Source organism: Dendrobates tinctorius, unplaced genomic scaffold, assembly GCF_039654945.1.
Source record: "Dendrobates tinctorius isolate UK_male_01 unplaced genomic scaffold, ASM3965494v1 ptg000001l, whole genome shotgun sequence".
In the NCBI taxonomy this organism is placed as follows: Eukaryota; Metazoa; Chordata; class Amphibia; order Anura; family Dendrobatidae; genus Dendrobates; species Dendrobates tinctorius.
Window position 1 is genome coordinate 4,303,049 of NW_027361669.1, and position 288,358 is coordinate 4,591,406.

The 288,358-nt window shown below is 44.1% G+C and overlaps 2 protein-coding genes across 4 annotated transcripts; one reads left to right on the top strand and one right to left on the bottom strand.

Annotated features, from left to right (window-relative positions):
* The first annotated feature begins 19,964 nt into the window (after nucleotides 1–19,964).
* Nucleotides 19,965–147,200, top strand: AFF4 (ALF transcription elongation factor 4). 3 transcript variants are annotated; one of them, XM_073548940.1, is made up of 22 exons: nucleotides 19,965–20,256; nucleotides 66,840–66,928; nucleotides 95,020–95,146; nucleotides 103,421–104,179; nucleotides 107,611–107,655; nucleotides 109,450–109,536; nucleotides 110,636–110,672; nucleotides 110,793–110,841; nucleotides 113,706–113,760; nucleotides 115,780–115,817; nucleotides 116,484–116,646; nucleotides 117,868–118,785; nucleotides 125,639–125,721; nucleotides 131,668–131,893; nucleotides 132,201–132,289; nucleotides 134,034–134,097; nucleotides 135,247–135,383; nucleotides 136,042–136,113; nucleotides 136,349–136,442; nucleotides 136,816–136,859; nucleotides 138,275–138,495; nucleotides 138,613–147,200. In XM_073548940.1, the coding sequence occupies exons 3-22, from the start codon at nucleotides 95,024–95,026 to the stop codon at nucleotides 138,738–138,740; spliced, it is 3,432 nt and encodes a 1,143-aa protein (XP_073405041.1). In that variant the 5' UTR covers nucleotides 19,965–20,256; nucleotides 66,840–66,928; nucleotides 95,020–95,023; the 3' UTR covers nucleotides 138,741–147,200. The 3 variants fall into 3 exon arrangements, with proteins under 3 accessions (XP_073405041.1, XP_073405723.1, XP_073406341.1); XM_073549622.1 differs by lacking the exon at nucleotides 95,020–95,146; XM_073550240.1 differs by lacking the exons at nucleotides 19,965–20,256; nucleotides 66,840–66,928 and having other exon boundaries at nucleotides 95,038–95,162.
* A 75,136-nt stretch (nucleotides 147,201–222,336) lies between these two features.
* Nucleotides 222,337–230,038, bottom strand: LEAP2 (liver enriched antimicrobial peptide 2). Its single transcript, XM_073551036.1, has 3 exons — nucleotides 229,875–230,038; nucleotides 225,022–225,164; nucleotides 222,337–224,937 (listed from the first exon to the last, which is right to left on the bottom strand). Exons 1-3 carry the CDS (start codon nucleotides 230,031–230,033, stop codon nucleotides 224,901–224,903), a joined length of 339 nt encoding a protein of 112 aa, XP_073407137.1. The 5' UTR covers nucleotides 230,034–230,038; the 3' UTR covers nucleotides 222,337–224,900.
* Nucleotides 230,039–288,358: the final 58,320 nt, after the last annotated feature.

The following is a 288,358-nucleotide window of genomic DNA, read 5'->3' on the forward strand; positions in this document are numbered from 1 at the left end:
ACTCAGGGGAAATTAATGTAACATCCCGAGCCCCCCATGAAAGAACTCCCTGCACAGTGTCGGCGATCAGCTGCTGAGACTGAGCCAGGACTCTTTGTTCTCCAAAGAGTTTCTGAGACATCTGCGTCAGATGCTTAACCTGTTCATAAAGAGTGTGCATAGGATCCATCACACACACAGTTGAATGGGAGCAGAGAAAAAAAAATGGTATGGGTCAGTTATAATGTCAGAGACACCGCACTGCACTTGCCCATAGAGCCAGTGCGCGTGTCCTGAGTACAGAAGCAGTGCTAAAAGATACCTGTGGAGCAGGGCAGCAGAGGTGACCATGCGTGCTTCAGGCTAATAGTGTCAGGGACCAGTCAGCGCTGGAAAGTAAAGAGGCATAGGACCTGCGGACACTGAAACTGAATAGTCTGCATGGGACCTATGGTCATGTGACTGCAATGGGGCGGGGCTTAGCGTCCTGTATTCAGATAGGACAGGACACCATACAACAACTCAGAGTCAGGCAAAACGGAGGTCACACACAGTACGGGCAAACGAGGTGCAGGAGGGACAAACAGACGGGTAGTCAGACAAAGCCAAAGGTCATACACAAGAGGGTGACGCGGTACCAAGGGGACGAGCAGAGAGAAGTCGGGTCACAAGCAGAGAGTCATACACGAGAGGTAGCGCAGTACAAGAGGGGCAGGCAGAACTCGTAACAGGGACAGAACCAGATCACAACCGAACAAGCAAGCAAGATATCAGGCACACGTATACAAGAGGTCACTTAACTCAGCCGAGGGCAGGAGTATAACTGACACCGGACCCAGGTCCAGTGAGCACTAAATAGCCTCCTGCTGCCAGAGAGAGGCAGCACAATTAACCCATAGTCTAACCAGGACGGGTCAAAGCGAAATCCCGTCATGGATCATGACACTGAGGCTCAGTCGCCACAGAGGTACTGCACCTCCTCCTGAGGTGTGGTATCCCACCATCCAGGTAAGGTTGGGACTCCTGACCACGCTCCAACACCTGCACCCCACACCACAAAGTAGTGTAGCAAAGCACCTTCGGCGGCTCCCTGCTTGGAGTATAGCAAAGCACCCATTGGTGGCTCCCTGCTTGGAACACGAAACGTGCTGGGAGGTGGGTGGAGTTAGATGACATTACAAAGAGCAGGAAGAGTTTAGATGAGTCAGTCAGTTGGTTAGAGAGAGGGAGAGAAGAAGATCCCAGGAGAGAGGGATAGATGGATGGAAGTGCTGCAGCAGATCCCAGTGACCTGGGTCTGCTGGCACAGGAAAGGAAGAGAGAGCAATGTTGACTGGAAGTCTGACTCTCCATAGATAGGAAGATCAGTGCGGAATGTGAGGAGTAAAAGAGAACAGAGGACGTGGGTTAGAAGAGAACCCTTCCTAGAAGTTCTAAGCGCAAGGCCAGGGCCCGGTCCCCGAGGTTGTACGGATACTAATGGTCCTGCAGCAGACACCGGAGGAATGGAAGTAGTGACCACTTTATTCCCACACAAGACTTGGGGGCACAACAGCAACATAATAGTGAGCTGGGACTTAGTAGCAAGGATTCCCCGAAGCAGGCTACAGCTGTCTGCCGTACAAGTAGAGTTCATAAGAACATCGGACAGGAGGAACTCCAGTGTAACTCAGTACTAGGAGTACTTCACCTAAAGGCGCTCTAAAGGCGCTGCAGCGATTTCTAGGTTTCACCAACTACTATCTAAATTCATTAAAGGTTTTTTTGAGATAGCCAAGCCACTCACTGATTTGACTCGGAAAGGGGCGGATGTGGTTAACTGGAAGCTTGAAGCACTTCATGCATTTTCTGTATTAAAGGAATGTTTCTCCTCTAACCCGATATTGGTTCAGCCTGATCTGGACCGCCCCTTTATTGTAGAGGTAGATGCCTCTGATGTTGGAGTAGGAGCAATGCTATCGCAAGGCACTGCATCCCTCACTCAACTTTGTCCATGTGCCTTCTTTTCCCGAAAATTCTCTTCCACCGAGTGGAATTATGATATAGGTAATTGGGAATTATTGGCAATCAAATGGGCCTTTCAGGAATGGCGTCACTTCATCGAAGGTGCCAAACATAAGATCACCGTAATTACTGACCACAAGAACCTGACCTACTTGGAGTCAGCAAAAAGACTGAATCCTAGACAGGCAAGGAGGGTTTTGTTCTTCTCTAGATTTGATTTTGTGATCACTTTCTGACCAGGTACTAAGAATGTAAGGGCTGATGCCCTTGCTCGAAGTTTTTGCCCCTCACAGGTTGAGGACTCTGAACCGACTCCAATACTAGCTAACGAGATTGTTATTTCGGCTGTGTCTTTGGATCTTCTGGAAGAAATCCATAGATCCCCAGAACAAGCCCCTGACACTACTCATCCCTCAAAATTTTGTCCCGGCCACATTCTGCCTTCAAGTTCTGAAGGAATAGCATGATTCTGTCCGTACAGGGCATCCAGGCATCAATAACACCATCAGACTTGTAACCAGAAATTTTTGGTGGCCAACTATAGTAAAGGACTGAAAGGACTATGTACTGGCTTGTGAAACCTGTCCTCACGCTAAGTCTCCCCATAATCGCCCTGCTGGGTGGCACCAGTCCTTGCCTACCCCTGAGGGTCCTTGGACTCAAATCTCCATGGACTTTATTACTAACTTACCGCTCTCAGAAGGGAAGACGTGTATCTGGGTGGTGGTGGATAGAATCAGTAAGCAGTGTAATTTTGTTCCTCTGTCTGGATTACCTAATTACGAGACCCTGAGCAAACTGTTTGTTACTCATGTTGTACGACTGCATGGTGCTCCTGTGAATATTGTGTCCGACAGGGGTACCCAGTTCAATTCGAAATTTTGGAGGGCATTCTGTAAACAGATTGGAATTGAATTGTCCTTCTCCTCTGCCTATCACCCTAAAACCAATGGTCAAACCAAGCGCACCAACCAAGCTCTTGAACAGTATCTCTGTTGTTATGTCTCTGAGCATCAGTCCGATTGGGTGGAACACCTGCCACTAGCAGAGTTTGCCATGAATAATCAGTACCAGGAGACCATCAAGACTACCCCTTTTTATTATAATCATGGGCTGCACTCGCACTTTGGTTCATTCTCTTCTAAGATGTCAGCGCTCCCTGGGGTAGAAAGATCCATATATCAGTTAATAACTATCTGGTCAGCAGTCAAAGTAAACTTAAAAGGGGCTCAGGCTAGACAAGCTTCTTCTGCTAATAGACGGCGCTCTAAGGGCCTGCACCTGGGAGTTGGAGACAAAGTCTGGCTTTCTACCAGGAATATTAAGCTTAAGGTGCCGCCTGCCAAACTGGGTCCCAGGTTTATTGGTAGAAATGAAATTATTGAGGTGATTAACCCAGTAGCTTTTCGTCTGAAACTCCCTCAATCATTTAAACTGCCTAATGTATTCCATAAGTCCCTTCTCAAATTGTACCGCTCTCCGATTCATCCTGTCCAGTCCCCTCCTCCTCCAGTTTTGGTCGGGGGTGCCTTGGAATACGATGTCCAAAGAATCCTTGACTCCCGCTTAGTGAGAGGATCCGTGCATTAGCTAGTGCACTGGAAGGGCTACAGTCCAGAGGAAAGGTCCTGGGTGCCTGTCAGTAACGTCACCACTGGGAGGTGCCGGACTGTCACATCGCCGTTGGACTCGGGGGCTGGTGCTCCTGCCTCGGCCGCTGGGAGGCGCGGGACTCCTTCGACTGGTGGTGCTGGCGATAGGAGGGCTATGTCCTCATGTGGTCCCTCTCCTTTGACGCATGCCTCTGTCGTTAGACATCGCCGTGTTTCTCCTGTGGGTGATGGTGGTGACAGAGATGGGGCCCCTGCGCAGGCGTCTGGTGGGTGCAGGCTTTGCTCTTCTGTCAGAGGTGAAGGGGTTGGTGCATCGCCATCTGGCCTGGTTCTGAGGGCGGTCCAGATTAGGTCATCAGGCTGTGAGTCTGTGAGGGATAGCCGTATCCTTCAAATACTTTGGAGCATGTCCTGCAGGCGGCCAGATATAGTCTGGGCTTCCCCAGTGTGCTAGTGTTTAAATTGCTATTTTGACTCTGACCTTGGCCTGGTTTTTTGACCCTTCTTCAGCCTATTGATTTTCTACCTCTGCTGCCCACCCAGTTTTGACTTGGAATCCTGACTACGCTTTTGGTCCCGTTTATTAATCCTTTCCTGGCGACTGTCCTGTTCCGGTCCGCTGCTCTCATAGGCAGCTACCCCTTGGGCTCCACTGTAATTCCAGATCCCTGTATAGGGGTAAAGGGTCTCGGGGTGCTGTCTTACTTGCAGCTCAGACTCGCATCAGACGGACTTCAGACATACAGTATAATGCACTCCACATAGGTCTCTGTTGCAAATTCCCTTGATCGGACTTCTGAGCCGGAGCTCCCTCTGGTGGTTACTGGGGGTAGTGGAACTGGCCAGTTTGATGGAAGTTTGCCACCTGACGATGATGACTGGGAATCTGGGATTACTGGCTGGGAGCATATAAGTTAGCAGGCTTCCCTTAGTGGTTGCTGGTGATTTTCTCCTGGTGCATTTTGAGTTCTTCAGTCTCCTGCTTGATCTGCATAGTTCAATTAAGTGATACTTTTGCTAATCCTTTGCATCTAATCTGGTTGTACCTTTTTCTGCTTTTTGCTTTCTTGCGAGGGTTCAGCGTGCTCCCTGCTGGGGGCAGCGCTGGGACCCGCTCCATGTGTTGCAGTTTGTGTTGGTTTGTTCAGTCCCCTGTTGTACTGGTATCTTTTGTTTTGCTTCCAGTTCACACCAGAGTGCTAATCTAGCAGAGGAGAGGTCGTGTGGCCTCAGTGTTTTTTGTATATCAGATGTGTTGGATTTTTTAGGGTTTTTGTGTGATTGCAGACAGTATCTTTTCTGTCCTGTCCTATCTAGACAGTTTGGGCCCCATCATTTGCTCAGTCTATTTTCTGCCTGTGTCTGTGTCTTATCTTGTCTCACAGACAATATATGTTTGGGGGCTATCTATTCCTTTGGGGATCTGCTCTGGGGCAGTTTAGATTTCACCTTTCTGGCTTTAGGCTTAGTTAGCTCTCCGGCTGTGCCGAGGCGTCTAGGGCATCGTAGGAACGCTCCACGGCTACTGCTAGTTGTGTTGCTAAGATCAGGGGTCTACAATCCGCTAAGTTACCAACCTTTCTGGTTTCCTGGTTGCTTAGCCTATTCCTGCCATCCTCCTCGGTGACTCGTTCATAACAGGTCTCCACATAGTATAATGCACTACCCTTAGGGCTCTATATAGTATACTGTACTCCCCATAGGCTTCCATGAATTATAATGCACGCTACATAGTCCTCTATAAAGTATGATGCACTCCCCATAGGTCTCCATATAGTATATTGCACTCCTCATAAGCCTGTATAGAGTATGATGAACATCTTACAGGCCTTCATATAATATTATGTACTCCCCATAAGCCTCTATGTATTATAATGCACTCACCATAGGGCTCTATGTAGTATAATGCAACCCCCATAGGCCTCATACAGTATAATGCAATACCCATAGGCCTCTATATAGTATAAGGCACTCTCATTGGCCTCCATACAGTGTAATGCACATCCCATAGGCCTTCATACAGTATAATGCACTCCCATAAGCCTCCATACAGTATAAAGCACACTGCATAGACCTCCATACAGTATAATGCACTCTCTATAAGCCTCTATGCAATATATTGCAGGCCCCATAGTTATCCATGTGGTATGATGCACTCCCCACAGACATCTATATAGTGTAATGCAATGCCCATAGGCCTCTATATAGTATAATGCACTCTCATTGGCCTCCATACAGTGTAATGCACTTCCCATATGCCTTCATACAGTATAATGCACACCGCATAGACCTCCATACAGTATAATGCACTTTATATAAGCCTCTATGCAATATATTGCAGTCCCCATAGTCCTCCATATGGTATGATGCACTCTCCACAGACCTCTATATAGCTTAATGCACTCTCCATAGGCCTCCCTATAGAATAATGCACTTCCGATAGGCCTCTATACAGTATGGTGCACTCCCCATAGGCCTCCATATAGTATAATGCACTCCCTATAGGCCTGTGTATAGTGTAATGCACTCTTCATAGGCCTTTTCATAATACAATGTACTTCCTATAGGCCTCTATATAGTATAATGCACTCCCCATAGGCCTTTATATAGTATAATATACTCTCCATAGGCCTCTATATAGTATAATGCACTCCCCATATACCTCTATACAGTATAATGCATTCCCCATAGGCCTCCATGAAGTATAATGCACTCCCCATAGGCCTGTATATAGTATAATGCACCCCACATAGGCCTCCATACAGTATAATGCACTCTCCATAGGCATCTATATAGTATAATGCACTCCCCATAGGCCTCTATAGCATAATGCAATCCCCATAGATATCGACACAGTAGAATGCACTCCCCATAGTCCCTCCTGATAGGTCTCCATACAGTATAATGCACTCCCCATATGTCCTCCATACAGTAAAATGCACTCCTCATAACCCTTCATAAAGTATAACAATTTATAATGCACTACCCATAGGCCTCAATATAGTTCAATTCAATTCAAAGAAGCTTTATTGGCAGGACCAAATAAACATTAGTTTTGCCAAAGCACGTGTACAATAGGGAGTAGAGACTGTGGGGATAATGGATGGGAACTGTAGGAACGATTGTTGGGGCACAGGGTGGGGGCTAAGGAAGTCCATGGCATATCATGTTTGTCTTTCTCGCAGTCTATGGCACGCGCTTATATACTGTGCTGCTATCTCCACGCACTTTCTTCTTCCCCCAGGAGGATAAATGTTTTCTTTTCCTCCTTCATGGAGCTGAAATCCGGGAAGACATCGGATAAACCTCCTGAGGTGATTGTCCCTCACTGCTGAGTATTTGGTGCAGTATAGCAGGCAGTGTTTCATCCTCCAGGTCACAGTGTAGGCACAGTCTGTCTTCCCTGTGCTTGTAGCTCTGTCTGTGGTGGCCGACCTCAAGGGCCAGATTGTGGGCACTGAGTCTATACCCGCTCAGGATCTGATGGTCTCTGGGGTCCGAGAGTTTCTCCAGATATGGAGCCAGTCTGTAGTCTCTATGTAGACTCTGGTACATAGTCAGTTTCTGAGAGCTGCTGATGTCGTTCTTCCAGTCATTAACATACCTCTCCTGCCCCTCGTCTAATATCTTCCTGATTCTGGCTTTTGTCAGGTTGCTTTGGTTGATGGTTCAGTCGGGTTGAGTTTGGGTGAGCTGTTCCAGGGGTCTTGGTTTGTGTGGACCACCTACAGTATATGTAGCATGACTTCATGGTGATGGGAGCTTGGGTTGAAACTCTGTAGGTGAGCCTGTAAGGATGGCTCCCTCTTCAGGACTGCTAGATGCAGTGGGAATCTGCCTAGCTCAGCCCGGCAGGCACTGTTGGTGGTGTTCCGATAGACCTGGAGAAGGTGTTTACAGAATTCCAGGTGGAATATTTCTGTTGGACTGGAGTCCCACTTTGACCAGTCTGGGTATGTGTGAGGTCCCCAGACTTCACTGTTGTACAGGAGGATTGGGATGATTATTGTATCGAATATTTTTAGCCTGACCCTCACTGGCGGCTTCAGATGGTAGAGTTTCCTTCGGATGGTATAGAAGGTTTTGCAGGCCTTGTTCTTTAGGGTCTCCATGTCTTGTTTGAATCTCCCTGACTGGTGAATTTCCAGGCCCAGGTAGGTATATTTGTTCATTTCTGTAAGAACGCAGTTGTTTACCACGAATGGAATGTGCTCGTTGGATCTTGGCTTTCTCCTCTGGAACAACATGATGTTGGTTTTCTTTGCATTGATCGGTAGTGCCCATGTGGAGCTGAATGTCTCCAAGATTTTCAGGTTTTCTTGGAGACCTTTCTCAGTTGGTGACAGTAAAAGTAGGTCATCTGCATACAGCAAAAATTTTACCCGGGCGTCATGGAGTATGAGACCTGGTACCGTGGAAGATTCCAAAGCGGTGGCCAACTCATTGATGTAAATATTGAAGAGCGTTGGACTTAGGGTGCAGCTCTGTCTTACTCTGCGGCTCTGCTGCAAATCAGCCATTCTTCTACCATTCACACTCAAAAGAGCTTTTGATGACATCATAGGTCTTTCCTCCTATTCCGTTCTCCAGCAGTTTCAGTAACAGGCCCGGGTGCCACACTGAGTCAAAAGCCTTTCTAAAATCCATAAAACAAGCGTACATCTTCCTGTGCTTTGTGTTGTAGACGTGGACCTGAATGAGGCTGTGCAGGGTGCAGATGTGGTCGGAAGTGCGATGGTTTGGCATGAACCCAGCTTGAATTTTGCTGAGGACGTTATGCTCGGTGAGGAACCTTTGTTCAGGATGCTGTTGAACAGTTTCCCAAGGTTACTGCTGACACATATTCCTCTGTAGTTGGCAGGGTCGTATCTGTCCCCACACTTATGAATGGGTGAGATGAGGCCTTGGTTCCAGGTACGAGGGAAGTAGCCAGCACTCAGCGCAATATTGAACAGTTTAACCATTGCTGCCTGTATTTCTGGTGGGCTGTATTTCAGCATTTCTGGTGGGATTCCATCCGGGCCACTGGCTTTTCTAAACCTTATGGAAGAGATTCTCTCTGTAACTTCTTGTAGTGTGATTGGTGTATCCAGTAGGTTTTGGAAATGTTTGACTTTTTCCTCCATTGCTTTTACTTTTTCCGTTATGTTTTTCTGTTCTTGGTTTAGTTCTCCGGTCGGGATGTATTTGTAGAGGTCTCTGAAGTACTGAAGCCAGATATTGCTGTTTTGGATAGGGATGTTGTTTTTCTTTCTTTTTGTGCCCATGTGGTTCCATAGTTCCCAGAAGGAGTTGTCTTGGAGGGCATCTTGGAGTTGGTTAAGTTTGGTGAAGATGTAACTCTGTTTCTTCCTCTTGAGGATGGTTTTGTATTGCGCTTGCATGGTTTCGTAGGCATCCCTCAGAACCGGATGGTTGGGGCTTCTGCGTTTCTTGTTTGAGGCTGTTCTCAGAGTCTTCCGTACGGCTTTACATTCTCTTTCAAACCAACCATTGGTCTGTTTTTCTTTTGGCCTTTTATAGTTGACGTTTTTAAGGTTGGACAATTTGGCCATGGTGTAGAATATATCATTGAGGTCTTTTGTAGCTTGGTTCACTCCTTCTGGGTTAGGCTTGTACTCATAGTTGTAGAAGTGGTGGAGCATCTCCTGTATTCTGGGTCTGCTGGGAACCTCTTGATATTTTATTGCTGACTTCTTGGATCATTTATAGGATGGAGGTGTTAGCGTGGCTGGTCTGAAGCCGGAATCTCCAGGAGTGGACCCTCTGGGCCGTGGCACTGAGGGGCCCCGGGCGAGCTGTCAGGTGGAACCGACCCCTATACAGGGACCAGTAATAAAGATGAACTTGGCACTCAAAATGCGTGAAAGATTTTTTCTTTTTATTGGCATCCAAAACCACATGTATTCTGAACGTTTTCGGTCCTGGATAGGACCTTCATCAGAGAATTGTTAATATGATTTTACTGGATGCTGCTCTATTAGTAGTGTGTTGTAAAATAGCGCTATTTGTATTGCAACCCACGTCGCTTTAGGATGGTGCTGCGTCAGTGGCCCCTTGTGGTTTGTGGTATACACTGCTATGAGCAGAGGACGCCCTCTACTCATAGCGGTGTATACCGCAAACCACAAGGGGCCACCGACACAGTGGTAATACGGGCTGGACACCCTACTTGTGCACCTCTTCGAATTTCTGAACTTTGAGTGCCTTAATGTTCATCACCCCTATACAGGGACCGTTAGGAGCAGGCCCAGGGGTTCGAGTACCACGGTAGCCGGTACCGAGAGGGGCGGCTCAGGATGGACTGGAGTAGGACTGTGGGACTGAAGTGTAGATGACAGAACAGAGCTGGAATACAGGAAACAGGAGTGGAGTAAGACTGTAGACTGGAACGTGGAGAGATGGCTGGAACAGGAACACAGGAGACAGGATTAGAGGAGGACGGAAGGACTGGAGCAGGATGGAACAGGAACAACAGAACAGGGCAGGAGACGGAGGAAACAGGAACACTGGAGCAGGACTGAGAATACTGCAGGGAACACGGAAGACAGGCTGCGAGACTGCTGCGGGAAACACCGAGGATGGCACCGAGAGGCTGCAGAGAGCACAGGAGGAAGCAGGGCCCAGTGTGCAAGTAACACAACGATCAGGCGCCTCCCTCAGGGGGAAGCGGCCTGATATGGCCCCGTCTGGTCTGCCATTGGTCCGAAGGTGCTTCCGGGTCAGGGCACAGCCGGAGCACAAGAAGCAGAAGGGAGGCGCGGCCGCGGCCTATGGCGCATACGCATTGCATGCAGAGATGGCGTCGGCCATGAGCCCGTCAGAGGTGGCCGTCGGGTGGCGAGAGGCTGCGGCGTGGGAGCGGAGGCCGGGTGAGGATGCAGAGATGGCGTTGGATCGGAGGCCGGGTGAGTATGTCGGAGCGGTGTAACAGGAGGCAGGTTAAAGAGGCCGCTCTGCTGAGGCTTTTGTGACAATGGTTTCGTTGTAGATTTCATGTATAGAAGTTGGCTGTGATCTGACAGGTGCCTCTGTGGGGTGACTATGAAGCCGCCGATATTTACCATGTCCATATCTGTAACGGCGTAGTCTACTACACTCCTTCCTACATGGGAGTTTAATGTATATCTTCTTAAGGAGCCTTGGTACGGCCATTAAGAATATGAATAATAATAAAGTAACTTGGCACTCAACTGAATTGTCCTTTTTAAGTGAAGCTTTTATTTATGTGCAGTCTTTACAAAAAGACGTTTCGGCCTACACTTGGCCTTCGTCAGTCGGACTGCTGTCTATATAGTATGAACAAATGTATGTCCACGAGCAAAATAATTTTTTTGAAAGTTCCTGCTTCCAAATATGGTGTAGGCATATAGCAGGCTTCCAGCTACCCTTAAGGTATGCTGTGCTGGTAATTCAATTAGATGCAATATATTCCATAAGGAAATGAAGAGAGGTTCCCGCTGGATTGCTAAAGCAATTTGCCTGTGGAAGATGTCAGTACTGAGACCGGTGTAGAAATATACCTGTAGAAAATGTCTGTACTGAGACCGGTAGCAAAAGGCCCGTATGGGGCATATAATAGTAGCTTGCAGGTGTGCAGGTGAGACCGGCAGCCTAAGGCTAATATGTGGTTTATAGAAGTAGGTTGCAAGTGTGCAGGGCTGAACGCGGTATCCACCGCCGTTTGGAAGCTTCCAAACGGGCCACTGCATACACCTCGCACACACACGGCTCCACTCGGTAAACCTCGTACACATGCGGCTCTGCTCCGTACACCTTGTACACACGCAGCTCTGCTCCGTACACCTCGTACACGTGCGACTCTGCTCTGTACACCTCATACACACACGGCTCTGCTCCGCACACCTCGTACACGTGCGGCTCTGCTCCGTACACCTCGTACACATGCGGCTCCACTCCGTACAGCTCGTACACATGGCTCCGCTACGTACACCTTGTACACGTGCAGCTCTGCGCCGTACACCTCGTAAACGTGCGACTCTACTTCGTACACCTCGTACACATGGCTCTGCTCCGCACACCTCGTACACGTGCGGCTCTGCTCCGTACACCTCGTACACATGGCTCTGCTCCGCACACCTCGTACACGTGCGGCTCTGCTCCGTACACCTCGTACACATGGCTCCGCTACGTACACCTTGTACACGTGCGGCTCTGCTCCGTACACCTCGTACATGTGTGACTCTGCTCCGTACACATGCGACTCTGCTCTGTACACTTCATACACACACGGCTCTGCTCCGCACACCTCGTACACGTGCGGCTCTGCTCCGTGCACCTCGTACACATGGCTCCGCTATGTACACCTTGTACACGTGCGACTCTGCTCCGTACACCTCGTACACGTGCGACTCTGCTCCGTACACCTCGTACACGTGCGACTCTGCTCCGTACACCTCGTACACGTGCGACTCTGCTCCGTACACCTTGTACAGTACACGCGCAGCTCTGCTACATCCACACTGAAAACCCCTCCTGACCCCACACAAACTTCATCTCATCCAGCACCATGACACCCAGCACAACAGAGTCCTGCAGGCACTCAGGGGTCAGGGCTGTGCGCACAGGACCTGTGATGAGGTCACAAGAGGCGAGGAGTCAGGGGTCACATGATCAGGGGCATCGGACGCCCCTGATCATGTGACCCCTGACTCCTCCCCTCCTGTGACCTCATCACAGGTCCTGTGCGCAGTGCGCACTGAAGAACCCAGCGATCGGCGCGGGGATTCATCACTGTGGGGCTGCGGTGGGTCTGTCTGGGGGGGGGTGTGGCGGCTCAGTGAAATGCGGGAAAAATAAGCTACCGCCCGGGACAGCGGGACATGCAATCAAAAACAGGACTGTCCCGCCAAATCCGGGACACTTGGGAGCTATGCATTTGTTTTACATCCAAAGGCCGAGGGGTTCAGGCCTTGGATGTTCCAGCTACTGATTTTAAGTTGTCATTTTTCTGTATCACTTGTGTGTATACCTTGTAATGAGTGTGGCTTTGTAGGACACACGAGATCTCTGACTGGTTTTGTAAGGGGGTGAAGCACAAGAAGACTCAGAGGGGGGTTACCTTCTCCGCTCCTGATCTGGAACCACTTGGTCAGACAGCAGGCTTGCTAGGGGGAAGACTTTCTGCCCTGGACGTGCTGGGTCATGTGACTGCTGGGAGGAGAGAGGAACAGGAAGGAGGGCAGCCTGAGAGCACGCGAAGCTCAGAGCAGCGTGTGCAGGGGACAGGGCAGGTTGCAGCTGCACACAGGGGAGAAGAGAGAACTCCCGTTCAGAGGACAAGTCCAGGGGGACTGTGCAGAGAGACTGCATCTTGTGAGAATGTGAGACCAGAGCCTGCAGTGACTGGAGAGGTGCGCTCTGACCCCTGTGCAGAGACAGTGACCCCGTGTGTAGGCCCAGTACCTGTGGTGTTGGTGCAGAGCCCCTGACTCCTGTTGAGAGACTTAGGCTGGTTTCACACTTGTGTTTTTTTGCGCTGTTTTTTTGCGCAAAAAGGGCACGCGTTTTTTCCCCCTATACTTTACATGGGTGCGCATACACATGCGTTTGTATGCGCATGCGTTTTTTGTAGTGTGCGCTCGGGTGCACAAAATGCATCCTGTTGCATTTTTTGCGCGTCCGACTTGTCCCAAAAAACGCATGCGCATGCAATGCGCACAAAATTCACCCAAACACCCATTATAGTCTATGAGTGCGATGACGTGTGCATGGTAATGAGCACGTCAGCGAAAAAAAGCATGCGCAAAAAAAGCACACAAACGCATGATGCGTTTGCACTGCACACGGCAAAAAAACGCAAGTGTGAAAGTAGCCTTATAGAGACACAGAGCCCTTGATTCCTGCGGAGAGACTGTTTAGATTTTGAGCATAGACTCAGAGCAGGGGACACCCGGAATGCCTTGTATTCCCCCTGCCTTTCTTCATTAACCCTCAAGACCCCTGTTGTGGGTCCTTAGCGACTGCAGAGCCTACAGTGACAAGAGAGACGACAAGTGCCGCTGCTGACGGCACCGACGCGGGAGAAGATGACCCTACAAGCAAGTACCAGCAGACTAATAAGTTCCAAGAACACCTGTTTCTGTTATTCTTTTTGACTGTTTGATATACTGCTTTAAAACCAGTTTAACCCCCACTGCTTTCTCCCTGCGAGGAGTATCATATCCCTGTAAATAAAACCCTTTATCTTTTGATCTGTCTCGGTTCCATGGTGACATACCAGCTCCTGCATGTTTTTTACATTTGACATAGTAGGATGTCACACTGTAGTGCGGACGAGGCAGAAATCATTGGAAAAGCAGTGCGGTGCCTGGTAGACACTGGCTCACAAGTGACGACCATGCCTGAAGGATATTTCCGCTGTCACTTCACAGAGGCACTACTGCCAGAATGGGGCCCAGTGATCAAACATGGCGGCTAACCACTTACCCATCCCGTCGCAGGGGTGGTATGTGTTAGGTGTCAGGTTCCTGCAGCTGCACAGCAGGGATCCAGAGCCTCACAAACCTGCCGTCTCCCATTCTCCATCGACCACAGAGGAACTTGCTCAGCAGCCCCGTCGTTCCTGACGCTCTGCTCAGACCAGCTCTGTGGGTCTGGCTGTTTCTACCACCTCTGGGCCATCAATAGCAGCGCAGGCTGATCAGCAGCAAGTCACTTCAGAGGCTGTCCTTCCGTCGCTCCACTGAGCATGCTCACGAGACGATCTCCCATTGGAGATCGGGAGTCATATGCCCAGGTCCTTCTTCAGATCTGATTGGTCCATCTCAGGGATCTGGAAGCTTCCGGAAGGTCCCGGCTATAAAAGGTTTGCATGGCCGCTCGGCCATGCGCTAGCATAGACTCTAGTTGCTACTTGTGAGAATAATGACGGATGCATGAACCTGTGAATGACTCATTAAGATCCCCCTCCCTCTGATATTACGTGTGTGGATAGGGACTTTGTCATAGAGTCAGCACAAGTCAGTGGCACGCTACAGGCCAGAGTGCGTATCTCCACAGAACTAGCGTCCGACAGTGCGCCCCCTCCTGGGCATTGTCGTATAGCGGCTGTGTCAGCTGCCACGCTGCAGTCAGGAGCACTTGTCGGCGTTCGCGGCAGCGACGCCGCACGCACGGTAGGTCTAGACGGACACAGACCCTGTGTCTTGGGCTCTAGTCCTGTGAACATATACCATGCGTGCATTCCGCTGAGACCTGTGAGTCCAACAGGCTCGGTATTTAAGTTTATTGCTTTGGCGCCTCTGTGAATCAATAGAGTACACCCAGCGCACATCGGGTGACGTTCAACCCGCGTGCGATATACCGCCACATTGTGTGTCCACCATTACCTAGCAGCAGTGTAACACCTTCTGTACGGTGGACTCCGGGCGTCGAAAGCACTTTCTATTATTATTTAGTGCGTTCCGCCGTCCCTAACAGTATGGATGAACATAGAAGTCTGCGGTAAAGATGTAGGAAGAAGGGGCATAGTACTGGTGCATGGACAAGCAGCTAAGGACCATACCGTGACCCTGGGCATGAATGTGCTTAAAGATCTCGGGAGCCTTCTGTTTAACGATTCCTCGGAGCAGTTCCTGCAGCAATGGAGCGACCAAACCCCTCAGAGGAAGGTCTTTCAATTGATACGGACAGGTCAGGCCTGGGAAGCATATGGTGACGGGAAGGAACTCTGCAAAGTCATCGCACCCACCTCCGTTAATCGTGTGTTGCCCCCTGGACAGACTGTGCTGTCCCTGCTTGTCCGAGCTGGTATTCCCCTGGAGGGGGTGGAGGTTCAAATTGAACCAAGCGGAGTCGACCAGTTGCCGTTGGTAGTAATGGTCGCACGGACCCTGGCTACCGTGCGGGATGGCACTTTCCTCGTACGAAGTTTAAATTTGGGGGAAACTGATGTAAATTTACCCCCCAAGAGTGAAGTCGCCCACATCCTGGGTCTCCCAGACGAGCTGATCCCGACTGAGACAGTACAGCTGACTGCAAGGTCAGAAGATCCGTGGCTAGGCGGAGGCTGCCCCGGACCCCAGATTGCTGCAAGAGGGGCGACGGATACTGGAACACATGAGGGCAGAACTCACAGAACTGACCCCTCAGCAGGTGCCCCAGGTGGAAGCCTTGTTGGGAAAATACCAGGACGTATTCGCGAAGAATGAAGACTACTTTGGGCGCACCACGGCCATCACCCATGAGATGCCCACCTGGGATGCGGCACCAATTCGGGAGCGGTGCCGCCAGATACCTCCACAGATGTACCAAGAGGTAAAGGGGATGCTGTCGCAGATGTTGAGGAAGGGGGTGATGCGTGAGAGTCAAAGCCCGTGGGCTGTCCCCATAGTCTTGGTGAGGAAGAAGGACAGGTCCCTACGTTTCTGTGTGAACTACTGCCGGCTCAACGCTTGCACAGTGCGAGAATCGTATCCACTGCCAAGGATAGAGGAGTCCCTGTCGGCGCTAGGGAATGCCAGGTACATTTCCATGTTAGATCTGACCAGCGGTTACTGTACTGGCATGTACCAATGTCTGAATGAGATCGAGCCAAGACAGCTTTCATCCTTCCGATGGGATTGTATGAGTACGACCGCATGCCCTTCGGCCTAGCCAATGCCCCAGGAACGTTTCAACACCTCATGGAGAGATGTCTGGGAGACCTGAACTTTGAAGCCACTCTGATCTACTTGGACGATATCATCGTCTTTGCCCCCACCTTTGAAGAACATCTGCAGAGGCTGGAGCAGGTTCTGAGTCGTCTACAGAGGTACGGGTTGAAAGTGAAGCCCCAGAAGTGTCACCTCTTCCGGACTGAGATTGAATACTTTGGAGCACGTTGTTTCTCAGGAGAAGATTGCTGCGGTACAAGAGTGGCCGACCCCAAAAACTGTGAAAGATGTGCATGCATTCTTGGGACTCACCGGATACTTTCAACACTTCGTAAAAGACTTTACCCGCCTTGCAAATCCTCTTCTGCAGCTGTTGAGGGGAGTACCCTTGTGTGCCAAAAACAGGAACATACAGTGGGGAAAGTGTTAGGAAGAAGCGTTCCTAGCCTTGAATCAGGCTTTGACCGAGGCCCCTGTGCTGGCTAATGCTAACTTCTCGCAGCTGTTCATCTTACTGATGGGAGTTTACAGGGGTTCAGAGCAGTGCTCTCCTAGATGCAGGACGGAAATGAGTGTGTCATAGCCTACGCCAGTCGGTCTTTACATTACTCGGAGAAAAATCCAGAAAACTACAGTTCATTCAAGCTGGAGCTGTTGGCGTTGGTGTGGGTGATGACTGAGAAGTTTGCGAAGTATCTGGCTGGCTCAGAAGTTCATGTTCTTGTACCAGGACGGTGCCACTGTTGTACAGAGTGATGGTAAGTTAGCTACACTCGTCATCTTCATGGCTTCTGACTCTGATCTGCCAGCCATTATTGATATCAGACTTGGTTGTATATTTCTATTGTTTGCGCATGGCGGTGTGTCGGGCCAGGAGATGCTCTGTGAATATGTATGTATGTGCACAGGTTGAGAATTGGGCTCAGAAATTTGTTGAGCGGATTCTGCATTTCTTGCCAGAAAACGCATATAGAAATCTGCCTTTTTTTTGCGGATTTTGTGCGTTTTTTGTGCGGAAAGGCATGCGTTTTTACCCGTGCGGATTTCATTAATTCAATGAGTGTAAAACGCATGCGGATCCGCAAAAAGAATTGACATGCTGTGGAAAATAATCCGCTGCGGATTCCATATGGAATTTTCCGCAGCATGTGCACAGCAATTTTTTTTCTCATTGAATAACATGGTTTGGTCTCACACTTGCGGACCTGCAGCAAATCTGCAAGGAAAATCCGCTGCGGATCCGCAAGAAATCTGCAACATGTGCACATACCCTAACGCATTGGTTTTTCTTTTATCTTCCTCACTAGATGTAAAGTCAGCATAAAGGGTCTCTGGGTTTTCTCTAATTGTGGCAGTTTTTATGGCTTTCCTTGCATGAGTGTGCTTCTGCCCTTCAGGGTATGTGATCTCTATTATCTCTGACCCCCTGCTGGCTTGTGTCCTGTACAGTATAATGCACTCAGCATAGGACTTCACACAGTATAATGCATAGGCTGCTATAGAGTACAACACACTCCTCATAGGTCTCCATCCAGTATACTCCACTACCCATAGGCCTCCTTATAGTATAATGCACTCCCCATAGGCCTCCTTACAGAATTATGCACTCCCCATAGGTCTCCATAAAGTATAATACACTCCTCATAGGCCTCCGTTTAGTATAATGCACTCCCCATAGGCCTCCATACAGTATAATGTACTCCCCATAGGCATCTTGGTCCTAATACATGCAATCAGCTTTTGCACTCAGGGCTATTGTCACCACTCGGTACCACCGGGCAAGTGCCAGGGCCCTGGACAAATGAGGAGACCCACTAGCCATTGGCAAGGGTGGGTCAAGGGCTTGCTGACTCCAGCAAATACTTCAGCTGGATGTGCATCCTTGGACGCACATTCAGCTGAAATATATTGCTGCGCATAGTCCCATCAAGTCTGTGCGCAGCAATACATGTTGCTTGCTAATCAGAGACCAGCAGCTGACGTCAGCGTGCACGTGACCGGGGGCGTATGGCAGTGGTATCATGCACTCTCGTCACTTGCACACTGAAGTCAGCTGTTGGCTTTAGAAGGGGATGCTGAGCAGCGGTGGAATGGATGGGAGTTGATGTTTCTTTTTTTTTAATCAGTGAGTACACGGTGGCCATATTACTGAATGGATGACTATGGACTGTGCATTATACTACATGGAAGAGTATGGGCTGTCCATTATACTATATGGATGACTATGGGCTGTGCGTTATACTACATTGTTAACTATGGGCTGCGCATTATACTATACGAAGGAATAAGGGCTGTGAATTATACTACATGGGTGACTATGGGCTGTGCATTATACAGAATATGGAGCAGCATTATGCTATATAAAGGACTATAGGCCCTGTATTATATTATATGAAAGACTGCGGGCTGTGTATTATACTATATGATGTATACAGGCTATGTTTTATACTAATATAGAGGACTATGGGCTGTGCATTATATATGGAGGTCCATTATACTATATGGAGGAATACTGAGGATTATGGGGATGCATTATATTATATGGTGGAATATAGGGAGTGCATTATACTATATGGATGACTTTGGGCTGTGTATTATATTATGGAGATTATGGGCTGTGCATTATATTATATGAAGTATATGGGCTGTGTATTATACTAATATGGAGGACTATGGACTGTGCATTATATATGGAGATGCATTATACTATATGGGGGAATATGGAGGACTATGGGGATGCATTATATTTTATGGATGAATATTATGCATTATACTCTATAGAGGACTATGGGCTGTGTATTATATTATAGAGGACTATGGACAGTGTATTATACTATATGGGGGTGCATTAAACTGTATGGAGGACTATGGGCTGTGCATTATACTATATGGAGGACTATGGGGAGTGCACTATGCTATATGATGGACTATGGGGAGTACATTATACTACATTATATGTATGGTATTGTAGAATTTACCGTAAATATCACTCATGTAATGTAAGAAGTGAAATCTTTGGCATTGTACTATACCTATATTTCTCTGCCGTGCCTGTGCATCATGACTCCTGGTACGTGTTTAAGCACTGGGACTCTTTCGCCTGGAGCCGACCCTGCCTGCACTCCTCCGCCATGCATACAAGCGCACAGCCATCACTCTGCAGTTTGTGGACGTGTTTAGCCTGTTTCTTTAATACAGTCGTATGAACCTGGCTTAATGTGATTTTCCACTTCCAGTAAAGTGAACCCCAAATATGCACTTGTGATGTCATGTCGCAGCGCGCATCACCGCTGCAGACAATCATTGAACTCAGAGGCCCAGGCCGTCCACCTTATGTCGTCTCATTTCCTGCCCCCAAAACTAAAAGGTTAATAAATTAGATAGAAACTTATATGGAAAGGACATTACACAACACTGGGGTCTCCTGCAAAGGCCACGTCCTGTACAGTAGTAACGTGTAATACATTGTTGTACCACGAGGTGGCGTAAACACCATGCCCCAGCTGCATCAAAAGCTTAAGCAACCAAACTATCAGTTAATTGTAATTTTATTACACATTTTGCACGAATACTTTAGGTTACGTTACAGTACAGATAAAAAAAAAATAGAAACAAAATCGGGACTGCTAGTTACCACCAACAATATGGCTACGTAACAGCGACTCGTGTAGCTGGCCAGTGGCCACTGCACCAGTGCGCATGCGCTCATCTACGTAGCCTGAACCCTGGCGCCAAGGCGGTACGAGGCAGTCTCGCCCAAGGTATCCAGAAGCGCCGCCCGTGGCGCGTCACGTGACTGCATGGGAGCCCCTCCCAATGGTCACAGAGATAGACGCCGAGACCGGGAGACGCAGAGCTACCGGAGAGGGAACGAGTGCTCGCGGCCTCACACACAGGAGACGCCCGAAACCCTGGTGAGCGCGCAGAGACATGGGCCAGGCCGCAAGAGGGGCACCCGAGGCTCGGAGCAGCCGCTGAGGACAGTGGAGGAGGAGGGAAGACTGTGTGCTGTGGCAGCGGCCGGCCCAGAGGCCTCCCAGGAGGTGAGCAGCCCCCCAGTCCGCCGCCGCGCCCCTCCCCCAGCCCCTGTGTTTATGTATTGTCATGTGTGACCCCGTCACCTCCAGCCACACATGTGTGCTCTGATGTCACATGACCAGGATGGCTGCTGCAGAACCTCTTGTAGCAGGAGGTGTTTGGGATTGGATGAGCCCTTATTGTTCTCCCCTCAGTGAGGTGACGAAGGCCTTCTGGGCCCTGGTGGGGATGGACTTCTCAGGCCTGGCCAGTGCTGGGCTGCCTGTGCCCACCTCCCCCAGACCCTATATCAGGCCCTGGCACCACCGCTGTCCAGGTGTGACATCCTCCAGCTTCTCTTGTGTGCGCTTTAATTAACCCTTCTGACTCCACTGCGTTTTGACAGGAGATCACATAAGTGTGTCCATCAGAGGGGCTGCAGCCCCCCGCCCCGTAGCTTCTCATCGAGCCCTAACGGCTCTTTTGTGATGATAAAGTGGTCCGCAGCGGCGGCCCCCAGCTGTGGGTGAATGAAGCCCCCATTACCAGTGGCAGGCTGGCACGGGTTGCGCTTTTCCGCCTGGCCTCCTCTCTGAAATCCATGTCTTTCTGCCTTTTGTGTGCTCCCGGGAACAACCTAGCGGTGTCTGCGGTGATGATCGGCCTGTGATGGGCTAAATCTCCAGTAATTGACGTCAGGGCTTTGTTCCTCCACTTCAGTCCAGTGAGCATGTCTGTGGCATCACCGATGGGGAGGGGGGGACGCTGTGCTAGAGATGCTGGCGTGCGAGTACTGATTGTATCACTGTGCATGTCGCGGCCGTCCGTTCTGTCCTATCGCGGCCCCCTTTTTTCTGATCTTGGCTGGCGATTTGGGAAGGGTTTGCTTTTGTGGGTGTCAGGTGTAAGAGCTGCGGCACTGTCATCCCTTCTCCTCATACACGTGCCTTGCCTTCGTTTTAGTCGGATTTTTTTTTATTAAGAAGCGTCTGTGATTTAAATTTGTATGTTTCAATAGAAATGTAACGGTAGGACGTTCTAATAGGAGTAGATGTGTTCTGGATGGCATCTGTCACCCATAGGCTCCACTGCTAGAGAAATAAGGGCTATGATGCCTCTGTAGCATGGGTGCAGCACCTATGGTCCGGGGACCACATTGGCCCTCGGCATTTCTGTGCCAGCCTCACTTTGTGATCACAGACATGTTGGACTGTGTCTAGTGGCTGCTCATATTTACTCACCATTGTAGAGAGTAGAGGAGTGTCAGGGAGCAATATAGGGATGGGTAACTATTAATGGTGCACTGTGTGGTCATGGCTGAGGTGAGAAGGGGCCATGCCTGTGCGCTGTCCTAATTTATGGGAGAAGATAAAAATCAACGCTATCAGCATCTTTCATAAACTACAATGGAGAAAGGAGAATCCATGTTTCTTTTTCCTGGCTCGTGAGCTCCCACTCTGTCCTCTTATTAGTTGGGAGTCCTAAAAAGGGATTTGGCAACATTAAGATATATTGTGGTGATTTCTGATATTTTGCTGTAGCCCGTGGGGTTGGAACAATGTGGCTCTTAGAGCAAAGAAAAGTTGTGTGCTCCTTTATAGAATAGAAGTGACATTTACCTGCCAAGATCTTGGTCTATGGATCGGCCTAGCGCTGTGTGTAAAGAGCCTAGCTATGCGTCAGGACTCGAGACCCTAATCTGCTTAGAATGGCAAATCAGTGGGAATTGCCTGTACCGCCATGGGTACTACGGCACTACATATTTGTCATCAGCAACTTATTAGTTGACATTGCAGATATTTATTGTGGATTACACCCAATTCAGTTTTAAGTCAAAGGCCAATTAGAGAGCGTCAGTGCACCCTTCGTGTGGTTTCAGACCACCATTATGCTTTCCCAATTTGCATTTTGGAGACTCCTCACACACACACTTCTGTTTGACAGTATTCTCTCTTGCCCAGAGCGAGCTCTGCCTAAGCTTGGCCCACTTGTCTGGGCACACTGACACTGCCTGAGCCTGGTCACGTACAAAGTGCACCACATTTTAAAAAAGACATCAACAAACTGGAGCAAGTTCAGAAAAGAGCGACCAGAATGGTGACCGGTCTGCAAACCCTGTCTTATGAGGAAAGGTTGCAGGATTTGGGAATGTTTAGTTTGCAAAAGAGAAGACTGAGAGGAGACTTAATAGCTGTCTACAAATATCTAAAGGGATGTCACATTGTAGAAGGATCAACTTTATTCTCATTTGCACAAGGAAAGACTAGAAGCAATGGGATGAAACTGAATGGGAGGAGACACAGATTAAATATTAGAAAAAACTTTTTGACAGTTAGAGTGATCAATGAGTGGAACAGGCTGCCACGAGAAGTAGTGAGTTCTCCTTCAATGGAAGTCTTCAAACAGAGGCTGGACAGACATCTGACTGGGATGATTTAGCGAATCCTGCTTTGAGCAGGGGGTTGGACCAGATGGCCCAGGAGGTCCCTTCCAACTCTACGATTCTATGATTCTATAAAGTGTGGACAAGCCCAATCTCCTCATTGGAAGCCAGTCCGAATTGGCAGAGTTGCAGTGAGATCTGAAAGAGCAGTCTGAGCCAATGATGACACCTGTTTTCTCAACAAAATAACCTCTGTTACTGTGCCTTATCAGTTTTTTCTTTTTAAACCTAAAAAGGGTTTTTTTGGTTGGGACCATCCTTATTAGCAATGTGCCATTAAGTAAAATCAGCTCCTGCTCTGGCGGTCGTCTTATTTTGCAAAGGCCACCATTGTAGGTGATGTGTGGCTGTCTGTACGTGTCAGGTGGTCACTGGGTTTTCAGGATGTTGTCTATAGATGGATATAATGGTATGATGTAGAAGACTTCAATTTCTAAAAATAAAGTCAAGTAGGTATTCTCTTTTCTGATAGTCATGTATTTTCCGAGGACTTGTCATAAATGTCTGATGAATGCACTCCCAACCTTTGGGGTAGTGGAGAGATGGGATGGCATGTGCTTCTCTCTCCATTGACGTCTAAGGCTTAGCACGTTACTCTAATAATAATAATAATAATAATAATAATCTTTATATAGCGCCAACATATTCCGCAGCGCTTTACAGTTGAACAGTTTCAAACACAACAGTCATAAGTAACAACGTTAACAATACAATAATTAAAGCGTTTTTTAGAATTCCTCCAGTGGACAAGAAGGTTCCACAAAAGTGGAGACATTTTCCTAGGATATACCATCACTTTCTGATTGATGGGGTCCAACAGCTGTGATAGTGGAGGTGTCGCAGCACTGTTGAATGTGGTCACTCGAATGGGACTGTTTTACATTTCTCTGGCTTATTGACAGTCGCTGCACTCTGATCTCTGCTGATCAATGATGTCCTAGTGCTGGGCAATATTTAAACCCTTTTTTTAACTAAAATGTAATTTGAGTACTTTTTTGTAATTGGGTTGATTAACCCATTTTGCTGCCTTCATGGACAAATAAGCACATAGGTCCTGCCGTTACAAGATGTCTGGGTAGTTGAGTCTTCATATGGTGCTCTCTGTTTCTTTGTATATATCAGTCGCAGTGAGAGCTCTGAGCTGGAGTGAAGATCCTGGAGCGCTTGTAGGGAAAGCAAACGGAATGTATGTGACCCCGGTAGCCATCTCTGCTTTAGTTTCTTCTCTAAACAAGGGTATATAGAGACGAGACCAAACTACTGCAATGACTGCTACATAGAAAAAGACTGCGCACGCACTCTGCTCCCCAATGCCCTCATGGTTGGGAGATCCGTACTCCAGACATGGTGCACGCATTACTTGGAGTACTTTTTAAAGTTCCCTAACATCTGTTTCATCCATAAGCACAGCTAAATGGGTTAATCAACACTGATACAAAAAGTTTTTAAATTATATTTGTAGTTATAAAAAAAAAGAAATAAGTTTACTCTTTTGAGGCAGTTATTTTTCATGATACATTCATTGTAAATGTAAAAAAAAAAAATTACTGAGGATCTGATAAACATTTTAAGGAAGAGTGGTGGGACTACACTAGCCATTGCGGTCATGAGCACCCTTTACAGAACGTGAAGATGGCATGAGCCACTGAGCCTATTGATTGGCTGCAGTGCTGTTGACGTGACGTCAGCACTGCATACAAGCACTGACTGGGGCAGCACCTGAGAGTCCGGGCGTGTAAGGCCTCGCTCACACTTCCGTTTTTTAAAATCCGTCCAAATCCGTTGTTTTCTGTTAAACGGATCCGCCATTTTTTTGGAGGATCCTTCCATTAGCGGTTACTGCGGATCCGTAAAAAAAAGGGATCCGTTTGCGGTAAAACTGAAACGGATTCGTTTTTTAACACAAAAACTGATGCAAAAAAACGGATGACGGATGCCAGAAAACGGATGTGTGAAACAGGGCTTAGAGAAGACGAACTGAGCATTGCTACCATAGTTTATAGGCCCAGAGTGTTCTGACATTTTTCTTAAGGTAGTAAACCCCCCACTGTTCAGAATACCTTCCCGTAGGCATCCTCATGAATCATTAAAGAGCTCTTTTAGGAAATCCTGAGCTATACTGTATTTTATTTCACGTTTCCAGTAAGATAATGGGTTTAAGGCTAGAATCATGCATGGCATATTTTAATAATGTTTCTATGTCATAGCAGTGGCTTATTTAGGCTAGGTTCACATTGCATTAATGCAGACCGTTCAACTCATAGCGTTGACGGACTGCATTAACGCTACTGTCATTTTGTGATCGCGTTTAGTGATCACGCTAGCGCAGCTTCCCTGTCTGTGCTAGCGGTGACAGACCCCCGAATGCTGCAGCCCGCGTCCAAGGGTCCGTCACAGAATGGCGGCACATCGCGAACGCATGCCGATTATGGCATGTGTTAGCGATGCGCTACATAATGGTGATCTATGGATGCGCTAACGCATCCGTTACATAGCGTTAGTGCTGCTATGTAACGGATGCTGTCAGCGGATTGCCATTAGCGCAATGTGAACCCAGCCTTATATGTTTGGGCAAATGAGTTCAAACCGCCCTATCCTCCAACGTTTGTTTTAGAAGGCAGGAGGTCTTCCCTAAACATTGTCTGGTCATCCAAACCTGATAAAATCGTTTGGTTTGGCAGACTTTTATCCAATGTTTCTAGGGGACCTTACCTGAAACCTGTCGCTAGAAAAAAGTTATTAACCTGATGATGTGGGGTTAATCTGCAGGTTACTAGTGTTCCGGCATCGTGCGGCCACTGGCACTTAGAGCCATGCTGCCATACAGTCACAGGAGATGGCAGTGGCACGGGTTTTGTCACCGCTCTGTATATAGGGAGCAGCGGCTGTAATCGCACCCTACACTGAGCGGTGACTGAAATTGTGACTGAGCGCCAAACGCTGCTCAGAGGAATAAAGTTAAATTCATCCCGACAGCGGGGCTCTAAAACCCCCGTCACACATAGCGATCTCCCTAGCGAGATCGCCGCTGAGTCACAAGTTTTGTGACGCAACAGCGATCTCACCAGCGAGATCGCTGTGTGTGAAATTTCTCAGCGACCGGCCCCCTTGCCGGGTATCGCTGATTGTCCTGGAATGGCCTGGACATTTTTTTGATCGCTGGTCTCCCGCTGGCCAGCACGCATCGCTGCGGGAGACCAGCGATCAGCAAGCTGCCGCTGGTAACTAAGGTAAACATCGGGATTTTAAGCGGCGCGCAGCGCTTAGAAACCCTCTGTGTACCTTAGTTACCAGGGCGCTGGTGCAGGGAGCTGGTAACCAAGGTACACATTGGGTTTCTAAGTGCTGCACGCCGCTTAGAAACCCGATGTGTGCCTTGGTTACCAGCTCTCTGCACCAGCGCCCTGGTAACTAAGGTACACAGTGGGTAACTAGAAGACGTGCGTCGCTTGTTACCCACGTGTCACTGGTGCTGATCGCTGGTGAAGCTGCCTGTTTGGCAGCTCACCAGCTATCCTAACAAGGTAATATCGTTGTCGGGATCGCTGGTGCGTCACTATGTGTGACGGGGCCCTAAGTGCAGTCGCCCGGCAGGTTCAGAAGGTTATTAACCTGCAGATTAACCCCATATCTGCAGAATACTAGCATTTTTCACGTGACCGATTCCCTTTAAGACTAATTTGGCTATGATCACATTAGACATTAAAGTCTATAGGAAATGGACCTATTAATTGGGTATCAGTTCATTTCCATTTGAAAAGGATGTTTTTTGCTTACTGGATCCATTTCAAATGAAAGAAAAATGGATGGCTATGGAATGAATCAGTCTTCCATAGACTTCAATGTTAACAAAATGGATCTAGTTGAAACTTTTTTTTTCAGCTGCTAAATGTCTGCAAAACCGTTTTTTCCTCAGCAGGTTGTTGCTGAATCTGTTCTACCATGATTTCTGGACATGTGAACATAGCCTCAATATGTCTGTAGTACTCTAGTTTTTGTTTTGTTTCTGTTTTCACAAATCTTTTTGTGAAAAATACAATTGGCAAGATTTTCTTTTAAGTCATGAAGAAAGTAAATATTTCCATTAAACTAGGTCATGTCAAAAATGGCAAATTGTAAGTAAGTCCCAATGCTTTTTGGTTTACCTTAAAAGTGGTTTATAGAAGTGTTGTTCTTTGCAAGCCAGTTTCTAGTGTTTGCAGCAGGCAGTAACTTCCAGTGACCTGTTAGGCTATGTGCACACGCTGTGGTTTTTGCTGCGCTTCCGCTGCGGATCTGCAGCAGTTCTGCAGACAGTGTACAGTAACATGTTATCCTATGGGATTTACAATCTGCTGTGCACATGCTGAGGATTTTTAACTGCGGAAAAGCTGCGGTTTTGAATCCGCAGAAAGAATTGACATGTCACTTCTTTTCTGCGGATTCTGCTGCGGTTTACCATCTCCTCCATTGTAGAGATTATAAACCGCAGGTCATTTTAACTGCGGTTTTGCCTGCAGTTCCGCAGATAAAAAATCCGCAGACCAATCCACAGCGTGTGCACTTAGCCTAAATAGGCCAGTGACAGATAAGTGGCCAGTGACATGGCTAATGTATTGCACTGGATCTTGCTCATCACAAGGGGGGTATGTATTAGATTTCAAAGACCATGAGTCAGATAGTCTGGAAATCTGTTGCTGGCACCTGCAGAAGTCGGCAAAGGTTATTTTGGCTGGCTCCTGAATTCAATAGTAAATCTGACCATCCTTGATTACTTGTCAGCATGTTGTAAAAGGGTGTTAGTGTTGCAGGTAGTCAAGAGAAACATTTAGGCTGTGTTCCCACGTTGCTTTTTTTTTAAGCGTTTCTGCAGCGTTTGTGCCGGCTCAGATGCTGCAGAATCGCTTAAAAGAAGCTTCACATTAATTTGCATGCGTCTTTGGCTTTTTGTGCCAATGCATGTGTTTTTAAATGCTTAGGAATCGCTTAGCAGCGAAAAACACAGCATGCTCATTAATTTCCGCATTGCTGAGCGTTTTTAGCCTTTTCCAATGTTCCCAGAAAACGCGCGTCTTTTGTGCAAAAAAAGCGCAAGAAACGCGCGGAAATAAAACGTGCGTTTTCTGGGAAGGGGATCAGTCTCATGAGCGTTTAAAAACGCTAACGTGGACACAGCCTTAAAAGTATTGGTCGGAATTTTAGGGTACTCTTTTTGCACATATATATTTTTTCTTTAAAAGGTAACTATTCTTTCAAGTAACTTTTCAGAATAAGGCTGGTTTCACATTAGCGCTTTTGTGCGCAGCGCATCGTGCGCACCCGTGCGCATGCGCACTGCGCACCTATACTTAACATGACGTGCGCATGGTCTTGCGCATACTTGCGTTTTCGTGCGCATGCGTTTTTTTGTCTTTTGCGCCAGGCGCGCCAGACGCAACATGTTGCATTTTTGGTTCCGCCCTGTCTCGTCAAAAAAACGCATGCGCACGCTTGCGCACGGAATGCGCAAAAACACCACATTGGAGCCTATGGGAACGCATGCGTGCGCATGGTCTTGCGCACGCTTGCGTTTTTTTGCGCATGCGTTTTTGAGTTAAACAAGTCTAGAATGTTCTCTAGACAATGGAAAAAAGTCACACTTAAAAACGCATGCGCATAAAAAACGCCAACGCATGCAAAAAACGCATGTAAAACGCAAACAACGCTGCGTTTTTTTTACACATCAGCGTGCGCATGACGTTAAAAAAACGCGCGTTTGTTTTGCGTTTTTCTTTGCGTTTTTTATGCGCCCGATGCGCTGCGCAAAAAAACGCTAATGTGAAACTAGCCTAAGCTGTCGTGTGTGTTTGCGTGTCCGTTTGTTTGTGTTAAGGAAGAATACTTTTTCCCCCCACTTCATACATGTGTTATTGGATCATTTTCCTCGTTTAAAAAAAGCCAACAAATATTTTGACTCATTTGCGTTGGGGTATGTTCTTATCACAATTTATCCACTCATTGGTGCTAAAGTCTGACACATGGGAAATTCGGTAGGGCAGCACTGTGTCTCCGTGGTTAGAACTGCAGCTTTGCAGCTCTGGGTTCTTGGGTTCAAATCCAACCAAGGACAGCATCTGCAAGGAGTTCTTATTTCTGTGATCCAGGACACAACATAAACAATTTGAAAGTTGTCATATTAAAATGCAATATTAAATCACAAAAAACATAGCAGGGTTTGGGAATACTATCTTATTTTAGAGTCTTTGATAGCTTTCACACAGGACTAAATCTGTAAGGAGCATTTTGTGACTCAATACAGAATCTGCTCCAGAGACAGTGAAGGCACCAGGCCTCTGATCTTACATGGCTTTAAATGTTCATTTACTATACTTTATAATACTATGCCTGAGGAAGGGACCTAAGAGGTCTCGAAAGCTTGCTTTGTAACATCATTTTATTTTATTTATTATTAATTATAGCGCCATTTATTCCATGGCGCTTTACTTGTGAGGAGGGGTATACATAATAAAAAACAAGTACAATAATCTTAATCAATACAAGTCACGACTGGTACAGGAGGAGAGAGGACCCTCACAATGTATAAGGGATGGGTGAGGATACAATAGGTGAGGGCAGAGCTGGTCGTGCAGCGGTTTGCTGGATTGGTGGTTACTGCAGGTTGTAAGCTTGTCGGAAGAGGTAGGTCATCAGGTTCTTTTTGAAGGTTTCAACGGTAGGCCAGAGTCTGATATGTTGGGTTACACAGTTCCAGAGGAGGGGGATGCGCGGGAGAAATTTTGTATGCGATTGTGGGAAGAAGAGATAAGAGGGGAGTAGAGAAGGAGATCTTGTAAGGATCGGAGGTTGCATGCTGGTAGGTACTGGGAGACGAGGTCACAGATGTCTGGAGGAGACATGTTGTGGATGGATCCAGGGTTTTGAACTGGAGTCTTTGGGTAATTGGGAGCCAGTGAGTGGATTGACAGAGGGGAGAGGTCAGGGAATAGCCGGGGGGGGGGGGGGGGGGGGATAGGTGGATTAGTTGGGAAGCAGAGTTTAAGACGAGTTCTCGTCTCGACTATTGTAACTCTCTTCTAATCGGTCTCCCTCTTACCATACTCTCCCCTCTCCAATCTGTCTTGAATGCTGCAGCCAGGATCATATTCCTCACCAATCGTTACACCGATGCCTCTACCTTGTGCCAGTCATTACACTGGCTACCCATCCACTCCAGAATTCAGTATAAACTTATTACCCTCACTCACAAAGCCCTCCATAGCTCAGCACCACCTTACATCTCCTCCATTGTTTCAGTATACCACCCTACCCGCGCCCTCCGTTCTGCTGATGACCTGAGGTTAGCATACTCAATAGTCAGAACCTCCCACTCCCGTCTCCAAGACTTTACACGTGCCGCGCCAATTCTTTGGAATGCACTTCCCAGGTCAATACGATTAGTCTCCAATCCTCACAATTTTAAGCGTGCCCTGAAAACGCATTTATTCAGACTGGCCTATCGCCTCAACACATTAACCTAATCTATCCCTGTGTGGCACAGCCAAAAGTTTTACCATAACCAGATTTCCCGCATCATGTTCCCACATGCTTTATGCATCCATTAGCCCTCTGTGTTTGTACTGTTACACACTTAATATTATGGCTGGTCCATACAATCAGGGCAACTGTTACCACCCACCTTTCGTGTCTACCTCTTTCCTCATAGACTGTAAGCTTGCGAGCAGGGCCCTCTTTCCTCTTGGTATTTGTTATAATCTACTGTATGTGATTATTGTTATGCTGTAATGTCTATTGTCTGTACAAATCCCCTCTGAAATGTAAAGTGCTGCGGAATATGTTGGCGCTATAAAAATAAAATTTATTATTATATAAGATAGATTGGAGGGGAGGCCACACAGCAGGAGGTTGCAGTAGTCAAAACGGGAGATGATGAGGGCATGCACTAATTTTTGCATATTCTAGGTTGAGGAATGTATGGATCTGGTAGATATTTTTGAGTTGAAGTCAGCAGGAGGTGGAAAGGGCTTGGATGTGTGGTTTGAAGTAGAGCTCAGAGTCAAGGATTACACCGAGGCAGCAAGCTTGTGGGACTGGGGACAGTGAGCAGCCATTTACTTTAATGGATAAGTTTTTTGGGAGCGTCAAGTGAGATGGGGGAAAGATGATGAATTCTGTTTTGTCTATGTTAAGTTTTAGAAATCTAGCGGAGAAGAAGGATGAAACAGCGGACAGACATTGTGGGATTTTGGTTAGTAAGGAGGTGATAACTGGTCCAGAGATGTAGATCTGTGTGTCATCAGCATAGAGGTGATACTGAAAGCCGTGAGATTCTATGAGCTGTCCCAGTCTGAAGGTGTAAATGGAGAAGAGCAGGGGCCCTAGGACTGAACCTTGGGGCACTCCGACAGATAGGGGGTGAGGTGAGGAGGTGGTGTGTAAGTGGGAGACACTGAATGTCCAATCTTCTGGGTATGATGCAATCCAAGATAGGACCAAGTTTGTGATGCCAAGAGATGAGGGTCTGTAGTAATAGTGAGTAGTCCACTGTGTCACAGGCAGAGGACAGGTCCAGGAGAAGGAGAACAGAGTAGTGTCACTTGGCTTTGGCAGTCAGCAGGTCATTATTGACTTTAGGTAGGGCAGTTTCAGTAGAGTGATGCGGTCGAAGAGGGAGCAGGAAAAGAGGTGAGAGGACATTTTGAAATAGACATGTTGTTCCAGTAGTTTTGAAGCAAAGGAGAGAAGTGATATGGGGCAATAGTTAGATACAGAGGATGGGTCAAGAGAGGACTTTTTGAGGATAGGTGTGATTGAGGAATGGTTTGAAGCATGAGGGGAAATCACCAGTTATTGACAAGTTGAATAGATGGGTTGTGAGCCCTTGCGGGCAGGGTCCCCTCTCCTTATGTACTTGTGTGTCCCTTGTCTTACACTTGTATATTACTCTTGTATATATTACACTCTATTTCCCCTTTTCACATGTAAAGCGCCATGGAATAAATGGCGCTATATAAATGCATAATAATAATAATGGGTTAGAGTTGGGATGAAGTGGGATGGGATCGGGTCAAGTGCACAGGTGGTGAGATTTTTTTCTCGAGAGTAGAGCGGAAAGTTGGTTTATAATGGTGGAGAAGCTGGATTTGTAGAAGGAGGGCTGAGTAGTTAGGAATAGGGGTTGTAGGCCAAAGCTTTCTCTGTTATCAATCTTCTATTTGAAGAATGAGGCAAAGTCTTCAGCTGAGATGCGTGGAGAGGGAGGAGGTGCTGGGGAGCGGAGGAGAGAATTGAAGGCATTGAATAGCTGTTTAGAGTTGTGAGACAGGGAGGAGATGAGAAGTAGGTTTGTTTTGCTGCAGCAAGTGTGGCTTTGAAAGTAGTGAGGGACTGTTTGAATGCGGTGAAGTCCTCGTTGGAGTGTGATCTTTTCCATCTCCTCTCAGCAACCCCAGAAGCCAGCCTCAGTTCTTTGGTCAGGCTGGTGTGCCAGGTTTGTCTGTTTGTTTTGGGAGCTTTGGTATGTGTGAGAGGGGTGACCGAATCAAGAGCTGCAGCTATTGTGTTATACGCAGCGACGTTCGAATTGTGTAAAGAACTTATGTTTGTAAGAAGGAAAAGGGATTCAGAAAGTGAGTGTAGAACAATGTGTTTGAGATTTCTGTGAGGGTGTGCAAGTTTGTTGGGTGGGGATTGTGGACCTGGAAAGGAGAGGGAAGAGAATGTAAGCAGGTTATGGTCAGAAAGAGGTAGAGGTGAATTAGAGAGGTTATATAGGGAGCAGAGGCGGGTGAAGATGAGGTCCAGTGTGTTGCCATCTTTGTGAGTGGCTGCAGAAGAGCGAGGCCAAAGGAGGAAGTGAGAGAAGTTTAGTGGCAGCTGAGAGAGAATTGTCTATGGGGATGTTGATGTCACCCATGATGATAGTGGGGTTGTCAGCGGACAGGAAATAAAGTAGCCAGGTGGTGAAGTGGTCAAAGAAGGTGGTGGCTGGCCCTGGGGGTGGTAAATGACAGCCAGTTGGAGGTTGGTGGGGGAGTATATGCGCACAGAGTGCACCTCAAAGGAGGGGTGGGTAACAGAGGGTGGCAGTGGGATTGGAGTGAAGGAGCAGTTTCTTACAGGAGAAAATTAACTCCTCCACCATGCTTGCTGCTGGGACGGGGTGTGTATGAAAGGTGGAATCCACCATATGAAAGTGCAGCTGGAGAGGCTGTGTCAGAGGGGGTGAGCCAGGTTTCGGTGATAGCGAGGAAGGAAAGTTTGAGTAATGAAAAGATCATGGATGTAGGAAAGTTTGTTGCAGACAGAGCGAGCGTTCCACAGAGCTCCTGTTAGTGGGACTGGGGAAGCAGGGGCTGGGTGAATAGGGTATAAGGTTAGAGAGGTTATGGGAAGTTGTGATAGATCGTGGATGGGAGGTAGAAATGACTGTGGAGATGTGGTGAGGAGGGCCTGGATTTGGAGAGATATCACCAGTAGTGATCAGTGAATGTGCTCGCACTACTCTTTACTCGCCCGAGTATCATGGTACTCGGCGAGAACTGAGCATTTCCGGTATTACTCAGCGGGAACTCTGTCTCCAACCAGTTTTTTGGTGGACTTTACAGACCCAATCACGATGCAGGGATTGTCTGCCAGGCAATGAAACACCGCAGCCATCTTTGGTCGTGCAGTGATTGGCTGGCCACACAGCATCATCAGGGGTATAAGAGACCGGACACTGCCCTGATCGGGGCATTCAGCTCCAGATTTAGATAGTGTAGGGAGAGCTGCTGCCGAGATAGGGTCAGAATTGGGGATTTATTAGCCAGTGTGGGGTCTACCATCGTAAACTGCTCAAATCCAGATAAACCAAAAGTCCTTCTAAGGACTAATTCCGGAGTATATAGGTTCCAGTGTTCGGTAGGCAGGGTAGTGTACGTCGCTCTATACACATCAGTGCAAGGCCTGCAGGCACTTTATGTGTGTATAGATCATTGCATACATCAAGAGGGTCCATTCCCTTTCTGTGTTCTGCTGCTGCTACCTGTAGGATATATTGGCCGTATATAGCTAGCCCCAGGTGTAATTGGCATACAGGCCACACATTTTTCTGTGTGGTATCTCTGTGCCAGCTAATATCTGTGTGCTCAAAGTTTGGCCAGTTTACGGCGGTTTTCTTTTTTTGTTCTGGGTGTCACTGTACTTATATACAGCAGTATTTAGCCGAAAAAAAGGAAAAAAAAAACACATTTGTCGTAGTGGTATCGCCATGCCAGCAGATATCTATGCGTGCTCAAAGTTTGGCCAGTCTAGGCCGGTTTTCCTTTTTTTGTCCTGGGTGTCACAGTACTGACATACAGTACTGACATACAGCACTAGTTAGCCCAAAAATAAAACAGGGCACACATTTGTCGTAGTGGTATCGCCTTGCCAGCTGATATCTGTGCGTGCTCAAAGTTTGCCCAGTTTAGGCCAAAACATTGTATTTTTTTGCAGTCTGTTAACGTACTTATTAAATCTGGTAAGGCAAAAAATATTTTTACCTAAAGTCCAGATAGGTAAAAGTGTGGTTTTCAAGCACACGTATCACATACAAGTTGCCTCCCAAATCACCCTTTTGTAGTGAACGTGTATAAGATTCTAGTCCATTTACAATGGGCAAGATGTGTGGCAAGGGACGGGGAAGTGGATGTGATGGTGATGGTGCAGGCCGAGGCCGTGGGCAAGCTGAAATTGGCCCACCAAAAACACCCACATCTTCTCGCTGGACCTTAGTGTCCGAAGTTCTAGGGGACTGCGGCAAGACAGCACTATTGAAGCCCGAGCAGTGTGAAAAGGTTGTTGGTTGGATAGCGGATAATACTTCCAGTTACTTATCCACCACCACCAGCACCCTGTTTTCAACGTGGTCAAGTCACAGTAGCCGTGAATCTGGACCACATATTCCTGACCCTGTTCCTTCTTCCTCCCACCAGGCTGAGTGCCCTGAGACAACTGATCCCACACTCGGACACTCCAAAGAGCTGTTCAGTTTTCCATTTGGAGATTCTTGCCTCTCCGGTCCACTTGAATCGGGGCAAGATGATATTCCATGTAGCGATGCACAAATCTTTGAGCAGCCACGGTCACAAGAGGTGGACGATGATGACACAATTGCCGGAAAGTCAGGAGGGAGGACCAGGGTGGGGAAGGGGAAGATGAGGTGGTGGATGATGTAGTAACAGACTCATCCTGGCAGGAGGACATGCAGAGCGAGGACAGCAGCACACAAGGGGAGGTAGGCTTCGCACCACTTCAGGCAGGAAGAAGCAGTGTGGTGGCTTCAGACAGAAGGCATACAACCGTTCCCCGTAACACCAACCTGACGGAAGTTGCCAGTCCAACTGTTAGGTCTTCCCGAGTCTGGTTATTTTTTAAAGACTCTGCCGATAACCCCAAACAGGCCATTTCCAACACCTGTCATGCCAGCATCAGCAGGGGTAGCAAAACTACCAGCCTTACAACCACCAGCATGATAAGGCACATGGCAGCAAAGCACCTAACTGTGGGCCCAACCTCATGCTGCAGGAACAGTCTGCGGGTGACACCACAGCTTCTTCCAGTGCTGTTCGTGCAAGCCAATCCTCTGTCCACGGTGCATGCGAAGATACCGCCTGCCCTGCACCTGCCGTTGACCACAGTCAAATAGCACCATCATCAAGGGCGTCCACGTCCTTGTTCCAGCGCAGCCTTCAGTTGTCCATACCCCAGTCATTGGAACGTAAGCGTAAATACGCAGCCAACGCCCCACAGGCTATAGTACTCTATTTTCATATTTCTCGTCTGCTTGCGGTCGAAATGTTGCCTTTTAGACTCGTGGAGACGGAAGCTTTCCGCAACCTGATGGCGACAGCCGTCCCAAGGTACTTTGTCCCCAGCCGCCACTATTTCTCCCACATTACACAAGCACATGTCTCACAACATTACCCGTGCCCTCAACAATGCAGTTACTGGGAAAGTACACTTAACCATGGACAAGTTCTTGTGGCCAGGGATGGTACATCTCACTGACGGCACACGGAGTTAAAATAGTGGAAGCCGGGACCCAGTCAGACCTTGGGATGGAACACGTCCTCCCGATGCCAAGGATTGCGGGCCCTTCGTCAATCAGGGTTGCCCCCACTGTGTACAGCTCCTACACCACCACCTCCTCCTCCTCTTCAGCCTCCATGTCCGAAATGAGCACATCCGTCACAAGCTGGAAGCACTACCAAAGCAAAGCTGCAACAGGCTGTGCTGAAGCTAATTTGCTTAGGTGACAAACCGCACAATGCTGAAGAGTTGTTGACCGCTCTGAAAGAGCAGGTAGATGTGTCGTTGACACCGCTGAATCTCCAGCCAGGCATGGCTGTGTGTGACAATGCCAGGAACCTGGTGGTGGCTTTTATGCGAGGCGAACTGACACACGTACCATGCCTGGCCCATGTGCTGAACCTCGTTCAACGTTTTCTAAAAAGCTATCCAGAGCTGCCGGATCGGCTGGTTAAAGTATGCCACCTGTGTGTACATTTTAGAAAGTCAGCTACAGCTTCAGCCGCCCTTGCCATGCTTAAGCAGCGATTGCAGATTCCGGATCACCGACTGGTGTGTGATGTCCCCACGCATTGGAACTCTACACTGCATATGATAGAAAGGATGTGAGTAGAAGAATACCAGCATCAACAGATTTGACTACACACATAAGACCTCAGGAGTGGACAGGGATGTCAGACATATGTAGTATCCTCCAAAGCTTTGAAGAGTCCACCAAGATGGCGAGTGGCGATGACGCCATAATTAGCATCACCATCCCGCTCATCTGCATTCTGAAAAGCTCTGCTCACAATGAAAGAGTATGCATTGCAGGCGGAGCACGAGGACATGGATCAAGGAACCATACAGGGTGATTACACATAGCCCGGCTTTGTGTCATCACAACGTGGATTGGTTGACAATGAGGAAGAGGAGGAGGAAGAGCAGGAGCTACTTTCATGTGCTATAGACGGGACTACAACCACAACTGTCATACCGTCTGTTCAGCGTGGATGGCCTGAGGACAGAGAAGAAGAGGAGAAGGACCACACCTTGGTCAGTCGTCCTGTTGATGAGAACACGGAAAGCTTGTCTGTTAGTAGTCTTGCACGCAAGGCTGACTTTGTTGCGCTGCCTTTCCCGTGACCCTCATATTGTCAAAATATTGGGTACCAGTCATTACTGGCTAGTGACACTTTTAGACCCATAGTACAAGGATAACTTTCAATCTCTTGTTCCAGAGGCAGACAGGTGTACCAAAATGATGCAGTACCATAGGGCCATTGTTGCAGAATTATTAAAAAAAAATTCCCATCTCAAAACACTCGCGGCAGAGAACAGTTCGTTGGCCAACCAACCAAGCCGGACAGGCAAGACAGACACACGTCCACTCCAGCAGAGGCATGGGAACACTGGCAAAGTTATGGGACAGTTTTTTAAGACCCTCTCATTGCCCTGGCAGTGAGTCGCGGGGTAATCCCACAAGGAATGCAATCTTCTCTAAGATGCTGAGGGAGAACCTTGCTGACTGTACCAACGTCCTCCGTGATTCCTCTGTGCCTTTTAATTATTGGGTATCCAAGCTGGACACGTGGCATGAGCTGGCTCTCTATGCCTTGTAGGTCCTGGCCTGCGCTGCCGCTAGTGTTTTGTCCGAGCGGGATTTTAGTGCTGCTGGTGGCATTATCACAGATAAGAGCATTCGCTTTTCTATGGAAAATGCAGACAGGCTGACTCTTATAAAAATGAACAAGGGATGGATTGGGCCTGACTTCTTGACACCACCAAATGATGACAGCGAAGCATAAACTCCAATGTAGTGTTTTTTTGGGAGGTGTATTCCCATGAACCTCTTCACAACCAAACATGGATATACGCTTCCTGATTTTGGCTATTTGGTGTCCTCCTCCTCCTCCTCATTCTCACTGTCCACCACCACTTCAACACCAGGGTGAATGTGTTCAGTCATGCTCCGGCCACTCTGTTTTGCAAGGGTGTTAAGATGCCCGTCACCAAAATACAAAAAATATTTACACCCCAAAGGGGAAATGTTTGCAAGCTCATACACTAAGTGTATGGACATTCCAAGTCTTGGAGACCTGCTCCTTGAAATTGTGCCTATTTTTTAATCAGGCCTTCCTCCAAGTCTCATCATCCACCGCCACTAGATCAGAAGAGTTTGTGTTCTGTGCAGCTGCAGCCAGTGTCTAATTATTAACAAAGGTGGGTGGTAAGGCTGTGCGTAAAATACTTGTTCTGAAAAATTTTGAGGTGTACCCCAAAGGGGAAATGTTTGCCAGCCCATACACTAGGTTATAGACATTCCAAGTCTAGGAGACCTGCTCCTAGAAATTGTGCCTATTTTTTAATCAGGCCTTCCTCCAAGTCTCATCATCCACCGCCAATAGATCACCAGCGTTAACGTGTTCCGTGCTGCTACAGCCAGTGTCAAAATCCTAATGGGTGGGTTTTTTTTGCTGGGCGTTAAATACTTGTTAAAAGGTTGAGATGTACCCCACAGGGGAAAATGTTAGTCAGCCCAAAACATTGTGTATGGCCATTACAAGACTAGGAGACCCGCTCCTTTTTAATGGGACATTTTTTGTTAAGAGGACCTCCTACATGTTTTGTCTAAGGGGGGATTGGGGTTCTTGAGGTGCATATGACTTGGTAGCAGGGCAGGCCTTGCTGTCAATGCATAAGAAAACAGAATGGGAGTACAAAATGAATAATGTTAAGTGGATTTTCCTGTGCCCGTTCAGTATGTGGGTTCAAAGGCTTATTGGGGTGCATATGACTTGTTAGAAGGGCAGGCCTTGCATTCAATGCAACATTTTTTTATGGGAGCCATCATGGACATCTTGTGAAAGGAGTATTTGGGTGTGTTGTAATTCTTGGCAGCCCATCCACTCACTGCATTGGCAATAACAGTTTGGGACAGTGGTCCCCAACCGTTTTTGCACCAGGGATCGGCTTCAAGCAAGACCATTCTTCCATGGCCTGGCAGGGCGGGGATGGAGGTGTGACAGGGGCGGGGATTTGGTCATAAGGGGGCAGGGCTATGGGCGCGGTTGTAGTTTATCAGTGCATACTTATCATTTAATTATAAACTTTATAATGTGACTCAACTCACCATAGGTTTTGAATGAGTGGGAGCAACTGGCTTGTTTCTCTGTTTCAGTGGGAGCACTGGTCTACTTCTACTGATGACCGTCACTGCTAATGATGATTGGAACCTACAACGAAATGGAGCATTGAGCACTTAAGAAAAATTGTACTGGAGTTCTGTACATGCTGATTATTTTCTAATCATCAGAAAATGTATGTGTGGTTCCCCCCATCCTGTCCAGCTCTGTGTGGCTCCCCTGTTGTATGTATGGCTCCCCTATCCCATCCTTGTAAACATGGCTCTGCTCCCATCCTTGTATACATGGCTGTGCGCCCACTCTCCCATCCTGTATGCATGGCTCCCCTGTCCCATCCTGTATGCATGGCTCCGCTCCCACCCCTCCCTCCCTTGTATATATGGCTCTGCTTCCACTCTCCCTCCCTTGTATTTATGGCTCCACTCCCACTCTCCCTTGAATATATTCTTCCGCTCCCACTCTCCTTCTCTTGTATTTATGGCTCCGCTCCCACTCTCCCTTCCATGTATATATGGCTCCGCTCCCACCCCCCCTCCCTTGTATATATTGCTCCCACTCTCCCTCCCTTGTATATATTGCTCCCACTCTCCCTCCCTTGTATATATTGCTCCCACTCTCCCTCCCTTGTATATATTGCTCCCACTCTCCCTCCCTTGTATATATTGCTCCCACTCTCCCTCCCTTGTATATATTGCTCCCACTCTCCCTCCCTTGTATATATTGCTCCCACTCTCCCTCCCTTGTGTGTATATATGGCTCCGCTCCCACTCTCCCTCCCTTGTGTGTATATATGGCTCCGCTCCCACTCTCCCTCCCTTGTGTGTATATATGGCTCCGCTCCCACTCTCCCTCCCTTGTGTGTATATATGGCTCTGCTCCCACTCTCCCTCCCTTGTGTGTATATATGGCTCTGCTCCCACTCTCCCATGTATTTATGGCTCTGCTTCCACTCTCCCTCCCATGTATTTATGGCTCTGCTTCCACTCTCCCTCCCATGTATTTATGGCTCTGCTTCCACTCTCCCTCCCATGTAATAATAATATAATAATAATCTTTATTTTTATATAGCGCTAACATATTCCGCAGCGCTTTACAGTTTGCACACATTTTAATCACTGTCCCTGATGGGGCTCACAATCTAAATTCCCTATCAGTATGTCTTTGGAGTGTGGGAGGAAACCGGAGTACCCGGAGGAAACCCACGCAAACACGGGGAGAACATACAAACTCCTTGCAGATGTTGCCCTGTATGTATTTATGGCTCTGCTCCCACTCTCCCTCCCTTGTATTTATGGCTCTGCTCCCACTCTCCCTCCCTTGTATATATGGCTCCGCTCCCACTCTCCCTCCCTTGTATATATGGCTCCGCTCCCACTCTCCCTCCCTTGTATATATGGCTCCGCTCCCACTCTCCCTCCCTTGTATATATGGCTCCGCTCCCACTCTCCCTCCCTTGTATATATGGCTCCGCTCGGCTCCCCCATCAAACTTACACTCACGTCGCTGAACTTCCTTCCCGTCGCTGAACTTCCCTCCCTGCATCTTGCGGCGCTTCAGCTCCTGTGCGGAGCGGTCACATGCTACCGCTCATTAAGGTCTATGAATATGGACGCCACGCCTATGACCGCTCAGCGCTGGATGAAGCCGCCGCGCCGACAGGGACTGCTAGGTGAGTATCAGCTGCTGCACCGCCGCTGGCTCCCCTACAGCCCGGTGCTGGGCCGCGGACCGGTGTTTGGGGACCCCTGATTTAGGAGACCCACTGTTTAATAATGGCCCTTTAAGAATTAGTGCTGCCTGATGCCCTGGTAAAAATAGGCTCTGTGATTTTAAGAGTCCCTCCTTCATAAATGAAACAAGATGTGTCTGCTTATGTGTCACATACCACATGACCAGCTAGGGTTGTTAAGTGTTACAATGACATTTCCCAGTAAATGCATTTGTATTGGGTGAAAGCAATGTTAAAGTTGAAAAACGCATCAAAAACGCTGCATCTGAACATAGCCCAAGTGGTGGAGGAACATTTTGGTCTGGGGTTAATTATATTGCCTTACATAGTCATTAACCTGGAAAGGTGTACCTTTACATATTTCCCAGCAAAATCCGTTTTGCTATGTTTTTGGTGCATCAGTAAAAATGGCATGAAACTCGTGACATTGTTTAAAGCTGTGAACTAGGAGTCAGAAATGCTTCCAGGGGCGATCCCCATGATGTCCCCGTGTCATTTGAGCAGTGTTTCCATCATTTTGAGACGTTTTTAGACCTTAAAAGGACTCCTGGGGAGATCGCGGTAAAAATGCTCAGGTCTCCTATAGACTTATATTGGGCTCGTTGTTCTGTCCGAGTACCAGAGTATTCCAATTTGCTCGACCCGAACAACGAGCACCCGAGCGTTTTAGTGCTCGCCCATCACTAATCACCAGCAGTGAGGAGAAGCAGAGAAAGTGGGAGCAGGAGAGGGCATGATGGGACTGTCTGTGTCTGGAGACAGAGGATTGTTGAGGAACATTTCTGATGAGGAGTTGAGATGGATGGGGGGAGGGAGAGATGACCAGTTCCTTACTAGGTGTAGGGATTAGGGGGGTTAGCAGAAAGTAAAAGATTATAGGGGTCAGAGTGAAGACAAGCAGAAACATTGTTTACACTGACTAAGGGCCCCGTCACACAGTGATCTCGCTAGCGAGATCGCTGCTGAGTCACAAGTTTTGTGACGCAACAGCGATCTCACCAGCGAGATCGCTGTGTGTGACAGCGATCAGCGACTGGCCCCCCTGCCGGTATCACTGATCGCTCTTGGAAAGCCCTGGACATTTCTTTGATCGTTGGTCTCCCGCTGGCCAGCACACATCGCTGCGTGTGACAGGCGGGAGACAAGCGATCAGCTGGTAACTAACGTACACATTGGGTATCTAAGAGACGCACGTCCCTTAGAAACCCGATGTGTACCTTAGTTACCAGCTCCCTGCATCAGTGCGCTGGTAACTAAAGTACACAGCAACGCCGTGCGCTCGGCGTTGCTGGTTCTGATCGCTGGTGAAGCTCTCTGTTTGACAGCTCACCAGCGATCATGTAGCGACTCGCCAGCGATCCTGACACGTTGATATCGTTGTTGGGATCGCTGTTGAGTCGCTATGTGTGACGGTACTTAAGTATCCAGTTACCTTCAGTTACATTCTGGTTCAATTCTGTATTCTTCCATAACTCCACACACTTTATGATGCACTTCTATGATGTACTCTGCAGACTGACGTCTTGTAGACGTATGGTTTGCAATATATTTGCTACAAAGTGCATTCAGGTGTGAAGCAGAGAGGAGTGGTCGGTGCTCATCTTGGTCACATAATTAAGAGTGGACCAGATGCATATGATTTAGCCAAAGTAAACAAGGTCATAAATAACATTAGGGTAAAGCAGGGGTTAGTTGAAAGACATACCAAGTGAATGCTAGCAGAAGTAAGAAAAGTCAGTTTGGAAAGTTGGGTAACGTACCAAATTGTTTGCAAGAGGCTGAGGTATGGGAAAGTCAATTTGAAAAAGCTGGGTAACAGAGGTCGCATTAACGCCTGTCTGGGCGTCTATGACGCACAGGCAGGCGAAAAAACGCCTTCAGATTAGTACGATACGTCAACGGGACGCATCGTTCTAAGCTACAGTGGCAGCGAGTTGGACGGAGCTGGGGAAAGGGCAGTATCAGATGTTGCGGAGCGACTCACGTCAGTAGGCGGGGTTTGTATAGTGATTCCCCGCCTCGTTTTCGGATTGGTGGAGTCTTGCAGATTACGTCACGGGTGCTGTGTTAGCCCCTCCCACACAGCGTTGTGTGTGCGGCCAGAGCTGAGGAGTGAGGACAGTGATGGAGATTACCGGGGGGAGGACGCTGACCGGCTGCACCGTTATCATCCTTCTGTGAGGCGGGAGAGCGCGGCCGGGGACCGCAGCTGCGTGCACGGTGCGTGGTAAGTGTACTGCATGGGAACATTGGGAAAGTGGTCGCGCAGGGCGCCCTCCATCCATAGCAAGGTCGCCTGTACGGTACTAATCCCCGGGGACTCGCAGGGGGAGGGGAGCTGTTATTGCCGCTGTGCTGAGGCCTGTGGCCTGTGGCCAGTGACCTGTATGTGCATGCTGTCATCTGCCCGACTGCTATAGGCAGAGCCGACCACCGGTGTCTGGGGGCACTGATTTGTTTCCATTGTTATCATGGACGATGTGTACAATTGGCTCCTGAGCGTCAGCAATCATATGTGCAGCAAATGGATTATGTCACTGAGGGGGCTGTGCAATGGTGTGTGTGTGTGTGTGTGTGTTGGTCTGTGCAATGGTGTGTGTGTACTCCTCCGTGGTGAAAAATACTCCTCAGAAATATTGGGAGGAGTATTTTTACTCCTCTGAAAAATATGTAGCGCGACCTCTGCTGGGTAATGTACCTGTAGGAAGAATAGAGAAATGGGCATGTTGATTAGAGTGCAATGATGGCAGGTTACAGTCTGTATACATCATATTAAATTCTGGATTAATTCTTCCATAACGCCACACACACTTCTAAGATGCACTTAGTTAGGTCCATATATATTTGGACAGAGACAACATTTTTCTAATTTTGGTTTTAGACATTACCACAATGAATTTTAAACAAAACAATTCAGATGAAGTTGAAGTTCAAACTTTCAGCTTTCATTTGAGGGTATCCACATTAAAATTGGATGAAGGGTTTAGGAGTTTCAGCTCCTTAACATGTGCCACCCTGTTTTTAAAGGGACCAAAAGTAATTGGACAATTGACTCAAAGGCTATTTCATGGACAGGTGTGGGCAATCCCTTCGTTATGTCATTCTCAATTAAGCAGATAAAAGGCCTGGAGTTGATTTGAGGTGTGGTGCTTGCATTTGGAAGGTTTTGCTATGAAGGAAATATGCGGTCAAAGGAGCTCTCCATGCAGGTGAAACATGCCATCTTTAAGCTGAAAAAACAGAAAAAACCCATCCGAGAAATTGCTACAACATTAGGAGTGGCAAAATCTACAGTTGGTACATCCTGAGAAAGATAGAAAGCACTGGTGAACTCATCAATGCAAAAAGACCTGGGCGCCCACGGAAGACAACAGTGGCGGATGATCGAAGAATAGTCTCCATGGTGAAGAGAAACCCCTTCACAACAGCCAACCAAGTGAACAACACTCTCCAGGAGGTAGGCGTATCAATATCCAAATCTACCATAAAGAGAAGATTGCATGAAAGTAAATACAGAGGGTTCACTACATGGTGCAAGCCACTCATAAGCATCAAGAATCAAAAGGCTAGACTGGACTTTGCTAAAAAAAACCATCTAAAAAAGCCAGCACAGTTCTGGAAGAAGATTCTTTGGACGGATGAAACCAAGATCGACCTCTACCAGAATGATGGAAAGAGAAAAGTATGGCAAAGGCGTGGCACAGCTCATGATCCAAAGCATACCACATCTGTAAAACACGGTGGAGGCAGTGTGATGGCTTGGGCATGCATGGCTGCCAGTGGCACTGGGTCACTAGTGTTTATTGATGTGACACAGGACAGAAGCAGCCGAATGAATTATGAGGTATTCAGAGCCATACTGTGTGCTCAGATCCAGCCAAATGCAGCCAAACTGATTGGTAGTCGTTTAATACTACAGATGGACAATGACCCAAAACATAAAGCCAAAGCAACCCAGGAGTTTATTAAAGCAAAGAAGTGGAATATTCTTGAATGGACAAGTCAGTCACCTGATCTCAACCCAATTGAGCATGCAATTCACTTGTTAAAGACTAAACTTCAGACAGGCCCACAAACAAACAGCAACTGAAAACCACCGCAGTGAAGGCCTGGCAAAGCATCAAACAGGAGGAAACACAGCGTCTGGTGATGTCCATGAGTTCAAGACTTCAGGCAGAGAGTTTTCAACCAAGTACTAGAAATGAACATTTTATTTACAATAATTTTATCCGTCCAATTACTTTTGGTCCCTTTAAAAACAGGGTTGCACATGTTAAGGAGCTGAAACTCCTAAACCCATCATCCAATTTTAATGTGGATACCCTCAAATGAAAGCTGAAAGTTTGAACTTCAACTGCATCTGAATTGTTTTGTTTAAAATTCATTGTGGTAATGTCTAGAACCAAAATTAGAAAAATGTTGTCTCTGTCCAAATATATATGGACCGCACTCTGCAGACTCGTTTTGTTAGCCATCAAAAGGTATCATAACTACAAGATTATCTTGTTTTTCCCACTGAAAGCATTGTTTTTTCAACTGTCTAACACTACCAAACCCCAATTTTTCTTTTAAAGTCAATAATCCTTCAGCACAAACATCTGAATCTGGTGTTTCAGGGCTTCAGATGTATTCCCTGACGTAGCTACTGATGAGTGGTTAAAATATTTTTATCCACTCTTAGATAAATGTATATAAATCTGATGTAAATTTGTCAAATGGAAAATTGAGTTGGGTTCACTAACTTTCAAGCACTTGTACATGTTAAATTCAGTTCAAAGGCATATTGCTTTATGTTGGCATTAGACATTGTCCTTTCTGCTTTGTGGCCTTTCATGTTGTGTACAATGCTCTTGTTCTAATCTATGGTAACTTGACCTACAGATGTTTCTGTTATAATCATCACGAAGCTTGTGGCTAATTGACATGTTGTGGAGAAGTGAAGACCAGTGATTTTCGGGTCTTACGGAAGCATCTTATCGGCTGTCTTTTTTTCAGTATACATAAAGGGGGAGAATTACGGTACTTAATTATTTTTTTTTTATTCAAGATAACATCTGGAAAACATTGCTTTCCTTCAAAATACTGTCCCTTTACATAACACAATACTTCAACATTAGATGATATTCCCCTCTCCCACTGGTTTTTCCACTGTTTAAAATATTTTTTTATATTCTTCTGAATTAATGCTGTTAAGTGCCTCCAGCTATTTTTTCTTAACCTATTCTACATCTTGAAAACGCTTTCCCTTTAGGTTTTCCTTCATTCTTGGAAATATGAAAATGTTTCGAACTGTGTAAAAACCATTTGGACAAGTGCATATCATCTAATGGACAGTATTTTGAAGGGGATTAATTAATGTGTTCAAAATGTTATCTTGAAAAAATTTTTTGAAACAAAGTCTCGTGTGTTTTTTTGTTTTTTTTGTTTTTTTTTATGGGGAACCCCTCGTATGTTTTTCGTAACAAGGGCGGTAACCAGGGCTGTGGAGTCGGTAAGCCACAGTTGCGACTCCGACTCCTGGATTTTATCAGGCTCCGACTCCGACTCCTTCATAAATGGCCAATTCATAACAACAAATTTACTGTTGTAAAATATTAAACATCGTGCTTATTCAGTTTCTCACCATCATATAAGTAATCAGACCACTTAGAGCAAAAACTACATTTATTAGAATACAATTAGAATATAGCAAATAACTTTTCTAAACTTTTCTAAACTGTAAGTAAATATGCAATAAACACTTTTATGCAGTTAATAAGAAGAAATCTATAAATTTGTCCTCAGAAAAAGTATTGCCTCTGTCAGATCCTCCTTCATGGATGCCCTCAAATCTGATCTAATTATTTTGAGAGCAGAGAACAACCTCTCTACACTAACTTGTGTTGGTGGCAAAGCAGTAACCACTCGGGTAACATCTCTGACAATGTCAGGATACAGAGGAATCGCTTGTTGCACTGTTATTTTTGATGAACGGTCAAATTTCTCAATTTCTTTTAGTGCACATGAAAAATTCTGCTGAAATGTACTGGCTGTGTTCCTTGATGGGGATGACTCTTCTATGCGGGAACGCTTTGCACGGTCCTTGTGATCCAAATATTTTTCGAAATTAAATTCTTCATCAGTTGATGATGAGGGTGAAGATGTGGCAGGACGACCAAATTCTTCTTGTTCCTCCTGACTGTTCTGCAACCCTTTCATCCTTACTGCTATTTCAAGCAGAGCTTCTTTTCCTTTACTTAGCTGTTGATCATCTAGAAGAATCCGATGCATTGGGTCTACATAAACAGCTGCCAAAAGAATGTTATTTTGTAATAGTAGCTCCTCTCTCCGTTTCATTGATGTAGCAATGCCACTTGCAATTAACCCTCCTTTTTGGGACAGGCGAAACATCAGGTTCTTCCACTCCTTTAAGAAAATACCTGGAGTTAAGTCCTCTGCTTGTAATTTTTTAGTCACTGTAAATGGGTGCTCTAGCAATTTTTCCAGCTCAGTCACCTGATTCCACTGACTTTCATTTAGCGTCAGTTGAGGGTTAGCCATGTCTACAAGAAAGGTTTTCAGTTCAACCAAGCGCTGAATCATTAAGTAAGTACTGCCCCATCGTGTGGCTTGATCAATAATTGCCCCTTTTCCAGCACGTCTCTTCAAAATTGAGTCAACTTTAGGGGTTCTGGCAACAGTAGCCAATTTTCTCACCTTGCCAATCAGTGCAGCAGCATGTCCTTCTTGCAGACTGTCTCTTATAGCCAGCTGTAGCGTATGCACAACACAGCGCATGTGATGAATGAAAGAACATATTGACACAGTTTCAACAAGATCATCTAAACTATCATGTTGCTGTTCATCTGAAGCAACTTCAGTTTGCTCCTCAGTTACAATACTGTGTTCCTCTATTTCAAACATTTCTGTGTCTGTGGACCCAGAATGTTCTTCTAGCTGCTGGTCACCATCATTACTCTCATTCATTAGCTTAATAGTACTTATCATATTTGAAGCATTGTCAGTTACGACAGAAAGAACTTGCTCTTTTTTAAGTTCATAGTCTTGCAGAACCTTTTCCACCAAGACCTGGAGAAACTCACTGGTGTGATGAGCTTTGGTGTCTTTTACTGCCAATGTCTTGGTAACTATTTCATTTTTGTCACAAACAAATCGGACATTGATGGCAAAATAGTTCACTCTGTGACGTGTGCAGGCATCCATTTTAAGAAACAGAAAGCGTCCCTTGAGAGTTTTTTTAAGTTCTTCCTTTTGTTTAAAAGCTTCTTCGATTACTAATTTTCTAATACTCTCTCTCTCTCCAGAGAAACACCAAGCTTGCGGGCCATTTCCCCATTCAGACACATAAAAACTGGTCGTGAAAATAATGAAATAGGCACACTATCCTTTACAACAAGCTCTATTATCTGTTTTTTAAATGTATCTACTGTCATTGTCACAGTAACTTTGTCACTGACAAAATATCTTGCAACTGATGGCTGCAAAGTTCTCTGCTCCTTTGCTTGGCTGGAAGAGCTGGGCACTGGTTCATTGGTTTGAATGCAGTCTTTCTCATCCACTGCTTTCAGTACTTCTGGATGAAAGCGCTGTAAATGTCTCTTTAGATTAGAAGCTCTGGTAGGAGCATTTTTATCTTTGCCCGAATATGCACTCATCTTGGCTTCACAGCATTTGTTTTCGTCTGGATCATTTGTCATACACTGACAGACATAATGTTTTCTATCTTGAGTGATGGTGAAATGTTCAAATACAGCTGATTTAATGTGATGCTTCTTTGACATTCTCAGGTTTTTAATTCTGCATTCACAATCCAAATGACAATTGTTTTTCCTAAAAACAATTGTACAAAATTATTGCCAGGTCGTACAACTGATATAGTGGTCAGTAATACTGTTATTATTCCTCATGTACTCACAGTTAACTGATGCAAAGTTTGTTGAAAGGATAATACTTCTTACAGTCTTCCTCTTCTGAGTAGCAGGCAGCTGTGAGATGCTTGGAAGATGCACACCTAGTATCTAGTCTAGAGGAGGAGCTTTACTACTAAGAATTTGCAACACATTTTCACTTTCAGTTTCATACATTGTAAGTAGGGGGGTTGGGGCAGCATGAGGTTAACCAAGTATAAGATTAGATAAGGGCAGTGGAGAACAGTGACACACAAGAAGTAAGAAATGTCTCTATCTCCAGCAGAACTGCCTATCACTGTCGTTCATAGTTTGATAGAACATATATATTTGAGTAACATTTATAAAATTCATATGAAAGTTCAGTTATGAAATTATGAAATATTAATACTTTTTTTTTAAAGCTGGAGTCTGTACATTTCTACCGACTCCGACTCCAACCAAAACTGACTCCGACTCCACGACTCCGACTCCACAGCCCTGGCGGTAACTGTTCTCTGCAACATTTGCAACACATGGGTTGCTGTTTTCTATTTTTAGAGCCTTTAGTACCACACTGGATCACTATTGGTCACTACAGCTATTGAGTCTTAAGGCCCCGTCACACTAAGTGAGATCGCTAGCGATATCGCTTAATCGTCACCGATTTTGTGACGCAGCAGCCATATTGCTAGCGATATCGCTATGTGTGATACTTACTTCTGACCTGCTCCCCCGCTGGCTAGCGCTGATCGCGCGAGATCGTCCTGGGCCGTTTCTCGTCGGCCGCTTCCTGTTGGCGCCAACGAGCGACGGGTGGACGCGGACGGGAGGACGTCTTCATCCCCGCGTCTGACACGTAAGTAACGACCGCTGCTGCATCGCTGGTGAGATCTGCCTGTTTGGCAGCTCACTAGCGACCATTTAGCGATGCACCAGCGATCCTGACCAGGTCGTATCATTGTCGGGATCGCTGATGCATCGCTAAATGTGACGGTACCCTTATGCTAAAATACAGAAGTCATTTTGTCAGTTGCCACTTATAGGATCACTAGATGGTGGCCCGATTCTAACGCATCAGGTATTCTAGAATATGTATGTAGTTTATTTATGAAGTTTTAATAATAATGCAATAATGCACCCCCCCAATCCTGATATGCATGGTCCCCTCACCCCCCCAATCCTGGTATGCATGGTCCCCTCACCCCCCTCCAATCCTGGTATGCATGGTCCCCCTCATCCCCCCCCCCTTTCCTGGTATGCAGGATTCCCATTGGGGACAGTGATGATTGTGTGCAAAAACTGTAAAGCGCTGCGGAATATGTTATCGCCATATAAAAATAAAGATGATGATTATTATTATTATTATTTGCATGGTCACCCTCACCCCCCTATCCTGGTATGCATGGTCACCCTCACCCCCCTATCATGGTATGCATGGTCACCCTCACCCCCCCCCCCCCATCCTGGTATGTATGGTCTCTGTTAAAATAAAAAATAGTTATATACTCACCTTCCGACGGCGTCCGATCTCCTTTCCACACGCCCGGCCTCGCGGTCTAAGTAATGCCTTGCGTCTTAGACCGCTGATGACGTCGCGCTCTCGTGAGAGTGACGTCATCTCTGGTCTAAGCCGCAAGGCATTACTGGGACAGCGAGGACGGGCGCGTGGAAAGGAGGTCGGACGCCGTCGGAAGGTGAGTATAACCTTTTTTTTTTTTAATTCTATTTTTTTTACAGATTAAGCACTGTGCCTGCCGCTGATTGGTCGCGGCCGCCAGCAATCAGCGGCAGGCGCAGCTTACCGTTAAAAACAGCTGTGACCAATTAGTGCAGCGGGATTTCAGTTACAGACAGACACCATAAGACAATTATATATAGATGCAGTGCCTTTTTTTTTTCCTTCCAATTTAATCTATAGAAACGTAAAAAGGGTGCTCTCAATGGGAACAAACTTACCTGCTTCATGATTGACAGTTCAAACCACTGGTATTGTTTCTCTGTTGTCCCGAACTGTATCCTTGTCCCTAAAGCGTCAGAGAAGGGCAGTGGCAGTGAAGATCGCCAGATGCAGCGATTACAAGCTCTATTACAAAGAGCTTGTAAGAGCACTAGAGATACAAAAACACACCAGTGCTCCAGAGATAAGCATTATGATGAGCTTAAGCTGCTGGTGCCTGGATAGCTTCTGTGCCTGATCTGTCCCAATGTGTATAGATAGAAGATAAGAGGTCACTGTTGCGGAGGAGGGAGGAAATGGACAGACCTGGGGAGCGTAACCCCCCTTCCCCCCCCCCCCCCCCCCCCCCGGTGCCAAATGCTTCTGCAACCTCCGTAGGGCAGTAAGGAAAGACCGGCGATGCACTCAGGTCATGAAGCGTCGCTGAGCAGTAGCGGTGTTTGGAAGGGGCGTGGTCTGGGTGACATCACCGCAAACTAAGGGACAGGTGCTCAGAGGGGTCAATCCGCCAACGCGTTTCAAAGGTGCTCAGACCTTCTTAGTCATGGCTTGTAAGTGCTGCGCTCCTTGCTTAGGAGTCCTGTGCACCGCTGATAAACTGGTAACCTAGGTAATGAGCAGTACCCAATACATGAACATCCCTCCATTCTTAAGAATGGAGATGATTTTTTTATACCAACTAAATTGGACACTTGTTTTTACAAGAATTTTGCAGGTATATCAATTTACAGTGATGAGACAACCCCTTTTAAGTGTCAGCTTTTTTATTTATAGATGTAAGCTTCAGTATTTGTTACCCGTTTTTATAGTCTTGATAGATGAGACCTTTGGGGTTTAGCCTCTGAGAGAGATATTGTATCTTGTGTCACATGCACACTACTATGCATACCGACGGCATACATACACCCTTCGTGTGTGATTAACCATGTAAAAATGTGGCTCTTCTAGTGCTGGGAAATTTTCATGACTAGGCTGTGTAGGCAGAATATTCCAGGAGATTTGAGGCACAAGTTCGTGCTAATTTGGTTTTGTCCGGCTGTCCTTGTACATTGTACATGCAGTCTGATCTGCAGACCACATGTATAGAAAGGGCAAGCTGAGTAGAATGTCTTTACTGGAGTCTGTATAAAGTTGTGTTTTATTAATTGAACTTGCTGGTGTTTGTATTTGAGTCCATGGGGGCGTCCTACAAGTGATTGATGGCTACATCTGCATGCACAGTCTTACAGGGAAGACACTGTCACTGAATAGGACCCCCACTGGACTCGTATACGTACTAACACCCATGAGTTAGAGTAATAAAATACCACTTTATGCAGAATCTTCTCTAGCAAAGCTACACTACACTACTACTAAATTTATGGAAAATGTAAAAGTTCACACTACAGTAATATTTGATCATAAAAGTAGGGCATTTAACTGGAAGCATGCAATGAGGAAACCTCAGCTCAATCAATTTAATGAAACAAAAGCCAACAACAGTGGTGGGTATATCCCCCCCCCCCCTTGGCCTTGAACATCAATTATAGCTTGACAACGACGTCTCATGCTATTCATAAGTCGTTTCTGTCTGCTGAGGCATGGCATCCCAATCTTCTTGAAGGGCGGCCCTCAGGTCATTGAGATTCTGGGGTACAAAGTTACGAGCCTCTGCATGGCGACTCAGCTGATCCCATTAGTTTTTCATGGTCTTCGGCTCCGGAAAAAGTGCAGGCCACTCCATTTGAGGTACCCCAGTCTCTAGCAGCCGTTCCCTACTTACGCGACCTCGATGAACTTGGAGCATTGTCGTCCATTAAGATTAAACTAGGCCTTTGTGGTTCGTGCAGAGGCGCTGAATGGATTAATAATGTTAAAGTACTTGGGACTTTTCACTCTACCATTAACAAAGTGTAGGGCAGTTCTGTTTTGTCTAGACACACTTGCCCACACTTTAGCACCATCACCAAAGTCTCGTCTGGTGACAACAGTGGCTGATTCATAGCACTCTCAACATCTCCAACATCGTTGGCGGCCATCATTTCTCTTTTGTGTGAATTGACTTTCATCAGTGAGCAACACTGAGGACCATTGGTCCCTTATTGAGCATAGATGCTCACTGGCCCATGCAAGGTGATGACGCCTGGTGGTGTGGTCATTTAACCTTGCAGGTCATCTGGCACACAGGCCATGCTGAGGTAAATTGTTTTGAATGGTCTGACGTGACTCTTGGGTTCCTCTCGCCTCCCTTAAATGTGCCTGGAATTGTGTGGCATTCATCATCCAGTTCTGAAGGGCATTGTTGACAATGAAGCAGTCATCAGTGTTGAATGTGGCCAAAGGCTGTCCACTTCTCTGCCTTTCGGTGACTCTTCCAGTCTCTATCTCTATTACAATCTGCTGATGAGACTAGGGGTTACTGTCACGAATGTGTCACGTCCTGGGAGATCTGGGGTTAGAAGATCACTATGTTTTGTGAACTGCAGATCTTCCATTCAGCCTGTATTTTTCTGTCCCATATTTAATGGATTTTGTCTCCTTTGGTGCTGAAGAGGTTACCAACCCTTTCTGTGCTGGTCAGAAACTTGCATTTCAATTTCAGCTGCTTCTGAGCTCGTCATTTCCTCTCCCTATACAACCTGGCCAGAGCTCTCTGCCTTGCCAGTGAAAGCTTTGCTTCCTAGCTCTGTAGGTGCTGTGCTGAATTGTAGACCGTAGTTACTACTGGAGATTGTTGCTTGCTGTTTTTGGGTGTAGGCTTTCCTCATTAGTAATGTAGAGAAACGTGACAGTCAGGTGTTAGATGAAAATAAATGATTTTATTTAGTGTCAAAATACAATTTTACGTTTCGTTCAACAAGCACCTCCATCAGAGTTAATACTGTTATTGGTAAAGTGTTCGGTGGTGTAATCTCAAAAGTCCTGAGGAAGACTCATCGTCAGTGTGAACACAATAGCCACATCTCGTGCTTATGCACACTTTCCTCATTGCCCAATTCCCATTTGGTTGGTACATTCGTATCCTTCCCTATATACCTCTTTACCTTTGAGTGTTTGCTTTTTGTTTTCCCTGTTTTTGTATTTGGGTCTTGTTTACCTTATTTTTCTGTCCCAGGCCTTGTGGTGGGGGAGGGGACAGGTCAGGGTTTTTACAGGAGCATAGTAAGGTTGGAGACTCTGGCCCCTCTACCTTCAACAGTACACCTGGGATAGTTAGGGTTCCAATTCTAGGGACAGTTTGAGGCCCCCCTTCCTTACCGAAGACTATCATAGAGTGACAGTGACACTCTAAACTCAGTGGCCACTTCCATCTGAGAACATCCTGCTTGAAGCCTCGCAATGCTGAGGTACTATTGATCAATTGTTAGGTGTCGTCTTGGTTTCATGATGTCAAAATGTGAAGGGAATGATGTGGAGGACTGTTTAACCCCTTAACCCCCAAGGGTGGTTTGCACGTTCATGACTGGGCCAATTTTTACAATTCTTACCACTGTCCCTTTGAGGTAATAACTCTGAAATGGATCCTGGTGATTCTGACATTGATTTCTCGTGACATATTGTACTTCATGTTAGTGGTAAAATTTCATTCATATAACTTGCGTTTATTTGTGAAAAAAAAACGGAAATTTGGCGAAAATTTTTAAAATTTCGCAATTTTCCAACTTTGAATTTTTATGCCCTTAAATCACAGAGATACGGCACACAAAAAATGTAATAAGTAACATTTCCCACATGTTTACTTTACATCATCACAATTTTGGAACCAAAATTTTTTTTTTTAGGAAGTTATAAGGGTTAAAAGTTGACCAGCGTTTTCTCATTTTTGCAGCACTGTTTTATTTTTACGGACCACATCACATTTGAAGCCACTTTAAGGGATCTACATGATAGAAAATACCCAAAAGTGACACTATTCTAAAAACTGCACCCCTTAAGGTGCTCAAAACCACATTCAAGAAGTTTATTGACCCTTCAGGTGCATCACAGGAATTTTTTGAATATTTAAAAAAAAAAAAAAATGAACATTTAACTTTTTTTCACAAAAAAAATACTTCAGGTTCAATTTTTTTTAATTTACCAAGGGTAACAGGAGAAATTGGACTGCAAAAGTTATTGTGCAATTTGTCCTGAGTACGCTGATACCTGATATGTGGGGGGGAACCACTGTTTCGGCGCATGGCAGAGCTCAGAAGGGAAGGAGCGCCGTTTGACTTTATCAATGCAAAATTGGCTGGCATTCAGATCGGACGCCATGTCACGTTTGGAGAGCCCCTGATGTACCTAAACAGCGGAAACCCCCCACAAGTGACCCCATTTGGGAAATTGCCCCCCCCAAGGAATTTATCTAGATATGTGGTGAGAACTTTGAACCCACAAGGGCTTCACAGAAGTTTATAACGTACAGCGGTACAATTAAAAAATCATATTTTTTCCACAAAAATGATCTTTTCACCCCCAGTTTTTATTTTTGCAAGGGTAACAGAACCCTAAAAGTTATTGTGCAATTTGTCCTGAGTACGTTTATACCCCATATGTGGGTGTAAAAGACTATTTTGGCGCATGGCAGAGCTCAGAAGGGAAGCAGAGCCATTTGACTTTTTTGGCTGGAATTGAGATTGGACACCATGTCGCGATTGGAAAACCCCTGATGTACCAAAACAGTGGAGACCCACCACAAATGACACCATTTTGGAAACTAGACCCCCCCCAAGGAACTTATCTAGATGTGTGGTGAGAACCCCCAAGGGCTTCACAGAAGTTTATAACGACCGGGCGTGAAAATAAAAAAAAATCGTATTTTTTCAACCAGCATGATCTTTTAGTCCCCATTTTTTTTTTTTTTTTTTTATTTTCCCAAGGGTAACAGGAGAAACTGGACCCCAAAAGTTGTCCAATTTGTCCGGAGTACGCTGATACCCCATATGTGGGAGAAAACTACTGTATGGGCACACGTTGGGGCTCGGAAGGGAAGTAGTGAGGTTTTGGAATGCAGACTTTGATGGAATGGTCTGCGGGTGTCATGTGCGTTTGGAAAGCCCCTGATGTACCTAAACTATTGAAACTTCCCACAAGTGACCCCATTTTGGAAACTAGACCCCCCACGGAACTTATCTAGATGTGTGGTGAGCACTTTGAACCCCCCCCCCCAAGTGCTTCACAGAAGTTTATAACGCCCGGGCGTGAAAATAAACAAATCATTTTTTTCCACAAAAATATTTTTGCCCCCAATTTTTTATTTTCCTAAGGTAACAGGAGAAATTAGACCCCAAAAGTTGTTTTGCAGTTTGTCCTGAGTAGGCTGATACCCCATATGTGGAGGTAAAACACTGTTTGGGCGCATGGCAGAGCTTGGAAGGGATGGAGCACCATTTGACTTTTTCAACGCATAATTGTCTGGAATTAAGATCAGACGCCATGTTGCATTTGGAGAGCACCTGATGTGCCCAAACAGTGGAAACCCCCCCAATTATAACTCCAACCCTAACCCCAACCCCAACACACCCCTAGCCCTAATCTCAGCCCTAGCCCTAACCCTAATGGGAAAATGGAAATAAATACTTTTTTTTTTATTATTATTATTTTTCCCTAACTGAAGGGGTGATAACAGGGGGGTTTGATTTACTATTTATAGCGGGTTTTTATTTTTGGCAGCTGTCACATGCTAAAAGACGCTTTTTATTGTAAAAATAGTTTTTGCATCACCACATGTTGAGAGCTATAACTTTTCCATATTTTGACCCACTGAGTCATGTGAGGTCTTATTTTTTGCAGGACGACTTGACGTTTTTATTGGTATCATTTTTGGGCACGTGACATCTTTTGATCGCTTTTTATTCTGATTTTTGGGACAGAATGAACAAAAACCAGCGTTTCATGAATTTCTTTTGGGGGGGTGCGTTTACACAGTTCCGTCTGCGGTAAAATTGATAAAGCGGTTTTATTCTTCGGGTCAGTACGATTACAGTGATACCTCATTTATGTCGTTTTATGTTTTGGCACTTTTATGCAATGAAAACAATTTTTTATAAAAAAAATAATTATTTTTGCATCGCTTTATTCTGCGAGCTATAACTTTTTTTTAATTTTTTTGCTGATGACGCTGTATGGCGGCTCGTTTTTTGCGGGACAAGATGACGTTTTCAGCGATACCATGGATATTTATATGCGTCTTTTTGATCGCGCGTTATTGCACTTTTGTTTCGCGGTATGATAAATCATTTTTTTTTGCTTTAGTTTATTTTTATTTTTTAAGGGGTTAGCTAAAGGGGTTAACTAGTGGGACAGTTTTAAAGGGCGGGTCATTACGGATGCGGCGATACCAAATATGTGTACTTTTATTGTTTTGTTTTGTTTTTTTTTTTCCAAAAAATGAATTAGGGAATATTTTTTTTTTTTTTTTTTTAATTTAGCGATTTTTTTTTTTTTAAATTATTTTTACTTTTTTTTTTTTTTAACTTTATTACATTGTCCCAGGGGGGACATCACTGTCATGTGACAGATCGCTGATCTGTCGCATCACAGATCACTGTGACAGATCAGCGATCTGTCACAGGCACTGCACAAGGCTTCCTCCTTGCCTGCGCTTTGCAGGCACAGAGGAAGCCAGCTCCCTGCAGGCCCCCGAAGGTCCCCGTCGCCATCTTGGATTCGGGGACCTGCAGGGATGGAGCCCCCCGCAGCAGCGCTGCACATTGCGCTGCTGTGGGGGGCTCAGGGAAGCACGGAGGGAGCCCCCTTCCTGCCAATGCTTCCCTTTAACCCCCGGTACACCGCGATCGTGTGTGATCGCGGTTTGTAAGGGGTTAACGTGTTGGGGGCGGTCCGTGACCGCCCCTGACACATTGTGCCGGGTGTCAGCTGTGATAATCAGCTGACACCCGGCCGCGATCAGCGGCGCTCACCACGTGGACGCTGCTGATCGCTGTGACGTACTATCCTGTCCCTGGGAATGAAGTCCCAGGGCACATGGACGGGATAGTACGTCACATGACAGAAAGGGGTTAAAAACCAATTCTAATTGAACCCCAAAATGTATTGTGTGTTTCAGGGATCAAACACCTGTTATGAATATTGCCATTAACCTCCTTGCTGAAGAACAGCAAGTTGTGCAAAAAGTAAGGAAACATTGAACAGTTGGACATGTGCATTCAAAACAGTAGAGACCATCACATTACGTTCATCTGAAAAGGTCATTTTATTCAACTTCTTTTTGACCTACATGACCATGTAGATGACTTCGAAGGCTGATCTTACTGAAAGCTTCTTTTTAAAGAGACTCTGTCACTTGATTTACGCTGCAAAAACCATGAGCAGCATGAATCGGAGCCTGACTGCACAATTGCATCTAGATGTTTTTCTCCAAAACGTTCTGGTGTACTTTGAGCCGTCACAGATCTATAAGGAGAGACTAAACTATTCCAGGTCAGCCCTGTTCCAGGTGAAGTCATCTGGGGTCAGCGTTGGACTAGTCTCATCTCTCCCTTCCTTCTCTGCTTGAGGTTTGGGCAGCATGAGTCAACTGACCGGTTCCCTTTTGCAGGACTTGTCCAGTGAGGAAACCACCTGATCCCCTCCCCCTCTTTTTTATTTTTGTATAAATATTGTCCACCTTTCTGAGCTGTCTAAAAATCAACTTTGCTGTGCTCCAAAACAACGTGTTCAAGAACTCCCGGAAAGGTTACAGCAGGATTTGTCACTAAAATTTGCTTTTACCTCTGTAGACGTTGCGGTGAATATGATTTATTCTGCGGTGGTTTATTCTTGGTTGCAATGTTGCCTTCTGGAGCAATAGTTTACTTGTATTATTACGTAAAGAAAAAGCGTGGATGACCCCAGTGAAAATTGGAGCACACAGCCATGTTCTATTACCCATTTGGGGAGGGGGGGGGGGTGGATGTTTGCCATTGTTTTAATAAGCACGTGTTTTAGCCAACTTTGCCTAATTTCTCCTCTCCTGGCCTTTTCTAAAGAACAATTGCATGTGTGATATCTCAATTCTAGAGCATCCTTACGCTCTCACAGTCAGGGTGCGCTGACTGTATCGGACCTAGGGACTCACCTTAGCATGGCAGCGGACAGCTGTCAACTTAATCATACACTTCAAGGCAAAATTGTAAGCGGACAGGGCTTGTATATTAGCCAAGACTCAAGTAAAATAAGTATTGTCACTGTATAGTGTATTTGCGGTGGGGCAACACGGATGCAGCTATGTGTGCTTGTGAAGAGGTTGTTGTGTTTTGTGTCCATTCTTGATGGTATGATGGCCGTATTATGGTAAGCATCAGCAGAAGACAGACAATGGATCCACATTCCAGGTATGCCTTCCTGATGCTTAAAAGCACCCTTGTATAAGAGAAAACAAGGGCGGGGGCGCAGACATAGGGCTTCACCTGGTATAAATCAATTAAAATATAAAAGTACTCTGGAGTTCTCACACTTTATGGGTTGTGTTCAGACACAACCACTCTCAGCGTTTGTTGCAGTCATATAGCTGCTGCAGAGCTCGTGCAGGTGGACAACGTCCACTAGGTATCAAAAGTTGAGGATCCAAGAAAAGCACTTCTGAGCATCCGCGCTGCTTTAGTGATAAGAATTCTTCAGAAATCCATATAAATCTTTCAAGTTCTTTATTATATGTACTACAGAAGCTACGCATTTTGAGGTGACAAACCGCACCTCTTCTTCAGGTTGCAGTACAGAGTTGTCTCTGTACTGTAACCTGAAGAAGAGGTGCGGTTTGTCACCTCGAAACGCGTAGTTTCTGTAGTACATATAATAAAGAACTTGAAAGATTTATATGGATTTCTGAAGAATTCTTATCACTAAAGCAGCGCGGATGCTCAGAAGTGCTTTTCTTGGATCCTCATTTTAAAAGCACCCTTGGCTTTTTCACTTAATTTGACTTGATGTCAATTAATGTAAGACGTGCGGCTGTCTCAAAATCATGTAGCTATTGGCCACTGTGTTGTGAAATGCTTGTGGCCAGCTGCACTGTATAGTTTCTCAGTGATTGACTGCAGTGCTTTCGACATGTCCCTGTTGAAGCCGAACAGTAGAGATTGGGGCACTGTCCGAGAGAGAGCGTTGAACCTGAGAAGGGTAAGGAACTTCCGTTTGCTTTTGTACAGGTAAGCTGTGTTTATGGGAAAATTTGTTTTTTGAAAGGGGGCAAATCCTTTCAGTACGTGTATTTGTGGCTTGAAATGTTTGCAAATGGGTTTCGTTAAAACATTTTGCATTAGGACTCTGTTGCTGACTGCAGAAAGAGCTGAGACTTTCAGTGATCTCTGTTGGTAGTTTTTATCTTTTTTGTCTTTTTCTTGATCTAGTGGTTGACTGTAAAAATTCTGTTAAAGGGAAGTGATCCTCAGGAAAGACCTGTTGTTCATTTCGGGTTTCTGTGTCTTCCAATCTTCCAATAATGTGTGTGTGTGTGTGTGTGTGTGTGTATATATGTATATAATATACACACACACAGGACTCACCATTCACAATGATCTTTGTACACGCTCATTAGATGCTTAAGAAGTAAATTGTTTCATTTTTTATTAAATCATCAGCACACTTGAAAGATACAAAACTTTGTAAGAAATCTTATTTCAGAAATTTACTCCACCTGAATTGATCAGTCATTATCATAAATTGCAATTCTTAGGTATACTGTGTACTCAGTGAAGACCGACCATCCCATTACAGAGAGAGGAGATGGTGGCTGCTACTGATGATTCTGTGTAGATGGGAGGAGCTGTAGGCAGAGCTCCTCCCCCTCCCATCAGCAGCTGCCATCTCCTCTCTCAGTAATGGGACAAAAAAAATCAAAATCTGTTTAAAACATTAAGTCATTTTTTAATTTTAGCTACTCCATAAGGGAAACTAAATCAAGAAATGAATGAATAGACTTAAGTCAGGAAATAAAGGAAAACATTGTTAAAGGTAGTTTGATAATCTCCAGCTGATGAACCAATTATCACTAGTAATTGTAGTGCAGCCCCTGCCACTGAGCTGCCAATCAACGGTGTGTGTGTGGGGTTATATAGAGAACTGGCAGGTCTGCAGCAGATAAGTTTCTAGGGAAAACTGCAGCAAGCAGCCCAGTTAGTGATGCATCATGCTGGAAAAGGGTTTGCTCATCACCAAATTGCTCCTGGATCATTGGGAGACGTTGCCTTTGAAGGTTGTTTAGATGGCATTCTTTATTCACGGCAGTGTTTCCTTTAAAGGCCTTGACCTAATGGTAGGTTATATAAACTCCAAAAGGAAGAAAGCTTTAAACAAGGGCCACAAATAAAACAAATGTTTTTTTTCAATACATAAATATAAAACCAAAATAGACACACACAAAAAGTAAGAAACCACTGAGACGGCAGATAATGGGTATGCCTGAATGTACATGTAATCAATAGGTTTGTGTGTCACTCTATTAAAAAAAATCCTTTATGCTCTAGCTGACAGATATATTTCCACATGCTATTAGTATAGATCAAAAATTGCTATTGCAAGTATTAGGAACCATAAATTTCAAAGTATAACATTAGCTGTAAGTGTATGGCAGCATCTGTGTCATAGTATAAGTAGTAAAGCCGCCAGAAGCTATCAAATATGTTAGTAAGCAAAAAGGGGGAATAAGTTACAATAATGCTATGGACATGATGCTGCCAGAAACCTAACACTATATATAGATGTAGGTAGATATATCTATCTATCAGCTGTGGTTGAGGTTGGCATGTGAAGCAGTGTGGCTGAAATGTCCAGACGGGTTTTTTCAGACTGCATAAACTGCTCTGTAAAGCAAACAAATGAGACTTCTTTTCCGGCACAAAACAATATTGCGGGTCTGCCCGCTCAGGATAGTGTCCAGTTCTGTAGGCCTTAGCACAGACCAACACACAGGAGATTCAGACATTGAATGAGACTTGATCTCGTTTTATCTGCCCAACCACGCCCCTGGGGGTGAGGATATGTGAGCTTTCATTCCCACCCATCTCTTTTGACTGCTCGTAAAACCCGGCCCTGGAGTGGCCTAATAACTCTTTCAGCACTATATGTGCTGGAGCATGCTTTCCAAGTTCACATCACCGAAGCTACCGACCGCGGTGACACATATCTGCCATCAAGGCCCCGTCCGGCGGCCATCTTACAATATACACATGAGTGATAAATGCAAGCATAGTTATCATGGCACACAAAATTACCTTAGTGAAAGTCCACGAGCTCCCCACACCTGAAGCATGTTTCACACTAAAGTGCTTCATCCTTGGGGAGATGTTGCCTCTGGAGAATGTTTATCTAATTCTTTATTCATGGCAGTGTTCCATTTAAAGGGCTTGACCTAATGATGGGTCATCAATACATGAACTGTGGCGGTCCGACCTCCTGTGCTCCCCACTTATCACCTCTGCCGTCAGGCAATTTACAGAGTGGAGTCACGCTGCCTTGTACCAGAGACCACTCCTGACTGCTGCATATTGGCTCCTAATATTTAGACATTTGGTTAATAGGCCCCACTGTAGTCCTATAAGGAGCCTGTGTGCCGCCCACCTCACTAGAGACTGACGGTGAGAGATGTACTTACGGACCCTTACAGTGAACATTGTGTTGGCTGTACGCTGAGCTATGAGGGGAAAATGCTGATGTAAGACGTGCTGTGTGTTGCATACCGCCTAGAATAGATTTAGTCAGTGATTGCGGACTCTTGAGGATGTTACTTTTAGCATCACTAATGGCCGGACAGACTCCTCGTTTTTCTTCTCGTGAAGTGTGATAAACTTGTACTGAAGTGACCTCAAACTACACACAGGCAGGGCTTTATCATCCTATTTGATAGTGCTTGGTCACAACTGTTATTAAAGCCATGCACCATAGCTGCTTCATTCAGCCTAATGGACTCAGAAGCACGAGGACATAAGCGTTATCGCTGCTCACACCCTTGGCAATCTCTTACTGGAATGATCTGCAAATGTTGGTAACCTTAGCTTCCAGCCTCTGGAGCAGTCTGTGTGGACAATGGCGTTTCATTCTGTCCCTCATCCCCATTCCTCCCATAGGGCTACTTTATGTAGTGTGTGAGTCTCCTCGCAGTGATTCAACCAGTGTAAACTAAGGCATAAAGCAAAGCCCACTACTCAGACCCTGGTACTATTTCAGGTTGTACTAAGGAGTCCATTGCAGAGAGCATGTCTATTTCCACCCCTGCTGGCGTGCAATCCTTATTTAACATTGCTCTTGCTGTCATAGGAGGGTACAAGTCTAGCAGCAAAATCCAGTTTTTGTAGCGTCTTGTGGCTTCACGGAAGCCATTTGTCCTATTTCCATAGATAATTTATTTTGGTTATTAGAATACTTCCTAAAATAATAAACGTACCTGCCTGTTAAATCCTCAGTGTTCCAGCGTCACCAGTCTGGTGCTCTGCTGACATAGCTGCAGCGGTTATGTGCTGCTTACACGTGTGTGTGACCCCTGCAGACAGTCACCGGCCCCAGCAGTGCAATGGAATAGTGAGGGATTTACCATGCGTGTCCCAACCACCCCTCCCCCCTTCTAATTGTCCGAGTCAGTTTTTCATTGTATTCTGGGTTCCCATGGTTCTTTCTGTGGAATTTTTCCTGCTCACGGACTCTAATAATAGTATTTCCATGCTGATAAAGGTAATCATCCTAACATTCCTATCCAAAAAGTTAATTGCCAAAGTGATGATGCTCCTCTGACTAGAGGCTTGTGGGGCGCTTTAAATCAGGTATCAGGAAATCCGCCATCATGGTCTCCTCTGGTCATGTGTCTGTTATTGGGAACCGTCATAGGGCAGAGATGTGTGCGTGTACGGCTACATATAAAACTGAGGAGCTTACTGCTGAGCTCAGATTTGGGGTTGCTGGTAGTTCTGAGACGGGGCGGTGCAGCCCGAACTGTATCCTGTCAACTCCAGGAAACACAGGAATGTTTATGTGGCTTGTCCCAGGCAGGCTGCCGAGCACTGGTCGGGTGGGCTTCATTCCAACATGAGCTGGAATTGCAGCTCTTTCTTTTCATAGCTAGAAGCAGTTATGTTTTATGGGGAAGTGTCCTATCTACAGAAACCAAAGCAAATGTTCGCTTCTCCCCCAGAGTTGTTAGCCTGGCACACAGGAGACTTTGAAAATGGCATTTTCAAGTGGTGAGATGGTTCGCTTCTCATTTATGAGCCTTCATTTCTACATCTGTTCCAGGGATGTTTCCATGAAGTCAGCAGATTGCAGAGGCTCTACATTTTCCAGTGGTTATGTCATACTTTTTAGGCTGGATTTGCACACAGTGTTTTTGACAGTTTATCTTGCTGTCTTCCTAAGTTTTTTAATTTTTATTTTTTTTTATTTTTTTTTCTCTACCTGTAGATGTAATTTTAGGGCCTATTCCAAATTTTGAAAATCAATGTAAAGCAGCTTTTTTTATTCTCTGTTTATAAGGTCACTGCCATTTTTTTTTTTTCACAAAACATGTGCATGTACAGGGAACTGCACCCCTTTTCTTGGCTCCCTCCTATCCTCTGTACTATTGTAGTAATTCTTGGAGACATTCTGTGACATTCTCAGGAATTATATGGTTGAAAAGAGGGGCTTCATTACCTGCTTAGACTCTTCAGGTCCGGACGGGAGGGAGCAGCAGGGACCTCTGGAGACTTTCTGCTCTGGGTAAACAAGTGCACGGTGTTCTCGCAAAGTTTTTACACAAGTCTCTCTCAAAATGAGTAAGGAAAAACAATCTTTTGATGTCTAAACCGGTCTCTGGATCTTCTATAGAATGCCATCAGAAAATAAAAATCTTGTAAGTTGTTGATGGTTTGTTGGCCAGTACATGCAGATCGGTGGGGTCTGGGTCCTGAGACAAGTTGCTGAAAAGGCTGTTCAGAAGCATTTGCTTCAGCAAGCGGAACCGCTGAGCTTGTGCACAGGTGGTGTCATGGCGCAAGAGAAGGTCTGTGGACTTGCACCGCCCTGTGCATACAGGAGCCCTGTGGAAGTGAGCACTTCTGAATGGTCTTTTGCGCAATTGGTGTGTGGTGGGGGGTATCAGAGCCAACAGACAAAAGCTTAGTTGTTGAGTTGTAAAGTTAGACTTTTAAAATAGGGTACTTGAAATATCTAAAATAAATAAATAAAAAAAACCTAGATTTGCACAACACACCGCATTAAAATGACCTCAAAAGTCAGAGTTACCATCACAGTTTTCTCCATATTACCGTATATAGAACTTTGTATAAAGAACCTGGAAGACTACATACTCTGACTTCATTCAGTGTCTTGTATTTCTGTTACTGGCAAGGACATATCTAACTTTGTTTTGCTTCCTGAAGGAAAAAGGAAGGACTTATTTGTGCTACTTGTGTTTATTAAAAATTAGATTTTTACCATAACTGTCTTTTGTCCACGAGATCAGCCCCAAGTAATAGACTTTGTGATGTCTCCTACACAATGCACATGTAAAATTAATTAAAAAAAAAAGCAATCCTGCTCCCCTATCTCACTGAATCATACTTTGAAGCCACAGCATTGAACACATCAAATACCAGTACTGAGCAGTGTAGCTGTGAATCCAGCTATGGGAGATGGAGTCACTAGTAACTGTAGTTTGTGGTTTGGTGTCAATCTCTATCCCCCACTCCCTTCTCCATATCTTTCTGTTGGCTGCAGTATGTAGCCTAATCTGCCTTTGCACAGACTATTGTAGATGTGTATCCTGTTATGCAGAGATCAGTGGAGAAAGGGGGAGAAGTAGGCTAGAAAGTCAAGAAAGAGGCATAGCAAAGGTTCTTATATTGTACTGTTGCGTTTCAGAGAAAATGTAAATTATTGGGATATTGCACTATTGCCATCAATACTTAAACAGCAAATGCCAGGCCCTATACCTGTCTGCCTTGTCACATGACCCCTCCTATTGCTTTTTGATCTCTGAACAGGTTTGTGCTATAGGAATACATGGAGTTGTATGTATGTGGAAATGTCATTAACGTTTCATGTGACAAATATCAGGAGGAAGGATAGCACGTGTAACCCAATTTAAACTTGAGCTGCAGCACTGGAAATACCTGTGTGCAGCTTTATTATGAACCTTTACCTAATTTGTAGTGATGGCTGTCCTCTATATATTGTTACGTAGAGCTGGCATGTTTCATAGGAGAAATAGTGCGCTCCCTGCTTAATGAAAAATGACATTAAGGCTATGTGCACACGTTCCGAAATGCTGCGGAAATTTCCGCAATTCCCACTGCGGGTAAAACGCATGCGGAATTTGCATGCGTTTTCCCGCTAAACACAAGCATTTTTGCTAGCGCTTTCCAAACGATTTCAAGTATCGCTTGGAAAGGTGATTGACAAGTTGGTCACACTTAAAAGATAGGATGTTAAAAATAATATAAAAAATATTGTTATTCTCCCCTTCCGATGGCCCCCGATCTGCTCTGCAGTGCTCCCGGCATCTTCCAGTCCCAGTGATGCTTTGCGCAAAGGACCTTTGTGACGTCATGCTCGCGAGACCGCGACGTTATCTCAGGTGATTTCACGCAATGCATCACTGGGACCAGAAGATGCCGGCAGGGTGGTGAGAGGCTGGAAGGACTCCGGGGGCCATCATAGGGTTAGTATATCCCAGTTTTTTTTTTTTTCTATATGCTATTTTTTACAGGGATATGGTACCCAGGGCATGGAGGACAGTTTCCTCTCCTCCAGACCCTGGGTACCATCTGCACATGAAGTGCTCACTTTACACATGGTAGGTATAGCTGCGTGCGTAAAGTGAGCGTTTCAATGCAATCCTATGGGTGCGGAATCGCCACGATTCCGCACAAAGAATGAACATGCTGCATATTTTTCCGCTATGCGATTCCGCAGCAGAAAAATCCGCATCATTAACACAGCAATGCGGAATCCCATAGGAATAATAGCAATAATTTATTATTTGTATAATTTTATTTCTATAGCGCCAGCATATTCCGCAGCACTTTACATTTCAGAGGTGACGTGTACAGACGATAGACATTACAGCATAACAATAATCACACAGATCATAGCAGATACCAAGAGGAATGAGGGCCCTGCTCACAAGCTTACAGTCTATGAATTGCATGGGATGCGTTTTCTTGGCATTTTCGCAGCGGAAAAACGCTAAAAAAAAGCTACGTGCACATAGTCTAAAGGGATCCTCACCGTAGATTTATACCGACCCACACACAGCATGAATCAGACACTGGTTGTGGTATTGTGGCCGGGCTGCTTCAGAGAAAACATAGTTTGAAAATCCGGTCAGGAATGTCGTGACTCGGAAGACTAGTTCAAGGCACGTGCCTAGCTGCTTCTCTGGATTCTGCACTTGGATCACTGGTATTATGTGACATATGAGTCTCTGCAAACATGCTATAATGGTGTTACAGCTATTATGATGCAGTTTTCTGTACCTTCATAACTTACATTCTTTTGTTTCTCCATTAGGGTTAAGTGTGGGAAGACACAAACTCTTAGAAGCATGGTTGAAGCACAGGCCTTCATTCTGCACACAGACGGAGCGGTGGTGATAACTGGTAAAGCCCTATATATTCCCCTCCTCTCCCCCTCCTCTCCCCCTCCTCTCCCCCTCCTCTCCCCCTCCTCTCCCCCTCCTCTCCCCCTCCTCTCCCCCTCCTCTCCCCCTCCTCTCCCCCTCCTCTCCCCCTCCTCTCCCCCTCCTCTCCCCCTCCTCTCCCCCATTGCATGGGATGTTATTGTCATCACTTTGTTTAATTCTTATAAAAGGTTTCCTCATAACACTGGCACTGCAGAAACCTGCTGGTCTTTATGAAAAAAAAAAAAGCAAACAATTATTGTCTTTACTTGTATTTCATGCCAGATAGCACATAGGTATTCCTGTAAAAAAAAAACAAAAAAAAAAACCTGTCGACCACTTCTTGAGAAACCGAACATTTAGGGGCTGATTTTATTAAGACTGACAGAGCGCATGCTTGCAATATACCAGTCTTAACCCCTTTAAGACTCTGCCCTTTTTTCGTTTTTTGAGTTTTTGTTTTTGCTCCCCTTCTCAGAGCCATAACTTTTTTTATTTTTCTGTCAATATAGCTATGTGAGAGCTTGTTTTTTGCAGGACAAGTTGTACTTTTGATCCACACCATTGGTTTTACCATATTGTGTACACAAAATCGGGAAAAAAAATTCTAATTGTGAGGAAATTGCAAAAGTTCAATTTCACAACTTTTTTGCATTTGTTTTTTAACTGTGTTCACCAAATGCTAAAACTGACCTGCCATTATGATTCTCCAGGTCAATACGAGTTCATAGACACCAAAAATGTCTAGGTTCATTTTTTAAGTTGTCAAAAAAATCCAAAGTTTTTTTTTTTTTTTTTTTTTTAAACAAAGTGCCATTTTCCAAGATCCGTAACGTCTCCATTTTTCGTGATCTCGGGTTGGGTGAGGACTTATTTTATGCCCGCCGAACTGACGATTTAATGATACTATTTTAGTGCAGATACGATCTTTTGATCGCCTGTTATTGCATTTTAATGCAGTATCGTGGCGACCAAAAAAACGTAATGCTGACGTTAATTTTTTTTTCTTGCTACACCATTTAGCGATCTGATTAATTCTTTTTTTATATTGATCGGGTGATTCTGAACAAATTGTTTTATTTTGAGTGGGGCAAAAGGGGAGTGACTTTAACTTTTATATTTTTATTTTTTTTAAATATTTTAAACATTTTTTTCGTACTTTTGGCATACTTCAATAGCCTCCATGGGAGATTAGAAGCTGCCATAGCCCTATCGGCTCTGCTACATAGAGGCGAAGATCAGATCACATATATAGCAGAATACCTCACTTGCTATGAGCGCCGACCAACGGGTGGCGCTCATAGCAATCCGGCAATGACAACCATAGAGGTCTCCAGGAGACCTCCAGTTGTCATGCCAACACACCGATGACCCATGATCACGTGACGCAGGTCACCGGTGTGCGTATTTCCGGCCCGATGGCCGGAAGCGCGTGTTAAACGTGCATTTAACTAGTTAATAGCCGCGGGTGGATCGCGATTCCACCCGCGGCTATTGCAGGCACTTGTCAGGTGTCCAAAACAACTGACATGTCCAAGGAAAGATGTGGGCTCAGTGCCGGAGACCACATCAAAGGGAGGCAAGCGACCTCCACTGTACTAGTGTGGCAGAGGTCGTGAAGGGGTTAAAGGACACACACCACTTAATTTAGCATCTTTTCTGCATGGTGTGTACAACATGAGAAATTCTACTCCAGTCAGTGATTGGAGTAGCATTTCGGCCCAAAAATAAGTTGCCACTTTTCATAAATTGGACATATGGATAGGTCCTACCCTCTGGCTCTGTCCATTTCAGTGGGGATGATATTCAGTGCTAATTCGCAGATTTTTTTTTTTTTGCACAATTCCACAAAACTTGCGCTGTTACAAAGTTTTTTTGTGGTGTAAAAGCTTTGATAAATTGGTCCCTTAATTTAAGGATTTCTATAACAAGTGAGACAGCATCACAAGAGAATACCTGCTCTTGATATGACAGCTTCCATTTAGGCTATGTGCACACGTGCGGAATTTCCGTAATTCCCTGCATGCGGAATTCCTGCGAAAAACTAGCGTTTTGCAAGCGTAATTAGCTTGCAGAATGCTAGCGTTTTCCAAGTGATCTGTAGCATCGCTTGGAAAACCGATTGACAGATTGGTTACACTCGTCAAACATAGTGTTCGACAAGTGTGACCAACTTTTTACTATTGAGGCCGCCTATGCAGCATCAGTAGTAAAAAGATCTAATGTTAAAAATAATCTTGATATTCTCACCTTCCAGCGTCCCCCGCAGCGTCCCCAGGCCTCAGCGATGCTCCTGACAAGTCCCGTTCCCAGCGATGCCTTGCGACAATGACCTGTGATGACGTAGCGGTCTCGCAGGATGCTACGTCATTGTAGCAAGGCATAAGTGGGAACGGGACTTTCCAGGAGTATCGCTGAGGCCTGGGGACGCTACGGGGGACGCTGGAAGGTGAGAATATCACAATTTTTTTTTTTTTTATTTCTTTGGTTTTTTTTTTTACAGGGATATGGTACCCAGAGCCTGGAGGACAGTCTGCTCTCCTCCGGGCCCTCGGTACCATCCGCACATGATCCGCTTACTTTGCGCATGGTGGGCATAGCCACATGCGGAAAGTAAGCGGATCAATGCATTCCTATGTGTGCAGTATTCCCGCGATTCCGCACAAAGAATGAGCATGCTGCATATTTTTCTGCTATGCGATTCCACTGTGGAAAAATAAGCAGCATCAGCACAGCATTGCAGAATGCCATTGAATTCAATGGGTTTCTTTTTGTATACGTTTTCGCGGCGCAAGAACGCATAAAATCCGCAACGTGTGCACACAGCCTATCAGTGTCTTCTGCTCTGGATACTGGCCATGTGTGACATTGTAAAGAAAAGGGCATTTATAAAGGGATGCACAGGCCAAGGAGAAGGCTGAGGACAGTGTATGTGTTTGGTGGAGTGATTGGATGTTGATAGCCTTATATTTCCTCCATCCAGTTTATTTTAACACATTTTCAGCAAATCTGGGACGAATCCATGACAAAATCCACATTGTATGCAGATTGTGTTGCTGATTTGTTGGCAGATTTTACCTCCCTACATTACAAAACATTTGTAAAATCTGCCCTGAAAGCCTTTTCGGCACATAAAAGGCGTGTGCTGCAGTTGTAAGTTTCTGAATTTAGTGTTTTGTTTTCCCTTTGTATTGTAAATGGTTTGTAAAACAAACAAACCACCTGTGTGCTGGTGTAGTTTCTGCTGGTATGTTGTGCTCTGAGCTAGGCGGGCTGAGCTGCTTCTTTCAGTGTATGTCCTTGTCACAAGATGTGGATGGTGGCTACAGATGTGTATCGGAGAGCTCTGTACAAATGCTACATTTATATCCCCGGCGCTCCTTCTAATAGTTTGCAGTATAGCGTTCTTTGTAGCTCCAGATGAGAGCTAGTCGCTGTGTGTAAAGCCTGCACTCATGTAAGACCTGGAAATTCTTCATATCAGATAGAAATCTCTTTAAATGCGCATACACATATCTATTCACACGTAGATCTCACATTGAGTTGTGATGCTGCAGGGAGTGGAGTTCTGCAGAAGTGCGGCTGTGGGCTCCAGTTGTTTTTTCCCAACTCCTGTGTTTATAGGTCATTTACATAAGCAAAACCTTTTTAAGACCTAATTTACACAAGCTCTCCCATTCAGCAGGAAGTGGGCGGACAGTGGTAATCCTTTCAGTAGGGTCTCCAGACATGGCATTTAGGTATTCCAGTAGCTCCAGAGAAGTCAGAAGACCATGCTCTTCTCTTCTGGCCATTATGACTGTATCTTCAGCATCATGGTGTGTCTTTAACTTGTATGGTACTGGTGATGAGCAGGATGATAAGAAAGTGCAAAAAGGTAAGGCAGGTCCAAACTTGTGACATAGTAAGCATAGCAAATATCTGATGTGGAATCTGAAGTAGACATTCTGAAGCTGCTAAGGTAATGGACTTCTAAAAATCTGCTGACTGAGTGCATTGCTTTTCATTACTTCAGAAATTTCCAAGAACCCATCGCACAAACTAGAGATCTTCTAAGGCTTAAATGAAATATGAACAAATTTGATAGCTTTTTGTTATTTTTCTTAACACATACATATATTTTTTTTTTTTTTATTGAAAGCACCACTCTGGTGATTTTTTTTCTTTAACCCATGAGTGAATGTTCCTTGCTTGTAGTTAAATGTTTACCGGTCCTCTCCTTAGGTTATGTGCACACGTAGTTTTTAAGTGCTGCGGATTTCTTCCCGCGGATTTTGTAAATTTCAGATCAAAAGACCTGCGGATTAGGCTGCGGTTTTGCCCTGCGCTTTATCACCTCTACAAAGGAGGAGATGGTAAACCGCAGGGGAATCCGCAGAAAAGAAGTGACATGTCATTTCTTTCTGCAGATTTGAAACCGCTGCAAAACTGCGTAAAAAATTCCGCAGTGTGTGCCCAGCGGTTTCCATTTTACATAGAGTAGAATGGTACTGTACAACGCAGCAGATTCTGCTGCTGACCCGCAGGGCCAGAAACACTGCGGCTCCGCAGAAAAATCCGCAATGTGTGCAAATAGCCTTATGCTGTTCTCCGCGCCACTCCGATCCTATTCGCCTGCTGTGACCTGCTGGTTCGCTCCAGTATTCGCTGGGCGAACAGGGAGTAACTTCTCAGTGTAAGTCTGAGCCAGAATGAGCATAGATGAGACTGCCCTGAGAGCTCGTGAACTCTGATCAGTGAGAAGCTGCGGTCACAAGATGGCGGAGCACTAGGAAGAGCATAACATAGCAGCTGGTAAGTATTTTCCTACAAGCAGGCAACAGACATTCGTGTTTCCACTCCTTGGGTGGAATAAAAAGAAAACACTGGATTGGTGCTTTAACCCCTTAGAGATCGAGATATTGCCTTCTTTCCAATCGCTTTTAAAACCGTGATGAGGAAATACGGCCCTTTTCCCCACCGTTTTTATGTGAATCAGTGGGCGTTAAGGGGCTACAGGGCTGTTTTATAGTTATGTATAGGAATAAATAGACAGTGAAAATCAAACTGACCTGTGAGTATGAGGTTGTGCGTTATAAAAAATCACCTAGGCAGGTTAACGATGCAGCTATTTTTTATTCCATACATCCATGGTTGTACAACAAATCCAGGTAGTTGGCCAAAATACAATGTCCTCAGTCCACAAGTTCCCAATCTGAGTTTGGTAGTTCCCCTAGCCCCGTACCAGGCGATACCCACTGTCTCCCAATTTTTTGTTGGCTCACAGCTTTTGGTATCTCCCACTGATATAGTGTGCGCAGTCACAGCCTATGTTCCTCTAGACGATGGAGATCTTGACTGTAGCTTATGGATACCCCTCCAGCCAACAACCAATCTCCAAAATTCCATAGATCATCCATCCCAGCTTGGATCCTGTCCCTGCAAAATCCCTCCAACAATTGCCTGATTCAACCCATGTGTCTTTTTCTCCCTCCCCCTTAAACATTTTCCTTTAGCTCACAGAATGAAGCATATTCTATCACCTGGCATTGTATGCAAGAGATCCCTGTGGTGACAGCTCCCCTGGGTCTACAATTCCCCAACCACACAATGGGCCTGGGGCTGGGAGAACAATGGGAGTGAGACCTTGATACAGATGAGATTGATAGTTTGGCCTTAGGTATATATAAGATCCAACCTGGCCGGCATCCTCTGCTTGCTTTTACTGAATAGAAACTTTGATTCCTGATGATGAAGTGACAAGCAAATAACTAATAAAACACAGCAAGTGAATTATCTATTAAATTACATTAATATTGATGTAACCGGTGCTCTGTGCTGGAAAATGTCTGTATTGTTCGTTCTATAGTCTTTAGTAAGTGGCCATATCCTCACAAGACCCAACATGTTTAATGAAATCCATTGCACAAAAATAAAATTAATTTTTTTTTTAGTCCAAATTACAGGCATGGGAAGGGTCTCTCTATCTTATCTATCTGTCTTGCGCTCTGTCTCTCTTCCCCTCTCCCTCCCTTTCCTATGGATATGTGCATGTAGCTCAGACAAGTTAAGCAATACTTTTATATAGCTAATTGGTTCCTCCATTACTGAGTAATTACTGTTTGAATTAATGTGCAAATGAGGCTGAAGGACTATGGTACATCTGTAACCTTTGTGACTGCAGCTCTATTTCCCACTCCACTCTTCTGATTGATAGCTAATATGCTGTATGACTTCAGGCAAAGGCTCCTTCAGTCAAGCAGGAGGAACCAGCTCTGGGTAGGGAATAGAGCTGGAGTGACAGAGGCTTCAGATCTTCCATAGTTCTTCAGCCTCATTGGCATATCAATTCAAACAGTGATTTTTTAGTAGCTCGAAGCGGCCTCTGGCAAGTCCGATCAACTCCTCTAAAAACAGTAGGTATACCTATGTATTAGAATATTTGAATTAGTGCAAAATACGTACTCCCCCTTAACTAAAAATACTTCTCAAAAATGCAAAGAGGAGTATTTATACCCTTCTGTAAAAGCACAACCCCAAAAAGTAACCACCATGTAAAGGTATTTCTGGACTTGGCTTTGAAAGATCTACATGCACATATAGTTTGGGGCAGGGGGTGAATTTCTGCTGACAGATTCTGTTTAAAAGTGACCGTTACTTTAGTGTTTATTACTAAAAGCAGTAGTGTATGTGAAAGTAAGCAATGTTTGTAATAAATCTTATCAGAGGAATCTGAGTTTGTGGTTGGGGGTTTGGGGAGGCCTTGGAATGGTACACCCCAGTAGCCACATGCTGTAAATGTCAGATATTGGTGGCAGCAGTTAAGGAGTTAAACTCCACTCGCTACTGTTAAAGGCTAATGTTCGTTAAATTGCACAGTCATTAGCCGCCAAGAAATAATGCAGGCTCAGCTTCTGAGCATGCTTGGAGAGCAGGAGCCTGACATGAGGTAATGGTACATAGCATGTCAGGAAGAAGGTTAATCTGACTTCATGAGTAAAGGCTAGAAAGCCTGTATTTGGTGATGAGTTGTTAATATTAACATGCTATGTATAGAGGAAGGAGGATGTAAAGGCAGAGACGCATTCTGAGGCACATTCACATGAAACTGCAGTTAATAATAATACATTTTATTTCTATAGCGCCGACATATTCCGCAGCACTTTACATTTCAGAGGGGATTTGTACAGACGATAGACATTACAGCATAACAATAATCACATAGATTATAACAAATACCAAGAGGAATGAGGGCCCTGCTCTCAAGCTTAGTCTATGAGGAAAAAAGGGGAGACACGAAAGGTGGGTGGTAACAGTTGCCCTGATTGTTTGGACCAGCCATAATGTTAAATGTGTATCAGTACAGACACAGAGGGCTAATGGATGCATAAAGCATGTGGGAACATGATGCGGGGAACCTGGTTATGGTAAAACTTTTGAGAGTGCCACACAGGGATAGTTAGGTTAATGTGTTGAGGAGATAGGCCCGTCTGAATAAATGCGTTTTCAGGGCACACTTAAAATTGTAGGGATTGGGGACTAATCGTATTGACCTGGGAAGTGCATTCCAAAGAATTGGCGCAGCACGTGTATAGTCTTGGAGACGGGAGTGGGAGGTTCTGACTATCGAGGATGCTAACCTCAGGTCATCAGCAGAACAGAGGGCGCGGGTAGGATGGTATATTGAAACAAGGGAGGAGATGTAGGGTGGTGCTGAGCCATGAAGAGCTTTGTGGGTGAGGGTAATAAGTTTGTACTGTATGATGTCGGTTTGGATATGAAACTGCCACCTGTGACATACAACAATTCTGACCCCAGTTGACTTCCCTGATGAGAGCTAACGAAACGCGTCGGGAGAAAGGGGCATCGCATTCACCACTTATGGGGATGGTAATATACCTGAGCGTGACCCTGCTAATTTGGTGAGACCGTTCTTTGTCTTGTACATATCATTAGTCCTGTGTCAAAATATATGCCTTCAGCAGAAATAAGAGGCATTTAATGGAATAATGAGGTTATATACATGTGTGAAATATGATACCCGGATTGAGGGCACACACTGTGATATGTACAATAAGATTACCTCAAACGGGACACAAAAAGAAAGGACTATGATGTTATGAATATTTGTGCATTTTATTAGAAGCCTGCAGTAAACAAAAAACTGAGGTGGTTTGGAGAAAGCTGATTTTTGTATCTTGTTGGGGCAGTATTTTGGCATAATCTGCCTTCTTAGAGTATGAGATATATTGGATGGTGAAGTGAATATGTGCATGTTAAATCTATACATATGGACTAGCAGGTATCTTAATGGTATTTTGCTATTCATTTTCATCAGAGAACAATGCTAGAGGCCGTGTGGGCAAGTGGCCATATTTAATGTTAAGGCACAGAGGTGATTTAGGAGAACATTATATATGTACATATTTTGTGCCCTAAAGCGGTCTGGCACTACAGGATTGATGCATAACATCCGAATAAGATCTGTGATTAAAGGAAGCAATAGAACTGACGATTTATGCTGTAGGTACCAGCTGCTCCTTTTTCTTTAATTGTTGGTTCGTTATTCACCTGAGCACCTTGCACTTTTTTAGATTTTTATATTCATGAAATAAAAGCTATGTTTTAGAATTATTATTCCTATCCATTGGATGTCAAAATAGTTTGAGGAGTGGAAACACTAGTGCTATTCGACCTTGTCACACAGCAGCTATTCTGACGACTCACGCCTGCGTCCCTGAGTTCTGTGTCGCCAACGAGGTCGCTCATCGGTGTCAGACACAAAAATGCATGCTGGCCAGCGGGACACCAGCGATCAAAAAATGGCCCAGGACATTCAAACACGATCAGCGAGATCGCGGGGGGGGGGGGGGTGGCGGTCGCCGCTATGTGTCACATGTAGCGAGATCGCCAGTGAGGTCGCTGTTGCGTCACAAAATTTGTGACGTTTCAGCGATCTTGCTAACGATCTCGCTATGTGAGACGGGGCCTTTACACCTCAAAGGGAACCATAGGTATTGTACAACTGGGCTGGGCAACTACTTTCCAAGGAGTCCTATTCCATCGCCATGTAGGTGGTTCATTGTTCTGAAATGTGGTTTATTCACATGCATATCAGGTTTGCAAGTGCCCTAGCAGGTATATAGATGTACATGCAGTGCTTGGCTACCCTTTGCTTCTCTCTGCAGTCCCCCGCTTCTTTGACTGACATGCTCTGCTGCATGGCATCACCCCTACTCTTTGCTGTCAATCAAGAAGTGGAAGTTTTTCCGCCAGTTGGAGGAAGCAAAGGGGTTAAGGACTGACTGCATGTGCACCAATCCGCCCACCAATGCCCTAGCAAGTCCTAATTTGCATATGCATAAAACACAAACATCTGCATAACCGAGCACCACATGGGGACAGAATAGGAATTCATGTGCTGACCTAGCCCCTCCTGTGTACTGCAGTCTACTAGGAAATAGCTTACGGACCAGGTACCCTTTAAGATACTTTAAGAAAGCCAAAAGAGAAGCCAATGTGCGTCAGCTGTGAAATAAGCTGGTTGACTGTATTGAAGAGTTAATAACGCTGCATCAGCACATGACCATTATTACTTCCTGCTCAGCTAGGATGAGAAGGCAAACAGTGTATGGATTATCCTTTGTTTAGTCAATAACCAAGTACATGTGACAGCAAGGAATGCTGCAGCTAATGGACCAGATGGCATTTCTATTTTGTTCTTCCAGCAACTTCGAAAGTTTGTAAGTTAACAGTCTTATCCAGACAATGCCTGAAATTGTGAAAATTCTAACATATCCTTTGTTGTATGCATAGCCAGTGCTCTCACATTATGGGAGATTTAGAGAGGATTGTTATCTTGTGTCTTATATAGCCTCTTTTTAGTTAAAAAAAAAAAAAAAAAAATCCTAGATAAGGCGCCATTGCGGTTTTTAAAAAGTACCATAGTTTTTTTTTTTTTTTTATTAATCCAAAGCCAGCAGTGGATCCAGCAGGAGCAGGAAGGAGAATTGAAGTCCTTCCTTCTAGCCTCTTTCACACATTAGTTTTTTTGCCATCAGTCGCAATCCGGCATTTTTAGAAAAGCGACTGATGATGCCGGATCAGTTTTTTTTTTTCCTCATAGACTTGTATTAGCGACAGATGGCCTCGTTTTGTCCGTCGTTCACTGGATCCATCGGAAATTTTGTGTCCGTCAGGCGGAGACAACGGACAAAGTAACGTTTTTTGTCTCCGTCGAAAAGTCGGACAGCGGCAGATCCAGCGCCGTCCGTCTTTGGCTATATAATGGAAGCCTATGGGCGCAGGATCCGTTGCTGTCAGTCAAATGACGGAATCCAGCGACGGATTCTGTTTTTTTTAAACTGAGCATGCTCCAATTATTACCAGGTAGGGCAGTTGGATCCAGCGAAAAAACGGATCCGTCGCATCAGTTTTTCACATTCTGCGACGGATCAGTTTTTTTTCCAAAACTGCTGGATTGCAACTGATGGCAAAAAACTGATGAGTGAAAGAGGCCTTAATAATACATATTCCTTTTTTTTTCCATTTTTTTTCCCCATGTACATTTTTAACAATAGTCAGAAATGACTTATTGTATTTTAAACCATTCGGGGGCCATGTTCCCATAGAAATGCACTTTTTTTTTTTTTTTTGTGTGTGTAGAAAATTTGCTGCCTTTCACAATTGAGCCAAAATGGATGAGCTTATGTTTTATTGATAGTGTTCAGCTTCTTGCTCACCACTTCAGATGTAAATCTATCTTATAGAGCCTATATGTTATCTAAAAATGTGACTGTTCTCCAGGGATGGGCAGACCCGTGGATGTCTGGGTGCATCTAGTTCAGCCAAAATTTTCCATTTTCGATAACACACGGCTGTCTGCTTTACCTGCACCTATCAAAAATAGAAGGGACCCCACATCTTTTTTTTTTTTTTTTAAACATACTGCATTGGCCAATCACAGCCATGCCAATACTTGGCATGGATGTGATGGGGCCGGAAGTGCCCATAACGGAAAACCTTGTTTATTATTGGCTTTGCTGCAGTCTTTCAACAAGTTTTATTCTGGTTACCAAATGCAAACAGTAACATGGACTTCCGAGAGAAGTCTGTTCGGACCAGAAACTTTACCATACGAGTTTGCCCATCACTTCTGTTCACATCTGCATTGTGACCCACTGTTAAAACATCATACATTAAAAGCAGATGCACCTCATTGACATTGCTTGTGCGGTCTGTAGTTTTTACTGCAAAAATTCTAATACAGGCAGAAGTTGACAATGGAAGTTGTGAATAGTTGTCAGGTCACTATTGTGTGAGGGGTCCATTTGTAATCCGTAGAGACCTGGCTTTCCCTGCTATATTAGGTTTCATCATAGATACTTTTTGGGGTGATATTTGTCTGTTAGAAAATGTGGGTTCATCTTCAGAAAAGCTTTTTACAGCTTGTATCCGTACAGAGGGGGGTTTTGATGTAGTGTTGTGGTTGTTGCACTATGCTGATTAGTTCTAGTAACTGAAGATAATGCCGCTGTAGAGAAGAATTGATAGTAGTTTGATTAGCATCCTGTTTCAATTGGGAAAGGAAGTTACTTTGCTGCAGTACATGAAGTTTGGTTAAATAATCATCACAGCTATTAAAGGATGGCTGCTGCTCATAGTGCTACGATGCTTACACGCTTGGCCACAAAAAGGTGATTTGAACAAAGTTCCAGACTATGAAAACATAGAGGAGTTTGCATGTATCCCAAAAAATCATTTTCTTTTGAACCTTCCACATTTCACTGTACGTTGGGCTCATTTGTGCGTTTTAGAGCCTCTGACAGAAATCATAACTTGCCATGCAGCACTATCTTGTCCACCAACTAAAAGACACCATTTGATGCCTGTGCCCATCCCGATGTCGACCGTCTAATGCCTGTGCCCATCTGGCGTAGTCCGACTGCCGTCTAATGCTTGTGCCCAACCCGACATAGGCCGATGACCATCTGCCTGTGCCCAGCCCGGCGTAGGCCGACGGCCGTCTAATGCCTTTGCCCATCCCGATGTAGGCCGACGACCGTCTAATGCCTGTGCCCATCCCGACGTAGGCTTACTGCCGTCTAATGCTTGTGCCATCCCGACGTAGGCCGGCAACCGTCTAATGCCTGTGCCCATCCCAACGTAGGCCGACTGCCGTTTAATGCTTGTGCCCATCCCGACGTAGGCCGGCAACAGTCTAATGCCTGTGCCCATCCCGACGGCCGTCTAATGCCTGTGCCCATCCCGATGTAGGCCGACGACCGTCTAATGCTTGTACCCGTCCCGACGTAGGCCGACAACCGTCTAATGCCTGTGCCCATCCTGACGTAGGCCGACTGCCGTTTAATGCTTGTGCCCATCCCGACGTAGGCCAACGACCGTCTACTGCCTGTGCCCATCCCGACGTAGGCCGACTGCCGTCTAATGCTTGTGCCCATCCCGACGTAGGCTAACTGGCGGCTTAACAATATAATTTTTATTGGGCTTCAGCAATTTACAAAAACATTAAAGCAAAAACATTAACAAAAATTCACAAGAAATGAAAAGAATTAATACACCTGAACAACAGAATCACATAGTAAACAAAGAGGGAGGGGAGGGGAACATGTGGCATCTCATATTTAAGTAATTGATACAGAGTGAAGATATACATTTGAATAAAGTTACATTAGAAAAATGTCATCCCAGAACTTATGAATCTTTTTGCAAGACCACCATATTACATGTATAACATGTAACAAAACCAGTGTCCCCGCACTGTTTCCAGCAAAGTAGGGAATGTTCTGGAAAAATGAGAGCCTTTTAGGGAAGAAAAACCATCTGAGTTGCATTTTCTTTGATCACTCCATGGATGAGCTTTTGACTGACCAAATGAGTGCGTGTTCCCATTGCTCATAAGAAAAGGAGGTTCCCACTTCATCATGATTGGCAATTTGGTTAGTGCTGGTGGAGAATTTAAAATTTTATTGGATACTTAGAAGTCTTTTTCATAACCTTTTTTAACCAAAATAAAATGCTGAATATTGGATAGAGGTAGATGGTTATGACTAATGGGATGAGCAGAGAAAAAAACTTATAAATTGTATCTATTGGAACAAAGACTTTTCTCTTCCTAAACAATCAGCCAAATCATGAAATGAGAGAAGAGAACTGCCTTTGAACACCATATCTAGATTTACAACCCCATGAGCTACCCAATTTGAAAAGCAAGAGAACCTGGTTGAGAAATTACAAGGAAAGATGTTTCAACAGAACATATGTGGTTTATTCCAAGTATACAGGGTGTTTTGCATGGCCGTAAGAATGCGGGAATATGAACTGGGTTTAAAATATTCCGCTTCCAACAGAAGCCTAGTGGAGAGTAGTGTGGTGAACTTTCTCAATTTGAACCTGTTTATGTTGAGTCCAAGTTCCACTGTTCTATTAATGCATCGACCAAGCATGCTTTATAACCTAGAACCAGATTAAGAATCCCCATACTTCGATATTGAGATTTATAATATACCGTAACAAATTTTTGAATATTCTTGGCTTCTTATTAGCCCGAATACATTTTAATAGCATAGATTGTAGTCTAAGTAATATTTTGGGATGGAATAAATCCTTATAAGTTTGGCTTTTAGCTATCCACGCAAGATGTAAATTAGAGATCTTATCCAATTCTGGTTTAAGCGCCTTAGACAGTTCCAATATGTTTTCTTTAGCTAAATCTTTAGATGGAGTGATTGGATCTATTCACAAATATCTAAAGATTTTTTTCTGCCCAGGTAAAAGGGAGGGATATTTTAAGATGTTCTATTAGTTGTTTTTGGCAGTCTATAGGTAGAATCACAGATTTTATTGGCGTTAAGATCACCATGAACAACCCTTGGTTTTGTTTGTTTTTTTTAAGAGGTTTCCATCTTCTGACAAACTGAACATGAAGAGGAAGTCCTGGTTGCAGCTGATCCCTGGCTTCCTGTTCATGTTGAGTCCGTATGATGGCGGAGACTGTGACCAGAGCTGATTGGGTGTTGGCTTCACGTGTCACAACACTGCATCACAGCCCCAGGGAAAGCGAATGCCGACACTGGGAGCGACGCCGGCACGGGAGCAGAGTATAGGCTTTTATTTTATTGGGGCCGAACAATTAGTTTAAGAAGGGGTTGTCCTAGTAGTGGAATACCCCTTTAAAAGACAGCACTTTGATGCCCTTAGTTTCTTGAGGGCCTGTCACACTAAGCGATATTGCTAGCAATATCACTGTAACGTCACTGGTTTTTGTGACGTAGCAGCGATATTGCTAGCGATATCGCTATGTCTGATACTTGCCTCTGACCGGATGTCTGATACTTACCTCTGACCGGCTCCCCCACTGATTATCGCTGATCGCGTGAGAACGTCCTGGACCGTTTCTCGTCGTCAGCTTCCTGCTGAGCTTCCTGTGGCGCCGACGAGCGATGCCTGGACGCGGGCGGGAGGACATCAGGATCGCCTCGTCTGACAGGTAAGTAACGACCCCCGACCACTGCTATGTTGCTGGTGAGATCTGCCTGTGTGGCAGCTCACTAGCGACCACTTAGCGATGCACCAGCGATCCTGACCGCGTCATATCGCTGGTCGGGATCGCTGGTGCATCGCTAAGTGTGACAGTACCTTAAGTGTGACAGTACCTTTACTATGAATACTGTAGTACACAAAGATATACTAATCTTATATTTTTTCTTAAGGCGTTTGAGTCTTGCATAGCAAATAGCATGTCCTGAGCAGGGAAAATTGAGGACACTGAGAAACTGGTATCATATTACCTCGGGCGATGCGTCCTTAGGAACTCTCAACAGTAGTATACTAGAGGATTAATGCACCACTACCAAACCGTATCGATCATAAGAGTGAGCTACTCAAGCCTCCAAAATAATAACACTACCTCAACCATATAATCAAGTTATAGACAAGTCTGGGATTATTTATTTCTGTGGATCCAGGATCACTTTACTAGCTTGGAAAGAGTTTGGTAGAATGTTCCAGTGTTTCAGCAACTTTTCAGCATGAGCAGGAGAAGCACTGACATATGTTTTGCCATCTTTATTCACCCCTGTTTATAAGGAGTGTTGTCTTTTTGGAGCCCTTTAGTAATTAGCATAAACTCTCCTGTCTAGCAAACCTAGCTGCTGACAAATCCATATAGATTGCGATCTCCTCAGCAGTTGTAACAAAGACTCTTTTGTCTAGCAAGGGTATCCCTGGGCAGAGGTGGATTAAGACCTATAAGCTTGGGCACCCTGCGAATGCCATCAACAAATAAATCAAGATCCTTCACCTCGACTAAGATTTGCTGTAATAGATTATTAAAAAGATGCCCAAAACAGTGTCTGCTATACTTGACGGCATCTGTCCTCCAGATCCCAAACCTTGATTTTCAATTGTTGTAACTCCTTTTCTGCCTGTTGGTGTGCATCTATGCAATTTTGATACTGCGTACTCTATTTTAGTTTCTAAAGGTGCATCTCACAAAATTAGATTATCATCAAAAAGTTAATTTATTTCAGTTCTTCAATTCAAAAAGTGAATTATATAGAGTCATTACAAACAGTGATCTATTTCACTTGTTTTTCTGTTAATGTTGATGATTATGTCTGACAGCCAATGAAAACCCAGAAGTTACTATCTCGGTAAATGCAAATTCTTTATAACACCAGCTTGATAAAATGATTTTAAAATCTGAAATGCTGGCCTACTGAAATGTATATTCAGTAAATGCACTCAATACTTGGTCATGGCTCTTTTTGCATCAATTACTGCATCAATGTGGCATGGAGGCTATCAGCCTATGGCACTGCTGAGGCGTAATGGAAGCCCAGGTGGCTTTGATAGCAACCTTCAGCTCGTCTGCATTGTTGGGTCTGGTGTCTCTCATCTTCTTCCTCTTGACAATAGATTCTCTAAGGTATTAAGGTCAGGCAAGTTTGCTGGCCAATCAAGCACAGTGATACTGTTTGTAAACCAGGTATTGGTACTTTTGGCAGTGTGGACAGGTGCAAAGTCCTGCTGGAGAATGAAATTTCCATCTCCAAAAAGCTTGTCGGCAGATGGAAGCATGAAGTCCTCTAGATTTCCTGGTAGATGGCTGCGCTGACTTTGGTCTTGATAATACACAGTGGACCTACACCAGCAGATGACATGGCTCCCGAAACCATCATTGATTGTGGATACTTAACACTAGATCTTAGAAATCAAGGTCACAGAATCTGGAGGAAGAGTGCAGAGACAGATAATCCAAGCTGCTTGAGGTCTAGTCTGAAGTTACCACGGCACCATCACCAGTCAGGCCATGCCCGCAGGCCGACTGCCTTCTAATGCCTGGGCTCAGCCTGATGTAGGCTGACTGCCTTAGCCAACCTTCGTACAGCCACTTTTTTTTTTTTTTTTCATGCACTGCCCATTTTATTGACCCAAAGAGTGTAATGGAACCATACATTCAGTTGTGGCCAAAAGTTAGATAGCTTTTCAAATAGTCTTCTCTGAAATATCACAGCATTTCAGAGCAAAATATACCTGGCTGCCATTTCGCAAACGATGACAGGTTTTCTTTACATTAAAAGTAGTATTAGAAATTCAGTTTATAAAATCTAAGATCTTGTAACTATATGTAACATAAGACGATTCATGTGGAGATAGGATCAGTTTGCGTGAAATGTGAGCATGAAATTAGCAGAAACATATGGAAGGAATCCATGGCATGTCTGTCCTGTGTATGTAGGACAGTGCCTGGATGTCTCTTTCCTCTGGCCATTACAGCAGAAGACTGGTGATAAGCAGCTTGGATGGTAACTTTTCAACATAGTGCTTTGCTCGGCAGTTTTAGAACTTGTTTCGGATCAGGTTAGGGGCTGTTCATAGTGTTCGGGAGTGTGCTTCTATGGGTTCCATCTGAATCCATGAAAAGGGTATTCCTATGTTTCCCCAATGAAAGAGTAACTGTCATTTTAATTTTTATTTCATAAATCTAAAGTGCACGTGAAAATAAGAAACTTTTTAATTTTATCTGATCAGAGAAATCTGCTTCTTTCTGTGACCGAATTGATCAGTCATTATCAAAATGATCAATTCTGACGTAAAATCTGTATTCAGTGAAGACACTGTCCCCTGACAGAGAGAAAATTGTAGCAGCTGTCACCTATGTTGGAGGGAGGAGGTAGCCAGAGCTTGTTAGGAGATGGTGCCCGCCACTGATGAGATCCCATCTCAGTAATGGGACAGCCTGTCTTCCCTGAATACAGAGTTTACATCAGAATTGACTATTTTGATAATGACCAGTTTTGGCAGAGAAAAAAAATCATTTTTTACTGGAAAGACCTCTTACAAAGTATCTTTATCTTCATGTGTATTATTGATTTATTAAATAAAAATGCAGGTTATCTTTAAATTATAATTGGATGTAGTAATGCAGCTGTATGCCCAGAGGAAGTAATGAACCAAAGAAAAACATGCAACCCATAAATGGCAAAAGCAATTTACGGGAATACATATCTTAATGCATAGAATCAAGACTACACGCAGTAAAAAGTTCAAGGATAAACACTGCACAAGAGTGATATATAAAAACACATGATGTGGGGATAAAGTAAGGAAAATCAGAAATTGCATAATTTCTCAAAGTGATGTAAACAAATCATCCAATATTGCACAGCCGAAAAGTGTTCAGGTCAGAAGTGACTCCTGCCAAAGAGTAAGCAAGCTCAATAATAGTCCAGTACAGTAATCATCCTGGTGTATGCATGCATGTATAAAATATATATATATAAGACGAACAGTGAGGTAGTATAGAGTGCAATGATGTGCTCCTCAATAAAGAAATGGATAGATGAAGGAGGTAAGTAATGGTGAAAGGATCCCAGGAGTATATAGAAGTATAATCAAAGTGACCCCCAATAAAATGTTCAAAGCAAGAAACACGTAATTGCCATAAAATCGACAAAGCATATTATGGTAAATACAAACCCCACAGCATGGAAATCCCGACACATTTCGCCAATGGCTTTGGCGAGGGAATCTTCAACATTCATAAGCTCAGAATAACCCTGTCCGCACCGCTGACTGGTAGCTTTCTGGTCACTCTGCATAGGCAGAAAGCTGCCACTCAATGGGTGTGGGCAGGGTTATATAAAGCACAGCTTTTAGAATACTGGTAGATCTGCGGCAGTGATATCAAAACTGTAGAAAGTAGCCTAGTAAGTGAAACCGCTGGAATTGAAGTCTCTGCTCTCAAAAACCTGCTGAAAGATTTCCTCTTAAGCATAATTGCACCAGGGGTCACAATAATTTTTGTTGGTGATGTAAACCTGTTACCATGATCAGGCTTCTTGAAGGACATAAGAGTGGGAAGGAGTGTGTAACACTAAGGTGGCCTATCGTAGATGCCTCAAAGTAAGGCTGATTATGAAATGTCACCATGTGGTCATCCAGCCTCCAAAGGATGCTGACATGACCCAGGCAGACAGCCTCATACACAATAGGGGCACCTCCTCTTCAGAGGAGACCTCTCTGCCCCCTTGATATGTGCGTTTTAATAGATGCTTGGAGGTGGCCCGAGACGCATGCGATAACGTGATTGGAGGGGTTCCAGCACCTCTACTGAGCAGCTGGTATAAGTGATGTACAGGTGGAACACTGCAGTCTCATACATGGCCTAGTGGCAGCTGCCACGTATACTGGTGAATGACACATTCATGGTCAGCGTTATTATAGAAGTGTACTTACTCATGTAGGGAGGGAGACTGAACTAGTAGCAGGTGTAAGTAAGTCTAATGAAGGTGCACTGTGGATAAATGGGGGTCCATGCAGTCAGACCGCTATCGAGCAGCAATGATGACATATGCTAATCCTATACGCAACACAGGGAGTTATTCACATTTTTCCTATAGGACACCTTTTGGGCATTTACTGCAAATGAATGTAGTCAGGCTATTAATGTAAAAAACAAGATTACACCATTAAAGAGGTCACTATAATGTATCTAGGCTACAGTGGTTCCTCCAGGCAGAACAGGTACTATAGTCAATGAGCCTTAGACCAGACCTTTTTCGTGACTTTCTGGCAATACACCGACCCTACTGTCAACCTTTTTCCTATCAATATACTCATCACATTTATGTCTCACAAATCTGGTATCCTTCCTTTTACCATATTGTTTCTTATATTGGCTGTGCCCAATATGTGAATGTGTTTCTATATGCCACCTTGCTCTCTTTGCCATTCGTATAAAACATATACTTACTTTTTTTTTTATGGTGATTCTAAAATTTTTACCCATACATTGCTAGAACCCGACAAGAAACATTGGGACAAAATGTAATTTATTGCTTGCACCTGCTAGTCAGAGATTAAAATGGCTTTTGTAGGTGTTCCACATTTATTCATAGTACCAATTAGGCTCTTAAAATAGCAGTCGGCACAAATCCCCTAGTTGGCCGGCTAGAGCGGTCAAAAGGGCAGAGGTTCATGCAATCCCATATGGTACTTGGTGATTAATTTATGTTACCACGGTCATAACGCTGGTGGGTTTTTTCATGTTCAAATCTGTTTTTAGCACACTTCATGCATCCATCCCTCACCATTTCTATGATCTTTGCTTGCAGTCATTAAATAGAAACATTCATTGTTAACTTCCAGGAAATAAAAGTCTTTCTTTGTCATGTAATGGATGCAGAGGTGATCAGCAATTCTTTTCCTAATCTCCTCCTTTTTAGATTTGTTCCGATTTGGTATTAAATAGCAATTAAAACAGATACCGTATATGTGAAGAAATCTTCTATATGTCCCAAAAGATGAGCCATTTTTAAAGGACCTGTCCTTTGCACAACTCAGTGGTACAGGCGAATGTAAGACATTTTGCAATATCTTATCAGAGAAATCCATTTCCCTCCCGACTTAGCAGACACTTCTTCTCCTTGCCTCCTGAACTTCTCATGAGTTTTGAAAAAAAAAAAATAAAAATTAAATTTGCAGACAAACTGACTGCAGGTACAGTATCATGTCACACAGCACATTATACTCTGTGCAGAGGGTAGGACAGAGAAAACAGGCAGAGGGAGACAGAAACATGGCACCAGGTGCTAGAAAAAAGCAGGAATCTTTGTGTGCTTTGCATAGGCAAGATCATAGGCCTTTCTATTCCCAAGCTCCACGTGGATTGTAAATTGAAAGTTTTTGCTTTGTAGTGTGAGAGCCTGATTCCAGGGATGTATCACGTACTAGGCTTTGTTATAATTTCAATACAATGAGGGTTTTATCTGCAGGAGATTATCACTGCAGGACAAGATGTCTCTGTGCCACTCAGTCCAGCTAAACTGTGTAACCCTGCCTCCACCACTGATTGGCAGCTAGCTAACAGCGTATTGTGTACACAGGAAGCGGACAATGAGGGTACGTTCCCACGGTCAATAAATGCTGTGGGTTGGACCCTGCGTACCTCCGCATCGTCCAGATGTTTCAGCATAGTGGATGGATTTCAAGAAATCTCATTCCCACTATGTGTCCACAGATACCTGCGGATCACCCGCGGAGACAGGCATGTGGCGAGTCTCTCCAGACTGCAGCATGTCCATTTATCTTGCAGAGACAGGAGTCTCCACAAGATACATTTCACCCGTACAATGTATTGGACACTGATTTCACATGGTTCAATGGACACTGTGATTTCACATGGTTCAATCATGAACACAGCGTTTTATAGTGGACATGTGCTGCGTCCAAAACGCTGCCAATTACTGACCATGTGCACCCGGCCTCAGGGGTGTGGGTGCGTTTATACACAGCTCAGCATTCTGAGCACTGCTACAACAACTGAAAAAACAGGGATTGTAGCAAACTGCACCATGTAGCCCTGTAAGTGGCATAACTTTAGTCAGGCTCTCTGCCCCTACATCATGCTACTCTGAAATTCCATAGTAAAACCCTGCTGACAGATTCCCTTTTAAGGGTATGTGCACACGTCGCGGTTTCGTGTGCGGATCTGCTGCAGATTGACTATTGATGTACAGTACAATGCTATCCTATGGGGAAAAAAATTGCTGTGCACGTGCTGCGGAAAATAAACCGCTGCATTTCCACACGGAAATTCTTGTTGATTCTTTTGTGCGGATTACGCGGCATTTTTACACCCATTCCGTTATAGGGATCCGCAGGTGTAAAAACACAGGTGAAATCCGCAGTAAAAACCAGGCCTGTGGAGTCGGAGCTCATTTTGGTGGAGTCGGTATAAAATGGACCGACTCCTAAAATATATAATAAATTGGGTACAGTAATTCAATGCAGAATGTGCTGAATATTTTTTCATAGGAATTTGGGAAAGTTATGAAATGTCCTATAAATGGCTGTTCTATTCCTGATCTAAGGCTACATTCAAAGCGTTTTTCCTGCGTTTTTTGAGGATGTTTTTCAGCTGCAAAAGCAGATCAGCTTTTTAAAAAACCGCATCACCTGAAAGGTTTTTGAGCTCATAAATAATGTTTTCAATAGCAAAAGCAGATTAGAAATCTGCTCTATCTATCCATTTATCCATATCTGTGTATCTATATCTTATCTGTACCAAAAAGAATGAAAGCCGGGTAGCACACAGACTAAAGGTACTGTCACACTTAGCGATGTACCAGCGATCCCGACCAGCGATATGACGCGGTCAGGATCGCTGGTGCATCGCTAAGTGGTTTCTAGTGAGCTGCCACACAGGCAGATTTCACCAGCGACATCGCAGGGGTCGGGGGTCGCTACTTACCTGTCAGACGAGGCGATCCTGACGTCCTCCCGCCCGCGTCCACGCTCGTCTCTCCACAGGAAGCCCAGCTGACGACGAGAAACGGTCCAGGACGTTCTCGCGCGATCAGCGATAACCAGCGGGGGGGGAGCAGTCGGAGGTAAGTATCAGACATGGCGATATCGCTAGCAATATCGCTTCTACGTCACAAAAACCAGTGACGTTATAGCGATATTGCTAGCGATATCGCTTAGTGTGACAGGCCCTTAACACTCCTTTTTTTTTTTTTTTTTTTTTTTTTTTTATATAGCACCAGTCAGGTACATTTCATAGCTGCCCAAAAGGACGCCCAGGACAGGCATTGCTCTTCAGTAACACATCAACATCAATTGATAGTTTGAATAAATAGACTGCATTCACTACATCTTAAGGTGCAGGCCTTATTTTCAAGTGTAGGGGTGTGCAGTATAAGGTTCTGCAGCAGCTGAGGTGTGCAGTATGAGATTCTGCGGAACAGTATGATCTGCCCCCCCTTTTGATTCTGGCTAAAACCGTTTCTTATAAATATGGCGACCACTCAGGTAACCCTAAATGAAGGTCAATGGACACAGGTGGCTGAATTGAAGGAATTGCTTAATCACCTATTTACCGTGACTAAAAAATTACAAGCTAAGGATTTAACTCCTGGCATTTTCATAAGGGAGTGGAAGAACTTGCTATTTTGCCTGTCCCAAAGAGGAGATTTAATCGCAGAAGGCATTTCTGCTTCAATGAAACGGAGAGAGACACAGCTATTGGAAAATAAAATTTTTCTGGCAGCTGTTTGTGGACCCAAATCATCGTATATTGCTTGATGATCAACAGCTTACTAAAGGAAAAGAAGCTCTGACTGAGGTAGCAGTTAGGATGAGTGGCCTACAGGAGGACTGCCAGGCGCAAGAGGACTTGGGTCCTGACAGTGCTACTGCTGCCATATCTTCATCCTCATCAGATGTGGAGTTTGACTTTTTCAAGTATTTGGATGACATGGAGCAGGCAAATAATAATAATAATAATAATCTTTATTTATATAGCGCCAACATATTCCGCAGCGCTTTACAGTTTAACAGTTTCAAAACACAAGTCATAAGTAACAACGCTAACAATACAATAATTAAAGCAAAATAAGACGAAATAAGATGACCCTGCTCGTGAGAGCTTACAATCTACAATGAGGTGAGGGAGATAGAGTACAGGGGTGTATATACAATGGTGTATTTACAATGAAGGTCCAGCCATCTTGCGGGAGTGAAGGATGGATGGAGATAGTGAATGGGCTACACACGCACACTTACACAGAGAATGACTTTGATTAGTGAATGTGATAGGCCGCACTGAACAGGTGTGTTTTGAGGGAGCGCCTGAAACTATGCAAATTGTGGATAGTCCTGATTTCTTGGGATAGAGCATTCCAGAGGATAGGAGCAGCACGGGAGAAGTCTTGGAGTCGGGAGTGGGAGGTACGGATTAGTGCAGAGGTTAGTCGAAAGTCGTTTGCAGAGCGCAGCGATCGGCTAGGCCGATAGACAGAAATGAGAGAAGAGATGTAAGGGGGTGCCGCACTGTGGAGAGCTTTTGTGGGTGAGAACAAGTACTTTCAATTGGATCCTATAATGAATGGGCAGCCAATGTAAGGACTGGCGAAGAGCGGACGCGTCTGAGTACCGATTACCCAGATGGACGGTCCTGGCCGCTGCATTAAGTATGGACTGGAGAGGGGATAGTCGAGTGACGGGGAGGCCAATTAATAGAGCGTTGCAGTAATCCAGGCGAGAGTGGATCAATGCAACAGTGAGGGTTTTTGTTGTTTCCATAGTGAGAAAAGGGCGGATTCTAGAGATGTTCTTTAGGTGTAAGCGGCAAGAGCGGGCAAGGGATTGTATATGGGATGTGAAGGAGAGATTGGTGTCAAACATAACACCCAGACAGCGCACCTGCTGCCGGGGAGTTATTGTGGTAAAGCGTTGCTGCAAGGAAAAAGATTTCACTCCTATAGCAAGCAGATTGACCATATTTCAGCAAAATGTTTCACTTGCTCATTTTTAGAGATGTTGCCCATGTGGTTACGGCTTTGACTCCAACCTAAGTTAGTGTAGAGAGGTTGTTCTCTGGCCTTAAAATTATTAGGTCAGATTTGAGGTCATCTATGAAGGAGGATCTGATGGAGGCAATTCTATTTCTTAGAACAAATTCACAGACTGCACAAATGTTATTTAGTATGTCTTTGTTGAAAACTGTTTTTTGCCACTTACATAGTTTATTACATAGTGATATATATATATATATATATATATATATATATATATATATATATGTATATGTAATCGATATTACATATTTACGATTTATTAGTTTTTTGTGTTCTAAAGTTGTATTCCAATAAATATATATTATGTTCTATCTAAATATCTTGGTTATTGTATCATAAAAATGATTACCGTATATACTCGAGTATAAGCCGACCCGAGTATAAGCCGACCCCCCTAATTTTGCCACAAAAAACTGGGAAAACTTATTGACTCGAGTATAAGCCTAGGGTGGGAAATGGTCCATAGATTATTCCCCCATATGCTGACCCCATAAGAAGCTCCATAGATTGTTTCCCCATATGCTGACACCATAAGAAGCGCCATAGATTGTTTCCCCATATGCTGACACCATAAGAAGCTCCATAGATTATTCCCCCTTATGCTGCCCCCATAAGAAGCTCCTTAGATTATTCCCCCTTATGCTGCCCCCATAAGAAGCTCCTTAGATTATTCCCACATATGCTGCCCCCATAAGAAGCTCCTTAGATTATGCCCACATATGCTGCCCCCATAAGAAGCTCCATAGATGATTCCCCCATGTGCTGCTGCATGTAAAAATAAAAAAAAGACATACTCACCTCTCCGTCACTGGGTGTCAGATACTCACCTGTCCTGCGTCCATGGCTGCTCACCGCTATCTGCCACGTCATCAGTCAGTGACGTTCAGACTGCAGGGGGCGCGGCGCACACTAACCATGTCACCGCGCCCTCTGCTGTCTGAAGTCACTGACCAATGACAGACAGCAGCAAGCAGCCATGGACGCAGGACAGGTGAGTATCGCTATACTTACCCGTCCTGACGATGTCTCTTGAGCCCCCAGCTTCTCCGCGCTCTCTCTTCCTGCGTTCAGCGGTCACGTGATACCGCTCATTAAAACGTGATACCGCTCATTAAAACTCATGAATATGCGCATATTCATGAGTTTTAATGAGCGGCACCACGTGACCGCTGAAGGCAGGAAGAGAGAGCACGGGGAGAAGCTTGGGGGCTCAAGAGACAGCATCAGGATGGGCAAGTATGACCTGACACCCCCGCCCCCTCCCCCTCCGACCCCCCGGTGTATATGACTCGAATATAAGCCGAGAGGGAGACTTTCAGCCCAAAAAATTGGGCTGAAAAATAAATCTCGGCTTATATTAGAGTATATACGGTAAATGTCTGATGTTCATTGTACTACAATAAATTTTTCACTTAAATAAAAGCAATATATGTGGGAGTCGGTGGAAGGGAAATTGAGGCGTCTGAGTTGCAGGTCTGGTAAAAACGCAGGTATTTTGACCTGCGGATTCTGCAGATACCTCGCGGAAAAATCCGCACACTAATCCGCAGCGTATGCACATACCCTAATTGTCTTGTTCGGTACTTTTATATTGATAGCTGATCCATGGGATAGGTCTTCAATCCCAGATCGTTTTGTCACCTAGCACCCACACTGATCAGATCTTTCCAGTTTTCATCTGGTATTGATGAACCTATCCTAAAAAAAACAGACTTAAGGATAGGTCATCAATATTAAAGTGCCATTCACCCTTTTACCAGAAAACAAGCAGAAGGGAAAACTGGTGAAATTGCCAGATATGTCATATGGTGGCTAGAATCTCATTCCTGATGTACACCCACCACAGCTGATTCTGAAGTTACTTGAAGGTACAGTTTCCCTTTAACCCCTCCTTGTGCCCACAATCATAAACCTGAGATTGTCTGCATTCCTTCTGAAACTAATCACGATAGACCATGCATACCAGCGATCTGACCATCAACAGACTACACTAAACTTGGCATATCAAGGACATGTTGAATAAAAAAACATGTGCTTGCACAAAGTGGTGAATAGTCAGCCTGTCACATCATACATGGCAGAGCACTGCAGTCATTATGGACAATTGTTCACAAACTTTTATAAACCATGGTCAGCAGATGTGGTCAAAATTGTCCATTTCCCCCACTTTTTAACCCATTTACATGGCCAACTTAGGACAGTGAGTACAGCAGGATCCTCTTCCCTGCTCGCGGTGGAATACTGATGGCATATTCTTTAGCTCCAACTGATATTTTGTTACTTTGTTCACAAAGGCTTGTTTCTTTCTCCAATCATCTCTGTGGCATTGTGTTCCCCGTTGTCAAATGGAATAACTAAAGTGGGATAAAATATTCACAAAAAAAAAAAAATTATATATATACAGCTGTTCATTTCATGCAGCAGTAGTAATGTATTACACAGAAAGTGGCTCCACACCCCTGTAATTATGTGTTACACACCATACGTCGGAGCTGGTTGTTTAGTTGGCTGTCGTTCACGTTTGAAGAAACATGATCCTGGTCATGTGTAATGTTGCATAATACAATACAGTCACGTGCTGTTACAATGTGCAATACATGCAGTAAATTAATACAGATGATATGCTCCTACTGACGGCAGCGGCACAGTGAAACTAATTATGGTAATTGTCATGGCTGTGCCCAGTATTGCCACTCTGTGCAGCTCCATACCATACAAGTGAATGGATCTCAGCTGTAATACCAGGCACGGGCACTACCAAATGTACGGATATGTGTCTGGTAAGCAAAACACCAGAACACTTCTGCCCTGTTAGTTGATTGTTTGTAGTGCCATAGTCACCTCCTCCCACAAACTTGGGGAGAAAATACAGATTCCTTGCAGACGTTGTCCTTGAACCCAGGATCCCAGCACTGTAAAGCAACAGTGCTAACCACTGAGCCACCGAAGAGCACTTAAGATTATTTTAACGGGTATCTGTCAGCAGGATTTCACCCCCAAATTATGTGCATGCAGCTCTTCCAATGACATGTCCAATATTACCTTTACATGTACAGGCCTTCCTCCATTACTGAGAAAACAGCTTTTGAATTTGTATGCAAATGGATATTGTAGAGCTGAAGCCTTGGTCACTCCAGCTCTATTCCCCACCTTCTGCTTGGATGTCAGCCTCTAAACTGTGACTTCAGATGAAGGAGGAGACGGCGGCACAGAGTGGGAACTAGAACTGGAGTGACAGAGGCTTTAGACTTAGAATTTAAATGCTAATTTCTCAGTAACAGAAGAATGGACTGGTCATGCCTACAGATTCCATTTGATGCTCCTATACCCTTAGCTAGTTGCCCTCATTCACCCCTTACACATACATGCTTGGCTGAGTGTGCACGTGTCTTTTAATGGGGGGTATCTAGAGCTAGATACCACTGGTGATGGCTTATTTCCTGACAAACGCAAGTTTGTGTCCTACGTTGGAATTCAGCACGTCCAATTCTTTTCTCTCTTGACATCAGCGGTCAGAGGACCCCATCCAAGTATTTACACTTCCCATCATCATTCCTAGATGTTTTTTTAAATGGCTAAGTTCACACGATTGTTTTAAAAATCTGTCCTATTTTAATTCAGACAAATCATATGGCGTCTGATTAGAAGACCAAATACGGTTCCTGTGTTGAGAAATTTATAGTATCTGTAAGAATCAGATGCCATACTGTTGGTGGGTGTGAAAATAAAGCTGTCTTCTGAACAGCCTAGATGAATAACATTGGTCTGTGTGAGTATTTTCATGAGCTGAAAATACATGAGCGTAACCTTGTATGAAGCCGCCTGTATCATTGGCGCCTTAATGCTTATTCGGGGGACTCCTTCCTCGCTGGCACTTCTCATCTGGTTGTGTTGTACTATTGACTGATACTGCTGGAATGCAAGTGTCCTGTCATAAACTGGTTATATGGCTTTTTCTTTATCCTTACTCATCTTTCATCCTTAGCAACATCCATACACAAGTGCATGTTTATCTCGGTTACCGGCATTACATAATATCGCTTATTTCATCCATCAGGAGCACCGGCATCGCTCCCTCCTCATACGTGTATCTTCAGTCTGTGCAGTCTCCGAATCCCGTGACCACAACCAAAATTGGTTTCTATTGTGGATGCACTAGCGAAGTTATCTGTCAAAATGTTGACTTTGTATACGTCTTTCTTTGTAGCAATATGAACCGTGAAGAACGGAACGTGCTGCGTATGAAAGAAAGGGAAAGGCGAAATCAAGAAATCCAGCAGGGCGAAGAGGCCTTTCCATCTACCTCTCCTCTCTTTGCTGAACCTTATAAAGTTGTAAGTGTGCTACACGGTAATGATATTTCTGCTTTCTCAGTGCTTCATCTGTTGCCTGCTTGTCTCCCTGCAGGAGGCAGTTTGTGTAAAGGGCCATAGCCCTTGAGGAGGCACGGCTTCCATCCAGTGCACTGATGGAATCCACATTGGTTTCACTGCTCGTCACATGCCCTGGCTTGTGACTGTAATGTTGGAGTAATTAACGCATAGGCCAAACTGGACCCATGAGATCACTGCTTCAGATTACACTAGTCATCATTTTGTTTCTTAGCCTGTAGATGGAGGGTCTCCTGTTTTATCCCTTTAACAACCAGGAAATTTTTTTTTTTTTCCAGTTTTTGATTTTTCCTTGCATTCTCACAAGTCTCACCTTGTTTGTTTTACGGGTTTTGCTTTTACGCCGACCATTGTGGAGTAAATATGTCGTCCTAATTGCATCTATGCGATTATGGCAATACCAAATGTGTATAGATGCTTATTTTTTTAATTTCTATATTTTTGATAGACTTTCTTACAGTTGTTGCGATATAAAATGTTTTTTTTAACTTATCTCCTACTTTTAATTTTAAAGGTAGGGTGATTTTTTTTTTTTTTTTAAATTCTTTCTATATGTATATAAAATCATCTGATTGCTTGTGCTGCAATATGTAAGAAAATCATCATGTTTTCCTATGGGGACCGTTTGCCAGAATCATATCTGGCATCTACTATATGTGGAATGGGCTCAGCTCCTGATCGCCTCCACAATTGCAGACCCCTACCCAGGATGTTTATTCACATCTTGGTTCTTGAAGGGATCAATTTGGGTGAAATTAATGGGTAACGCCACATTCACTCATTCAGTGAGTTTTATACCTTAGTATTTGTAAGCCAAAAATGAAAAATACAGAAGTGATGACGTGTTTCTGTTACCGTTTTCCTATGGTCCACTCCTCAATTTTGCCTCACAAATACTGATGTAAAATACTGAACTTGTGAACATGGCCTTATTCCCATTTTATAGTGCTATCATATGACATTAATCAGTAGAGATCTAATCTCTGGAATCCTCACAGTTCCTGAGAATGAAGGGGTCAGCTGTGGTGTAGTGCTGCAGCCTTCAGTAAAGGCCCCTTTACCTTTAGTGATGCACCAGCGATCCCGACCACGATATGACCCGGTCAGGATCTCTGGTGCATCGCTAAATGGTCGCTAGTGAGCTGCCAAACAGGCCGATCTCACCAGCGATGCAGCAGCGGTCGTTACTTACCTTTCAGACACGGCGATGATGACGTCCTCCCGCCCGCGTCCACCCGTCACTCGTCGGCCCCAGCAGGAAGCGGCCGACGAGAAATGGATGTAGACGATCTCGCGCGATCAGCGATAACCAGCAGGGGAGCTGGTCGGAGGCAAGTATCACATGTAGCGATATCGCTGCTGCGTCACAAAATCTGTGACGCTTTAGCGATATTGCTAGCGATATCGCTATGTGTAAAGGGCCCTTTAGCTAGCCCTTATGGTGATGTACTAATCACCTTTCATTTAAATGGGCCTGTCATGAGGCAGACACTTCACAAAACAACAACTGTTTCCTATTTTCCAATAGTAAGACATTTTACCTGGCTGTACTTGGCTCTTTCATGACCATTCGACACACACACACACACCTCGCTTTTCTCTGCCTCTTTCAGGAGCCATAGCTTTTTTTTTCATTGAAATGCTGATGTCTATAAAATGCGTTATTAGACACACTGTAACTGAGTATAATAAATGACCATTAGAGGACTCGTTTTTCGGGAGGTGGGAAAGAATGTCATTTTTATGGAGTTATATTTATACGGTGTTCTTTTTGCTGTAAAAATGACTTTGTAATAAGATTACGGTGATGCCTTTTTTTTTTGTTTTAAGTAATAGAAATTAGAAAAAAATTCTGAACCTTGTAAAAAAAAGAAAAAAAAAATACTCTGAGACCAATAACTTCCATTTTTTTCTTTCCTGGACCTCTTTGACGACTTATTTATTGCATTCCAAGTGGATGTTTTTTGGGGAAGTGGCATAACGAAAAAAAAATCAGTTCTGGTAGAATTTAAAATACGGTTTAAATTTTTATATTTTCATTGGACTTTTACAGACACAGCATAGTAAGTGACACATCTATGAAATCAGGGCCTCTTCCTCTATATCATGGTGATTGATTTAAAAAAAAAAAAAAAAAAGAAAAGCAAACCACTCCAGTCTGGCCTTTAAACTGACGTTCCCCTATGAAACAACCAACTGGCTTGGTTTCGCAGGCTTTGCTTCAGCAGGCTCCCAGCTGCTATGGTGACACATTGGCAGCACTTAATAATGTCGTGGGAGACTGATGGGAGCCTGTGCTCTAGCGCACCATCTACCAAGCCATTTAAATGCCGCTGTCAATGATGGGCAGTATCATCTAAATGGTTAAACAGCTAGTACATTAAGGCTATGTGCACAGAGGGATTTTTTTTTTTTTTTTTACATCTCCATGCCAAAATGGAGCAGCAGGTCGGATGTCCGATAATTCATTTCCTATGGGGTTGTCGAACTTGTCGGAAGAAGCCAATGGGCACTTTCCTTGGCCGCCCCATAGATAAATGGAGTGGTGATTGAGTATGTGCGCTTATTGGTCCATTCTAACCAGGGCTGTGGAGTCGGTAAGCCACACCTCTGACTCACTACTGAGCATGTGCATAAAGTGCAGCACAGATCACAACCAAAAGCCCAGATCCTTACATCAGAAATAACAGACATTTATAGGAGATTTCATAACTTTCCCATATTCTTATGGAAACATTTACAGCACATCCTGCACTGAACTACTAAACCCAACGTATTATATATTTTAGGAGTCGGGCCATTTTATACCAACTAACTCCACTGCCCTGGAAACGGGAATAAAGATGCATTAGACCACTCCCCAATCTATAAGTTATCATTAACCTGTGGATAGTTGACAAGTTGCCATCGGCAGACAGCCCCTTCAACATTCGTTGTTATTCATTAGAGGATTATTCATCTTTTCTTTTAAAAATGTAAAATACTTGCATTAACAGAGGACAAATTTTAGTACCTTAATAAGTAGACTTTGGAAAAGATAGATTTTGCTCTAGAATCCTCTCACAAAAATGCCATTATATTAATTAGGATGAAGGGGTTTACATGAGTGGAGAAATAGGCCTGCTTTCATATTGAAAAAAAAAAAATCAGACCAGGATGCTATTAAAGAGAAATGAATATTCACTGCTTTCCATGGGCGTAGAGGGCCGTGAATATTCATTTATCTTTAATAGCATCCTGGTATGCATGGCCCCATCCTTTTCCTGGTATGATTGGCCCCCGTCCTGGTATGCAGGGGCCCATCAGAAAAGCATTAAAAAAAAACAAACCAATCCATTACACTTGCCTTCCTGCGCTCCTTCGCAGTGTCTTGTTCCAGTGTCAGCAGCTGTTTTATGCTTGTAAGCAGCGCATGGCAGGGATGTTATGCGCTGCTTACAAGCCAAGGACAGCTGCTGGAATACGCACTGCTCCCCACGCTGTGACTATGTGCGTGGAGGGCAGTAAGTATTCATTGCTTTTTAGTAGCGAGCACAGTGTCAGCCGCAGCCAGCCGGCTACCTGCAGGAGTGGAGAGCAGTGAATATTCGTTCCCTTGAGTTGCGGGGACACGAGGAAGCCTGCAGCTGACACTGTGCTTGCTACTAGAAAGCAAAGAATACTCACTGCCCTCCACGCACAGAGTCCTGGCGTGGGGAGCAGTGAGTATTCTGGCAGCTGTCCTTCGGCTTGTCAGCAGCGCATGACGTCACTGCCATGCACCGCGTACAAGCATAAAGCAGCTGCTGGCACCAGAAAAGGTGCAGGAAGATAAGTGGTAATGTTGTTTTTGTGTTTGTTATTTTTTTCATGTCTTTCTGATGGGCCCCTGCATACCAGGATGTGGCTTGGGGGTTGAGGGGGCACGTGCACACCAGGATAGGGATGAGGGGGCCATGCACACCAGGATGGAGATGAGGAGACCATATATACCAGGATAGGGGATATTAAGTACATAATTGACCGCATTTTTTGCTTTAATTTTTTTTTCTAATTTCCTCCTCTAAAACCTATGCGCGTCTTATAGTTCGAAAAATATGATATATCAATCTGAGATCCTCCTGCTCTAAACCGTGCCTTCAGATTGGAGTGCGTTTTCGTAGCAACTGGTTTCCTTTAACTAAATAGTACCTTCTACGTTGTGTGAAGCGGGCTTGTTATTGGACTAACAGTAATGACCGGAGCGAGCTCGGATTGCTGCTGTTTATCCATTTATACGCTGCTGCCGCCCACTAACAGCTGCATTTAAATGGTCATGTCACTGGTGCGCTCGTGCATGACAGCGGTGTAGTGATGGATTATCAGTGCAGCAGGGGCTGCTGAAAGACCTTTGTCACTGCCATGTTGGTCTTCCTGTGAAGGTTATTTTTTCAATTTCTGCATATCCCTAAAAAAAAATAAAAAAATAAAGCAATAAGAAAAGATCAAAACAATCAATATACATGTAAGCTTGCCATATAAAAAAGCAAAACAACAAACACAAGCCTTACAGTATCCTGCAGGCCTCGTCCATTTATAATGAACACTCAACCTTTACGTTGGAAGGGCTCTCTTCACAACAAAGTCCAAAAAATGAGCGTATAATTCTCTTTTATGCTTATTTAAATATTTATCTGCTTCAAACAGATGCATTTTTATCATACTATCACATGTAAAACATCCACCAATATAATCCCCATCATGAAATCTTCGTTGGGGTTCCTTGGCTCACATTAAGCCAGAGAGCTGACAGTCGCCTCTATGTTGGAATTTAGCATCCACCCCTCTTAAGAGACGGGTGTTCCCCCGAAACGTCGCCACAGCTGTGGATTCAGAATTCCATCATAGAGGCGTCTCTGCCAGCTCTGTGGCTTAATGTTGTGAGCCAAGGAACCTCGACGAAGATATCACAAGTCGGATTATAAGTCTGTTTAATGCTTATTAGATATTTTTAAGAAATAGAAAAAAAAAGACACAGGTCAATGGACTGAAAAATCAAGTTACGGCTTTTAGGTTGAAGGTGACGCAAATCTAATATCTGAATTTTTTTGTTTTTGAAACAAAGTATTGATATTTTTTTCCTAACCAGAGTTATTTAAAACAAGGAAAAAACACAACAATCTTACAATTTTTTGTTATTGAAATAATTTTTTTTTTTTTTTTTTTTATACAGCCAAGTGAATTAGTGTAAAAACAAAACCCAGAAAATTATGGTGGAGTTGTATTTTTTGAACCATTTTTTTTCCTCTTTTTTTTTTTTTTTTACCATAATTTTCAGTGTTATATGATTAATGGTGTCGCAACTTATTCTGCTAAAACAAGCCTTTTGTATGTCTAGGAAGATGGATAAATAAATGGCTCTTGGGATGCGGTAATGGAAACCAAGGCATGAAAAGAAAAATTGCTAATGGTGGGACGGGACTAATTTCTTTTAACCCCTTTGACTGTCAGCATTGATGTAATCTAAATCCGTGGCCTGGTTTTAGTCCTCTGTAGTATCTGCTCCCCTTTTTTTTTTTTTAAACTAAACTTCCATTCTGAGAGTAGTTTTCTTGTGCAATCTGATCTGAGAAATGCAGTGACAAGAAAAATAAATTCCTGCCGCTGCCATGCACATTTTGTGCCTAGTGCAGTTTGCTGAGCCCTGCATCTTACCTGTGTGGCAGCAGATTTTCAGAACATCCTGTTTCTGGTGAAGTCCTAATAAGCATTCCCTGCAGTCTCCCTGTCTACTGTCTGGGTGTAGGGGGCTGGGAGTATAGAGAGACTTTTTTGTGTGTGCATGAGAAGGCTTTGAGCAATAAACATGCTGTGATGTACACTTGCACTTTTCCCTTTAAACCTCTTCCTTCTCTTGTGATGTCTTTTCTGTACTTCGCTCTTTATTCCTGTCTCTGTTCGAGAAGAAAACGTCCTTTAACATTTAGGTCTTCACCGCAGAGGTTCCTTCTCTATTGCATTTATTTGCATGTGGGTTTTGTGTCAAAATGGATTTACTATTAGGTTATGTGAAAGTATATTTGGCTGTTTTGTGCGCATGATGTCTAGTAATAGTATGTACTACGCAGGCATGGGTGCACACGATCCGGAAGTAGCAGCGCCCAATACATTCTATTGGTGAAATTTTACTTGTGGAAATGTGTTCTCTGTTGTGCATCATTTTCTGCCGTCTGCCCAGACAGTCTGCTACGTCTCATTGTCCACTTCCAGTAGGTGTACACACCCTAAGATGATGCTCATTCGCTCTGTTAGCACCATTATAGTCAGTGGCTCCATCGGGGGGGGGGGGGGGGGGGGGGTCTATGGCTCCCACGAATGTGAAGATGAGTGCAATGCATAAGACATAAGTCTTGACAGAGCCGCAGAACGGGTGCCTGATCGCAGTGAGAAAAGCGCCCTTATTCTAGTGATGTATCACTTATTGGGCATCTTGCTGCAGTTTTAATAAAATCCCTGTTTTATCTGGTGCAGGTCTACCAGATCTCTTAATGCTGAGCTGTGTGTAGCCTCACCCATACTGCTGATGGATTACTGTGCATAGACTGAACACCGCCAATCAGTGGTGGGGATATTGCTGGAATCGGGATCACTATATCATGCTGCTCTCTGATTAGGTGGCAAAAGCTCACATACAGCTTCCTTTTTATAGCATTTAATTGGAAGAAAACAGACCCTCCTCTTTACTCAGTAATAGAAGAAAGAATAAACTTACATAAATCATTCGAATTCCAATTCGCAATTAATAATCACAGTCTATTTAAGTGTTCAAAAAAATGGAAATATTGGTCTAATTTCCCCTGACCATTTACTGATGTTTTGCATCCAGAATACTTCCTAACACAAGTAATACGAGTAAACTAAATAACATTGGACTATTGTATTTAATAACTTTGTATATAGTTTCCCAAGTTAGGGATTTTGTTGATAATTTGTGATTAATTTTGTTATCTTTGTAATTTTACCATGCCCAGAACTATTTACCAACCAGAGTTCTTTACCAATGTATCTGTCCTTTCCTGCCCTTACCCTTCATTTTCCCTTCCCCCTTTTCCCTATGGATATAATATATATACGTTTTTAATGTAATGATAAAAAGTTAATAAAAATATTGAAAAACATACAGCTTCCTTTTTAATAGATTTTACTGCCTCCTAGAAATGTATATTACTGTTCCTGGCTTTAAGAATGAAGCCCTACTGTGTGACCCAGTGGTTACCTGATCTCTTTCATTAGTCATAATGGCCGGAAGTTGGGTACTTCCTCATGTTGGCGTCTCTGCCTTTTCCCCTCCTCTCTCCTGTGACGACACATCACTGCTCATGTGGTGAGCGAGATTTGGCTTTCCTCCTTGGTATGCAGGCTGTGAGTCAGCCCCATTTACCTTGTGGTCGCAGAAGGCAGACCGGTGCCCCAAGATATCTGCTGCTATTGAGGTCTGTACAGGTCCCCTCTAAAATGCAAAGTGATGCAGAATATGTTGGTGCTATGGAAATAAAATTAAGTGATTAATAATGTCTGCAACAAAATAAGTGGTCTACAAAAGTCTTAGGTGTATACAGTGCTGTAAGTGTGCAAGTGTGTTCTGGGACACGCTGCACCGTAGAAAGGACTCTTATGATAAAGGCACAAAAATAGCGGCACCTAATAATTATATTTGGACTACATTTAAAGCGGTCTTCCAGTTTGGGGACACTCCTGGCTGCAGCTTTAAAAAAAAAAACAAACAAAAAAAAAAACACCCTCTGTTTTACTCACTTTTTTCCTGAGTCCAGCGCTGACTTTCTGCAGTGCTGACGGTCCCGTTCATAACGATGATGCCATTAATTTGGAGGAAGAGGGATGTGAGAACAAGTCACATCTCCATTGTGCAGCAAAAGTCGTGCGCCCCTGGTAAACGGATCTTATTAAAGGGAACCTGTCGGCTGATTCATGCTGCCCAAACCACGTGCAGCAGGAGTTAGAGCCTGTGTGTGATTGCTGTCAGGTATGTTTTTCTCTGAGTTATCCGGCGATTCATGGTTGTAATGCTGCAGCCAGGCTGATTCACGCTGCGCATGGTTTGAGCTCCAACAATTTGACTGCAGGTTCCCTTTAGATGCAGAATGTCTTTCTCCCTCTGAAATGATCCATGTATTTGTGTAGTGTAGTGGAATTCCTATTATTTCTCACCAGCCTTTCTTTTCTGTTCCTCTGTTTCAGACGAGTAAGGAAGATAAATTATCAACCCGAATCAAGATTACGCTGGGAAACTACGATGAAATGAAGGATATGATAACTGACCCACCGTTATCACTTGGAATTTCTAAGCACACTGTCCCCCCTCCTCCTCCATCCGAGGAGAAGTCCGGACAAGGCTTCTATGCTGACCAGAGGCACAGTGCTTCACACCAGAGCAGCAAATGGACTCCTGTGGGGCCTGCGCCAAGCACTTCTTCTCAGTTTCAGAAACGGTCCTCATCAAGTACCCAAGGGGGGCACAGCAGGAGCAGCAGTGGCAGCAGCAGTCAGAGGCATGATAGGGAGTCCTATAGCAGTAGCCGAAAAAAGGGGCAACACGGGTCAGAGCACTCAAAAACACGCTCGATCAGCCCGGCAAAGCAGTCTGCTTTAAATTCTAGTCATTCCCGTCCTCATGGGATTGATCACCACAGCAAAGATCGTCCACGCTCAAAATCTCCAAGAGACCCTGATGCTAATTGGGACTCCCCTTCTCGAGCACCATCTTTCTCAAGTGGACAGCACTCCACACAAGCATTTCCACCATCTTTAATGTCCAAGTCTAGCTCAATGTTGCAGAAACCTACAGCTTATGTACGGCCTATGGATGGGCCTGAATCTATGGAACCAAAATTATCCACTGAACACTATAGCGGCCAGTCTCAAGGCAATAGCATGAGTGAACTGAAGTCCTCTAAAGCACACTTAACGAAACTGAAGATCCCCTCTCAGCCGCTAGATGTAAGTCACTTTTCTCCATATACTCAAAACTCACATGGTATATTAAAACTGTGGATTTTTTTCAGGCTCTAGGTGTTTCCATATCTAAATTGAGGCAAGCTCAGCAACCGTTCAACTTGCATTACTTTTGTTTTACAAGTTTTCAGACCAATTCAAATGTCTGGTATAGAAAAAAGCAGCACACAATACATTGTGTTTTCTAAGCATCCAGATAGTAACCTGTTTTTATCTGTTGATCATTCTTTGCAAAGTTGTGAATTTTTCTAATGTACTTCAGTATCTTAACGAACTTCCTTTTCTCCCAAAATCCATGCTGAAAGTGCTGTTTCAGCTGCCTTGTTCATTCATTGAGAGAAGCTGTTTTGACTAGCAAACATCTGCACTGCAGTGTGTGCTTCTCTGCGCCCTTCACCCATGCTCAGACGCGTTGTACACACACACTCCATGTCGGCACCCTTTGTGCAGGGCAGCTCGCACAATAGTACAAATATTTTAGTCCTGTAGTTTATAATAGCTATTCTAAGTATTTGAACATAGCAGCTGAAACAGCCCTTGGAGTATGGAAGGAAAGGAATCAATGTAAGGTAATTGAGTTTATTACAGAGAATTCATATCTTTGCAAATACTGATCAGTAATTAACCTGGAATCAGTTGCACCAACATACCTACACTTTTAGTCATGGCACGTGTAGTCAGTCCTGAGTAGGGAGGGGTGCCCGAGCTAGGATGCTACTGAAACAACTATTAGCATCCTATGTATGGGTCATCAATTGTTTAGTGACAAATAGCACCCTTAAAATATAATGACACAGGATGGAGTAAGACGCCATGCTCTCTCTAGTGACAACTGTCAATTTCCCCTCCACCCAGCATCTCCCATTCCCGAAAAGAAAAAAAATAGAAAAATGGCCTACCTACCAATATCTGTTCACAATATCGATGCATTTCAAGATGAGGGCAGACCACAGTGTTTATAACGTGAGTTTAGCACAGTTGCAAAATGCAGAAGAACAACCACCCACATCTCCCCATAATGGGGTGATTGCTCGGGATAATAGATGTACACGGATAAGGCATATATAGGTCACAGTTACGTGTAGTGCACCGTACATTTTTACAGCCTGCTGCTAACACCTATACTATTAGATTATGTTGGCTGACCAGCACCATATAAGCGCACCTCATAGGGACAGACACCCCACTTTCACACAAGACTGCAGGGACTGCATCCTACACAAGAAAAAAAGCACATGAGGTGTTAGTTGATGTTATGAACAAAATACTCAAGTTTGCAACTCACGGATCCTAAGTTTCTTGGCAGTCCTTACGTTAAAATTAAAAGCAAGTCTCTGAATGGGACATCAAGTCCACCCAAAAAAAATGAAAAAGAAAGTAAATATGCCTTTAAGACACAAACTGGATGCAATCTGCTGCCAGTAGAGAGATGACCTCACAGATAAAAAGGCCATACTTACCAATAGCTGGTCACCATACCGATATAGTGCAGGATGCAGATGGGCCCCAGTGATATAAGGTGGAGGCAGCAAAGGTGCAAACTACTGGTGATCAACCCGTCCCATGGATGATAGACCCCAGTGATATAAGGTCATAACCCCTCACCCGTCCTATAGATCAAGGGTCTCAAACTGGGTATTCCAGTCTGTCATTACTTGCCTATATGCAGTTGGCAGCATTACAGAAACACACGTTTTCCATAATTCCTATAGAAGTGAATTGGAGTTGTGGAAACTGACACAGCTACTTTCTCATGAGAACAAGCTGCAGCTCTGCTCATTGTGCACAGGCTTGTCTGTCTTGGATAGCTTCACATCACATGGCTACTTCCAGCGTTTTCTATTTATATGAAGGATTTTCCACAAAGACTGATGTTGGGTTCTTCCACGTTCGAGAAGCAAGAAGTACTTTGCTTCTTGCTGGACTTTCCATACCTGGCATGTGGGCAGAAAGTTAAGTCTAGGTTTGTGCACTAGCCACACACTTATCTCCAGCTGCCCATGTCCTTATTAATTAGGGATCAATCCTAATGACCAAATTAGCTCCGAACCATGATACTTTTTCTTATTCCATGTATAATGTTCAAAATTCAATATTTTCAGCATCTTTTCATCTTTTTTGGTCTGCAATCCTGACTTACATAAGAAACCTTTAGGTACTTGAGTCTTCCATTCATTTGTAGTTTAACCTTTAGGGCTTATGCACATGTCTGTATTTTCGGTCAGCGTGCGATCCTACAAAACTTTATATCAGGTCTCACTCGGACCAATGTTATTCTATGGGGCTATGCACGGGCACGTTTTTCCCTTGGACAGAGCCGGTTCAAGGAAAAAATAGCAACGTCAAGACTGTTGTCGGATGACATGCAAGTGCAGTCCAGTTTCCACAGACTGACGAGTGTGATTTGTATAATTGATACGATTTTTTTTCTGATTCGAGAATATATGCTCGTGTCGCCCTAGCCTTAAAGGGAACCTGTTGGCCGAGTGATGCTGCTTAAAACATGGACAGCATGAATCGGAGCCTGGGTGCATAATTGTACGCTGGACACGGGTATTTTTTTCTCAAACGCAACAGAATTTTAGAGAGATTGTTTAGAAGATCCAACCACTGACCTTTGCCAGAGATGAGACTGGTCACTGTTCCAAGTGGGTGGCTGGTCTCTTGGTAGATACACCCATGGAAGAAACCTGTCCATCATCTGAGGCAGTGCAAGAAAAAGCTGCCCAGGAACTCCACCGGAATAATTTCGCCTCTGGCTATGGTTCCTTGCTAAATCTTCTATCTATAGTTTCTCTGAAATGCCGGAGAAGTTTGGAGAAAAACCTACCTCTGGTTGTGCTCTGATTCACACTGACTGCGGTTTGGACAGAGTCATTCAAGTGACAGGTTCTCTTTAAAGTATAGGTCAAATGGTCATTTTTACCAAATCATCCATGAATGAGAAGTCTAGAAAGCATTAGTGCTGTCTGGAAATGAGCAATCTAACTAGCACAGCCCCAGCACAGGAAGGCGGGGTTATTTTTACAAATGTTTCTTTGCACAAAGCTGGCCAAAGGTCGCAGGGCCATTGCGCACGTCACTGTCACAAAGTTCCCCCTTTATATTACTCATGGTGAATCACCTCGTCGTCGTGAGCTAATAATGTCGTATCGGTACGGCTTGTGATATAAGGAATATTGTACTTGATGCATTAGTTTTCCTGGGGATTTTCTGCACCTCCTTTTTACACTGCATTCCCAATAGACCGGTGTGTAAATGTAAAGCTTTGATGGCTTCACACATTTGTGGCCTTCTCTATTACTCACAAGAGATCCCACCAATGTCTAAGCAGCACAAATGACACCAAAAAAAACAGATATTGGCACTGTTCATTTCTTTGAGGAATTTCAGCAACTGTGACTTTTGTGTTGCAGGCCTCAGCTTCTGGTGATGTCAGCTGTGTGGATGAAATTCTAAAAGTAAGTGTTTTGTTTTTTTATTATATGGGTTTTCTTAGCTTTATGTAAATCTAGGAAAATGTCTGAAATGATTTTAGTATTATTCCAGTGTGTCCAGTGGCCTAACTGCTTATCATTACATGGCCTGCTGACTTTTTATCCACAGGCTAAGCCATAATTAGCTGCGGTAGTCTTATTATTTAATTACCTAAAAATGTCCGTCATCCACTTCCGTCCGGACGTCCTCGAATCCCATAATTCACTGCACCGACCGGAAGCACACCGACCACCAAATTGGAACACCCAAGTAATGGATGTTCCAATATGGCACCCGCTGGTGGTACGAGCCCCTTGCGCAGTATCACTAGCAGGTCACCGCCGGACCACCTGCTGCTGGGACTCCCCCACCGCAAGGACCCCTCCTCATCTCTGAGTTCCCGGCCACCGCTGGGATCCCGGCTGCCGCTGGCACATGGTGGAAAGAGTGTGGATAGGTGGGTGAGCGCTTGGGGAGGAGAGATTCTCCGTGCTGCAATGCCTGCTCCCATCGTGACGTCACCGCCCTCCCGATGCGATCGCATCGGGCCTCCATCTAGTTATGTGATGATGAACTTTGTGTTGCTGCTCAGAGACTAGGCTGCAGTGCTGTATAGGTTTTTTTTTTTAGGTTTTCATATGAATTTTTAGACTTTAGTCGGACCTGTCTCCAGGTCAAACGTGGGCTCGGGAGCAGCAGGAATATAAGGAGCGTAAACTGGACACACTTGACTGGTGACAGGTCTGTAAATGGGTTGTCCCTTTTCAAAGGTCCCCCCCCCCCCAAAAGGCTGAAAAACAAACAAGCTTGCCCTTTTACTCACCTTTTGTCTTCCTACATTGGTAATATTGTGTCCATTCTCTGAGCCTGAAGTGAGTGCCCCCTGCTGAACTGATGAGTGCCCTGCTCTGGCTGTCTTGTTTAAAGGGGTTTTCTTTCACAAGACAACAATTTTATGGCTTACAGCCTTTCAGTTTCTACTTAAACTTTTGTCAGTTATTCCTTTAAAAGGCAAAAACAAAAGCCACCATCTATTTTGTGCGTAGGGGAGGAGAGGTTGCAGCTGCATGCCCCATAGCAATTGTAGGTAATCCCAAAGTGTTCAGAGATAATCCTGGCAGTGGTCTCTGCTGGCTCCACACAATGTTGGCTTCATGCTGTGTTCTTGGAGCCAAAGTCTCCACACGTGGTTTCTCTTTCGTTGCCGTTTTTGAACTGACATCTTAGTTTCTATCACTGAGAGGTACATACCTCATCACTAGAAGTCGTCCAGGAGGCTTTAGTTACCTTTTCTGCTGTCTCTTGCGAGTGACATCTTCTCGGCAAATCTACAGTGCTACATCACCTTTCTATAGAAAATTCCCCATGGCATTTTATACACTCTATTCAGATTTTGGGCAAGAGGAATTTCATAGTTCTAATCAGAAAATACATCATTCAAAACTTATAATTGCTTTGTCAATGATTAAGTTTACTTTTAGACCAAAATATTTCTTTATGTTCTTGATACAATGATTGGAGGGTTCTTAAAATTATGCACTTTCAACCAAATTCAAAAGCACGTCCATTGTGCCCTATCCCAAAGCTTAATGAGTGGGGGCATAAAGGTGCCGTCGTCTTCTTGTAGTCGGATGTGTTGTTTCCACATTTCTAGAGCAATAGCGTAAGCCCGAAAGCAGGATCATTATAGAATGTACAATGCTCTGCAGCTCCTATAAACATTTCACTATTACTGCTTGGATTTTTTTCTATAACATATCTTCTCCTTTTGATTATAGGAGATGACCCACTCTTGGCCTCCCCCTCTGACTGCAATTCATACCCCATGCAAAACTGAGCCTTCAAAATTTCCATTCCCTACAAAGGTTTGTTTTTTATATGACTGTCTTTTGCTCTTATCTGTTCTGTGTGTTTTATGTAGCTCATTTATAACTGTATTGCCCAAATGGCCTAGAGAATTTGTGTGGTACGTGGGAAATACCGGGAACTTGATTACTTCTGGTAGAGTGTCATCACTTGCCTGTCCTTAGTATGCATGTATTAATGGATGAAGTAACATTATTAGTAAATTTTGGATGGCTGAAGTCGCTTTATAGATAATGGCAATTTCTTCTAGATGCTAGCCATGGCAGGCTATATATAAATGGGTTGTCTGGTGAAAACAAGTTATGGCTGATCCACAGGATAGGTGATGGATGCTTCACAGAGCAGCAAGTCAACAGCTGGAACCCTGACAAATCGGCACATTGAGAAATGTTTATTTCAGACTGGACACTTTTGTCTTCATTAGAGCACCGCTGCTATCATTCTCTATGGGGCTGCTGGAAAAGCTGAATGCAACATTATTTGGCCCCATAGAACTTGAATGGAGCAGTGGTTGAGCAGGCACACCTGCAATAAATGTGCCCTGTTCTGCCAATAGAAGCGTGTCCCAGAAGTCAAACTACCACCGATCAATAAGTTATCCACTAGTCTATGGCAGAGCGATAAAGAGGGACATGGTGGAGTCAGACACTCCTGATTTGTGAAGATGTGCATTCCTCTTCATAAATCTGGAGCATATGACAAGTGGCATACACCTCTGTGAGCTACGCCAGAAGCCTTATTCCAGTCAGGTACTGGAATGAGATTTCCGGTGTTTGGCCCCGCCACAGTTCATCATGAATTAGATGCGCTATGGTGCTATGCCTCCGTCCCAACCTAACTTCTCCCTTTGTGTTTTAGCTGGGAGAAAATGCCGTGAAAATGCCTAAAGTGTAAAATTTTGGTTAGTCTCCGACTTGTGCCGAAATTTAGTGACTTTTCAACCCTTTTACAACACTTTTTTGGTGTAAAAGCAAAGAATCTGGGGGCTTGTGTGTTGTGTGATATACATATCTTGGAAAGAGATTAAAGTTGCTTAAAGAAAAGAATGCATTATTCTAATATTACAAATGTTGTATTTATTTTATTTTTATCTTTTAGGAATCGCAGCAGTCAAGCTTTTCCACCTCTGATCAGAGTACGTATGTTCTACCTGTGATGGTAAAAGTAATATTATGCCAGAAGTGTGTTATACGTGCAGAGCTTATATGTATGTATTAACTGCTTATGCTGACAGTCATCATGTTGTATTTAACAGAAAGATACAATGCATCAGCGAAAGCATCTAATGGCCATCCACCAAAATCGTAAGTTGCCTCTTCTTTAGAAGGCTTTGTGTGCTAGTGATTTCCATGTTTCCTGTTTGCGTAGAGGAGTACTGTGTCTGTAACTGGAATAACCCTGTCCTGAAGCCTCGGCTATTGTGATAGCTTGTTGTCTAGTACAGGATTATATGCTGAAGTATGAATAGCATGCGGGGACTTTTCCTAATACCGCTAAGCCAGCAGCAGCCCTCTATCCTTAAAGAACATCTCATGATCTGCCTTTGTAACTATGTTTTGGGTCCCTGATTTTTCGAAAAGTAGATCAGACATCTTTAACCCCTTTGACATTCTGCGACTTGTATATCCGTCTGTCCTAGTGTGCGGAGTGTTCTCAGGAGCTAAGCACGCTCCACTTAGGTTAGGTGCTGGCTGTATTAGCTGCAGATGTCAGCTGTATAACAGCAGCAATCAAAACTAGCTCCAGTTACTTCTTTTTAACCCCTCAAGTGTTTCTTTTGATCCCTGAACACCGCATGCAAGTTGCAGCGAGTTTGTTTAGCTGCTATCTTGGTATTCTTATGCTGTGTAGCCTCAGACTGAGCTGTGATGTATCCTATATAATGCATTGCTGAAGAATTGTATATAGAACAAGCGATCTTCTGATTGCAAGTTCAGTAGTGGAATTGTGGATTTTTTTTTTTCTCCTGATGCACAGTTATTTTTTCACATTTATTTTCAGTACATTATACACTCACTGGACACTTTATTAGGTACACCTGTCCAACTGTGTGTTAAGACTTAATTTCTAATCAGCCAATCACATGGCGGCAACTCAGTGCATTTAGGCATGTAGACATGGTCAAGACAATCTCCTGCAGTTCAAACCGAGCATCAGTATGGGGAAGAAAGGTGATTTGAGTGCCTTTGAACGTGGCATGATTGTTGGTGCCAGAAGGGCTGGTCTGAGAATTTCAGAAACTGCTGATCTACTGGGATTTTCACGCACAACCATCTCTAGGGTTTACAGAGAATGGTCCGAAAAAGAAAAAAAATCCAGTGAGCGGCAGTTCTGTGGCCGGAAATGCCATGTTGATGCCAGAGGTCAGAGGAGAATGGGCAGACTGGTTCGAGCTGATAGAAAGGCAACAGTGACTCAAATTGCCACCCGTTACAACCAAGGTAGGCAGAAGAGCATCTCTGAACGCACAGTGCGTCGAACTTTGAGGCAGATGGGCTACAGCAGCAGAAGACCACACTGGGTACCACTCCTCTCAGCTAAGAACAGGAAACTGAGGCTACAATTTGCACAAGCTCATCGAAATTGGACAGTAGAAGATTGGAAAAACGTTGCCTGGTCTGATGAGTCTCGATTTCTGCTGCGACATTCGGATGGTAGGGTCAGAATTTGGCGTAAACAACATGAAAGCATGGATCCATCCTGCCTTGTATCAACGGTTCAGGCTGGTGGTGGTGGTGGTGTCATGGTGTGGGGAATTTTTTCTGGGCACTCTTTGGGCCCCTTGGTACCAATTGAGCATCGTTGCAACGCCACAGCCTACCTGAGTATTGTTGCTGACCATGTCCATCCCTTTATGACCACAATGTACCCAACATCTGATGGCTACTTTCAGCAGGATAATGCGCCATGTCATAAAGCTCGAATCATCTCAGATTGGTTTCTTGAACATGACAATGAGTTTACTGTACTCAAATGGCCTCCTCAGTCACCAGATCTCAATCCAATAGAGCATCTTTGGGATGTGGTGGAACGGGAGATTCGCATCAGGGATGTGCAGCCGACAAATCTGCGCCAACTGTGTGATGCCATCATGTCAATATGGTCCAAAATCTCTGAGGAATGCTTCCAGCACCTTGTTGAATCTCTGCCACGAAGAATTGAGGCAGTTCTGAAGGCAAAAGGGGGTCCAACCCCTTACTAGCATGGTGTACCTAATAAAGTGGCCAGTGAGTGTATAGTATTATGAAGTCTGCCATTCAAAACTATAACTCGCACTTCATACAGCTATGTCAACAGAAAATTAAAAGTTATGACTCTTGGAAGAAAGCTAGAAGAAAGAATACAAAAAATAAGGCACAATGGGTCAGATTTGTCAATACGGTCTAATTCTTAGACGGCGCAAACTTTATAAACCTAAAATGTGCTTTGGTTTTTGATGTTAAACTTGGTGGATCTTTAGATTTTATAGTCTGATTATACCACCTATTAGTTGGCTTAGGTTTCTCCGGAATATTATTTTTGCTTGCCACGCCCACTTTCTATTTAGCCACACCCCAGTTTTTTTACTAAGGTCACACCTACTTGTTGGATAAGGAATAGTGATGAGCGAGTATACTCGTTGCTCGGGTGTCCTCCGAGTATTTTGGCGTGCTCGGAGATTTAGTTTGTGTCAACCAGCTGCTTGATTTGCGGCTGCTAGACAGCCTGAATACATGTGTGGAATGCCTGTTTGTTAGGGAATCCTCACATGTATTCTGGCTGGCCAGCAGCCACAAATCATGCAGCTGCGTCGACCGAAACTAAATCTCCGAGCACGCCAAAATACTCGGAGGTCACCCGAACATGCTCGGGAAAACCCGAGCAACGAGTATACTCGCTCATCACTAATAAGGAACGCAAAATGCCTGAAACTCGTAGTAGTAAATATGGGCCAAGTCATCAGTGACTGCAGAGAATGCAATGGAATCTTGGGCATTTGGATATGAAAGAAACATGATTTTTACTGTGAATTTTTTTTTTCAGTTTTTATTTATTTTTTTACATTTTTATAAAACCGTGAGGCGTCTTAAACCCATTATTTTACACTTACGTGGTGGCTGTGTTTGCTGAGCCTAACATCTAGCTTCGGTCTAGTGTTGTGTTCATTAATTGCTTGCCTGTTTTACAGCATGCTGAAGGAGGACTTAAAGCTGAGCAGCAGTGAAGACAGTGATGGAGATCAGGTATCTTTACCAGCAACTTTTCTTTTTCTTTCTCTTATTCAGCAGTGCTTTAAAGGGAATCTGTCACCAGATTTTTGCCACCTAATCTGACACTCTGGTTTCAGCAATATGTCACTTACTGGACTGCTTAGTATAGTTGTGATAAAATCACCATTTAATTAGCAGGAGATTATAATTAGATGACTAGTAAACCTGTTTTCATGTAGTGTGATCTCATGATCTCTGTATAACCCTGATACCTCCACCTCTGATTGGCACCTTTCTGCCTATGCACAGTGTACACAGCTGCCAATAGGTGGAGTGTGCGGGGCTATACACAGCTCAGCATTCCGAGAACTGCTAGATCTGTAGCAGATGAAACACTGATTTTATCAAAATGACAGGAATCCGGGTCTCTGCGCCTTGTTGATCTTAGGCTAGTTTCACACTAGGGTTTTTGAGCGCAGCGACGGCCTGTGCATGGCCGCCGCTAAGCCCCGCCCCCTGCCGGGCCTCCGCCGGTAGCTCCGCCTACCGGCGCATGACGCTGCATGCGCCCTGCGTCCCCTATCTTTATCACTGGGGTGCGCAGGCCGTGCGCAATATGCGTTTGGCGGCGCATGCGCCTTTTTGACGGCGCGCCGGCACAACCAAACTGCAGCAGGTTGCGTTTGGCGCAGGTCGGCGCACCGTCAAAAGGACGCATGCGCCGCCAAACGCATACTGCGCACGGCCTGCGCCCCCAGTGATAAAGATAGGGGACGCAGGGCGCATGCAGGGTCATGCGCCGGTAGGCGAAGCTACCGGCGGAGGCGCGGCAGGGGGCGGGGCTTAGCGGCGGCCATGTGCAGGCCGTCACTGCGCTCAAAAACGCTAGTGTGAAACTAGCCTCAGATGAGGTAGCAAAAATCTGGTGACAAATTCCCTTTAGGAGGGGGTGTTTTATGGCCGGGGGGATTAGTCTAGCTAAAGGGGGTTTTACACATAGCGATATCGCTAGCACGTCACCGATTTTGTGACGTTATAGCGATATTGCTATGTGTGATACCGGCTCCCCCGCTGTCCATCGCTCATCGCGCAATATCGGACGGCTACATTTCTCGTCGTCTGCTTCCTGCTGGGTCTTCCTGCTGTGACGACGAGCGACACGTGGAGGCGGGCGGGAGGACGTCTTCATCGCTGTGTGTGAAAGGTGAGTATCGTGCGCTGCGTCGCTGCTGCATCGCTGTGAGATCTTTCTGTGTGAAAGCTCACTAGCGATCATTTAGCGATGCACCAGCGATCCTGACCGGGTCGTATCGCTGGTCGGATCGCTGGTGCATCTCTAAATGTAAAAGGGCCTTAACACTGCATAGTATCTGTTGCAATGCTATTCTATGAAGACACAGGTTTGCACTTTTGTGATTTTTAATGATTAATTTAGTTTTGGGCTGATTTATCAGACCACAAGTCACAATTCGGATATGTAGGTTCCTCAAAGGGGTTAACTTCCCCTTGAAATCATTATGCCATATGCTGTGATTGTTTTAGAAAAGCAAATTGAGTATTTCCATCGCACGACCTCTGCTGTTTAGCTATGAGGACAATCCCTTTAAGAATCTAACACGCTATTTGTAGCCATTATCTGGTACTGAATAGGGAACCCCAACGTTGCCTCGGTTCTCTTATTGATTGGGTATTTCAAAAACTATTTTCTGAACCCATCTGAGAAATACAATTTTAAGTTATCTTTATAACGAAACTAGCTATAACTGTATTTTGTGGGGTTTGGACATTTTCAATAACATAAAACCCTTGTTGGTACCTGTGACGTATAGATTGCATCTTACAATTTATCCGGTATCAGTTGTGACATAAATCTACCTAGAGAATGGGTGACCATCATCATGCCAGACTGCTGCTCATTTCATTATGTATACGAGGCTGGGCATATAGCTGCGTTATGTGCTTGCCTGCTCGGCTGCCCAGCTATGGCTCTGACATGCCTGATCAGATCCTAGTACTGTTGTGATTTCACCCTGGTTCTTTATTTTCTTTCAGGACTGTGATAAGACTGTACCAACCAACACACCAGGAAGGTAAGTGTGCGAAGAATTAGGGATTGATTCTGGGAATGATGTCCATGGTGGTTGGCCTTTATGCCGTAAGAGATACAAATGGCTTTTACTCACAGTGCTTTACCACATATAGTCACCTTTTTACAGCATGTACATATAGAATTGTCAGGGTACGGTGTCGAAAAAATATTACTGCAATAGCCTACATTAAAATGAGCAAGGAAAAAAAGGTTGACACTGAGTAATATATACCAGGTAGCCACAGGGAAGTCAGATGGAGATATTTGTGCATAATTTTGCCATTTTATTAACTGGATGACAAACCGGTTCTATAATAGCTCCAAAGTGGCTGCCAATTTCCTGTCCCCAGGAAGGAGAGACGGTCTGGATTGTAGACTGCAGGTGATACACTGAGAAGGCTTGGCTGTCCCAGGATCTGCTGGCCTGTACACATATTATTTTTATTTTGTTGGAATGGAACTTGTTATAAGGGAGAGAGGCCATATTTCTGTTCTCCGTTGTGCTAGGGACAGTTATGTGACTTTAAATCTCTGGCACAGTTGCGCAGTCCTCTCAATATAAAGAAAAGAGCATTAGCTTGCCATACATGTGTAATGTTAAGTTACAACCAAGAAAAACATGAATGTTCCTATGTGATCTATATTTTTTTTAATTTATTTTTTTCAGTAACTCTGAGCCATCACAGCCCAACAGTGAAGGAGCGGAGAACTCCAGGGATGATTCAAGCAGTCACAGTGGATCAGAGAGCAGCTCTGGATCAGATTCTGAAAGTGAGAGCAGCTCCAGTGATAGTGAGGCTAATGAACCCTCCCGCAGCGCCTCTCCAGAGGTAAAAATCAAGTCTATGGAGCTGTACTGATATATAGCAATTCTGCCCTGCCTAAGTCTATAGCTTTATGGTCAAAACAAAACCATAAACGCCAGTTTATTAAATGTGCCAAGAAAACCTCTTCTAACTGAACTTTGCCATGCAACTGCTCAATCAGGTCTTCAGAAACCTTGTCTTTACTGTCATTTTCTGTCAGATTCTTCATCTTGCTTCCCTGTGCCTGAGCTCAGGGGGAAATTGTGGTCACAAAAAGGGGTATATGGCTATTGGCTTGCAAATTTATCTAGTAACTGTAGTGGCTGTATACTTCTGTGGTCAGTCCTTTCTATCACTGCCCGCTAAACTAGACAACTCTCTTCCCAGCTCCAGGCAATAGTGGCTTATTCAGTCATAAACTTAATATCGCTGTTCAGTTTATTAATTGAGCTTGGAAGGAACTTGGCACTTTTATGACCCAGGGTCAGGTGCTCACATCTATCTTGAGCGTACATCTACTTGGGTATGCAGCAAAGTTTCTGTCATAGATATGCTTGCAGAAAATATGTTTTGTGGAATCTCATCCACACAATCCAGAGAAATATCTGCAGCGGATTCAAGTCTTCAGCAAGTCAATTTATGTTGCATATTTCACTCTTTCTAAAGCCGGGATCACACATGCGAGAAACACGGCCGAGTCTTGCATGTTAGTACCCGGCACTGCCGCCGGCACTCGAATCGGAGTATGTGGCCACATAGCACAATACATGGAGCCACACGGTCTGCTCCCGAGTGCCGGGGGTATTAACATGCGAGACTCGGCCGTGTTTCTCGCATGTGTGATCCCGGCCTAATGAGAATAGTAATAGTAGAGTGCAGTAAATGTTCTGATTTCTGTGTGGATAAACCCTTAAATGTCTTAATCTGTCAAGTGATCTAAGGATGTGAGAACCGCTTAATTACTGATCCACAGAAGGTCTTTATAGGTTTCCTATCTATGCCATGCTTTTTTCCTGTAATGTGTTCAATTAGGCGCGTATTTGCATTTTTATGCGCAACTCTTTGAATGGATTTAGTGCTAAATAGTGATTTTACATAAAGTGACTGAGCCCCAGAAGTCTTGGCTTTATTTCTGTTTCTTGTTTGTGTGTCTTTATTTTGGACATTTACTTTTGCGTGTTTGTGTTGGACTCTCCTACTTTAAGGATTCTTTTGCTGATCACATTATATTTCTTTCCTTTTAAGCCCGAGCCTCCACCATCAAATAAATGGCAATTGGACAATTGGCTTAATAAAGTTAATCCGCATAAAGTGTCTCCTGCATCTTCAGTAGAAAGTAATATTCCATCCTCACAAAGTTACAAAAAGGATGTTCAAGAGCAGGTATCCGGAGCAAATTATACAGAAACAAGTGGGCCCAAGGAGATTAACAACTCTACCCCAGTGAGAGATTCCAAGACAGCCCAAAAAGGGTCAGAGGGCAGTCGGGGGAGGCAAAAGTCTCCAGCTCAAAGTGAAAGTACATCTCAGAGAAGAAATGTTGGTAAAAAACAACCAAAAAAACTTGAAAAGACAACTGTCGAGGCTCCGAGGCGAGAGCTCAAAATTGAAAGTGTAACAACAGCAGAAACGACCACCAATCTGCCTGCTAACCGCCATAAAGCAGCCACAAAAGGATCCCGAAAGCCCAATATCAAAAAAGAACCCAAGTCATCGCCACGGCCTGCAGCAGAAAGGAAAAAGTACAGCAAGAACTCTAGTAAACCCACTCAAAAATCCAAGGAGTTTATTGACACTGATACCTCATCTTCTGATTCTGATGAAAATGAAAGCCTTCCGCCTTCATCCCAAACCTCCAAATATTCTGAGAGCAATAGGACTCCTCCTGCTAAACCCTCCGTTGAGGAGGAAGATACCGTTTTTCGGCAACGATTGTTCTCTCCTATGGAAGAGAAAGAGCTTCTTTCCCCTTTAAGTGAGCCCGAGGACAGATACCCTCTTATTGTTAAAATTGACTTAAGCCTGTTATCGCGGATACCAGGGAGGCCTTTTAAAGAGACTGAACCACCACCGAAGGTGGAAAAGATTGCAACAGAGAAACATCCAAAAGAAACTCAAAAACAGACAGAAAAACCTTCCAGCAAGGGAAAGCGGAAACACAAGGTTAGTCCTGAGAACATTGTACATTGCTGCAAGTTTTGCTGTATTTTCTTCACTCTCCAACATCACTTTTGTGCTATGATTCTGAATTTGAATGTTTATTTTACCAGTATTTAACCCTTAATGACCGATCCATATTAAAACGGCGGCAGCTAAGAGGCCTTAATTTTCTCATCTTGCCATTTTAAAACTGCAATGGGGAATGAGGCTGCGTTCACACGTTGCGTTTTTTTTCGCGGCGGTTTTTAACGCGTGATTTTGCAGCTACAATGCAAAAAAAACCAGCATCCCATGCAATCTTATGGGATTCCGCAATGCTGTGCCAATGCTGCTGGTTTTCCTGCGGCGGAATCACATCGCGGAAAATTACGCAGCATGCTCATTAATTTTGCGAAATCGCAGCGATTCCGCCCGCATAGGAATGCATTTTTCTGCTTACTTTCTGCATGTGGCTGTGCCCACAATGCGAAAAGTAAGCAGAACATTTGCGGATGGTACCCAGGGGGTGGAGGAGAGGAGACTCTCCTCCAGGCTGTGGGTACCATATCCCTGTAAAAAATAGAATTAAAATAAAAAATTTGGTTATATTCACCTTCTGGCGTCCCGTGCAACCTTATCGATGCTCCCGCCATCTCCTGTTCCCAGTAATGCCTTGCGGCAAGGACCTGTGATGACTTAGAGGTATCGCGAGACCACTACAGTATCGCGAGACCGCATCGTCATCAAAGGTCTCGCAAGGCATTATTGGGAATGGGAGCATCGCGATGATGGGGAACGCTGCCCGGGATGTCGGAATGTGAGAAAAACACGATTTTTTTTTTTATTATTATTTTTAACATTAGATCTTTTTACTACTGAGGCTGCATAGGCAGCCTCAATAGTAAAAAGTTGGTCACACTCGTCAAACACTGTGTTTGACAAGTGTGACCAACCTGTCGATCAGTTCTCCAAGCGATGCTACAGATCATTTGGAAAACGCTAGCATTCTGCAACCTAATTACGCTTGAAAATCGCGGGAATTTAAAATGCGGTTTTCCCGCGGAATGGAATTCTGGAATTTACCGCGGGAGTTCCGCAACGTGTGGGATTGGGCTTTGTTGAGCTCAGGGTTGGGATTGGGATTTTTGTTGAGCTCAGGGTTAGAGTTGGAATTGGGCTTTGTTGAGCTCAGGGTTAGTATTCAGCTTCAGGTTAGGGTTGGACTCAAGTTTAGGGTTTTTTTTTTCAAAAGTAAAAAAAAAAAAAAAAAAAAATATGAAGCTATGACTGCTATTGAGCACAAGTTCTCGCTACACTAGTTTGCGTTGGATGCTCAGGTATGTACTGAATATCATGGGTGCTCGAGTCCCCATCCAGCATGTTTTTTGCGGTATCTAACAACCGCAAAACATGACGGCGGGGACTCGAGCATGTCACTCAAGAACCCGTGATACTCTGTGCATACCCAAGCCAATTTTTTCAATTCTGACCAGTGTCACTTTATGTGGTAATAACTCTGGAACGCTTCAACGGATCCCACTGATTGTTTTCTCGTGAAATATTGTACTTCATGATAGCGGTAAAATTTCTCTAATTTGAGTTAAGTTTAATTTGGACTTAAACAGAATTTTGGTGAAAATGTTGCCATTTTCAAACTTAATTTTTATGCCCTTAAAGGGAAGGTGCCATCCAAAAAAATTTTTTTCAGCAATTGAAAAAATGTAAAGAATTAATGTTTACATTTTCTTAAAAAATATTATCGTTTGTTTTTAATTTTGCAAAATATGAAAAATAATTTTAAAAAGTTTGGCATTTCCACTTGTTAACACTAGGGGGAGCAGCTACTGAAATCTGGCACAAAAACCTATGACATCTATAGACACAGTGAGCAGCCATTTTGATGGGGCTTGCAAAGTTACTGACTGTCTTTGCATGTAAAGTCTGGATCAGAACAGGCCATCAATCAGCAGACATGTTTCCTGGATTTCTGTGGAGCAGACAAGCAGACGGTCCATCCATGTGAATAAAACACAGCGCTCTTTGTACAATCCCTGGCACCGAACAGGGCGCCCCCCACAGACCAGCACACTGCTCTCCTGAAATACTCTGTGCTGCTGTCGCCCTGCTCCTTCCACCATACATCAGGCCCCTGTCCCCTCGGTTTCACACATCGCCAGGACGGGATCTGAGGAGAGGAATGGGGTCTTCGGTCACCGAGGATGGCAGGCAGCAAGGATTCTGGGAGCAGAGTGACAGCAGCACAGAGTATTTCAGGAGAGCAGTATCACACGGGATAGGATTAGATACACGGCTCAGCAGGCAGCATCACACAGGAGAGGATTAGATACACGGCTCAGAATACAGTATCACACAGGATAGGATTAGATACACGGCTCAGCAGTCAGTATCACACAGGATAGGATTACATACACGGCTCAGCAGTCAGTATCACACAGGAGAGGATTAGATACACGGCTCAGCAGTCAGTATCACACAGGATAGGATTAGATACACGGCTCAGCAGTCAGTATCACACAGGAGAGGATTAGATACACGGCTCAGCAGTCAGTATCACACAGGAGAGGATTAGATACATGGCTCAGCAGGCAGTATCACACAGATAGGGTTAGATACACGGCTCAGCAGGCAGTATCACACAGGAGAGGATTAGATACACGGCTCAGCAGGCAGTATCACACAGAAGAGGATTAGATGCACGGCTCAGCAGGCAGTATCACACAGAAGAGGATTAGATGCACGGCTCAGCAGGCAGTATCACACAGGAGAGGATTAGATACACGGCTCAGCAGACAGTATTACAGATATGCCCACACTGGTGAAACTTCCAGCCCCCCCCCCAATTATACACAAGACTATGGGCTTTATAAGTCACTGTCCTCCTCAGACAGCCATAAAAGCAAAGGTGTCAGATTACCGGAGATCACTGGGGCTGTGAGTGAGGAGGCGGAGACAGAGCAGGAGGACGCTGGAGCAGGAAGCACAGGGCTGAGCCTGGAGTAAGCAGTACAGAGGAGCATAGAGGAAAGTCACCCGCACTCACCACTCTCCATCCTCCGGCTCCAGTGAGCGCTTCTCTCCTCTGCTGACCACCTTCTCCTTTTCTTCAGCCTCTCCTCACAACACAGGACCCGTTATGCCACAAGTGGTCCTGTGATAGAGGGTAAGTGGAGCTCAGCAGATAGCACTGGGCTACAGTAAAATGGCGCCCAGCCACACCTACAGCAGTGAACGGTGCAGCCCACAGGGGCGTGCACAGTTCTCTGCTACTGAGGCTGCAATGTGCGGTCGGAAGCCAACCGCAGTTTCCTATGTGCAGGGACGGCCATATTTGCAGACTGTATGAGTCCTCCACAGATCTGCAAATCAAGATGTCAGCGCCCAGTGGCTACATGAAAACATTATTACAAACAAACCATAAATCCTGGTTAGTACAACATTTGCTGAAACAAAATGTTTTGTAACTTACTATTTTTTTGCAAATTATATAAAATTGCGGCACCTTCCCTTTAAATCAGTCATCACACAAAATAGTTAATAAATAACATTTCCCACATGTCTACTAATGTAAACGTCAGCACAATTTTTGAAACTGAGCCAAAAAAATTATGAAGTTATGAGGATTAAAAGTTGACCAGTGACTTCTCATTTTTACAACATTTACAAAACATTTAAAAAGAACTTTTTTTTAGAGACCACCTCACATTTGAAGTGACTTTGCTGGGCCTATAGGACAGAAAATACCCAAAAGTGACACCATTCTAAAAACTGCACCTCTCAAGGTGTTCAAAACCACATTCAAGAAGTTTATTAAGCCTTCAGGTGCGTCCTAGGAATTAATGGAATGTGGAAGGAAAAAAATAAACATTTTACTTTACACACAATTTCCTTTAGACCCAATTTTTTTTTCTTTTTTTTATACTTTCACATGGATAATAGGAGAAAATGGACCCCAAAATGTGTTGTGCAATTCTCTTGAGTACATAGATACCCCATATGTGGTTGAAAATTACTTTTGAGGCACAGTGCAAAGCTCAGAAGGGAAGCTGCGCCATATTGAAGTTCAGATTTAGCTAGACTTGTTTGAGGGTGCCATGTCACATTGGTTGAGCCCCTGAGGTGCTAGACCAGTCCCCCATAAGTGAATCCAGTTTACAAACTAAACGTCTCGATGAACCTAGAGGTGCAGTGATATTGACACCACAGGTGTCACAGAATTTTATACTATTGGTTGCCGAAGAGTAAACTACATTTTTACGACCTACTAGCTTGGCCCGTGCAAAATTTTCGCACATTGGTCGTCGGGGGCGCAGGCAATTTCAGAAAAAGCAAGCTGATCAAATGTAAATGTATTTCATGAGTTGATGAACACAAACAGGTATTTATATATGTAGATTGGTAATACAATAAATTGGTTTAAGTAGAGGCCAAAAAATGTCTTCTTGTTGAGGTGCCACCTGCAGGTCATTGTGTCTTTCTGCAGGTTTATGAAAATGAATGTTTAAACTGTATTTAGTGATAAAATCGTGAATGTATGGTTTGTTTGGCTATTTTCTTGCTGAAGGGAGCAAGTTTACCTTTCAAATGGTGTGTATCATTTGTGTGTGTGGGGCGAAGTAATCAGCAAAAAAGCAGTGCATGTTTACAAATGCTTGCATATGTGACTCACCATTTGTGTGTGTGTGGCGAAGTAATCACCGAAAAAGCAGTGCATATATACAAATGTGTTTGCATGTGTGACTCACCTGCAGTGAAGTGTGCAAGCCTCCAATGTGCCTAAAATAGCAAGCACTTGAGCAAGCTGGAAGACCCCAGGCAAATGTTTGGATTTGTTTGTGATGTCTGTAAGCAGCTTTGTGGTAGTGTGCTTTGGGGTAGTGTGCTGCCATCTGCAGGTAATTTGACCTTTCAAATGGTGTGTCATTTGTTTGTGTGGGTGGAGTATGAACGGATCAAGTATGCAATTCAATAGGCAGTGCATGTTTACAAATGTATTTGCATTTGTGCCTCACCTGTAGTGAAGTGTGCAATCCTCCAGTTTGGCTAAAATAGGCTGGGCAAGCAGTTTGGCAAGCTGGAAAAGCCCACAAGGCAAATGTTTGGATTTGTTTGTGATGTCTGTAAGCAGCTTTGTGGTAGTGTGCTTTGGGGTACTGTGGTGCCACCTGCAGGTTATTTTTCCTTACTGCAGGTTTGTGAAAAGTAATGTTTAAACTATTTTGTGATCAAATCGTGGATGTATAGTTCGTTTAGCGATTTTCTTGCTGAAGGGGGCAAGTTTACCTTTCAAATGGTGTATCATTTGTGTGTGTGTGTGGGTGCAGTATGAACGGGGATACAAAGTGATCACCGAAAAACAGTATTTATCAATAATAGAATAGATATTTTGTTAGCCCCAGACTTTACATTTTCATACTGGTAAATGGTTAAAAATGGCACCAAAATTTGTCCCACAATTTGTGCTGAATGTATAAGTATCTCATATGTGACTGTACAGTGCTACTTACTCGCATGGCGAGATTCTGGAGGGATGCAGAGCTATTTGCCTCCAGGAGAGCAGATTTTGCTAGAATAGTTTGCGGACTTCATATACAGAGCCCCTAAGGGTATGTTTCCACTGTCCGTAATCGGCAGCGCTTTGGACGCAGCACATACCCGCTCCATCCAAAGCGATGCCGGATTTTGTACGCACGGTAATTTCACATGTGTTCATTGAACCGTGCGGAATCCCTGTATCCTGTACATTGAACTGTGATATTTATCTTGCAGAGACTGAGTGACTCCGCAAGATAAATAGACATGCTGCAGTCTACAAAGACACACCGCTTGTGGGTATACGCAGGGAAACCAGAGGCGTTCCTGCACGCCTAGTGGAGATGGGGTTTCATAAAATCCCATCCACTATGCTGTAACATCTGGCCGCTCCAGGTTGGACTTTGCGGCAGTAGGCAGCGTCCAATTCGCAGCGTTTACGGACCATGGAACTATACCTAGTGACCCCGTTTTGGAAATTATACCCTTTTGGAGATTTCAAGCAGTAGTGGATGTTGCTGAGGAGTAAAAATTGCAAACTGGCATTGTAGTCCCCAGTATGTTGTAGTGTCCAGCTCATTTTTCTGGAGACAAGCACCTGTAAATTAGGCGGGCTGTAATTGCTACAGAAATACCAAACGTGGTTTAGACACACTGTGGCTCAGAACTGCCATAAACTGCAGATTTCTTTCCAGTATTTGGTGATCGATTTGTCTTGTCCAACACAAGCTGCTGCTGCCTACCAGAGGACAATTGACATTTCTGAAATGGCTACATACCGAATACTTATACATAGTTTGTTGAGCTGTAGATCACCATTTGACTGGCCAAATATTGAGTTTTACATTTTTCTTCCTTGAGTCTCCCTTTAAATCAATTAATTCAACACAAAACCTCTTTCAAATGATTTACTAGCGTTGTGAGCTGTGGAACGCATTTACCGACAGGTGATATTTTCTTGAAAATAAATTTAACAAAATTGCCAAACTTTATTGCCCCGATTTTATTAATATATTGATTTCACAAAAACAAAACCCATTACAAATGGTTTTCAAACGCCGACAACTGTGGAGTATAATGGTAAAGGTTGCTCTTCATGTGCTGGAATGAGGAATGGAATACGGGCCATATGAAATGTGGCTATCACTTTTCAGGACAAGCTTTTTCTGTTCGTTCCATGGGCTGACACGCAGTATAGGGCCCCTGTACAATAGCCGTATAGGGCCACTCGCACAGTACGGAGCTGCCTTTAGATTACCTTTTTCAATCAAGAAGTCCAAACCATTTTAACTGTATTTTAGAGGATTTTTGTGCTTATTCCTTTCAGAATGAAGAAGAGGCCAAGAGTAATGAAAGCAAGAAACAGAAACTGGAGGAGAAATCATCAAGCCACAAGACGTCCAGCAGAGAGTGAGTTAATGTCTGTCAGTGGTCGTAAACAGGGGGAAAGATTCTTATTGTCCCAGCAAGAGATTCTTCTCATTAAATGAAGCAAGTTTGGACCTTAAAGTAGCGTTTATATTTAGTCCATGTAAAGCCATATTCACAAACACAGCCACACACGCCAGTAAAACCTTTGGGCTTCCGCACCAAATGTATTCATGAACCTCAGTTTACCTGTCTAAGGCTTGTTTCACATTAGCATTTTTTAGTGCAGCGCATCGTGCGCATGCGCCATGTGCCCCTATGTTTAACATGGAGGCACCTGGTCGAGCGTTTGCACACGTTTGTATGCGTTTTCGTGCGCATGCGTTTTTTTGTAGTGTGCGCCTAGGCACGCCAGACGCAACCTGTTGCATTTTTGGTCCGTCCAACCTGTGTCAAAAGAACGCATGCGCACGGAATGCGCCAAAATAACACATTACAGTCTATGAACGCAGGCGTGCGCATGGACATGTGCACGCCTGCGTTTAAAATTGCATGCGTTTTAAGAATTAACATGGTTAGAAACGCATGCGCCTAAAAAAGAAAACGCATGCAAAACCCATGATGCGTTTCTATTGCGCACGAAGCGCAGCGCTAAAAAATGCTAATGTGAAAGTAGCCTAAGGCCTGAAAGTGTCCCTTTGGTCTTCATTGGGTCTGTGTATGTCAATGTGCCCTTTTACCCTATAGAATGGTGCAATAGACAGCATCATTATTTTATTTGAAGGCAAAGTATGTAGTAGAAGTTTATGACCTCAATGTAGGCTTTAAATGTGAGTTAAAAAGGAGCCTCAGGAGACCTCCATTTCCTGCACGGATGTGAGTGAAGTAAACACTTGTAAGACATTTCGGTTATCTATCCTTGCTTGTGTACAGACATTTAGATCTTCATTATTGAAATCAATGGCCCCAATTGTCACACTACCATCAGTCCTATAAAGAATGATTGGTGTCCCATCAAAACATTTTCCAGGATGTCCTATCCTGACAGCACCATGGGGGTTGACCTTTCATCCTTACAAGGACAGGAAATACACGAGAGGTTAAAAGGTCCCCTCCCACACCACACTCCAGTGTTTTTCCTGTCCCTGTAAGGACAGGCACAAGAGCGCCGCGGCGGCAGGAGAGCAGCAAAACTTACCGGGGCCAGGAGGTTCGGGGTCCCAACCGCCAACTCCTCCGGTCGGACGGTGCGCGCGGCACCCACCTAAGGGGGGTTTCCCGCCTGCGGTCCCGTGGAGCGTTGCTCCGGGACGATGTAGCGCTCCCCCCCCCCGGCGCGACTCCCGGTTTGGGCCTGCGTCGTCAGAAGGAAGCGTCATGGACGGGAGAAGCATTTCCAGCGCAATATAAGGTAGGATAAGAGCGGGGGGGAAAGCGGGGGCAGCGGTACAGACCGGTCACCTTCAGCGCGGCATCATGGACGGAGAACACGGACGCAGGAGCGAGCCAGACCCAGCGTCCGTGAGTAGGAGGCAGGGTGGGCTGTGAGTTCAAAGACAGGAGCTGTGAGTAAAACGGTCTCCTGTTCTTTGTTAGGACAAGTCGGCGCCGACCGCGGCGGCAGCAGCATCTAGGGGATCAAGCAAGCCCAAATGCCCCATCTGTGCCAGCAAGCTGCCGAGCACATGGAAGAAACCCTTATGTGGGGACTGTACCCTGCGGATCATCAGAGGAGAGCAGGCCACGTTCCTCACGGAGATGCGCACAGTGGTCAGAGAGGAGGTCCAGGCCTCCGTCTCTGCATGGCTACCCACGCAGTCGGCCGACCGGTCCCAATCCAAAAGACCAAGATGGGAGTCCGACCAGTCTTCAGAGGAGGATATACGGGGTACGGACTCGGAGGAAGAAGGCGAGATCACCTCTGAACCCCTGGAGACAGGGAAAAAGTACCTCTTCACATCAGAGAATACGGACGAGCTCCTCAGGGCAGTGAGGAGTACGATGCAGATCGAGGAAGCCCCGAAGGAGCAATCCATCCAGGACGCGATGTTCGGGGGGCTAAGAGCCAAGGTCCGTCAGGTCTTCCCAGTCAATGACCATATCCGGGCGATGATCTTGGAGGAATGGGAGGATGCCGAGAAAAGACTGATTGTGCCGCGAGACTTTAAACTGCGACTTCCATTTAACCCGGAAGACATCAACACTTGGGATGAGGTGCCTAAAATCGATTCCCAGGTGGCTAAGGTGTCGAGGAAGACCTCAATTCCCTTTGAGGACTCTTCCAGTCTCAGAGAACCCATGGACAAAAAGGCCGTCGTGCTCTTGAAGAGGGCTTGGGAGGCCTCAGCGGCGGTGATGAAAGCAAACATAGCCGCCACTTCAGTCGCTAGGTCCATGCATCTATGGATCGACCAGATGGAACAACAATTAAAGGAAAAAGCCCCTAGGGGCGATATCCTTGAGAGCATTCCCCTGTTAAAGATCGCAACTGGTTTTCTGGCGGATGCTTCGGCGGAATCTGTAAGATTTGCAGCCAGGAATAACTCTTTATCCAACGCGGCCCGTCGAGCCATATGGATGATGGGCAAAGTTCCAGAAGCAGAAGACAATGACGCCATACCGGTAGGGGGGCGTCTCAGACACTTTGCGGGGGCTTGGCGACTCATCTCCCAAAACCCATGGGTCCTCAATACAATTTCCCAGGGTTATTCCCTTGAGTTTACAAAAACCCCCCCTGCACGATTCGTGGTCACAGAACCCCGTTCCAGAGCCCTGATAGATCCTATATGGGCCGACATAGGAGATCTATTAAAGACCGAGGTAGCGGTTCCCGTCCCAGAAACGGAGAGATGTCAGGGGCACTATTCAACTCTCTTCACGATAAAAAAAACCGTCGGGAGAAAGCTGAACCATCATAAATTTACAACCATTAAATCAATGGGTTCGGTACAAGAGATTCCGAATGGAATTACTGAAAACCGCCATCCCGCTGATAGACCAGAACGCTTTCATGTGCACTATAGACTTAAAAAGTGCGTATTATCACGTGCCCATCCATCCTCAATCTCAGAGGTTCCTACGTTTCGCCCTAAAGAAAGGCGGCAGATACTACCACTTTCAGTTCCAGGCCCTTCCGTTCGGCTTGGCGTCAGCACCTCGAGTTTTTACGAAACTGGTCGCCGAAGTCGTGGCAAATTTAAGACAGGAGGGCATAATCATCGTGCCTTACTTAGACGACTTTTTAGTGGTATCCCGTACAGTGGAGGAGTTGAAGGAACAACTCATTTCAGTAATGTCTAGGCTCGAGAGCCTAGGTTGGATCCTGAACAGAGAAAAGTCAGATCTTCGGCCTAGTTCTCAGAAAAAATTCCTGGGGGTCATGTTGGACTCCAGAAGAAGAATCTCACTCTTACCCGAAGAGAAGAAAAGGCCCATCATGGACAAGGTTCGTCAGCTCGGTCAGCACCAGGTTTCGATAAGGACCGCGATGAAGATTCTGGGCACCCTAACCGCATGCATACCCTGCGTTATGTGGAGCCAGGCCCACACAGAATCCTGCAGAGGGAGATCCTGTCAAGATGGGACAGACGACAGTCCTCACTGGACAAGAAGTTCCGGCCGTCTCCAGCTTTAAGATCATCCCTGAAGTGGTGGACCAACCACAGAAATATCAGCCAGGGGGTTCCTTGGATCCTGTCTCCTTGTGTGACCATCACCACGGATGCCAGCAGAGAAGGATGGGGAGCTCACCTAGAGGGAAGATACCTGCAAGGAACATGGCCCAAGAACATCAGCTTACAGTCCTCAAACTACCGAGAACTACGAGCAGTTTGGGAAACGCTGAAGAGAAACAAGTCATGCCTACAGAACCAGCATATAAAGATCATGTCGGACAACGTGACCACAGTGGCCTTCCTACGCCACCAAGGGGGTCCAAGGCACGGGAAGCTTCAGGACCTAGCGGCTCGCATCCTCACCTGGGCAGAAAACAACACCCGCTCCTTGTCAGCAATACACCTGGAAGGCTCCCAAAACAATATAGCCGACTACTTAAGCAGGCAAGAAGTCCGGGCCACCGAGTGGGAGCTAAAAGAAGAGATCTTCATGGACTTGTGCCATCGCTGGGGGACACCCCAACTGGACCTCTTTGCGACAAGAAGAAACGCCAAGCTGGAGAGGTTCTACTCCCTCAATCCGGCGGACCATCTGGAAGAGACCGACGCCCTGAACCAGAGCTGGAGAGGGGGACTATACGGGTTCCCCCCTATCGCCATAATACCAAGGGTTCTCAGAAAGATCCAGGAGGAGGGAGCTCGGGTGATGCAAATCGTACCCTTTTGGCCCCGGCGGAGTTGGTTTCCCCTCCTCAAGAAAATGGCTCAGAAGGGACCACTCCATCTACCAACGTCGTCGGACCTACTTGCCCAGGGCCCAGTTCAACACCCAAACCCAGGAAGTTTGCAACTAGCAGCATGGATCCTGAGAGGGACATCCTGAAGTCCAGTGGCCTCTCGGACCAAGTGATCTATACATTACAGGCCAGCCGTAAACCTGTCACGCGGGCAATATATCGTAAGATCTGGAAGAGGTTCTGCTCAGAAAGTGGTAGTGCCCCTTTAGACCTGTCACTGCCCAATATCCCTCAAATCCTAGATTTCCTACAGGCAGGATTTGATAAGGGCCTAACCCCGAGCATACTCAAGGTCCAGATAGCGGCCTTAAGTACTTTCTTCAATTTCTCCCTATCCTCCCATCCATGGATAGCGCGATTTACCAAAGCCACCCAGAGGTTAAGACCCACATTAAGAAGGACGGTCCCCCCGTGGGACCTAAATCTAGTCCTCAACTCTGTGTAGACCCCCTTATGAGCCAATATCAAAGGTAGACATTGCAAAGCTCACACAAAAAAACGTATTTCTGGTAGCGATCACCTCAGCCAAGCGCTTAGGGGCGATCCAGGCCCTCTCAGTCCAGAACCCCTACATTCAGATCTTTGAGGATCACATAGTGCTCAAGCTAGACCCGAGGTTCCTCCCGAAAGTAGCATCTCCGCAAAATCTAAACCAGGAGATAATCCTACCCTCATTTTGTCCAGACCCAAAGAATGATAAAGAAAAACTGTTCCATTCCCTGGATGTTAGACGTGCAGTCATCCGCTACCTAGAGTTCACCCGGGATTGGCGACAGGACACAAAACTATTTATCCAGTACGGCGGTAAAAATAAGGGTAAAAGCGCAGCTACACAGACCCTGGCAAGGTGGATTAAGACAATTATCACCTCGGCGTACGAGGCCGAAGGGTTTCCTATACCGGTAGGACTTAGGGCCCATTCCACTAGGGCAATAGCGACATCATGGGCAGAGAGGGCGGGGGCCTCAGTAGATCAAATATGCAGGGCCGCCACCTGGTCTACACCGAACACTTTCTGTAGACACTATAAGTTGGAAACTTTCACAGCTAGCCAGTCGACCTTCGGTCGTAGAGTGCTACAAGCAGTAGTCCCACCCTAAGCGAATTCCTACTTTGGTATTCCCCATGGTGCTGTCAGGATAGGACGTCCTGGAAAACGGAGATTAGACCTACCGGTAATGTTATTTCCAGGAGTCCATCCTGACAGCACTGGTAGTTCCCTCCCTAGGATTTGTACTGGTGTCAGTATGCTTGTACTAAATCTCAATAAATTTTAATTGCATCCATACTGGTGTGGTACTTGGAAAATCACTGGAGTGTGGTGTGGGAGGGGACCTTTTAACCTCTCGTGTATTTCCTGTCCCTGTAAGGATGAAAGGTCAACCCCCATGGTGCTGTCAGGATGGACTCCTGGAAATAACATTACCGGTAGGTCTAATCTCCGTTTTTCCCCCAAACATAATCATCAAATATTTTTTTAGAAGTGTAGTGTGTAAACCCATTCCTGTTCAGTTCCAAACTTTGTAGCATCATGAAGATTGCGGTAGTTTTAGTTAATGTATGTACTATTATTTCAGGTCAACAAAACTGAATCCAGCAAAAGAAAAAGATCCGCTCCCCTCTCCTGCTCCACCCGCTTTACAAAAAGATACTAAGACTGAGCGGAAGAGAACAGTCAGCTCATCGTCATCCTTGAAGTCAGGCAGTAGTGGCAGCACTAAAGATGGCAGCAGCAAAAGTAATTCTTCTGCCAAGCAAAGAAAGACTGAAGGGAAGTCCTCCAACACTACAAAGGAACCCAAGGTAAAGGAGTCATCATCATCTTTGCCGTTTTGTGTTCTGAGCGTTATTATCATGTTAGAGTGGTTGTTCAGGACTAACATGGAGGACCTATACGTGGGATAGGCCAACAATATTAGATTGTTGGGGTGCCAACACCCGACACCATCAGCTTTCGTCTGCTCAGATATGTACTGTAGGAAGGCGGAACAGCGCAGCTCCTTACATTGCTCAGTAGTCTCGCTCATGCACGTGGATGATCTCCTATTCATTTGTAGTACCCAGGAGCGGAGATCTGCTCTAATACTAATGGAGACACTTTACTTTCTAGGAGAAAGCCTCGAGTAATTCTGCTACTGTTGCCTTCATACCACCAATTGATAACAAATCCCGCAGAGCAAAGCTAACTTTTGAAGACAGGTAATGTAAAAAAAATTTTTGTGGATTTTGCTAGTGTTTTAATTAAATGTTGGAAGTGGAAATCTGGATGTGGAATACTGGTAGATGAAACTACTTTCACTAAGCATCAGTTTTACTATGTAGTCCAATGGCACACAGTCACATTAGACTATGTATAGGGGCCTCCCAACAGTTGATGTTGGGGGGGGGGGTTTATGGATTCAGCATGTCTTTGTTACAGACTGGTGATGCTTTTTAGTTACCGGCAAGAACGTCTGTATGAAAGGCTCTCTTGTAGAGAACACGGGAGCTTGCAGCAGAGTTAGAGATCCTGACTATGGATGAAAGATGGCTCGTCCAGATTACTAAACTACAAATTCTTACTAGTTTAATTGAAAGAAAAAAAATCTCCTACATGGTTTTTATTACAGATGCGTTGTCTTGTTAAAAAGATAATTGGCAAATAGTTAACAGAATTTATTGTTACGTGAGTCTCTAAAATGAGTATCCATTGTAATAGTAATAAAAGCAGTATTGCAGATTAAGAGGGTGATCTCATCATGAAATGTTACAGCAGGTCACAAGGATGTGCCAGAACATTGTGACCAGTGATGGCCTGATCTAAACACAGCTGGTAAAGCAAGTTAATAGCGCTGTGATGGAATTCCATGCACAGTCTGTAAAAATGCATTTTAACCCCTTCAAGATGGAGCCCTTCTTCATTTTTGCTTTTCTGTTTTTTGCTCCCCTTCTTCCCAGAGCCATAACTTTTTTTTATTTTTCCGTCAATATGGCCATGTGAGGGCTTGTTTTTTGTGGGACAAGTTGTAGTTTTGAACGACACAATTGGTTTTACCATATTGTGTACTAAACAAAACTGGAAAGAAATTCCAAGTGCGGTGAAATTGCAAAAAATGTGCAATTCTACAACTTTTTTTTTTATATTTTTTTACCATGTTTACCAAATGCTAAAACTGACCTGCCATTATGATTCTCCAGGTCATTACGAGTTCATAGACACCAAACATGTCTAGGTTCTTTTTTTTTTTTTTTTTTTTTTTATTTGCGAGGTGAAAAAAAATCCAAAGTTTGTTTAAAAAAAAAAAAAGCGTCATTTTCCAAGACCCGTAGTGTCTCCATTTTTTGTGATCTCAGGTTGGATGAAGGCTTGTTTTTGTGCACCGAGCTGACGTTTTTAATACCATTTTGGTGCAGATACGACCACCAGGCGCCGCTCATAGCAAGTTTGCAGTGACAACCATAGAGGTCTCCAGGAGACCTCTGGTTGTCATGCCAACCCACCGGTGACCCGCAGTCATGTGACGGGGATCACCAGGGCTGGCAGATTTCTGGCCTGATGACCGGAAGTGCGCATTAAATGCCGTTGTTAGAGTTTGACAATGGCATTTAACGGGTTAATAGCCACAGATGGATCGCAATTCCACCCGCGGCTTTTCCGGGCACATGTGGGCTGTTACTGGGAAAGAAGTGGGCTCACCGCAGGTGCCAACATCAAAAGGGGAGACACGACATGTGCTGTGCTAGTACGGCGTATGTCGTGAAGGGGTTAAAGGTCCTACAAGTGAATTACTGTGTATCGCTAAAATACACCACTTTACTTTGAGGAAAATAAGTCACCAGTTCATACACAGACTTGCATGTAATTTGCAGCTGATCGCTGTAGTTATTTCAGGAGAAGTTAGAGACAACTCATGATTGGATTGTTTTATATATTTTATCTCATGGTTTTGTCTTCTCCTCCCAGGAATCATTCGGCTGACCATTATTTACAAGAAGCAAAGAAGCTCAAGCACAATGCGGATGCTTTGGTAAAGTATTGGTGTAGTGATGTTAGATTCTTCATATGTAAACTGTATGTAAGTGCAGAAATGCTAACCTTCTACATATCTGGAAGGGTGAGCAGCCAGGATAGGAGAAGGGTGCAGAGCTCTATGAGCGTTGGATAAGTGTAGGGAACAGTAAAACAGTACCACTTACATATTTAATAGACAAAGTTTTAAAAGGGTTTTCGGGTACTTACAGGTTTTTTGGCTTTTGAGCTAAGAACTTGCTGGCAGATAGTTGCAAACCTGCCTGTTCTTCCCTGTAATAATGTCTTCCAGATCAGGTGTGGATTCTCTGGCTTCTATTGACCTCACATCAATAGAACAGCTTTTTCACTTTGGGCTGCTCTGTCACCGGCGTTACTGCTGACATCATGCTGATTGACAGTCTGCTCCCCAGTGTTGGGCCACGTTCACACATTCAGTATTTGGTCAGTATTTTACATCAATATTTGTAAGCCGAAACCAGGAGTGGGACAATCAGAGGAAAAGTAGAATAGAAACACGTCACCTCTTCTATCTTTATCACCCACTCCTGGTTTGGGCTTACAAGTACTGATTTAAAACACCGACCAAATACTGAATTTGTCAACGAGGTCTTAGGCTGTGGGGATCTGGCTGTCTCTGAGTATGCCATTGGCAGTGACGCCCCACAATAGAACAGAAGAGATTAAACTGTTCTGTCTACGCAACCTCATCAGGAGCATGAGAATCACGGGCAGTAGCGGACCATGACTTCTCTGCACTGGAAGGCAAAATAGGCAAGTAATTAGCAAGCACCTGCTGGTAACTTCTGGCCCAATAGCCAAAAAGCCCAAAGTCCAGAATAACCCCTTTTATATGAAACACCTTTAAGATGCCCTTTGGTTGTGAACGTCCTTCTGATTCATACAAGGCTTTTTCTGTCTTCATGTGCACACTGTCAGTACTATTTTATAATGTGAGTTGTGTGGATCAGAAGTTGCTATAAGGTACTGGACGCACATAAGCTGCGCACTTTTTCAGATGATCTGTGCACTGTTATGTACTCTGTTTTATTCTCCTATTAAAAAAAAAAGTATCTATAATTTCCCTGTTGATTTGTAATATGGAAGCAATGGCTTCTTGCCTCTAACAGATATTCTCTTTCTGTAGTCTGACAGATTTGAGAAGGCCGTATACTACCTTGATGCTGTGGTTTCCTTCATCGAGTGCGGGAATGCATTGGAGAAAAGCGTGCAAGAGTCCAAATCCCCCTTTCCTATGTACTCTGAGACTGTGGAGCTAATTAAGTAAGTGTTGGGCGTTAATTCACCTTCTGGTCATGATTTCTCTACTTTTTATACCTGCATTGATGGCAATTACTGACTGCAAAAAATTTGAAAAAAGTTGAGACTAAAGTATAAAAACCTTATACAGTGATCACATTTACCATATGCTGTTGGATCCTTTCTTGCCTTGTGATTATCCAGTTATTTAAAATGAATGACTTAGGATAAGCCATAAATATTAATTAGTTTGGGTTCATCTCTGATCAAATGTTTGAAAGTCCCTTCATAAACTTTGTGTTATACTTCATCTTAATCTCATAGACCAGCCTAGGCAGGTTGTACACATTCAATAAACGTCCAAGGATTGCAGCAGATGATGGGATAATTTTGATTTGAACATGTCCAATCAGTTTTACCTATGGTAGATTAGCCAGTAGACTGTGAAGTTGGTGGGAGAATTGATGGCAAAATCAATGAATCTTTTTGCTGTATAGTCAGCATTTCCTCTGCCACGTTTGAACTATTTGGTAAATTCAGATTTATGTGGTCACTATAGAACCTTTAGAAGAGTTAGTGGACCAGTATCCATTATAAAATATGAATAAGTGGATGTGAGGTTCCCATAACCTACAGATCTTTGTCTGAACCACTTGCTGACAGATGTGCCATTGCTCCGTAGGTATACCATGAAACTGAAAAGTTCTTCAGCACCAGATGCTACAGCAGCTGATAAAAGACTGGGTGTTCTTTGGTAGGTACAGATACAATTTTAGAGGTTGGAATTTATACCTTTAATTAAATATTCTCATTCACATGTTCTATAAGAATGCTATTGTTGCTCCTTTCTTCTATACTTTCCACTCACCAGTGACTGTATCCCCTAGGGTATAAGTGAGACTAATATTTACTGTGGATTTTCTTTGTCCATGTAAAGATTACATGCAGACCTATGTTACATTAATGTTATCTGCTTGTGTTTTCTTCAGTCTCCGATGTCAGTCCCTCCTGTACTTGAGATTGTTTAAACTGAAAAAAGAGAGTGCACTGAAGTATTCCAAAACCTTAACGGAGCACCTAAAAGTAAGTCACTGAGATGCATATTTCCTTCTAGGCTGCAGCCGTCATTACCAGTAGTCTGTGCAGGTGGCTGTATTCCTGTAGCTTGTCCTGTGGACCAGTTATAAGGTCTTGTTACAGATAATGCAGATAGAGCTATTTGTAATGTCTCATGTCCAGAATAGCATGCATGCTAGAGATATATACATATAGTACAAAATTCATTTTGTGAGTGTTAGACTCCTATAAGACCCCCATAAAGCCTTATACACCAAATAAGTGTCAGTTTCGTCCCTTAAATTCCAAGAAGTGAGGGAAAAAAACTTATTTTATTAATATGGCTGGTAATGAAACTTCTTTAACACTTGGTACATTGAATACTTCCTTATCTTTACAGAATTCTTACAATAATTCACAAGCACCGTCGCCGGGTATGGGAAGGTAAGAAATTGTGTTTAATTCCCGACTATAGACAGCAAGGCTCATGGCTTGTTTTCGCTATGCGCATAAGACTTCATTGATACCATTTTGGGGTAGATACACTATTTTTATCACCTCTTATTGTATTTTTAGGAAAGTATGGCTCTTGGAGAGGGAAGTGAAGTTCTGGCGCTTTCGATTTTTCTAATTTTTTTTTCTTCTTCTGCTTATGGTGTTCACTGTATGGGTTAACTTGAAAGCGATTGACCAACTATGTATTCATGATTATCTTGTACACATACATAAAAGACTCATGTGAAAAATATAGTATATTGTTTAATGCAAAGCACTCTCAAAGACAAGACTACTTTCCTTCATTCTGGGATATAAGATTCAGTCTCCACAGGAAGCAAGGCTTCTTTACCATGAGAACCATTGATTTAGTGATCGGACTGTGCCTGGGGAGTATGCATATCGCATACATTACCGCCATATCGGCCTCAGAAGCCGGCGAATTTTCACAGCTAACATTGCGTACGCTGGCGGAGTGACTGCAGACTTAGTGAGTACGGAAAGTATTCCGACCCCTTTAAATTTTTCACTCTTTGTTTGATTTCAGCCATTTTGTCAAATAAATTAATTTTTTTCTCATTAATGTACACTCTGCACCCCATCTTGACTGGAAAAAAAAACAGAAATGTAGACATTTTTGCAAATTTATTAAAAAAAGAAAAACTGTGCCAGTGCCCTGACCTAACCCCAATTGAGCATGTCAGGAGAGACCTGAAAATGGCTGTTCACCAACGTTCACCATCCAAACTGATGGAACTGGAGAGGATCTGCAAGGAAGAATGGCAGAGGATCCCCAAAGCCAGGTGTGAAAAACTTGTTGCATCATTCCCAAGAAGACTTATGGCTGTACTAGCTCAAAAGGGCGCTTCTCCTCAATACTGAGCAAAGGGTCTGAATACTTATGACCATGTGATATTTCAGTTTTTCTTTTTTAATAAATTTGCAAAAATTTCTACATTTGTTTTTTGTTTTTTTTTGTTTTGTTTTTTTGGATCAAGATGGGGTGCAGAGTATACATTAATGAGAAAAAAATGAACTTTTTGAATTTACCAAATGGCTGCAATGAAACGGAGAGAAAAATTTAAAGGGGACTGAATACTTTCCATACCCACTGTATCATTTTAGGCCAGGCAACCCCTTTAATGTTTACTGACTAGATGGAGGCCAAAAACTAGTCCTGGCCTTCATGTGAAAATGTTTCATGTGTACGTCGCAGAGGTTTTTCAGCTTGCACAGTAAACGTAGAAAAAAATGCCAGTGATGTGTTCAGCCTTGGTCTTTATATGTATTTGTGCCCTTGTGATAAATATTGTTTTATCCTTACATTGACACTCTGCATCATTTCTGTTTCTCTCTATAAACAGTAAGTCTGTCAGCATGCCTTCACCAGTGTCTCCAAAGTTGTCCCCTGGTAGTTCCAACAACTATACCTCCAGTGTGTCCAGTTCATCGGGTGGCACTTCGTCAGTAACTATTCCACAGAGGATTCATCAGATGGCTGCCAGCTATGTCCAGGTCACATCCAATTTTCTTTTTGCCACTGAGATTTGGGACCAAGCTGAACAGCTTTGTAAAGAGCAAGGTGGTAGGTCTTTCTTGTATTGCGCGTACAGATCCATGCAGTCCTCGTCATGCATGTGACCGTCATTCTTCTAGTAACGGTCTCATGTCTGAAACCCTTGTTTTGTTTTTCTCCCTTCAGAGTTTTTTACAGAACTGGATAAAGTCATGAGCCCGTTGATCTTCAACTCGAGCACCATGACAGAACTGGTACGCTATACCCGTCAAGGCCTGCATTGGTTGCGCTTAGATGCCGGTTTGAAACATTAAGGACCTGCATAATGAAGCTTGGAGTATTTTCTTGCTGCCTCTACATTTTTCCACAACACTGTGTCCTGTTTGGAAGGAAGACTGCCATAACATACCGTCTGGTTGGCGCTGAGGACGAGAGGCTCCGCACCACTTTGTTTCAGCCATATCCATCTACACTTTCCTGAACGTCTTTGCTAAGAGACCTGATGAAGCTTCACTTTTTTATTTAAGAAAAGAAACGTATTTAAACTATTTTCCTAGCATTATGAATGTTATTTTTTTTCCATCATTTTACAAAGGAATCCATATTCCTGGTATCATGCACGATAACTTTTTAAACCTATTTATTTTATAAAGCTTCATGCAAATATAAAAACTACGGGCAGGCTGTGCCCTTCTCTCATCTGTGGTCAAACCTTTGTCAGTGTTGGGGGTCATTGGGTCCCCACCTGTAGTCTGTAGTATGTTCAACAGACCACACAGCTACTTTTTCTGATAGCTGTGTAGTGTCATGAAGTTGGACGGAGTACGTGTGTGACATTTTAAATCATGTCTTTCAGAAGTTAAAGGGGGTTGTGCAGTTTTTAATATATCCTCTATATCAAAGTAGCCTTCCAAGTACTTTATATGATACAACATATGCATTTCTTGTTTTTCTTTTTATGGTTTGTGGGCTGTTACCTTTGTACTGTCTTTCCGCGTTAGAGAAGAGAATGAAGAGCAGTGCATTTTAGTGTAGCGATGGGTACTTTTCATACATGGCATACAACGGCTGTGAAAGAATGTTGATGAGATAAAAAGCAGACCCGGAGCACGTCCATCCAATAGAACAGAGATTCTAGAGACTATATATAGAAATATATGAGAGTATAGAAGTATTATTGACTGGGTGAAGGACTGAAGCTCTCCACCACCTGAGAAAACACTATTTTACAATCAGTAGGATACATAGCTTGTATGAAATGCAATCTTCAGATTGGGTGAACAGGGTATGATTTATTATACAGACTATAATAGCATATGATGGAACCATGCCAGGCCTTTAGTATTGAATCAATCTCTTGTCTTTCCCAGTATTGTCCTTGCAGAGTGTTGGATATACAGAAGTGTAGCTGGTTTTCAGCTGATGACAGGGAAACGCATTGTGTAACATGAAGCAAGACTTTCCTTTATTTCGCCCATAAAATGGGATTCTGTTGAAGTCTACAATTCCCTAGTAAAATGCAACTACGCATTTTTTTTTCTAGCCCTGGTGCCAAGGAATTTAAAGGTCTCCTTATTAGTGGAACTGCCAAGTTAGACTCCAAATTTGTGTTTATATAGGAGAAAAGATGTTCTACATTGTATGAAATGGATGCAAAATTCTCATTGTGTAAAGTGTTTGTTCTTCAGAAGGAAAGGCTCGTGGCGTTCCTCCCAGTAGACGCCAACTGTGGTGGGTTCTGCTCATACAGAAGTGGGCTTATGGATAAAACATAAAGTCAGTTTTATATTGAACATTTTAGCTTTAACATAACATTCAGGAATCTGGTCTATTGATATCATAACTAGCTCTAACGAGGTTACTTTTAAAAGGGGCTGCTAATTTAGAAAGAAGTTAGGTTTCTACATCAAGGATCCTCAATTTTAGCATTGCTTAAGACAATTGATGTCGTGGCACTGCTTGACTGACTGCAAGGTCTTGTCCTTACATATGATTTAGCATATTGTATGTGTCCTTGGATTGAGTGAGTGGGCTACTTCCCGCAGTAGTGCAACTGCTCAGTGCAATCATAAGCTTGACCACAATTGGATAAACCAGTAATGGTTGGCTGTGGTCCTCTTCTGAACCTAAGATCATGTTTAGCCATGGGGATTGACAATATTGGTTGCCAGGGATAATTATATCTCCAATACGAATTTAATATTAAGATTTTAAATTATAAACATGCCATACACTGTAACTGCTGATGATATTGCACATGTGACACCGACACATTGCTGTCACTTCCCAATATAAGTAATGGACTTTTTATTAGAACAGGAATAACTTGATTATTCTATAAAAAAAAAAAAAACCATGCCACATACTGGTGTTTTCACATACAGTTCCTAAAGAGCCCCACCCTAGCTGTTCCTTTACATAAGGATTGTTCAATATTAGGAAAACATGGCTGCCTTCTTAAAAATCTCCATTACTGTCTAAAAGTTGAATTTGGTATTGCAGCTTTGCTCTATACACTTCATTGGGCGCTGAGATGCAATACTAGTCACAAAGTATTGCCACCATATCTTCTGATCCTGGACAACCTTACTTCATGTGATGGTACAGAAGGCTGGATTGGTTGTGGTGGTAATTGTCCAGAAGGCTGGATGAGTTGTAATGGTCCAGAAGGCTGAATGGGTTGTGATGGTAATGGTCCAGAAGGCTGGATGGGTTGTGGTGGTAGTGGTCCAGAAGGCTGGATGGGTTGTGGTGGTAGTGGTCCAGAAGGCTGGATGGGTTGTGGTGGTAGTGGTCCAGAAGGCTGGATGGGTTGTGGCGGTAACGGTCCACAAGGTTGGTTGGGTTGTGGTGGTAATGGTCCAGAAGACTGGTTGGGTTGTGGTGGTAACGTTTCAGAAGGCTTGGATGGGTTGTGGTGGTAATGGTCCAGAAGGCTGAGAGAAGGAATTTTTTTTTTTTTTTTTTTTTTTGCGTCCATGTATCTAATGTGAATGGTCCCCATTTACACTGTTATCCTTTACAGAGCCTGTGGCTAGATGAGGTGCTATATGTGGAATACACAAGCAGATCCATATACCAGACTATACCTAGAGATTCAGGGTCTCCTGTTACCATTGGCTTTTTGCATGACCATTCCCCTTCCTTCAAACAGAACTCAAAGAACTGAATTTCTGGACCATAAAACTGCGTGTAGGGGAGTGAGTGCCAATTATTTATGAATTCACTATACATATATAGCAGGTAGGATTCCTCCCTAATGACACATGTCATTACCGTGCCATCACCCAAGCATCTTGCTATATTTCCTTTACTGTGTCTTCCTCACCACCCCCTATATGTAAATGAAATCTTTAGGTGGTGGTTTTTCAGCAGGACTGTGGATTACTTTCTTGCACTTTAGAAAAATAATCAATTAAATTCCTATTTTGAAGTCGCCCCAAAATGTAAAGTGGCACCAGTGTTTAGTGGGCAATTGTTAGGATAATGGATGACAAATCTGCTTGAGTTTCATAGGGCATGTGGAACTATTGGTTGATGCGCTCCCCACTATATAGTATGTGATGTTTTGGCTGCTGCCTTAGCGGGGGAGTCTTGCGTGGACATGGACTGTGTTGCTCATTTCACCGCCAGTGTTTTCTTCCTTTTACCTCACTTATCCGGTGACTCTTCTGTCTGGGAGAGCTGCTATCAAAGTGCTTTCATCCAAAGTATCACAAGAAGGTGCATCTTCTGGTAGCCACACTTACATCCTCGTTGTGTTCACAGCAAGCGTTCCTTCTTCCTCATACATACCAGTAATAGATTTCTACGTATTAATCATGTGTGGGCCCTTTATAGCTGGGAGTGAAGCAGTGGTTGTGTATTTAGCCTTATGCCACGTTCTCCTCCTTTGTGCCTTACCTCAGTATCTTTTCTAGAACTAGGACTGTTAGTGAGAGCCTTCTATAATGCGTCATTTCTGTATTATGTGAACAGTATAGGGGAAATTCACCTTCTGACAGCGACTGTTTGGGTCTATTTCCCATTGTCTAGTTACATCAAAGTGTTCTAGTGAGAGAAGGAAAATGTGTGACTTTCTCAGGGTCATATGAAGGAAGCAGAAAAGAAAAATGCACTCCAAATAACATTAGGAAATGGGCCGTTCTGTAGGTAAAACTTGTGTTAACATGACACGTTGATTTTTTAGCATGATCATCTCTGTATTGTCTTCAGGGGAAGCCATGTTTACCGTCTGTGTATGATTGATACCTCTGAGAAATGTCAATCATTGGCGTTTTGTTAAAAGGAATCTTGTCAGCAGGTTTTTGCAATGTAATCTGAGAGCAGCATTAGGTAGAAGTAGAGAGCCCGATTACAGCGATGTCACTTACTGGGCTGTGTTTTACTTTTTCAATACAATCAGTGTTCTATCAGCAGAATATTATCACTACAGAACAACTGGCCTGGTACCTCCTAGTCCATCAACCCCTCCCATTCCTATTAGCTAATTTATGTCACATTACAGTGTAGATGGAAAGCTGTGGTGTGGGTAGGGTTAAAGGTGTTTTCACATTGTAATTAGTACACGCTCGGTGGCCCTGTCGGGGCATATGTTTGGAATACCTCCCCCCTTCTGCAAAACGTGATTCGGATGTATGCACCAATGGGCCGATAGACTATGATTGTGTTGGCAGAGCAAACATGCCCTCTGTTGTGTAGTCCTATTGGATGCGGACAGCCAGATGCAGTCTACTAAGTCTAAGTGTCCGCCTCCAGTGGGAATGATTGCTCGAAAATGAGGCACGGCAGAGCGCATGTTCACTTGGCCGACACCATAATAGTCTAAGACCTTGTTGGAGCATACATCCGAATCCCATTTTGCAAGAGGGTTGCATTGGACGTATGCCCCCGACTGGTCCGCCGAGCGTGTACTAAACACAATATGAAAGCACCCTTATGAGAACACATGTCAACAACTGAGTTCTGCTAGGTCTGCTGCCCATAACTGCTGTTCTGCATGGTGCCACTTAGAAAATGGTTCTATCACTCCATACAAGCAGCAACTCTGCAGTATGGTAATTACGAGGATGCCATTTGCCTCCTATTTGCTGCTTCCTTTCCCCCCACCAGCACCCGGTTTAGTCTGTGCACACCTCTACACTGAGGACGTGTCTTGTGCCAATTGAAAAGCTTACCTGCTCCATTTGTGAAGGAAGGCAACGCTGAAAACGTGATGTACAGCTAATTTTAGCATGTTTCCATTGTGGATAAATGATCCATTACTTGACCATTGAACATAGATTATTTTTGACACGAGCAAATGTCATTCTTATGAAATTATGACCTATTGGATTATACAGATTTATTTTGCCATCATAATATAGTCATATTTAGTCAGATGTACAGATTGAGAATAATGTGAAGTAACAGAAGTTCATGTATGGCATGATCCGGAATAGCTATACTGTAAGCCTCGAATAGAAGGGACAAAATGGCCCTCCTGTATAACGGAACACATGGCACCTTTCCCATATGTCAGACATATATAGTAGGAGGGTAACCAATGCTAGAGGACACGTTATTGTAAAATAATATTTGTTGTAATTTTTATAGACCTGTCCTTCCAGGTTTTTCAGATCATTGGCTTGAAATCTGAGCGAAGACTCTACAATTGACTTATGTGGGCGATGCGATCCAGCTCAAACTAAATTCACATGTGATGTTGGGACGGACGCCTACAAAAGTACACTAAGGATATGAAATGGTTAATTGTCTCCGAGGTCTGAGCGTCACTCCTCGGTTCTTGCTGTAGTATGCAGTGTGTAGTACTTGTTTAATATGGTTGTAGAGTTTGGTCGATGATTTTCCTTTTTAGAGGTAGCGCTCAGCCAGCCATATCATTATTTATTCACATGGCAGGAATCCGGCGGCGTCTTCTCCCCCGTTCCTGCAGATTAATATTCAAGTGCAATGTTCTCCTTGTAGATGACAGCTAAATTGCTGTTTTTGTTCATATTTTTTTCTTGGTAAATAAATGTATTTATAATTGTCCATACACGTGGAAGGATACCAATGTAACTTCATACAATACTGTGGGCAAAGGGATTTTTAATGGTATGTGTCCTGCATCAATGTATCAGTGTCCACGCACCCGTATCATGCTACCTGCAGTTCTTTCTATTTTACCAGGTGTAACTTATTTCTGTTGGATTGTATACAGTGATAATTATGGATCTGTCTGAGAAATGCTGAGATTTGTTGTTCGCTAAGGTGCAGTTCTTTTAATAGCTTTCCGGGCAGTGTTAAGAGAGAGATATTTACTAATACTACTATACTAATGAAAGAAAAGGTGCAACTTGGGCTATGTTCACACTTCCATTCGGACATTGTGATTGTTTTGAGACCAGTATAATGTCCAAAACTGATTAATTGCATAGCTGATGTGGAGTAGAAATAATGAACCCGTCCCCCCACCACCCCATTGATTATTATGGCTTTCACTCTCTGTCCGTTTTTAAAACGGAAGTAAAAGTTCATCATGCAGAACGTTTTCTTTGTTCCAAAACCGGACTCATAACGGAACCCAAAATAATCCTTGGGACCCTTCTGCTTCGCCCTTGAAACCAAATGCAAGGAATGTGGGACTGGTAGTGTGAACGCAGTCTAATGTCCCTATTTATGGGATTAAGTTCTATCTAGTCTTGGGTAGTGTTCTTCATAGGAGGCTACTGCCACTGTCCTGCTCTTACACGTTCACAAATTGCATAAAACTGGTTTATCCTCTCACATAACTTACTCTTTCACCTTATAACCTATATTCTTCACTGCCCTTGCACGGGAGTTTTGTGCTGCAGTTTTTGGAAGCATTTTCATACAGTAAGTCACATATGTCATGTCTTCCATTTCACGGAGAGGCTTTGATAACAGTTGACCCATTTGCAGTATTAAGCAATATGTATTTACCATGTCTGCTCTATGTATGCTGTCACTTTTCCAGCTTGCTTGTCCTAATCCTGAACTTTTAGTTCACCTGTTGCTTGACCATTTTAAAATTGCAGTTTTGTTGTCCATTCACATTGCTGAATGCAACCATCATGAGAATAAAGCCTGTCCGCCATTCTTGTCAATTTATAAAAAAAATGTATTTTTTTATCATTTTGTGATATCTGGGTCAGATGAATTACATTGTTAAGAACGAACATATGAGCCATCAATGTGACCACAAATGACTGACCTCAATCATTGCTTAAGAGGTGGCTGTCTTTTTCTGCATATGTAAGGTTATGTTCACACTTGTGTTTGACATTCCGTTTGTCTGTTCAGATTTGAGGAACAGACAAATAGAAATTAAACACTAATCAGGTCTGTTGCTTAACTGATACAAACAAGCAAGAGGTCTTCATTGATTTCTGGTCCTTTTGGGTTCCGGCATGGTTCAGTTTTTAGGGCAACAGGAACAAATATTTCTTCTGGTTTAAAAACGGTCATGTAACGGAACCCATTACTGTCTCTTTGCTTCCTTTTAAAAATGGAGACGTAACGGAACCCATTACTGTCCCTCTGCTTCCGTTCAGTCAATCTTGAACGGATCCATTTTGAGGAAAGTGCCTGAATGAAAGTGTGAACATAGCCTAAGATGGACATCAAGAACTTTAAGGTTCTGCACAGACAAAATAACAGAGCTGAAATGCGAATGCAGATTTGATCCCAACCTAAAATGCAGAATTACTGTTAATGGAATACGTCAATGCACCTTATAAAATTGGAAGACTCCGTATGCATATGCTTCACTTATAAAATTTCACCAGTAACATTTTTATAGTTTACTGTAAGGTGTTTTTGCCTTTCAGGCCTACAAGAACTTGTGCCCCTGTGATATTTCTGATAGCAATATTGTAGCAGGATTGTTTTGGTGTCTTCTATGTTGGCGTGTATTGTAGCTTATTCTCATTTTGAAGGCATTCTCGGTTCTAAAGTATTTGCCACCATTTCGACAAAACGATTCGCCTCCACACAGACTCTCTGCTCCCCTCCGCTTGACACCTACATTAAGTATTGCAGTTGAGTCATGTAGGAAACAATGCATAAAATGCAGGACTTCTCTCGGTGACACTGACGTGTGATCTGCTTCTACTTCCGGAACGTGTTCTAATATGTATTTTGGAATGTTTCCCATTTCAGGTCTAATCAGGGCTTGGGAATGTGTCTGTATTTATTAAAAAAAGATCATTTTTATTGTTAAGATGTAGTATACATATTTTTATTTAGTAATTAATTTTTACCACTGGAAATTACATTTATTTAGAAAGGTACTCCAGATGAAAAAAAAAGCTTTTATTATTATTAATCAAAATTTTGTACTGTGCTTCTATCCAAAATGTGTCATTTTTTTAACCAAATCTTTAATTAAAAAAATGTTTTTGTTGCAATACATTTTTAAATGACAAAATGTACTTTATGCTCTCAAATTTTCAATTTCTATGCGAGTTTGAGCTTTTCACTTCACAAAGCTGTAATGTTAAGCAAAGTTTTTCTCTCCCACACCTGTATAGTATATGTATTTTGTGGTTTTTGAGAATATAGGAAGTTTAGCGTGTCCGAAGCATAAGTTTTAATGAGTATTTTTAAACAAATGTATGGCAATTCAAACACTTGGAGAAAAGGGTATTGCATTTCAATTTGTAAAAAAAATAAATAAAAACCTTTTTAATTGTCATTAAAATGCTTTGTAAAATGCAAACTGTAACTGGAGAAACTACGTTTAATAAATATCATAGATTTTCTGTATTGAACCATTTGTGTCTTTCATGATGGTTTTGTGGGAAAAATACTAGTATGGTGCGTGCCTTTCCCTTCCCCAATGTCCACACCAGTGAGATGGTCCCGCCAATACAGATGAACAGGAAACCTAGCAGGGCTGTGGAGTCGATAAGCCAAAACTGCGACTCCGACTCCTCAATTTCCCTTACTCCAACTCAGACTCCCACATATTGCTTATATTTAAGTGAAAAATGTATTGTAGTACAATGTCAACATCAGACATTTAATCATTTTTATGATACAATAATCAAGATATTTAGATAGCACATAATATATATTGGAATACAACTTTTGAACACAAAAAACCGTAATAAATTGTAAATATGTAATAACTATATAATATTGATTACATATATACAGTACAGACAAAGTTTGGACACACCTTCTCATTCAAAGAGTTTTCTTTATTTTCATGACTATGAAAATTGTAGATTCACTCTGAAGGCATCAAAACTAGGCATCAAAACATTTTAACACATGTGGAATTATATAATTAAAAAAGTGTGAAACAACTGAAAATATGTCTTATATTCTAGGTTCTTCAGAGTAGCCACCTTTTGCTTTGATTTACTGCTTTGCACACTCTTGGCATTCTCTTGATGAGCTTCAAGAGGTAGTCACCAGAAATGGTCTTGAAGGCATTCCCCAGAGATGCTTAGCACTTGCTGGCCCTTTTGCCTTCACTCTGCGGTCCATCTCACCCCAAACCATCTCGATTGGGTTCAGGTCTGGTGTCTGTGGAGGCCAGGTCATCTGGCGTAGCACCCCATCACTCTCCTTCTTGGTCAAATAGCCCTTACACAGCCTGGAGGTGTGTTTGGGGTCATTGTCCTGTTGAAAAATAAATGATGATCCAACTAAACGCAAACCGGATGGAATAGCATGCCGCTGCAAGATGCTGTGGTAGCCATGCTGGTTCAGTATGCCTTCAATTTTGAATAAATCCCCAACAGTGTCACCAGCAAAGCACCCCCACACCATCACACCTCCTCCTCCATGCTTCACGGTGGGAACCAGGCATGTAGAGTCCATCCGTTCACCTTTTCTGCGTCGCACAAAGACACGGAGGTTGGAATCAAAGATCTCCAATTTGGACTCATCAGACCAAAGCACAGATTTTCACTGGTCTAATGTCCATTCCTTGTGTTCTTTAGCCCAAACAGGTCTCTTCTGCTTGTTGCCTGTCCTCAGCACTGGTTTCCTAGCAGCTATTTTACCATGAAGGCCTGCTGCACAAAGTCTCCTCTTAGCAGTTGTAGAGATGTGTCTGCTGCTAGAACTCTGTGTGGCATTGACCTGGTCTCTAACCTGAGCTGCTGTTAACCTGCGATTTCTGAGGCTGGTGACTCGGATGAACTTATCCTCCGCAGAAGAGGTGACTCTTGGTCTTCCTTTCCTGGGGCGGTCCTCATGTGAGCCAGTTTCTTTGTAGCGCTTGATGGTTTTTGGGGACACTTTCAAAGTTTTCCCAATTTTTCGGACTGACTGAACCTCATGAACCTCATACTGCACACCTCAGCTACTGCAGAACTTCATACTCCACACCCCTATTTATTCCAACTATCAATTGATGATGTGTTACTGGGCGTCCTTTTGGGCAGCTATGGCGTGTACCTGACTGGTGCTTAAAAAAAAAAAAAAAAGTTGGTCTGTATGCTACCCGGCTTTCATTCTTTTTGGTACAGATAAGATATGATATGGATAGACAAAGCAGATTTCTAATCTGCTTTTGCTATTGAAAACATTATCTATGAGCTCAAAAGTCTTTCAGGTGATGCAGTTTTTGAAAAAGCTGAACTGCTTTTGCAGCTGAAAAATGTATCCTCAAAAAACGCAGGAAAAACACTGTGTGTGTGAATGTAGCCATAGAACAGCCATTTATAGGAAATTTCATAACTTTCCCAAATTCCTATGAAAAAATATTCAGCACATTCTGCATTGAATTACTGTACCCAATTTATTATATATTTTAGGAGTTGGTCCATTTTATACCGACTCCACCAAAATGAGCACCGACTCCACAGCCCTGAAACCTAGCGCAAATTGAAACAACACCCATGACCTCTTAATGGTTTCCAGTCCTTTAGACGTAGGAGCTTTGGAGCATCGGTTTGAACCATGAAGGTAGAACATCTTGGTAGACTAAACAGCGTCAAAGCAAGGACTACAGTGGAATGAGTTCTAGAGGGCAAACCCCTGTGGAGAAGTCCAGCAGTCTGCATCTGCTTCCTCCTGACTCTTTGTTTGACCTGCTACCTCAACTCAGGATAATCCTTTTTATCCCTGAATCATGCAGGATAGCAGTAGTCAGTGGTGCAAACAGACATTGAGAAGCGACCCAGTCAGGCCTATACCCTTTTATATGGATTATTTTGCTTCCTGGTTATGAGATTGTTGCCCTAAATGGGGATATAAAAATGTGTTTAAGTCTGGGAAGGCAAGAAAGGTCCAGTGATCGTCGGTTTAAATGAGCAAACTGGCACAAGACCTGGAGAGAGCAGTTAAAACTCGGTTTATGCTCCTAGTTTGGAGTCACAGAATGGGCTAACAGTATGCTCTAATTTTGGGGAGTCAAAAATCGATGGATGAAAGCTTAACCTCCCAGTCAAGCTTTTTTCTGTGAAGGTTGTACTTGGTAAGATGAATATCTTTGGTTACACAAAGATGAGAAATCCATGAGAAAATATTTTATCTGGCTGTGATTGCCTAGGTTTAGGAAAGTTTTGAATCTTATCACTTATAGATGCAGTTGTAAGATGTTGAAACCCATTAGAGAGGTTGTCCACTACTTTAGCATGAAAACCTATCCTTAGGATAGATCATTAATATCTGATCGGTCGGTGTCCGGCACCTTTACTGATCATCTGTTATCGGTGGCTGCCAACCGGAGATGCTCACTTATGGAGCTGCCAGTGTTCTTACTGGAAGCCGTAGGGTACTATACATCCACCTCCTACACAAATTGGATGTGCAGTACCCTGCGCCGACCACTATCGAAAGATGGAGCAGCTCCGCAAGTGAGTACTTCTAGCCGCCAACACTGGTAAGAGCTGATCGGTGGGGGTGTCGGGACACAGTCTGGTAATATCAGCAAAGGTCCAATCGATTGCAATCCACACAGGCAAAGGAATCAAGCCACAATAATTGGGGATGTGTTCACTACTTATTTTACCCACTGAGTGTATATGTATACAGAAAACAGGTGAATTCCAGCAGGATCCACAGAAAATCTTGATCACTTAAAAAATGACTTTTATTGATTATCATAAAATTATGAACAAATATGTTGTTCAATGCAAAAATAGCACTAGCAGCACAACACATGTAGCAGCATAATCCAACACGTTTCGACTAGGTCTTAATCATGGTATAAAGGTATAGGCATTGCTCACATTTAAATCGTATACTTCCCATTCCAATCAGGCGTTATAATCATGACGAGTGTTTCAGGTTCATGAAATAAACCAAATAGCTGCACATGGACACAAAATCATTAAAACAAAAACTTCCTTTGGCAAAGGAACTGATAAAAACATATATTACATCCAAGAAAAATCCCAGAATGATATAAATTCACAATAGGAGAAAATAATTTGAGAAATATAAGCAATTTTTTTTTTTTCTCCTTCAATATTGTAAGATCAATTCTTCTCTGATTTAAACCATTTGGTATTCTTGTTTCCAGAGTAAATATCCAGAAAGATTCTCCGTTTAAAAGTTTGCGTTTATGATCACCACCTCTGTAGGGGCGATAAACTTTCTCAATAGCACAAAATTTTAATCCGCTTACATCTCCCTTGTGAATTCTGGCAAAATGTTAAGAAACCGCTGATGAGGAAAATGCTTGGGAATTGGCAGCATCTGATATATGCTGTCGGATCCTAGTTTTTAGCGCACAAGTAGTGCAGCCTGCGTACTGCAATTTGCACAAAGATAAATCACATAATCATCATTACAATTAATGAAAACACGAATGTGGTATATTATTAGAATTGTGTACAGATTGAAATTTATCAGTCTTATTAACATGGTGACACGCAATACATCATTTTGCCCCGCATCCAAAAAACCCTGTATATTCAACCACGTTTTTTTTCCCCTTTAATTGTGATATGTTCTCTCCAAAAAGACTGGGTGATAATAGGGACCCCAAAGTGGGGGCTTTTTTTAGCTACAAATCTAACATCATTACCCAGAATTTCTTTTAATTTCATATCTTGATTCAATGTTGGAAGATATTTTTTAATAACTCACAATATCATTATACTGGAGACTATATTCTGTTGAAAAAGTTATGCCTGAAAAATGGTTTTTATTTTCATTTTTAGATTTATATAGTAAAGTCTTACGGTCAATATTATCTATTCTAGCTTTAGCCTTTTTCAAACACCAATCAGGGTATCCTCTATTAGATAATCTATTGAGAGTATTATTACATTCTTTTTCAAAAATTGTTCCATCAGAACAATTGCGCTTTATTCTGTTAAGTTCCCCAAACGGTATATTGTACAGGGGTTGGACAAAATAATGGAAACACCTGGAAACATCAACAAAAGTTAGTTTAATATGGTGTAGGTCCACCTTTTGAGGCGATTACAGCCTCAATTCTCCGAGGTATGGATTCATACAAGGTGTGAATTGTTTCCAAAGGAATTGTAGCCCATTCTTCAGTTAAAACACCCTCCAGTTCTTTGAGCGACTATGGCGACGGAAATCAGCGTCTAACTTTAATCTCTAAAATCGACCATAAATGCTCAATAATGTTGAGGTCTGGGGATTGTGGGGGCCAGATGAGATGCTCAACTTCATTAGAATGTTCCTCATGCCATGCTTTAACGATTCTAGCTGTATGAATTGGTGCATTATCATCTTGAAAGATGGCGCTCCCCCTCCGGGAACAGTGCTTGAACCATAGGATGCACTTGGTCGCCCAAAATGCCTAAATAATCTCGGCTATTCTTCCATGAAGGGATATCATTGGCCTGGTGGATCTCCACAAAATAGCACCCCAGATCATCACAGAACATCCGCCATGTTTTACGGTTGGGAGAAGGCAGTCTGGATAGAATGCTTCTTTCGGCTGTCTCCAAACGTACACTCAGCCGGAGGTCGGAAATAGGGTAAACGATGATTCGTCTGAGAATATCACGTGTTTCCACTGCTCGAGGGACCAATTCTGGAGGTTTCTACACCACTCTAAACGCTTGGAAACATTTGTCATTGAGAGCAGCGGTTTTCGAATTGCAGCTCTTCCGTGGAATCCAGATTTGTGCAGCTCCCGACAAACCTTTTTTCGTGGAAACTGTGTTCTGTAGGTGTTCATTGAGCTCAGCAGTGATTTTCGGAGCCGTGGTCTTGCGATCCTCTATCACAATTCGCTTTAGAGTCCGACGGTCTCTCTTAACTTCGACTTTCGGCCGGACCTGTGCTTTGCTGCGGACGTTTTTCCTTCTCTTTCAAACGCAGTCATTACTTTGGAGACAGTACCTCTTGACACGCCAAGCATTCGGGCACTTTGTTACACTAGCGCCTGCCATACGAGCACCAACAATTTGGCCTCTGAAAATCCAAGAGGTCTGCCATTGGTATCAGGTTCCAGGAACCTGGCTTAGGTGTAGGTAGGGCAGAGTCGGAGTCAGGCATTAGTCCCCATCAGTGAATCGGCACGCCTCAGTGCATGTGCTCCACACTCCGTAGCCAGCGTCTATAGCGGCGTTCGCAGCAGCGACGCCATGCGTTCAGAGGGCCTAGAGGAACTCTAACCCCGTGTCCTTGGAGAAGAGTTCTGTGGCTGCTTTCTGTGCGCTTTTTGGCCGGGCTCTGTGAGCTAAACAGGCTCCGGTATTTGCGTTCAGCAGCTGTGCGGCTCTGTGAGTCAACAGAGGTCGCTCCTCTTCACACTGGGTGACGTAACCCACGTGTGACTGTTTTCACGCCGCTCCATTCGACCGCCATTAACTAGCAGCAGTGTACCATCTCTGCACGGTGGACCCCGGGCTGCGAACGCACCTACCATTATTTATAATTTGGTGCGTTCCGCCAGCCCTAACAATTCTAATATATACCACATTCGTGATTTCATTAATTGTAATGATAATTATGTGATTTATCTTGTAGAATGTGTTTTGTGCAAATTGCAGTACGTTGGCTGCACTACTTGTGCGCTAAAAACTAGGATCCGACGGCATATATCAGATGCTGCTAATTCCCAAGCATTTTCCTCATCAGCGGTTTCTAAACATTTTGCCAGAATTCACAAGGGAGATGTAAGCAGATTAAAATTTTGTGCTATTGAGATGCAAATTGCCTCTTCAGAGAAAAAGAGGACTTGAACTCTATAGCGCCACCTGTTGGTAGTAGCGATCCTACAAGTCACAATCTACCCTTTAACGACTCTTGTAATAGGATTTGTAGGATCGCTACTACCAACAGGTGGCGCTATAGAGTTCAAGTCCTCTTTTTCTCTGAAGAGGCAATTTGCATATTATTTTCCCAGAGGAGCATTGCACGGCGAATAAGCCTCCTTACCTTGACAAGCCGGAGCTGGTATGTCACTCTCCACAAGGAGAAACCTTACCCCTTAGACCTCAGTGCTATTGAGAAAGTTTATCGCCCCTACAGAGGTGGTGATCATAAACGCAAACTTTTAAACAGAGAATCTTTCTGGATATTTACTCTGGAAACAAGAATACCAAATGGTTTAATCAGAGACAAGAATTGATCTTACAATATTAAAGGAGAAAAAAAAAATCTGCTTATATTTCTCAAATTATTTTCTCCTATTGTGAATTTATATCATTCTGGGATTTTTCTTGGATGTAATATATGATTTTATCAGTTCCTTTGCCAAAGGAAGTTTTTGTTTTAATGATTTTGTGTCCATGTGCAGCTATTTGGTTTATTTCTTGAACCTGAAACACTCGTCATGATTATAACGCCTGATTGGAATGGGAAGTATACGATTTAAATGTGAGCAATGCCTATACCTTTATACCATGATTAAGACCTAGTCGAAACGCGTAGGATTATGCTGCTACATGTGTTGTGCTGCTAGTGCTATTTTTGCATTGAACCACATATTTGTTCATAATTTTATGATAATCAATAAAAGTCATTTTTTAAAAGTGATCAAGATGTCCTGTGGATCCTGCTGGATTTCACCTGTTTTCTGATTATCTCTTCCGAGGCTGCTCAGCCCAGTCCGTGCAGGATCAGGCACTTGGAACTGCAGCAAATATGGGTGAGCTGGTGAACTTTTTCTTTTTTCTATATATATACACCGTGTAAATCCAACAATGTAGACCAGCTCACTGCTGTGAACCACCTGGGACCTCAGCTGACCTGGTTAACTCCGTTGTGCCCGGATCTGGATGTAGGAGTCCATCCATACAAATGTGAACAACGACAAAGCAAAGTCCAGCAATAACATGAGCAATCCAGGATGCTGTTAAAATTTTTTTTTCTTTTTATTCATAAATCCATTAAAATGCAATGGTCCAAGCAGTTCAAAACAGCAATAACGCAGGAAAGTCGTGCAGATAGGACTACGCGTTTCAGCGGTAGAACCCGCCTTCTTCACGGTCCAGAATCTAATCTGCTTTCCAAACATGGAACCTTATATACATCCCACTCCCATCAGGGTAATTATAAACATATGTGAGAGACTTAAAAAGATGTGCTATGAAAGCAGATCAAACATATAAACTATCCACATATTGATCAGTATACAACATGCATAAAGATTATAAGGAAAGGATTCAACATATTGGAGAAAAGTACATTCGGAATGTCCGATAACCTGACCATAAGATTTAAGTGGTACAAAAACATAGAACAATAATATTAACCAGTATTATATAATACAAATATATCAATAGTGCATAATGATATCCAGGCGGTTATTAAAGCCCTGTGGCATGCGAGTCCCCAGCTCAAATATCCACCTACTTTCTCTTGCAAGCACTTTTTTATGAAAATCTCCCCCTCTCAATGGTTTTTTTACATGCTCTATGCCCATAAAGGAGAAACCGCGTAAATCCCCATTATGTTTTTTTGAAAAATGTCGGGATACTACTGATGCACCAACCATAGGCAAATTACTAGCGTCTGATAGGTGTTTGCGGATTCTAGTTTTAAGGGGATTCATCGTGCAACCTACATATTGCATACGGCATATATTGCAATTAATTAGATACACTACATTCTCCGTATTACAGTTTATAAAAGAACAAACATTAAACTGTTTTTTATTGGAGATAGATGTAAATATTTTAGATTTATTAGCAAAACCGCAGCACTTACAGATATTGGCACCGCATTTAAAAAATCCTGTTGTTTTTAACCAATTGCTAGGGGAAATTTTATCCGGATCGTTGAACATGCTGGGTGATAATAATGTAGCTAAAGTCGGGGCTCTTCTTGCCACAAAGGCAATATCATTATTTTCCACAATATTTTTCAAAATATCATTCTGAGATAACAAGGGAAGATATTTTCTGATGATTTTAACAATAGAATTAAACTGAGGACTATAATTGCTACTGAAAACCACCCTAGATTTTTTAGAGTCAAACTGTCTTTTTTTCTCAGTAGATTCCAACAGCTTAACCCTATCCATGCCTGCTACCATTTTCTTGGCTCTCTCCAAGGACCAATTAGGATATCCCCTTTTTTTTAAATTATTACTGGTCATTTCAATTCCTTCCTCCAATTTGTCACTAGATGTAGTATTACAGGTGGGAATTAGTATGGGTGCTATTTCAGACAGAATTAAAAAATGTATTTTTTGTGAAACACCGATTGTCCCAATATACCACTCACTCCCTAAGGTTTATAAAGAGGTTTTTCCTCCCCCTCTCAGACCCATCATGTCTGGGATCGGGTCATTCAGTGAGAAACTAGGGGAGTGGGTGGATTTTTATCTTCAACCTTTAGTGCCATTAACACCAAGTCATCTTAAAGATTCCAAAAGTATAATACAGATTATGGAAAAATTTCACTGGCAATTTGATTGTGTGGTTATCTTGCGATGTGGTGGGGTGATATCCTTCTATCCCCCATCACGTCGCGTTACGATGCATCACATATTATTTGTCCAGATACAGTAATTATGATGATTCCATCCAGAGGTTTATTGTCTCCTCAATTCAATTTCTTTTAAGCCACAACTATTTTATGTTTGATGGGAGATATTTCCTCCAGACACAGGGTGTGAGCATGGGCGCCAAGTTCTCACCTTCCCTAGCTAACCTGGTTATGTCTGTGTGGGAAGAAAATTATATCTTTAATATTGATAACCCATACAAGGATAATATTGTTTGGCTGGGGAGATTTATTGATGATCTGATATTTGTCTGGAGGGGTAGTCTCTTGTCTGCAAAAAGTTTCTTTTCTTATTTGGATTTGAATGATTTCAATCTAAAATTTACTAGTAGTGGTCATGAGGTATCAATTAACTTCTTGGATTTGAAACTGACCGCAGATCTGGACAATGATGGGGTTCTGATATCTCCCTATAAAAAATCCATTGCATGCAATAGTATTTTAATGGCTTCCTCTAATCACCCCAAACATGTCATTCAGAATATTCCTGTGGGGGAGCTTATTAGACTAAAAAGGAATACTACATCTAGTGACAAATTGGAGGAAGGAATTGAAATGACCTGTAATAATTTAAAAAAAAGGGGGTATCCTAATTGGTCCTTGGAGAGAGCCAAGAAAGTGGTAGCAGGTATGGATAGGGTTAAGCTGTTGGAATCTACTGAGAAAAAAAGACAGTTTGACTCTATAAAATCTAGGGTGGTTTTCAGTACCAATTATAGTCCTCAGTTTAATTCTATTGTTAAAATCATCAAAAAATATCTTCCCTTGTTATCTCAGAATGATATTTTGAAAAATATTGTGGAAAATAATGATATTGCCTTTGTGGCAAGAAGAGCCCCGACTTTAGCTACATTATTATCACCCAGCATGTTCAAAGATCCGGATAAAATTTCCCCTAGCAATTGGTTAAAAACAACAGGATTTTTTAAATGCGGTGCCAATATCTGTAAGTGCTGCGGTTTTGCTAATAAATCTAAAATATTTACATCTATCTCCAATAAAAAACAGTTTAATGTTTGTTCTTTTATAAACTGTAATACGGAGAATGTAGTGTATCTAATTAATTGCAATATATGCCGTATGCAATATGTAGGTTGCACGATGAATCCCCTTAAAACTAGAATCCGCAAACACCTATCAGACGCTAGTAATTTGCCTATGGTTGGTGCATCAGTAGTATCCCGACATTTTTCAAAAAAACATAATGGGGATTTACGCGGTTTCTCCTTTATGGGCATAGAGCATGTAAAAAAACCATTGAGAGGGGGAGATTTTCATAAAAAAGTGCTTGCAAGAGAGAGTAGGTGGATATTTGAGCTGGGGACTCGCATGCCACAGGGCTTTAATAACCGCCTGGATATCATTATGCACTATTGATATATTTGTATTATATAATACTGGTTAATATTATTGTTCTATGTTTTTGTACCACTTAAATCTTATGGTCAGGTTATCGGACATTCCGAATGTACTTTTCTCCAATATGTTGAATCCTTTCCTTATAATCTTTATGCATGTTGTATACTGATCAATATGTGGATAGTTTATATGTTTGATCTGCTTTTATAGCACATGTTTTTAAGTCTCTCACATATGTTTATAATTACCCTGATGGGAGTGGGATGTATATAAGGTTCCATGTTTGGAAAGCAGATTAGATTCTGGTCCGTGAAGAAGGCGGGTTCTACCGCTGAAACGCGTAGTCCTATCTGCACAACTTTCCTGCGTTATTGCTGTTTTGAACTGCTTGGACCATTGCATTTTAATGGATTTATGAATAAAAAGAAAGAAAAATTTTTTTTAACAGCATCCTGGATTGCTCACGTTATTGCTGGACTTTGCTTTGTCGTTGTTCATATATATATATATACCGTATCACAAAAGTGAGTACACTCCTCACATTTTTGTAAATTTTTTATTCCATCTTTTCATGGGACAACACTGAAGAGATGACACTTTAAAACAATGTAAAGTAGTCAGTGTACAGCATGTATAACAATGTGAACTCTAACTCAGCACACAGTCATTAATGGCTAAACCGCTTCTTTTTGGCTTTTTACAGATTTTGTTACGTTACAACCTGTGTTTAAATATTTTTGTAATTAGATTTGTGTGTGATGCATCAGCACTAAATAGTCTGTCAGTGAAGTGAGGAAAATATAGGGATCAATTAAATTTATGGGATCAAATAACTAAAAATTGGCATGTGCATATTTGTTCACCCCTTTTTCAATGAAGCCCCCAAAATTTTTTTTCACAAGCAATTACCCTCATAAGTCAGATGCTTGGTGACAGGAAGTCCCCCTGTGTGCAATCTAAGTGTCACATGGTCTGTCAGTATATACACACTAGCGTGAGTGGGGGAGAGTCATGTGAGCTGTCTTGAGCACATGGCGCTGGGGAACAGCAGGAACTGTACCGCTGATTCCCAGGCACCGATACGTGTCACACCGTGTCATCAGTGTGCACGACTTTTTGTGGCCCACGCTGCTGTTAAAAAAAAAAAAAAAAACACGTCGTGATGTTTTGTCCATGGAAACACATTGACGTGTGCACAGACCCATTCACTTGAATTGGTCTACATGTGTAAGTGTCACCACACAAACCTGAGACATTGACATCTGAAAGAGCCCTCAGTCTGTCAGTGATTTGAGACTGGGACAGAGGTTTACCTTCCAACAAGACAATGACCCAAAGCATACTTCTGCAGCAACACTCAAGTGGCTTAAGGGGAAAAGTGTGAATGTTTTGGAGAGGCCTAGTCAAAGCCCAGACCCTAATCAAATTGAGAATATCAGCTCAGACTTGAAGGAGCTGGAGCAGTTTTGCCTTGACAAATGGGCAAAAATCCGAGTGGCAAAATGTGGAAAGCTCATAGAGAATTATCCAATGTGACTCACAGCTGTAATTTTTGCGAACAGTTGTAGGCATGTTCTTTAAATGAACGGATGCAAACACAAAAAACAGGGAAATTCTAGGTTGAGAGATGGAAAAACAACAAATGCCAAGGGCAGTGAATACTTTTCCAAGCCCACTGTACAGACACACAAGCACGTGTGCTCTTATATATCTGTAGATAAGGTTCTGTTGGTTTGTAAACCACTTTCACCATAGTTCTGGTTACTTCTTTTTTAGAAAGTAAGTGAATGTACCGTAAGTGTCTTCTTGATCTTCACAGTTTTCTCTTTAAAGGCAATGTGTCATGTAAAACGTTTTTTGCAACAATTAAAAAGAGTTATTATTGTACAGCCTTAGTTTCTTCTTTAAAACAATGGTTTAAAATATGAAACACTTACATTTTTTCTATTTTCTACTTTTAATCAAAAGGGGGAGCAGCTTCTGAAATTTCCTATGAGAACCTAATGTACTACTAGTTTTCACTATGACTGCAGTAAAGGTGGGCTCCTAATGTCTGACGTCACTCCTTCCCTCCCCTTATAGGCATTTGTAAAAGGATAAGAGGATGAAGTTTAGGATCACAGTGCGGAGTCATTTTGTTGGTGACTGCAAAGTGCTAGTGAGATGTGGACAGTGTCACCGAGGATGGCCGACAGCGCCGATTCTGTTGGTGCTGCGCTGCTCACTTAATGGGATTAGACACGACTTGACAGATGGTATCACACTTAATGGGGTTAAATAAACAGCTCCGCAGACTGAGTCACACATGATGGGATTTGAAATACAGGCTGTATTAGATACACAGCTCAGCGGACTGTATAACATGATATGATTGGATACATGGACTATATCACACATGATGGGATTAGATACATTGCTCAGCGGACTGTAACATATGATGGTATTAGATACATGCCTCTGCTCAGTTAGTGTAAAGCCTCATTCACTGCGTTGACTTCTTCCAGTTTTGAGAACAGCAATGTCAGGATGCCGACTTGTGCCCGCCGCCGCTGTCCTGTCCCTCCTGTCACTGAGCGGCTCTAGGCTATAATGAAAGGGCGTCTGGGTCCCTCCACAGCTGTGAATTGGATAGCCAAGGGGACTGCTGAGGCCATCACAATATAGGAGATTCAGATGGACACCAACCGTAGTCGCCTATGCCCTGGGGCTGCCGGATTCGCTGTCTGTAAGTATCGTGTCCAGACATTTAGACATCAGCAACAAAAATGGCTTCTCCCACTGGCTGTAGAATAAATCAATAAATGTTAAAACATTACTTTATTTTGTTTTTAAAACATATGAATATACAGTAGATATTAATACAAAAGTAAAAATTGCAATATATTTCCTTTAAACATTTTTTTCAAACTCCTTCATTGGAAAAGTATGACAAGAGGTGGTCCCTCTCTGTGGGCGCGTTTCATCTGTAAAGGCTCCATTACACATAATGATGTCCCAGCGATCCCACCAACGATCCGACATGGATGGGATCGCTGGGACATCGTTAGGCTGATCGCTGGTGAGCTGTGCTATGTCAGCCCCTCCAGCGATCAGGACCAGCGAGCAAGCTGGTTTCTAATGTAAACATCGCCTGTTCTGTGTAACCACACCCCCACCACTGATTAGCAGCTTTCTGCCTATGCACAGTGTACATACAAAATGTCAGTCAGAATTGTGGGCAGGGTGATACATCGTAAGAATCCGGGTCTTCAGTATGCTGGTCTCAGATTATGTATAAAAAAAATCTGGTGACAGATTCCCATTAAAGCATATGGTTGTGATTTTACACAACAGGCCAAAACATGAAAGAACCAACCTATAAATGTATTTAACGTCATTTAAAAAGATTTCATGTCACAGGCATTGACTTGTCTCCTATTACTGTGAGGCTCATTCTAAGGGTATGCTCACATGACCATCAATGGTACTCAATTGGCCTGTTCAGATGACACGTAACGAATGCCTGTGCAAAAAAAATACATCCCAGAGTCACACGTATTTCGATTTGAGACTCGCCTATTCAGGTTAATACCTGTGCACAGAATTTGGATCCATACAGCTTCCGAATTGTATGGATACATTGCCATTATTAGCTTCGGAAACTGTATGTGCTGTTGTAGATTTTATAAACTGCTGATGTATAAAAATGGATGCAATTTAGACTGGGTCGGACTGGCTCACTGGGACTCCGGTGAAATGCGGCGGGGTGGGGGTCCCAAAAAGAGAAGGAGGAAGAAGAAATTTTTTTTTTCTAAGGACGTGGGCACTTTAAAAGCTCAGGAGACAGAGGCAAGCGCACCCAGACCTGACCCACCGCCACGAACAGGGCTGACTTCACCACCCGGCGATTCCAGGTAAGTGCTGGGGCCCTGGACGAATGAGGAGGAGGGACACAACTTATGGAGCCCGTGAGTCGGGGGGAGCACCGGACCCCCCCTCAAATGCTTACCTCTCCTTGTTCCCAGCAGCTGCAGTGTCTTCATCGCCCTCTGACACTGCGACGGACGTCTCAAGGCAGAGGACGCGATGACGTCATCACAGCACACTCAGCCTCTCTGTTCTGTGCACTGCAGTCAGAAGAGACGCTGAGTATACCGGACCTGCGGCAGGAATGGGAGAGGTGAGTATTTTATCTTTTTTTTATGTATGCAGCATTTTATTGGTCCCATCATATATTTTATGGAGGAGCATTATATGGGGCTATTATACACTGTATGGAGGAGCATTGTATATGGCCCATGATTTACCGCATGGATGAGCATTATATGGAACCTATTATATGCTGTATGGAGGAGCATTATTTGGGTCATATTGTATACTGTATGGAGCAGCATTATATCATTATACTGTATGGAACAATATATGGGGCCAATATACTGTATGGAGCACTATGTGGGGCCATTAGACCTCATTGAGCAATATATAGGACCACTATACTGTATGGAGCACCATGCGGGGCCATTATATTGTATGGAGCAATATATGTGGCTCATTATGCTGTATGGAGCAATATATCTGGCTCATATACTGTATGGAGGACTATGAGGTGCCCATATACTGTATGGAGGACTACATGATGCCCATATACTGTATGGAGGACTACGTGGTGCCCATGTACTATATGGAGGACTATGTGGTGCCCATATACTGTATGGAGGACTATGTGGTGCCCATATAATGTACTGAGGACTATGTGGTGCCAATAATACTGTATAGGGGACTATTCTCAACCTGCACAAACCCCTCATCCTGCTGATACCCCAATACTGATCCGCTGCTGCCGTATGTGTCCCTGTTACTGCACCTACTGTGTGGTTCTGTGTGACCTCTAAATTTTAAAGCAAACCTCTAGAATATAGTGATGCCGGGTGCAAGTGCCCTAGAAAACAGTGCCCACATTTTGTCCCCTAGAAAGTAATAGTGCCCTGTGTGCCCCTTTGACAGTCACAGTAACCCAAGTTCCACTATAATAAGTGCCCACTTTACATTTAGTAATGTCCCAAGTCTCCCCCTGTACAGCTCCCCTGTACACAGTATGATGCTCTCTTATACACAGTATAATGCCCCCTCACTGTATGATGGCCCCGTCACTATAATCCCCACACTGTATGATGGCCCCTTAGATAGCATCTGTATAGCACAGTGGTCTCCAACCTTTCTGACCTTGAGAGCCACATTCAGCTTAGTCAGAGGGTCGCGAGCCACATTCAGCACAGAGAGGGTCGCGAGCCACATCCAGCTCCCATCTCCTTCAAAGTAGTGTCAACCAAAGCCCCCATTACAGGTATAATGATAACCAAAGCTTTTCCACAGAAATCACTCCAAACCAGTACACTGAGATCCAGGGGTTCCCACAATACCCCCCATTCAGTATTCTCCCTTCAAGGACTCCCAACACACTGTCACATCCAGCTTTGAGCACCTAGCAGGTAGTACCATCCTCCAGCGTACCATACCTAAAACATCTCTAAACCCCAAGACAGTATATGTGCATCCATATCTGCTCTTCGGTGCAGGGCTACTCACGTAAATCACTATTTTGAGATGTGCTCTACATACTTGTTTGTTAGACCTGGACCTAATGCATCAAGCTGGCAGACAGTCAAGAGCCACAATTCATGGGACCGTGAGCCACATGTGGCTCCCAAGCTACAGGTTGGGGACCCCTGGTATGGTATAATACACCAGATAGTCCTCAATATAGTATAATGCACCCCCATAGGCAGAGTCTATAGTATAATGCACTCCCCATATGCAGAGTCTATAGTATAATGCACTCCCCATAGGCAGCGTCTATAGTATAATGTACCCCATAGGCAGCCTCTGTATTATAATGTACCCCCATAGGCAGCCTCTGTATAATAATGCACCCCCATAGGCAGCCTCTATATTATAATGTACCCCATAGGCAGCCTCTATATTATAATGTACCCCCCCATAGGCAGCCTCTGTATTATAATGCACCCCCCATAGGCAGCCTCTGTATTATAATGCACCCCCATAGTCAGCCTCTGTATTATAATGTACCCCCATAGGCAGCCTCTGTATTACAATGTACCCCCATAGTCAGCCTCTGTAGCCCCATAGGCAGCCTCTGTATTATAATGTACCCCCATAGGCAGCCTCTGTACCCCCACATGCAGCCTCTATACCCCCACAGGCAGCCTCCGTATTATAATGTACCCCCATAGGCAGCCTCTGTACCCCCATAGGCAGCCTTTGTGCTATAACGTACCCTCATAGGCAGTCTATCTGTACCCCCATAGGCAGCCTATCTGTACCCCCATAGGCAGCCTCTGTATCCCCATAGGCAGCCTCTGTATTATAACATACCCCCATAGGCAGCCTCTCTGTACCACTATAGGCAGCCTCTGTATCCTCATAGACAGCCTCTGTATTATAACGTACCCCCATAGTCAGCCTCTGTACCCCCATAGTCAGCCTCTGTACCACCATAGGCAGCCTCTGTACCCCTATAGGCAACCTATTATAATTCACCTTGTTACAAACATAAATAAATCTAATACTCACCTCTCTTCCTCCCGGCTCCTGTCCTGCTCCCTGCTCTCCCGCTCATCTCCTAACAGCGGGCGCCAGGCAGTGACGTCATCACGCCTGCTGTCAGGGAGAGGGGGATGATGGGAGGAGCGCTCGCTCCCTCTCTCAGCACTGCGGTCAGCTGTATGGGCTAGATGCCCATACAGCTGACCCTGTAATGATGGGCGGGGGGCCCACTGCTGGCACCAGGCCCTCCACCGCCTGCTTGGGGCCTATAGCGGCTGGGCGGCAGAATGCAAATGTATCGGCGCGCTGTGCACGCCGATAGTTACATAGCATAGGTCCGGGTGGGCCCCTCAGAGCGCGGGGCCCGGGGCGACTGCCCCCTCTGCCCCCCCGGTAGCTACGCTACTGCCACGATGGGAACCTTATTAAAGTGGATATTGGGGACAAGGATCTGGCACATTATTAAATAAAGGGGTGACATAATTACTGCATGCAGGTCAGGATGAGGAACATACATTATTGGTTTATGGTGGCAAGTGGGGGTATAATTACTGTAAGTTGTAAGGGTCAATCAGGGGACAGTTATATTGTGGTAATTTAATTTACATTTGTCTGCTCTGTCTTCCATGGCAGAGAACATAAGGGGTCCTGTTACTGTGCAGGGTGGCACTATGTCTTTTTTTGCATCATATGACTTGTAGAAGTCGGGGAAAAAAGTGGGGAATGTGGTCTGGAAGTGATCAGGCATAGATAACTGTGTCTTATATTCTGCAGAGACGAGTCCTGGCTGGAAGAAGTGATGCAGTCTGCACTGAATGAAGATGAAGGACTTCAACTACAGACATCACTGGTGTGTCAGTGTATTTACCTGTACACTGGCACTATATACTGTATACTGTGTACTGAGTTCCTGTGTGTAATGTCACCGGTGTTCACTGTATTACCTGTATACTGACACTATAGACAGAGCTCCTGTGTATATGTGAGGGAGGGCCAGGGCTGTAGTCATGGCCGAGGACACTGGGGCATCTAGGCCCTGGCCTCTATCACATGAAAATAATGTCTATTAGTCAGCATACCACTAACTTCAGGTCCAGCATCATTAGGATCTCTTCTGCACCACTGAAGGCTGTCTGAAAACGGTTTTGCATGAATTGAGACACAGTCCATTTCAACTTGAACTGAACAACTTTACTGTTTTCATTTCTCAGCACCTCCAAGTACTTCACAGCATTAATCACATGTTCCACATTACACATCTCTTCCTCTTTCCCTGTACTTCTCTCATTGTCACACAGCACGTTCCCGAGTCGGACCATCTCATACGGTTCCTCAGCTTCCTCCCTGTTAAGCTCTGCCATGGTTAAACACTGCCTGTTTCACCCCAGACATCAGATGATCCGTTCCCGAAGTCAGTTGCCACATGGCGAGTGACCTGCCCTTCTGTACTGTCTCCTGTGGAAGTTCCCTCAGCTGTTTCGCCCTGGATCTGAGGGCATCAGCACATGCTATAAGCTGCCACATAATGGAGCCACCTGCCACTGATTCTGCCCTAAGCTTCTGGTTTCAAGTCTGCCATGATCCTTCACTGTTCTGGCCTGTAGTTAGGGATGGCTGGAACGTTGCGTGGCCACTGCTATGATTCTGGACACTTAAGTCCGTGCTGTAATTCTGGGCACTGAATCCCGTGCAGGTGGTTTGGGCATCGTGGCCCGTCTGGCTCTCAACAGGAAGTCCTTAACTGCAGTGACCCCTCCTAAATTAACTATTTACTATATGGAGCTCCTACCATACTATGTACACTCCTATACCTAAAACTACAATGTACTACATCTTGTGGCTAAATTCGGGTACTGCACTTTCCCTATGTCAATACAATAATACATAGCAGAACAAGTATATGTACATTTATACAAGTACCACATAATATAATACATTTACATTTCAAAGAGGTGGAGCATCACACGGTCCCGGTATACCCCTTATATATGTCACCGGTGATCACTGTATTACCTGTAAGCTGATACTGTACACTGTATACTATATACAGAGCTGCTGTGTTTAATCTCACCGGTGAACCCTGTATTACCTGTACACTGACACTATATACAGAGCGCCTATGTATAATGTCACCAGTGGTAACGGTAATATTAGTGTTATTAGTACTGTGGTTTTTATTAATTATCAGTATTGTAGTACTCGGTCACTATGTGGTGGTAATATGTGATCTTGTCATGATGTGGTGGTATTTTTCTCTTGTATGTGGCATTATTCGGTCACTATGTTGTGATTTAACTGTATTAATCCCTTGTGTCACTATGTGGTGATAATATGTAGTCTGGACATGGTGTGACAGTATTTGCCCCTTGTATTTGGTATTATTTGGTCACTATATGCTGATAATATGTAGTCTGGTCATGGTGTGGCAGTATTTGTTCCTTGTTTGTGATATTATTCAGTCACTATGTGGTGGTAATATATGGTCTCGTCATGTTGTGGCAGTATTTGTCCCCTGTATGTGATATTATTCGGTCACTTCCTCCACCAATCATCTCATTGCGTCAGCTGTGTACCGCAGCCAGAGAGTCGGTGCACCAGAGGCAGGCAGAAGAGCAGAGCGCCAGGGAGCGGGACCGAGGTGAGTATGTGGTGTATTTTTTTTTTCATGTCTATGAACATGGGGATTCTATGGGGTGACAGACAGTACATTGGGATTCTATGGGGGTGACAAACAGTACAAGGGGATTCTATGGGGGTGACACAGTACATGGGGATTCTATGGGGGTGACACAGTACATGGGGATTCTATGGGGGCGACATACAGCTCATGGTGATTCTATGGCGGTGACAGACAGAACATGGGGATTCTATGTGGGTGACATACAGCACATGGGGATTCTATGGGGTGACATACAGCACATGGGGATTCTATGGGGTGACATACAGCACATGGGGATTCTATGGGGGTGACACAGTACATAGGGATTCTATTGGGGTGACACAGTACATGAGGATTCTATGGGGGTGACATACAGCACATGGGGGTGACATACAGCACATGGGGGTGACATACAGCACATGGGGATTCTATGGGGGTGACATACAGCACGTGGGGATTCTATGGGGTGACATACAGCACATGGGGATTCTATGGGGTGACATACAGCACATGGGGATTCTATGGGGGTGACACAGTACATAGGGATTCTATGGGGGTGACACAGTAAATGAGGATTCTATGGGGGTGACATACAGCACATGGGGGTAACATACAGCACATGGGGATTCTATGGGGTGACATGCAGCACATGGGGATTCTATGTGGGTGATAGACAGCACATGGGGATTCGTTGGGGGTGACATACAGCACATAGGGATTCTATGGGGCTGTCATGCAGAACCTTTTGGGGGTGACATGTAGCACATGGGGATGCTAAGGGGGTGACATGCTGCACATGGGGATTCTATGGGGCTGTCGTGCAGAACATGGGGATTCTATGGGGGTGACGTGCAGAACATGGGGAGGCTATGGGGGTGACATGAAGCACATGGGGATGCTATGCAGGAGACATGCTGCATATGGCGAGGCTATGGAGCTGTTGTGCAGAACATGGGGATGCTATGGGGGTGACATGCTGCACATGGGGAAGCTATGGGGCTGTTGTGCAGAACATGGGGGTAATACGCTGCACATGGAGGCTATGGAGCTGTCGTGAAGAACATGGGGATGCTATGGTGGTGACATGCTGCACATGGGGGGGCTATGTGGTTGTCATGCTGCACATGGGGAGGCTGTGGGAGTGACATGCTGCACATGGTGAGGCTATGGGGGCCTCATGCGGTATATGGGGAGGCTGTGTGGGCCTCATTCAGTATGTGGAGAGACTGTGGGGCTCATGCTGTATATGGGAACGCTGTGTGGGGCTCATGATGTATATTGGAAGGCTGTGTACGAGGTGTGCGGAGCGGAGTCGCGTGTGTACGAGGTGTGGGGAGTGGAGCCGCGTGTGTACGAGGTGTGCGGAGCGGAGCCATGTGTGTACGAGGTGTGTGGAACAGAGCCCTGTGTGTATGAAGTGTATGGGGTGTATGGAGCGGAGCTGCTTGTGTATGAGGTGAGTGGAGCCGTCCGTGTACAAGGTGTATGGTGGGGAGCATTCATACCTCCCAACCGTCCCGGATCCAGCGGGACAGTCCCGATTTTGAGAGTCTGCCCTGTTGTCCCGGACGGGAGCTTACTTTTCCTGCGGACACAGGAGTACACAGCGGAGCCCGAGGAGCACTTTAAACTCGCACGTGACGTTCCACTGGAAGTTGACTGGAAATGAGGTATTTTTGGGAGGAGATTGTGATGGAACCATGGAGGCACTTCAGGGAATGCTTCAGATCCATCACCATGTCCTAGTCAGACAGCGTGGACAGCGGGATATCCTTGTAATTGGGGATGCCGGCCATATGAGCGGATCAAGATATGTCCTGCATCAGGAGCCTCAGATGGGAATTAAAATGGGAGCCGGGCTGCTATAGTATCTTTATAGAATCTTTATTTCTCTCTGTTTCTTTCTCTCTCTCTGTTTTTTTCTTTCCCTCTCTAATCTTTCTTTTTTCTTTCTCTCTCTCTCTTTCCCCTCTTTCTTTCTCTCTCTGTTCTTTCTTTCTTCCCCTCTTTCTTTCTCTATGTTCTTTCTTTAACCTCTTTGTTTTCTCTCTCCCTCTCTGTTCTTTCTTTCCTCTCTGTTTTTCTGTCCCCTCTTTCTTTCTTGCTCTGTTCTTTCTCTGTTCTTTCTTTCTCTCTGTTCTTTCTTCTCCTCTTTCTTTCTCTCTCTGTTCTTTCTTTTTCTCACTCTCTGTTCTTTCTTTCTTTCTCTCTGTTCTTTCTTTCTCTTTCCCTGTTCTTTCTTTCTTTCTTTGTTCGTTCTTTCTTTACCCTCTTTCTTTCTCTCTCTGTTCTTTATTTTTTCCCCTCTTTCTCTCTGTTCTTTCTTTCTTTCTTTCCCTCTCTGTTCTTTCTTTCTCTCTCTGTTCTTTCTCTTTCCCCTCTTTCTTTCTCTCTCTGTTCTTTCTTTCCCCTCTTTCTTTCTCTCTCTGTTCTTTCTCTCTCTGTTCTTTCTTTCTCTTTCTCTCTGTTCTTTCTTTTTCCCCTCTTTCTTTCTTTCTTTTTCTCTTTCTCTGTTCTTCTTTTCTCTTTCTCTGTTCTTCTTTTCTCTCTCTCTGTTCTTTCTATCTTTCTCTCTCCTTTCTTTCTCTCTGTTTTCTTTTTTCTCTCTCTCTGTTCTTTCTTTCCCCGCTTTCTTTCTCTCTCTGTTCTTCCTTTCTCTCTCTGTTCTTCATTTCTCACTCTCTGTTCTTTCTTTCTTTCTTTCTTTCTTTCTTTCTCTCCCTGTTCTTTCTTTCTCTCTCTGTTTGTTCTTTTCCTCTGTTCTTTCTTTCTCTCTCCTTTCTTTCTTTCTCTCTCTGTTTTCTTTTTTCTCTCTCTCTGTTGTTTCTTTCTTTTCCTCAGTACCAGCCACTGTGCCCATAATGGCAGCCACTGTGCCCATAACGCCAGCCACTGTTCTCTCAGTACCAGTCAGTGTGATCAGCAGTGCTAAATGGGTGCAGATGGGGCATGGACATGGGTGTGACTAGTTGTGAAATGGGTGTGGCCTAAAATTTGCAGCGATGCACTGCACACGCAGCAGCCTTTGTCTATCTTTCCCATCTTCAAAAGTTGGGAGTTATGCCTGTACCCAAAGTGCAACTTGCATAACTGGACAGTAAACTCCTGTATCACTAAGCTCTGACACCTGTCTTTGGCCCTAATATGTTCCTCTGTAGCTGGCTCACCTGGTGTAGGCAATGTTAGTTACTTCAGTTAGATGTGCTTGCGCTTTCTCTCATCTCAATCCAGAAATTAGCTTTTATAGCTAATGCAGGCAGCATACATTCCTCCCTCCTTTCCTGGCTGCCATCTCAAACACTTTACCAGGGCGGTTTCTCTTTTACTCCTCTGTCACAACATCCCCTCAGTATTTGGTGCAGGACACAGTTCAAGGTGTTTCCACTACTTATCTGATGGCATCAGCTCTCCAGTAACATGGCTCTTTCTCACTACATAGTCCCTCTGTAAATAGCACTGGATGGAGGGGAACCAATCCCTAATAAAGCCTTTGTCCTTTTAACACTCTCTGCTTAAGGGCATGTCACACTAAGCGATATCGCTAGCAATATCGCTATAACTTGTGACGTTATAGCGATATTGCTAGCGATATCGCTGTGTCTGACACCTCCAGTGGAGGCTGGACTGTTTCTCGTCGTCTGCTTCCTGCGGCGCTTCCTGCTGTGATGACGAGCGACACGTGGAGCCGGGCGGGAGGACGCAGGATCGCCTGGTGTGACAGGTAAGTAGCGATCCCCGTCCCCAGCGATGTCGCTGGTGAGATCTGCCTGTGTGGCAGCTCACTAGCGACCACTTAGTGATGTACCAGCGATCCTGACCGCGTCATATCGCTGGTCGGGATCGCTGGTACATCGCTAAGTGTGACAGTACCCTTAGTCACGTTCTATCTTCTAGACAATAGACTTCTAAACTGCTGAAACATTAGTATTACTAAGCACTTCCTCCGCTCCCCTCCCAAACAAATCTTCCCCCTCTATTCCTGAAAACATAACTTGCCATTAACAGACAATTAAAACATAAATAAATGCCCTGAACAGAAGCCAAAAACTGGCAATACAGTGCCCACTGGTAGGGGTTAAAGTTTCTCCACTTTGCTGAGATTTGTTTCTTTCTTTTTTTAATGAAAGGCATCATGGATTTCCAAAATGCACTCAAAGGGTTGTTTGATCTATAAAGACTGTTTGCAGCAGGCTATAATCCAGTATGGTTTTCCACCTTTTTAGTACTAATGTGCTGTCTGTAGCTGAAATGTTTCTGTAACCCAGTCTTACATGCAGTCACATGACCATTATCCGCTGCTTGTGTAATGTCCTACAAAACCTACAAGAAACAAAATGAGTAAAAACTCTGCTGTAACTAAATAAGTGTGGCATTCTCATGTGGTGTATGGCTGAGGGAGGATTGTACTCCTGACAGGGTATTATGCATCTTACGGTGTCCAAGCTTTCTGTCAGAAGAAGAGTCTCAAATTACATGCACACAGGAAACTCCACAATACAATGTTTGCACAGTAACTTTCTCTAGGTAGAAGATGATGATGGTGGTAGTAGTTGGTGAATTTGAGCCCAGTCATGAAGCAGCCAAAAGCGTTTGAAACATAAGTCTTTTTTACTGAAGGTAATAGGGCAAATTATTATTTACAAACAGAAGTAAACTGAGGTACAGGATTACACTCACGGTTTATGATTGCTGTGTACCTGCAGACAGGCACATCTTAGTAACCTCTGGTTTTTAGTAAGTCTGAATATTTATTCTTCAGCACTGTGCTCTGTTTCTGTCCTGAGGTAATTCTTCCTCCTAGAGGGGCAATGGTAGTCTTCATCATATGAAGATTATTACCTGCCCTTATCGTGCCAGTTCCCTTTTTAAGCAGATCCAGCAGAGAGAAAGTAGGTAATTCCTTCACCTACAAAATGGCTTCCTCTTCTCAAGATGTCTGACCACCAACTGCCACTTCAAATTTAAAACTATCCCCCAGGACTTGGCTCCTCCCCCTTCTATGTGAATGTAGAGCTGCAGTCATTGGCTGACTGCCCTGAGGCATTTTTTCCAGAACATCTGCATATTAAAACAGAGCTGGGTCGCCTGATCAAGCCTAGGAGGAGAAGATTAAGCCTTTTGTGCTGCCTGTCAGCAGGTCTCACGATGTATTTAAAATGCACAGTCCACAAAAAAATTCACAGTATTTATATGAAAACACCCTTTATATCCAGTATCCCATAGAAATGGCCACTTTGTGGGATACCATATGTCTCACCTCTTGTAGTGTGTCGTCCCCGACACATCCGCATCTGTAAAACAAATTGAAACAGCAAACAGGTATACATATTCAATTCATATGGTTGCTTAAAATATTCTTGGTTTTCTGAATACCTGTGAAGAAATCTAAAACTATGCAACATCTGAATGCAAAGGTAAAACAACATGTAAATGTAATAAGAGTCCTTTTTTTTTTTCCTGAAGTAGGTCCTTAAGTCATGGAGTCTCTCTTATAACGTAGTGCATATCCGTCTCTATTGGAGCCACACATGCAAAGTCTCTCCAATTTAGATAAGTAGTGAGCAACTAGTCCCAGTAACGAGCGGGTAAGTGTCCCTTGGTCGCTCATTCGGATCTCCGCAGAGCAGGCACTTCCCTTTCTTCTTGGGTGGATGTAGGAACTATGTCAGAATCCTCTAACGGAGAATGAGGCACTGGCAGCATAAACTGAAGACAGGACACATGAAGCCAAACAAATGGTGTGGTGAGGGTTCTGGAAATCTCTTCTGGTGCAATAGGGTTAGAAACTGGTGGGACCGGAACTTCCAGCGGTATGCAAATCTTGATCTAGCTACGATGTACCACCTTTTCTTGTTAAGTGTCCTCTCTGACAATTTTATACACTTCCACCCCTGGGAACGGGATAGTGGTGATGACATAAGGGCATGATTCCCACTGGTCATCCAGTTTGTGGGAGAGGTGGTTCTTTTTAGTCCAAACTCTGTCTCCTACTTGTAAGAGTTTCGCCTTGGCCCTTGCATTGAAATCATCCTCTTGCCTTTGGCGGACAGCTTTCATTCAGTTTTCCACAATTTTGTTAGCTTCTTGGGGACATCTTTGGTGGTCTACCACCCAATATGACTGTGTTAGGGAATTAGGCCACATGCACACATTCAGTATTTGGTGAATTTTTTACCCCAGTATTTGTTATCCAAAACCAGGAGTGGGTGAAAAATGCAGAAGTGGTGCAAAAGTTTCTATTATGCTTTTCCTCTGACCGTTCCACTCTTGGTTTTGGCTTACAAATACTGGGGTAAAAAATTCACCAAATACTGAATGTGTGCATGTGGCCTTAGAGTGATCTTCCACTTGAACGTTTAGCTGAAAGTTTGCAGGCAGTTTCCCTGGACGGTGGAGCAGTAGGTGGTGTTGTTATACAGTTAAGTTTGCTCTTGGAGCAACTCAGGCCACTCTTGTCTTTCTTTGGCTGGAACATTTTTTAACATGTCAATCAAAGTTTTATTCATATTTTCACATAGTCCATTGCATTGGGATGATACGCAGTTGTGCAAGGTTTTTTGCAGTCATAGAGTGCACACAGTTCTTGGAATAACTCTGACTCAATTGCGGGACCTTGATCTATCAGGATCTGCTCGGGGTATCCATAAGGCCTTACAAAATGTTTCCAAAATACTGTGACATTGGTCCGGGCAGTCTGATCTCTGACAGGCACAGCCACAACGAATTTAGTGTAGTGATCGGTAATGGTCAGAGCATAGAGGTATCCAGTATGACTGGGTTGCAATTTCACATGGTCAAGGGCAACGAGCTCCAGAGGATGGTGTTTCAATGGGATGCAGTGGGACTCTTTGTTCCATACCTTCTCGGCTATTTAGAGTACATGAAACACATTCCCTGCACCATTTCTCCATGTCTTGGCGCCTTCCTATCCAAGCACGCTCGCTCATCACTAATCTTGAGGACTTGCTGCCTAGTGGAAAGAACCGGAGACCCCCGCTAGGGCCTGTGTTAGAAGGAGAGATAATACAGTGACTTTCTCTTGTACATGTATCATTCCCCCTGTTTCAGAAGTTATAAAAACGTATAACAAGAGACAGTTATAGTAGTTAGTGTGAACCTGAGCATTCATTGTATATATGTTATTGTATAATTCATGCTGTAGTTATCCTGTATAACGTTATTTGTCATTGCTATATTTGCCACAGTTCCTGCTATATCAAGGAAATAAATAGCTTCAGTAGTTACTTTGGCCTTATGCTTTGTCTGTGTGCTGCTTATGGTGATCTGCTTACATTTGGCGTAGGCGGCAGGATGCAACATTGCAGCACAGAAATGTTGCATCATTGAGTAACCCAGCTGGCTGAGTCACATTCCCCTGGGGGCTATGCTGAACAATTTTTTGAAGTTTATGGGAAGCAACCTACGGTTGTGGGACTGGGTGGAGCAACTGAGGAGCATGCTGTGCATGTATCCTATGATCCCTGCCGTATAGGCGGAGTTCGCCTTATTGACCCTGGATGTAGAAACGTGACAGATGGTCATGTTCAGACAGCCTAGGGACCATGACACCATGGATAAAGTAATTAGAATTTTAGATGATATGCACTATGACGCCATAGACCTAAGCCACTTAGGCATGCACTTATTCTGTCGAGTTCAGGGGGAGGGCGAGACTGTAGCACAGTACGTAAATGTACAGTAGGAAGTGACAGTCCACATTACCAAGAAGACCCAAGATGGATATACAAGGCTAGGACCATTAGATGAAGCACTGCAAGATCAACTGGTTGCTGGACTGGGAGACCCCCATCTCTGCCAGACCCTAAAAAAACAACTATGCTCCAACCCCAGGTAATTTCAGGAAATTGGGGCCGAGACTTGAGTCCTGGAATGAGAAGCCCTTTTCCTGACAGGTAATGTGCGGAGTCATGAAGTGGCTACCTCTGGGACATCAAATAAAGAGCCTGACTGGGGCCGAGAGCTACACCAAAAGATCCGGGACATTGGGGCGAATTGCATAGTATCAAGAGGACTCCCACTAATGTCACTACATCTGGTTCTATGGTCCGATGTGAAGATAGATTGGAGCATGAATGCAACTTCCCTCGTGCCCCACCACCTCATACCTGTTGACCATCAGAAAAACGCATAGTGGAATTGGATCTCCCCGTGCCAGGGCCGTGGGGTACTCGGAGCCGGGCCCGGTGGATTTCAATGGGAGATGTCACAGTAGCTGTGACCCGGTCCGTGGCCCTGGGCGTCCATTGTAAAAGGGGGTTAAGGGTGATGGAATAAAGTTTGAGTGAATGATTCATGACGCCACCTGTGGTGTTCGGCAATGAAGATGTTAAGCCGACGCTGCAGACAGATCCTCTGGAACAGATGGTGTGGTGCAGCAATGATGGTGTAGCCCTCCACAGGCAGGGCTGTGGTCCCAGGGCAGAGTAGATGAAGAAGATAGGTGTTAAGGGAGAGGGTGTAGTGTTTGGCACAGAGATGTAGCAGTGCTGAGTGTGTTGGCGCAGTAATAAGCGGAGGACACCAGGGCAGTAGTTCCAAAGCTTTACTCACAGTCTGTTGAGCATACAGGTGCTCGCCTCGGTACCGTGTCCTCCAGGTCAGGGACTCAGCCAACCTCCAGGCAAGATGAAGTACTCCGTTCCAACGCTCCGCCAACATATGTGCCTTTTCTGAACGTCTCCCTTTTGCACCTATAGTGAAGTACTCTCAGTACTGAATTACACTGGAGTTCCTCCTGTCAGATGTTCCTATGAACTCTACTTGTACGGCAGACAGCTGTAGCCTGCTTCGGGGACTCCTTGCTATTAAGTCCCGGCTCACTCTCGTTGCTGTTGTGCCCCCTATTCTGGTTTGGGAATAAAGTGGTGACAACTTCTATTCCTCCGGTGTCTGCTGCAGGACCATTAGTATCCATACAACCTCGGGGACCGGACCCCGGCCTTGCGCTGTGAACTTGGGAAAGATTCTGCTCTAACCCTAATCCTTAGTCCTCCTCTCCTTACGTTCCGTACTAATCCTTCTTTCTTATGGAGAGAGTTAGGCTTTCCATCAATGTCTCTTTCCTGTGCCAGCGGACCCAGGTCACTGAGGTCGGCTGCAGCACTTCCTTCATCCATCCCACTCAGGGGATCTTCACTCTTCCACTGACTCTGTCAGACTGACTAAATTCCAAACTCTTCCCGCTCTTTTGGTGCCAACTAAACTCCACCCGCCTCCCAGCACGCTTTGTGTTCCAAGCAGGGAGCCACCAAAGGGTGCTTTGCTACACTACTGTTTTGAGTGGGATGCAGGTGTTGGAGCGTGGTCAGGTGTCTCCAACTGACCTGAATGGTGGGGTACCACACCTCAGGAGGAGGTGCAGTACCTCTGTGGCGACTGAACCCTCAGGGGCGCCACATAATGCTGGACCTTCGGCGGAAGGGGACACATCTCATACAAGGTCATCACAAGATGATATACAACTCTGGTGGCTACTCATGTATGGTGCACTAGAATCCCACCAACCTGCTGGAGATGCACTTTGAATAGGGGGACGTTTCTCCACCTCTGGTAGTTTTGTGATAAAATAAGGCCATTTTGGGGGGAAGTTATAAGAATTACAACTAAAATATGCAGTCTTACAAAACCACTACAACCGAACCTAATCTTCCTCAATTGGTCCAGTGACTTCCCGCACACAAAGTACAAATCTTTATTGCTATTCTTGGTGGCGGCTACCAAATTACTTATACCTCTGTATTGGCGCTCCCAAAGCTGTCCGAGTATCTCAGCGTGGTTACAAAAAGTGGATCAACTCTATTATATAGAAGAAATTGTGGCATTTACATACCGTTCGACTGCTAAATTTAAGGAGACTTGGGCCCCATGGGTATCATATAGAGAAACCGATGAATATTCAAAGTTCAGGAGCACTGAGTAACTGAAGTACTGTGGAAGGTGATCTTGGATTTCGATTAAAGGGAGAGACGTCTAATATGTGACTCACACTACTATCCCTATAAGCCTTCTGTTTTAAATTGGAATTAGATGCCATCTCCGCCTTACCTCCTGTATGGAAGACTCTCCTATCACCCTATCCCTTTTTTTCCCCCTTCACCTTCTTCACTACTACCATGTAACTTAAAAGAAATAGGTTTATATGTGCAGGCATTAATTCTTTGAAATGAACAAAATTTTAGAATTAGAACAGCACAGCCATATTGTAAGGAAATATGTTTTTCTTTTTATTATGACACAATAGCTATACATGAAAAGAGATTCTGATTGACATCAAATGCCATACAACCTGTAATTGATTAATAACCAAATGATTTCCTTGTAATCAAATGCTCTGTTACATACACCTTACAGTTTTCTTTGTTTTTCTTGTTTGCATTTAAAATTCAATTAAAATGTTTAATAAAAAAAGAATGCCCCACAGTCGAATAACACATGGTGGGGTCCCACATCCCAGAGAGAGTGGATGATGACTCTGTGTATATTGTTTCCGAAAGACCCATTAACTGGGCTGAGTTTAATGGACAACATATTCGCTGCTTGATGGACACGGGGTCCCTGGTGACTACTATGTCCGAAGAGTACTTGCAAATTCACTTCCCCAAAGTGGCTACCAACCAGTTGCCTATCCCAGTGGCCAAAGTGGTGTAGAAGTCAGTACGAGTGTGCGGAAAAGATCTGGGCAAGAAAGGGATTGTATTGGTAAAAAGCCTCTTAGGAGGGGAACCCATCATGACCCTGGGGACGAATGTCTTGAAAGAAGAAGGACAATTTCTGTTCAAAACTACAATTGGACCTGAACAAACAGCTATCACGTCAGTAAGAGAGTGTTCCATCAGCTCGTACGGCTCAGCCAAATCCAGAAACTACCAGCTGCCTCCCAGTGCCTCAGGTCAGAAGCTACAGTGGCCTTACCAGCAGGACAGACAGTACTCACCATGCCAGTGCTGGCCCATGTGTTGCTAGAAGTAGAGAATGTCCAGATTGAACCTGCGGAGGGGGACGAAACAATCCCGGGACTGCTGGCTGTCCGCACCCTAGTTACATTGTGTCAAGGGCACTTACTCGTGCGTTGCATAAATTTGAGCAGTCTGCAGTTGACTCCCTGAAACGAAGCAGCAGAAAATATATATGATATCAGAAGATTTCACAAGGGCCGCTGACAAAGAGTTAACGCCCGTGAAGGGAAAACCATGAACTTTGTCAGCATCCCTCAATGCCCAGGAAGATAAAACTGAAACCCGGGTCAGTCGCCACCTCCTATAACAAATGGAAGCGAACCTCATGGAGTTCTCCCTGAGGCAAGGAGAACAGTTATTACAGTGGTATCAAGGAGTGTTTGCTTGGCACAAATACTGTCATGTACTGGCACGGTACGCACAGGATGAACTCATTTGGGAACAGATAAAGCAGAAGACTCAGGAATGTACTTAAGTTTTGGCAGGTATTCCGAACACCTGGGTTCAAACATAGACACCGGTTTCAGACGATGAGTCGGCTGGTTGAGCAGAAGTTCCAAGTAGTGGAGCATTCAGACAGGTCCCCAATGCAAGGAGAGCCGTTACAGCCTGGAGATCATGTGCTGGTATGGGCCAAATGGCCCAAGAATAAATTGGACTACTGCTGGGAGGCAGTCTCCCACCAAGTAGGGAGGAAAGTCCAACCTGATAACCCAGTCTATGAGGTCCGATCTGAAGAAGATGAGGAGGTTTTGACACGAGTACTGCATCGCAATATGCTTCATCCATACTCTTCTGAAGTGGAAGGGGTGGCAGGGATGGGGCACCTAGAGAAACCGCATGATGCTAACCAAGGAAGACCTATTGGTGATTAGAAAGAGTGCGTGCCTGGGCCGATGAGGCCACAAGAGTGAATGGCATCACTCTCGGATGAAGTACGATCAGAATAACAAAGTGGTTAAAACTCTGGAGGTTCAGGAAACACCCCTACAAGAGGAGCCGCGGAGAACTGAATGTGCCAATACTGGCGTTCCCCCCCAATTGGTACACACAGGATGAACTCATTTAGGAACAGATAAAGCAGAAGACCCAGGAATGCACTCAACTTTTGGCAGAAATGGGACTATTCTAAGGGAGGCTCTAGTCATTTCAGGATTCTACTCGACCGAGTACTGGTGAGATAAAAGGGGGAAGCAATGTAAGGAGGTGCGACATAAGAGACAAAAATCCCCAGTGCTGTGCCGCATTTATGCAAGAAGACTATCATCTACTGTCCAAACGAGACCCTGTGAAATCAATTAGAAGAAAGAGCATTTCACAGAGGAAGAGTTTGAATGGAGCACAGAATCATATGACCTTAATGATGCAGTTCCTCAATGCAAAGGTCAGCTGGCCAAAAGTGCAGGAGATTTGGCACAAAATGAAGGAACGGGCAAGATGTGTATTATGGAATACGCTGAGGCTGAGGTGACATGCCGAGGCAGAAGGCCTGAGTCAGATGATTGTGGCTTGCCTGAAAACAAAACTCAGGCAGTGTCAAGCAAGTTATGGAAATCATATGACGCCGGTCAAAACTAAACTGAGGTCCTTCCCTCCACTAACCTACTCACGCCAGGCAAGTTCCTGAATCAAGATGACGCGTCAAGACCTGAAAACCTGATCTGCACCGGTCAAGACCTGGAGTCTGATTTCATCAGTCAAGAACCAATGTCCAGCCCTCATCCCACCGAGTACCAGAGACAGCTGCAGTCTGTCAAGCACTGAAGACTCCACTTGGGTTGGGCGCCCATGATAACAAACATGGTGCGCGAGTGAGCCAGGCCGTTGCTTCCAGCACTGACGTACTGTTCAGGGGATGTTATGGGCTAGAAGAGATAATACAGTGACTTTCTCTAGTACCAGTATCATTCCTTCTTTTTCAGAAGTTATTAAAAAGTACAACAGGAGACTGTTATAGTAGATATAGTTATCACAATTACCGCCATGTCAGGGAAATAAATAGTTGCTGATATGAAGTAGACAAGTGGAAATGATAATAACTATTTTGTGTGATATAACTATCTGGTTTAAGGACATGAAAAATTAAAATTTCAAAAAATTACTAAATTTTCAAATTTTTTGGTCAAATTTTCAATATTTTCATAAATAAATGCAAGCGATACAGATCAAAACTTACCACTAACATGAAGTACAACGTGTCACGAAAAAACAATTTCAGAATCACTGGGATATGTGGAAGCATTCTAGAGTTATAACTTCATAAAGTGACAGTGGTCAGAATTGAAGAAGAATGGCTAGTTCAGGAAGGTGAAAACAGGCTGGGGGTGAAGAGGTTAACAAAGCCATTAAGTAAGTTATGGATTGCAACATGTGTGCAAGATTAGAACTACCACTAGTATACATAAATACAGGGCCAGATACACAGTCATTATATAAATGTGGCACAAGAACCACCGTCAGTACAAGAATCCAGTGCCAGGACCACGATCAGCGCATAAATGCATCACCAGAACCACTGTGAATACAAGAATGCAGCGCCAGAACCACCGTCAGTACATGAATGCAGCGCCCAAACCACCTTCAGTACATATACAGCACCAAGCTTAGTATAGCGATCAATTGCAATGTCAGGTCAGATACACAGTTGTATCGCATGAACCTATAATTCCCAGTGTGTTCTTAACAATAGTAAGGTGATAATGGGAGTTGTTGTTATCAGTCATCATCAGACTGCGGATCATACAGGAACCACAGATCTGATGAGACATATTCCATATTACAAATAAACATTTACATCCAGGTAAACTGAACTATTTGTGTTTCCTCCCTCCACTAACCTATCTATGCCTGATTTTGCCATTTCCCTGTGTGGTTCTACGATTACTCCCGAGCAACATGCCAGCTGTCTTGGGGTCATATTTAATTCAGATCTTTCCTACACTCCACGCATCCGATCACTCTCTCGCTCATGTCACCTACATCTCAATATCTCTGTCTAGATTTGACCTTTTCTTACCTTTGAGTCAGCAAAAACTCTTACTGTTTCTCGTATTCATTCTCATCTGGAGCTCTCTACTAATCGGTCTCCCTCTTACTAAACTGTCTCTTCTCCAATTTGTCCTGAATGCAGCAGCCAGGATCATATTCCTTTCCAACCGCTACACCTATGCCTCTACTCTGTTCAAGTCACTGCGCTGGATGCCCATTCGCTACAGAGTTAAATATAAACTTTTCACTCTCTCCCATAAACCGCTCCACAGTTCAGCACCACCCTACCCATGTTTTCTGTTGTGCTAATTACCTAAGACTAACATCCTCAATAATACGAACCTCCCACTCCCATCTCCAATACTTCCCACGTACTGCGCCAATTCTTTGGAATGCATTACCCAGGACTATTCAATTAATTCCCAATATCCACAGTTTTAAGCATGGCCTAAAACGACATTTATTTAGACTGGCCTATCACCTCATCTCACTTATATAATTATCTTCATTTTACCCATACAAATTTTTCTTCAAAATCAGGACCCCCATAGCATCTGTTCACACGCCCTCCTTGCATTTAATAGCCCCTCTGAGTTTGCATAAAGTAGTGTTCAAAATAATAGCTGTCCAATATGACTAACCAGATTAATAATTGTTTTTGGTATAAATTATATTACCACATGTCAAACAATTTACCAGTTGGCACAGCATACTTTGATTAAAAAGTTGATTGGAGAAGGTAAAACTTATAAAGAAGTGCAGACAATGATAGGCTGTTCAGCTAAAATGATCTCCAATGCTTTAACCCCTTAGTGACAGAGCGAATTTGCAGCTTAATGACCAGGCCAATTTTTACAATTCTGACCACTGTCACTTTATGAGGTTATAACTCTGGAACGCTTTAACGGATCCCGCTTATTCTGAGAATGCTTTTTCGTGACATGTTGTACTTCATGTTAGTGGTAAAATTTCTTCGATATGACTTTATTTATGAAAAAAATCGGAAATATGGCAAAAATTTTGCAATTTTCAAACTTTTAATTTTTATGCCCTTAAATCAGAAAGATATGTCACACAAAATACTTAAGGGTAACAGGAGAAATTAGAACCCCAAATTTGTTGTGCAATTTGTCCTGAGTATGCTGATGCCCCATATGTGGGGATAAACCACTGTTTATGCGCACGGCAGAGCTCAGAAGTGAGGGAGCACCGTTTGACTTTTTGAACGCAAAATTGGCTGGAATTAATGGTGGCGCCATGTCACGTTTCGAGACCCCCTGATGCACCGAAACCATGGAAACCACCCAATTCTAACTCCAATTCTAACTCCAACCCTAACCCCAACACACCTCTAACCCTAATCCCAACCCTAACCACAACCCTAACCACAACCCTAGTCCCAACACACCCCTAACCCTAATCCCAACCATAACCCTAACCACAACCCTAACCCCAACCCTAACCCTAACTTTAGCCCAAATCACTTTAGCCTAACTCCAACCCTAATGGGAAAATGGAAATAAACATATTTTCTTTATTTCATTATTTTTCCCTAACTAAGGGGGTGATAAAGGGGGGGTGTATTTACTATTTTTTTTTATTTTGATCATTGTGATAGGGTCTATCACAGTGACCAAAATGCACTAATAGGAAAAATCTTCCTATTGTTGCCGGGTGCCAGCAGGCAGATCTTGGCGGGCGCGCTACGCATTCACCTGCCCGTTTCTTACCGGAAGAAGACGCTGGTAGCCATGGGGGGAAGCCAGAAGACCCAGGGACACCGGGAGGTACCGGGGGGATCGGGGACCCTATTTCTCTCTCCTCTGATGTGCGATCACATCAGAGGAGAGAGAAATTAAATGGCACGTCAGACTTTTTTTTTGCAGTCGCTGTTTTACGGTTAATAACGGCGATCGCAACACCGGCTCAGTACAAACTGACCCAAATCATATTCTCTGGGGTCTCGACTACCCCCGGCAGCCGATACCCCAGAGAAATTTCGACTCTAGGGGGCGCTATTCATGGCGCTGTGGTATAAGTACCCTTAACTACCGCCGTTAAAAGGCGTATTGGCGGTCGTTAAGGGGTTAAAATGGAAAGTTAAGCTAGAGAGACGTGGAAGAAAATAGAAGACTACCATTCGAATGGATGGAAGAATAGCCAGAATGGCAAAGGCTCAGGAAATGATCAGCTCCCGGATGATCAAAGAGAGTCTTAAGTTACCTGTGAGTACTGTGACATGTAGATGACGCCTGTGTGAAGCTAATCTCTTAGGCTAGGTTCACATTAGTGTTTCTGTGCGCAGCGTATCATCTGCATGCGCAAACGCATGCAAAAGCGCATGCAAACACATGTTTATACAGTGTTTTTTTATCCGCATCATCTTACGCATGCCGGCAAAAAAAGCTGCATGTGCATGCGTTTTCATTGTTTATGCCCATGCTTTTGGTAGGACAATGCTTTTCCAGATTTTCCTTGACACAAGGAACACACAAAGGGCGTGTCTCATGGGATTTCTATATATAAACACACTGCACAGATGAAATCCTCATCTTTTGCTGCTGTATCCAGCTGCAAGATGGATTTTAGCGTGGAGTGCTTCATTATTAATCTTGATTTGCAATTGAAATTGGCTGTTGCCTTTGCTGTGGCTTGTGAAGAAGAAAGAAGAGAAAGACGGAGAAGACGTCATCGTAGCTATTGGCAATACCCCATAGTTGAAGTCCGAAAAAGCCGTGGAGCCTACCACACAGCTACGTCAAGCAATTCCTGCTGAGGAACGTCTATTAGTGACCCGTAAGGTACGCAATGTTGAAAAAGAAACACCTGTCATTAATATTATTGTTCTAAAAGCCATGTAATGTTTTTTTTTCATCACATTTTCTCTTCTGCAGATTTCTGGCTACCGGAGAGACTTTATCACCTCTATATTTTCTATTCCACATTGGAGTGTCCACCCTTTCTGGGATTGTTGGAGACACTTGCCGTGTTTAATGTGACATTCTGCGTGAGGAATTCCTCTCCCAACCCACAACTGAAATCTGGCTGTAAAATGCTGCAAAATTTCGGGACATTTGCAATTTTCCAAATTGGGGGCTGTGAACGGCAAACATATTTGGATTATAAAACCAGCTGGAAGTGGATCCGAGTATTTCAATTACAAAAAATACTTTTTGATTGTTCTCATGGCGACTGCAGATTGCTGACTGTCGATTTGTCGCTGTGAGCAGTCCTCAGAAACAAAAGCAGAAGATGGTACTTATATTTTCGGATTGTTGGAGCAGAACCACTCTGAACCCAAATCTCCTCTCTCATGTCCTTATTGAAGCGATCCTTCATCGAGCGCCAACAGACTTTTATTCTCTTCACTGTGATATCCTTAAAGACAAAAATGTCCAGGAAGGATGGGAAATCTTGAAAAATGAAATTCTCAAAGCACAGTTGTTAACAATTCCGAAAAGAGGGAAGAATAGGAAGCATTTAAGGAAACCAGGATGGATGAACACAGAACTTAAGCACATGCTAAAAAGGAAGAAAAATATGTTTATGAAATGGAAAGAGGGAGGCATATCTAAAGAAGAATATAATGCTGTCTGCAGAACCTGCAGGGCACAAATCAGATTATCTAAAGCTGAAAATGAATTGAGGCTTGCAAGAGATGTCAAAAGCAATAATAAAGGATTTTGGGGATATGTCAAACGTTAAAGAAAAGTCAAAGATGCTATAGGATTTTTACAGGATGAAAATGATGAAATGGTAAGACAGGATGTTGAGAAGGCTGAACTTTTAAATTCCTATTTTGCATCTGTTTTCTCTCAGAAAGGACATGTAACATCAACTGTTCACTGTCCTATTAAGGGAATAGAAGAATCCAGGATATCTATAAACAGAAAGATAGTGAGGAAACACTTAGCTAACCTAAATGAATTCAAGTCTCCAGGTCCAGATGAATTACACCCCAGAGTACTGAAGGAGATAGCAGAAGAAATTTTTGAACCCCTCTCCATAATCTTTGAAAATTCTTGGAGAACAGGAGAAGTGCCAGAAGACTGGAGAAGAGCAAATGTTGTTCCTATCTTCAAAAAGGGGAAGAAGGTGGACCCAGGCAACTATAGGCCGGTGAGTCTGACTTCTATACCAGGAAAGATCTTTGAACAAATTATTAAACAACATGTATGTCAGTACCTGGATAAGAATGAAGTGATTAAACAGAGTCAGCATGGGTTTGTAACTAATGAGTCATGTCAGACTAACTTAATATCCTTCTATGACGGAATCACTGATTGGGTGGATCAAGGAAATGCTGTAGATATAGTACATCTTGACTTCAGCAAAGCACTTGACAAAGTCTCTCATACAATCCTTATTGAAAAAACAACTAAGTATGGAATGGACAAGGCAACTGTTAGGTGGATTCATAACTGGCTTAGTGATCGGACCCAAAGAGTGGTCGTAAATGGCTGCACATCCAGTTGGAAGAATGTCTCAAGTGGGGTACCACAGGGCTCTGTCCTGGGCCCTGTATTGTTCAACATCTTTATCAACGATTTAGATGAAGGAATTGAGGGTAAACTGATTAAATTTGCTGATGACACAAAGCTAGGAGGGATAGCTAATACTAGAGAAGAGAGAGAGAGGATTCAAAAAGATATAAATAAACTGGAGAAGTGGGCAGCAACTAACAGAATGGTTTTTAACAGGGAGAAATGCAAAGTACTACATCTGGGCAATAAAAATGAAAAAAGCATATACAGAATGGGAGGAATAGGGCTAAGTGACAGCACATGTGAAAAAGACTTGGGTATACTAATAGATCACAGGCTGAATATGAGTCAACAGTGTGATGCGGCAGCAAAAAAGGCAAATGCAATTCTAGGATGTATTAACAGAAGCATACAGTCTAGATCACGTGAAGTCATTATTTCCCTCTACTCCTCTTTGGTCAGACCTCATCGGGAATATTGTGTACAGTTTTGGGCACCATATTTTAAAAAAGACATCAACAAACTGGAGCAAGTTCAGAAAAGAGCGACCAGAATGGTGACCGGTCTGCAAACCCTGTCTTATGAGGAAAGGTTGCAGGATTTGGGAATGTTTAGTTTGCAAAAGAGAAGACTGAGAGGAGACTTAATAGCTGTCTACAAATATCTAAAGGGCTGTCACATTGTAGAAGGATCAACTTTATTCTCATTTGCACAAGGAAAGACTAGAAGCAATGGGATGAAACTGAATGGGAGGAGACACGGATTAGATATTAGTAAAAACTTTTTGACAGTTAGAGTGATCAATGAGTGGAACAGGCTGCCACGAGAAGTGGTGAGTTCTTCTTCAATGGAAGTCTTCAAACAGAAGCTGGACAGACATCTGACTGGGATGATTTAGCGAATCCTGCTTTGAGCAGGGGGTTGGACCAGATGACCCAGGAGGTCCCTTCCAACTCTATGATTCTATGATTCTAATTGTAAAACAATGCACCTACATTAACAGGTTCACTACCTCGTCAGACCACATTGCAATACTTACAAAATTCCTTTCTGGCGTGTTGCATGGCATGGTCTCAATCAGTCAGAATGGTTACGATCACGGGGGTCCCACAACGCTGCTCGCTCTTGCACAGATTGAATTAGTTGGTCGTTATCAATGTCTGGTCTGCCTTCCTCATGTTGTGGAACCTATAGCTCAAATAAAACAAAAAGAATTGGTAAGTAAAGCTGAAAACAAATTCAATTAAAACTCTGATAATGAAAAGACTACTTACACCCTGTCTTTGATCCTCAGAAACTTGAGGCCAACCACCCTGGGAAGATTAATATCCACTCAACTGCTCCTGCTTTTCCACACTGGAAGGTACCTGTAAAGAAAATACATGATTTACCACATGTATAGTATTGCCAGTCAATACATACCAATCAGTATATCAAATGTGATTACATAATCAGTGTCATGTTCACTCTGGGGAGCTTCACTGGAGGACATGTTGGAATAGCAGGCAGCAGTCAACTGAAACACTAGAGAAAACAACAGAGAAGAAAAATTAAACTTGTTAAGAGCCAAACACAATGAAGCAAAAAATTTAAAAAAACCCCACAATGGTCACCAATACTTACATTACAGGCAGTAGTCCAACAGCACAGCACTTAGGCAGCACAGAACAGGGACAGCAGCACAGGATGGATGGCAGCACCAGGAAGGCAGCATCAGGACGGCAGCACCAGGAAGGCAGCAACAGGACGGCAGCACCAGGAAGGCAGTCCGGGACCAGAGCAGCAAACAGTCTACAAGGAACAGAAAAAAAATTAGTACAGACTGCAAAGACAAACAGACATTTTCAAAGCTTCTATACTTACATCCAAAGCCTTGTGCTTGCATCCAGAGTCTTGAGAGTAATGAACTTGCTGTGTCCTCACCCCCTTTTATACCCCTTTGTTTTCGGAGTGGCTGAAACCAGTTTCTGGACATGTTCAGTCTGAAGTACGCATGCGTATCGAACACATGCGTATGCATGTCCTTGCGTAACAATGCGTTCCCATAGACAGTAAAGCGCTGTTTTGAAGCACTCAATCCGCATTCATCCGAATGCGCATGGCTGTGCATAACTGACGCCTCAAAAAATGCAACATGCTGCGTTTGCCTCACACCGCCAAACGATGCATGTGTACGCATCCGTATGTGAACGAATGTAAATGCATGTCCCTGTATACATGTTAAAGATATGTACGCATGATACATTCAGATCTATGCGGATCATACGCTGCGCACAGATACGCTATTGTGAAACCAGCCTTAGCAAGATGTCCCCAAAAAATCCCAATGTTAAAAAAAAAAACCAGCGGATTCCAAAGAACACATCAAATGGCCTAAAGAGAAATGGAGAAACATTTTGTGGACTGATGAAAGTAAAATTGCTCTTTTTGGATCCAAAGGCCGCAGATAGCTCGTTAGACAGCCCCCAAACTCTGCATTCAATCCACAGTACACTCTGAAAACAGGTAAGCACGGTGATAGCATGATGCAATATGAAATATGTGGACAAAGATTTGTTGTGGGAATGGAGGCAATAATAACTGTTGGTGACCCTAAGAATGATTAATACTGCTGTCTAAAGAGGTCACCAATTGTGCACCTTAGATTATTGATAATTGTCCAACTTTCCTCTTTTTGCATTTTGCTCTTATTATCGTTTATTATCGTTTATTATAACCCTGTGTGTTGGATTCGTTAGACACATTATTATTTTTTGGGAAGATTTTTGTGAGATTAATCTTTAGGTACATACCTTCCGTATTTAGGCCCTGCTATATTTTGATCACCCCCCTCCCTTGGTATAAGGTGAGTAGTGTAGGGGTCAGCAAGGGTCAGCCTACGTGGAGCAGGGGCACCAGAGTAACGTAGGGTGAAAAAGCTCCGCTGTTAGGCAGGGAGATTATCAAATAGGGATTTTTAGTTATCTTCCCTCCTTATATATACATGTGCCATTAAGTAATGTTTTTATCCAGCTACTATTCTTCACATTTTTGTTTGTGGTGGTTTGTGGCAAGGGATACTTACTATTGTTGATTGTGAAGTTGTTGTACCCGGCCATCTGTTGCTCTCCGGTGTGGTGTCTTATAGATAGGAGTCAACAGGGTGATTAGGGAGAGCCACCGTGGAGCGGGGGCGCCATTTGCGTTCAAGAGGGTGCCAACCTCCGCTGTCAGGCAGGGGTGAGCTATAGGGATCTATAGGGATAAACAGGTTGTTACCCCCACCTAACTTTGGAATTTATTCTATTCATCTATGGCTGGATTGGAAAGATATGATCAGCATTTTTTAGGCCTGTTTGGCTAAAAGTTTTTTCAAAAATTTTTTAATGACTAAACAATAAAGTATCTTTTAAGGATTAATTTTTTTGTATATGAGCTGGATGCAAAGAAAAACCCACAAATAACATCACCTGAAATACTGCACTCTGAAAACTAGTGGTGTGGCTGTTTCAAGATGCACAATAAGGAGGCACTAGAAGAAAAATGGGCTGCGTGGTTAAGTTGCCAGAAGAAAGAAATTACTGCGCAAATGCCACAAACTATATCACCTACAATACGTAAAACAGCACAGAGACAAGCCTCAAAACTTCTGGAACAAGGTAATTTGGAGTGATGAGACCAAAAATTTAACTTTTGGGCCACGACCATAAACGTTACATTTGGAGAGAGGTCAACAAGGCCTATGATGATAGAAACACCATTCCTGCTGTAAAGAATGGAGGTGGATTGCTGCGGCAGAGCGTTTGGAGAGGTGAAAGGTGCTATGTGTGTGTACACGTGTGTGTACGTGTGTTGTGTGAGTGTGCGTGAATGCGTAGCACTGCGGGGGAATGTGCAGAAAGGTGAATGGTGCTGTGTGTGTGTGTAGGGGAGGAGAGGGCAATGATGAGGCTGATAGGGAGAAGGCAATGATGGAGTGATGGAGAGGGCAATGATGGGGATGGTGGGGGAGGAGGAAATGATGGAAGTGGTGGGATGGGCAAGGATGGGGATGGTGGGGGAGGAGGAAATGATGGATGTGGTGGAAATGGCAATGATGGGGGTGGTGTGGGAGGAAATTATGGAGGTGGTGGAATGTGCAATGATGGGGGTTGTGGGGGAGTAAGAAATGATGGAGGTGGAATGGGCAATGATAGTGGTGAGGGGAGAAGGCAATGATGGAGGTGGTGGAAAGGGCAATAATGGGGCGGAGGGGGGAGGAAATGATGGAGGTGGTGGAATTAGCAAGGATGGTGGTGGTGGAAAGGACAATGATGGTGGTGGAGGGGGGAGGAAATGATGGAGGTGGTGGAATGGGCAAGGATGGTGGTTGTGGAAAGGGCAATGATGTGGTGATGGGAAGGGCAATGATGGGGATGGTGGGGAAGAGGAAATAATGGATGTGGTGGAAAGGGCAATGATGGGGGTGATGGAGAGGGCAATGATGGGGTTGGTAGGGGAGAAAGCAATGATGGAGGTGGTAGAAAGGGCAATGATGAGGTGGTGGGGGAAAAACAATGATGAAGGTGGTGGGGGAGAATGCAATGATGCTGGGGTGGAAAGGGCAATAATGGGGTGGTGGGAGAGGGAGGAAATGATGGAAGTGGTGGAATGGTCAATGATATGGGGTGATGGGGGAGAAAGCAATGATAGTGGTGGTGGAGAAGGCAATGAAGGGGTGGGGAAGAGGACAATAATGGGATGCGGGGAGAGGAGAACAATGATGGGTGTGGGGGATTGGGATGGGAGGAAGGAGGACTTATGATGGACTTAGGAACAGGGTGAGCTGAAGGAAGACATTATTATCTCTTATGTCTAACACAGTCCCTTAGTATAGAGTGTACTTACTTATTATGTATAACACAGTCTCTTAGTAAATAGTGTACTCACTAATTCTGTATAACACCATCCTTAGCTACATAGTTTCCTGTTTTATTATAATTATGTATAACATTGTCCCTTATTACGTACCATCCTCTCTAGTTATATATGATGCCATCCCTTATTATATAGCTTCCTCTGCTGTTATGTACAGGACTGTCTCTTACATATTATATTCTTGTTAATTTTGTTATTCACAGTGCCCTCTTTTATTACATAATCTCCTAGATTAGATATAAAATGACTGCTGATAGAGGAGCCGGTGACCAAATGACCAGTCCATCAGCTCCTCCATTGGAAAAGAAGCTTTCCCATGCTCCATCAGCCATCACTGCATTATACAGCTAACAAGACAGGACGGTATATAATAAAAAACAGGGCTCTATATAATCCAATATGTAAGGGACGGTACTGTACATAACAAGAGAGGGCACTATATAATAAGGGACAGCAATATGCATAATAAAGAAGACTATGTAATATATACATGTATGTGTGTGTGGCTATATATATATATATATATATATTATATATCTTTGTCGCCACAAAAGGAGGGGGGCCAAGACACATTTCTTGCACAGGGACCCCAAGCTGTCAGTATCCGCCCCTGTTCCAACATGGCAAAAATCCAAATCACAAGGGCAAGTCGACCTGTCATTAGCTACAGCAGAACAAAGTCAAGGTTCTGGAGTGGTCATCTCAGTTTTCTGACCTCAATATCATTGAGCCACTCTGGGGAGATCTCAAGCTCACAGTTCATGCTAGACAGCCCAGGAATTTACAGGAACTGGAGGCTTTTTTCCAAGAAGAGTGGGCAGCTTTACCATTTGAGAACATAAAGAACCTCATCCACAACTACCACAAAAGACTTCAAGCTGACATTGATGTTAGAGAGTGCAATACACAGTATTAAGAAATAGGGTATGTGAACTTTTGATCAGGGTCATTTGGATGTTTTGGGTTGTCATTAAGATTTAAAAAGAAAAAACACAGTATTTTGACAATAAATGGCTTCACCCAACCACTAACCATGAGTGGAGAAAAAAGGCCAAGAAAGGAAAAATTCTGCCAGGGTATGTAAACTTTTGAGCACATGTGTAGAAAGAAGAGAGTGTCATCTCCCAGACAGCTCGGAAGGCCATTCAACATCCTTTGGTGGGCTGCATGCGGCCCTCAGGCTGTATGTTGTGCAGGCCTTCTCTAGTCTGTGTGTTGGTGTCGCCCTACTGCCCCCACTTATCTCATAGTGATAAGTCTGCTGGCTGGAATTTCATTTTTATAAATGTTGATTAAATGTGTCAGAAACACCGCACTGAACTTGCTCACTGAGCCAGTGCGCATGTCCTGAGTAAAGCGAACTGTGCTCAAAGATACCTGTGGAGCGGGCAGCAGCCGAGTAGATGCGTACTTCAGAGCCGCAGGACCTGAAGCACGTGACTGCTAGGGGCGTGGCCTAAACTCCAGAGAGCTAGGAGCTGCAAGAGAACTCCTAGCAGGGTAACTGCGAGACAAAGTTACCAAGGGGCATAGACAGGGAGGATAGTCAGGACGTAGCCAATGAGTCATACACAGAGATAGCTGCAAGGTACAAGAGGGGCGAGCAGAGAGTAGTCAGGTCACAGGCAATGAGTCATACACAGAGAGGATAGCACAGTACAGAATCAACAGGCAAACTCACAACGGGAAACAGAACAGGGTCAGAACCATATAAACAAGCTATAACAACGAACAGGCACAGGCACACAGAGGTCAGCACACTCGGCCAAAAGCAAAAGTATAACTGGCAGGGATTGGAGCTTCCCAGGGGTTTAAGAAGCTCTCCCAGAACCAGAAAGAGGCCACAACCATTAACCCCAGGTGTGCAGGTCAAAACCTGCACTGAGCTCCAGACATTAACCCCTGACGTGCAGCTCAAAAACCTGCACTGGGATCATGACAAAATGTCTGTGGGTCGCCCTCCCAGGGCTGTGGGGTACTCGGTACCGGGCCGGTCTCTCAGAGGGGATTGTCACAGCAGCGGTGACCCGGTCCGTGGCCCTGGGTGCCCATGTAAGAGGGTTGAGTTGGGAATAAAGTTTATCAGTGATCCGTGATGCCACCTGTGGTGTTTGGCAAGGGAGGTGTTAAGCCGACGCTGCAGACAAATCCTCTGGGACAGATGGTGTGGTGCAACAATGATGTTGTAGCCCTCCACAGGTAGGGCTATTGGTCCCAGGGCAGTGTAGCGGAATGTTTAGGAAGAGGGTGCAGTGTTTGGAACAGAGATGTAGTAGTGCTGAGGATGTTGCAGGAAGGAGGCAGGGACACAACGCAACTCAGGGATCTTTCTATCAGATGGGTTGTGTAGTCTCCTTCCTAGCACTGGCTTGAGGTACATGCAGTACAGTATTACACTGAAGTTCCTCCTTCTTATCTTCTCTTAGAACTACCTCGTATGGCAGACAGCTGTAGTCCTCTATCTCTCTTGGCTCACCCGTTGCTGTTGTGCCTCCGAGTCTTAGTTGGGAATAGAGCATTTACAGCTTCCTATTCCTCTGGTTTCTGTTGCAGGACCTTCAGTATCCATACAACCATGGAGACCAGACTCCAGATCATGCGCTATCACTGGGAGGGAGCTCTCTATCCTCAGGTCAACCTCCAGCTTCTCTCCACACGTCTACATACGTTGCCCTCCTCACACTAACTGACTAATTTCCCTTCATGACCCTCAGAGAGCACTCCTCCCCCAATTCTGGTTCAGAGCTCTCTCTGCTGGCCTGGAGTGGGAACTGTGTTGCATGACAGTTAACTGCTAGAGAGACCCTTCATTGCTTCCAAGCATGACATCACCCTCCCTGGAGGAAGGCAATGCCATCGTGGCAACCATACTCCTGGGGGTGCCACATCTTTCCTTGTATATAAGCCATGTTTTACATCTACATTAAAATGGTAGCAAAGAGCAGGGGCTGATACACAACTGAAGGATCAGAAAACAAGCTCAACATCCATGGAGGTAAAAAAAAAAAATGCTAATGCTTGCACACTTTCCCACAGTGTTTCATATCTGATGCAGGATAGCAAAGTACCAAATGTAATGAGTTTACAACTCAGATATAGACTCCTGACAGAAAATATCTAGTAGCTCTATACAAAGATTAACTAGACAAACATGACAATGTTTTCCCTAAGTAATCACTTATGTAGGTGAATATTTTCTGGTCATATAACAAGGTCTATTTACACTTGCATGATTATCATTCCTAAAAATGTTGGTTTCCCAATGATCAGGCTGCTTATCATCTGGTGAATTGGCAAAAATGCTTGCTCTTCAGGTGAAAGGATCTTTTGTGCTGAACAAAAGATCATGATTCTCGGCAGAGCATAGTCCTATATTCGGGACTTGTTCTGCTGAGAACACTGTCAGAAAAACACCAAGACAGAAACATAATGATTAAATACCCTGCAGCAAATAAATAAATAAATAGCATAGTCCATGAAAATAATATACGGTACTTAGTAACGTGCTTTTTGATATAAAAAATGGCAAAGCCATCCCACGACTCCACTTTGTGCAGCCAGTCAAGTTTTTCCTCAACAAACTCACTCAACCATACCTTTATGGACCTTGGTGTGTGCACTGGAGCACAGTCATGCGAGAACAGAGAAGGACCTTCCCCAAATTGTTTCTACAAAGTTAGAAGTATACAATTATCCAGTACGTATGTCTTAATATGCTGAGGCATTAAGATTCCCCTTAGCTGGATCTGAGGTTCTCAGTTAAATACTAAAAAAAAATAACTTATAGTATTATTCCTCTTCCACCAATCTTTACAGTTGGCACAATACTAAAATTCTCCTTGCAATTGTCCATGAAACTGCCAGACAGGGAAGGGCAATTTGTCACTCGACTGCTCCAGAGACCAATAGCACCTAGCGTTGGATGGAGTGGTGTACAGCATGCCGCTATTGGTCTCTAGAGCAGTTGAGTGACTATTTTATGGTAGTTTTTTGATTAGACGCATCTGGATAGCTATGACTAGTACCCGGCCTAGTGTTCACCTTAGTCATTCAGCTGGGGAAAACTGAGCAGAGTGGGTTGTGTTGGAGCTGAAGAGAGACAAGCCAGAATCTCTCTCTGAGAAGAGACTGCCCAGGCTGTGTGCATCAAACCGCAAGTATCACGAGTTGATGTGGATGATCGCTGTTTACTGTGACCAAACTGAGCGATGTGTGAGTAGCTTTGTTTAGTTAGCTCCTGGACAAGGCTACAGGAAAGATATATATCTTTGCACCGTGTTAGCCAGTAGATAGAATATTTAGAATTGAGAGTCCTCAGTGGTTGATACCTTTTAATGGCTAACTGAAAAGATGGTAACACATTGCAAGCTTTCGAGACTACTCAGGTCTCTTCATCAGGCTCGACTTATTAGTCCAGCCTGATGAAGAGACCTAAGTAGTCTCGAAAGCTTGCAATATGTTACCATCTTTTCAGTTAGCCATTAAAAGGTATCAACCACTGAGGACTCCCAATTCTAAATATTCTTCTGGACAAGGCGAGGGTTTTATGTTTATGGTTGGTTTTGTTTTTGGTACTGTGCAACCAGTGGAAATAAACATTATTTCCTTTTTGAGATAAAAGCCCCATGGCTTTGTGTTTAAAGCAGCTATCCGAGAGAGTGAACCCCTACAATGCACAATGTGAATAAATGTAACACACAACCATGGTACTGTTCATGACTTATTGAGCAAATACTATGCCTAAAACATAAGGCTTGTCAAGGGTTAAGATGTTAGACGTTAAAGGTCTTTTTTTATCTCACTTTTGGCTTGACTAATCTGTGGTTGCAAATGACTATTCTGTGTTTCAAAGTCATACTTTCCATCCTGAATGTGTACGTGCTGTTCTGTACGTTCTAGTGTCACTATTTTGACCTGATCAGTTGAGAAATAATGAACAAAAAGCCAAACAACACAATCATTGAGCCACGTCTTCTCTAATCTCAAAGTCTACAATAGTCAGAATGTACTTTAGGCATTTCTGTTCTGCCAACTGCAAGGTGCAGTGTACTGGATTCTGTTCTGATAACTCGCGACTTACAGTCTCCAGCTGGATGAACACTGATGTTGCTGGACCTCTACTGTGTTTTACGATTGTTGGATAAAACATAAAACTAGTGGCAGACTATCTGCCAACAATTGTCAATATTAACCCTGGAGCCCAATGCACTGCAGACCCCAGCATATGAAATGAGTGGGAGTCTTGAAAATGTACCAATTTCTGTTACTTTGAGCTTGTCCAAGTTGTAAACTATGGATGTAGTTGTCACGTGATGTAAAAAGGTCAAATTTAAAAAAACTGACTGTCACATCCAAGCATAAACATAGTGTGAACAGGTGCTTAACCTAGAGTCACCAACTGATATACATTCAAAGAAAAAAGAAAGCACACTGTAGCGCCATAACATGCAAACATGAAATATGAAAAATGAATTGCATTACTGCATTAGAAGTATGAAAATTTGAGAACGTTTAGCGCATATAATGGCCAATTTATGCGTACCTGGAAGCCACGGTAAGGCATTTCTCATTTTCCAGGACCCTAACCTAATGTCAATCCTCACTTAGACCAAAGTCCGCCCCTCCACAGAGATATAGATTTCAGTCTAAGGAGAGGATTTACATAGGTTCCACATAGGTTAAGCTGTATAATAATAAATGCCAGACTACGTGTAAACCTAACTCATCTTTCCTCCATCTTACCTAATCCGCTATCCGATCTTTCACAATTAATGACACCACAGTCTTCGCAGTACTGGAAGTCCGCTGCCTCAGGGGAACCCTTGACCCTTCCCTGTCCTTCAAATCACATATACAAGCTTTTGCAGAATCCGTGCATTTCTCAACCCTGCATCTACTGCAATGTTAGTGCTTTCCCTCATCATCTCCCACTTCGACTACTGCAATATCCTCCTCTTTAGCCACTCGGCTAACAATATCGCACCTCTCCAGTCTGTCATTAACTCTACTGCCCGACTACTCCTACTACCCTTCTCCTATGCAAATTCCTTCATTGGCTTCAAATTACCTAATGTATTCAGTTCAAACTAGTAACACTAGTAACACTGACCTATAAAGCCATTCATAATTTGTTTCCTCTGTAAGTATCCCCCTTACTCTGGAATTCTGTGCCCTAACACATCCGATTTTCCACCATACTCGGAACCTTCAGATGAAACTTAGAAACGCACCTCTTCAAGAAAGCTTACAGCCTGAATTGACTCTGTTTCCATTTCACCACCTCCAGAACTGCTCAAACTCCTATCATACTGTATTCTTCCCCATTATCATGTAGACTGTAAACCCACAAAGGTACGGCCCTTTTCTTTCTGTACCAGTCTGTCATTGTTAGTTTGTTCATCGTATTTTATATTTGTATCTTGTAAGTATCCCTTTCTCATCTACAGTGTGTACGCTGTGTCCACACGCTTAGCCCACAGGTGGGGGAAGTTTTTTCAGATGTATATGTGGCACCCCAGAGTCCGGTTGCCACAGTGACATTACCTCCCTTTAAGGGGTGATGTCATGCTTGGAGGCATGGGGTCCCCATGCCAGGTAACACAGTGTACATGAAAATTCCTGCTGCAGGCCAGAAAGGGGAGCTTCCTTATAAATTCTGGCCAGCAGGTGGAGTTAGTGAGTCAGTAAGAAGACAGCTGAGAGAGTAAACAAGAGAGTTGTCATGGAAACGGGGGCAGTTGGAGCTCATGACAAGACAGTTGGAGTTGGTCTGTGGAGAGGGAAGGGACAGGAGCAGAGACAAGGGGCTCTGGGGAACTAAAATTGCTTATAGCTGACCCCAGAGCGAAGCGCTGATAAAAAGGGATGCCAGAGTCCTTGGCTGGGCAAGAACTGTGTGCCCTGATGGCCGAATCTGGAGTGCAGGGGTCTGCAAGTTCCTTGGCCACACTGAACACGTGAAGACATGGCAGCAAACCAAGAGCCCGGGGCTGACAGTGAAAAGGACAGTGCCCATAATATAGGCTCACGCTGTCTGCCATACAGGTTAGCGATCATCACGCAGGAGAGGGCCGCAGCTTAGCTACAAGCAGCAGGGACCCAAAAAGAGAGCGCGGAAGGAAGGTCCCCAACCATACCTGGCAGGGTGGATCCCATGAATGCCTCCAGGCAAGCCGGACTCCATCTGTCATCTGTAATGTGGTACCCTAGATTGCAATTACTTTCAAGTAAAAGGTAAAGAAAACTGCACCTCTCTGTGTCCTTCACTTATTCGCTGCACCCCAACGTTCACCACCATCTGAACAGTCAAATATATTTGCCCTGGGGCCCCACTCTACCCATGGGGAGCTGAACCATCTTTGCTGTGTCACCTAGTGGACCAAAACTGCAGCGTCGGTCACCCATTGCAGAACATCATGGGTGGCGTCACGATTAAACACCACATAACTATCCTCTATTTTTACTGGACGCCCAGGGTCACGGACCGGATCACTGCCACCGTGACATCCCCTTTAAAGAACCTGACCGGCCCGGTACAGAGTAACCTAAGGCCCTGTGGGGCGCTCCAAACACCATAGCATTCCCAGACAGATGCAAATAGTGTGTTCTTTCATCCATTTTATAATGCTAGGCATTCAAAACAAAAAATTATATTTTTTCCACTAAAAAGTTGTTCTGGCTCTAAATGTTTTATTTTCACAATGAGTAATAGAAAAAAAGATTAGTTGTTATTTTATTATTTGTACCAATTTGGTCTACATAAAATTTTATGATTGTACCTTTGAAAAAGCAGAATAGAAAGCAATGAATGAAAAAAAAACAAAAACATTTTTTTTTTTTACACCATCGTGGATTAAAATTAATAAATCAGCTTAATTCTTTAGATCAGTAGGACTATAAAATACCAGATTGTACGACTTGGTTGTCGGGTGACCCGGGTCCAGGGGCTACCTTCCCTGTTTCTAACGCTCACCCTATTCCCCTGGTTACATCTGAAGGTGAAGATGCCAGGGCCATGTACCTTGCCTTATCTCCTGTATCCACTCTCCATCTGTACCATTCCCCCACCCAGGGAAGAGGGGAGCAGCCGTGCACTTCAGCACACCAACCAGACGAACAGGGCAACCCAAACAGGAGCAAAGAATAATACCAGGCATACAAATAATCACTCACATAAAACAGAGGAATGGACTGGGGAGTGGAGGATGGGGAAATAACAAAGTAGGAGAAAAAAAGGGAATTATCACACTTACCAAACCAAGTAACAGTGCCAGATAAACCCACCAGATGCCTTCTCATATAACCACAAACTCCTATCTTCCCAGTCATGCAGCATAAGATGGCTCTGATGATGTGTGTCAGTCAGGACCCAGATTATATAGAGAATAGAAGTGGTCAGAGCTCTCAACATGGTCAATTAACCACTGTACTGCCAAAGCAATTGTACACCATTTGAAAATCAGGTGAAGTACTTCTTTTCAGTGCAGGAGTAGGAGCAATCAGACACTGCGGTCTTCTAGCTCCTCTCTGTCATGGTAACCCCATGACATTACCCCCCTTCTATGAGTGACCTCCAGAAACTCAGGACTGGGTTTATCAGGGTGTGTCACGTAAAAAGACCAGATCATTCTGGCTGCATGTATGTCAGATGCTGGTGCCCACATCCTCTCCTCAGGACCGTATCCCCTTCAATGTACCAGATACTGAAGCAGCTGATGAACTAAGCAAGCATCCATGATTTTTGCTATCTGAAATTCTATGTTTCCATCCGCAATGACAGGAGATAGTGGTAGCGGTGATGGTACAGAAGACGCAACATAATTTTTGAGGAGAGATCGATTAAACACATTATGGATCCTAAAAGTAGGTGGTAAAGCAAGGCAGAATTCTACGGGATTGACAACGGCTCTGATCTTATAAAGACCGATAAACCTGGGACCCAGTTTTCAAGATGGAAACTTCAACTTAATGTTCCTAGAGGACAACCACACCAAGTCACCAACACACAGGTCCGAACCCACCTAACGTCTCCGATCAGCCACATTCTTAAATTTGGACCGCATCTTCCTCAAATAACTAGTAACCCCCTGCCTCATGGACGTAATAGATGATGAAAACTGTTCTTCTTCAGGTATTCGAGAAAAATGATTTTTATTAAATGAGTTGAACTGAGGATGAAACCTGTACACACCAAGAACGGGGACTTACCAGTAGACTCATGACAACGATTATTTACTGTGAATTTGGCTAGCGGTAAGTAGGTAACTCAATTCTCCTGATTCTCAGACACAAAACACCTAAGATAAGTCACCAGATTCTGGTTAACCAGTTAAATTTGCCCATTAGACTGTGGGTGAAATGAGGAAGAGAACAACAGATGGATCCCCAAATGGATGCACCCCCCCGGTAAGATACAATATCGGTCTGGATCCCATTGAATTTTTATAATTTTCCTGATGAAAATTTGTGTCAAGACTTTATATTCAGTAAACCTGGTAATGCAATAAAATGGGACATCTTACTGACTCTATCCACCACCACCAAAATTACAGTATTCTCTGCCAGGGCTGCCACTAGGAATTTCGGGGCCCCATGCTGGCAAACTTTTCGGGGCCCCCTTGAGACTCCGCCCAGGCTCCACCCCAGCCTCGCCCTCCACCCCTCGAACTGTCCACAGCCCCACCGCTCTCACTTGGAAAATCTCCACTTCTCACCAATCACAGATTAACAGTTCCCATCTCCAGATCACACACATAGCCAGCAGCTCTTGTTTTGGCCCAAATATTTTTTTAAGTCTGCCACCACGACAAGGTAGACTCTTTTGGCCGGGCCCTACTCTACTCTAACTTATTAAACATTTGCTAAAATAAGGAACAAATACAGCCACACCATGACCAGACCACATACTACTACCACAGAGACAGAATAATAGCACATACAAGGGACAAATACCACCACACCATGCCCAGACACTATATTACCACCACATGGTGACCAATAATACCACATACAAGGTGTTGTGAGTTCATTTTCCCCTTCGTCACTGAGGTCTGGTGAACTCCCTATTCTGGTGAAGGAAGGTAATGAGCCTGATTATCAGGCACCTGAGCCTGATGAGGATGACTGGCTGAGTGGAGTCACGGACTGGATATAAGGCTGCCGACACCCTTCTGCCCTGCGGGTGATTTCTCTGTGGACTTCTAGGACACCAGTCTGATTCCTGCTCCTCTAAGCTAAGTTTTTCTGCTTTGCCTGTTTGCATTAGTGTTTAGTTTTTGTTTTCCTTGCTTTTCTGGATTCTGCCATTCCCTGCTGGGGTGAGCTGAATCTCCTTTTGCCTGTAGCTCTGTCTTCAGAATATTCCTGAGTACTGGCATAGCTTTTTTGAAGCCTCGCATCTTCAGGGCCTTTTTCACTGTCAGTCTGTTGGCTCTTATTTTCATAGGGTTTTTCACAGATTGCAGACAGCAGCCTTCCTGTCCTTTTCTATCTAGCTAGATTGGGCCCCGTCTTTGCTCAGTCTTTCTTTCTGCCTGTGTTAGTGTTTTCATCTTGCTTCACCGTCATTATATGTTGGGGGCTGCCTATTGCTTTGGGGTCTGCTCTGGGGCAGTTTAGTTTTCCCCTTTCTTTCTTTAGGCCTAGTTATTTCTCCGACTGTGATCGAGGGGTCTAGGGCATCGTAGGAACCCCCCACGGCTACTGCTAGTTGTGTTGATAGGTTCAGGGGTCTGCAATCCGATAGCTGCCAACTTCTTTGGTTTTCTGGACTTAGCTAGCATTTCTGTTTTTGCCTCCTACGGTGACTCAATCATAACAGAATCACCCGCCATACCGCAGATCCTAGGGTACTCAATAGCAGGAAAGAATTGTGTTTAAAAAAAAAAAAGGTGTGTGTATATTCTTTCCTCTATATCTCTGAGGCCGTAGGGGGAATTTTTTTTTCTCTCAATGGAGATAAAGCAATTGTCTGATCGTGTGGAGCAGCTCGCTGCGGAAGTGCGGGGAATTTCCGCCTACCTTGCTCATTCGCATGCTGTTGAACCAAAGATCCCTACACCTGATGTATTTTTTGGGGATCGATCTAAATTTTTGAGTTTCAAAAATAATTGTAAATTATTTTTTGCCTTGAAGCCTAACTCGTCAGGGAGCTACGCGCAGCAGGTTAAAATTGTCATCTCTTTGCTGCGTTGCGATCCCCGGGATTGGGCGTTTTCTTTGAAACCAGATGATCCTATTCTGACTAATGTGAACGCATTCTTTCAAGCTTTGGGGTTGTTGTATGACGAACCTAATGCTATTGATCAGGCTGAAAAGACCCTGTTGGCATTGAACCAGGGTCGAGATTCTGCAGAGTTGTACTGTCAAAAGTTCCGAAAGTGGGCGGTCCTTACTACCTGGAATGATAATGCCTTGGCTGCTCTCTTTCGGAAGGGGTTGTCAGAAGCCATAAAAGATACTATGGTGGGATTTCCTGTTCCCTCTGGTCTGGACGATTCTATGTCATTAGCCATTCAGGTTGATCGGCGTTTACGTAGACGCAGGATCATAGAATCATAGAATCATAGAATCATAGAATCGTAGAGTTGGAAGGGACCTCCTGGGCCATCTGGTCCAACCCCCTGCTCAAAGCAGGATTCGCGAAATCATCCCAGTCAGATGTCTGTCCAGCCTCTGTTTGAAGACTTCCATTGAAGGAGAACTCACCACTTCTCGTGGCAGCCTGTTCCACTCATTGATCACTCTAACTGTCAAAAAGTTTTTTCTAATATCTAATCTGTGTCTCTTCCCATTTAGTTTCATCCCATTGCTTCTAGTCTTTCCTTGTGCAAATGAGAATAAAGTTGATCCTTCTACAATGTGACATCCCTTTAGATATTTGTAGACAGCTATTAAGTCTCCTCTCAGTCTTCTCTTTTGCAAACTAAACATTCCCAAATCCTGCAACCTTTCCTCATAAGACAGGGTTTGCAGACCGGTCACCATTCTGGTCGCTCTTTTCTGAACTTGCTCCAGTTTGTTGATGTCTTTTTTAAAATGTGGTGCCCAAAACTGGACACAATATTCCAGATGAGGTCTGACCAAAGAGGAGTAGAGGGAAATAATGACTTCACGTGATCTAGACTGTATGCTTCTGTTAATACATCCTAGAATTGCATTTGCCTTTTTTGCTGCTGCATCACACTGTTGACTCATATTCAGTCTGTGATCTATTAGTATACCCAAGTCTTTTTCACATGTGCTGTCACTTAGCCCTATTCCTCCCATTCTATATATGCTTTTTTCTTTTTTATTGCCCAGATGTAGTACTTTGCATTTCTCCCTGTTAAAAACCATTCTGTTAGTTGCTGCCCACTTCTCCAGTTTATTTAAATCTTTTTGAATCCTCTCTCTCTCTTCTCTAGTATTAGCTATCCCTCCTAGCTTTGTGTCATCAGCAAATTTAATCAGTTTACCCTCAATTCCTTCATCTAAATCGTTGATAAAGATGTTGAACAATACAGGGCCCAGGACAGAGCCCTGTGGTACCCCACTTGAGACATTCTTCCAACTGGATGTGCAGCCATTTACGACCACTCTTTGGGTCCGATCACTAAGCCAGTTATGAATCCACCTAACAGTTGCCTTGTCCATTCCATACTTAGTCATTTTTTCAATAAGGATTGTATGAGAGACTTTGTCAAATGCTTTGCTGAAGTCAAGATATACTATATCTACAGCATTTCCTTGATCCACCCAATCAGTGATACCGTCATAGAAGGAAATTAAGTTAGTCTGACATGACTTATTAGTTACAAACCCATGCTGACTCTGTTTAATCACTTCATTCTTATCCAGGTATTGACATACATGTTGTTTAATAATTTGTTCAAAGATCTTTCCTGGTATAGAAGTCAGACTCACCGGCCTATAGTTGCCTGGGTCCACCTTCTTCCCCTTTTTGAAGATAGGAACAACATTTGCTCTTCTCCAGTCTTCTGGCACTTCTCCTGTTCTCCAAGAATTTTCAAAGATTATGGAGAGGGGTTCAAAAATTTCTTCTGCTATCTCCTTCAGTACTCTGGGGTATAATTCATCTGGACCTGGAGACTTGAATTCATTTAGGTTAGCTAAGTGTTTCCTCACTATCTTTCTGTTTATAGATTCTTCTATTCCCTTAATAGGACAGTGAATAACAGTTGATGTTGTATTTCCTTTCTGAGAGAAAACAGATGCAAAATAGGAATTTAAAAGTTCAGCCTTCTCAACATCCTGTCTTACCATTTCATCATTTTCATCCTGTAAAAATCCTATAGCATCTTTGACTTTTCTTTTACTTTTGACATATCCCCAAAATCCTTTATTATTGCTTTTGACATCTCTTGCAAGCCTCAGTTCATTTTCAGCTTTAGCTAATCTGATTTGTGCCCTGCAGGTTCTGCAGACAGCATTATATTCTTCTTTAGATATGCCTCCCTCTTTCCATTTTATAAATATTTTTTTCTTCCTTTTTAGCATGTGCTTAAGTTCTGTGTTCATCCATCCTGGTTTCCTTAAATGCTTCCTATTCTTCCCTCTTTTCGGAATTGTTAACAACTGTGCTTTGAGAATTTCATTTTTCAAGATTTCCCATCCTTCCTGGACATTTTTGTCTTTAAGGATATCCAGCCATTGGATCCCTCCAATTCTCTTTCTGAATCCCTTAAAATTTGCCTTTCTGAAATCTAACCTTGACGTCTGAGTCTTCACAGGTCTTCCACCTCTAGTAATCCAAAATTCTAAAATAGCATGGTCGCTACCTCCTAGGGTCCCAGCCACTTTTACCTCCTCAACCATTTCCTCCCTGTTTATAAGGATTAGATCCAAGGTAGCAGTTCCCCTTGTTTTCTCCCTTACCTTTTGGAAGATAAAGTTGTCAGCAAGAGAGGATAAGAATTTCCTTGACCTGTTAGTTTTGCCTGAGAGAGATTCCCAACAAATGTCTGGATAGTTGAAATCTCCCATGACAACTATGTCATATTTTTTGGAGAACTTGGCCATCTGATGCATAAAGAGTTCATCTATATCTTCGGCTTGCACAGGAGGCCTGTAGTAAATGCCTACAATGGTGTCCTTTCCATTGTTCTGTCCTTGTATTCTTACCCAAACAGTTTCCACAGAACTCCCAGTCTCTGAAGCTTCAATCTCTGTGCAGATATACGCGTTTCGAACATACAATGCGACACCCCCTCCTCGTTTATCAAGTCTATTTCTTGCAAATAAGTTGTATCCTTCTAGTCTTGTATTCCAATCATGTGTATTGTCCCACCAAGTTTCAGTGATTCCAATTACATCATATTTCTGTTCCTGTGTTAGTAGTTCCAATTCTCCTTGTTTGTTGCCCATGCTTTGTGCATTAGTATAGAAACATTTTAGTTTGTGATTGGTTTCTCTTTCTCCATTATTTTTATTAATTAGATTCTTTCGTCTTTGTTCTTCCTTTCCACTTCTAATAGCAGAGTTCTCAATAGCATTTGTCAGGTGTATGGCTTTTTCTGGTCTTTTGCTTCCCTTCCCATGTTGTTCTAGTTTAAAGCTCTCCTTACAAGTGTAGCAAGGCGACTTCCAAATACATGCTTTCCAGTCTTCGTAAGGTGCACCCCATCTCTAGCAAGTAGTCCATCGTATAAGTAGTTCACTCCGTGATCCAGAAATCCAAATCGTTGCTGACGGCACCATCGACGTAGCCAGTTGTTCACCTGCAGAATCTTATTCCACCTCCTTGTTCCATGGCCATCCACTGGGAGGATGGAAGAGAAGACCACCTGCGCTCCCAGTTCTTTCACTTTCTTGCCTAAGTCTTCAAAGTCTCTGCAGATGATTTCCAGGTCGTTTCTTGCGGTGTCATTTGTCCCCACATGTAGTAGCAGGAATGGGTAGTCATCTGTAGGTCTGAAGAGTCCTGATATCCTGTCAGACACATCTTTAATTTTTGCACCTGGAAGACAGCACATTTCTCTTGTAGTTATATCCGGTCTGCAGATAGCGGCCTCTGTTCCTCTCAGCAGGGAATCCCCCATGACCACCACTCTCCGTTTCTTCTTCACAACATTTTTCTTTCTCCATCCAGGAGGACTCTGAGGGCGTACAAGGTTGCTGTTTGTTGGCAAAGTCTTATCCTGATGTATTTCTTCATCGTTTTCCTGCGTGAGAGCCTGGTACTGGTTCCTGAGCAGTATGGGTGCTGACTGCCTCCTGATCCTCCTGCTTCTCTGGGTCACATGTCTCCATTCCTCTGTTTCTTCAGGTGCACTTCGAATTTCTTCTCTTTCTGTAACATGAAGAGATAATTCTGCTCTGTCCAAGAACTCTTCACCTTCCTTAATGATCTTCAACGTAGCTAACCTCTCTTCGAGATTTTGCAACTTTTCCTCCAACAGGGACACAAGCTTGCATTTGTGGCATGTGAAGTTTGGCTTTTCCACTGGTAAATCTGTGAACATGTAGCAAGAAATGCAGCTCACCAAATGGCTCCTGGCCTCTTCCATCTTGAGATTTCTTAAAAACGATGAAAGATGAGCCAAATTTCGGCGCGCGGTTTTTCCAATTTCCTCTTTTCAGCTGCAACGGCCAAAACCCAGTGATCGTTGAGCTCGCGGAGACTCTTCACTTATCCCAGAAGGCACTGGGAATATGCAAATGATCTCCTCAAGACTCTTCCCCTGGTTTTCCGATTTTCCTCTTTTCAGCTGCAACGGCCAAAACCCAGTGATCGTTGAGCTCGCGGAGACTCTTCACTTATCCCAGAAGGCACTGGGAATATGCAAATGATCTCCTCAAGACTCTTCCCCTGGTTTTCCGATTTTCCTCTTTTCAGCTGCAACGGCCAAAACCCAGTGATCGTTGAGCTCGCGGAGACTCTTCACTTATCCCAGAAGGCACTGGGAATATGCAAATGATCTCCTCAAGACTCTTCCCCTGGTTTTCCGATTTTCCTCTTTTCAGCTGCAACGGCCAAAACCCAGTGATCGTTGAGCTCGCGGAGACTCTTCACTTATCCCAGAAGGCACTGGGAATATGCAAATGATCTCCTCAAGACTCTTCCCCTGGTTTTCCGATTTTCCTCTTTTCAGCTGCAACGGCCAAAACCCAGTGATCGTTGAGCTCGCGGAGACTCTTCACTTATCCCAGAAGGCACTGGGAATATGCAAATGATCTCCTCAAGACTCTTCCCCTGGTTTTCCGATTTTCCTCTTTTCAGCTGCAACGGCCAAAACCCAGGATTGCACGAGAGGTGTTGCCACCGGTTGAACAGACGTCTGAACCTATGCAATGTGATAGAGTTTTGTCTAAGGCGCAACGTCAGGAGTTCAGAAGGCGTAATAAGCTGTGTTTTTTCTGTGGAGATGCCTCGCATATTTTTTCTGTTTGTCCTAAACGAGAGAAACGCTTTGCACACACGTTTTCTGTTGGTGGTGTTCAACCTAAGTTTCTTCTGGCAATTACTCTGATCTGCTCCCTGTCCACATTTTCCGCCAAGGCTTTTGTGGATTCGGGAGCAGCACTAAACCTAATGGACTTGGATTTTGCTAAACGTTGTGGATTTCCGATGACACCTCTGCAGACGCCTATCCCTTTGAGGGGGATTGATGCTACTCCTTTGGCTAAAAATAAACCTCAGTTTTGGACCCAGGTGGTCATGCGGGTCGCCCCAGACCATCAAGAAAATTGCAGATTTTTGGTGTTGCATGGTCTGCATGATGCCGTTGTTCTGGGGTTTCCCTGGTTGCAAATTTATAATCCAGTTTTGGATTGGAAATCTGTGTCTGTGGTGAGTTGGGGTTGTCGGTGTACCTTTAGTGAGGCTCCGGTTTTTTCCACCTCTCCTCAGTCGCATGATGTTCCTGACTATTTGGCGGACTTTTATGATGTATTTAGTGAGAATGAGTCTGCGTCCTTACCTCCTCATAGGAGTTATGACTGTGCAATTGAACTAAGCCCGGGGTGTAAATTTCCCAAGGGTCGGCTCTTCAATTTATCTGTACCCGAGCACGAGGCTATGCGGTCCTATATTAAGGAGGCGTTGGAGAAGGGTCATATTAGACCATCCTCTTCACCCTTAGGTGCCGGTTTTTTTTTTGTGGCCAAAAAGGATGGTTCTTTAAGGCCTTGTATTGATTATCGTGCCCTCAATAAAATTACTATTAAATATCAGTATCCGTTACCCCTGATTTCGGATCTATTCTCTAGAGTTAGAGGTGCTTGCTGGTTTACCAAGCTTGACCTCAGGGGGGCGTATAATCTTATCCGCATTAAGCAGGGGGATGAATGGAAGACGGCGTTTAATACTCCGGAGGGACATTTTGAGTACCTGGTGATGCCTTTTGGGCTCACTAATGCCCCTTCTGTCTTCCAGTGCTTCATGAACGATATTTTCCGAGACTTTGTCAATAAATTTTTGATTATCTATCTGGATGATATTTTGATCTTCTCCAAGGATTGGGATTCTCATGTGGAACATATTCGGACTGTGTTCCGGATCTTGAGGGAGAATTCCCTGTATGTCAAAGGATCGAAATGCCTTTTTGGAGTACAGAGGATTTCATTTTTGGGATTTATTTTGTCTCCGTCAACTATTGAAATGGACCCTGCCAAGGTACAGGCCATTTATGATTGGGTTCAGCCCACTTCTTTGAAGGCCCTCCAGAAGTTTTTGGGTTTTGCTAATTTTTATCGGAAATTTATAGCAAAATTTTCTAGTATTGCCAAGCCATTGACTGATCTGACTAAGAAGGGTGCTGATGTGTTGAATTGGTCTCCGGAGGCTGTTTCTTCCTTTCAGGAGCTGAAGCGAAGATTTACCTCTGCCCCGGTTTTGCGGCAACCTGATGTCTCACTCCCGTTCCAGGTAGAGGTGGATGCTTCTGAGATTGGTGCAGGAGCTGTTTTGTCCCAAAAGGATCCTGTAACAGCTAAAATGAATCCCTGTGCTTTCTTTTCCCGAAAGTTCTCTCCATCTGAACGTAACTATGATGTGGGGAATCGGGAACTGTTGGCCATGAAGTGGGCATTTGAGGAGTGGAGACATTGGTTGGAGGGAGCTAAACATCAAGTTGTGGTCCTCACTGACCACAAGAATTTGATTTACCTAGAGTCGGCTAAACGCTTGAACCCTAGACATCATCTCTGATATGCCGGTCTCTCAAAGAATGACTGTTATTTGGGTGATTTGTGATAGGTTCTCTAAGATGGTTCATCTTGTACCACTCCCTAAGTTGCCATCTTCCTCTGAGTTGGTGCCCCTGTTTTTGCAACAGGTGGTTCGCTTACACGGGATTCCTGAGAACATTGTATCTGACAGAGGAGTTCAGTTTGTGTCTAGATTTTGGAGGACTTTCTGTTCCAAGCTGGGAATTCAGTTGTCCTTCTCCTCTGCTTTTCACCCTCAGACCAATGGGCAGACAGAGAGAACAAACCAGACCTTGGAGTCGTATTTGAGATGTTTTATTTCCGCTGATCAGGATGATTGGGTTTCATTTTTGCCCTTGGCCGAATTTGCTTTAAATAATAGAGCTAGTTCTGCCACTTTGATGTCACCTTTTTTTTGTAACTTTGGGTTTCATCCTCGATTTTCTTCAGGGCAGGTGGAGCCTTCTGCCTGCCCAGGTGTTGACACTGTGGTGGAGAGAATGCACCAGATCTGGGACCACGTGGTAGATAAGCTATCTCTCTCCCAGGAAAAGGCCCAGCGGTTTTCCAATCGACATAGGACCATTGGTCCCCAGTTTAAGATTGGTGATATGGTGTGGTTATCATCAAAAAATATTGCTATGAAGGTGGCTTCTCCTAAGTTTAAGCCTAGATTTATTGGACCTTACAAGATTTTGGAGATTATTAATCCGGTCTCTTTCCGTTTGGCTCTTCCTGTCACATTTAAAATCCATAATGTGTTCCATAAGTCCTTGTTGAAGAGGTTTGTTGAACCAGTTGTTCCTGGGGTGGCACCTCCGGACCCTGTATTAGTTGAAGGTAACATGGAATATGAGGTAGAGAAAATTCTGGATTCCTGTCTGGCTAGACGGAGAATCCAGTATTTGGTTAAGTGGAAGGGTTATGGTCAGGAGGATAATTCCTGGGTCTCTGCCTCTGATATTCATGCCAAAAGATTGGTGCGTGCCTTTCATCGGGCTCACCCTGATCGCCCTGGTGGCGTGGTTGAGGGTTCGGTGACCCCTCCTCAAGGGGGAGGTACTGTTGTGAGTTCATTTTCCCCTTCATCACTGAGGTCTGGTGAACTCCCTATTCTGGTGAAGGAAGGTAATGAGCCTGATTATCAGGCACCTGAGCCTGATGAGGATGACTGGCTGAGTGGAGTCACGGACTGGATATAAGGCTGCCGACGCCCTTCTGCCCTGCGGGTGATTTCTCTGTGGACTTCTAGGACACCAGTCTGATTCCTGCTCCTCTAAGCTAAGTTTTTCTGCTTTGCCTGTTTGCATTAGTGTTTAGTTTTTGTTTTCCTTGCTTTTCCGGATTCTGCCATTCCCTGCTGGGGTGAGCTGAATCTCCTTTTGCCTGTAGCTCTGTCTTCAGAATATTCCTGAGTACTGGCATAGCTTTTTTGAAGCCTAGCGTCTTCAGGGCCTTTTTCACTGTCAGTCTGTTGGCTCTTATTTTCATAGGGTTTTTCACGGATTGCAGACAGCAGCCTTCCTGTCCTTTTCTATCTAGCCAGATTGGGCCCCGTCTTTGCTCAGTCTTTCTTTCTGCCTGTGTTAGTGTTTTCATCTTGCTTCACCGTCATTATATGTTGGGGGCTGCCTATTGCTTTGGGGTCTGCTCTGGGGCAGTTTAGTTTTCCCCTTTCTTTCTTTAGGCCTAGTTATTTCTCCGGCTGTGATCGAGGGGTCTAGGGCATCGTAGGAACCCCCCACGGCTACTGCTAGTTGTGTTGATAGGTTCAGGGGTCTGCAATCCGATAGCTGCCAACTTCTCTGGTTTTCTGGACTTAGCTAGCATTTCTGTTTTTGCCTCCTACGGTGACTCAATCATAACACAAGGAACAAATACAACCACACCATGACCTGACCACATATTACCGCCAGTGACAGAATAATAGCACATACAAGGGACAAATACCACCGCACCATGCCCAGACCACATATTACCAGCACATGGTGACTGGATACTACAATACTGATAATTAATAAAAAAAAACATAATACTATTACCATAAGTGCCATTATACACAGGAGATCTGTACTTAGTATGCAGTGTCTGTGTACAGGTAATACAGTGATCACTGGTGACATTGTACACAGGAACTCTATATATAGTGTATAGTGTACAGGTAATACAGGGATCACTGGTGACATTGTACACAGGAACTCTGTATATAGTGTCAGTGCACAGGTAATACAGATTACTGGTGACATTGTACAAAGGCACTCTGTATATAGTATATAGTGTCAGTGTACAGGTAACACACTGACTCACCAGTGACGTCTCTAGGTAAAGTCCTTCATGTTTGCTTTTCATTTTTCATCCAGCACAGACCGCCATCCTGTCTTCCTGCCAGGGCTTGTCTCTGCAGGAAATAACACAGTTATCTAGAGCTCCACTTGCAGAACACATTACTTAATTTTTTCCCAACTTCTACACTACACCAGATGAAGAAAAAAAGGTGACATAGTGTCACTCTGCACAGTAACAGGACCTCCCCCCATTTAAAACAGTATCCTCAAAAAAATAAAATAAATACATCACTGCAGTAATAATATCCCTTAAATCCCTTAATTAGCACCTATGGTAATAATATCCCCTATCTTGACCCCCGTGTGTCTCATTCCTGGCTCCAGCCATGTTTTCTCTCATCCTGCCCTCATGAGTATCCATTATGCCCCCATATGATCTCCCGATCCTGCCCCATCTATCTACGTTGTATCCATCCTGCCCCCTGTGTCTCACATTCTGCCCCCTCCTGTGTCTCACTGTCACATTCTGCCCCCTCCTGTGTCTCACTGTCACATTCTGCCCCCTCCTGTGTCTTACTGTCACATTCTGCCCCAATGTCTCACATTCTGCCCCTCCTGTGTCTCACTGTCACATTCTACCCCCTCCTGTGTCTCACTGTCACATTCTGCCCCCATGTCCTGCATTCTGCCCCATGTCCTGCATTCTTCCCCCATGTCTCACATTCTGCCCCATGTCCATTCTGCCCCTGTGTCTCACATTCTGCCCCATGTCTTGCATTCTGCCCCCATGTCTTGCATTCTGCCCTATGTCTCGCATTCTGCCCCCTCCTGTGTCTCACTGTCACATTCTGCCCCCTCCTGTGTCTCACTGTCACATTCTGCTCCCTCCTGTGTCTTACTGTCACATTCTGCCCCCATCTGTGTCTCACTGTCACATTCTGCCCCCATCTGTGTCTCACTGTCACATTCTGCCCCATCCTGTCTGTCACATTCTGCCCCATGTATTGCATTCTGCCCCCATGTATTGCATTCTGCCCCCGTGTCTCACATTCTGCCCCATGTCTTGCCTTCTGCCCCATGTCTGCATTCTGCCCAGTGTCTTGCATTCTGCCTTTTTGTCTGCCCCCATGTCTGCATTCTGCCCCATCATGTCTCGCATTCTGCCTCATCATGTCTCGCATTCTGCCCCATTATGTCACGCATTCTGCCTCATTATGTCACGCATTCTGCCCCATCATGTCTCGCATTCTGCCCCATTATGTCTCGCATTCTGCCCCATCATGTCTCGCATTCTTCCCCATCATGTCTCGCATTCTGCCCCATCATGTCTCGCATTCTGCCCCCATCATGTCTCGCATTCTGCCCCCATCATGTCTCGCATTCTGCCCCCATCATGTCTCGCATTCTGCCCCATCATGTCTCGTATTCTGCCCCATCATGTCTTGCATTCTGCCCCCATCATGTCTGCATTCTTCCCCCATGTCCAGCATTCTGCCCCATGTCTGCAATCTGTCCCCATGTCCAGCATTCTGCCCCCATTATGTCTGCATTCTGCCCCCATCATGTCTGCATTCTTCCTCCGTGTCTTTATATTTGCCCCTGTGTCTTTCCAATCCTGCCCCCAAGTCTCCATTCTGCCTCTGTGTGTCTCCATTCTGCCCTGGCATAAGATGGAGACACATGGTCCATGTGTCTCCATTCTGCCAGGGAAACATATTGCCCCTTTCAATAGTAAAATAAAAACTTTCCTCTTACCTGGCCGCGCTGCTGTGCGAGCTGAAAGGACCTGTGGTGACGTCATCATCATGTGATCAGGGGGCGGAGCTGGTTAACAGTGAAGGCCTGTGATAATGATGACGTCACCACAGGTCCTTCAGCACTTCTGTAGTTTTTGGATGTCAGTCGCTGTTGCTCTGCTGATGTGTGTGCTGCAGGCCTGGCTGCAGCACACACTTGGGGCCCGACCACAGCGCACACTAGGGGCCCACCCGGCGCCCGATGACTAGAAGCACAGGAGCGGGGCCCCTGATCTGTGGGCACCCTTCTGTACTGATGTTCACAGGGCCCCATACAGCAGTAAGGGCTGTCATGCCCTGATGGCGGCCCTGTTCTCTGCCGACACAAGTAGATCCATGATAAAATCGACCGACAAGTGAGTCCAAGGTCTACTGGGAATCTCCAATGGTTGGAGAGACATCAACGGACAAGTATGACATGTTTTTTTCACCGGCCTATACGTGACAAAAAACTAAACCTGGTGAAGAACAATACCCATCTTGCCTGTCGATGCGTTAGACGTTTCGGAGATTCTAAATCTACAAGATTCTTATGATTTGTGATCACCATAAGCGGATGAACTGCTTCCTCCAAAAAATGACACTATTCTTCAAAAGCCCATTAAATTACCAAGAGTTCCCTGTTACCTATGTCATAATTTTTCTCTGAAGACGATAGTATTTTCGAAAAATATGCACATGGATGCCATTTACCAGGAGACGCACCTTGCGACAATACCAGTGAGTGGAGGATGGGGAAAAACCAAAGTAGGAGAAGAAAAGGGAATTATCACACTAACTAAACCAAGGAACCGTCACAGATAAACCAACCAGACGCCTTCTCATAAAAAGGTGAAGTGCTTCTTTTCAGAGCAGCTGTAGGAGCAATCAGACGCTGCGGTCTTCTAGCTCCTCTCTATCACGGTAAATCTGTGACACCAAATTTATTTATACTACTTTTTGCACATTAATCAAATAAAAAAATAAAAGTAAAATACTTGGGTTTTGCATTGCTATATTCTGTGAAAACTTTTTAACTTTTCCATGAGCAGAGCTGTATGAGGACTTGTTTTTGGCAATACAAGCTGACATTTCAAAGATACCATAAATTAGTTTTTTTTTACTTACAACATTTTGATTATTTCTTATATATTATATATATTTTTGTGTGGTAGTATGATGAAAAAAACATCATTTTGGCATGTTATTTATTTTTGTTTCGATGGTGTTCACCATAAAGGTTTAATCCCTTAATGACCAGGCCAAATTTTACAATTCTGACCACTGTCACTTTATGTGGTAATACTGTAACTCTGGAAAGCTTCAACGTATCCAACTGATTCCAAGATTGTGTTTTCATGATATATTGTACTTCATGATAATGGTAACATTTATTCGATGTTTGTGAAAAAAAAGAAAATTTGGTGAAAATGTCACAATTTTCAAACTTTTAACTCTTATTCCCTTAAATCAGAGAGATATGTCACACAAAATAGTTAATAAATAGTTAATTACATCAGTACAATTTTTGAAACTTATTTTTTTAGGAAGTTAGAAGGGTTAAAAGTTGACCATAGATTTCTAATTTTTCCAACAAAATTTACAAAACCATTTTTTTAGGGACCACATCACATTTGAAGTAACTCTGAGGAGCCTATATGACAGAAAACACCTCAAAGTGACACCATTCTAAAAAACTGCACCCCTCAAGGTGCTAAGAACCATATTTAAGAAGTTTATTAACCCTTCATAAGGTGTATTACAGGAACTGAACGAATGTGGAAGGAAAAAATGAAAATTTAATTTTTTTCTCAAAAAATTTACTTTAGACCCAAATGTTTTTTATTTTCACAAGGGTAACAGTAGAAAATGGACCCCAAAATTTGTTATGCAATTTCACCTGAATACGCTGATACCGTAAGGCCTATTTCACATGTCCGTTTATTTCCGGGACCGGAGATGTCCGTGTCCGTGTGTTCATTTGTCCGTGTGTGTAATACTTGTGGCACATGTGTCGCAACCGTGTACCGCCTGTGTGCAGCATCAGTACCGCACGGATGGCAGGCAGGGAAGAAGCGCTACAGTGGTTGCGGGTGCTGAAGATGGCTCTCATCATTCTCTGGAGCGCCCCGCGGGGCCTGGGGGTACGCTATACTGGGTCTGTCGACTTCAACGGGGGACGGTGTCATGGCGGCGGTGACCCGGTCCGTGGCCCAGAGGCGTCCAGTAATAAAAATAGGGGAAAGTTGTGTGGTATTTATGTGGTAAAAATAAAGATAATGTTTATAGATGGTGAAATACGTGACGCCACCTGTGGTATTCTAGTCAGAGGTGACCAGCGCTGCGGTGTTGCTTCTCTGGGATGGATGTTGGCCGCAGCTATGATGTTGTAGACCTCCACAGGTAGGGCTGTAGACAGGGAGCTGATCTGAGAGGAGCTCGATAGGCAGAGCTGATCTGTGAAGAGGAAAAGGACAAGAGCAGAGACTGAGAGACTCTAGGGAAGCTAAAATACTGCATATAGCAGACCCCTGAGTGAAGCTGACAGGAGCTGTAAGTCCTGATAGCCGAATCTTCCAGAAAGATCTCTTTACCTCACGTCCTCACGTTTAACTGTCATTTCTCCTTACAGCTGCTTTGTTTCCATGACAACCCCCTCAGCTGACCTCTAGCTGACTCACCAACCCCCTCTGCTGGCCAGAATTTATAAGGCAGCTCCCTTTTCTGACCTGCAGCAGGAAATTGTGATTAAATCTATGCTGCCTGGCATGGGGGTCCCTTTCTGCCTCTAAGCATGACTTTACCTCTTAGAGGGAGGCGATGTCACTGTGACAACCGGACTCTGGGGTGTCACATCTCCCCTGCTCTGCCAGCGATCGGTGCGAGCAGGGGAGAGTGATGAGCGCAGGTGGGGGGTTTTGGGACTATTACTCCTATCAACCTACACTTGCTACTTCTAAGAACAGTGACAGCAGGAGCTGGTGATGGAGGTTTTCCATATTTTGTGGTGAAGACACTGAGCTTGAACTGCGGTGACCTCATCACCTTTTTCCCAAGGTCCTGAGGTCACCACAGTTCAGCCCGGCTGGGAACCTGGATGATGTCACTACTGGTCAATGATGCTGCTCTTGCAGCAGCTCGTTCACCAGTGGTTCTCAGCCTGGAAGGTCGCATCTTGGCACCGTCCAGGTTGAAAACTAATTATTCCCCAGACATGGATTACAGCATGAGACAGAACAACAGACAGGTATGGTATATTGTTGTTTTTTTTATTTTAGTTTTATTACAGGAGAACAAGGGCTTTCGTGGAATTATGCGAGGTTGTAAGTATGACTGATTAAGATTTTTAAAGGAGTCTGTCATTTTTTCAATTAAAGGTCTTTATTCTTGGTGTGTGTGTTTTTATACAATGTGACTATGGGGTTAGTAATGGGGGCATCCTGTTGACGCCTCTCCATTACTAACCTCAGGGCTTGATGTCACCTGACAATACAAAGGTGACATCAACCCCCCAACTATCACCCCACTTGTCACCTCTACATGGCAAATAGGAAGAGCCGGGCAAAGCACTAGAATTGGGGCATCTAATAGATGTGCCTTTTCTGGGCAGCTGTGGGCTGCTATTTTTAGGCTGAGGGGGGCTATATCAATGACCCCTTACCATCATGAGAATACCAGCTGTCAGCTTTATTAGAGCTAGTTGTCAAAAATGGGGGAGACCCCACGCCGTTTTTTAAAATTATTTATTTAAATAATTTAAAAAAACAGTATTGGAATTCCTCTCTTCTTGATAACCAACCTTGCTGAAGCTGACAGCTGAGGGTTGCAGCCCCCAGCTGTGAGTTTTGCCAAGCTGGTTATAGAAAATAGAGGGAACCCATGCCGGGTTTTTCATTCATTTACGGTAATTAGTTATATCGCAGGCGGTGGGTGAGGGATACCCCCATCATCCACTCCTGCCACTGTTCTTAGCAGCAGGTGTAGGTTGATGGGTGTAACAGTCCCAAAAGCCCCCACCTGCTGTCATTGTGATGACTTTAATATAACTCTCATAATTTTCCCCTTCTCGCGACGAATGCTGGCAGAGCTGGGGAGAATGATGAAAGCGTCTTCAGCACCTGCGGCCGGGGAACAGCGCTTACTGTAGCGCTTCTTCCCCTGAGCCGATGCGTGTCGTATGGATGACATCAATGTGTGTTCTCAGTGTGCACGTGTGCGGGACGTTTTGTGGAAACACACGGACATGTGCACAGACCCATTCATTTGAATGGATCTACGTGTGTCAGTGTCTCTGGGATGTGTGAAAACTGTCACCATATGTACAGAGACACAGATGTGTGAAAGAGGCCTAATTGTGGGGTAAATCTACTGTTTAGACGCATGGCAGAGCTTGGAATGTAAAATTTGGATGCCATGTTGCGTTTGGAGAGACCCTGATGTGCATAAACAGTGGAAACGCACCACAAGCCAGCGTATCGGGTCTCTCTTGAGGTGCAGCAGCACATGCGCCAAGAGATAGACGAGATGCTGAAGCTGGGGGTGATCCAAGTGTCCAACAGCGCATGGGCTTCGCCTGTAGTCCTCGTCCCTAAAAAGGACCGAACTACGCGGTTCTGCGTGGACTACCGGGGGCTCAACGCTGTGATGGTCACCAATGCGTACCCAATGCCGCACATCGATGACCTGCTCGATCAGCTGGCCGGGGCCTAGTACCTGACCATCATGGATCTGAGAAGGGGGTATTGGCAGATTCCCCTGACCCCTGGGGCATGGGAACGCTCTGCCTTTATCACCCCATGTGGACTGTACAAGTCCACAGTGATACCATTCGGCATGAAGAATGCCCCTGCCACTTTTCAGAGGATGGTCAACATGCTGCTCGAGGGACTGGAAGGGTATGCGACCGCGTACCTAGATGACATCGCCATCTTCAGTCCCACCTGGGAGGATCACCTAGAGCGCCTGGCGCAGGTGCTCGGGCTGATCCAGCTAGCAGGCTTGACCATTAAGCCGGAAAAATGCCAGCTGGGTATGAGTGAGGTCCACTACCTGGGACACCGGGTAAGTGGGGGAGCTCTGAAGCCTGAGCCCGGGAAGGTGGATGCCATCGCATCCTGGCCCACCCCCAGGACCAAGAAGCAGGTGATGTCTTTCTTGGGGGACTGCCGGGTACTATAGGAGGCTTGTTCCACACTATAGTGTCCTGGCCAAGCCCCTGATGGACCTCACCAAGAAGAGGCTGCCCATCGCAGTCGACTGGATAGTCGCCTGCGAGACAGCTTTCCAGGTGCTCAAGACTGCCCTTTCTAGCTCTCCTGTACTACAGGCAGCCGACTTCACACGGCCGTTCGTAGTGCAGACCGACGCCAGCGACTTCGGCCTCGGTGCTGTGCTCAGCCAGGTCGACACTACGGGCCATGAACACCCGTTCTGTACCTGAGCCGGAAGCTCCTGCCGAGGGAACTGGCCTATTCCACAATGGAGAAGGAATGTCTGGCAATTGTGTGGGCCCTGCAGCGTCTGCAGCCATACTTGTACGGATGCTAATTCACCAATGAAACAGACCACAACCCCCTCAGCTGGTTACACACGGTCTCTGGGATGAATGGGAGGTTGCTACGCTAGAGCCTCGCTCTCCAGCAGTATCACTTCACCAGTCACCACAAAAGAGGCAGGGACCATGGTAACGCTGATAGGTTGTCCCGGCAAGGAGAGGGTGCGGAAGGGCGCATGGGGGAACACAGGAATGTGATACCCCCTAGCACCCTCTAAAGCAGGGAGGTGTGATGAACAAAGCAGGATTTAGGGCTCCAATGTTGAATAGCAAGGCCTTTTAGTATGATAATGAGATAAGGCCCAAAACAGAAATTCAAAGCGTGAGTAGGAGCTACGCCAGCATGGGGCAGGAAGGCGCCTGGGGGCTTCAATTAGAATATACCTGTCAACTAGACACAGAAATACACATCCTTTGTCTCTCCCAGCTGCCCCAACTCCATCCTAGGATCATGGATTATGAGCACATCTTTCGAGTTATGGACTCATGAAAAATATCCGAGTGACCCTGAGGAAATCGCGCATCTGGCAGTGCGACTCCTGAGGCGGTGAGGGTTCTGGGGCCTGAGATACATAGATTTGCCCTCCACAGCGACCCAATGGGGCCATGTTTGCTCTCCACATGACAGGCAAAACAAACCGCATTCACTGGTACCTCTCATGTCCTGATCCGATCATGCTGTTGGAAAGTTACCCCCTTTCTTAGACATTGGGAATAAGTTCTGCAGGGAGCGAAAGGGTGGAGATTATTAGCCCACCCTCTGACACAGGGGGAGGGACCTAGCGTGCTTAAGAACTAGCAGCCCATGGCAGAGAGGCTCTCTCTCACAGAAGAACCAGATGATGATGATCTAAGAAGGAACTGGGGACAGAACTGCCAAGGGGAGCAGCGGCCCATGCTTTGGGGTCTGTCCGGCAACTAAGATTCTTGTACCTGTGGACTGCAGAGCTCCCGGCAACCTACAACCGGTTAGGCCTCGTTTATGACAGAAAATAACAGACCACTTTAACTAGCAGACTCTTAGGTAATTACTTGGCCATTGTTCCCATCAGAAACCCCATGAGTATTAGTGCACTGGATAGATTTTACTTTATACAGATAGTAACCATTGTTTACATTTGACAGAAAAACCTCCTTGAAATGATCTTCTTCCTCCAACAGTAAATGAACCTATAGATTTTATTGTATAGGCAATACTCTAATGACCTCTGCCCTGTTGCTTCTCCTTCTGTAACTGATGTTGCCCTGTTCTTTTCTTGCCCAAAATGGCTGCTGCAGAGGTATCGGAAGTTCTCTAGAAAGTAGAACCATCTCTCCAGCTTGTCTGGTCGGTAAATTGGATCAGACGAGTGGCATGCTGCAAATTTCTTCTGTGTGAAAAAAGGCCCATGTAAACTAACAAATACGCCAATATTGGGTCTGTAGCACTGTGTTACAAAGGTTTTATCCCTCGGACAATTTTGAGGGTTCCAGATAGATTTTTTCATGCTGATTTCAGAAATGACTTCAGATTTTTCCTATCACGTAAGGTTTTTGAGAAATGATATGAAACATTATAATAGTCTGTTATAATTCTAAAAACTCATACAGTGGGGAAAAAAGTATTTAGTCAGTCAGCAATAGTGCAAGTTCCACCACTTAAAAAGATGAGAGGCGTCTGTAATTTACATCATAGGTAGACCTCAACTATGGGAGACAAACTGAGAAAAAAAAATACAGAAAATCACATTGTCTGTTTTTTTTTCATTTTATTTGCATATTATGGTGGAAAATAAGTATTTGGTCAGAAACAAAATTTCATCTCAATACTTTGTGATATATCCTTTGTTGGCAATGACAGAGGTCAAACGTTTTCTGTAAGTCTTCACAAGGTTGCCACACACTGTTGTTGGTATGTTGGCCCATTCCTCCATGCAGATCTCCTCTAGAGCAGTGATGTTTTTGGCTTTTCGCTTGGCAACACGGACTTTCAACTCCCTCCAAAGGTTTTCTATAGGGTTGAGATCTGGAGACTGGCTAGGCCACTCCAGGACCTTGAAATGCTTCTTACGAAGCCACTCCTTCGTTGCCCTGGCGGTGTGATTTGGATCATTGTCATGTTGAAAGACCCAGCCACGTTTCATCTTCAATGCCCTTGCTGATGGAAGGAGGTTTGCACTCAAAATCTCACGATACATGGCCCCATTCATTCTTTCATGTACCCGGATCAGTCGTCCTGGCCCCTTTGCAGAGAAACAGCCCCAAAGCATGATGTTTCCACCACCATGCTTTCCAGTAGGTATGGTGTTTGATGGATGCAACTCAGTATTCTTTTTCCTCCAAACACGACAAGTTGTGTTTCTACCAAACAGTTCCAGTTTGGTTTCATCAGACCATAGGACATTCTCCCAAAACTCCTCTGGATCATCCAAATGCTCTCTAGCAAACTTCAGACGGGCCCGGATATGTACAGGCTTAAGCAGTGGGACACGTCTGGCACTGCAGGATCTGAGTCCATGGTGGCATAGTGTGTTACTTATGGTAGGCCTTGTTACATTGGTCCCAGCTCTCTGCAGTTCATTCACTAGGTCCCCCCGCGTGGTTCTGGGATTTTTGCTCACCGTTCTTGTGATCATTCTGACCCCACGGGGTGGGATTTTGCGTGGAGCACCAGATCGAGGGAGATTATCAGTGGTCTTGTATGTCTTCCATTTTCTAATTATTGCTCCCACAGTTGATTTCTTCACTCCAAGCTGGTTGGCTATTGCAGATTCAGTCTTCCCAGCCTGGTGCAGGGCTACAATTTTGTTTCTGGTGTCCTTTGACAGCTCTTTGGTCTTCACCATAGTGGACTTTGGAGTCAGACTGTTTGAGGGTGTGCACAGGTGTCTTTTTATACTGATAACAAGTTTAAACAGGTGCCATTACTACAGGTAATGAGTGGAGGAAAGAGGAGACTCTTAAAGAAGAAGTTACAGGTCTGTGAGAGCCAGAAATCTTGATTGCTTGTTTCTGACCAAATACTTATTTTCCACCATAATATGCAAATAAAATGAAAAAAAACCAGACAATGTGATTTTCTGGATTTTTTTTTCTCACTTTGTCTCCCATAGTTGAGGTCTACCTATGATGTAAATTACAGACGCCTCTCATCTTTTTAAGTGGTGGAACTTGCACTATTGCTGACTGACTAAATACTTTTTTTCCCCACTGTATATGAACTTTTTCTGAAACAGTATATTCTGAATTTTCCACTGAAATAACATATATCACTGATTTACACATATGCAAGCACTTATTATGCGAATTCCACGCAGGCGCAGTGAATCATTCGGCTGACCATGTACGGAGCATGCCACATCTCCTGGGCAGGAGAGGAATCAAAAGACAATACTGACATACTTAGAGCATGGCTGAATGGATCAGGACCTGCAATGCCGTTCGCTGTCCCAATGATATGGAGAGAGCAGAGAGATCATGTAACATATTGCAACTTCTGCCTTACAAATGTAACAGGATATTCAGCAAAGAGCAAGAAATTAATAGAATATCCTAATCTTCCTTCAGCTTTAAGACCAGTGCCACACGATGAAAGTCTTCATGTTCCAAGTCCGCCAAAAGTATGGACAATGGAGGATGATGAAGATGAACTAACAATGTCAGTGGAAAATGAAACTGCTGCAGACCCAGACTTTGAGCCTTCTACATCTAATCCACATCTGTTCAGTCAAGCTGATCTGAGTGACTTGGTCAGAGATTTGAAATTATCAAAGAGATAGGCAGAATTCTTGGGATTGAGCCTACAAGAACGGAATCTCTTTATCAGGAACAAGAGTTTCTGTTTTTCGCAGTCGTCAAGAAGACCTTAATCAATTTTTCAACCATGTCAACAGTTTAACCTTTTGCAACAACTTCTTGGGGTTGTCTGGTGCTCTTGGATGCGAACATGACCCGAAGGAATGGCAACTGTTCATTAACTCGTCAGTTTTAAGTCTGAAGGCTGTTTTACTATACAACAGAAATATCTATCCTTCTATACCTATTAGACATGCCGTACACATGAAAGAAACATATGAGAATATGGAGTTACTGTTGACCCAGATTAGTTATAAAAATTATAACTGGAACATATATGGTGATCTAAAAGTTGTTGCACTTCTTCTTGGACTGTAGCTTGGATATATCAAGTATTGTTGTTTTATTTGTGAATGGGACAGTTGTTCTGTCCCCACATGAGGCAAATGGAGGTGTAGTTAATTGGGGCTGGGAGAGATTCCTACCTTCCGTTTCCTCAATGCAGAGCAGACAGGACCATGTTGCTGTTTTGCTGTTCAGCGTCCGAAGAGATGATACACACCAGGGATTGTTAAGCCCAGACTTGTTTATTTGGAAACCTGGACATACATCATATGATTGGTAATGCAGTAGGTTCTCCAGACGTGCAGAATGTTAACAACAAGATGCGAGCAACGAAGTGTGCAGCAAATTGTGTGCAAAGTGGTTCAGCAATGTGGTCGAAAAACTGATGCCTTTCACAGCTCGGTACAGGCATGTCTCTCCTGGGTGAAAGTGAAAATAAGAATGGCTGCAAGCAGGAAGAGAAGGAGTCACCTGACCTGGAAATGGAAGGCATGTAGTAGAATTAATTAGCTGCAGGCTGCCATACAGAAAAAGAACAGCAGGTGGCAGCAGACCAAATGCAAGACTTATACAACGAATGTATTATATTACCAATCTATGAAACCATATAATCATAACTTTAGATGGAACAGCACAACAGTCGTGCACGAAAAATGCACTATTTCAAAAAGGACTGGCCACTCCGCAAAAACCTGGTTGCTGGACAGAAGAATGTTAAACATAATCCTCTCGTTGATCCAGCAAATATATTTCTCCCTCCTTTGCATATTAAACTTGGGCTTATGAAGAATTTTGTCAATGCAAGGAATAAAGTATCGGAAGCCTTTTCTTACTTGCGACAGAAATTTCCAAGAATAAGTGATGTAAAGATTAAAGAAGGTATTTTTATTTGCCCACAGAGCAGAGATATAATGCATGACAGTAGCTTTGATTGTCTTTTGCAAGATGCTGAACAAATAGCATGGAGAGCCATTAAAGATGTGACCTTCAACTTCCTTGGCAACAGCAGGGCACCGAACTTTGAACAACTTGTGGACAACATGCTCACAGCATATCATTTGATGAAATGCAGTATGTCACTAAAAATGCATTTTCTATAGTCTCACTTGGACTTTTTTCCAGCCAATCTTGGTGCCGTTAGTGATGAACATGGTGAAAGATTTCACCAAGACATTGCGCTGATGGAGAAAAGGTACCAGGGAAAGTGGAGTACGTCAATGCTGGCTGACTATTGCTGGAATCTTATAAATGAAAGTCATCTGCAAAACACTTTTGAACAATTGCTTTTGCTACTGACATCGATGCACATGTATGTAGTGTCTCAGGCGTCATAATGTAGAGACTATAAACTGTTGTTTCTTAACCCCTTACTGCCAGCTGACGGAATAGTACGTCAGCTGGCAGTATCCCCAGCTTTGAGGTGGGCTCCGGCAGTGAGCCCACCTTAGAGCCAAGACACGTCAGCTGTTTTTAACAGCTGACATGTGCCCACAATAGGCAAGAGAAGAATCGCGATCTGCCCACGCCTATTAAGTAGTTAAATGCCGCTATCAAACTCTGACAGTGGGCATTTAAATACACTTCCAAATGACGGTCCGGAAATACGCGCAGTGACGACCCGCGTCACGTGATCGGGGGTCATTGCTGCGTTGCCATCACAACCAGAGGTCTCCTCGAGACCTCTGTGGTTGATGATGGCAGATTGCTATGAGCACCACCCTGTGGTCGGCGCTCATACCAAGCCTGTAATTCTGCTCCATAGAGGTGATCCGAGCATTACCTCTATGTAGCAGAGGCGATTGCGCTATGCCAAAAGTAAAAAAAAAAAAATGTTTAAAAATAAAAAAACAAAACATAAAAGTTCAAATCACCCCCCTTTCACCCCAATCAAAATAAAACAATAAAAAAAAAATCAAACCTACACATATTTGGTATCGCCGCGTTCAGAATCGCCCAATCTGTCAATAAAAAAAAAAGAATTAACCTGATCGCTAAACAACAAAGCGATAAAAAAAAATCAAAGGCCAGAATTACATTTTTTTGGTTGCTGTGACATTGCATTAAAATGCAATAATGGGCAATCAAAAGAACGTATCTGCAAAAAGTGGTATCATTAAAAACGACAGGTCGACTCGCAAAAAATAAGTCCTCACACGGCCATATTGATGGAAGAATAAAAAAGTTATGGCTCTGGAAAGAAAGGGAGCGAACCCCCCCCTCCGAAAAAGCTCCAGTCATGTAGGGGTTAAAAACCTTACGTGGTACAGACTTTTGGAGTACATATTCGTGTTCAGCATATCAAAATCTATAGAATACAATAAAATTTTCTCAGGGGACAAGAACTTCCCTGAAATTTCTTGCGGAGTGTAATCTGTCTGTTTCTTTATATGAATGAAAAATATGTTTGACTGCACATACCCTTACTGGGGACAACATTACATATTTCAAGGCTAGCCTTACGGTACATTTATGCAGATTTTATTTTTATAGGGATTTTAAAGCAGATCTGCATCTAAAATCCACGTAACAGTTTGTATGTAGCATTTAAAGTGATTTAATATAGATTTTCAATCAGATTTGCACCCTAAATAGTAAATAATCGGTAATAAAGAAATGATGCTTAAAAAATACTATCATTTATGAAATAAATATAAAAAACATGAGTGCAAGTTTTACAGAAATTCAGAGGCAAAGAAATACAACAGTGTTAGAAAGATCTCTTTTATCTGCGCTCTCGAGGTGTCGTAGGTTTCCTATTACTGCCGAAAAATTGCCGAATCTTCCATTAATCCGCATACGTCTTTAAGCAGCATCTATGGTTCCTGAAAGTAAAAGCAGAGATCATTTAGGCAAACCTCTAAATGAGGCCGTATTGAATGATAGCAAGTGGAGATTTAGGTGATTACCTGCAAAGTCTAGTAGAGCATTCAGTATCATCTCTGCAAGATGCACCGACCGGACGCATGGACATTGTTCTCCAGAAAGGTGTCATTCTCTTTGCTCTCACCATTGTTTTGGGGCAGTCATTATCTAGCGGAGCTGCATGTAGCTGGGGAGGTAAGAAATAACATTATATCAAACTGTTATGCTAGGCTACACATAAATATTAACAGAATTTTCACAGATTTTATTTAAAGTTGCTATGAAGGAGAGAAAGTTAAAAAGAAACATAAGGATTAAAACATTTCCCATCTTCTCAATAACCTACAGTTCCAGCGTTATCGCTCTGGTGGTTCCTGCCATCAATCATTTGACTGTTGTAACTAATATCTGGCCTTAACAACCACATCACGTATATGCAAACGTCACGCAAGTGATTGGCTGAAGCTGTCATGTGACTGTTGGACAAGACATCATCACTTCCAATAATGTGGAACCACCAAAGTGGCGGAACTGGAGTGGCAGGGAAAATATTGGTTATTCTTTATTTCTCACTCCCTACTTAAATGTTCAACTTGAAGGACCTAGGTCTTTTTTTCAACCTATGTAACTACTTTATTGCAACAGTTGAAAAATCCCAGAAAACTCCATTATTTTCTGGTATGGATTGGTAATACATGGCAAAACTTTAAAGAGGTACTCAGAAGTGATAAATAAAAAGTATTCACATCAACATAAAAAAGTGTTTTCAATTGTCACACTATGCTATTCACAGGAGACAAGCCTCCAGAACACTCCATCTCCCTTTTGGGATGTTAAATTACAGATCAGGCTGCGTGACGTGCTACTGACTTCTAATACAAACCAGCACCCTAATAACACCTCTTTCTATTCAGACACAGATCATAGATGTGGCTTGCTATACAAGCTAGCCCCCTGATCAAGCCTGATGTCCAGTGTGCAGGTACGGACTGGGGCTGAAATTCAGCCCTGGCATTTGAAATCACACAGGCCCATGTTGTCCCTGCACTCAAGAACCAGATGGGATATATTACTAATATTACCCTGGATGGAGGAAAGGAAGATTTTCAACAAGACCAATATTTCTAATAATACACGTGGCCTGGTGGGGTAAGTGACGGAGTCATCGACTTTGTGCTCCATAACAACGCTTAACAGTGTGGGTGTCTTGAGATCACCGATTCTGTTAACAACATAGCTGACAAGGTGGCCCCCGACCAGACAGGCCCTTCTGGCATTTGCCAGAATGGCCAGTCCGGCCCTGCCAGTGTGCAAGTTTGGACTATAATTGCATTGATTGTGCTCTGCCTGGATGACTCCCAGTGATCTATGCCTGCTTTTTTCACAACTTATCTGTGACAGCCCTAGCATCACTTCACACTTTTTGGCATTTCACAGATAAGTTGTACTACTGCCAGCTGTATCCCTCCCATAGTCATAGCCTGGATGCCCGGCTCTTATCACAATTGCTCCACAGGTGACTTTCCAGCCTGAGCAAAGTGTCATGACATCTGCTGCAGCATCTATCAGAATTATGATGCCATCACTTCCTCTTAGAATATCCTGTTTCTCAGACTGGGGAGATACGTGTGAAACAGAATTGATAAGAGCGGCATAAACAAACTTCAGAATGGAGAAACTACCAAATAAGTATGTTGGAATAGGGGGCAAAGGATAGACTTTGGGAAGGATAAAGCCTGCAATTTACAGCTTATCTGTGATATGCCAAGGAGTGTGGGGAGGCTCTGACTTTCACAGATAAGCTGTGAGGAAGCAGGCATAGATCATGGAAGGGGGGAGTCAACTAGGCAGAGCACAAACGATGGAATTACATTACAAACTCACAGACACACAATATCACAAGTCTGGCTTGAATAACAAACAATAATAAAACCATGCCCTCTGAACTGCATGGAGGAAGACTTTATCAGGGGGCTAGTCAGTAGTGTCCCAGAAAGGGGTGAGAACCCAGGAGCTGCACCTCAGTCATAGTGAAGAGTTCTGAATAGCACAGTTTTTGAAGTTTAGTTTTTGAAGTTATTTCAATGTCAATACTTTTTTTAATCTCCAAATAGTGCCGGATTAATTAATGTCACTTGGGAGGAGTTTCTACCCTAGCTGCAAGGTTAAATGGATCTCACGGATGTTTTGCTACATTCCTGACATTGTAATTTAAAGAGCAGGTTCACTTTGGGAGAACCCACATTAGTGAATTAGAGAATCGAGACACAGTGACTAGTAAGCATTGCCTAGATCAGTGATGCCCTACTGTTCATGTAACGCTTAGAGTAGAATAAACATTTCTAATATCCCTGTTCAGTGCTTTGGAAAGCATTTTCAAGCTGGCTGAGACCAGTGTGCCTTTGCTGTAAAAGCTATGAGTGAGCGGTCTTGTTGTTGCCATGTTCTGGGGACCCCCTGATCGGGGCTTATGGAACCCCATGGTTCCTGGAAAATAATGGCTTGTACTTTGCAAAAATGTCTTCACGTTCCAGCTTGAGAAAAAAAAAACATAAACTGGAAATTATGCAGATGATCATAATCCAACAGATCACCACTCAAAGGGTCCAGATAAATATATAAATAATAAATATAAAGAAATAAAATATATATTGCATAATTAGGTGACTTTGCATAACTTATCTGGAATAAGTTAATAAAATAATCAGCTTCTACTGAATATGACTTAGGTCGTAACATATTAGCTGTCAATAGTACAAGAAGACATTTAGGCGTATTTTTCAGGAAAATTCTGCCTTGAACCTGCCTGAAAAAGAGCTAAAAAACACCTAAAAGAGTAAAGATATGGCAGGTGCAGACCAGCATATTTTCGGTTTGAGTGCGATCTAACAACACATCGGATAGCACCTGGACCAATGTTATGCTATGGGGCCATGCAATTTTTTCCTCGGACAGTCCTGAGAATCGGAACACACTATGCTGACACTCTGATCAGAGTTTGATCAGAGTGTCTTTTGCACAATCGGCCTGATTCACTCAGAGGAGGAGATTCTCTGCACATGCCCTCCTGCACAGCAATGTCAAAATAACTTGCTATGCATAAATTTACACTTTTGGAGCTGCTTTTAACAGTTTCAGGCTTCAAAAGCCATGACATAGCTAAAAGAAGTGACCAGACTATTCTTCAGGTGGCTTCTGCTTTGAAGTCGCCACTATGTTAAATATAGGATAAAAAAAAATTGTTGGTGTTCATAAAGATACTTCAGAGACAACATTGCCAACATTTTCCTAAAGAGTCTTCTTAAAAAATGATGCAAGTATGCCAGCATGTAGAAGGTGTGTGTTCATACAGACTTTTTGCAGAGTGTTTAGGAGGATTTGAAGAGCTTGCACTCTATAATGTCAGCAAAGATTACCTGTGAACGCACAACTGGGGGGGACCAGGGACGGACTGACCAACTGGCAATTCTGGCAAATGCCAGAAGGGCCTGTCTGGTCGTGGGCTGCCTTGTCTGCTACGTTGTTAAAAGAATCGGTGTTCTCAAGACACCAATGCTGTTAAAAGTTGTGACAGAGCACAAAGTCACTGACTCTGTAATTTACCCCAAGAGGGCAAAGGTATCATTACATATACTTATCTTGCAGTAAATCTTGCTTTCCTCCATCCAGTGTAATATTCATAATATATCCCTTCTGGTGCTTGGGGACAGGGACGGCATGGGCCTGTGTGATTTCAAATGCCAGGGTTGAATTTCATCCCCACAAATAAAAAAGGAAGCACTCTGTAGAGCCATAGCATGCAAACATGAAATATGAAAAATGAATTGCATTACTGCATTAGAAATACGAAAGACTGAGAAAGCTTAGTTCATAAAATGGCATTAGGTTAGGGTCCTGGAATATGAGAAACGCCTTAACGTGGCTTCCAGGTGCACATAAATCGGCCATTTTATGCGATAAGCATTCTCAATTTTTCATATTTATAATGCAGTATTGTAGTTCGTTATTCATATTTCATTTTTGCATGCTATGGCGCTACAGTGTGCTTCCTATTTTGCTTGAGTGTATATGAGTTGGTGACTCTAGGTTAAGCACCTGTTCACACATAGTTTATGCTTGGATGTGATGGTCGGTTTTTTGAAATTTGAATTTCATCCTCAGTCCGTACCTGGGGGGGGGGGGACGCTTACGAAGACTACTATTTCTACAGCAATTTTAATGAAGTAGCTTTGGAAGACAATGTGACAATGTTTAATAATTTTAAGCCCTGCTCACTTTCTTTGTAGTGCTGCTATAAGTTCATATGTTAAACAGTCCTTTTTCATCCAGAAAAAACTATTTTTTTTATACATATTGTCTTCTATATGGCATCCATTATTATAAATGTCCTGAATTAAAAAATTGTACAAAGCCCAAAAAAACAGTGTCCTGTGTTAATAATTTCAATTGAGCCGTTAAAAACAGATGCAAAATGGATGATATCAATGTGTCATCTGTTTTTTTTTTTTGCTGCACCCATGGCCAAGCTGGATTTGAAAAATGGATCAGAGTAGAGCATTCTGTGATTTTAACACATGATCCATAGGTCATGCGAGCTACCCCGTTGACTTACAATGGTTGGTGTGCTATCGGTAACCTACTAGTTTTGTGTAGGGACAGCACATGAATGTAAAAAAAAAAAAAAAGTAGAGACAGAAAAAAAAGTTACCGACTTTTGTGCACCTTGCACCAAAAAATTGGCACGAGTTTCTTAACAATTGACCCTCACAATGTCTGGTTATAGTTTAGTAGCATTTATGAAACACATTTACAACCTTGGGATGTCCACATAGCATTTCCTGCAAAAAGGAATGTGAAGCAATCGTGGATCCCTACATTCCAGACAAGCTGGGCTCACCTGGAGTATCAACAAGATACAAAGCGCAAAGATAGCCGTCCACTTCCCGAGCTGTAGACTCATGGCTAGACGATCCTGAAAAGCCCGCTGATGCACTGAGGAAGCATCTTGCTTCCCGCCCGATATTTTATAGACAAAGGTCAGAACAGATTGCGTCATTTGCATCCTAAGAGGCTAAAGTGCAATTGATACATTTAATAAGTTAATGACTAGCGACACACGCTATTCACACCGCCAGCATTACTCAATGTCTTCAGGAATGTTGTCGGTGTCATGAAATTGTCACTTCTAGATGTTATAACCATTTCAATGTATGGTGGACTTTGAAAAATATTTTGCAGACATGTTTACACAGAGTCTTTTTGGCTCAAAAATCCATGTTAAAAAACATCCCCACAAAAATGTTACTGCTTTTTTAATTTCTTTTAGGCCTCTTTCACACATCAGTATTTTTGATCAGTATTTGTATGCCAAAACCAGGAATGTCTCCAAAATAAGGAACAGGAGTCAGTCTTTCGATTATATTTTTTTCTCAGTAAGTTCCATTCCTGGCTTTGGCATACAAACACTGATGCAAAATACTGACGTGTGAATGAGCCTTTATGCAGTATTTATTACTTTTTTCTGTTCAATTAATTCAGAAGTTAAGTTTGGACCCTGTTGATATGTTGCTTCTTTTAACATATGAGATAACCTATTTACGAAAACCATCAAAAATATTCCTATAAGAATAGTGTGTCACACTCTAAATTAATAAATTATATTTATTAAGTCTTTAAAAAAAAATATGGTAAATAGTATATAATAGAATCTGGGAAATAAAAGACATAAAAGCGGACATACATAGGTGGGGGTGTGAAAATATAAAACACAAAGTTCTATGTCCTATCTACTATATAATTGTCTAATTCTGTCTGTCTGTCTGCCTATAATGGAAATCCCTCCTCGCTGATTGGTCGCTAAAGTTAGGCCGCGACCAATCAGCGACAGTTGCTTAGTCGTCGTGGCAACACGGCCGCATTGCTTATTGCACAGGCACATTACAGCCGTTAAAGGCATCACTGCTGCGATGCTCATTACACAGGCACAGTCCTGCACATATTCTGGAGTACAATACATTAGGTAATTAGGTAACAGTAGAACAGTGACTGCAGCTCTGGGTGTAACTTGCGTACAATACTTTAGGTGACAGCAGAAAAGTGAATGCAACTCTGGGTGTAACTGGAGTACAATACATTAGGTAAGATCTGAACAGTGACTGCAGCTCTGGGTGTAACTGGAGTACAATACATTAGGTAAGATCTGAACAGTGACTGCAGCTCTGGGTGTAACTGGAGTACACTACATTAGGTAACAGCAGAACGGTGACTGCAGCTCTGGGAGTAACTGGAGTACAATACATTAGATAACAGTAGAACAGTGACTGCAGATCTGGGTGTAACTGGAGTACACTACATTAGATAACAGCAGAACAGTGACTGCAGATCTGGGTGTAACTGGAGTACACTACATTAGATAACAGCAGAACAGTGACAGCAGCTCTGCGTATAACTTGAGTACAATACATTTGGTAAGATCTGAACAGTGACTGCAGCTCTGGCTGTAACAGTAGTATAATACATCAGGTAAGAGCAGAACGGTGACTGCAGCTCTGGGTGTAACTGGACTACAATACATTAGGTAACAGCAGAACAGTGACTGCAGCTTTGGCTGTAACTGGAGTACAATACATTAGGTAACAGCAGAACAGTGACAGCAGCTCCGGGTGTAACAGGAGTATAATACACTAGATGGTGGCCCGATTCTATCGCATCGGGTATTCTAGAGTCTCTGTTAAAATAAAAATTAGTTATATACTCACCTTCCGACGACCCCCAGACTCTGTCCCTCCTCTCACCACGCTTCCGGCATCTTCCGGTCCAAGTAATGCTTAGTGAGAAGGGCTGAAGATGACGTCACTCTCGCGAGAGCGCAACGTCATCAGCGGTGTTTCGCGCTAAGCATTACTGGAACCGAAAGATGCCAGGAGCGTGAAGAGAGGAGAGGAAGAGTCCGGGGGCCGTCAGGAGGTGAGTATATCACTATTTTTTATTTTAACAGAGACTCTAGAATACCCGATGCGATAGAATCAGGCCACCATCTAGTCTACTATATAATTGTCTAATTCTGTCTGTCTGTCTGTCATGGAAATGCCGCCTCGCTGATTGGTTGCGGCCTAACTGCCATGACCAATCAGCGACAGTTGCTTAGTCGTCTTGGCAACACGGCCGCATTGCTTATTGTACAGGCACATTACAGCCATTAAAGGCATCACTGCTGCGTCGCTTATTACACAGGCACTGTCCTGTACATATTCTGGAGTACAATACATTAGGTAACAGCAGAAAAGTGACTGCAGCTCTGGGTGTAACTTGCGTACAATAGATTAGGTAACAGCAGAAAAGTGACTGCAGCTCTGGGTGTAACTGGAGTACAATACTTTAGGTAAGATGTGAACAGTGACAGCAACTCTGAGTGTAACAGGAGTATAATACATTAGGTAAGAGCAGAACGGTGACTGCAGCTCTGGGTGTAACTGGAGTACAATACATTAGGTAAGATCTGAACAGTGACTGCAGCTCTGGGTGTAACTTGCGTACAATACATTAGGTAACAGCAGAAAAGTGACTGCAGCTCTGGGTATAATTGGAGTACAATACATTACGTAAGATCTGAACAGTGAGTGCAGCTCTGGCTGTAACAGGAGTATAATACATTAGGTAAGAGCAGAACGGTGACTGCAGCTCTGGGTGTAACTGGACTACAATACATTAGGTAAAAGCAGAACAGTGACTGCAGCTCTGCCTGTAACTGGAGTACAATACATTAGGTAACAGCAGAACAGTGACAGCAGCTCTTGGTATAACAGAAGTATAATACACTAGATGATGGCCCAATTGTATCGCATCAGGTAATCTAGAGTCTCTGTTAAAATAAAAAATAGTTATAAAAATAGTTATATACTCACCTTCCTACGGCCCCCGGACTCTGTCCCGCCTCTCACCACGCTCTTCCGGTCCCAGTAATGCTTAGTGAGAAGGGCCAGAGATGACGTCACTCTCGCGAGAGCACGACGTCATCAGCGGTGTTTCACGCAAAGCATGACTGGGACCGGAAGATGCCGGGCGCGTGGTGAGAGGAGAGAAAAATTCCAGGGGCCGTCGGGAGGTGAGTATATCACTATTTTTTATTTTAACAGAGATTCTAGAATATCAAATGCGATAGAATCAGGCCACCATCTAGTAGGTACATAAAAGTACAAGTACCGGTTAGTTAATCCTCTACCAAAGATGCATATGCGCAAATACAACCATATTTGACCACATATACATCTTTGGTAGAGGATTAACTAACTGCTATGCTACATGTACATATATATCTATTGAAATGGACATAGATCTTGGCGCTTATATTTTCATACCCCCATCTATGTATGTCTGCTTCTATTTTATGTATTTCACTGATTCTATAATATGTCATTTATATGACATTAAAAAAAGATTTCCTAAAAATAATATAAAAATAATATATTTTATTAATTTAAAGTGTGACACATTATTCTTGTGGGAGTATTATTCTTTTATTAAATGGAAAAAACACATTGAGAAAAACAGCACTATGTGCACTACAGAAATGTTTTCCCATTGAAATTAATGAGAAGCTTAGTAAAAAAGATTTTGTGAACTTTCCTAGGAGCATGACTTCACCATAAGAAAGAAACTGGGCAAAAATGGCCTTCAAGGCATAGTTCCAAGACGAAAACCACTGCTGAGCAATAAGAACATGAAAGCTCGTCTCAGTTTTTCCAGAAAACATCTTGATGATCCCCAAGACTTTCGGGAGAATACTCTGTGAACTGAAGAGACAAAAGTTGAACTTTTTGGAAGATGTATGCCTCATTACATCTGGCGTAGAGGTAACACAGCATTTCAGTAAAGGGACCTCATATCAACAGTCAAATATGGTGGTGGTAGTGTGATGGTCTGTGGCTGTTTTGCTGTTTCAGGACCTGAAGGACTTGCTGTGGTAAATGAAACAATGAATTCTGCTGTCTACCAAAAAATCCTGAAGCAGAATGTCCGGTCATCTATTTGTGACCTCAAGCTGAAGCGCACTTGGGTTATGCAGCAGGACAATGATCCAAAGCACACCAGCAAGTCCACCTCTGAATGGCTTAAGAAAAACAAAATTAAGACTTTGAAGTGGCCTAGTCAAAGTCCAGACCTTAAACCAATTAAGAAGATGTGGAATGACCTTAAAAATGGCTGTTCATGCTCGGAAACCCTTCAATATGGCTGAATTGAAACAATTTTGCAAAGATAAGTAAGCCAAAATTTTTCCAGAGCATTGTAAAAGACTCATTGTCAGTTATCGCAAACACTAGATTGCAGTTGTTGCTGCTAATGGTAGCCAAACCAGTTATTAGGTTTAGAGGGCAATCCCTTTTTTCACACAGGGTCCTGTAGGTTTGGATTTCTTTTTCCATTAATAATAAAGACCTTCATTTAAGAACTGCATTTTGTGTTTACTTGTGTTATCTTTGCCTAATATTTAGATGTGTTTGGTGATCTGAAGAAATTAAGTGTGACAAACATGTAAAAGAATGAGAAATCAGAAAGGGAGGAAACACTTTCACATAACTGTACATCTCATAGGAGACAGTATGGCTGCAGCATATACATGACATAGTAGCAGCTAGCCTTGTTCTAAAGACTACTGGACCAATTGGCGTAGAGCCGAGTCCACAGCTCTGAGGGATGCAGACTTTTTTCAACACAGAGCACTGGTTACGTCAAACTTATTGTTGTGTTTTATTAGAGATTTGCTTATCGTATTTTATTAGAGATTTGCTTGCTCATCAGTTTAAGTGCACTCAATTCACCTGGAAAGTGATCAGCCATTGGAATAAGTATTTCTATTCAATGACAATAAGCAGAGGAAGATGTGCGGGCTGGATCTTATGTATGCATAAGATAAAGGTAAAGGTAAAAGCAATCGTTCCATTACTTTTGCTAGAGTCTCAGAGGCCTCAATTGAGCCATTATTTCATATGGGACTGTATGATGACTCTTATTGTATGTTAATTTGTGAATGCATACTGATTATTACATCAGCCTACTGCAGTTTACTAACCTACACAATGTAGGATAAATGTGCAGATTATTTGAACAATCGAACATAACAATAAAGGATCACCTCTCTCCACTTACAATGATGGTCCAGCCATCTTGAGTGAATGGGGGATAGAAAAGGCTGCATGAGTTAGTCACCAGCCAATATTTGTAGTGCTTTTGGGTGCGGTGGAGTTTAATTGAGAATTATATTCAGCAAAATAGTAAATGGGTTATATATAAAAATGACTTTGATTAGGGAATGTGTTAGGCTGACGTAAACAGATGTTTTTTAGGGAGCGTCTAAAACTGTGTAAGTTGTGGTTAGTCCTAAATTCTTGGGGTAGAGCATTCCAAAGAATTGGTGCAACTCTGGAGAAGCTTTAGACCCGGTAGTAGGAAGTATAGATTAATGCAGATGTTAGTCGAAAGTCACTTGTTGAGTGTAGAGAACGGGTAGACCGATAAACAGAAATGAGGGAGATGATGTAATGTGGTGCCACACAGCGGAGAGCTTTGTGAGTGAGAACAAGCAATTTAAATTGGATCCTATAATATATGGGCAGTCAGTATAATGACTGGCACAGAGGGGTAGAATCCAAGTAACAATTAGCCAGATGACCCTGGCTGCTGCATTAAGGATGGACTGGAGAAGGGAAAGTTGAGTTATGGGGAAGCCAATTAATAAAAAATTACAGTAGTCAAGGCGGGAGTGGATCAGGGCAACAGTGAAGGTTTTTGTTGTTTCCTTGGTGAGAAAGGGGCCGATTCTAGAGATGTTCTTCAGGTGAAAGTGACAAGAGCGGGCAAGAGATTGTATGTAAGAGGTGAAGTAAAGATTGGTGTCAAACATAACACCTAGACAGCGCGCCTGCTACCTAGGCCTTATTGTGGTGCCACACACGGAGAGGGAGATGTCAGGTTAAGCAAGGTAAGTAGACGGCGGGAGCAGAAGATGTTCAGTTTTGAAAAGGTGGAGTTTCAGATAGAGAGCCGACATGATGTTGGAAACAGCGGACAGACAGTCACTAGTGTTCTGTAGTACAGCAGGGGTAAGGTCAGGGGATGAAGTGTATAGTTGTGTGTTATCAGCATAAAGCTGGTGCCCACAGCCAAATTTGATACACGTGCTATGGTTGCGATATCTAACGTCTGGATATGAGGAACTATCTTAAGGACTGTTATTGCCAGCTGTCGCTTGATACATGTGTTATGGTTGTGATATCTATTGTCTGGATGTTAGGAACTATCTTAAGGACTGTTGTTGCCATTGGGAGCAGGAAACATGTGCTGCGGTCGTGGTATGGAGCATGGACTGTGACCATAGACTATACTGGCGAGAGATACAAAAGCTGTGGGCCAACCAAAGTTGGGAGACATGGGAATCGCTTGGTAAGGGAGCAGTGGAACTATCGGCTCTAGGACGGGATCTTGTGGACTGGGGACATTGTATTGTCACCATCCACCTGGAATTGCTGTAAGACCATGGATGTAAAAAATAAAAATAGTTGCATTGTTAACCTGCCTTGAGGTCTAAGGGGTAAGGTTTCTCCTTGTGTAGAGTGACATACCAGGGCTGGCTTATCAAGGTAAGGAGGCTTATTCGCCGTGCAATGCTCCTCTGGGAAATTTAATATGCAAATTGCCTCTTCAGAAAGAAAGAGGACTTGAACTCTATAGCGCCACCTGTTGGTAGTAGCGATCCTACAAGTCACAATCAACCCTTTAACGAATCTTGTAATATGACTTAGGATAAAAGCCAAATCAGAATCTCAATTTGCAGACACGGTGTTTCGGGCTATTGGCCCTCGTCAGTGCAAAATATGTGAACTGATTTAGCTAGGTGAGAGGCTCTGGTCTGAGGTCTAAGGGGTAAGGTTTTTCCTTGTGGAGAGTGATATACCAGCTTTGGCTTGTCAAGGTAAGGAGGCTTATTCGCCGTGCAATGCTCCACTGGGAAACTTAATATGCAAATTGCCTTGGTGACTATTACAACCCACAACCTCAGACATTCACAATACAGATTACCTAAGATACACTGTAGTTGGGGCATATACAGCACAGGAGACACTGAGGCAAATACATCACAGGAGAAGCTGGGACATATATATCACATGAGTGTATGGGGCATATACATCACAAGAATTACTGATGCATGTACATAACAGGAGACGCTGAGGCATATACATCACGCAAGGAGCTGATGCATCTACATCACAGGACATGCAGGGGCATATACATCAGTTGAGACGCTGGGGCCACATATATCACAGGAGATACTGGGGCATACACATTACAGAAGGGGCTGCAGCCAGCAGCATAGCTACCAGGGGGGCAGAGGGTGCAGTGACGCTCCCTCTCCCATCATCCCCCTGTCAGTGTCTGACGTCACCGACGCTGACACAGACAGCAGGCGCGATGATGTGAGTACTCGGCGCCTGCAGTCAGTGATGAGCGGGTCACAGAGCAGCGCAGGAACCAGGAGGAAGAGAGGTGAGTATTTAGTTTATGGGGTGCATTGTACTACAGAGGGTGGCTATGGGGCTGCATTATGCTACAGAGGGTGGCTATGGTGTAGCCCCCACTACAGAGGGTGACTATGGGGGTGCATTATACCACAGATGGTGGCTATGGGGGTGCATTATATTACAGAGCGTGGCTATGGGGCTACATTACACTACAGAGGGTGGCTATGGGGGTGCATCACACTACAGAGGCTGTGGAGTTCGTTATGCTATAGAGACTGCCTATTGGGAGTGCATTATACTATAGAGTCTGCCTATTGGGAGTGCATTATACAATAAAGAGTCTTCCTGTGGGGAGTGCATTATACTATAAAGAGTCTGCCTATGGGGCGTGCATTATACAATATCGAGTCTGCCTATGGGTAGTACATTATATTGAGACCTATGGGGAGTGCATTATACTATATGGAGCCCTATGGAGAGTGTATTATACTTTATATAGAGTCTGCCTATTGGGAGTGCATTATACAATATAGAGTCTACCTATAGGGGGTGCATTACACTATATGGAGACCTATGGGGAGTTCATTATACAATATGGAGACCTATGGGGAATGCATTATACTATGTGGAGGCCTATGGGGAGTACATTATACTATATGGAGACCTATGGGGAGTGCATTATACTATATTGAGAACTATGGGGAGTGCATTATACTATATTGAGAACTATCTGGTGTATTATGCTATATGGAGGCTATCTAGGGGCCCATCATACGGTGTGAAGATTACAGTGAGGGGGCCATCATACAGTGTTGGAGCCATTAAATAGTTTGGGGGATATTGGGTTAGTATATATACAATGAGGGGGCATTATACTGTGTATAGGGGAGCTGTATGGGGGAAGACTCGGGACATTATTAAATGTAAAGTGGGCACTTATTGTTATAGGGGAACTCAGGTTACTGTGACTGTCAATGGGGCACACAGGGCATTATTACATTCTAGGGGAGAAAATGTGGGCACCGTTTTCTAGGGCACTTGCACCAAGCATTACTATTTTCTAGAGGGTTGCTTTAGAATTTAGAGGTCACACAGGGCCACACAGTAGGTGAAGTAATAGGGACGCATACGGCAGCAGTGGCTCAGCATTGGGGTATCAGCAGGATGAGGAGTTTGTGCAGGTTGGGAATAGTCCCTTTTTGGACAGTGTTGAAAATGTGATAAGTGAAATGTGTCTTTGTTGTATTCTCTGTAGTCGAGTCCTGGCTGGAGGAGTCGTCATGTCGGTCTGGGCCAGATGGAAGAGACATGAAAAGTGAACGATTCCATCAGAAAGAATGTCAGCTATAAGTCATTATCTGTAACTGTACTTTAATCTCTTATATGATCTGTAGGACTGGTATTTACCACTGACCATATGGTGATAATATCAATGTTGGTCTTTATATAGAGATTATTTTCAGCAACAGCGCAGTCATCTGCTGAGGTTCTCCTCCACCATTTGGGTGCGTCACCCAGTTATAATCAAGGTTACCTGGTGAGGAGCCCACTCAGAAGTTTTGCCCCCCCTGAACCAAAACCCTAGATATGCCTCTGGCTGCAGCACATAAATAACAGGAAAGGCTGGGGACATAAACATCACAAGAGAAGCTGGGGCATATACATCAGTTGAGGCGCTGGGGGCACATACATCACAGGAGATACTGTGGCATATACAGTGTGTCCGTAAAGTCATGGTACACTTTTGACCAGTCAAAGGAAAGTAAACACGATCCCCGGATCTGACGCCCTTAGATTTTTACTTTTGTGGTTATGTGAAGCAACCTGTGTACATTGAACGTATCAACGACATTAATCACTTAAAGCAGAGAATCATAGACGTTATTCACTCTGTAACACCAGACGTCCTTACCCGTGTGTGGCAAGAACTTCACTACCGTTTGAATGTATGTAGGGCAACAAATGAAGCCCATATCGAACTGCACTGAATAGGTGTGCAACTGGGAGAGTTTCTCTTATTTGTAGCAGATTTCACATTTCTATAGTTTTTTGTTGCTTTCCAATGACTGGTCAAAAGTGCACTATGACTTTACGGACACACTGTACATCACAAGAGGGGCTGGGGCATATACATCATAGTAGGGGCTGGGAGAATACACATCACATGAGACGCTGTGGGCACATACAGTACAGACTAAAAGTTTGGACACACCTCATTCAAAGAGTTTTCTTTATTTTCATGACTATGAAAATTGTAGATTCACTCTGAAGGCATCAAAACTATGAATTAACACATGTGGAATTATATAATTAACAAAAAAGTGTGAAACAACTGAAAACACTGTATGTCTTATATTCTAGGTTCTTCAAAGTAGCCACCTTTTGCTTTGATTACTGCTTTGCACACTCTTGGCATTCTCTTGATGAGCTTCAAGAGGTAGTCACCGGAAATGGTTTTCACGTCACAGGTGTGCCCTGTCAAGTTTAATAAGTGAAAAAACAAGGGAGGGGGAGCAGACATAGGACTTCACCTGGTATAAATCAATGAAAATGAAAAAAGTACTCTAAAGTACTCACCCTTTATGGGTTGTATTCAGACACAACCACTCACAACATTTTTTGCAGTTGTATAGCTGCTGCAGAGCTCGTGCAGGTGGAAACATCCACTGAGAATCACAAGTTGAGGATCAAGAAAAGCACTTCTGAGCAACCGCGCTGCTACAGTGACACGAATTCTTCAGAAATCCATATAAATCTTTCAAGTTCTTTATTGAATGTACTACAAAAACTACGCGTTTCGAGGAGACAAACCGCACCTCTTCTTCAGGTTACAGTACAGAGTTGTAATCCGTCTATACAAGTGATAGCTTTATATGCTGTGTGGACATGGCCCCCCGTCGTAAGAAAAGGGCGTCAACCCACACATGTTGCACATAAAGATATTTGAGAAGAAAAACAAAAACAGGCAAAATAACATATATATCAAAAAACATATATTCCAGATAGTGATAGTATTGTGTATCCCATTCAGACAATCAATATAACATAGACTTCTATCATTAAATAAAAAGAAATATAAGAAATATATAAAACACAAAAAAAAAAAAAAAAAAGAAAGAGGATAAGAACCAATTTCATCGTGGTGAGTTTAAGACAAATATCTGACGATTTCACCACTGAGCCATCATAAGTGATCAGTTACTAGTGGTGACAAGTAATAAAGAGTAATTACCCATTTGATATAACTAGTGTAAACAAAGAATGCAAAAAGTATCCTTTCACCAATAATAGTGATAAATAGGAACATATAAAAATAAAATGAAACAATCGCTATATAAAGAATAAGTATGAAAAAAAAAAAAAACACAAAAAAAAAACAAAACAAAATTTGTGAGGATTGGCTATATGAAACATGGGCTTTCTAGACATTGTGCCCTACATCATAAAAATGACTTTTCTCTCTTAACATTTTTTCCCATTGACCATATACCGGAAAATGCCTCGAATAGATTGCTACAACTTAGTAGAAAAGAAATATATTGGCTTTATCGACTTGATACTATTAATCCAAAAGGTTTAAATGAAATATGCGATATTTTTATATAAATCTTATTTTGAAGAATGTTTTTCATTTTTTGAATTAATTTTAAATATATTTTTATTTAACACTTTGGTCTGATATTCTTTATCTGCATATTTGCACACTGGGAATTGTGGCAATATGCGCTTAGTTCTTTCATAGATCTGCTATGAGAATGGCAATATATACAAAAAAAAAATCGGTCTTTTTTTCTGAAGAAGGCTCTTTGCCTTCTTTCCTTTCCATTCTTATTTAGTAGACGCTCTGCCCGTTTTTTTATCGGGACAGAGCGGTACAAATTTTTTTTTTTTTCGTGTTTTTTGTGTTTTTTTTTTTTCATACTTATTCGTTATATAGCGATTGTTTCATTTTATTTTTATATGTTCCTATTTATCACTATTATTGGTGAAAGGATACTTTTTGCACTCTTTGTTTACACTAGTTATATCAATTGAGTAATTACTCTTTATTACTTGTCACCACTGGTAACCGATCACTTATGATGGCTCAGTGGTGAAATCGTCAGACATTTGTCTTAAACTCACCACGATGAAACTGGCTCTTATCCTCTTTCTTTTTTTTTTTTTGTGTTTTATATATTTCTTATATTTCTTTTTATTTAATGATAGAAGTCTATGTTATCATATTGATTGTCTGAATGGGATACACAATACTATCACTATCTGGAATATATGTTTTTTGATATATATGTTATTTTGCCTGTTTTTGTTTTTCTTCTCAAATATCTGTATGTGCAACATGTGTGGGTTGACGCCCTTTTCTTACGACGGGGGGCCATGTCCACACAGCATATAAAGCTATCACTTGTATAGACCGATTACAACTCTGTACTGTAACCTGAAGAAGAGGTGCGGTTTGTCTCCTCGAAACGTGTAGTTTTTGTAGTACATTCAATAAAGAACTTGAAAGATTTATATGGATTTCTGAAGAATTCGTGTCACTGTAGCAGCGCGGTTGCTCAGAAGTGCTTTTCTTGATCCTCAACTTGTGAAGTTTAATAAGTGGGATTTCTTGCCTTATAAATAGGGTTGGGACCATCAGTTGTGTTGTGCAGAAGTCTGGTGGATACACAGCTGATAGTCCTACTGAATAGACAGTTAGAATTTGTATTATGGCAAGAAAAAAGCAGCTAAAAAAACGAGTGGCCATCATTACTTTAAGAAATGAAGGTCAGTCAGTCCGAAAAATTGGCAAAAGTTTGAAAGTGTCCCCAAGTGCAGTGGCAAAAACCATCAAGCGCTACAAAGAAACTGGCTCACATGAGGACCGCCCCAGGAAAGGAAGACCAAGAGTCACCTCTGCTGCAGAGGATAAGTTCATCTGAGTCACCAGCCTCAGAAATCGCAGGTTAACAGCAGCTTAGATTAGAGACCAGGTCAATGCCACACAGAGTTCTTGTGTGGCGCCCCTGAGGTTTCAGTCGCCACAGAGGTACTGCACCTCCTACTGTGGTCGGGTGCCCCACCATTCAGGTAAGGTGGAGACACCTGACCACACTCCAACACCTGCATCTCACACAACATAGTAGTGTAGCAAAGCACCCTTTGGTGGCTCCCTGCTTGGAACACGAAGCGTGCTGGGAGGCGGGTGGAATTTAGTTTTGCACAAAAGAGAGGGAGGGGTTTAGGATTCAGTCAGTTTGTCACAGGATGCTGACGAGGGCAGTCTGTGAGAGAAGATCCCCTGAGTGGGATGGATGAAGGAAGTGATGCAGCCGACCTCAGTGACCTGGGTCCGCTGGCACAGGAAAGGAACTTTGATAGAAAGCCTGACTCTCCATAAGAAGGAAAGGATTAGTACGGAATGTGAGGAGAAGAAGAGAACTAAGGATTAGGGTTAGAGGAGAACCCTTCCCAAGTTCTAAGCGCAAGGCCGGGGTCCGGTCCCCGAGGTTGTATGGATACTAATGGTCCTGCAGCAGACACCGGAGGAATAGAAGTTGTCACCGCTTTATTCCCACACCAGACTTGGGGGCACAACAGCATCTATAGTGAGCCGGGACTAGGTAGTAATGAGTCCCCGAAGCAGGCTACAGCTGTCTGCCGTACAAGTAGAGTTCATAGGAACATCTGACAGGAGGAACTCCAGTTTAACTCAGTACTGGGAGAACTTCACTAAAGGTGCTAAGAGGGAGACGTTCAGAAAAGGCACATATGTTGGCGGAGTGCTGGAAAGGAGTACTTCATCTTGCCTGGAAGTTGGCTGAGCTCCTGACCCGGAGGACACAGCACGGATGCGGGCTCTTGTGCCACAACAGACTGTGAGTAAAGCTTTGGAACTACATGCCCTGGTGTCCTCCACTTATTCCTGCATCAACCTGCCTGGCACTACTACATCCCCTGCGCCCGACACTACACCATCTAAGTGTCACTTCATCTCACTGCCCTGGGACTAAAGCCCTGCCTGTGGAGGGCTATAACATCATTGCTGCACCACACCATCTGTCCCAGAGGATCTGTCTGCAGCATCGTCTTAACATCATCTTTGCCGAACACCACAGGTGGCGTCACGACTCATTCATTCTAATCATCATAAGCACACTGAACTTTCCCACTCTATTACAATGGGCACCCAGGGCCACGGGCCGGGTCCCAGCTGCCGTGACAACTCCCATTGAAGCTCATCGGGCCCCGGCACCGAGTACCCCACAGCCCTGGGAGGGCGACTCACTAGCAGCAGACACATTTCTACAACAACTGTTAAGAGGAGACTTTGTGCAGCAGGCATTCATGGTAAAATAGCTGCTAGCAAACCACTGCTAAGGACAGGCAACAAGCAGCAGAGACTTGTTTGGGCTAAAGAACACAAAGAATGGACATTAGACCAGTGGAAATCTGTGCTTTGGTCTGATGAGTCCAAATTTGAGATCTTTGGTTCCAACCACTGTGTCTTTGTGTGCAGCAGAAAAGGTGAACGGATGGACTCTACATGCCTGGTTCCCACTGTGAAGCATGGAGGAGGAGGTGTGATGGTGCTTTGCTGGAGACACTGTTGGGGATTTATTCAAAACTGAAGGCTTACTGAACCAGCATGGCTACCACAGCATCTTGCAGCAGCATGCCATTCCATCCGGTTTGCGTTTAGTTGGACCATCATTTATTTTTCAACAGGACAATTACCCCAAACACACCTCCAGGCTGTGTAAGGGCTATTTGACCAAGAAGGAGAGTGATGGGGTGCTATGCCAGATGACCTGATGCCAGATGACCTGGCCTCCACAGTCACCAGACCTGAACCCAATCGAGATGGTTTGGGGTGAGCTGGACCGCAGAGTGAAGGCAAAAGGGCCAACAAGTGCTAAGCATCTCTGGGAACTCCTTCAGAGCGAATCTACAATTTTCATAGTCTTGAAAATAAAGAAAACTCTTTGAATGAGAAGGTGTGTCCAAACTTTTGGTCTGTACTGTACATCACAGGAGACTTGGGGCATATACATCACAGTAGAGACTGAGGCTGTCGCTGCTGACATCATTGTCGATTGGTCTGGAGCTCAGAACACATAGACTCTGTCCACAAAGTGCGTCCTGACACTGGCAAGACGTAATCCTTCATTTCATGCACCACAGTACATAAAGTGAACACTGCATGAGAATCGCCCGCCATGAAGTGACCGCTGCATGTGGATCGCCCGCTAGGGCAGTGGGGATACTCAGTACCGGGTCGGTTCTTAAAAGGGATGTGTCACGACCCGGTACATGGCCCTGGGCGTCCAATTAAAGTGATATTTACAAGGAAATAAAGTTTATAAAGTTTATAATAAAGGGTTTGTGATGCCAAGTTGGATTGGCCACTATGGCCGTGGGGTACTCGGTAATGGGCTGGTATTTAAAGGGGATGTGTCACCACAGCGGTCACCCAGTCCGTGGCCCTGGGTGTCCAGTTAAAGGCATATTTACAGGGAAATTAAGTTTGCAATAAAGTGTTTGTGACGCCACCTGTGGTATTTGGTCAGGGGACCGATGCTGCTATGCAGATCCTCTGGGATGGTGAAAGGGCAGCAGAGATGGTTGAGCTCTCCACAGGTAGAGCTGTATCCCAGGGCAGTCTGGATGTAGATGTTAAAGGTGAGGATGGTGAATGTGGTGCATGGCAGGTGACCAAGGAATGATCAGAGGACACAGCTGGTTCAGTTTTCAAAGCTTTACTCACAGTTCTTGAGTACACAGGTGCCCGCTGGGTGCCGTGTCTTCCAGGTGAGGAGTATGGCAAACTCCCAGGTAGAACAGGATGCACCTTTCCAGGACTCCTTACCGTATATGCTTCTTCTGGCAATCTCACTGAGCTGGCTTTCTGCCCCTCCTACCCAACACCTCACAGTCAGTGTCCCAAGCCAGCAGCCACAGACCTTGTCAGGTGACGTCCTCTCTGCATCCCCTTGCTCCTATATGGCTGCCTATTCAGCAAAGATAACTGTGGCTGAAGCACCTAGAGGTGCCCCTGCCTCCAGCTTGCTAGCTGAGTCTGGTGATTTCTCCTCTAGTCTCGGAGGCCGGTACCCCACTGCAACCTGGTCCCTCCACCTGATGGTGATCAGCGTGGATACGGGCCTCATGGGTGTACGGGCCTCATGGGTGAACTTCTCACTACCTGTGCCCCAAGGACCCCTACTGCTTTCCTGGAGCTTCCTTCAGTCTGTTCCTCTCAGCAGCTCCTCCTGACAGGGAGCTGCTCCACAACATGTCTCTCCGCTTTCCTTCCACTCTCTGAACTGCTCTTTTCAGCTTTCTCTCTGCAGCTCCTCCTGACAGGGAGCTGCCTCACAGCATGTCTGTCTACTTTTACTTTCTCCTGACATCTGACTCACTCCCTGCACTGTTCTATTCTGCTCTCTAAGCTCCTCCCCTTTTCCTACCTTCTCCACCCACTTCCCAACACCCTTTACTACCTAGCCTGGGATGAGACCATCCTTCCTTAGGGTACATTCAGAGTGCCCTGCTGTTGGATGCAGGTGTTAGAGTCCTGGGGGGTGCTCCCTCCTTACCTGAGAGTGGGGTATCACATCTCTGGATGAGGTGCAGTACCTCTGTGGCGACTGAACCCTCAGCGGCGCCTCATACTCCCCCTCCCCGTTAAACACAGCATGTCTGCGGGAAGGAACAGAGTAAAACAGATGTTACAGAAACATACAAAATTTTGGGTAATGCATTATAACAGGTATAAAAATCAAACGCAACTTCCCTTTATAGGAGGCACTTTCCTTTTAACGTTACATAACAATCACAGCAGTGAAAAATAAAGCTACTCCTTATAAAACATAACACTTTGCATTAAGCATCCCTGCAGCAAATGTTTCAAGTCTCAAGAAATTCTATCACTATTCTTCTCTAGAAAATATTACCAGCAACCGTCATTAGCTCAAATGTCAATAAACATTCTATACCATACTATAAAGCATTCTTTATACTAAGTGCAATAAAACAGTGCAAGTGCAATTAGACTTTGATCAAGTTCAACTGGGTTCAGCAAATCTCTGAACTGAGTGTGAGGTAGCGCTATCATTCAAATAGGGGATACTCGCTTAGCAGCCACAAAATCAGATCCGGCACAGATTTTCCATAAACTCATAACAGTCCACGCGGTTTATTTAGCAGCATAAACCCACAGAAGCAGCACAAAGTTCATATACAACATGGCGTCCATTATAGCTTCACTCTGGTTATCCTTTTATCACACAGGTCAAGCAAATGTCCAGCATACAGGCTCTTCAGCCTCAGCGTTATCTCACCCACGTCAGGGTCACTCATGGTTCCTTCACCATCATGCGGCAGACGTCCATTCCCTCCAGGAAATTACCAGGCACGTGCAGCCATTAACACAGCGTTCACTTGCTGTCAGAAGGCAGCCCCATCTCACTCAGACGGGACCTTCCACACTGGACCAACCAGGTCCCAGCATTCACCCCATGTGACCTACCCTGGCCACATTATATGGTTCATAGCCACGCCCACCGGGTCACATGACTATGACCTCATCACAGGTCCTTCACAAACACATATACACTTTACAATAGCGTTATTAAACACACCCCCTGGGTGGGTTTGTATGTAACTAGTCCCTGACACATTGAACCAGCACCTCAGCAGTATCACTGCTGATTAACACACACATAAATCTCCATCTCAAGGCCACCCACCTTGAGATACATAACGGTCATTCAGTATCTTGCCATTCATCCACTCTCCTGGGACATCCATACGGCGCCCCCTAGTGGACACAGTGGTCACTACACCACATGAGGTAGCCCTCTTCCTTTAGTGCAATCCCCATCTGGGGTGTTCTTCTTATGTCCTAAGTGCAATATAGGGGACCCGTTTCAAACCCCCATTGTAGGCTTTGGGCGTGCTACAAGGCACGGCTGGTCTCCTTATAGGACCACATCTTCGGCCACTCCAAACGGTTGTTGTTCTGTGGTCAGCTTTATGCAAAACCAAGAGGAAGCACCTTAAGAGGTGCTAGCTATGTACAGGTAAAAGTTTTTGGACCGTACATTGTTCTTGATCTCGCACTCTGTGCAACTGGTAAACTTTTGCAAGAACCCTACCGGGTTAATTTAACTGTTTAACTAGTAACAATAACATGTTCCTTTTCTGGTTTACTCCTGTTGTTTCCAGGGCGATGCCTGGTTCTGGTTGCTTCCTTTCCGGGGAAGTTCATAGACAAAGGTCACTACTGGTGACACAAAAAGTTCATGGCCTCTGCAGTCATGTACAGTAAGGTTATACCCTGCCACTGGTGTCTGTGTGGCCTGAGAACGGACCACAACTGCTTTTGTTATCACTGCAGTTTCTGTGGTAGTTACTGTGCATACAGTCACTTTGGTATAAGCTGTTGGGGCTGATGCTGTTGTTGGAGTGGCAGCCGGGACAGATTTGGTCTCAGATGTTTTCAGTACTGCTGGTGCATGCAGCCCTGGAGTCAGGAGCAGAAGATTCACACTTCCTGACATTCAGGGTATTCCAACCCTTCTCACCGAAGTGCCGGGTGTAAGTCACTTTGTTCCCTGGATACAGGTCCCTATCCGGGTGCCCCTCCAGGAGGAGAGATTCCACATCCCTCCAGTTCACAAATATCTCCGCCAAGAGATCAGGTTCTTTTATGAACCCCCAGCCTTCTTTTAAGTGACCACAGTGCCCTGTCTCAGTGGGCCCTGGTCTGCATGTCTAGCTTTGCGGGTCTGGGCGTTAGCTTGCAGATCCTTCTTATCAAATGCTCTACGCTGGGCATCGTGTTCCCACCTCCGCTTCCCACCTAAGGGCTACCTGCTGTTGATATTCTCCCCCAGCTGAGGGTTTCCACTTTTCCTCCCCATTCCTGCTCGCCTCCAGGGAACCCAATCAAATCAGTTTCCATGTTGGTCCAGCGGTACACTACCCTCTCCGCGTACACCTTTCCTTGTAGGTGAGCGGGCTGGAGTGGGGGCCTTAGGTGACATTCTATGCCCAAGGCCTGGTCCCAGTCTACAGTGGTGCAAGCCCGGCTGGGTTCGTGGACTGGCGGGGCATCTAGCAGGCCTATCAGAAGCTCTTCGGTCACCGGGGCAGGGTCGGTGTTATTACCTGCTTCTGGTGTTGTACCGGAACTGGTTGTCTCCTCCGCCGGGACCAGAGGCTGCCTGCGGGGATGCGCTTCCACCAGCTTCATGCTCATAGCCGCCTTCTATCTGGTTACGGTGGAGAGCTGCACCTGCAGGAGCTGGTTGCTGATCTCCCAAGAGGTCTAGGACTTCCACGGGCAGCGAGGCAGGACATTCATCCGGTGAGCTGGGGGAGTCTGTCGCTTCCACCCCACACTCCTGGTTTCCACCACTCACCATCTTAGCTGCTGGGTCTTCCTGAGTCTCCACGTGTCGTTCCCTCTTCCGTTGACAGTGCTTCTTCCTTATTTTCCCGCCGTCCAACAATCAGGAGGCGGATCTCACTGGCTGATGGGCAAGTTCTCCAGGTCCAATAACACAAAGTGGGCAGCCATGATTTTCATGCTTCTGGCTTGGTGCTGCCCACGATGTCACACCTCTCAGCTCACCGTATGTTATCGCAGTGGCGGCGATTTTACAGTTCAGTCAGATTTAAGGTGCACAAGACAAGGTGATAACGGGTCGGTTCATCCTGTTCATTACGCCAAGATGGATCGCCCGCCAGGGCAGTGGGGATACTCGGTACTGGGCTGCTTCTTAAAGGGGCAGTGTAACAGCAGTGGTGACCCGGTCTGTGGTCCTGGGTGTCCAAAAAAAGGAGAGATAGTGAAAAAGGGATAAATAAAGTTTGTAATAAAATGTTCGTGATGCCACCTATGGTATTCGGTCAGGGGATCGACGCTGCTATGCAGATACTCTGGGATGGTGACAGGGCAGCAGAGATGGTTGAGCTCTCCACAGGTAGAGCTGTATCCCAGGGCAGTTTGGATGTAGATGTTAAAGGTGAGGATGGTGAATGTGGTGCAGGGCAGGTGACGCAGGAATGTTTAGAGGACATAGCAGGGTGCAGTTTCCAAAGCTTTACTCACAGTTCTTGTGTACACAGATGCCCGCTTGGTGCCGTGTCCTCCAGGTGAGGGGTATGGCAAACTCCCAGGTAGATCAGGATACACCTTTCCAGGACTCCTTCCTGTATATGCCTCTCCTGGCCGTCTCCCTGTGCTGGCTTTCTGCCCCTCCTGCCCAACACCTCACAGTCAGTGTCCTGAGCCAGCAGCCATGGACCTTGTCAGTTGACGTCCTATTTGCGTCCCCTTGCTCCTATATGGCTGCCTTTTCAGCGAAGATAACTGTGGTTGTGGCTGAAGCACCTAGAGGTGCCCCTGCCTCCAGCTTGCTAGCTGAGTCTGGTGATTTCTCCACTAGTCACTGGGGCGGTACTCCACTGCAATCTGGACCCTCCACCTGATGGTGATCAGCATGGATACGGGCCCCACGGGTGGACTTCTCACTACCTGTGTCCCAAGGACCCCTTCTGCCTTCCTGGAGCTTCCTTCAGTCTGTTCCTCTCAGCAGCTCCTCAACATGTCTCTCTACTTTCCTTCCATTATCTGAACTGTTGTCTAACTCACTCTCTCTGCACTGTTCTGTCCTGCTCTCTAAGCTCCTCCCCTTTTCCTACCTTCTCCACCCACTTCCCAACACCCTTTACTACCCAGCCTGGGATGAGACCATTCTCCCTCAGGGTACGTCCAGGCTGCCCTGCTGCTATAGTCTGTGTTGGGTGCAGGTGTTAGAGTCCTGGGGAGGTGCTCCCTCCTTACCTGAGAGTGGGCTACCACACCTCTGGATGAGGTGCAGCACCTCTGTGGTGACTGAACCCTCAGGGGCGCCACACATGCACATGCTCTTAGTGTCAGGAGCAATTGAAGGGAGTTTGTCATCAGGTTTTTGCTATGTAAGCTGAACACAGAATGCTGTAGGGGTTAAAATACAGAGTTCAGTGACGCCTCTCTTATCAAGCTCTGTGGTTTTGTTTACCAGCAGTGATTGATTTAACACCAACAGCTTATCATTGCTGTGATCCAGCAGCACAAGACTCCTGGTCTGTCAACGCTCCCTCCTGTGACAGTCACCTCACTGTTTATGGACATTGTATATATAGAGCCTGGTGTGGGTGGGGTCAGCTTTTCAGCTCTGCTTCATTGTTAAATTTAAACACTCATTGGATTCAGCTTCTCTTTGCCTACATCAGGCTTCTCTCAGATGAGGTAGTAAAGCCCCCTTTACATTTAGCGATGCACCAGCGATCCCGACCACGATACGACCCGGTCAGGATCGCTGGTGCATCGCTAAATGGTCGCTAGTGAGCTGCCACACAGGCAGATCTCACCAGCGATGTAGCGATGCTCGGCAGTCGCACTTACCTTTCAGACGAAGCGATGACCACCGTCTTCCGCCCATGTCCATAGCTCACTCGTCGGCGCCAGCAGGAAGCCGATGACGAGAAGTGGACGACCTCGCACGATCAGCAATAACCAGCGGGGGAGCCGGTCAGAGGTAAGTATCACATGTAGCGATATCTTTAAAACATGGTGACAGATTTTCTTTAACCCCTTCCTGACATGTGCCGTACATGTACTGCTCTACGGGAGCTGTGCTCCCGCAAACTTCAGTATACAGTATGTACAGCACCGCAGCGATCGGGTGCAGGTGTCAGCTCTATGTGAGAGCTATCACCCTGCAGCAATGTCTACGATCGGTAATAGCACCGATTGAGGGCATTTAACCCTTCTGATGCCGCTGTGAGTAGCGACAGAGGAGCATTGCACAGGTCGGGGACTTCCTGCGTGCTGCCATCAGGTCAACAAGATACGATCGTGTTGTCCTGATGGTTTCCTTGGAGATGGCCGCAGGGTCCTTCAGGGAAGGTGGCGTGTCAGTGCTTGCTCAGAGCAGAACCTGAGATACCTCCTTCCCTGCCAGTCAGGCGCTGCTTCGATGCTTTGCAGTGCGGAAGCAATGCAGAGCATCAGATCGTGATCTGATCCTATACAGTAATGTCCTATCATGGGACAATGTAAAAAAGTGAAAAAAAAAAATAAAAATGCTCTAATAAACAAAAAAAACCCAAACAAATATGTTTCCAATAAATACATTTATCTATAAATAAAAAATAAACAATAAAAGTACACATTTTTGGAATTGCCTCGTCTGTAACAACCCGCTCTTTAAAACTGTTCCACTAGTTAACCCCTTCAGTGAATACCGTAAAAAAATAAATAAAAAATGAGGCAAAAAACAATGTTTTATAGTCATACCGCTGAGCAAAAAGTGCAATAAAATGCGATCACAGAATGACTGATACAGCACAGAAAGAGGACTTGAAAATCCACCAATAATAAACAGCAAAAGAGAAAAAAGGTTTATCCGTACAGGCCTCCAGACAAATGCACTATCAGGATGCAGTGGACCCATATAATTAAGATGGCAACACAGGTGCAAGAATACCGATGAAACAACCGCTCGCAGCCTACCAATACATGGAAGGGGCGGTTGCCTGGTATGTTAATGCACAAAAAAACACTTGTATGCGGCGCTGTTCACACTATGGCCATGCACAGCATCCAGGCCAGCCTAGTAGTGACACCCTTCTATAAGCTCAGACGGGCTGGCCCAGCGCTATCAAAATGCATGCCATGCGCGTCTTCCCTTTCAAGCCCTTCTGTGCACTCAAACAGTTGTTTTCCTCCACATATTGGGTATTGGTGCACTCAGAAGAAATTGCACAACAAATTGTATGGAGGAATTTATCCTGTTACATTTATGAAATTGCAAACTTTGGAGCCAAAAAAGAGTTTTGTGTGAAATGATCAATGTTTTGCTTTTTGCTTCATTCTCTTTTGTGTTTTTTCATTTAAGACAAATTAAATGAAGATAATAATACCAAAGAATTTGTGTTTGCAATCATTTTCAGGAAGAAACTGAGTATTATCTGACAGAATTACAGGGGTGTCAATACTTTTGGCCACAACTGTAGGCCCCTCAAAGTCACTTCAGATGCTAGGTGGTCCCTAAAAAATGGTTTTGTAAATTTTGGTGTAAAAATGAGAAGTCGCTGGTCAACTTCTAACCCTTATAACTTCCTAACAAAAAAATTATGTTTCAAAAATTGTGCTGATGTAAAGTAGACATGTGGTAAATGTTATTTATTAACTATTTTGTGCAATATGACTCTCTGATTTAAAGGCATAAAAATTAAAAGTTTGAAAATTGTAAAATTTCCCCACCACTGTAGGGAGTCCTAGATCCCAAGTGGTTGCTGGGTGGTTGTCAAAGACCATGGGGAGAGACTTGCTTTGCTGGAGATGTCGCGGTTCGGGACATATAGCCGCCCGTTGTCCCTTGTCCCCCGAAGAAATGGACTGCAGCCTAGGGAGGCGCTATTCCTACTATGCATATCCCGCCTGCAGTGTGGACTATCAATCTGGAGAGGGGTCGGAGCCATGTCCTGTGACCATAAATGGAATGCTGGTGTCAGGACTTTTAGACTCAGGGAGACTGGTGACCCTGTTAAGGGCAACACTTCCACACCAGTTGGTCTCAGGGAAACACGTGGGCATCCGTTGTATCCATGGGGATGCCAAAGACTATTCTGTTGCCAGAGTGTCTATAAAAACAAACTGTGGGACTGAGACCCATGAGGTCGAGGTGGTTAAGGACTTGCTACACCTGGTGAGCGGGATTTTAACCTGTTCTGGGATTTATGGCGGAAGGCAGGGATACCAGGTGTCTCAGAGAGTCAGCTCAACTGTGATAAAAACCCTTTGCACTCAGAGGAGGAGGAGTTCCCCTTGTGTGTCCTTGCTGGGGATGAGGACAAGACAGTGACCAGTGATGCCGAGTTTCCTGAACTGGGAGTTTATGGGGGAAATTTTGGGACTGTTCAAATGTGTGATCTTATCCTAAAAGAGGCATTTGAAAATGTGACTGTGATAAAATGGGTTGCCAAAGAGCCGAGGGCTGACACCAGATTCCCTTACTTTGCAGTGAATGAGGAATTGTTTTATCGGGTCATGAAACAGCGAGGGGAAGTATCTGAGCAGCTGTTGGTCCCGGGACCCTATAGACGTAGGGTACTTGACCTGGCCCATTCTCATGTCTTGGGGGGGGCATCTGGGCATAGATAAAATCCAAGAGCGGGTCCTTCAAAGGTTCTACTAGCCTGGGTGTCTCAGGGAGATTGCTAATTTGCCAATTATTGCTGGTCCTGTTTTACATGTCAGTTAAATGCTCTCATATCCCACTTCTGCAGTCCCCTAGTTACGTTACCCATTATAGAGGTTCCATTTGATTAGATTGTAATGAACCTTGTAGGACCCTTAGTTAAGTCCACCATATGTCACCAATACATCTTGGTTGTAATGGACTATGCAACACGGTACCCGGAGGCAGTAACACTGAGGAACTCTTCAGCTAGGAGTACAGTCTGAGAGGTAGTCCTTCTTTTCTCCCGGACGGACCTGCCCAGGGAGATTCTGACAGACCCAGGAACACCGTTCATGTCCAAGGTAATGAGAGAGTTATGTAAGGACCTCCAGATTACCCAACTCAAGACATTTGTGTACCATCTCCAGATGGACAAACTCGTGGAAAGGTTCAACAAGACCTTGAAGTAAATGCTGAAGAAGGTCATGAAGAAGGATGGACGGGACTGGGATTGCCTGTTACCGTACCTTCTGTTCTCAATCAGAGAAGTCCCACAGGCCTCTATGGGGTTATCGTCGTTCGAGCTGCTATACAGAGCGCACCCTCTGGGACTTCTGGACATTGCAAAGGAGACCTGGGAAGTGGAGGTAACTTCCCACCAAAGTGTTATAGAACATGTGGCCCAAATGCAGGACAGGATCTCGAGCGTGATGCTGATTGTGAGGGAGAGCCTCCTTCAATCACAAGAGGCTCAGGCGAGAGTCTACAATTGGTCGGCAAGACTGAGACAGTTTAGCCCTGGAGACTGGGTGTTGGTGTTGATCCCCACGGTGGAAAGTAAATTCCTGGGCAAGTGGTAAGGGCCATACAAGGTAGTCAAAAAGTAGAGCGACGTCAGCAACAAGGTCCATTAACCGGGGAGAAGAAAGCTGTACCAGGTGTACCACATTAACCTGCTGAAACCGTGGTGAGACAGGGATCTGGTGGAATCAATTTGCCTAGTGGCCAATACTGATGCCAGGGATGAGGATGTCGCAGTGGCAGAGACACTATTGCCGGAACATAAACAACAGTGCCATGAGTTGTTTCAGCGGAACTGGGACCTGTTTATGGAGTTACCAGGATGTATGCAGGTTGTGGAGCACAAAGTCCTGACGGAACCACATGTGAGCGTGATCCAAAAACTGCATCAGATTGATGAAGCCCACTGTGAGGTGATCTCCAAGGAGGTGAGGAGGAGGTGAGTCCCAGGGCAATTATATTGTTAAAGATGGTGATGATGGATGTAGTGCAGGGTGGATGGCGCATCTTTGGACGGCTTTACTTTCAAGCCAAAATTGGACAGGGCTTCAAACACCTCGGCCAGGTGCTTCAAGTGGTCTTCATAGGTTTTGGAGATGATGATGATGTCATCCAGGTACAGCAGAACGGTTTCAAAGTTTCTATACCCTAGGCAGCATTCCATTAACCGCTGAAACGTCCCGATGCACTGCAGAGTCCGAATGGCATGTAGTTAAATTCGCAGAGGCCCATTGGTGTCGTAAACGCTGTCTTCTCTTTGTCTGCTTCTGCCACGGGAACCTGCCAATGCCCACTGGTGAGATCTAAGGTAGAGAAATAGTTAGCGGATCTCAGTGCAGCTAGTGATTCCTCAATTCTAGGTAACGGGTAGGCGTCCTTGTGTGCAATGCTGTTAATTTGCCTGTAGTCAACACACATTCTCATGGTACCATCTTTCTTTTTAACGAGGACTAATGGAGCTGCCCAGGAGCTACAACTATCTCTGTTTACCCCAGCCTTCTCAATCTCCCATAACATATCTTTGGCACGTTGATAGTGTGCTGGTGAAGCTCTCCAGTGGGGATATAGTGTTGGACCCCTTTTGCCTGCCGAAAGTCTATTTGCTGAAGACCCGTTCACACTCTCGAGCAACCCGGTAAGCTCAATGCTTTTGGTGCAAAGGAGTGGAGTCAGTGCCTATGTGTAGCTGTTAATTGAAAACATTTTTGGAACTCAACTTTTGAAAAAAAGGGAGAAAAGAGACACAGGATAACATGCACGCAACAGCAGAATGTCCATGTGAAAAAAGACTTTTATTGACACACAATAGCCAGAGAGATCCAAGTGTACAATAAAAACAATTAAAAACCAGAAATAAAACAAAAGTGGGAAGGTGGAGAACACATGCAGTATACAAAGGAAGAAATGTTTTATATAAATAAGTGTTTCAAAAAAATGCATTCACAACAATGCCCTCTATCACCAAATAATATGCATAAGTTGTTTAGTATAAACATATGGACAATTTGCAGCAATGAAGTCCGATCAGTCTAATAGTCACTTGTAGGTATGTGAACTATCCAAATGATTACCATGCAAGTCCATAGATGAGGCAAGGCAATTGCTGGATCACATGAAAATTACCTAAGCATACTCACACTGCCCACCGAACCCAACGCGTGTCGCTGCTAACCTGCAGCTTCGTCAAAGGTAAAAGTAGCGAAGGGGTTAATACCGCTGTGACCTGTATAAGGGTACAAATAAGCCAGCTTACCGTCTTTATTTAGCCAGCGTTATGTGTACTTGTATATGTCTTGTAGTAACTGAATCACTGTCCTATGTTAGAGTAGAAGTGCCCATGAAGTAAGGTATATACTCATAAAAACAAAGTACTGAAAATAAAAGTATGAAAAGGAGAAAAGGAAAAAGGAAAAAATGCTTTAGAAAAAAGTAAAGAAAAAATGGAAAAAAAATGGAAAAAATTATCCTAACAGAGGGAGGCGGGAAGGAAGAGTCCGAGGGGTAAAAAGGAGACCAGGAGTGACATTTGCGTGACGGTCAATATAAACGGCTCTGTAAAGATAAGACAATATATTATAATCATCCTATGTGGATCACATGTTTATTGGCAAAAACAGCACCCCATCATAAACATAGCCCTAATTTAACACCTTAACGGCCGCCGATACGCCTTTTAAAGGCAGTAATTAAGGGTACTAAAACCACAGCGCCGTTAATTCACGGCGCTGTGGAGAAAGTAGATAGCGCCCCCCAGTGTCGGATTTTCTCCGGGGTCTCGGCAGCCAGGGGTAGCCGAGACCCCAGAGAACATGAATCAGTCGGTTTTTACCGACCCCGCTTTTGCGATCGCCGTTATTAAGCCTATAACGGCGACCGCAAAAAACAAACAAACCGCGATTATGCATTAAATTTCTCTTTCCTCTGATGTGATTGCACATCAGAGGAGAGAGAAATAGGGTCCCCGATCCCCCCCCCGGTACCTCTCCGTGGTCCTCACTTTCCTCCCGGTGGTCCTGCGTCCCGCCGGCATCCTCCGATGGGCGCCGCCATCTTGAAAATGGCGGGTGCATGCGCAGTGCGCCCGCCGGGAATCTGCCGCCTCCGGCTGGCAAATTACATTAATTATTTTGATCACTATGATAAACGATCATAGTGATCAAAATAAAAAAAATAGTACATAACCCCCCGTTTATCACCCCCTTATATAGGCAGACATAATGAAATAAAGAAAATAGTTTTTTTTTCAGTTTTCCATTAGGGTTAGGGCTAGGGTTAGGGTTAGGGTTGAGCTAGGGTTAGGGTTCGGCTAGGGTTAGGCTAGGGTTAGGGCTAGGGCTAGGGTTAGGGTTAGGGTTGGGCTAGGGTTAGGGTTGGACTAGGGTTAGGGTTAGGGCTAGGGTTAGGGTTAGGGCTAGGGCTAGGGTTAGGGCTAGGGTTATGGTTAGGGCTTGGGTTAGGGCTAGGGTTAGAATTAGGGTTAGGGTGAACTAGGATTAGGGTAAGAATTAGGATTAGGAATTAGGGTTGGGATTAGGGTTATGGTTGGGATTAGGGTTAGGGGTGTGTTGGGGTTAGGGTTGGAGCAAGAATTGAGGGGTTTCCACTATTTACCAACTTTGGGGGTCTAAAAATTGGGGTCTAAAAAATCACTTTTGTGGAAATAAAAAATGACTTTTTATTTTCACGGCTCTGCATTTATAAACGTCTGTGAAGCGCTTGGGGGTTCAAAGTGCTCACCACACATCTAGATAAGTTCCTTAGGGGGTCTAATTTCCAAAATGGGGTCACTTGTGGGGGGGTTTCCACTGTTTAGGCCCATCAGGGGCTCTGCAAACGCAACATGATGCCCGTAGACCATTCCATCAAAGTCTGCATTCCAAAATGGCACTCCTTCCCTTCCAAGCTCTCCCATGCACCCAAACAGTGGTTCCCCCCACATGTGGGGTATCAGCGTACTCAGGACAAATCGCACAATAACTGTGGGGGTATGATTTCTCCTGTTACCCTTGTAAAAATATGTTCCTTAATGGGTCTAGTTTCCAAAATGGGGTCACTTGTTGGAGTTTTCCACTGTTTAGGCACATTAAGGGCTCTCCAAACGCAACATAGCATCCGATCTCAATTCCAGCCAATTCTGCGTTGAAAAAGTCAAACGGCGCTCCATCCCTTGCGAGCTCTGCCGTGTGCTGAAAAAGTGGTTTACCCCCACATATGGGGTATCGGCGTATTCAGGAGAAATTGTACAACAAATTTTGTGGTTGATTTTCTCCTTTAACACTTGTGAAAATAAAAAAAATTTGGTTCTGAAGTAATTTTTTTGCAAAAAAAGTTAAATGTTAATTTTTTCTTCCACATTGCTTTAGTTCCTGTGAAGCACTTAAAGGGATAATAAACTTCTTGAATGTGGTTTTGAGCACCTTGAGGGGTCTAGTTTTTAGAATGGTGCCACTTTTGGGTATTTTCTGTCATGTACACCCCTCAAAATGACTTTAAATATGATGTGGTCCCTAAAAAAATGGTTTTGTAAATTTTGTTGTAAAAATGAGAAATCGCTGGTCAACTTTTAACCCTTATAACTTCCTAACAAAAAAAAATTTTGCTTCCAAAATTGTGGTGATGTAAAGTAAACATGTGGGAAATGTTATTTATTAAGAAAATTGTATGACCCATCTCTCTGATTTAAGGGCATAAAAATTTAAAGTTTTAAAATTGCAAAATTTTCAGAATTTTTGCCATATTTCTGTTTTTTTCATAAATAAACACAAGACTTATCGAAGAAATTTTATCACTAACATGAAGTACAATATGTCACGAAAAATCATTCTCAGAATCAGCGGGATCCATTAAAGCGTTCCAGAGTTATAACCTCATAAAGGGACAGTGGTCAGAATTGTAAAAATTGGCCTGGTCATTAAGCTGCAAACTGGCTCTGTCGCTAAGGGGTTAATTATGTAGGTTCAAGTCCAGTAAACAGAAATGTAACAATTACCACAACCTATAAAGACGATCTGTCAGCTAAAATACACTATCCCCTATGTAGCGAAAACTTATTGTAAGAATGATAATAGGTCATACTCCCTATTGAGGCCCTCTGGTGTTAACCCCTTTCCTACATTGGACGTAATATTCCGTCCATGTGACCTGGGCCCTAAGTCCCATGGATGGAATATTACGTCATAGCGATCAGTGGCGCCCACGTGGTGAGCGCCGCTGATCGCGGCCGGGTGTCAGCTGATTATCACAGCTGACACCCGGCACAATGTGTCAGGGGTGGTCACGGACCGCCCCCGACACGTTAACCCCTTGCACACCGCGATCAAACACGATCGCGGTGTACCGGGGGTTAAAGGGAAGCATCGGCAGGGAGGGGGCTCCCTCCGTGCTTCCCTAAGCCCCCCACAGCAGCGCAATGTGCAGCGCTGCTGCGGGGGACTCTTTCCCTACAGGTCCCCGGATCCAAGATGGCGACGGGGGCCTTCAGGGGCCTGTAGGGAACTGACTTCCTCAGTGCCTACAAAGCGCAGGCATGAGGAAGTCTGCGTCTATGCCTGTGACAGATCGCTGATCTGTCACAGTGATCTGTGATGTGACAGATCAGCGATCTGTCACAGGACAGTTATGTCCCCCCGGGACAATGTAATAAAGTTAAAAAAAGTGTAAAAATAATTTTTAAAAAATCGCTAAATAAATTAAAAAAAAAAAAAAAATTCCCTAATAAATTCATTTTTTGGAAATAAAAAAACAAACAATCAAAGTACACATATTTGGTATCACCGCGTCCGTAGCAACCCGCCCTATAAAACTGTCCCATTAGTTAACCCCTTTAGTGAACCCCTAAAAAATAAAAATAAAAAACGAAGCAAAAAATAATGATTTATTATCATACCGCCAAACAAAAAGTGAAATAACGCACGATCAAAAAGACGCATATAAATATCCATGGTACCGCTGAAAACATCATCTTGTCCCGCAAAAAATGAGCTACCACACAGCATCATCAGCAAAAAATTAAAAAAGTTATAGCTCGCAGAATAAAGCAATGCAAAAATAATTATTTTTTATATAAAATTGTTTTCATTGCATAAAAGCGCCAAAACATAAAAAAAGACCTAAATGAGGTAGTCCTGTAACCGTACTGACCCGAAGAATAAAACCGCTTTATCAATTTTACTGCACGCGGAACGGTGTAAACGCATCCCCCAAAAGAAATTCATGAAACGCTGGTTTTTGTTCATTCTGCGTCCCAAAAATCGGAATAGAAAGTGATCAAAAGATGTCACGTGCCCGAAAATGGTACCAATAAAAACGTCAACTCGTCCCGCAAAAAATAAGACCTCACATGACTTGGTGGGTCAAAATATGGAAAAATTATAGCTCTCAATATGTGGTGATGTAAAAGCTATTTTTACAATAAAAAGCGTCTTTTAGCGTGTGACAGCTGCCAAAAATAAAAACCGCCATAAATAGTAAATCAAGCCCCCCGTTATCACCCCCTTAGTAAGGGAAAAATAATAAAATAAAAAAAATGTATTTATTTCCATTTTCCCATTAGGGTTAGCGTTAAGGCTAGGGCTAGGGTTAGGGCTAGGGTTAGGGCTAGGGCTAGGGTTAGGGCTAGGGTTAGGGCTGAGATTAGGGTTAGGGGTGTGTTGGGGTTAGGGTTGGAGTTATAATTGGGGGGTTTCCACTGTTTGGGCACATCAGGTGCTCTCCAAATGCAACATGGCGTCTGATCTCAATTCCAGCCAATTCTGCATTGAAAAAGTCAAATGGTGCTCCTTCCCTTCCAAGCTCTGACATGCGCCCAAACAGTGTTTTAACCCCACATATAGGGTATCAGCCTACTCAGGACAAATTGCAAAACAACTTTGCAGGTCCAATTTCTCCTGTTACCCTTAGGAAAATAAAAATTTGGGGGCAAAAATATCATTTTTGTGGAAAAAAATATTTTTTTTTTCACGCCCGGGCGTTATAAACTTCTGTGAAGCACTTGGGGGTTCAAAGTGCTCACCACACATCTAGATAAGTTCCGTGGGGGGTCTAGTTTCCAAAATGGGGTCACTTGTGGGGAGTTTTCACTGTTTAGGTACATCAGGGGCTCTCCAAACGCACATGACACCCGCAGACCATTCCATCAAAGTCTGCAGTCCAAAACGTCACTACTTCACTTCCGAGCCCCGACGTGTGCCATACAGTAGTTTTGTCCCACATATGGGGTATCAGCGTACTCAGGACAAATTGGACAACAACTTTTGGGGTCCAATTTCTCCTGGTACCCTTGGGAAAATAAAAAAATTGGTGACTAAAAGATCATGTTTGTGGAAAAAATACGATTTTTTTATTTTCACGCCCGGGCATTATAAACTTCTGTGAAGCACTGGGGGGTTCAAAGTGCTCACCACACATCTAGATAAGTTCCTTGGGGGGTCTAGTTTCCAAAATGGTGTCATTTGTGGGGGGTTTTCACTGTTTTGGTACATCAGGGGTTTTCCAATCGCGACATGGTGTCCGATCTCAATTCCAGCCAAAAAAGTCAAATGGCGATGCTTCCCTTCTGAGCTCTGCCATGCGAACAAATAGTCGTTTACACCCACATATGGGGTATCAGCGTACTCAGGACAAATTGCACAATAACTTTTAGGGTCCTGTTACCCTTGGGAAAATAAAAATTGGGGGTGAAGAGATCATTTTTGTGGAAAAAATATGATTTTTTAACTGTACCGCTGTACGTTATAAACTTCTGTGAAGCCCTTGTGGGTTCAAAGTTCTCACCACATATCTAGATAAGTTCCTTGGAGGGTCTAGTTTCCAAAATGGGGTCACTTGTGGCAGGTTTCCACTGTTTAGGTACATCAGGCGCTCTCCAAATGTGACATGGCGTCCGATCTGAATTCCAGCCAATTTTGCATTGAAAAAGTCAAATGGCGCTCCTTCCATTCTGAGCTCTGCCATGCGCCGAAACAGTGGTTCCCCCCACATATCAGGTATCGGCGTACTCAGGACAAATTGCACAATAACTTTTCCAGTCCAATTTCTCCTGTTACCTTTGGTAAAATAAAAAAAAAATTGAACCTGAAGTATTTTTTTTGTGAAAATAAGTTAAATGTTCATTTTTTTTTAAATATTCAAAAAAATTCCTGTGACGCACCTGAAGGGTTAATAAACTTCTTGAATGTGGTTTTGAGCACCTTAAGTGGTGTAGTTTTTAGAATGGTGTCACTTTTGGGTATTTTCTATCATATAGACCCCTCAAAGTGGCTTCAAATGTGATGTGGTCCGTAAAAATAAAATGGTGTTGTAAAAATGAGAAATCGCTGGTCAATTTTTAACCCTTATAACTTCCTAACAAAAAAAAATTTTGGTTCCAAAATTGTGCTGATGTAAAGTAAACATGTGGGAAATGTTATTTATTAAGTTTTTGTGTGCGGTATCTCTGTGATTTAAGGGCATAAAAGTTCAAAGTTGGAAAATTGCAAAATTTTCACCAAATTTCCATTTTTTTCACAAATAAACACAAGTTATTTCAATGAAATTTTACCACTAACATGAAGTACAACATGTCACGAGAAAACAGTGTCAGAATCACCGGGATCCATGGAAGCGTTTCGGAGTTATTACCTCATAAAGGGACAGTGGTCAGAATTGTAAAAATTGGCCCAGGAGTTAACGTGCAAACCACCCTTGGTAGTGAAGGGGTTAATGTTTGTAACTCATGTATCCAAAAGGCTTCTCTTTGTTTGAGAAGTTGGACACAGTTACCACCTCTCCGAGGGGAGGGGACATGTTCAATGACTAAAAATTTTAATTGTGGAATAGTGTGTCCAGCTGTAATAAAATGATGTGGTAATGGCAGTAATGTATTGCCGCATCTAATTGTGGACTTATGCTTGCTGATGCGGTCCCTTATCGGTTGGGTAGTTTCACCGATATAAAGGAGCCCGCAGGGGCATTTGATCTGATATACCACATGCGAGGTGTCACAGGTGGTAAAGTCTTTAATCCTATATCGCTTACCTGAGCGTGGGTGATAAAAGTGATCACCCTTCAGTACATTCCCACATTGATTACAATGCAAGCATGGATGGGTGCCCGTCTTGGGGGTTGAAAGAAATCTTTGTGTCGACGGTCTTTCACCTGAGCCAATATCGGCCTTGATCAGAGTGTCCCTAATGTTCTTGGGACGCTTGTAACAGGGTAAAAAATTCTGGTGAAATTCAGTGACCTCTGGATGTGCCTCCCTCAAAAGTCCCCAGTGTTTCCTTATGGAGCGATGTAAGATATGTGCATAAGGGTGAAATGTATGAACAAAAGGAATTCGTCCTGTCACTGAGTTGCTAGTGGAAGTAGGAGGATGTAGTGCACTATCTAGCAATTCAGTGGGATAGCCTCTATCCTTGAATTTTTTGTACATCTCATTTAGTCTGGTTTCACTAATAGTCGAATCAGAGACTATACGTTCTACCCTCCTAAATTGTGAAGAGGGTATGGATCTCTTAGGCCTCTTTCACACATCAGGTTTTCGGCGTCAGGCGCGATCCGGCGCTTTTGACAGAAACCGGATCCGGCGAAATGCAATGCCGGATCCGGTTTCCCGCCCATTGACTTGCATTTGCGCAGGATCGCGCCGGATGGCCATGCGTTTCATCCGGTTTTCGTCGGATCCGGCAATGTGTCGCGATCCGGCGTCTGGAAAAAACGGCTACTGTAACGTTTTTTGTCTCCGGCGAAAAAGCCGGACACGCCGGATCCGGCGCGTCCGGCTTTTTCACACAATGAAAGCCTATGAGCGCCGCAATGCGCCGGATCCGGTTTTTTGGTCTGAGCATGCTCAGTAGCTCTGCCCACAAGACATATATAAAAGCAAGACAGTGGGACCCACAGCCACACCCAACATGCCACCCAAGAAAGCAACCAAGCGAAGCAGGAGAAGGCAGGAGACCACTGCAGCACCATCAGCACCACCACCACCCCAAATGGAGCAGCAAATAGAACATGCTGAGGAGGGGAGGCCAGCAGCAGATGAGAGACGGTAATTATCAAATCACCCATTCCTCCAAACTAGGGCTATTGAATATCAAGATATTCATTGGCCCTTTGTTTCTCTTTATTCAACAGCCGCCCAATAGATGCAGCAGCAGCAGCAATGGCAGCAGCTGGAACACCACCCACAGGCATGGAGTGTGGCCACCAGGAAGACAGCACATCATCTTCTGGGAGCCCTCCCTCGCATCGTCAGCGTTTGACGGTAAGTTTTTATTTCCAAAATCCATCTTCTCTGTAATATATGTCTATTCATTGCCTTTTATTTCAAAACAGGAATCACAAGATGAAGAGGAGCTCCCAGAAGAAGAAGGAAGGGGTGGACAGACACCTGGAGTGGGCTCACAATTGGTAAGTTTTTTGCATCAAACGCAGAAACACAACATCACACTACACACAACACATAGAAAACAATGTTCTGCAGACCACACACAGCAAACAAATGCCTACATCCAAAGACATAACATTTTTTGTTTTCTTCTCTAGTCTTCCCAATCTGGTGATCGGCCAAGAGGTCCTCGCAGTGCCTCCCAGGGTCGTCGGCGACAGCAACGCGGCGGTCACCAGCGTGTAAGTATAAATATTTTTGCTTTGTTTTTTTGCACTTTTTATTTCATTTCTTATGTGGAGGCTAATTATGTTATTTTTGTCTTTTTCTTTAACAGCCTTCACAGCGTGCTCCCGACTCTGACGGTGAGGATGGAGGACTCGATGTGGACCACCTCATCGATCTCGTCAGAGAAAGGGAGCCGCTCTGGAATATGGCTGACCGCCGCCACGCTGACCTTATCGTTACCCGACGACTCTGGGAGGAAATCTGTTCGCTCCTTGTGGGCCGCTGGGAGGACCTCGATGTTCGGGCCCAGATTACAGAGCGTAAGTATATACATTACCGGTTGCTTGATGTAAACCAGTGTTTCCCGAACTCCAATCCTCGTGGTCCCCACGGATCATGTTTTCAGGATTTCTATTTACTATGGAAATCCTGAAAACATGACCCCTGGGGACCATGAGGACTGGAGTTTGGGAAACACTGATGTTGTATACTAACCACTCCTTTCTCGTTTCAGGGAACAGAATTGTGAATCGGTGGCGGTCTGTGAGGGATCGTTTCAAGAAGGAGTTCAATAAAGAGATGCGGGCCCCGAGTGGATCTGGAGGACGCAGGAGCAAGTACAAGTACGCAGAAGCCCTGTCGTTCCTCCGGGAAACAATGGTCACCAGAAGGTAAATATTACACACCACATGTGAAAAAAAATGTTAGATGTAAATTTTTTTTTCAGCCAGGGCCATACCATGTCAGTATTTTAATTGTTTTTTTTTTCTCTTTATTCCACAGCACGGTGAGCAGCACTCGGGAGCCTGCACGATTGGACCCTTCTGAGGCGATCCCTGAGGAGACCGGCACCGAGGGACACTTCGACCGCCCCGGTACATCTGCACCTTCCCAGCCTTCCCACACATTCGACCCATCTGTCCCATCCACCAGCACAGGAGCATCGTGGCCGCCTACATTACATGAAGCTGCTGGTGAGGAGATCGCTTTCCCTTTACCCCACCCTTCTGCCCCTGCCACCTCTAGTACACCTGCGGGTACTGGGCGGCAGCGGCAGAGGGGTCAGGAAAAGACTTATGCGCCAGAGTTCTTGCATCTGAATGCATCTTTCCAGAACTGTCTAAAAGTCTTGTCAGAGCAAATCTCCGCAGGCTATCAGCAGATCAACTCCAGCATTCTGGAGGTGAAGACACTTCTGCAAACCATGCATTCAGAAGCAAGATCTTCGCCAAACCACACCTTTTTCAGGTCTGTTGTGGAGCGCATGGAAACGCTCTCTCCTGCCCAGCAGATGCATGTAATGCATTCATGCCACGCTGCTCTCCAGCAAGTTACCTCCCAACCTCCTCCTCCCACCACAGTAGTTCCTCCACCTGCACCCCCTCCAGCCACTTTCCATCCTCCCCCTCCTATTACATCTACACCCCCTCCAGCCACTTTCCATCCTCCCCCTCCTATTACATCTACACCCCCTCCAGCCACTTTCCATCCTCCCCCTCCTATTACATACCATCCACCTCCAGCCACTTTCCATCCTCCCCCTCCTATTACATACCATCCACCTCCCCAGCACCATCCACCTCCCCAGCACCATCCACCTCCCCAGCACCAGCAACCTCCCCAGCACCATCCACCTCCCCAGCACCAGCAACCTCCCCAGCACCAGCAACCTCCCCAGTACCAGCAACCTCCACAGTACCTGCAAACTCCCCAGTACCAGCAACCTCCCCAGTACCAGACATCTCCCCACTTCCAGCAACCTGCCCCGTACCAGACATCTCCCCACTTCCAGCAACCTGCCCCGTACCAGACATCTCCCCACTTCCAGCAACCTGCCCCGTACCAAACTCCTTCCCCATACAACTTGCCATCAACATCATCTGCTCCTACAGTCCCTGCCCAACCCTCCACTCCACCACCCACCACCTCTTCTGCTTCCCACATGTCCACCCATTCTGTAGTTTTTTCCACACCTTCACCTCTAACTGTTCCTTCCCCACCACGATCCCAGTCCTCTCTCCACACTCCCAGTGTCGAAGTGTCCCGCAGCCCCTACAGCAGTATTTCCACCACACACTACACAGATTTACAATGTGTGTATTTAAATAAAAATGACCAGTTTTATGGTTTCAGTTTTATAGTTTCAAAGTTTTATTAAACAAGTTTATTAAAATTTTAAAAAAGTTTACTAAAAAAAACATTTTTCAATAAAAGTTAAATTATTTTACACTGGTTGTCTGTCATTTCTTTCTGCGGCGAAAAAGGTTAAATACAGGGTATTTAAAAGGTGAAATGGTATTCAAAACTAGGTATATAACTGTGGGTAAATTTTAGCTTTTTGCCACAGTTGTGTTCCTGGTTGTGTTTGAAGCAAAGTATTTCAAATAAAAAGTTGTGTTTATTGTTGGTGATTTCCTAACAATGTACACAACTTTTGTTAAAAGGTGAAATACTTTGCATAAAACACAACCAGGTACACACCTGTGGCCTAAAGCTAAAAATAGAGACCATGACAAGATAGCCAACTTTGGTTGGCAAAGGTATATACTGTTGGTACAGAAGGTACACAAGTTTGGTTGGGCACAAATCTTTCACACTCTGTCATCCTGCCAGTGTACTCTGCCTTGAGGTGACATAAAGTATAGTGCAAAATTGTCCCTCATTACTGAAACCGTCACAGAACTTCTAGTGGTAATGTCATGGTAATCTTGCAAGGTGGTTTCTTCAGAGGTGTCCTCAATGGAAATGGGTTCCTTGCAGATAACAAAATTGTGGAGTACCACGCACGCTTTGATCACCTCGTCCACAGTTTCTGTCTTGAGGTTGATCGCAGTCAATAGGACCCGCCATTTGGCTGTCAGAATACCAAAGGTACATTCAACCATTCTTCTTGCTCTTGTGAGGCGGTAATTAAAAATGCGTTTTGGTCTTGTCAATCCTCTGCTAGAGTACGGTTTCAAAAGGTGTTCTGACAGCTGGAAGGCTTCATCCCCTACACAGACAAATGGCATAGGTGGACCAGATGTTTGCGGCAGCGGTCTAGGTGGTGGGAACTGGAAGGTGTTTCCATACAGTTTACGCCCCATGGCAGACAGTTTGAAAACTTGAGAGTCATTGGAGCGGCCATAGGCCCCAATATCAACCGCAATAAATTTGTATTCCGCGTCAGCGATGGCCATGAGGACAATTGAAAAATATTTCTTGTAATTGAAATATTCCGATCCCGATCCAGCTGGCTTTACAATGCGGATATGTTTCCCGTCCACAGCGCCCAAGCAGTTTGGAAACTGACATATCTGTTGAAACTTGTCAGCAATTTCAATCCACCTCTCTGTTGTGGGCTCTGGTAAAAACTCTTCAGCTAAGGAGTCCCACAGTGCACGGCATGTGTACTTCACAATTCCAGATATGGTGGAAATCCCGAGTCTGTACTGGAAATGCAGTGACGAAAGGGATTCTCCAGTTGCAAGAAATCTGTGGGGAATTAAAAAACAATAAATTAGTTTTAAATCACAGCATTACATACCAAAACTGACCTATAACACTTGGAGATACAAACTACCACCAACAAGATTGCAGTGAAAGTGTGCTCTGATGCGATCATATCCAATAAATGTGGCTTACCTTAAAGTCACCATCAGACGCTCTGCGGGTGAAACAGAGAAGCGGCAATAGGTGTCCGCTTTTCTTATGAGGTGTGCAATGCGCTCCACCAAGTAATCAAAATTCTCCATTTTCATCCTAACATATCCAAAAAATGTATCCGGGTTTCGTCGAAGGTCCATGCAGAGTGTAGAATAGACCCCATGCGTCATTCTCTTGGCTGTGATGGGGTGGATCCACAAACGTCGTCTACGATGCCTGATGCGCTGCTGTCTCGCTCTCTCCTTCTCCAGAACAATCACCCTCAAACGATTTGCCTCCGCTGTAAAATCCGCCAAATTCTTCAAAATATTTCCAATGACAACATCCATCTTCGCCAGTAACTTGCTCTTCTCTCCAACCTGCACTTTCTCCTCTACAACCTGTCAAAGAAGGGCTGTAGGAACATGCTATATATAGTTTTCCAGTAGCCAATCCCGTTCGGAAGGCCACAAGGGTCAATTTTAAAAACCGGATCCGGCGTAATCCGTCGAAAAACGGATAGAAAAACGGATGAACCGGATGAGACGGATCCGGTTTTGTCTGTCAAGAAAAAGACGGATCCGGCAGAAAACCGGATCCGTTACATCCGGTTTTACGAAACATTTGCCGGATCCGGCGTTCCGGCACGACGCCGGATCGCGCCTGACGCCGAAAACCTGATGTGTGAAAGTAGCCTTAGTAGAGAAGGGGTGTAGACTCATAGTGTAAGAGGCTATTTCTATCTGTGCTTTTGATAAAAAGGTCAGTACTTAATTGACCCTCGCCATTCTTGATGATCTTTGTATCCAGGAAGCTCACTTGGCGTAAATCACTGGTGACAGTTCAGTCTACTCTATCTTACCACATGACCCCATGAGAGCAATTAGAGATTGCTAACTCCATTTTTACTGATTACACCATGAGAGGTGTGATTGACGTTAAAACACGTGACTTTCTGACAAAGACGGACCCCATCACCCCAGTATTTTACATTCTTCCAAAGGTACACAAGAGACTAGAGTTTCCCCCTGGCCGACCAAAAGTGGCATCGACAGAATCCATTTTGTCACCACTTTCTTTACTTTTAGAAAAAATATTAACTCCTCTGACACGCCAAGCATCACCCTACCTATTAGATACAGGAGATTTTCTTAAAGTCATATGGTCTTTAGGCCCTATCCCTAGGGATTCCTATTTGGAGTCCTTGAATGTTAAGGACCTTTATACATCTATCCCACATGACTTGGGCATCAATTGTGTTAAACGACGACTATTAAGATCAAACATGGACAGTAACATGGTCAACTTTTGTGTAGAATTACTGACATTAGTACTTACTAAGAATTATTTTCTTTTCGAGGACACATTTTATTTGCAGACGAGGAGAACCGCGATGGGATCCAACGTTGCGCCCCCTTACGCAAATACGTTCATGGCGACCTTTGAGGATGATATAATGTACCCTAACCCTCTATTTAAGACCCACTGTCTAGTTTGGAAAAGATTTATAGATGATGTTTTTTGCATGTGGACGGGTCCACTACACACGTTGGAGGAATTTCATGATATACTGAATGCAGCCTGGTCTGGCTTATCTTTTTCTATCACCAGTGTTTTACGCGAAGTGAGCTTCCTGGATACAAAGATCATCAAGAATGGGGAGGGTCAATTAAGTACTGACTTTTTTTATCAAAAGCACAGATAGAAATAGCCTCTTACACTATAAGAGTCTACACCCCTTCTCTACTAAGAGATCCATACCCTCTTCACAATTTAGGAGGGTAGAACATATAGTCTCTGATTCGACAATTAGTGAAACCAGACTGATGTACAAAAAATTCCAGGATAGAGGCTATCCCACTGAATTGCTAGATAGTGCACTACATCCTCCTACTTTCACTCGCAACTCAGTGACAGGACAAATTCCTTTTGATCATACATTTCACCCTTATGCACATATCTTACATCGCTCCATAAGGAAACACTGGGGACTTTTGAGGGAGGCACATCCAGAGGTCACTGAATTTCACCAGAATTTTTTACCCTGTTACAAGCGTCCCAAGAACATCAGGGACACTCTGATCAAGGCCGATATTGGCTCAGGTGCGAGATCGTCGACACAAAGATTGCTTTCAACCCCCAAGACGGGCACTCATCCATGCTTGCATTGTAATTAATGTGGGAATGTACTGAAGGGTGATCAATTTTATCACCCACGCTCAATTAGGCGATATAAGATTAAAGACTTTACCACCTGTGACACCTCGCATGTGGTATATCAGATCAAATGCCCCTGCGGGCTCCTTTATATCGGTGAAACTACCCAACCGATAAGGGACCGCATCAGCAAGCATAAGTCCACAATTAGATGCGGCAATACATTACTGCCATTACCACATCATTTTATTACAGCTGGACACACTATTCCACAATTAAAATTTTTAGTCATTGAACATGTCCCCTCCCCTCGGAGAGGTGGTAACCGAGTCCAACTTCTCAAACAAAGAAAAGCCTTTTAGATACATGAGTTACAAACATTAACACCAAAGGGCCTCAATAGGGAGTATGACCTGTTATCATTCTTATAATAAGTTTTCCCTACATAGGGGATAGTGTATTTTAGCTGACGGATCTTCTTTATAGGTTGTGGTAATTGTTACATTTCTGTTTACTGGACTTGAACCTACATAATTAAATTAGGGCTATGTTAATGATAGGGTGCTGTTTTTGCCAATAAACATGTGATCCACATAGGATGATTATAATACATGTATATTGTCTTATCTTTACAGAGCCGTTTATATTGACCGTCACGCAAATGTCACTCCTGGTCTCCTTTTTACCCCTCGGACTCTCCCTTCCCGCCTCCCTCTGTTAGGATAATTTTTTCCATTTTTTTTCCATTTTTTCTTTACTTTTTTCTAAAGCATTTTTTCCTTTTTCCTCTTCATACTTTTATTTTCAGTACCTTGTTTTTATGAGTATATACATTACTTCATGGGCACTCCTACTCTAACGTAGGACAGCGATTCAGTTACTACAAGACATATACAAGTACACGTAACGCTGGCTAAATAAAGACGCCTTGGGACGCCGCCCATTAGACGTCATAGGTAAACAATGCCTCCCATGTGTCACCCTACTACACAGGCTCACAGGGGGATGACGCTACTAAGTGCCGCCTCTGCCTGACATCATAGACAAACAATCCCTCCTATGTGTTGCCCTGTTACACAGATTCACAGGAAGATGACGCGCGCTAAAGCGTCACTTCCTGTGACGCGGTTCTATCAATCTGGGCGATAGTCCGGCCCACTGTCTACTTATACTATAGCAGCACTGGCCACTAACACCTGCGGTACTAGCGGTGGATACTGCGTTCCTCCAGGCCACACAGCGCCACCACCCACCAACGGTAAGCTGGCTTATTTGTACCCTTATACAGGTCACAGCGGTATTAACCCCTTCGCTACTTTTACCTTTTAGACCGCTATCCATATACTCCTGAGGCCATCACCTTTCAATAGTTAATATAGATATATTAACCCCATATGTGAGATTGGTAAGTCTCATTATCATACACCTTATGGCTGACTATAGACCAATGTTTATAGTTCTTATGTTTTTGCTCCACTAGACCTTCCAAGGGATTCCTACTTATGATACTCATATGCTGAGGATACTATACTTGTCCCTTCTCCTAATTCTTTCCCAGGTCAGTTTAGCACCTATTGAACCCAGATGATATATATCAAATCAGTTTGTCTACCTAATTATACACTATTTATATTTAGATCTCCAGACTTTTTTCACGTATTGTGGACAATTTGGCCCATACTTTTCTTATCAGTGGTGCTTCATTAACCCCTTTCTGACATCAGACGTACTATCCCGTCCATGGGACCCGGGCCCCTATGCCCATGGACGGGATAGTACGTCTAGCGCGATCAGCAGCGCCCACGTGGTGAGCGCCGCTGATCGCGGCCGGGTGTCAGCTGATTATCACAGCTGACACCCGGCACAATGTGTCAGGGGCGGTCACGGACCGCCCCCGACACGTTAACCCCTTGCACACCGCGATCAAACATGATCGCGGTGTACCGGGGGTTAAAGGGAAGCATCGGCAGGGAGGGGGCTCCCTCCGTGCTACCCTGAGCCCCCCACAGCAGCGCAATGTGCAGCACTGCTGCGGGGGACTCTTTCCCTACAGGCCCCCGAATCCAAGATGGTGACGGGGGCCTTCGGGGGCCTGCAGGGAGCTGGCTTCCTCAGTGCCTGCAAAGCGCAGGCATGAGGAAGTCTGCAGTAGTGCCTGTGACAGATCACTAATCTGTCACAGTGATCTGTGATGTGACAGATCAGCGATCTGTCACAGGACAGTGAAGTCCCACCTGGGACTATGTAATAAAGTTAAAAAAAATTTAAAAAAGTGTTAAAATAATTTAAAAAAAATCGCCAAATAAATTAGAAAAAAAACCAAAAATATTCCCCCAATAAATCCATTTTTGGAAATAAAAAAGAAAAAAACAATAAAAGTACACATATTAGGTATTGCCACGTCCGTAACGACCCGCCCTATAAAACTGTCCCATTAGTTAACCCCTTTAGCGAACCCCTTAAAAAATAAAAATAAAAAACGAAGCAAAAAATAATGATTTATTATCATACTGCCAAACAAATCGTGTAATAACGCGAGATCAAAAAGACGCATATAAATATCCATGGTACCGCTGAAAACGTCATCTTGTCCCGCAAAAAACGAGCCACCATACAAAAGTTATAGCTCGCAGAATAAAGCGATGCAAAAATAATTATTTTTTATATAAAATAGTTTTCATTGCATAAAACCACCAAAACATAAAAAAATGACCTAAATGAGGTATCGCTGTAACCGTACTGACCCGAAGAATAAAACCACCTTATTAATTTTACCACACGCGGAACAGTGAAAACGCACCCCCCTAAAAGAAATTCATGAAACGCTGGTTTTTGTTCATTCTGCGTCCCAAAAATCGGAATAAAAAGCGATCAAAGAATGTCACGTGCCCGAAAATGATACCAATAAAAACGTCAACTCATCCCGCAAAAAATAAGACCTCACATGACTTGGTGGTTCAAAATATGGAAAAATTATAGCTCTCAATATGTGGTGATGCAAAAACTATTTTTACAATAAAAAGCGTCTTTTAGCGTGCGACAGCTGCCAAACATAAAAACCGCCATAAATAGTAAATCAAACCCCCCGTTATCACCCCCTTAGTAAGGGAAAAATAATAAACTTAAAAGAAAATGTATTTATTTCCATTTTCTCATTAGGGTTAGGGTTAGGGCTAGGGTTAGGTCCAGGGCTAGGGTTAGGGTTAGGGTTAGGGCTAGGGTTAGGGCTAGGGTTAGGGTTAGGGCTAGGGTTAGGGCTGAGATTAGGGTTAGGGGTGTGTTGGGGTTCGGGTTGGAGTTAGAATTGGGGGTTTCCACTGTTTGGGCACATCAGGGGCTCTCCAAATGCAACATGGCATCTGATCTCAATTCCAGCCAATTCTGAGTTGAAAAAGTCAAATGGTGCTCCTTCCCTTCCAAGCTCTGCCATGCGCCCAAACAGTGTTTTACCCCCACATGTAGGGTATCAGCCTACTCAGGACAAATTGCAAAACAACTTTTGGGGTCCAATTTCTCCTGTTACCCTTAGGAAAATAAAAAATTGGGGGCAAAAATATCATTTTTGTGGAAAAAAATGATTTTTTTATTTTCACGTCCAAGCGTTATAAACTTCTGTGAAGCACTTGGGGGTTCAAAGTGCTCACCACACATTTAGATAAGTTCCGTGGGGGTCTAGTGTCCAAAATGGGGTCACTTGTGGGGAGTTTCAATAGTTTAGGTACATCAGGGGCTCTCCAAACGCACATGACACCCGCAGACCATTTCATCAAAGTCTGCATTCCAAAACGTCACTACTTCCCTTCCGAGCCCCGACGTGTATCCATACAGTAGTTTTCTCCCACATATGGGTTGTCAGCGTACTCAAGACAAATTGGACAACAACTTTTGGGGTTCAATTTCTCCTGTTACCCTTGGGAAAATAAAAAAATCGGGGACTAATTGATCATGTTTGTGGAAAAAATACGATTTTTTTATTTTCATGCCCGGGCATTATAAACTTCTGTGAAACCCTTGGGGGTTCAAAGTGCTCACCACACATCTAGATAAGTTCCGTGGGGGTCTAGTTTCCAAAATGGGGTCATTTGTGGGGGGTTTCTACTGTTTAGGTACATTAGGGGCTCTCCAAAGGCAACATGACACCCGCAGAACATTCCCTCAAAGTCTGCATTCCAAAACGTCACTACTTCCTTTCCGAGCCCCGACGTGTGTCCATACAGTAGTTTTCTCCCACATATGGGGCGTCAGCGTACTCAAGACAAATTGGACAACAACTTTTGGGGTTCAATTTCTCCTGTTACCCTTGGGAAAATAAAAAAATCGGGGACTAATTGATCATGTTTGTGGAAAAAATACGATTTTTTTATTTTCATGCCCGGGCATTATAAACTTCTGTGAAACCCTTGGGGGTTCAAAGTGCTCACCACACATCTAGATAAGTTCCTTAGGGGGTCTAGTTCCAAAATGGGGTCATTTGTGGGGGGTTTCTACTGTTTAGGTACATTAGGGGCTCTCCAAAGGCAACATGACACCCGCAGAACATTCCCTCAAAGTCTGCATTCCAAAACGTCACTACTTCCCTTCCGAGCCCCGACGTGTGTCCATACAGTAGTTTTCTCCCACATATGGGGCATCAGCGTACTCAAGACAAATTGGACAACAAATTTTGGGGGTCAATTTCTCCTGTTACCCTTGGGAAAATAAAAAAATTGGGGACTAATTGATCATGTTTGTGGAAAAAATACGATTTTTTTATTTTCATGCCCGGGCATTATAAACTTCTGTGAAACCCTTGGGGGTTCAAAGTGCTCACCACACATCTAGATAAGTTCCTTAGGGGGTCTAGTTTCCAAAATGGGGTCATTTGTGGGGGGTTTCTACTGTTTAGGTACATTAGGGGCTCTCCAAAGGCAACATGACACCCGCAGAACATTCCCTCAAAGTCTGCATTCCAAAATGTCACTACTTCCCTTCTGAGCCCCAACGTGTGTCCATGCAGTAGTTTTCTCCCACATATGGGGTGTCAGCGTACTCAGGACAAATTGGGCAACAACTTTTGGGGTTCAATTTCTCCTGTTACCCTTGGGAAAATAAAAAAATCGGGGACTAATTGATCATGTTTGTGGAAAAAATACGATTTTTTTATTTTCATGCCCTGGCAATATAAACTTCTGTGAAGCCCTTGGGGGTTCAAAGTGCTCACCTCACATCTAGATAAGTTCCTTAGGGGGTCTAGTTTCCAAAATGGGGTCATTTGTGGGGGGTTTCCACTGTTTAGGTACATTAGGGGCTCTCCAAAGGCAACATGACACCCGCAGACCATTCCATCAAAGTCTGCATTCCAAAACGTCACTACTTCGTTTCCGAGCCCCGACGTATGCCCATACAGTAGTTTTCTCCCACATATGGGGTATCAGCATACTCAGGACAAATTGGACAACAACTTTTGGGGTCCAATTTCTCCTGGTACCCTTGGGAAAATAAAAAAAATGGTGACTAAAAGATCATGTTTGTGGAAAAAATACGAATTTTTTATTTTCACGCCCGGGCGTTATAAACTTCTGTGAAGCACTGGGGGGTTCAAAGTGCTCACCACACATATAGATAAGTTCCTTGGGGGGTCTAGTTTACAAAATGATGTCATTTGTGGGGGGTTTCCACTGTTTTGGTACATCAGGGGTTTTCCAATCGCGACATGGTGTTCCAGCCAAAAACGTCAAATGGCGCTGCTTCCCTTCCGAGCTCTGCCATGCGCCCAAATAGGGGTTTCCCCCAACATGTGGGGTATCAGCGTACTCAGGACAAATTGCACAATAACTTTTATGGTCCTGTTACCCTTGTGAAAATAAAAATTGGGGGTGAAAAGATCATTTTTGTGGAAAAAATATGATTTTTTAATTGTACCGCTGTACGTTATAAACTTCTGTGAAGCCCTTGTGGGTTCAAAGTTCTCACCACATATCTAGATAAGTTCCTTAGGGGGTCTAATTTCCAAAATGGTGTCATTTGTGGGGGGTTTCCAATGTTTTGGTACATCAGGGGTTTTCCAATCGCGACATGGTGTCCGATCTCAATTCCAGACAAAAACGTCAAATGGCGCTGCTTCCCTTCTGAGCTCTGCCATGCGCCCAAATAGTGGTTTACCCCCACATGTGGGGTATCAGCGTACTCAGGACAAATTGCACAATAACTTTTAGGGTCCTGTTACCCTTGAGAAAATAAAAATTGGGGTGAAAAGATCATTTTTGTGGAAAAAATATGATTTTTTAATTGTACCGCTGTACGTTATAAACTTCTGTGAAGCCCTTGTGGGTTAAAAGTTCTCACCACATATCTAGATAAGTTCCTTGGGGGGTCTAGTTTCCAAAATGGGTTCACTTGTAGGGGGTTTCCACTGTTTAGGTACATCAGGGGCTCTCAAAACGTGACATGGCGTCCGATCTGAATTCCAGCCAATTTTGCATTGAAAAAGTCAAACGGCGCTCCTTCCATTCTGAGCTCTGCCATGCGCCGAAACAGTCGTCCCCCCACACATATCAGGTATCAGCGTACTCAGGACAAATTGCACAATAACTTTTGCAGTCCAATTTCTCCTGTTACCCTTGGTAAAATAAAAAAAAATTGAACCTTAAGTATTTTTTTTGTGAAAAAAAGTTAGATGTTCATTTTTTTTTAAATATTGAAGAAAAAACCTGTGACGCACCTAAAGGGTTAATAAACTTCTTGAATGTGGTCCGTAAAAATAAAATAGTGTTGCAAAAATGCATATATAGAATGGGAGGAATAGGGCTAAGTGACAGCACATGTGAAAAAGACTTGGGTATACTAATAGATCACAGACTGAATATGAGTCAACAGTGTGATGCAGCAGCAAAAAAGGCAAATGCAATTCTAGGATGTATTAACAGAAGCATACAGTCTAGATCACGTGAAGTCATTATTTCCCTCTACTCCTCTTTGGTCAGACCTCATCTGGAATATTGTGTCCAGTTTTGGGCACCACATTTTAAAAAAGACATCAACAAACTGGAGCAAGTTCAGAAAAGAGCGACCAGAATGGTGACCGGTCTGCAAACCCTGTCTTATGAGGAAAGGTTGCAGGATTTGGGAATGTTTAGTTTGCAAAAGAGAAGACTGAGAGGAGACTTAATAGCTGTCTACAAATATCTAAAGGGCTGTCACATTGTAGAAGGATCAACTTTATTCTCATTTGCACAAGGAAAGACTAGAAGCAATGGGATGAAACTGAATGGGAAGAGACACAGATTAGATATTAGAAAAAACTTTTTGACAGTTAGAGTGATCAATGAGTGGAACAGGCTGCCACGAGAAGTGGTGAGTTCTCCTTCAATGGAAGTCTTCAAACAGAGGCTGGACAGACATCTGACTGGGATGATTTAGCGAATCCTGCTTTGAGCAGGGGGTTGGACCAGATGGCCCAGGAGGTCCCTTCCAACTCTACGATTCTATGATTCTATGATTCTATGAAAAATGAGAAATCGCTGGTCAATTTTCAACCCTTATAACTTCCTAACAAAAAAAAATTTTGGTTCCAAAATTGTGCTGATGTAAAGTAAACATGTGGGAAATGTTATTTTTTAAGTTTTTTGTGTTCGGTATCTCTGTGATTTAAGGGCATAAAAATTCAAAGTTGGAAAATTGCGAAATTTTCAAAATTTTCACCAAATTTCCCTTTTATTCGCAAATAAACGCAAGTTATTTGAATGAAATTTTACCACTATCATGAAGTACAATATGTCATGAGAAAACAATGTCAGAATCACCGGGATCCATGGAAGCGTTCCAGAGTTATGACCTCATAAATGGACAGTGGTCAGAATTGTAAAAATTGGCCCGGTCATGAACGTGCAAACCACCCTTGGGGATGAAGGGGTTAAAGTGAGTTATATCGACCTAGGCCAGGTTGATTCTATTTACGATTTTTTTTCCCATGACTACAGCAGCAACTTAAGGCCTGTCACACTAAGCGATATCGCTAGCAATATCGCTATAACGTCACTGATTTTGTGACGTTATAGCGATATTGCTAGCGATATCGCTATGTCTGATACTTACCTCCGACCGGCTCCCCCGCTGATTATCGCTGATCGCGCGAGAGTGTGCTGGGCCGTTTCTCATCGTCAGCTTCCTGCTGGGGTTCCTGTGGCGCCGACGAGCGACGCGTGGTTGCGGGCGGGAGGATGTCAGGATCGCCTTGTCTGACAGGTAAGTAGCAACCGCCGACCGCTGCTATGTTGCTGGTGAGATCTGCCTGTGTGCCAGTGGGTCGCCCTCCCAGGGCTGCCGGGTACTCGGTATCGGGCCGGTATCGGTGGGATGTGTCACAGTGGCGGTGACCCGCTCCATGGCCCTGGGCGCCCAAGTAATAGAAAGATGTGAATGGTTTGAATGTGGATGGTGAAATGTAGTTAAATGAATAGTTCGTGATGCCACCTGTGGTGTTCGGCAAGGGAGGCGTTAAGTCGACGCTGCAGACAGATCCTCTGGGACAGATGGTGTGGTGCAGCAAGGATGGTATAGCCCTCCACAGGCAGGGCTGCCATCCCAGGGCAGTGTAGATGTGGAGACACTTAGATGGTGTAGTGTCCGGCGCAGGGGATGTAGCAGTGCCAGGCGGACGGACGCAGGAAGGAATGGAGGACACCAGGACATGTAGTTCCAAAGCTTTACTCACAGTCTGTAGTGCCTGCTTCTGTGCCGTGTCCTCCAGGTCAGGGACTCAGTCAACCTCCAGGCAAGATGGAATGCTCCCTTTCACACTCCGCCAACTTATGTGCCTTTCCTGAACGTCTCCTCTATAGCGCCTTTAGTGTGAAGATCTCCTAGTACTGTGTTACACTGGAGTTCCTCCTGACAGATGTTCCTAAGAACTCTACTTGCACGGCAGACAGCTGTAGCCTGCTTCGGGGACTCTCTACTCCTAAGTCCCGGCTCTCTATCTGTGTTGCTGTTGTGCCCTCAAGTCTTAGATGGGAGTAGTGCATTTACAGCCCACTACTCCACCGGTGTCTGCTGCAGAACCATTAGTGTCCATACAACCTCGGGGACCGGGCCCCGGCCTTGCGCTTAGAACTTCTAGGCAGGGTTCTTCCTCTAACCCACGTCCTCTATGTTCCCTTTTACTCCTACGTTCCGTACTTGTCTTTTCCCTTCTATGGAAGCTCAGTCTTCAGTTCAATGTCTTTCTCCTTCTTTCCTTTCCCATGCCAGCTGGCTCAGATCACGAGGCAGCTGCAGCACTCCTTCCTCCATCCCTCTTCCAGGGATCCCCACTCCTCCCGATTGGCTTCCTCTCTCACTGACCTCCTGTCAGACTGACCGGTCATCCTAAACCATCCTGCTCATATATATATCATATATATATATTCTGAACTCCACTCACCTCCCAGCACGTCTAGTGTTCCAAGCAGGGAACCACCAAAGGTGCTCTGCCTCTCTCTAAGCAAGGAGCCACAATGTGGTTTTGCTGAACTACTTTATTGTGTGGGGTGCGAGTGTTGTAGCGTGGTCAGGAGCCCCCAACTTACCTGGATGGTGGGGCACCACACCTTAGGAGAATGTGCAGTACCTCTGTGGTGACTGAGCCTCAGGGGCGCCACAGCTGCTCACTAGCGACCACTTAGCGATGCACCAGCGATCCTGACAGCGTCATATCGCTGGTCGTGATCACTGGTGCATCACTAAGTGTGACAGTACCTTAATACTCGTACACTCTTATCTTATCCTAGATATTCTGAGATTTGTTGAACATGAGCAGTCTTGGTAGGTCTGCATTTTCCCTTTTTCCTTTTTGCTTTCTCTTTATTTTTGAAACCCCTCCTTCCAATACCTTAAACCCGTCCTCCCTAATCACTTGAGCACTGATTATAGTTTCCTTCTTTGGATTACTATTGTTAAAATTTGAATTTCTATACTACAAGTAGTGTCTGATTTGTTTGCATGTATATTTTTGTTAAATTTGCAGTGTACTGATGAAGGCTTACTGTTATAGCCGAAACGTCTAATATTTGTGACTGCAAATAAAATTCTTCACATATTGCAAAAGTTGAGTGCCAAAAATTTTTTCAATTACTTATTCTGGTGTGAGAACCTTCTTTTTGTGCACCGACTCAGTTGTGCCACGATATATTAGAATATGTGTAGCTGTTGACACCAATCCTTCAGCTGCCCCTCAGAGCCAATTTCCTCCACCTGGTCGGTCGGACGGAAGCAAGAGTTCTGCTGCCTCTATTGCAATGTTACTTACAGTGAACAGCTTAGCAAGGGTGGCATATCGGGATAAATGGACCTCTTTTTCCCCACAATTCAGGATGCGTATCGATACTCTCCCATTGCGGATATCGACTACCCCCTGGCTGACAGGACAGTGGGCCTACTATCAGAGTACACTGGTTCCACCAGGGCCTGGTAATCTTGACCCCTGAGGCCTATTGCTGCCCAACACAAAATTAACATTTCACTCCTTGAGGGTACTGCAATGGGGAATGGATCACTCACTCTGACACTGCTGACTTCTCCACTGGACAGCTCTACCTGTTGTCTCTGCATCAGTGCTCTGATCTCCTTTTGCAGGACTCGCTGCTGACTGGAACTGACGGCATTATGAAGACTGTAGCTGCGGCTCCCGCTGGATCTGGCCGGCTCACGGGGGCTGCGGCCGCTGCTAAATCTGGCTGCATCATGGGACTGCGGCCGCTGCTGCATCTGGCTGCATCATGGGGGCTGCAGCCGCCGCTGGATCTGGCTGTATCATGGGGGCTGCGGCCACCTCCGGGTCTCCACCCGGATGGGACATTTTCTTTCCCCCCCTAGTTAACCTCAGCCAGGCTTTGCGTGTTGTTACCGTTGCAAGAGGCAGCTCCGCAGACAGAATCGATGGATTAGAGAAATTCCCCTGATATCGGGTTTACAACTTCCCCTTCTGATCTGGAGTCAGGAAAAGTGTTGGATGTAATTGTTATCAGGTCAGGGAACCCCTCCTTGCTTCCAGGCATGTCATCACCACCCTGTGAAGGAGGCAATGCCACTGTGGCTTTCGGACTCCTGGGGTTCGCACCTGACTTCAAAAAGGAGTTCATGCTCCAGACAGACGCCTGCAAGGTCGGCTTGGAGGCTGTGTTGTCCCAGGAAATAGATGGGGATGAACATCCAGCCCCATACCTGAGTAGGAAACCTTTCTCCTATGAAAACTATGCCACCATGGAGAAAGAGTGCTTGGCCATCAAGTGGGAAATTGACACCCTGAGATACTACCTGTTAGTCAGAAATTTCAAGCTAGTATCAGATCATGGCCTCTGATACAGATGAGGGAAAAGAAGGGGAAGAATGCCCAGGTGACTAAATGATTTCTAGCGCTCCAGGACTTTCGTTTTCAGTGAGTGGAAAGATGTCCACCTTATTTCCACCTGCAGAGCTGTGCTGACAGGATCGGTGTGATGTCACATTCAGGGTCATGGGATCAGTCTGGGTTTAAATAGCTGGACTCAAGAGGCAGTCTGGGTGTTGTGTGTCTGGAGAGAAACACTCCAGAGAAGTGGTTTTGTGCAGTGGTTTATGCCTGAACTGTGGATTGTGCTAACCCTGAGCAGGCTGCGCCCACTACTACAAGGACTGTATCTAGAGTTTCCATTTTGTTTTACTTTGCTGTTTTTGCCCAGAGGGCCATGTTTATTTTGTGCTTAACCCTTGGTTTATGCTGCACTTAATAAACCAAGTACGTTTCAAACCGCAGTGTTCTCATGTCTATCTCAGTGTGCAGCCGAGTGAGCCTATCTACCACAGGGTGTAGTGAGCATTTCAAACCACAGGGTGTAGTGAGCATTTCAAACCCACAGGTATTTTACAGAATTGTATAACGTTGGGCTGTGAAAATGAAAAGTTAAAATTTTTCCACTAAAATGTTGTCTTAGCCCCAGGTTTTCAATTTTCATAAGGGCTAACAGGAGAAAATGGACCACAAATTTGTTACACAATGTCTGCTGAGTACGACAGTGTCCCAGGACAGATTTTGCTGGAATGGCTTGCGGGTCCCATGTCACTTTGGACAGTAGTACACCCCATAAGTGACTCCATTTTACAAACTACACCTCTTAATTAAATCATCTGTGGGTACCTCTTAATGAAATCACCTGTGGGTACAGTGAGCATATTGACACCACATGTGTTTCACAAAATGTTATTTCATTGAGTGGTGAAGAAAAGAAAAAAATTCTTACCACTATAATGTTGTTTTAGCCCCAGATTTTACATTTTTACAATAGGAAATAGGCAAAAATGAGAACATAATTTCTGATGAACATGGCAATACCCCACATGTGGCTGTACAGTACTGTCTGGCCACACGGCCAGACTCGGAAGGCAAGAAGTGCTATTTGACGCTTCTAGAAAAATTATCATAGTTTACGACCCCATATTCAGAGTGTAATGTCACGCGTGCCTGGACGCAGATGATACCGCAAGGCGGACGCATAACACACGTGACCCTGGATACAGCGCCTCCAGTGGCGAATTTAAATAATAATACGTGCAGATGGATACACCGCCTCCACCTGGCGAATTTAGGTATTACACGTTAATATAAATTCTGGAAACTCCGCCTCCAGTACGGCGAATTTAAATAATAAGGGGGACCTGGGAAACATTAACAATGGTGGGCCCTGCGATAGGGAAAAGGGAAGTGGAGACCTCCTGAGCTCCCCTGAGCCAGTGTCCCTGCACTCCTAACGTTCCCTATGCCGGCTCCGCACCGGGCGCCGCACGCGTACCTCAAAGCCCTTGCTCGCCCTGACCCTAAACCCTCACTAGGGAATTGGTCGGTGCGGAAACTAATCCCACCACTGCACTAATAACACACATGAGGGAAAGAGACAATACAGGGGCACACCACTTAGCTTTATGCTCTGTGCTTATGCTCCTGCAACAGAGCCCTCCACCTGCGTGCGTCTTTTCCTCCACCCGGATCCATCACCATAACAGGATCCTTCACCATAGTGCAGCCTTGGAGCAGAGTCCACCACCAGTTGCTGCTGCTTAGTAACAGAGTCCCAAGGATGAGTTCAGCTTCTGCCACGAAGGCAAGCATGCTTGAGTCCAGCTCAGCAGCCAAGTCCCACATGGTGAGTGCCACTCTCCATAGTCGCCACTCCACCAGTCCATGCAGACACTTCCTGCCGACATCATCACTGCGACCCCACCACGCCATGCCAGCCCTTCGTCCAGACACCATAGCTGACACACGTCCCTCCTGGCTAAGCTGCGCAGGACTCCTCCTCAGCTCCATCCTTCCACCAGGCTCTCACCAACTCAGAATCAATGAATGAATAAATATCACCAGCAGTGATTGCACACCCTGGGACTCATTTATAGAGCCCCACACCTGATTCCTAATTACGTGCACATTAAACTGAAACATAAGGTGTGATACCACTAACCACCACCGGGGACAGTCAAGACTTTGGCAACTTGCCAAAAGGAAAAAAGTTCACTCTGTGCTTTTAAAAAACAGTCAGATCCACTTCAGATCATGATACAGAGCTCCTGATTGCCAGAACAGCAGAACCCCCCCCCCTCAACTGACCTCAATTTGGAAATTACACTCCTCTGGGAATTCATATACAGATATGGAGATGACTTTTGCTAGCAATGGATGTTGCTCAGCGAAAATGCAAATATGTCATTGTAATGCTCGTACATTGTAGTGCCACGTATATTATGCCCTGCTCATGCTTCTGGAGGCATGCACCCCATAAATTAAGTGGGCTCTTATCACTACAGTAATGCCAAACATGTGGACACTGAGGATTAGGCACACTATAGGTCCGAGAAGGAGGGGGGCATTTTGCTTTGAGAGCACAGATTTTGCTTTATTTCTTTTAGTTGGGGTCACATTACTTTTCCAGAGCCTTTGTGCTACCGGTAATGTGGACAACCTTTATATTTCTGTTAACAGATGATGAACCTGAGTGAGTATTTGTCTTTTGTGTGCTAAGTAGAAGCTTTTATTGGTGGCATTTTGGGGTACAGAACATTTTGGATCAGTTCAAATTTATCATGTGCTCTATGCTGAGCACTTACATCAGGGTTTCCATCAAAATCTACAAAATATGTGATTTGAATTAAACCCCTGAGGGTCCATTCCCTAATGAGGCAGCAGAGTTACACTTGACTCTGTGTGCCCTTATTTTAAGAGGTGCACAAAACTGTGGTCAACCGCGCTTTTGTACATGCCTAAAAAGATTGGCACAGCCAGATAATAGGCCATTCGGAGCACACTGTGTCCCCATTTACTTCATTATGGGGAATCTTCAGCCTGTGCTTGTGTCTGAATTTCAGAGATTTACGCAGAAACCTATTTGTAAGAACTCAGCTCAGAGCGCAGGATAAATGTGCATCAAACATTACTGAGATCTTTGGGCGGCAGAATGAACAAATCAACAACAGGTGAAGAATTGGTTTTATTTATTTTTTATGCCATTCCTCGTGCAGTATAAATGATTAGACGACTTTATTCTTCAGGTCGGTGCAATAACAGCAATATCCGATTTATATATTTTTTTAATGTTTGGCTGTTTTGAAACTTATAATTTTTCTATATTTCTGCTGACAGTCATATGAGGGCTAGTTTCAACATTTTTATTGGTACTATTCTCAGGCACATAACATTTTTGATTTCTTTCTATTCTGACCAGACGAGGACAGGGAGATGCGAAAGAGATGGACCTGAATTCTACCTGAATAATGTAATGTATGTTTAATTCACGTGTATATTTATTGTTTATACTGTTTATTATTTGATCTTATCACTTATTAAGTAAATCAATTTAGTAAATTCAATTCTTGGGTGAGCATTTTCTTATTCAATACAATCCATTGGAACCGTTACAATACAAAATTGGTGTCAGAAGTGAGATTATTTTGAATAAAAATGTTTGTAAAATTGAATAAGTTTGTTAAGAGTAGGAAAGCAGTTGAGAGTAGTGTCAGATCTTTGCCAGAATGGGTGTTACCAGGAAAGTGGACCACAATGGCACAGGAATGTAACAAATATATGGAGGGACAGCGCTTATCAAATCCCAAGGATGTGGCTGACAAATTTGATCTCTCAAGCTATGATGCAAAAGAGAAGAAAGCTGCAGCTGTGTGCAAGTGTCTCAAAGCTTACAGGAGGAGATAGATAATTTGCGTTTAGAGCTGCATACAGCTATAGAGCAAAGGATTAGCTTGCAATCAGCCTTGAGAGACCAAATGAAACAGCATGACAATATGCAAAGGAATTTTGAAGCTTATGTAATGAAAAATGTGAATAAGAATAGGCGCAGGAGGAGACAGCGGCCAGTGTCAGATATTCATACTGCACAGATTAGAACCATGATTGCACGTGAGAAATGGTCAGATTTGATAGAATGGGATGGCTGTGACAGTGAGACAGATGAGGAAGAAAAGCAAGCCAGACCAATTGTGACTACTAAAACTAGGAGAGAAGTCACACAGTGTAGTGTATAGGATGGATGCAGGAAACGCAGCTACAGGAGCAGAAGCTTCAATGACTGAGGAAACTAGGAATTATACAGCAGGAGAATTATCAGAATTAGCTACCAGGTACAAGCAGCAAGCAGGAGAACCTTTGTTAGCATGGATTCTCAGATTATGGGATCAGGGAGCCGATACTATAATCTTCAACCGTCTTGAGGCAGTAGGACTTTGTAGTATTTGTATTGATCCTATGGTGCGTCTAAAAATGAGACGTGCAAGGGACACTACAGAGACTTTCTCTTTGCTGCATTTGGTGAGGGATTCTGTGGCACAAGTGTATGACTCTCCCATGGAATTAATACCACAGACACGATGGGAGACTCTTGCAGATGGAGTTCAGAGATTGAGAGAAATCGCAGGTATAGGTGACATAACTCGCAATCCTTTGCCAGATCTGAATGATCATTTTGCTGTTGTTGAGGATTGGAAGGGACCAGATGCTGCAATATTGACAGTATTGATGAAGAATAAGTTCATAGAAGGTGCCCCAGCGTCATACAAAGCCCCATTGTTCACTATGTTCAGTGCACTTATGGGAAATTCCACTAATGTCTACACCGCATGCAATTTAATCTCCAGCTATCTGCTCTAGAAAGAGCAAAAGTATCAAAAAATAGTACAGTAAAGAGAGTAGATCAAGAAAGGAGAAAAGAGGATGATACTCAAATTAGAAAGCACAGGAAGGAGTTGTTTTGTGACCTGATAGCTAGTGGAGTTCCATTCCAGGATATAGATGGGATCTCTACAAGTGACCTGTTGAGGAGATGGCAAGATCTGAGGAGAAAAGGTAAATTGCAACTCGCCAGACCCAAGAGGGTAGCGACAAATGAGATAGGGGGTTGGAAAGATAGAGGTGGGACACCTGATGGAGGCATGCAAAGCCCCCACTGTAACCGCCCCTTGCACTCTTCCAATACCATGGCATACTACACCCCCTGCCAAGATTCCCTCATGGACTAATTTTAAATGCAGATTTTAGATAAAAGTTGTGGAACATCCCTGAAAATTGTTGTTTGAACAGTTTTGACATTTTTTTTATGTCTAATGATGTTTGTTTTCGTTCTAGAGTTTCTTAGAGAAATAATCCTGTGAGCATACTGTGACGTATGCACTGGCTGATGTATGATGAATTGGGTTTGGTCTTGGTGATGCATAAATGTGCATTCCTCACCTGAGTGTTTGTAATACACCTTGATGTTTTAAAAGGCAAAAGACCACAGCAGATATAAGATGATTCTGTATGTGGGAGCCATGTGAGAGAAACATACAAGGAAAAGAGGGAGTGACATTACAGACAATGAATTTAAAGGCCCTTTTACATTTAGCGATGCACCAGCGATCCGACGAGCGATCCGACCCGGTCAGGATCGCTGGTGCATCGCTAAATGATCGCTAGTGAGCTTTCATACAGAAAGATCTCACTGCGATGCAGCAGCGACGCAGCGCACGATACTCACCTTTCACACACAGCGATCCTGCGTCCTCCCGCCCGCGTCCAGCGTCGCTGGTCGTCACAGCAGGAAGCCCAGCAGGAAGCGCCCGACGAGAAATGGAGACGGACATTCTCGCGCGATCAGCGATGGACAGCGGGGGAGCCGGTCGCTGGTAAGTATCACACATAGCGATATCGTTAGCAATATCGCTATAACGTCACAAAATCGGTGACGTTTTAGCGATATTGCTAGCGATATTGCTTAGTGTAAAACCCCCTTAAGACTGACCTAAAGTTAGATGACTGATAATATACTGGGGGGTTGACAAGATAATAGATGACTTATTTGTACTAAGTGTTGTCATTGTCACTGTATCTGCTTTGTGTATTTGTCATGGATATCCCTTTTTCCACGTGGTATTTTTATTTTTACTTTTTATTTGGTATATTTTTATTTTTTATGAGCTGATTTTTTGAATTTTAATTGTACTGTGTTTAGCATGTTTTTAAAGGAATTTTTTTTTTGTGTTTTTCTCTCTTTTCAGTCCACTACATGTTGGATTGGGGGTGGGGTGTGTAATTAACCTTTTGTTTGCAGGAGTAAAAGAAGAAACCTTGGCCATTTAATTAACATGTAAATACAGTGCACAGTAAAATAGTTCATTTCTGCAGTAGTGAAAAAGGAGTCCATCTACCTAATATAAGATGATAATTTTTTACTTATTTTTGAGTTTTAACATTTTTTTTTTTTTTGGAGCTCCCGTGCAAATTGGGTTTTGAAGAACATATATGTTAAATGATTTCAATGAATGCTAGTTTGTTAACATCAGTCTTTTGTTCTTGATATAGTTTTGTTCACCTACACCTGAGTCATGCAATGCAAATGTGTGGGTACCCAAAGTGTGTGTTTGTCTATATGTAAATGAGAATCTCTCCTGCTTACTGAATGAGTGCATTAGGTGAAGCCAGAGTGTGTGTTGATGT

Bases quoted from the DNA above. Each gene is read 5' to 3' on its own strand.
- AFF4 (XM_073548940.1), top strand. From the start codon at position 95,024: ATGAACCGTGAAGAACGGAACGTGCTGCGTATGAAAGAAAGGGAAAGG. The intron at 115,818-116,483 runs GTAAGTGTGCGA...TATTTTTTTCAG, and splicing joins CCAACCAACACACCAGGAAG to TAACTCTGAGCCATCACAGC. The intron at 136,860-138,274 runs GTAAGAAATTGT...CTCTATAAACAG, and splicing joins CCGTCGCCGGGTATGGGAAG to TAAGTCTGTCAGCATGCCTT.
- LEAP2 (XM_073551036.1), bottom strand. From the start codon at position 230,033: ATGACGCAATCTGTTCTGACCTTTGTCTATAAAATATCGGGCGGGAAG. The intron at 225,165-229,874 runs GTGAGCCCAGCT...TTACCTCCCCAG, and splicing joins GTATCTTGTTGATACTCCAG to CTACATGCAGCTCCGCTAGA. The intron at 224,938-225,021 runs GTAATCACCTAA...TTTTACTTTCAG, and splicing joins TGCTCTACTAGACTTTGCAG to GAACCATAGATGCTGCTTAA.